The sequence below is a fragment of the Melanerpes formicivorus genome, unplaced genomic scaffold (genome assembly GCF_026170545.1).
Source record: "Melanerpes formicivorus ecotype bairdi unplaced genomic scaffold, bMelFor1.0.p_v2 SCAF_17, whole genome shotgun sequence".
NCBI classification, from domain to species: Eukaryota; Metazoa; Chordata; class Aves; order Piciformes; family Picidae; genus Melanerpes; species Melanerpes formicivorus.
The window spans coordinates 10,747,116-11,035,473 of NW_027142369.1; the positions used below are offsets into that span (position 1 = coordinate 10,747,116).

The 288,358-nt window shown below is 40.9% G+C and overlaps 1 protein-coding gene and 1 long non-coding RNA gene across 3 annotated transcripts; both read left to right on the plus strand.

The window, feature by feature from the left end:
- The first annotated feature begins 16,898 nt into the window (after nt 1-16,898).
- On the plus strand, nt 16,899-25,192 carry LOC137446511 (uncharacterized). The gene is made up of 4 exons (XR_010988664.1): nt 16,899-17,014; nt 19,197-19,440; nt 22,542-22,722; nt 24,754-25,192. It is a non-coding gene; the product is annotated as an uncharacterized lncRNA (long non-coding RNA).
- Nucleotides 25,193-28,023: 2,831 nt separating this feature from the next.
- KCNH5 (potassium voltage-gated channel subfamily H member 5) lies at nt 28,024-185,189 on the plus strand. Of its 2 annotated transcripts, none has more exons than XM_068148930.1 (11): nt 28,024-28,226; nt 43,370-43,493; nt 51,800-51,906; nt 56,173-56,301; nt 72,497-72,612; nt 76,264-76,656; nt 91,773-92,202; nt 132,592-132,791; nt 144,128-144,380; nt 156,630-156,826; nt 180,660-180,805. In XM_068148930.1, the coding sequence occupies exons 1-11, from the start codon at nt 28,154-28,156 to the stop codon at nt 180,750-180,752; spliced, it is 2,115 nt and encodes a 704-aa protein (XP_068005031.1). In that variant the 5' UTR covers nt 28,024-28,153; the 3' UTR covers nt 180,753-180,805. The 2 variants fall into 2 exon arrangements, with proteins under 2 accessions (XP_068005031.1, XP_068005029.1); XM_068148928.1 differs by lacking the exon at nt 180,660-180,805 and adding an exon at nt 182,851-185,189 and having other exon boundaries at nt 28,028-28,226.
- Nucleotides 185,190-288,358: the final 103,169 nt, after the last annotated feature.

The window sequence follows — 288,358 nt, forward strand, 5'->3', positions numbered from 1 at the left end:
CCTCTTTGTCTGTGCCTCCCAGTACTACCCACACCCCACCAGCCCACTTTGAGCTTATAAGCAGACATCAACCTCTCCATGCAGAACTTCTCTCCAGAGAGCTGCCAGCAGGAGCATTTCAGAGCTTGTCAGGCCAGTTCACTTGTGTGCATCATTAGAGGCATTGAACTAATAATAGAGTGTGTAAACCTATGCTGAAGGATGATCAAGTTTGCCAAATCAAAGCTGCCTTTTCATTCTGCCATCATCTTCTTTCCTTCACACCATGAGCTTTAAGTAACTTCTGTTGATAGCAATTGGCTTTTGGTTTTCTTTGCAGTGCTTTTCAATGCTACAGACAAAGTAATTTTAAAGTAATTATTTTTCCTTAATACTGAAACAGCTGCATCGTGTTCCCAAATCAAATGTCCTGATTATTTAAAACAGATCTCTTCTTCATTCCTTCAGTATTTGGTCAACAGGAATTAAGTCAGTAGAAAAAATGTGATGATCACAAAGCCCAGTTGCCAAATATTTCCATTACAAAGAGTTCTCAGTCATGTGTCTGTAGATGTAATGGACAGGAACCACAACCAAGTTCACAGCATATTGGAAACAATATAAGGGAGGCCCCCAGGAGAGACTACAGCTCATTTGTGTAGGTACAACTTTTTGTTTCCCCCCTTAAAAAGAACATAAAAGTTGAAGATTTGACTGTAGTGTCCTTAGAAGTAACGCAGAAGCCGTATAGGTTAGGAATGACTGTGATCATCATAAGATCAATTTCAGCTTTTAAGAAACCATAGCTGTGAAGACATCCTGTTTCCTTCCCTCCCTTCCCTTCCTTCCAACCCCCCTTTCCCTCCCTCCCTTTCTTCCATGAGCCTCCCAGAGAGAACAGAGACTGAGCAAATTATGCTTTATGAAAGAGGGTATTGGGAAAGCTGCAGTATATGTAATCTTCCCTACATGGGAGAGAATCTCTGGTGGGACCCTAAGTCAATAAAAGAATGGGGGGGGAAAGGTATAATTTTTTTTCTCTTGGTTAATTGGCTGTTCTGCACTATCCCATGGAGTTTTTTTGGTAGTGTTCTTTTTTAAATAAAGCCTAGGTAAGGGATGTTGGCAGTTGAGCAGTCAGGCTGGCAAGTTGCTAGCCCTACAAAGCTAGTTCATGAGGGTACATATGGTATACAACTGATAGTCTAATGAGGAAACTGAAGAGACATTTGTCTTTGGCTTTGAGGAGGTATAGAAATTCACAGCCCCATGATAACCTACAAAACGACATGAAAGCTGAAGCCTTCTCCTTTGTCAGGGGGTGGAAATCCATTAGTTAATGTCCTGAAGGCAGGCAGCAAGCTGTTTGCTGGGAGTAAGGCTTTGCTTCATTTTTCCCCTGTTGGAAAGAGTTGGTATCACTTTGAAGAGCAAGAGGAGAGCTGGATAGAAAAAATGTAAAAGGAAATTCTAGGATATAGTCAAACACTAAAGGGTGATGTTTGAGCTAAAATGTGTTTTAAAGGACAAATTGGAAATGTAGCTAAGAAAATAAATGAATATTGAATTATTTAAAGGGGAGATCTAAACTGGCCCAAGGTGTCATTTCACTAGCTTTGCCTGTATTGCTTCTAGGATGGGTTTGGTTTAAATTTTAGAAAATGTCAAAAACAGGTCAAAAACTAGTCACCTGTGTTATTTGTACAGAGTCTTGCTCACAGTTGCTGTTCCCAGTTAAGGCTCCTGAGCGGTTTAGTGATACAGCTAATGAGGACTAATAACGCAGGTAAATTGCTTTGCATCTGATGTAGAGGACTGCTTTTAAAACTGTAATGAGATAACTGGGAAATCCGTGCTCATTTTAAAAGTTCCAGATAGCTTTGGAGTGAAGTCTGATTTTTATTTTATTTTTTTTAATTAAAAGAAAAAAAGAAAAAAGGTGAATGCAGCATCTTGAAAATACCTTTATTTAAATTGTGTCTTGTCACTTATGATGAGCAAGGTATGCAATTTTCTCTGCTCTTCCAGGAGATGTGATATACAGTTTTATATCGTGCACCAGGAACAGCAAAGTGAGAGATGTAATTAAGTCAGGAAGAGGCAAGCTTGGGTGCTGTTGCAGGGACAGGGTCCAGATTTGGTAAATTACACGGAAGGGAACAACCACTTTAGCAGTGAAATCGTTGCCTTGATGTTATTTGGCAAGTCTCCTAACAACCAGTTCATACAAATGAACTGAACTCTTGACACTGCTTGTCCACTGATGATTGTACAGTGGGATATTTCCCTCTCAGTCCATGTTTTCTACATGCACATCATGTTCTTGGCTGGTGCTTGGGGTCTTAGTACGATTCAGGCTGAACTTCCTTTTAGCTTTCTGAGTTTGGACAGATAGTTCCCCTGGGAAGCAGCGAGCAGGCAAGCAGAAAAGATGAGACTGCAGAGCAACACACCCTCATCTTCCTTCTTTTAGGCTTTTTTTCAGGTGGGGGGGATAGGGAGCACTCCCACACTGCCTTTAAAGAAAAGGTTTTGTTCAGCACTTTCCATATACAGATTCCTATAGTTTCCTGTGAAAGTGCACTTAAATGATCTGCTGTTTAGATTGTGCTTGTGGCCTCTTGTGGGATAGAAAAGGAGTTGGGCTTTGTTTAGGTTGAGGTTTTTTGAACATATATATTTGAGATCTTTACATAAAGCTCTTCTTGTGCAGCCAACAGTATGTGTGCACAACACACATCCAGGAAAGGACTTCATGGACCCCAAACACCTCAGTGACTGAAAGAAGAGTTTGGTGGGAACTCTGCTTTGCAAAGTTCCTGGGTGCCTTTTCACCTTCCTGATGTTGGTTTACAGGAAAATTCATTGTGACCCTTTGTAGTATTAGAAGGTTGTGGTGATGAATGTGAGTTACTTATGCATTACTTTTAGTTTAATTTCCATCCTCAGTTGAAGGATGGAATAAATTATTGCCAAGAGATTAGTAAATTCCCATAGTTTAGCAAAACTGCAATCAGCAGGTCACAGAGCTTTTAGAGCCAAAATTGTGATGATCAGAAGGTAAAACCTTGGGTGGGATAACAAGAAAAAACTCTCAATAAAATGTTGCCCCAGGTCATTCAACAATCCACACAAGGAGTGTCAAAAGCCCAGTAAAAAGGGTTATTAATCATGGGTGAGAAGAACCTCAGTAGGCAGGCACCAGGGACCAGCTGGCTGGACAGTGTTCAGCTTGTGTCCCTTTTAGAGCATTTGATTTTGTTCATGAGCAATGACTACTGAACATCTTAATCTTTGCTTAATTCTGGGTATTGTTAAATGATTTCTCCTTGGTTGTTTCTCCAGGGAAATGTGGATTTTTTTTTAAAAGGGGTTTTTGGTTTTTTTTTTTTGCTCATCTGTCTTCTGGTGTTTATCTCTTCCTGGAAGAAATCCAAGTTTAGTAATTAAGGCACTGGGAACAGCAAGAGGTTTGATCAGTAGATAAAAAGTAATTATAGCAGATCTGTGAGTCTCTCTGCAGTAAATATTTTAACACCTTGGGCCAAATCCTCCATTAACATAAACAGAATTATTGGAGACCACGCTGTCTTACACCAACTGGGGATATGTGTAAAACTGCACAGACAGCTCCACTGTGCTTGTGTGGCAAAACTTAAAAATGAATTACTTTTAGGATGATGAAGAGGTGCAATACTCTGTGCCCAACAGGCAGTTTGGATGAAATGTAGAAGTTTTTTCCCCACATCCTGTGACATATTGTCCTGATTTTGGCTGCAATAAAGTTAATTTTCTTCCTAGTAGCTGACACAGTGCTGTGTTCTGGATTTAGTGTGAGAATAATGTTGATAACACATTGATGTTTGTTGCTAAGCACTAAGTCATGGATTTTTCAGCTTCTCATACTGCCCTGACAGCAGAGGAGACAAGAAGCTCGAAGGGGATGTAGCCAGGACAGCTGACCCAGGGCCAAAGGGGTGTTCCATACTATATGATGTTGTGCTCCAAATATAAACTGGGAGGCGGTGGCCAGGAGACACTGGCTCAGGTCATTGCTGGCATTGGTCAGCACGTGGTGAGCAATTGTATTGTGCACCACTTGCAAAGTTCCAGATGTTGTCCTATCAACTCCTCATCCCTGTGGGTTGGATCAAAAGGTAAGAGGAGCATGTGGGAAAGTCATAGAATCATAGAATGGTTTGGGTTGAAAGGGACCTTAAAGATCACCTTGTTCCAACACCCCTGCCATGGGCAGGGATGCCTTCCACTAGGCCAGATTGTTCACAGCCCTGTCCAGCCTGGCCTTGAACACTTCCAGGGAGGAGGCATCCACAACTTCCCTGGGCAACCTATTCCTGTGTCTCATAACCTTTACTGTAAAGATTTTCTTCCTAATCTCCCCTCTTACAGTTTAAAGACATTAGCCCTTGTCCTATCACTGTGAGCCATTGTAAAAAGTCCCTCTAGCCTACCATACAGATGGAAAGAAAAAGGGCTTTGAGTGGAACACCACCCCTCTAAGGGGATTGTGTGGATGAACCATAACAGGTTGAGAAGCTGTCTCTACTCTGGGCTGAGTCCTTTCAACTAGTTAAGATTTACTTCCTGAAGGATATAAAGATTTTGCTACTGAGCAAATAAATGAGGATGACCATACTACTATCCCCACAAATAGAACTTATCCCTCCATAGTATGTGCTATCCACTGCTGCCAAGAAGAGGCTGAAATGTTTCCTCCAGTGAGATCTACACTGATGGAAAGGAGCTGAGCAATCAGCTTTCTGCCTTGTCACAGGTGGTGTTTATGGGAATCAGGATCCTGATAAGAAATAGTGATGGATCTTGTACAAAAACGAGCACTTAACCCATTGAGGAACCTACTTGCTTCAGTTCTGCTTTGAGCAGTCATTTGCAGAAACAGCCTGATGAATATTTCCATCTGACGGCATCTCACTGCAGGGGCTGTTCCTAAACTAAAAGGCATAAAATGTAAGACAGAAGAGAATAAAGATGAAAATAAAAAAGGAATTGAATTCTAAGGCCATGGAAGCCCAGTGTTAATTCCTGCTTGGCACAGGTCCTGGAGGGAGTTGTGCAGCAAAGGCAGTGGCAGTTAGTAGGGAATAGACAACTTACAACATAAGAAAAGAAACTAATCCCTCAATGTGTCTTGCTTCAAAGGCAGAACCAATAACCTAATGTCTTCCAAATAATGACAGCTTGACTAACACAATAGAGAGTTTAATGAAAGCATTGACTAAGAATGCAATGTTGTTAAAATATAGAGAAAAACAGTTGCATTGAAATGTTAGGTACTGGTTTGATCTTTTCAAAAAGCAGAGCTTCCAGGGAGTTGAGGGTAAAAGCTGAGCCTATAAATATTCCTGTATTATTATTTATATGTAATTATATACAATGTATATGTATTATTATATAGTATATTATTAGTATAGTATATATTATTATATAGTAAAATTAATATAATACCACGTAATATGACATAATATGAAAAGACTTACTTCTGTTCTCAAAAACCAGGGCCCAAGCATCACTTGGTCCTCCTGGGTGGCCTCTTTCCTTATGTGGAATTGATGTGAAAACTCTTACCTCAAGTTTATGTCTGCCCTGTGTGTGTGATCAAAGAGTAAACCGCAACGGTCTTTAAAGTCATCAGAAAACCGCATGTCTATAAAAGAAGTATTTCATAATGGTTCAGAGACGCCAAAAGCATCACTTCCCTTCAAGGTTTGCCAATTCATTTGAAATAAGATGTAAAGGATGCATCTGTGCGAGGGCTTGGAGTTGTACAGCTGCAAGAGGGGGAAATTGGTTGTTTACCCCTTCTGAAGTCTTTCATTTGCAAGAGTAAATAATGCACAGATTGGAAAGGATGTATTCCATACCATACAGTGACGCCTGTCTATGTCTAGCTGTGAGTGCTCATACAGGAAAAGCTGTGGCTGGCTCTGACCAAAAGCTTTGGGACGCAATAATGAGAAAAGCTTGTGGCAGCACCAGCACATCTATAAAACGTTGTGATGTTGCTGTAGAAATATGCTACTGTGGTTAAATACAGACCAAGAGTAGATAAACCCCATACAGACTTCTTGATCAGATGGTTTCTGACAGGGGAAAACAATTAGAAGGAGGGTTTTTCAGGCATAAATTAACTTTTCTGGGGGGCTGAGCAACGTTTGTGAGATAAGAAATGTAGACCAAACTGTGTCAGATGCTCAGCTGTCCTTTGGCATTTCATTGCACTTCAGTGGTACAGTGGCTGTCCCAGCAGGAGTAAGCATTGTGTGTTACCTGTTTTTGGCATCCACACAAAATTTGTTCATTTTGGTTTGTCTCACAGTGAAGAAAGATCAAGAAACATAAAGTGTCATTTTATTTGTGATAACTTTCATTTCTGTGGGATATTTTTATCCTCTAAGACAGTAGTGCAGATTGAAATGGGATGACTTTTTACTGTTGTTGCAACTATAAAAAGAATATCTGCAATTAGAATTTTCAACTGGGTTTTTTTGGGGTGTTTGATTCCCCACCTCCCCCGTTAACTTCAAGAACTTTTATTGGAAATTGCCAGTAGGTGCTATAGAAAAGGTTCTTGTTATTTATACCATTAATTATATGTTCAAGAGTTAGCTCTTTGAGAAATGCTTATTGTTTGGCACAGTTCATTTTGGTTTTATTTCTCTAGAAACCAAGTGTATCAATAATGTGACTTACTACATTTGATTATTTTATTCTTAGAATTAGTCTTGATGGCAGCTGCTGCCCTCAGATTAGCTGTAACAAGCAGGTAAAACTTTCGATTCAGATGCTTGGCTCAGTGTTCAAGAGGTGGCTAGGCAAACCCATAGAAGGATAACCTGCATGTAGATATTAAATGCAGAGAAAAACCTCTGCAGTGCAAGTACCTGAACTGCAAAATATACCAACTTTGGAGAGTAACCTGAGCAAACATATGCCTGCTGTGTTCGTGTGTTCCTATCCATATGACTGTTCTTGGTTAGTGTTAGAAACAGGACAGAGAGTCATTCATGTTGAGGTTGTACCTCAGGTTTTTTTTGTCTTCATGTTTTTATTCCTTATCATAAACACACAAAAACTTTGCTGTCTCTAACATGTTTCTCAGCAGCAACCCACCTGATTTTGAGCTACTTTGTCTCCACATCATGACGGAAAACAAAACAGCTTGTTGATACAAAGGCATGAGAAATGTGAAAATAATAGGATGTATTGAAACAGAAAGGTGGTGCGGTTAGGTATGCTCCCCACATAACTATGGAAACTGTCACGTTTTGAAAGTACCTACTTAAAAAGACATGTCATGAAACCTCATGAAAATCTCCTTAAAAGCTTAATATTGGTTCACACACTTCATTAAAGAACAACCAGAACAGTAAACCATTTGTGGTTGGCTCTGGTCACATGAGCTCATTTGTGGCTTGACTTTCTCTTGATGAAATTTCTTGTGAAAGCTGCTCTCCAAAACAGAAAAAATAATGGGTTGGTTTCATAGATATGATTTAACCAGATCACACAAATTATTATTTTCCACTGCTGAAAGGGAGTCAGAGGGAATCTCCTCAGTCTCAGGTGTTGTTCTGGCATGCACAGTGTTTGGGTCAGGTGGGCCTGAGGAAGCACGTAGCTGCAGCAGTCCAGTGGGAAGTTTAAGGATGTCAACAGAACTTATATGGGAACATCTGTTTCTTTAAGTCTTGGAAAACTTCATATTGGAAATACTCAGTTGAACCCCAAAATGTTGTGACCCACAGCTGAGGAGACATGTCAGTGCTTCTCCAGCTCCTTGGTACAGTCACTGTCAGGATAAACATCTGCTCCACTGGTACTTCTTCAATGGGGAGTTGGTTTAGCTTAAGAAGTACCCAGCTGTTTGTTAGAAAAGACCTCTCTGCAGGTGGCTAAATATTTCACAGTATCATAGTATAACTAAGGTTGGAAGAGACCTCGAGGATCATTGAGTCCAACCTATCAACACAGACCCCATGACTAGACCATGGCACCAAGTGCCTCCAGGGACGGTGACTCCACCACCTCCCTGGGCAGCACATTCCAATGACGAACGACTTGCTCGGTGAAGAACTTTCTCCTTACCTCGAGTCTAAACCTCCCCTGGTGCAGCTTGAGACTGTGTCCCCTTGTTCTGGTGCTGGTTGCCTGGGAGAAGAGACCAACCCCTTCCCGGCTACAACCACCTTTCAGGTAGTTGTAGAGGGCAATGAGGTCACCCCTGAGCCTCCTCTTCTCCAGGTTAGTTTCATGTAACTGTATTGGGTCTGGAGCACAAGCCCTATGAGGAGAAGCTGAGGGAGCTGGGGTTGTTTAGCCTAGAGAAGAGGAGGCTCAAGGGAGACCTTATTGCTGTCTACAACTATCTGAAGGGAGGCTGTAGCCAGGTGGGGATTGGTCTCTTCTCCCAGGCAACTGGCACCGGAATAAGGGAACACAGTCTCAAGATGCACCAGGAGAAGTTTAGGCTTGATCTTAGAAAAAAGTTCTTCACAGAAAGGGCGATTGGTCATTGGAATGGGCTGCCTGGGGAGGTGGTGGGGTAAACATCCCTGGAGGTGTTCAAGAAAAGACTGGATGAGGCACTTAGTGCGATGGTTTAGTTGATTAGTTCGGGTTAGGTGATCAGTTGGACTTGATGATCTTGGAGGTCTCTTCCAACCTGGTTGATTCTGTGAATGGCTACCCTTACCTGACGCTGCTTGGATTTCACATGGATAGGACTAGAGTGGTGTATTTGCATGCTGTTGTGTGCTAGTCTGCCTGGAAAGTATCTCAGCTGTCTAAATGAACTTACACACCATTCTGGCACCTTTTTTTTTTTTTTAAATTTTTTTTCTTTTCCTCTCCAAACTCTATAGTCACAGTTTTGAGTTTGGTAAGTGAAAAAACCCCAACATTTAATCAAAGCACCTTTCAAAAAAGGAAACTACAACTTAAAAATGCGTGTTGCCTCAATGAAAGTCTAAAGTTAGTTTGAAGTGGACAGCTGCTCGAGGAGTCCCAGGACATAACATAAGGGCTACCCTTACTTTTTGCCAGCACCCTATAAGAACATTTACCAATTTTTCTATAGTTTATTAAAGTCTTCTGTGTTCTTTTATAGAGATTCACACAGCAGGAAGTACTCTGCCTCTGACAGTCCAGGATGAATCAGATGCCATCTTTGACGCAGTGGTCCCTCTGAGCCTGGGAAAGCAGTAAGAAATAAAAGATATCCTGCAAGAATGTGGAAGACATCATGTGTCCTGGAGCCTGGTGAATTTCTCACTCCAGATTCATATTAATTCCCCAAATCCTGCTATTTGAGATGCTCTGAACTAAGAAAACTGGAGGAAATTGAAAATCAGTGTAGACCAGTGTCACTCTTGCACACAGGGTCTGAATTATTTAGAGCCTCCTAGATGAAGAGAACAATTTTAAATATCCCTGTGAACCTAGTGAAAACATTTCCACAATGGAAAGCAGCTGTGAATTCTAGCAACAGTGAACAGGATGCGTTGGCAAGGGAATAACAACTAATAAAGAAAATCTAGGGTCTTGATAAGTTAATAAAAGCTGGGCAGGAGTTTAAGAAACCTCAAAAGGATATAAACCAGAGCTGCTCATATGATTTCTACAAATAGGTGTGGGCAGATGTAAATACTGGAAGCAGGTGGGTCACTTCACCTCCAAAAGAATGGCAGTTACACATGAATCCTTGGGAGAGGGACTGGATGCTGTGATTTGCAGCACCAAAGGGAAACAAGGGGTGATGTTCTGGTCCTATGTATAAAGTGGAACTCCTGTATGTAGGACAGGGAAAGGATGGGGTCACAGGGTGAGATTCATAGGTTTGAAAGGGGATTTGGGAATATGAAGAGGAGGTGCCTTCATAGAAAGGTGATAAGAGAAACAAGATGAAAATAAGTTTCTGGAGGCATGGAGGTGGGGCAAGCAGAGGAGGATGTGAAGATAGGCTGGTGAAGGAGGTCTACAACTGGATTTGGAAATTGAGAAAGCAGAGAATATATTTTGAAGCCAATTCTTCTTCATCAGCAAATAACATTAGTAGATCTCACTACCATCTTGGCAACTGTGGAAGGAGAATAAGGTGGTATCAGAAACCCCAGCACAGACTGCCAGCCACAGAGGAGCAATTGAAGAGCCATGGGAGGGAAAGAGAGCAGGAATGCAAAGTTAGTGGCAGAGAACCAGGCTGTGAAGCTGCTGTCACAAACTCCTTAAAACTGTGAGACCTCTCAGATATGGGGTGTTGCAATGTGGATACTCATTGTTATTTTCAAGGGGTATTATAAAGAGCCTGGGTCTCTGGGGCTATTGCCATGAACAAGGCTTCAGAAAACAAGCAACTTGGAAGTGGAGTATTTGAGGAATTAATTAGTAGGCAAAGTAAAGAAAAAACTAGAAGAAAATTTGAATAAAAACAATTGGAGATGGTAGTTTGATACACTGAGTCTCTATTCAGACTGCACAGGGTGGAATTAGTAAATGAGTAATTAAAAGCAGAGGTGTGTTATTTGCTTTTCAATTACTAGGTAGAATTTACAGTCTCCTAAGCAAAGCCAATGGAGTAACTGGAGACACACCTGCTCATGATGCATTTAAAGTTGCTCTAGTCTCTTTAAGGGAGTTCCTCAGTGTTGTGGCTCCTTGCTGATCTGCCTAATTACAGCACCTCACTAATCATCACTGTGTATTTACATTTCTAAAGCACATCGTGCTTTGCCTAAAATCTTATAATTGGTGTTGGGTAAAGATCATCTACAGATCCTGATCACTATTACTAATTATGGATAACATGAAAGATGGGAGTGTGTTTGTTCCTTTGGAAAAAAAATCATACCCTTGGGTAAGTTTGGTGGTTCATTCAATTGCACTACTGTTTTCTGAATCTGTTTTTTTTATCCATTATGAATTTGGTCTACCATTGGAAGAGACAGATAGAGGATTTAAGACCAAGAAGAGTTTAGGAGGCAACAGATCAGGAGTTTGGGCCATGAGAAGGGATGAACACAGGAGAGTGTGATGAATACCAGTAAAAAGGGGCATGAGATAGAAAACGTTGCAAAAGGAGGGAAAAGCAAACGTACTCTGTGTGACCTGGGAAACCATGAGAGCTATTGCAGCTTGGCAGAGGGAGCACTCTTCTTGGGGTCAGGACCAAACACTGAAAAACAAGGATTAGGGAAGCATCAGCTCTGGGGCTTGGACATCAGCAAGAATGCAGCTGAAATTATGGAAACGGTTAAGTGTTAGCAAGTGATGTGGACAAAAGAACTGTTTAGAAGAGGCAGATAGTTTTACTTTACAGCACAGATCATTCTGATCATATTATGTTTTCTAGATTTGTTGGCAAAACCCTGTCAGTAGGAGACAACAAATTACTTTTAACTTATTGTTTTCTCTAAGGAAAGTATGATTTTTTAAAGATCTCTCCATTAAATCTGCATATATTTGGTGCCTGAAGAAAACAATCTGACGAGGGGAAAAAGAAATAAAACAGATTAAAATCTATTTGCTAAGTCCTGAAAGAGAGCATATATATATATATATATATATATATATATATATATATATATATATTAATGTGAAACAATGATGACAGGGAAGCTTTAGACAGCTTCAAAGCAAAAGCATCCAAGCAGGGAGTCCTGAAGGACATCAAACCTTGCATTGAGACAAAGCATTTGGTACATCAGAGCTTGAAATTCAAATCAAGCAGAGAATGAGCAGAGCCAATTTTGAATATTCTGCATTTCATCTGTTGTTCTTAAAGGCTGCAAGAGTTTCTTCATCTTTTGCTTGCATCACATGCCATTTACAGTGAAATTTTGTCAGGTGTTTCTTTGCTCTTTATCTTCCAATTTAGTTGAACAGTTACATAGATTTGTAGCATATCACTTTTGAGTTTTTTAAAGCTTTTGATCAATCGATTCTCCTTCCCTCCCTCCAGCCTCAAAGGCAGATTTACAGGAATTGTTTAGAGATACGATACTGCATTTATTATTATTATTACTCTTCTTATCTTCATGGTCTTAGAGGTCGCAAAGGCCTACACATGAGGGTAAAAATCAGGTTCCCTGGTATGGAATAAAGTTATTAGCTTAGATTACATTAGAATTAACGAGATTGGAAATGACCTTTGAGATCATCGAGTCCAGCCTATCATCCAACACTATCTAATCAACTAAACCATGGCACCAAGTGCCTCATCCAATCTCCTCTTAAACACCTTCAGTGATGGTGACTCCACCACCTCCCTGGGCAGCCCATTCCAATGGCCAATTACTCTTTCTATGAAGAACCTCTTCCTAACATCCAGCCTGAACCTCCCCTGGCACAGCCTCAGACTGTGTCCTCTTGTTCCATTGGTGGTTTCCTGGGAGAAGAGACCAACCCCCACCTGGCTACAATCTCCCTTCAGGTAGTTGTAGAGAGCAATAAAGGTCTCCTGAGCCTCCTCCTCTCCAGGCTAAGCAACCCCAGCTCCCTAAGCCTCTCCTCATAGGGCTTGTGCTCCAAACTCCTCACCAGCTTTGTTGCCCTTCTCTGGACACATTCCAGCAAGTCAACATCTTTCCTAAACTGAGGGGCCCAGAACTGGACACAGTACTTAAGGTGTGGCCTAACCAGTGCTGAGTACAGGGGCAGAATGACCTCCCTGCTCAGATAGGATTACACAAAACACTGTAACAGATGACTCCAGGTACTCTTCTCAGGGTCTCCCCTTTTTCCTATCACTAATGAGATTTCTTTGATTTATTAAACAAAAATGACTGGAGTGGGAAGTGTGAAAAAGAGCAAAAGAATCCCTGATTCTCTATCAAAGAATCTGAAATAATTTTTTAGTTCTATCCAAATAGTGCTAGTTTGAGAATGGCTCAGTAGAAGCATTTTTATGTCAAAATCAGCAAAGGAATATTCTTGGCTAATTAATAATAGGATTTACATTTCATTAATGAACATCAAAAAAATCAACTTGTGTAGGATGCTTTCTTATCAAGGGAGAGAGGAAACTGCATTTTGTTGAAGGAACAATGAGATACTGCAAAATTATTTTAATCATGAAACTTCTTTGTATTTGATTCAAAAAGATGCTGAAAGCTTGGTTCTATGCTGTCCATGCTCTATACTGTAATTCCAGTAATGCCATCTTTCTTCATGTGCTGTTGCAATTAAGGAACCTGTATGTTTAATCACCCACAGTTCTAGCACATCTCAACTCTGCTCAACCCAGCAGAGGACTGAGATGACTCAAGGATGGGTGCTTCCAAGACTTTGCTCACTGACATTGGCTCCCAGGGTGCAATATCAAAATCTGCACCAACTGCCCCTCTGATCTAGGTAGGATGAGATCCAGGTGACTGAGCACCAAACCACCCTCCTCCTGGGCCACCTGTGTAAACAATAAAAATTGGAGGGGTAAGGCCAGTTTTGCTGCAGCAAGTCTCACTGGTACTAGAGCCTATGGAGCTAATGAGCAGATTTATACAGAAAGGGTGTCCCTGTGGTGATGGCCGCTGATGACACACAGATGCACAGCTACAGGGACCTTTCACAGTCAGGAAGATTTTTTCAGTGCCTCTGGTCTCAAGTGACACTTGGTACTCTGCAGAGCACCAAGGGGCTGGGTGGCACTTGGTGAGCTGATGGACTTGCACCCTGGCTGCCCAGGGGTCTCAGCACCGCAAGGACCTGCTAGGTATGGGTGCCACTTGTAGCCTGGCAGGAAGTGAACTAGGTGGCTCAATAAAACTATACCCAGCATGGGTGAGGAATAGCTCTGCCATCCAGGTGCAGAAGATTAAGGCAAGCAGCAGGAAATAGTTCTGCTGTCCTTTAAGCAGGACAAGCCAGAGGTACTGGTTTTGGCTGTATGTTATATGGCTGAGGGAGATGAGGCTCAGTTGTGTATGTGACTGCTTTCCATTTTTCTGGAGTGAAGGGGGTGCCACATTCACTCAGTAACAGGCATCTGCTGGACTACCAGCAGTAATAAAGTGCCTCCTGGTGTTCCTCTGCATTTCAATGTTCTGCCGTTTCATGAACAGTTTATTTTTGTCCTTCTTGGTTCTAATCCTGATATCACTGGCTTGCTTTTCAGCTGAACAAAAGGCAGCTGTTCCAGGAGTTATGTTAAGGGAATGAAATGGGATTTAAGCCTCCTGCTCCTGGCTGTGCTGTGGTTTCACAGCATAAGGCTGAAAGTCATTTAGGCTCTGAGCAGTTTAGTCATCTGTATGGCAGAGACCAGATGTGTCTTCATGAGGAGACTGGCAGTTGCTGATACTCATCTTTGGGCTTCCTTCCTGGTGAACCTGGAGTCTGTGTATCAAGGACTCAAATAATAGTGGATGACTGTCAGTCTTCACAAATGTAACTATTTTAATAGCAACATTAGCAGAAAAATGTGAGAGGAGGGTAATCCCTGCTGCGTGTCTCCAATTCTGATGCTGTTTCCAGGTCACGACAAAGGAATAGTGCTTCAGTTTTGCTCAGCTGCAGACCTGAGAAAGTTATTCTTTCCACACTGAGCAGTGTTTTTCTGAGACACAGATGCTCAGCCAGTTATAGAGGATCCATCCAACACTCTCTGGGGATGTGGCTGCCAGCTAGAAGGTACAGGTAAGAAGTACAGCTGTGGGCAACTGGCAGTAACACTTGCTGAAAGACAAAGGTACAGAAATGGGTACAAGCAACCTCTGGTCACTTGTAGAAGTGATACTCTGAAGTTACTGGCTCTCCTACTGCTCCTGAGACCATTAATAACAGGAGTCTCTTAGCATCTTCTGCTGTCCAGAGATGGACAAAGCTCTTCACTTGACCTTAAGTCAACAGAAAAAGTGCTGCTGGCCAAAGAATCTTTTGTGGAAAACCTTAGCTTCATTGTAGGTACTTTTGTTTTCTTGTTTTGGGGCTTCCCCCACCCCCTTCTTTTTCTTTTTTTCTTTCTTTCTTTCTTTCTTTCTTTTTTTTTTTTTTTTCTTTTTTTTTTTTTTTTTCTCCTTCTTCTTCTTCTAAAGGGTTAAATCTGAATTTAGGATAATATCACTACAGAAAATCTGCCCAGCTGATGGTGCTATTAGTTTTCAGTGTGGACATCTCCTCAAAATCTACCAAGATGTGTTATGGAAAAGCTAAAACCAAGTAGTTTTTATTTTAAGCACATGACCCACAATTAGCATTTTGGCTTATTCTAACAGGTGATGCAGAGGCCCTAGGCTATATGTCTGCTATTTTTAGCTTCAAAGCCTCCAGAACAGGTTACTGCAGTGTGCTCCTGTGATCATAGAATCAGAATGGTAGGATTTGGAAGGGACGTCTGAATATCATCAAGTCCAACCTCCCTGCTAAAGCAGGATCACCAAGAGCAAGTCACATAGGAATGCATTCAGATTAGTCTTGAAAGTGTCTAGAGAAGGGGACTTCATGAACCTCCCAAGGCAGCCTGTTGCAGTGCTGTGTCACCCTTTACAGTAAAGTTTTCCCTCATGGTGAGGTGGAACTTTCTGTGTTTCAGTTTTTATCCACTGTCTCTTGCCCTGTCACAGGACACCACTGCAAAGAGGCTAGAACCTTCTTCTTGGCACCCACCCTTCAGATATTTGCTAACATTAATATGATCATCCCTCACTTTTCTCCAGGGCTGGCTTTGTAGGCACAGAAGCTTCACGTGTACAGGCTGGGGCTCCTTGCTTGTAGAGGAGGGGAGAAAGGCATCCAGGTGAATATGTGCCCATGTAAAACCTTAAACGTTCTGTACGTTGTTTTTGTTAGCAGCAGGAGATGCATGAACCCGTGTGCATAGGCTGGGCTTTTAGCTGTGTGTAGCCAACAGGGGGCATTAGATTGATGCTTATTAAATGTGTATTTCTACTGCAAGCAGAGAAAAATCTCAAAGTTGTTTGAATACGGGAGGATGGGAATCCTGCATCCTACTGTCGAAAAGGATTATAATATTTTTAAAATTATAAATTATATGGCAATATTAATAACATTTATTAATATGAAAATTGCCCAACATATCAGAAGGTTCGAACCATGGTTAGATATATTTACAGTGGGAATGTACAGTATTTGGGCAACTCGAACTATTTAAACACTTTTATGCAAACCAGGAGGAACTAACAGAAAGAGAATACCCCAGGAGCGAAATGGCACTTGACCACAGGGCAGGGGGGAGACTCAACAAGAACTGTTATGCCAAAGAGGCAGTTAATTAATCACTCACAGCCGGTTGTACCCAGGTAGGGAGTGCTGATGCTGTGTATTAGAGGCTTTGGGGTGCTCTGCGTGCACCAGGCACGGCTGGTTGCTGGCAGGAATGCCACGTGGTCTTCGATGGCTGGTCTGGCTTCAGCAGACGGCAGGCTGTTAACAACACTGTTGTGATGGGTGCTTGCTTTGTCCTGGGTGAATTGAGGCATGGCAAAATCCTGGTCGCAAGGGGAAGCAGGCTTGGCTCTGATTCCTAAGCTCGTGGCTTCTCTCATAGCTTGCAGTGTGTATGCTTGTGGCTTTATCCCAGGCACTGGACCGGGCAACGCAAGGCTGTGCAACTCGAGGCAGTTTTAAACCAGACAAGGTCCAAGAAGGTTCAAGAATGCAAGGCTTGAGCAAGGAAAAGGCAAGGCAAAAGCAGGGCACAGGCTACTAGAAATCAGCCTGTACATAAATCTTGCCCAAGATTGGCTGGACCAATAGGGCATTAAACCAGCACATAGCTATCCAATGGAAAGGGGTTCTGCCAGGCTGTGGTCAGAACACATGCCCTTACCATAGATACAGGGCTGTTTACCAGACATACATGGTACTGTCCCCTTTGTTCCTTTTCCTGCGTTACCCTTTGCCTTCTGCAGGAAGGAGAGGGGAGAGGGGAACCATGTCTGGACACCTTAGTGTCTGCCTGGATTTGTGCTGGAGCCGTTTGGCCCTAACATGACACCTACAAGAGACGCAGGGCTCTGTTTTCCCAGAAGATTTAGTAACTGTAAGTCTGTTCTCTTTTCTTTAGGTCTAGCTTGTGTTTATTTCAAGATGACGATAAATGAGATTGATGTAATTAAGAACCAGATAGTTTTTGTGCTCAAAAAGCACTTGCAAAATACAAGTGTTTTTGGTGCAAATTAGTTTGTATTGATGATTTCCAGTTTTATAATCAGAAATTAAAGTAAGGCTGTAATTATATCTTTCTGTTGGAAATTAGATTCCGCAGTACACAGTCAGCTGCTGTTCTTCATTATGGAGGAAACCTCGCCCTGAGTTGTTTGAATACTGAATGCAAAGGACTTCAGTGAGGAGCTATAGTGCAAGTACTAATTGTGGTCTTTGAAAAATGGAAGTAATATTTATTGTAGAGATGATTATTATAGCTGGAACTGCTCATGCTCCTATATGTAGGACTACCCATAAACACATTCTGAGGGAAATGTGAGATTTTATAATTTAGAGCACCAAATATACAAGCAAATTTTCCTGTTCAGATATGAAGGTGGAAAACTGTAGCCTGCTCTGTGGTCCTGTCACACCCAAGCAGCTGGGTAATTGTTTTAGGTGAAGTGATTTCTACAACCTGTGGTTAATTTGAGCTGTATTGGGAAATAGTTTAAGGAAGTAGATGTTAAAGTAATTAGGCAATACATCTGAGGAGAACTGCTTCCATAAAGCAATGTCAGAAGAAATTGTTGTCTAAAAGGTACAGACGGTCTAAGTTTCTAGAAGTTGATTTAATTACTTGCCTCATTTTAAAATGTGTTTTACATAACCTAATAACTGCCTCTTTACTCTGGAAGAAATTAAAGTTACTATTTTGAAATAAATACATGAGCAACCTCTAGCAGTTGCAGAGCTTTTGACTGCCAGTGCATCTGGGATGCTGTGAGCAAATTTTGGTCCTTCACAGTCAGAGAAAGAAATACAAATTGGATCAATAGCACAGTGTATGTTATTTTCCCTGAGCCTTCTTCATACCTGTCAAGGCAAAGAGGAGTCTGGGTCATTTTTATCTAGCAAGAATGAAGGTCAAGGGTGTACAACTGCAAACAGCCCATTCTGTAGTGGAGTGCTGCAGTGACAGAGAGCTTATAAAATAAAGCAAGACAAATGGATATAACTTTGCAGACCTGCAGGTGATAAGGGAAGGTATAGTTTTTGTCAGGCCTGTTTAGGTGGTGCCTGAAGCAAGGAGTGTTGGAAACTTCCCAAGTATTTGTTCTAACAGTAAGTACATTCAATCAATGTCTTTCCCAGAGTGCCCAACCCCAAGCTGCTCTGTTGGAAGGGGGAAATGCCTAGTGGTGGCATTTCTTGAATGTCTGTGTTGCTCTGATGTACTGGCCCCACCAATCTTCAGAGCATGGACTGTATCACTCTCCCACCGCTCTCTGCTGTGGCAGGACTTAACTCTTTTTGGGTTCCCTGTGTATGAGAAGGGTCAGACAGAGTTATGGAGTATTTCTGAGCTTCACTGGCTGGAAGCAATCACAAGGATGGTACAAACGCTTGTGTGTCAAATTTGTTACTGCCCGGTGTTTCTGACCACTCCCTGTTGCCCAGTTTGTGTGTTGGAAACTAACAGAAAGCTCTGCATTATTAAACAAATTGTGGGAGACATCCCAGAGCACTGGCTCAGAGGTAGTTCTTTAAGTGCCATATCCACATGAGAAAGAAGGCCAGACTCCTTTCAATGCACTCTAAAAGGCAGCTTAATTTCAATTGCTTCTATTAGATTTTAGGTTTGGCTGCACGAGTAAATGAAACTCTTAAAGATGTCAAACTTTAAGTTAATAAAAGGTAAGTGTTACAATAGCTTCCTCTTGAAATCTTCTCCTATTTCTGTGTATATTTGATTATCTTCTTAATGTTAACAGTGATTTTTTTTTTTCCAACTAAAGTCCAAATGCTCAGACATGAACTCTTCCTATTCAAGTCTTCAACACAGATGCAGCTTGTCGTTTGAAAAAGGAGAGTTGTTAGCCAGGGAGAAGTTTGGATCACATCCATCCTAGAAAGAATGCTCATATATTTATCTCTTTAATCATCTCTCGTCCCCCTCCCTGCTGTTTTTTGTTTGTTTGTTTGTTTTTTGTTTTGTTTTTTTTTTATTTTAGTCTGTGTACCTAACAACTTACAAGCTATGGAATAAGTTTGTATGTTTCCCTTTTCTCTTCCAGGATATCTCTCCTGTAGTTTTCATTGCTCATCTCCGGCAGCCTGGTACTCACACCAGTGAGTGGATGGTGCTAGAGTGCAACTTACCTGTAAAGTTTCAAAGCCTGAAAGCTTACTGGGAGTGTACACTGACTTGAGCCCAGGGGCCAGCTAACAAAATTAAATCCCACTTTGATGTTTCCAGATCTCTTCCAAACATAGCCTTGGATTACTGTGGCCCAAGTTTGGGAGCAGTTCCCTGTGTTTGTAAGTATGCATTGGTCTAGATGTGTCATTTTGAGCCATCCTCAGAAACAGTTGTGATATCTGTAGTGCAGGTCTTTTGTCGCTCTTGTGCACTTTTCTAGAGCAGTAAGAAGGCCTTAATGAATGCTTATAGCATGATTGTACCTGCAGTTGCAGTTTCAGTCCCTGGATGGTGGCAGCTCTGGGCTCCTGAGTTCTGCAATTTGCATCCCAGTCCAGGAGGGAAGTGTATTGAGTTGACTCACGGGAACACCACATGTTAATACCCCTTCCTTAGTCTAAGGGGGCTGCAAGCAGTACAAGATCTGTAGGCTGCAGACTTTCCACCCTCTATAAAAGCAGAAGTGTGTTTTGTCCTATATTGCTTACTTGGCATGTTTGTAGTCTTAAAGGAAACAACCAGATCATCTATGAAGACATTTCTTTTAAAGTTGCTTGGTCATTACCTCTGCACATCCTTCCTTCTCTTAAATCAGAGTTTAGTGTTCTTCAGTATTTAATTCAGCCTGAACTGCATTTTAAACAGCATCTCATCTGTTGGACCTGCTTGTGTTAGTGAAAAGTTATGTTATTCCGTGTAGCCAATAGAGCAGCAAATTTGGGACACCTTTTCCATGCTAATCAATTAGTCCTGTAAGATGTTACCGCTTTCCAAAGAGGTGCTGGAATAGCAGCCATGTTACTTGTTATGAAAGGTTTGTGTGTCAGCAGATTCTGCATCTATGTTATGTTTTCTGCAGAGCCAGCAGCAAATCCTAATAAAACTTAATGCAAGAAAACATTGCCAGTGAGGTGATAAATTGAGATTAGCTGCACTAAAAAGAGGTGATTCCATGCTAAGCTTTTAAACTTCTCTGAAGAGTCACTATTATAAACACACCAATTTAAGGACTTCTTTCTGCTTCTGTGGAAATCAATATGAAAACTTGCACAGAATTAATCTAAAGAAGAAAAAGCAGACAGCCAGCTTTTGCTCATCCTAAGCCCAGGTAGCTAAACTGTGCATAGCACATCTTAGCACTGGACTCTGGGAAACGTCACTGGTGCAAAAATATTTATCTGAATTATATGTTTACTGAGGAATCTATGTTGTCATCCTGCAGAGCTTTTGCCTTAGAATTTAGGAATATTGTAATATATATATATATATATTTAAATTTCACTTAAACATAACTTGAATGACAACATGTATGAAAGGGGCAACGTTGAGCTGCTTTCCAGAATGGCATGAATGTTCAGTTCCTCTATTGTGTGATGCATCCATAGGTAATTGGTTTTGCTGTACCATGCATTGAGGTGAAGATTTCTGTGTCAAATTGATCTCTGGGAAGAGAAAGAATATTTAAATTGGTGCAGACATATTGTCATCCTTCTCTTCATGTGAAAAGGAGTTTGGGACAGGTGCATGAAGCCTCAGGCTGGGAATAAGAGTACCTAAATCTGATCATGAGCTCTACCGGGATTTTTTTTTCCCCCTACCCAAATATTCTGTCTTTGTTTGCTATATCTAGAACAATATTTTTTTTTGCCTGTTTTCAGCTTAAACTGACCCATGCAGGTTCATGCACATTTAGGTACAGTGTTTTATTTGCTGAAACTTTCTAGCTTTCCAGTAATACAAGTTTTAACAAGTATATTTAAACAAGTGTTTTAACAAGTATATTTAAATTCAAATTTTAACCCCTGATGAGTTCTAATGGCAATCTCTAAACAACAACAACAACAAACAGACAGACTGAAGGAGTTTGACAGACTGAAGGAGTTGGGGCTGTACAGTCTGCAGAAGAGAAGGCTCCGAGGAGACCTAATTGTCGCCTTCCAGTATCTGAAGGGGGCCTACAGGAAGGCTGGGGAAGGACTTCTCAGGATATCAGGTAGTGATAGGACTAGGGGGAATGGAATGAAGCTGGAGGTGGGGAGATTCAGGCTGGATGTGAGGAGGAGGTTCTTCACCATGAGAGTGGTGAAACCCTGGAATGGGTTGTCCAGGGAGGTGGTCGAGGCCCCGTCCCTGGGGGTGTTTAAGAGCAAGCTGGATGAGGCTCTGTCCAGCCTGATCTAGTGTGGGGTGTCCCTGCCCATGGCAGGGGGGTTGGAACTAGATGATCCTTGTGGTCCCTTCCAACCCTGAATGAAACTATGAAAATCAGAGCTGAGCTAAGCCCTGGTGTAAGCAATTTGCTTCTCAAAGACATTTTTAATAAACAAGTGTATAAAAATAGGTTTAAATTTGAAAAAAAAAAAAAAAAACCACAACAGGTTTGTTCTTAACTGCATCACTGTCATTATAGCATTTTACCCTAAATATATAAAAGGTTTAACTTAGAGTGTCTACATTAGAAGCAAATGCTGTGTTTAAAGCATTTTTCTGGGTTTTTAAAAATACATAATTTTCAGGACAATTTAATGTGATCTACTTACGTCAGTGCTTCAGCTGCCAAAAAAGTCTTGAGATTTTTCTAGTTGCACAATCCCCAGGCTCTCAGAGGCATTCTTATAGGGCCAAAATGTGGTGAACACTGTGGACTCCTAGTTCTTGAGAATGATTCTCTGTAGCTCCTGGTCATTTCAGAAGAAGCTTCAGAACCTGACATAGTTCTCATGCAGAGAAGGGTCCAGATGAGTTGTCAGACATGAGAACTAACATCCCTGAGAAGGAATATTAAGTGGTATTGAATCTCCACAGCAGATTCAACTTGACCCATGACACCTTATAATGGAATAACATTTCCTCCCCTTATTCCATTTACTCATTTGACCTATCAAGCACCATCAAGCTACACCACTGCCTTTTGTGACTGTGCCTCATCTACCTTTGTCCCAAACCCTGCTTTTTGGTCAGCTATAAGCTACCATCCTGTGGTACTGGTCTTACTGGGATTTTAGGTTAACTCAGGGGACTCTTTCCTTCTCCCCTTTCCAAGTAAGTCTTGAAGTTCTCACCTTCTCTCTTCTGAAAAATCTCAAAGACTGGAAAACTTCCACTTCTTTCACTGTGTTTATCCACCCGTAATTGTACTGCAGTGTCTGTAATGGTTTTCTTACATGGTTAGAAATATGAACTCTGTACCTTTAAAAGAAGGATTTTCCCTTCTTTCCAGGGAGGAGTCTACATGAGTCTTGGTCTGGACCTTGCAGCACCTGCCTGGCACTCTGATAATGGACTTTGAAAGTTTGGATGCTGTTAAATTTGAGGTGTTATTTTAGTTCATTTCAGAAGCTTTAATGGCCCCCTGTGACGGCACAGCTGGACTGATGAGAACTGAATCACAGACTCTGCAGGTGAAGGAATATGAAAAACAGCATTGGTAAAATGATAATATTTTAAAGGCTTTTTCCCCCAACTGTCAGATTCTGGCTTAAGAAAAGCCTGTGCAAAGTTAAGTTAGGGGGTTTAAGCTTGCCAAGATAAGGCAATTCTTACGTATTGGTGGTGTTGCTTCTGCACTTTTTCATTGCAATGCAGTCTTCAGGTACCTTCCCCACAATATTTCATATGCATCTTTCCTTCTCACTTCCTTTCAACTTCTGTGCCATTTTGGCCTGGAATACCTTCAGTGTGCTTGTTAGAGAAAATGAAAGGTATGACACAGTAAAGCAAGGTCTACAAAAAGTCTCATGCTAAAAGTAGACAAGATCTAGAACTGTTAAATCTAGTACAGGACTATTGCACAGATCTGTGCAAGTCACTTGGATCTAGTTTCTTCCAGTGCCCATCTTTACTGTATTTCACTCATGGGAAATGCACAGCTTGTGGTCTGGAGAAATGCTTTGCTCTCACAATTATAATTGAAGTAACTGGAAGCTGATCAAGTAAGTAATCTTCTACTAAAGTGGAACTCCTCTGCTATCAGATCCTGGATTCCTCAAGTTGACACTATGAATTACTAGATCATTTTGACCTTAATCTTACTGTGTTCCAGTTTCCTGTCTGATCCCTGTATGACAAGGTAAAATGCAGGTGATGTTCATTGATGCCTACAAGGCACCAGTAGATTAGTGATGAACACCATAAAGAGATTAATCATGCCACACTTGAGCAGAGGTTGGCTACTGTCCCAGGGATATGGCACAGGGCCATGTTGAGTTAGAAGTATAAATGGGAAAGACTTAGCCAATGTCTGTTCACTGAGCACCATCCTGCGTGCATCCCAGGCACACAAAAGTAGGCAGCCTTAATTCTTTCTAATTCCTATGTTCTCAACTCAGCTACCCGAGCCTTTCTGAATGCTGTTGCCTCCTGTCAGATCTACATTCCTTTGTTGTGGACTACCAAAAGGGCTAGGAGACAGAAGAAGCAAAAGACAAAAATAAGAATGAAACTGCAATTTATTCTCTCTCTCCTCCTATTTTTTTTTCCCCTCCTAAGTATTCTTTCTTGATGTTATCAGTTGTCACTATGAGTGGAGGTATTTACTCCTTTATGAAGGATACTGTCTGAACAAAGTGAAGAAATGCTGTCACATGAATAAGCAGACCTGACGGTATCACATCAGTAACTTTTGAACTCAGCTTTCATCTGCATGGTGAAAGGCACAGCAGACTCATAGATGCTGCTTCCTGAAGATTTCTTGTAAGTCGCTGCACACATCTTAGGTAGAATTTTGGAGCCAGTAAAAGAGAATTGACCTTATGATTCTCTCTCTGGAGGAGAAAACTGTACTATAAGATCACCTGTTGTCCTACTCCAGTTTTGGCAAGAAGTGTACTTTAACCATGGAGAAAGATTTACTAAGAACTTCATGCCTCATACATACCAGAAAGGACTCTTTTGTTACATTCTTTTGCGCACCTTCTCTGGGCTTTAAGAAGCAAACTCTACCTGCTTTTCTGGCAGTTAGCATGCTTCAAACATCTCCCTCCTGCATCTGTTTCCCACTGGAACCCCTGCTTTAGCAATATGCCTGCTAGTCACAAGACACAAACTCATTGGAAATCAAATATTGCTTGTTTTGGCATTCACAGGCCGGTTTGTACAAATTGTTTATAACTGAAGCTTATGGTTCTTCTTGATTACAATTTTTAGAGGGGCAATTCTTTTGTGTGTACCTGGGTTAGAAAACAGCTCTGAGCTTTTCAAAAGGCACCTAGACATTCAGTTTTGTTCACATTTTTAGACCTGTGTGGGTGGGTTTTATTGGGTGTTCAAGGTGTTCCTGGAGTCCCTGACTCACATTATTACGTTCAAACCCTGAAAGCAAAAGCAAGGTTGTGAATCAGTTCAACAGCTTGCATGTTTTAATGACTCAGGCCATTGGGGTGGACTAGTGCGTGATCTGTTTAATGCTGGCCTATGTCTCCCTCTGTTTCTAGGAGCCCCCTGAGTCCCAGGTGACAATTCTTCAATTCATGAATTAACAGAAAACACATTTAAAGCTGTGTAGCGAATAAGAATGACTACTGAAATGTTTAATAGACCCTGAAGTAAAATAATCCTCTCCTGCTGATTTAAATTCCCACGGTCAGCTACAAACAGTGTGTGTTGCCTCCACTTGCTGTGTGACACCATGTTTGCCCCCTGCTCTGTGGATGTGGGGCACTGTGCATTTTTCTTTTTATGAGTAAGAAGGTGAATCACCCTGAGTAAATGTTTCAAATTCCAGAATAAAACAAATGGAGACGCAGGGAGAAGAAGGAGTTGTGATTACTCTTTTGCCCTGGTACAGCATGTGCTCATTCCCTTCTAGCCCTTTGCCTTTTAGGAACAGAAAGCTAGTTTCTTTGCTTAAAGAAATAAACTTTTAAACTAGGAGTCGTCTGATTGAACATCAGGAATGTCATTGCATTTAGCTTGGATTTTTTTATTTTAATGTTCTAACAATTAAGTAGTTTCCTAAAACTGAAAATGTGATGACTTGCCTATTCAGGGATTAAAAAAAAAAAACCAAACACAAAACAAACAAAAAAGAATGTGGATTTTCTGTCACATTTCAGGACAGCTGGTTGAAACTGGTGTATTTTGATTTGGAAAGAAACAGCTGCCTTTTTCCTACTTACACTGACCCCAAATCTTTCTAACAGCTTCTAGCATGGTAGCTTGATGCTGTTTCCAAGCATAATTTGAAGATCACCAAGTCTTTTTGCAGTTCCAGTTTGCTTTCTCTAGCAGACTTTTCTTTTCAAGGTTATCTTTAGACTCATCCAGCATTTCAGGAAAAAAAAAAAAAGGGGGGGGGGGGGGGGGAAAGGGAGGAGAAAAAATATGCAAAGGTGTCCTCTGGAGTTTTTTACTACCTTGATATAGCAACAAACATCCTGCTGCATGTCCTGCCCTTTCCATCCTATCAGATACGTGTGACATTTAAAGATATGTTTTTAGAGCTTGTCCCTATCCATAACCCATTGTTTAATTAGTGCCACTGGAAATACAGTGGCAAAATTTGATACTGGGATCTGAAGTTGTGGAGATAAAGTTGGGAGGATGGAGTGACTCTCAGGAATGACTGACACACCAGAATGAAGAAGTATAGTAGAAAAGGTGAACATGAAAGGGTTTGATGTGCTACTCAAAAGGTGGGGAGGAAAGCAGGTTTCAAAACAAGGATGGGAAATGAGTGGCAGAGTTCAACCCGGGTTCAAACTGGGTGGAAAAGAGGGAACTGGGGAGCACAGGTACTGCCCAGACAGATAAGTCACACAGCCTGTGCCCAGATGTTGTTCTACCGCTAATGCTCACTTGAAAGAAATGAAGGTGTTGCTAACCACCTGCAAATGACGAGAAGCCAAATTCCCTGTGTCTGGGGCAGAGCTCAGCAGGAACTTCCTTTAAACCACTCCACTCTAAGGAAAGCCTTGAAGGAATTCAGAGCTGGGAGGGGGACAGCGCCAGTACGTGTTTGACAAACAGGGTGTCGTTCATCTCTCAAGATAGTTTTACATCGGCAACCACAAGCTGATGGCAATGTAGCTGCTCCCGATTTCCATTTGTTTAACTGAAAGCAGAACCAGACCTTTTCGTTTTGGCAACTGGCTGCAGGTTGCTGGCAGCGAGAGTGATCCCGACACCCTGGCTGAAGGAGCTGCTCCGGCAACGGCTCCTGGTGTCACAGAGATTTTATACATGCACTTAAACTCAACCAGAGGAGTTCAGGTGACCTCAATGTGACTGGCTGGATAAACTCCAAGCACAGGAAGGAGGAGGAAAACAAGCTGGGGGGAGGGGAGGGGGTGGGAGGAAGGGGAGTAAGAGGGGGAATTTAAAAAATTGATTTTTCCACAACAGAACGGTGTCCTCTGGGGGAAGCACTGCTGCTAGTGCCAACTACGACAGCAGTGTGGAGCACACCGGGATGTGGTCCGCAGGACACACTCTGCCTGAGACAGTGATTCTCCATCTCTTGCTTATTTCGAGGCTCCCTGCTAGTCTGTGGCGCAAAATGAGGAGGGGCAGAAGCAATAGGTGGAGAAATTCTTTCCAGGGTTTTACGGTCCACACCTTTAAGAGATTCTGTGCGAATAATGAAAAGGTTGGAGGGAGGGAGGCGGCTGGGTCAAGAGCAGGGAAGAGCTCAGACCAGAAATTGGCGTGTGTTGTCTCAACGCACTGACTCATCTGCTCCTTTGGGGCTTCGGCACAGGAGCAACGCGGTAGAGATGGATCCCTGAATAAAATGTTAGAAAAAAGGGCTCCAGCCCCAAACCTGCCTTCTGTTGCCTCCTCCTCACAGCTGCTCTCACTGGGAGAGGGAAGACTCCTCCGAAGAAATGGTTGATGGCTTCACGGCGGACTGGCATTTTACATGGTGTCTCGCACTTTACAGTGATTTTGTGAGCAAAATGCAGCCACCTTCCCCTATGTCACACAACATTCTGGAGTCCGTTTTTCCCCAAAGCAGGAAAGGCTGAGGGAGCTGACTGTTTAGCCGAGTGAAGAGGACACTGAGGGGGGAGTCACATTAATATTTAAAAGGGTGAGTGTCAGAAGAATGGGGCCAGACTCTTCTTAGTGGTGTTCAGTGCAAGGACAAGGGACACAAACTGGAACGCAGGAGGTTCTACATAAATATAAGGAAAAGATTCTTCAGTTTGAGGGTGGCAGAGCACTGGACCAGGATGCCCTGAGAGGCTGTGCAATCTTCCATCTCTGGAGACATTCAAAGCCCGCCTGGACATGCTCCTGTGTGATTTACACTAGGTGATTCTGATCTAGCGGATGGGTTGACTAGATGATCTTTAGAGGTCCCTTCCAGCCCCTACCCTTCTGTGATTCTGCGATAAACCAGCCTCTGAGAGCATGGGGATGCTGTCTGAACAAGCACTGTGCAGATGAACATGCAGGGGCTTAGAGGTTTTTAGTTTGTTTCACTCAGGGCAAAACTTCGAGGCGGTTTCCCGGAGACCCCGGCTCGGGGCAGCCAGGGGACGATGCTCAGCTGGGCACGGCAATAGCCATGCCACACGGGGCAATCTCCGCGGGGCTCCGCTCCGCCCCCCTACATCTCTCCGGTCCCGGGGCGGCCCGGCTCGGCGGCGGGGCGGGCGCGCAGGCGCAGGGTGGGGGGGCGGTGGCGCTCGGCGGCTCGGTGCGCGGCGCGGCCCCAGTCCGCGCTGCAGCCGCCGCGGGGGCGCCACTACCATGAGCGGCCGCGGCCGCCCCTGCGCGACTCACGGGCACCGGGCGCACCAGCCGCCACCGCCCCCCCCCCCGCCGCCGCCGCCGTCGTCGCTGTCGCCGCTGTCGCGCACCCCCGGCCCCCGAGCCCGGCGCTGCAGGATGCCGGGGGGCAAGAGAGGGCTGGTGGCACCGCAGAATACCTTCCTGGAGAACATTGTCCGGCGCTCCAGCGGTGAGAGATCCCCTCCGTCCATCCATTCCATCCACCCGTCCCGCTCTCCGTCCATCCCTCCCTCCCTCCATCCCCGCGGCGGCTACTCGGGGCGCGGACCCGCCGCACCGGTTTCCACGCTGCTGTGGCTGTGCCAAAGTGGTGCCTTCAAGGAACGAGATCTGCTGTGCCCCACCAGGCTCCGCCGGAGCCGGCGCTCCGCGGTCCTTCTTCTGTCCCCTTTCACTTCTTACACCGTTTGCGGTTTTTTGGATTTGAGTGAGCCACTTCTGAAAATAAGTAGTCATCGTTTACATTTCTAATACTCACTCCACCCGTCCACCCGTCGGGTCATTCTTTCCATTCTTCTTGGTCTTTAGTTCTCTAATAATTAGACTTGCAAACGTTTTCATTCAGGGGCTCAAAGTCTTTGCAATTCTTTGACACTTTGAAGTCTGTGACAAAAGTACCGGCTGAGTGAGTTACTGTGATTTGGATGGTGGTAATCCAGAGGCTGGGCGCATATGCAAAGAACTGTCAGCAGTTGCTCCTTTGGTTAGGTGACTTTTGGACTGGAGTGTTTCAGGACTGCACGGCTGTCAAATTAGTTTTTCCTTCTAGAGTTAATTTCACCCTTCCATCCAGTGCACAGCACTGGTGAAGAGTACAGCTCTCGATCTTCACTGCTCCGTTGAAATTACCATGTTGCAGACCACCATCTCTCTAGGTGTGTCAATGTAGATGCTGCTTTAGGCAAGTCTTGCGCTAGTTACATCCCTTCTTTATGTAGTCTTTGCATTGGAACATAACTACTGAAACATGGGAGGGTTGACATAAATGAAGTAAAGTACGAAACACCGACTTTGTATCTGCTGGAAGGTACCTTCTTGGACAGCTCAAGTTTAGGGTGACCCAGCCATACCAAAGCACTTCTGTACCAGCAGGCATCTGGGGATGTGAATGGTAGTGGTGGGCAAAACAGGGCACTGAGAAAAGCTGCTGCATGTATTACGAGTCAAGACACTGTGAAATGGTGCTAAGAAGTGTTCCCTTCCACCTTTCTACTGAATGATTCTAGATTTACCTCATATTTGTACTAATGTGTTTTAGTGTGCTGCTTTCAAGTTGGTTTTGATGGCAGGTAGTGAATTAGTGGCTCATTGACTGCCACAGTAGCAGGAGGGGAATGAGGACTTGGAATTTGTTTTAAAATGTTGTGTGCTAAAATGCCCGCCTTGTATTAAGCCATCAGCTGTCTTCTGGAGGGCTTCATCCCTCTCATGTTGCCAATGTCAGTTCTGTGGTTGGCAGCTGACTCCCTGTAAAGCTCCATAGTTGCCTGCTCACTATGAGCTAGTTTCCAGCAACAGTCTATTTATTTAACAGAATATTAAATGGAAGCTTAATTAATAGGGATTTATGTAGCGTGTTTCCTCTGACAATTTCAAAGAGATGGGTGAAATTTAATTACACTTCATAACTCCTTGTGGAAGAGAGGACTTGCAGAGGCATTTCCAATGTGTTCTTCCAGTTGTGGTGTAAATTTGGGCTTGGGGCATCCTGGTTGTCTCCCAAGGTCATGTGGCAAGCCAGGGGCAGAGCTGGGAAAATGATTTGGGATCACCATGCTTTTGTATCATGTTCAAATTAAATCAGATGTCCTCCCTCATGAAAGCTTAGGAAGGCTCTGAGATGTCAAAAACTGGAAAAGCTCAGAAGACTTTTGAACATTAGGCTTTAAAAGCACATATCTCCTTCTAGTTTTTAACCCGGTCAAATTTAGGAACATGAATTGTGCTGAAATGGTCATTCATTCTACTTTTTCTCTACCCCTTTGGACACCAAAGTGAAAAGTGGATTGGAAATTTGGTTTTAAGTCACATAAATGGTCAGTATTGAACCCTAAAACATGATACAGGTTTTTTATTGTTTGTTTTGTGGGGGCTTGTTTATTTGTTTGTTTGTTTGGTTTATTTTTGTCATTGAGGATATAGACTTATTTGTTCATTGGGTTCTGCACTGTTTAATCCAAACTTAATGGGGTCCAGGTAAGCAACTCTGGTTTAAGTATCTCTTTCCAGTGCTCAGTAGAAGGCAAGTATTTGGTCTGCTGACAGTGTGCTGGGTCTTGTGGTGGTTTTTGTATTTTTTTTTTCTTTTTTCTTTTCTTTTCTTTTTCTTTCTTTTTTCATGATTTTTCATTGGCAAGTTGAGGAATGAGATGAAGGAAAGACTATTAAAAATACAGACTCAAAAGAAGCCTTCCTATTACCTATCCTGGTTAAAAAACACTCTTCATATTTTGCACACTTAAGCAATTCCATTGCACTTCTTGACTATAAATCTTTTCTTAACAACCAGAAGAGGTTTGTAGGTAACTTTTATTAGGCAACAGGTACAGATGGAAAAATTAGACAGATATTTCTGCAGACAGGCTCTTCAGGTGAAATGGAAGCAATGGTTTTGAAATGAAATGTAGGTAGAGACAAATTGCTCTGAGTTGCCAGAGACAGATCTGAATAACAAAATTTAAAGGCAAAATTGCAGCAATTTTAAAGTGTGGAAAGTCAGAACTGGTGTAGTGGGAACATGGTGCGCAGACTTAGTGTGTTGGCCAGCCTGGTGTTGAAAGCAATTATAGATTTAATTTTCAGCATTGTTTATGCATTTCCTGTTTAGGAAATGTTGTAGACCTTCCCTTTTCACTCCAGCTTTGTGTACAAATCAGGTTATAATTGTGGGAGAAGTGCTCATGGTGAGTAAAACATGATCAGAGCATCTAAAAGCTGAGCAGAAAGGAATGGGGTGGTCATGGGTCTTCTGTCCTCCATGCAGAGGGGGTCGTTTTCCTGGGCTGGCCTGCTGGATATCCCTCTCTCAGCCAATGTGTTCAGGAAGGAGGAAGCAATTCCCAAAGCTATGGGTCCCACAGTGTTTCTTTGTCTGCAGAACTTCTTTTTTGGAGGTCACTTTACACATTGGAGCTTTTGAAGTGTTTAGAGCAGCAACATTCTTTGCTTTTCAGACAGCAGCAGGTTGCAGATGTTTCCCAGGGCTTTTGGTGGTGGATGCTTTGCTGTTTCTTTGCCCACACCACAGCTGAGCTCCTCTCTAGGAGAGACAAAGACTGCAGGGAGAAGTGGTGTCTGATTTTAGACCAAGTGCTGCAGTTGGTGTAAAAAGGAACACACAGATCTATCTTCAGGGTAATATCACTGCACTCTGCCATTTTTAATTCTTTTTTTCTTTCAAAAATAAAGGTCTTATCTGAGGCACACAAAGGCTGATACGATCTTGCTACAGCCTTGTCTGTGCCCTGGATCTTAAGAATACCAGGTGTTCTGCTGAGCTGAAATAAGTGTTTTGTGAGATTACTGGGTTAAATCACATTAAGATGAGTGCCTTTTACTGCCATTAGTATTTTGGACTTTTAATAAGGATCTTCCTTAGGGCAGTGTTCTCTCCTAAGATGTTCTGAGCAGTCTCTGCCTGTTATTACTAATGTTATTGGTTACTTCTTCAGTGCATTCAGAGCTGCTGCTGATACTGACCTCAGCTCAGCACTGCAGAGATGCAGTGGGTGTAGAATTGGTCAGTCTCTAGGGCAGGGCTAGGCTTTATGGACCGGACTCACCTGCAGAGCAACCTGGCGGGTTGAGCCATGAATACAAGGGCAGAGAAACATGTCTGTCTTGCCTATCCACTGTCCATCTTGATCCTTCACATGTTCTAGCAGCAAAAGCTTTAAGCTTGTGTTAATGGTGTAATTTCCTTTATGGTAGAGGATGAGTTTGGGGAAAGGTTTGCTTGGGGACTTTGTGGAAGTATGCAATGAGTGCTAATAGACTAGAAGAATTACTTAATTTAATGAAAGACTATATATAGTCTTATCTATATGATAAGAGTCTTTATTATTGGTTGTTATTTCTAAGAGTTTCTGCAACAGAAGCTTCCTCAGGAAAATGCATCTTTTGGGTCTTTCACAAACGTATTTTGACATTTGGGTTGTAGTCTTGACTGTGAGTGGCTTACGTGGGAATCTTACCATGAGCTTTAACGAAGCTAGCATTTGACTCCTGGCCTTTTCCAGCTTTCCTACAAAACAGCTCCTTTACAGAGTACTTTGCACTCTTCTGGGTCCTGGTGACTTTGATGGAGGAAAGGATCAGCCCCACTTACAGGTGACTGTGTTCTCTATGCAGTTATCCAGGAAGGGGAAGGGAAATGAGTGTCATATCTGTAGTGCTTACACCTTTTCCATGTTTGTGACACTGGTAGTATACATAAAATAAATGTCTGTTGCCTCTCCTGTCCTTACTGGCCCATGTGGAGTACCTAATGTCTTACAGGCAGAGTGACAAAACACTGTTTTTCTCGGGACAAAATACGTGTAGGCTTCTTTCCCCTAAATTAAAACAAGCTACATTTCCATATGATTCAAAGTTACATGTTGCAGAGAGAAAGTTCTTTGAAGCAAGCTGCATCAAGTTTACAGGATGCCTGTCACTGAGAATCCTTCCATATAAATGTGGACCTCAGCAGTTCCCCAAATAAAGACAGTAAACCGTGGGGAGAAACTTTCCATCTTCCAGCTCAGTTTACTGTGGAGAAGTTACTGAAGGGATGACCAAAGAGCTTATGTCATTAGGGCTTTGGCATCTGAAGGCACAGGGTTAATTTTTGCAATTTCTGTGAATGCAGGGGGCCTGCTGATACACAAATCAATGCAAAGTGGATCTTTACACTAAGAAGCATTACTAGGTGACATATGAGGAATTTTCAACTGCAAGCACCACTCTTTCCTTACTTTTCATGTTGGCTTGCTGAATGCAGAACGATTAAGCATATCTGACTGTTGCTGAAATTGGGGCAGTTTTACATGGTCTGTGGTTTTTTTAATACGTGTGTTATTTTTGTTTTTAAACAACCCTGGTTATGGCAGCTCTGTATCATTGTAGTAATTTAGGAACCAAACTAATGTTAGCTAAAGGAATAGCTGGATTTCCTTGAGGTCTGATCAGCTGCTTTGCAAATTGTTTATCTCCTCTTTCTAATACTTCTTGGATTTGGTGGGTGTTGTCGGGGCATGGGATGGGGTGGTAGGAGAGCCCTTGTTCTGTTTGGGGGAGGCTGGAGTGCTGCTGAGCACTTACCACAAGGGGTCACTGCGAGAGCTGTTGGTTCCCAGGTTAATATTGAAATTTGATAAAAATTAAATTATTGATTTTTTTTTCTTTTATTTCTTGGTTTTTTTTTTTTTTATTTTTTTTAATTGCTGTTGGAAGGAGTATACAGCCAAAGAATAATGTCAGGAAGTTGAGTGAGCTGTGGAAATACATTTAATTAACCTGTTTAACAGGCTTCTGTTCAGTGGTTAACCAGAATTTTAAGTTATTCTCCTGAAAAGCATAGGGAATAGGATTTTTCTGGTTTGATAAAATCAAGCAAGAAAAGAAGATTTGGGAGTTAGGGCTCTAATAAACTGCTTTTCCCAAACCTGTTTAATCAGCACACTCAGTGACAGGCTATTTTAAGTGCCAATCCTCAGGTAACCCAGATAGCCAGGGTTCGATCCTGCACCCATACATGCCAGAGGTAGGGAGCCCCATTGCTGGCTTCTGGGATACTCACCTGAAGCAGCGCCTTGATACTGGGCTGTGATCTTTCTTGTTGGTAGCTTTTCTTCAGCCACTTGCACAGAGTGGAACATGAAAGAGGCAGAGGATTCTCTGCCACAGCAGGTTTATTGAGATCCAACCAGGCTCTGTGAAGCTACAGCCAGGACTAGCTTCAGGCTGAGGGTTTGCAGGAGGAGTCCTTGTGTCTCAACAACTGCTGTTACCCCAATTTTCTTGTCTAGTCACAAGAAGCAATCACTCATCTGTATAAAGCTACAAACCTGATTTTTGGTTGCTCCTCATGGGTCTCTGTGTGCCTTGAGTAAGATCTGCAATGTGCTCCAGTTTAAATTCAGTCTTACAACATCTGTGTTGTGTTCTGCATAATTTTAATAGTGAACAGATTCAGTGGTGGCTTTTAGATGGTAAGTGGGATAGGTGAGAATTAGTTTGACTGTAGGATAAATGAAAGTGTGAGGGAGAAACTGTGATCAGAAATGTCATTTTGCAGGCAACTCTCAGGGATACTCCATTGTCCTTATTGGCTCAAAACTCTTCCAGGGGTCAGTGACATTGTGCCACAAGGAAGGCAAGGGACCCAGTTCTTTGTGGTCCTTCACACTGAGAATGATGAAAGTTATTTTTTTGTGTGTTTGTTTTGTTAGAAGGTAAGTTACAGACACTCTAATTTTTCTTCTTGAGCTTGCTTGCAAAATTGCTGCAAGCTGCTAAGTGACTAACACGTGGATGCAATATTTCAGCCAGTGCTGGATTATTTATATTTTGTTTTATTTGAGGAGCAATTATTTGGGGCAGGAAATGGATCATTTAATCCTAGTTGACATGGTGGCATCTTGCTCTGGCTTTTAGTCCTCTTCTCATTTTCATGATATGAGTATTAAGTAAAAACCACACTGGTACAGAAAGGTGACGTAAAGAATTACTCCTTTGAGAGATTTTTTTTTTTTTTTTTTCCAGGCAAGCAACGCTTATTGTGCTGGATAAATTGGATGACACTGATGTTTTGCACGCTTTAAAGATGCCAGGGAAATAATAGCTTTGTTAGAAAACAGCAATGTGTTTTTTTCACCAAGGAGTACAAAGTGCTGGTGGAAGTTGCTGCTTCAAGCACAGCAGTTTGTTGGTAGCTGACCCCAGGGCTGGAGGGATTTTGGTGCCCATTGAGGCTGATTTCAGAGGGCAGTGCCCTCCAAAAGGGATATTCTGTGGGGATGCAGTACGTCTTGATTATGTGATTTCAGTCACGTTAAACACCACCAGTAGAAATATGTGTTGCCAGGGCCAAGAATTGTTCAGGAGAGCTAGAAGAAAATTAAAAAATAAGAATGTTTTTTAGGAATCCCATCCCAACACACTCAGAGAAACCTCATGACTTTTCCAAGATGGTCTAAACAAGACTGCAGCTATATGCTGACTTTGCTTATGTGGAGAGTCAGCTGACAACAGTGTTGTGGAGCTTCTATATGACAACATTAGCAAAAAAGACAAATTCCAGATGTTTCACAGAGCCTGTCAAGTCTGCAGTGGGTGAGTGGTAATGCTGAAGAACAGCTCTGTGTTGCTTGAGTTAGGAATTTGTTCCTGAATGGAAACACTGCTTCTTTTTATTATTATATTAATCATTATTACTTGTGACCTGCTACTGCTTCAGTTTATTCAAAGCATTGTTCCAATTGTGACTCTTTGTTGCCTGTTTTCTTGGGATGAGATGGAATTCTGAAATGGTGATTTAAACAATTTTCATTACAAGCGGTACCCAAGAATTCTTGAGAAAAGATGAATAGAGACAACATTTCTCACTTGGCTAAGCGTATCTGCTGGAATGATTTAGCTGTTCTTGCTCTCTTGTGATTACATAACATAAACTTTACACTGCTTTGGGCATTTCATAGGTTAAAAAAAATTTAATTGCTTTTACACTGTGGTCTTTGCCTTGCTGCCCCCCCTCCGCCCCCTTCCCCTTTTTTGTTTAATTTTTAATTTTAATTTTTTTAAATACAAAACAAGGTATGTGTTGAATATTAGTTACTGCAAGGTAGAGCAAGATTAAAGGCTTGATGCTCTATGGCAAAGGCTGTCTCTATACAAAAGAGCCTTTTTACAAAATAGAAATGCAGCAACAGCAAATACAATGCCTTTAACATAATACAGTGCCCTCAACTGTGTTTTCCAACCTGAAATTTTGCTAACTGCATACCTCTAATATCCTAATTCCTTGCCATCAGTATTAAACTTTCTAAATGGGACAGTTATATCAGCTAATTGAGCTTGTTGACTTCCTACGAGAAATCCAGGAACTCTTGGGACAGGCAAGTCTGCTGGCTGAGCCCTACTTCACCACCCTTACAGATAGTTGAAGAATTTATATGACCTACAGAAGTGTGATTTGGGCTCTCTATGGTATATCGGGAAGAGGGAGGGGTAGAGAAAATGATTTTTGGAGGCAATGGCATTAAGACAAGCTTAGAAATAATAGAAATTGACTTTTATCTCTAAGGAAATAGGAAGTGTTTCAAAAAGCATTTTCAATGCAGCAGAGGAATCCAAGCAAGGAGGAATGCATTACCAGACCGTTCAGGCTAATCATGCAACTTCTGAAGTTAGCTGCATATTGATGTTTTCAGAGTATGAGATATCACCACGTGGTCATCTGGATCATAGTCACCCAGAGCTTTATATGCTGGATCAGACCATTGGTCTGTCTGATTTACTGCCCTGCTTTGAACAATGGCCAACGTCTAACAGACCATGAGACAATTTCCCAGCCTCTGTAGTAAAATACTTGTGAGATTGGTTCCTGCTGCACATGTTGAGAGAAGACTTTCCTTTCAGGGCTGCAGGACAGATATTGCACAGTGTCTTACTGCAGAAAACAAACTATCATGCATTGCCATTAGTAAGTTTGGCTATCCTTGGCAATCCCCTTTGTGACACTGATCTTTCAGTGAAGTTGTGGTATACATAAAATCTGAGTAAATCCAGGTGTTCTGGTGTAGGTGTAGTGGCTGAATTGAGTGTTGCTCAGTTATTAGTAGGAGTAAGAAATACTTATCCTTGAAAATACTTCCAGTATAATGCATTTTGTATTTATATATAAAAATCTTACGCAGCATAGCTCTTTTAGAATAGAATAGAATAGAATAAACCAGGTTGGAAGAGACCTTCAAGATCACCGCGTCCAACCTATCACCCAACACCACCCAATCAACTAACCCATGTAACCAAGCACCCTGTCAAGTCTCCTCCTGAACACCTCCAGTGACGGTGACTCCACCACCTCCCCAGGCAGCCCATTCCAATGGGCAATCACTCTCTCTGTGTAAAACTTCCTCCTGACCTCCAGCCTGAACTTCCCCTGGTGCAGCCTGAGACTGTGTCCTCTTGTTCTGGTGCTGGCTGCCTGGGAGAAGAGACCAACCTCTGCCTGTTTACAACCCCCCTTCAGGTAGCTGTAGAGAGCAATAAGGTCACCCCTGAGTCTCCTCCTCTCCAGGCTAAGCAGCCCCAGCTCCCTCAGTCTCTCCTCATAGGGCTTGTGTTCCAAGCCCCTCACTAACTTCGTTGCCCTTCTCTGGACTCGTTCCAGCAAGTCAACATCCTTCCTAAACTGAGGGGCCCAGAACTGGACACAGTACTCGAGGTGTGGCCTAACCAGTGCAGTGTACAGGGGCAGAATGACCTCCCTGCTCCTGCTGGCCACACTGTTCTTAATGCAGGCCAGGATGCCATTGGCCCTCTTGGCTGCCTGGGCACACTGCAGGCTCATGTTCAGCCTACCATCGACCAGTACCCCCAGGTCCCTCTCTACCTGGCTGCTCTCCAGCCTCTCTGACCCCAGCCTGTAGCACTGCATGGGGTTGTTGTGGCCAATGTGCAGAACCCGGCACTTGGATGCGTTAAATCTCATGCTGTTGGACTCTGCCCATCTGTCCAGCCTGTCGAGGTCTCTCTGCAAAGCCTCTCTACCCTCTAGCAGATCAACTCCTGTCCCCAGCTTTCTATCGAATCCAACAGGAAAACAGAAACTGTGGAGGTCCTAGTGCTGGTGTCCTTGCTATGCTCATCATCCTGCAATTTGCAGACCTTTTGTTGGTTTATTTTCTTTTTCTTCTGAAGAATATGCAAAACACCAGTCTTATTTGTTGAAGAGCAATGCAGCCAAGAAGATCCTGCCTCTTCCATGAAGGGAGTCTGAGCCTGGGTCTGTCTTCCGGAAGACATCTGCCCTGGGAGTGCAGTCCTAGGTGTGTAGCATCTCAGGACTCATGCTTACACTTTAGCAAAGACTAATTGTGTGAAAGTCTTTTGGTATGAAATAACCAGTGTGGAGGGAAGGGAAAGACTATGAGTGAATGTAGGATTTGATGGGACACTTTCCTGGGTTGCTATCAGGTGGATAGCTGTGGTCTGACTGCCTTTCCTCCCTGTTGTGTGCAGTGAGTATGGATGTCTTGCAGGAAGGAGCAAGTCAGTTGGTAGCCTGTAAACAGGTTTGTAGCACACTTCTCTTTTGCTCTATCTGATCTGTTTGAATGAGGACTTGGTTACTTCACGACTTCACCACAGGGTCACAACCACAGGGGGACATCAAGGTGCCCTTGGATAAGGGTCCTTACTTTGGAGCTGCTTGCAAAGGAGGCCAGGAGGAATGTGCATTCAGTTCTCTTGGAAGGGGACAGACTCATCTTTGGTATTAGACTGCCTTATGGCAACTGGAGATGGAAGAGAAATTAAATTTTTCCAACCCCTGTTTCTTAAAGCCAGTTTCAGGCAGCCATCTGGGAACTGAACAGGGTGGAATTTGCTGTAGTCGTACTGATGAAAATCTTAACCTAAGACAGAACCATGACTGACTTTTCTTAGTGAAGAAACCATGAAACTGAGTTGTAGAAATATGACAAGTCAGGGCATGCAGATGAATTTAGTGCAGGACTGGATGTTAGGACATAGCCTCAGGGGAGAGAACTGTAGAAGTGAACTTTTGTGGTTGGTTAGTGGTGATGATGTGATAGACAATGGTCTCTTCTCCAGCTGCACAAAACTTCTACAAACCCTGAGGTTGTGTTCTCTACTAAGGAGTCTCCGATGCTGACCAAGGTTAGATTCCAAAATAGACACATGTTAGAGAATACACAAGGAGTCCCAGCAGATGACTCAAAGCAAAAATCAACTCTGTGTGCCTTTGCACTCTGAAATTTTAAGAAATTATAGCCAATTTTTTTTTTTTTTTCTCAAAAAAAACCCCTGTCATCTGCTATGCAGTTTGGATGATTACAGCTGGATATGAGCTGGCCAGTGTAAAGTTAAATCTGCCTGGAGTTTTGGTGTGCAGAAATTGTGGTAATGGGCAAGAATTAGCAAATGTCTTGGTTGGAGAAAATAACGTGACTCTTGATAAAAGGCAGGCTGGGCATGGAGTTCTATGGATGCAGAGACTTGGGTACACAAGAAAACCCAAGGGTCAGACACTGACCTTAAATTCTACCGAGCTGCTCACTGAGCAGTGGCATTAATGAGACATGGATTTTTATGGCTTTGTACCTCCAGTCAGAGTAATTTGTCTCTAACAAGATGCAAACATTGATTCAAGATTTTTTCTTCAGCTGGAACAAGGCATACACATGCACATTCACATGCTTACTGTGGATGAATAAGCCTTATTTGCTTAAGAGCTAAAAAGAAGTCAATTAAGTAAAGGAAAGTTTATGGGGATAAAAGAAAACATATTCTGTCTGGTCACTTTTGTAGTGCATATAGTATAGATTTGATCTAACCTTACAAATAGTAGTATCTAGCAAGATACTTTTGGTGTCTATTTTTTCTAGTTTTATGGTGGGATTTTTTGTTATGTTTTGTTTTGCTTTTTAAACTATCAGTAGTTTATGTTTTATTTCCTCCCAGGTTTCTGGTGGGTTTGATCAGTTTGGTGAGTGCCATGTCAAATGTTTTGAGGCTCTCCGATGTAAAAAAGTATAAAATCCATAGAAGACAACCATAAAATGCTCTGTCAGCTACTGTCTGCAACACCCATCTTCTGCTGTGTACTCTGTGTCCCGAAAGAGTAATGTGGTGGGAATACACAATCAAGCTTATGGCTGCTGGACAGAGAGTCTTTGAAGCAGGGTTATATGATTTTTGGACTGTGGTTGTCTGGGGAGTATCCAGATGTGCACAGCATCAATAACTGAGTTTGATATTGCTGTTTCTCTCTGCCCAGGTTTGCTCATTGTATCTAGATATGTGAGAAAACTGTAGTGAGAGGTAATCCTATGAAGAAAGCTCTTTCCAACTCTAACCAGAGTACTTGTGATATTGATTGTTTCCATGTGGGATGGGAAGTTAAGAATTGCTTATGCTCCCGTTCTCTCCACCTGCTGGGGTGCATTGGTGGTAGAGTGTCCACTGCGGAGGGATCCCAGCAGGTTTGGGGTGCTGGTGGTGCCCACACTTTTCCAAATTGGAGAAGACACAAGTTCTTGGGAGGCCAGCAATGCAATGGGATGTGCTTCAGTGAACCCTTTGTTTTCCAGGGGGTTAGGATATCCCCTGTGTTAGTATCTGCACTGCCTGAGTCCTTGGGCCAGAAAGGTCAGGGAGATTTTATGTAATGCTCAGGCTTTATTCCATGTCTCCTGTAGCTTGTAGTGAGGACATCTCCTTGTGGATAGGAACAGAAATATTTAAAGTTGGCATTTAGGCTTAACAATATCTGACAGCCTGAAATAAATTCTTCAATCTTTACTGTGTTAGATTTCACAACATCAAAATTTTGGTCACATTGATTGGCTTTTAATTGTTAATTTTATTTTAAAATTAATTTTATTTTCATAGTTTCATAGTTTCATTCAGGGTTGGAAGGGACCACAATGATCATCTAGTTCCAACCCCCCTGCCATGGGCAGGGACACCCTACACTAGATCAGGCTGGCCAGAGCCTCATCCAGCCTGCTCTTAAACACCGTCAGGGACGGGGCCTCGACCACCTCCCTGGACAACCCATTCCAGGGTTTCACCACTCTCATGGTGCTGAACCTCCTCCTCACATCTAGCCTGAATCTCCCCACCTCCAGCTTCATTCCATTTCCCCTAGTCCTATCACTACCTGAGATCCTGAGAAGTCCTTCCCCAGCCTCCCTGTTTATATTTTCCATATAAAATCCAACAATCCCCAGGTTGGTTTGTTGTTGGTTTGTTTTTTTTTTTCACAAATATGTATTTAGAAAAAAAGACCCCAAAAACCAAAACCCTCAAAGAAATACTGTTTTTTTCCAGTACACTTTCCTTGTTCAACAGAATAATGTTTCCATAATGCACAGTCCAATCAGACTTATAAATCGTCTCAGAGCAGCACGTGTAGCTCATACAAACCCAGTGACACTTTTATCTGAAAATGAATGTGTGCATTCTGTGTCTGTAAGTAATTGGCACAACCATTCTTTGCCTATCCTGAGGAGAATTTGTAAAAAATTATTATTCCCCCCCCCTCCAAGATCTGCCAAAAGGAACATTTCCTACAATTCCTATATAGCAGTGATTAATAGTTGTGTTTTAATAGCTTTTTAGTTATTGAATGGAACAAGTTAGTTCCATTGCTGCAGTCAAAATGAAATTGAAAACTAACAGTAAATATTATGAAAACTCCAAAGATCATCACAGATGACAGTTTGAGAAACTCTGCTAAGTGAGAGTGTTCTTTCTGAAACAGAATTAGGAATGTTTGCGGTGCTGATGAACATAAAGTGTGTTCATACAAAATGGGTATTTCCTTCCTTGGAAACACCTTGCTAAAAGCAGGGACAGAAGGATCTTTCTAAACTAGTGAGGAAAACTATTTTAGGACTAACTTGTAATATGTTGGTGGCAGTCCGTGCGTATAAACCGTAAGCACTGACTGAAAGAACAGATGAGCAAAGCAACATTTAAACCTGAGTTCAGCCTCCCAGAAATACTCTCTGCCCATATTTTGTATTTACAGCAATGGATGAATGCTACTATGATGAACTAAACATGGCATTTTGGGACATGTTTTAATGGCCATGGTGGTGTTCGTTCAGTGGTTGGATCTGATGATCTTGGAGGTCTTTTCCAACTGAAACGATTTTAGGAAACCCACAAATTACTTTTTTGATAGGCTGTCACTGAAACTAAATACCTATTCTGTGTTATTTCAATGTGTAAGTACCTTTGGCGCTCATCATTCCTTGACCTTGCTGAATTTCCAGGTGGGTCACCTAATACCTGCCCTCCCAGGCATGATGTGTCTCATTATGTACTATGTGATGTAGTGGGCATGCCTTTCCCTTTCTCAGCAGCTCCTGGCACTTTTGGTCCTTCATCCCTAGTGAGGAACCTAATGAGGTTCAATAAGGATAAGTGTATAGTCCTGTACCTGGGAAGGAATAATAAACTGCAACAGTACAGGCTAGGAGGTGATCTGCTCGAGAGCAGCCCCATGGAGAAGGACCTTGGACAGAAATGTGCCCTTCGTGGCCAAGAAGACCAATGGTATCCTGGGATGCATTAAGAAGTGTCTCCAGCAGATCCCCCTGTACTCTGCCCTGGTGAGGCCACCTAGAATATTACATCCAGTTCTGGGCATCCCAGTTCAGGAGGGACAGGGATCTATTTGAGAGAGTCCAATAAGGATGATCAAGGGGCAGGAGCACGTTGCCTATGAGGAAGGGCTGAGAGACCTGGGGCTTTTTAGTCTGGAGAGGAGAAGACTGAGAGGGGATCTAATAAATGTATATAAATATATGAGGGCTGGGTGCCAAGAAAGAAGGGACAATCACTTCTTACATGTGCCCTATAATAGGCCAAGGGGCAATGCATGTAAACTACATCCCAGGAAGTTCCGCCTCACCTTGAGGAAAAACTTCTTTATTGTAAGGGTCACAGAGCACTGGAACAGGCTCGTCGGAGCGGTTGTGGAGTCTCCTTCTCTGGAGACTGTCAAGATCCATCTGGATGCGTTCCCGTGTGACCTGTGCTGGATTATATGGTCCTGCTCTGGCAGTGGGGGTGGGCTCAAATATCTCCAGAGGTCCTTTTCAACCCCTAACATCCTGTGATCCCAGGGATGCTGGCTGTGTCCTGCACAACAGGCCAGGACCTGCCAGGAGGAAACATTTACTTGTCTTAAGCAAGAGAGTTGTCATCAATGTTGGGCATGCATGCTGTTCAGCATTTAAAACTAAAGTTTGCAAGTTAATTTAAGGCTGACTTCAAGATGCATATAAAATAAAAACCGAACATGATACCTTGCCCAGATGTTGTGAATAAATGAGTGTTTTCTAGATTGTTAAAGCATTGATGCTTTTATCAGTATTTTTGGGGTGCAAGAAGCTAGTTGTGCTGCTATGAGTTAGGGTTTTTTCATCATGATTTCTTTTCTGATGCCCATTTTGCTTTTGGTTCCCTCTGAAACTTCATGCTGGAAGTCTGTGTTGGCTGTGTAACACAGAGGGTTTAAATGTACTTTGCCACTGACAACAGCCCTTTCTCCTCTCCTCTTTTTCTTTACAGAATCCAGTTTTCTGTTGGGAAATGCCCAGATTGTGGACTGGCCTGTAGTTTATAGTAATGACGGGTTTTGTAAACTCTCTGGATACCATCGAGCTGACGTCATGCAGAAGAGTAGCACTTGCAGGTATGCTGATTGTCTATTTGTTGCAATTCCATCTACTTTTAAAATTATACTCTGCTGGGAAGAACATTTGGGCTTTGCTAAAAGAAACTTTGCTTTGCAGAACTGAAATAGGCTTTAAATGAATGAAACCAGTAACTTATGCAGGACATGGTAAAGCACTTAATGATAACTAAATGTTAAGTCCTTTGCTAAATGTGAAGTAGTTTTTTTAGGATCCTGTAAGACTTGATTCTAAATAAGAGAAAGCTAAAGCTTATTGATATTTTTAAAAATGATTTAGAACATCTACAGATTTATTGTATTTCACCAAAATCTGTTCTGAAAGCAATCCAGACCAACCTAGCCTGGAAATTCCTGTTATCATCTGGTAACTGCATAAATGCAGTGGGCATTGCAGGAATAAAAAGTGTTTGCTGGAAATGCTTTAAAAATATTTTGCAGTGAATGAGGGTGAACTACAGGTGCTCCCAAAAGAGGGGGTAAGTAGTATGAGGATTTAGACCTTATTCTTCTCTCATTTGAAATTTATCCTGGCTAATATCAGTACAAACGTGCTCTTGTTAATGACTCAATAAAGGAAGTGGTGTTTTAGATAATATATTTTAAAGGAGTTTTTAACTAGATTTTTGTTAATTCTCCTGTTATCATGCCAGGAGGCAGTGGGCTGTTCTCTAGCCCATGTTGGTCCCTGTTATTACGCACACACACAGAAAGCGCAGCAATGTGCAAACTGCATCCTTACTCCTAAGAGAGTGATTAAGCTGATGTTATATTTACTCTGAGCATTGCAGCTTTATGGCTTTTCCCTTTTGTTGCTACTCTTTCAGGAGTAGGCAGCTATGATTTATGGTTATACATGTATCTGCACTGTCTGCTGCATTCTTTAAAAGGATGTGCTCTGGGTAAAGACTAAATCCCTAATGCATGTGTGTGTGTCTGTGTACGTGAGCAAAGTAAATGAGGCAACAAGGAATGGCTGAGGTATGGGTCTGTGCTTCCTTTTATGTGTTCTTGGAGTGACCAATGCCAAGGCACTGGGTGGGGTGTGCTGCATATCTACTGCAGTAATTTTGGGGAAATGGGTGCTGCCAGACACTGATCACTGACTGATGTTCCCGCTGGCAGAAGCAGGGCAGGCAGTGAGCCTGTCCTCTGATGTCAGTCAGCCCTTACTCCAAAAAGCAGCATGGGCTGAAGTGCGTCTGCTGCTTTCATCTGCTAGGAAAGGGAGAAAGCCCTGGTGGTCCAGGGTTGCTCTGTGCAGGCAGTTGTCCTCTAATGGTCAATGGAGAAGAGATGGGCTCATGCTGCTGATACAAATTTCTTGTTCATGAAGCAGCAAGAGAGTTGATACACTGAGCGAGGCTGAAAGAAGCAGCCTTGTTGCAGCCATCCCAGATACACACAGAGGCTTTCCCCTTTGCTCTGCTGCTCTCTGTATCGAACTGCCTATGTCTGCCGTGAGCCAGCAATTTTCAGTCAGTGTATGTTAAAATAATGAAAACTACAGAATGTGATTGTACAAAAATGTTGGGGGAAGTGAAAGTTTAGCAATCCCTTGCTGATAATTCCCCTGTGCCTCAGATACTGAGAAGACCAAAAGTTTTATTCCATGTGAGTGCTTTTTGTGAATGTGATGGGCTCTAGTTATCATTTGTAAGGATCTCATTTTGACCATGTTCAAGTAGATCATACAAATGAATAAACAGATGCAAATTCAGGGAGGAATTACTGTGGAAAATGGAATTTGTAGCAGACATTTATTTATTTTCTTCTTTTATCATCATTCTATAAAGCCATCTTTTGGAGAGGCCTCTCTGCCCTCAAAGCATGGCTAGTACTTCTTTTGTGTCTGGGTTTTAACCTGTGGAATTATACATATAGCATGATGTTTCCTGCTTCATAGGAGACATCCCAGCCTTTGCAGATTAAAGGAGAGCTGGAGAGGTTTCCAGCATGGTCTGACATGCAGCATGCAGCCTGACAGAGCAATGTCTTTGTTGCTGCTCGCTAATGAAGAGCTGTGAAGTTTTATGGAATGGAAAACCGTCTTGAAGGCAAATGCTTCCTGCTTAGGCTCATTCAGCAGAATGGCACAGGGTCATTAAGGTTGGCAAAGAGTTCTAAAATCAAGTCAAACTGACAGCCCAACACCTCCACTGCCTCTGTACCATGTCACAAATTGCCATGTCTGCATTTGTTTGAACACCTCTGGGGATGGTGGCTCCAACACTGACCTGAGCAGTCTGTTCCAGTGCCTGATTACTCACTGGAGTTTTTTCTGATATCAGGGACTATTATTTATATTATTTTCTGAGTTAGGCTCTTAGTCCAGATTTGCTATTTTATGCCCAGGTTGTGTTACATTATACATCAAAATTGCTTTATATATAATGTTTGCTTTACTGTTCTAAGGCAGGTGCTCTGCAGTACGAGTGCTGTGGTGCCAAAGCTTTATTGCAGGTTGTGGGCCTATTTTTACAGTGTTTTAGTGCCAAATATCCAACCACATTAAAATAGACGTCTTCAGACAAGACAAATCTAGCCCCTGGTTCTAATCAATATTGTTACTGATCCTAAGTGTGATAAAGGACAATATGCCCCTGCTTATAAGATACAGTGCCTTCAAATCAGCTTTCACCCATGCTTTTTTCCTGGGTAGTCCAGTGAGTATTCACTATATCCTCTTTCTGTCTGTCACAACCTTGTATTTTACATTGAGGCATATATCATCTTATATTCAGTCTCAGGTGGTCTTGCCTAATCAGAGGGAGGAGTGAAGGAATTGAAGTCACTTCAGCTCAGGAAATGAGTTAGTCCTGTGACAACCTGGTAATCCCTTTGGTTTTGCATTTCTCTCATCTTTTTACTCAGCAGCAATGTGCTCATTGGCAGAAAATCACACAGAAATACCTCAGGACAAGTGCCAGTCTCCTTAGTTTCAAGGGCAGTCTATAAAAGGCACAGTGTATACAGGGGTCAGACTTCATGTATGTTGCGTGATGGGAATCAATGTGTGTTCTTTCTGAGTGTACATGGATCCCAAAGATTCTTGTGTAGGTGGGGCTGACATATAGAATAGCTGGTATAAATGAGTGATAAAATGCACAGGATTCTTAGGCGGATGAGTTTGTGTGCTGGTGAGTCATTGCTGTGCCAACTGAGAAGGACTGACAGTCCAGGAGGAGCAGGCCATCTGCAGCTGACACCTTTAACCTTCAATTAACAATGTAAAAACCCCTGCCTGGAGGTGTACAGATAGATCAACCAGCATGCAGGAAAAAACACTTGTTTCATGTGCAGTTGCCCACAGACAGGACAATGTATGTTTTCATGAATACGTTGAAAGAATTAACAATTATAAAACATTAAAATCCAGCTTAATGTAGCAAGAAATTCAGCTCTCCTCCATCCTGGTGGGAAGATGCTGCCACCTCACTGCTCCATTAGTCCACCATGTAAAAGAAGTGTCACAGCATGGAAATGTAAAGCTAGGAGTGAGGGAAGAGTGCTGAGGCACAAGACAGTGGTGTAAGGAGTGTGAGGCATGGTTGGATTTGATGATCATGAAGGTCTTTTCCAACCTAAATAATTTTGAGATTCTGTGAAGTGATATTAGTGTTTTCTAATATTGTTGCTTGTCAGCTAAGCTCCATGTTCTCATCAAGCTCTTTGGAAGAGCAGGACCTCGTTCGTAGATGTAATTTGGCATTTTACATCTGGCATTTTGTGGAATCATAGAGTCATAGAACTGTTTCAATTGGAAAAGCCCTCGAACATCATCTAGTTTGACTGTCAACTGAAGTGCTATGTCTACACATTGTTTGGACACCTCCAGGCATAGTGACTCTACCACCTTCCTGGGCAGCCTATTGCAATACCTGACCACACTTTCTGTAAAGCATTTTTTCCTAATAACCAATGTAAACCTCACCTGACACACTTTGAGACCATTTCCTCTTGCCCTATCACTTGATAGTAGGGAAAGGAGACCAACACCTCCCTCATTACAACGTCCTTTCAGGTGAGATCCATAATGTCTCACTTCAGCCTCCTCTTTTCTTTGCCTCTGCTTTACCTTGCTTACTCTTTCTTGCACCTCAAGGCCTCATGCCAGGCTGGAAATAGCTGGTTTCAGGTTCTGCTTAAAAGAGGAAACCTGCTTCTAGGCCCTGTTTGTGTGCTGCCTTCCAGCTATATGGGAGGAAATTTCATCTTGCTAATAAGGGTTTGCACAGGTAACAATTCCACCGAGACACTTCCAGTGCCCCAGTCAGTATCTCTGCTCTCCCTGGTTTTGATCCACTACAAGTGGGGTTAAAAAGGGACTGCTAGTGAAATCCTGGCTCCATTGAAGCTAATGGAAAAATTCCCACAGTATTCAAAGAAATGGGATTTTGCATGGTGGGTACAGTGTGCTGGACTTGAAAAAAAGTTAGATTTGATACTGAGACATCACATTTTGACCTGATTTTTGTGTATGTGAGAAGGCCTCCTTGCACTGACAAAGCTGTGCAAAGAAAAAGAATTCTGAGTGTGGCAGTGGGACCCAGGGAGCTGCACTTTTTCTCTTTAGAAATGGTGCCTGCTCTTTAACTTGCAAAGTTTTGAAGATATTGGTGTATATCTGTATTTGCTGCTCCCCCTGGGTAGATGGAACACCTCCCCTAGGAGGGCTAGAACACCTCTCTCTGAAGAACGGCTGAGGGAACTGGGATTGTTCAGCCTGGAAAAGAGAAGGCTCTGGGGAGACCTTATTGCAGTTTTTTCAGTATTTATAAAGGGCCTATAAGAAAAATGAGGAAAATGTTTTTATCAGGGCCTGTTGTGACAGGACAAGGGGTGACAGTTTAAAACTAAAAGAGAAGAGTTTTAGGCTGGGTATAAGGAAGAAACTTTTTATGATAAGCGTAGTGAAACACTGGTACCAGGTTGCCCAGAGAGGTGGTGGATCCCCCATCCCTCAGAAACATTCAAGGTCAGGTTGCTGGGGCTCTGAGCAACCTGATCTAGTTGAAGATGTCTCTGCTTAGTGCAAGGGGATTGGACTAGATAACCCTAGGAGGTCCCTTCCAACCCAAAATATTCTATGATTCTGTGTTTGACTATTGTAATTAATGCATTTGCATCTTTGGATATGCAGAGCTGTAAATTGTATGTGGGATCACCTGCTTTCTGGGCTTCTGTATTAGGTTAACACAGCCCGCTCTCACAGGTTCCTCTTTCTCCTCACACAGATGGGAGGGAAAGTAACACAAGGAAACTCTGAGCTGAGATAAAGAGAGTTTAATGAGACGATAAGATGCAGAATTACCTTAGCCTGTTTGCAGAAAAGCAAAGGAAAATGCAGAGGAAGCAGCAGAAGCCAGTGACCTCGCCCACCCCTCTACTTGCAGCCCCTGCCAGTAGAAAGATCAACCCCCCAAAAAAATGAAAGCAGCAACCAGAACAGGGAGCTTCTCGTGTTATAGTTTGAACTTCAAGCCAAATGAAAGTTTGCTCCAGGCAGCACTGAGAGCTTCATGGTGTTGAATATCATCAGCAGATTCAAGTCAACCCGTGAAAGCTTCACCTGTCCTCTATCCTGGATAATTCCTCACAAACCACTGTTAAATATAGACCTGGAATGCACTGCAGAGCTGGAGCTGTTCTGATGCTGCTGCTCTGGATGCTGACAAAGTATAGAAAGATGGGGCTTTTCTGTTCCAAGCAATACTTTCAATGGGAGGTAGGAGCCCAGGCATCTTAAATGACAAATGCTCTGGTTTAGTGATGGAAAAATCATCTAAGGTTGTGCCTTTCTCTGAGTATTTCAGTAAGTCTTACTTCTCTTTAATAAGTCTATTTTCTAGGTAGTAAGATTCTCAGTAGCAGGGTGGTTTTGATATTTATGTCTTGTACTGTTTGCACTGAAGGCATCTCGACAAGCACTAAATAACAAAACACATGAGGCAGAAAAAGACAGAGTGATTGACTGGAGAAGTAGGAATTCCTCCATGCGTACAAAATAGGGCAGACTAAATTAAATTAAACCTGTGATAAGCAAAGATCTTACATAACTTTTACAGTGAGTGGCTTTGAGGTTTCTTTGGAGCTGTTAAAAATCGGCTTCAGAAAAATGATTTCATTATTCCACAAGCCTTTAAAATGTCTCTTTATTGTGAAAATAATGTAAGGTTTGAGCCTTACAGGTTTACTGCAATAATAAGCAGCCTTTAATTCAAAACATAAAATAGATTGATTGTATTCAGCAGTGCTAACTGGTACTGTCCACCACTCTGAATGCTGAGTATTATTTGTCATTTTAACACTAATTTATGATGACTATCTGTATTGTATGCCATGTAAAGTTGATCATTCTAACAAATTCTTGTTATTTTTTCCTTCAGGACTCAGAGAAACATTGCCTTAAATCTCAAGAACACAAAAAATAATTCAATTGCACCACAGGCTGTATGAAAAGTATCAGCTCCTATTTTGTCTTGCAGTCAGGAGGGTGATCTACTTTACCTCCTCAGTGCATTAAAAAAGGCATTGAATGAAAATAAAAAAACAACAAAACCCCCCCTCTTTGTTGTCATCTCATGTACAGATGGATAAAAATTATCAGCTGAACTTGGGAAATAAAGGCAGGTCATGTGAAAATGAGCCGTAGGCCGTGTTTTGCATTTCCTAAAGATAGCCATGTATGCTAATGATAAGCAGTACCTTAGTGAAGCTTTGTGCCCTGGTGAAACCATGTTCTAATGTCAGTTGGTGTAGTGGCATCTCCATTACAGTGCTGTTTCAAAGGTAGCAGCTATGACTTGTCATTTTTTGGTGGCTCTTCCGTGTTACCAGTGTGCAAGTGTCTGTAGTGACATACAGATGGTGTACTCACAGATACCCAGATTCTGCCTCCATCACCTGTTCTGGGCAGTGCCTTATTTTGTGAGCAGCCCAATTACCTCCCTTGGTTGGCTGTGTAAAGAAAAGATTCATGGTCTGGCCTTCATTGAGTATTTTAATGCTTGCCGAGTCACTAACCACTATGCTGTTTTATTGTTTCTTACAGAACAGTAGACATAAAATAAATGTTTATTGAACCTTTGGAGGTCTGTTGATCAATAAAAGAGAAGCTGTATTGAAACCACAGAGGCACTGACAGCTTTTTCTTTTTCAGGGTTGTCTGCCATAGGTTTCAGCTGAAGCTCCAACTGTTTGTGAACAAAGAAAATAGAGGGGGAAAAAGGGATCAATTAAAAGTATATTCATTCAAGTGTCTGAAAGCTTTTATCCCATGTTCCATTTTACTTCAGTTCTGTAATTGGGATTTGCACAGAGCAATCTTTGCTTGTTTTTAACACAGAGCAGAATGACACTAGTAGCCTGGCTGTTTCCTTACAAAGGCCTTCAAAAGTAAGGTCAGGGGTCTGGGTTTGCTTGCACCAGCTGAAAATCTGAGCTGGAAAAGAATTCAGAGATGAGATGGTGAAGTAGCAAGGAATAGCAGAGTTAAAATTACATTTTTGTATTCTCAGTCGGGAGAGGGGTGAGCTTCCAAAAGCATTTCAATATTTTCTGTATTTTCACTGAAATAGTAAAGTAATGCAGGATACAGTAAGGAAAATTAGGGTGAATTTGGTTATGTTTGGTAGTAGGTGTAACTACACTGAGACACCTCATACAATTGCTTTCTGTGCTGCATTTCTAGAGAATTACACTCATCACTTCTGATTGCTTAAATCCTCCCTCCTGTTGTAATCAGTATTTAGTAAAAGGATTCCAATTATCTTGTTGTTCCGGAAACATCTTGACAAGATTAGATTTGTAGCTATCAGTTGAGCCAACAGCCTTTACCTGGAGTAGCTTTTATTCCTCCTCCAGAAGCCTTTTCAAGAGGATTGAACAAAATTTGGAAGGCTTTAGGGGTTTTGTTCAGTTATCTCTGTTTTGACAGCAATATTCTCATGACCTGCAGCTGTTGCAATAGTGGCTTTGTAGGCTATCAGCTCTTTTTCCAACCACATATCTTCAAAGATAGGCTCAAAACCACACTTAACAGAACTTTACAGTAGATTAATTTGCTGTAATTAAGTGTAAATGGCAGAATGTTAGGGGTTGGGAGGGACCTCACCTAGTCCAACTCCCATGCCAGAACAGTATCGCCTAGAGTACAGTACACAGGAATGCATCCAGGTGGGTTAAATCATAATTAAACTTTGTAAATGACAATAGTTAACTCCAATGCTTATGTGATTTAAGGTGACTGTAACAAAGTTATTAATTGTGTAGAAAAAAGAGAAACTTTTTTTTTTCTTTTTCAGTTTTATGTATGGTGAACTGACAGACAAGAAGACCATTGAAAAAGTCAGACAAACTTTTGACAACTATGAGTCAAATTGCTTTGAAATTCTCCTCTACAAGAAGAACAGTATGTATATAATTTGTGTGTGGTTTTGGGAGAGATAAACATATTGAGAGTGTATAATAGACTAAACTTTCATTTTCACTTGTGGGTAAATTTGCAGGCAAGGTTTGGAGAAGAAATGGCTATTTTGGTTGCCATAGCTCAAGGAGAGAGCTCTTTTTTTCAGATTGTCAAGAACAGTGGTTGTTCCCTGCTGTCTCTAGTCTGACTCCTTTACAAAATATATTCAGTTTTGAGGGTTGTTTCCCTAAGGGGAAACTGACTGGGTTAAGTGAAAGGAAATCCTGAATGAGGTACCCCCCACATCCCTCAGGGAATACCCCTATGTTTCCACAAGTGAGAACTCAGACCCTAATTGCCAAGAGTGGATTCTCCCAGCAGTGTTGAGATACCTTTGTGGTGTGTAAAGCAACACGTATGAGCTCTGGTGAGAGTAATAAATTTGGCACATAACACAGGGATTAATTAGAAAACCAGGGAATTTTCTAACTTAATGTAGCATTACATTTACAGGAGGTTGCCAGAACGAGAGAAGATTTCTTCATCTTGCCTCAACTCTGAGTCGTGCCAGTGGCATTTTTTTGTCTTGCTATGTATGTGGGTAGTACCACTTCTGCCTTACTAATGAGATAGTGAAGTAGCAAGGAATAGCAGAGTTAAAATTACATTTTTGTATTCTCAGTCTGGAGAAGGAGGAGAATACATACCAAATGAAACCTGTGCTGTTGTGTGGTCTCACACCGGGCTTGTGGAGTGCGGACATCTATCCTTGGCTGGTGGTTGAAATTCCTGCTGCTGTCAGTGGAGATGAGCAGCCTCCTCTGTTGGCACAGGCCATCTTCCCAAGATAGATATCCAGTCATCACCTGTCAGATCAAACGTGCTCCAGAAAAGCTGATTCCTGTACCCGGATTAGAATGCTTCTAGTTGACCGAGTCAGTGGCCACGTCAAGATTGCGAAGATTAATCTTGATGGAGGAGATCTTTTCAGTGTGATTTTCAGTGCACAGTACAGGGTGCAGGTCCTGAGGGACTGTGGAGCTTTCCCCCTGGTTCAGCTCCCTGGAGTGCAGTAGTAGCTAAGGCCATGCTCCCCTATGGCTGAACATTGGTGCTGATATGGAAGACCATGCTGGGCTGAGACTGGAGGTTTCCCTCATATGCTGTGGCAGAGAGATAAGGTAGCAGTTTACCTCAGGGAAGAGCTAATTGTGCCTGATTGCTCTGTTTCACTGCATGCTCACAAAAACCTTTCATGACATTGAAGAGAACATCCTGGATACCTTGTCATCTTGAAACAAAGTCACATGCGTTATGCTTTGCTTCCATTTTCCCTTTTCAGACTAAATCTTCCTATATGTGCAACTTAAACAGTAGGAAATATCTTTACATTTTTCCAGTTCTGCCTGCTCCAAAGCATTTTAGCTAATGCTTTAATTAAAAAGAGAAGCAAAAGCATCTATAAAGTTCAATTGTTTATGCAGGTACCTGAGGAAACCCTCCAAATGACCTCTTTTTGGTTCCTCAGCATATGGATGTGTCTGTTCTCTAGATTTTATGCTTCTCTGCCTGTTTCCTGTGCAGGTCACCTGGACGCTCCCTCACATTGGGAGAATTTCCCAGGACAGTCTCATGTTGGGCATCTTTGGAAGTGGTGGTGCCCAGCGCTGCTGTGTCCCATGTCCATGTGCTTTCCAAAGACCTAGTGCTCTTTCTGAGCTTGACTGCTTTCATTAAATGGTCTGGCAGCTTCTGCTTTAGCATGGGCCTGTCCCAAACTGAAATACTTTCTATTTTATTTAAGCATTAAAAAAAAAAAAAAAAAAGGCAAGCCACCCTTTTGTGACTTCTGTGTAACAAGCCAGTTGGTTTTTTGCTTTGGGTTGTGGATTGTCTGCTGGAGCTTAGTGATGCTTCAAAAATGTATTGAGCTGCGGTTGTCTTAATAAAATCTTCACCTTTGCCCAGATCTCCAAGCTTATGCTCCGTAACTTATACAGGATTACAGAAGGACTTTATGGAAAATTACTCATATTTCTTTTCAGGCTTGAGTCAGTTCCCATCTGTAACATCTGTTGCCAGCTTCCTTCTCTGTCACCCAAAGGCCAGCTTCGAATTCTTGCTTACATTAATAGGCTCACCTTTTGGCTCCAGTTCAGCAGCTGGTTTGTCCAGGCTTTCCTTACATTTGTCATACTCTGAGCCTTACAAAAAAAGGTTCTTCAAGAGACTGCTTGCTTATCCTTCAGGCTGAATATTGGAGCAGATAAAGGAATAATGTAGGCAGTTACTCTGTGGAAGGACATGTGTTTATCACCTGCAAAGACTGCATGAAGCTTGCAATGCTCTCAGACCATCCTCCCATCTACATTTTCAAACTGCAGGTCCAGATGTGCTGTGTATTTTTAATGATGTGGCACAACGTTTTTTCCCCCCTCACCCTCCTTTACTCTTTTGGCAAGGAGAAATTCAGAGATTTTCAGGTTGCTTTCCCATCCTTTCCTTTGTCACAGAGATCATCTTTAAGAGCTGATGTTATCTAGCAGCAGCCATATGACTGCAGGCTTCATATACCTCTGTGGCATTTTAACCCACCTGCAGGTTTCAGGTTCAGACCTGAAAGTTTGCTACAACTTTCTTCTCCTTTACTGCATTCCTTCACACATACTCTCAGCTTTACCCACCTAACTTTACATCAGCCATGTTAGGCATGCACAAATATCTGTCTTTGATTTTTATCAGTGCTGTTACACAGGTTGTTTTCTCTACTTACCTTCAGAACTTTTCAAAGGGTGCTGATGAATTGCCAGGTATAAGTTCAAGTAGAGTATTACTCCAGAGAGCTGCTGCTTTAGAAGTTATGAAGATGTCTTTTATCTTGGGTTAGCAACTGAGAATTGAAATAATCAAATGATCAGCATAGTGGCTTTGGAATTATTGTGAAAAGCAGTCCCCCATCTCTCCCATTTCTCTTGTTTACTGCTAGTCAGTTCCTGGTTTAATCCCAATTCAATAATGATGAATTTTGTTATTAACCCTTGTGGATTTTAATCATCCCCACAGTAGTCCTAGTCCAAATGGGTTTCATTGCCCTCTGGGCATCTATCCCACCGTTCCTGGCACAACTCCCAGATGTGGTGCATTAGAGAAGATTTGAGGGGGCCAGGGTCCCTGCGGGTAACAGTGGGCAAGCGGCTTGTCTCAATGTATCAGGTCTCAGGTTGGCATTCAGGCAGATCAGGAGAAAACCTGTTGTATCAACTGTCTGAAAGCACATCAAATCCCAAAGGTAATTATCTGACTGTGAAGGCTAGTGCACTGTGTGTAGGTGCAAGTTTAGGAGGGAGGGGATGCAACTATGGACATGGGGCTTTGCTGAATGAAAAGCATCCCTGAGATACATGTCTTAGCTGACAAACAGGGTGTTTCTAAGGAAATTGCTTAATGTATTTTAGGAGGTAGGATGTTGCACCTTACAGAGAAGACCTGCATGTACATGGGGACCTGCCATGTGTGTTTCAGCCTAGGAGGAAGAAACACCAGTTTCAGCTCCTGAGCACCTGTGGGAGCCCTAGTGTGACCAGTGAGGATTTACCAAAAGCCATGATAACCACTCTATCACTGTAGGCATTTTTTGACTGTTTGCTTGATAAGTGGTAGGATATGAAAAATATTTTGTATTTATTTCAAAAGCTAAATAGAGATAACTGCACAGGGAGAATGCTCTGCTTGACAGGAAAATGAGGAGGTGGAGGGTATGACCTGAAACACAAAAAGGAGATGAGATCTCCTGATTTGTCCTGATAAGACATGTCTATGTTTGGATTAGCTTAAGTCTACTTGAATAATAGAGTAGCATGAAATTTGGAACATTTCACTGTGTACTCCACTTTTGGACTCAATAGTTTCATGTTACATGCAGCAAAAGTAGCATCCATCCATTTTTTTCTCCTACCTTGATGGCACTAAGTTTGTGAGACATTCTGGGGGAAAAACTGAGCAAGAAGGGAAGAGTAGTATAGTTCATTTCAGAATGGAGATTTATAAAACCTCCTGTCTCCACTAATAATCTAATTACATTAATGAAGCTGTGAAAGCAAAAATATGTTCTTTTCTGTTGAGAAGGTAAAAATGAAAGATCTGGAAGATGTATAAATATTGAGACGTGCTCCTAAACTACATGTGTGTTATTATAACAAGATCTATATGATGAATTATTCTGTGTGCGTGCTATACCACAGTCTAATGTCACATTTTTCTCTGCTTCAGGAACCCCGGTTTGGTTCTACATGCAAATTGCACCTATAAGAAATGAACACGAAAAAGTGGTTTTATTCTTGTGCACTTTTAAGGATATCACTTTATTCAAACAACCAATTGAAGATGATTCAACAAAAGGTAAATATGGAATATGCTATTATTTCTTGTAAATGATGAAGTACATGCTTAAGCTCAGTCCTGTGACAGGGACACATCGTGCCTGTGATCTAGATTTTGAATTCAGGAAATGTTTTGTGACCTGTCAGACTTTCAATGCCAGTCTGCTAAATTGTTGCTTAAAAATAAAAGATAAAAATCATCACAAGTAAGTATTCCTTAACAATGTTTTGTTGGAGTCACAAGCCTTTCTATCTTTTTGTAATTTCGTGTCTTCTTCACTACAACTGGCATTTGCTAATAATTACAGGTTTCAGTCATTTTAATGTTGTGTTGTTTTGGGAGATTTTTCTCCTAGGGGACTTCCAAAAAGAAGGTTTTGGGAAAAAAAAACAACACTTCATCTCCTTTGTGCTGAGATGTTAGCATTTCTTCCATTTCTCACTCTTGGATATGAAATGTGAAAGAGAGAGCCTGTTTGTGCCCTTTATTGCCGGTTGGCTATGATGACTGCATGGCAATGAATGTTATAACTTAACACCTGTATGTGATGGTGCTTGTTGAAATGTATCGTGCCCTTGTCACCTAACAAACCATGGCCAGATCTGTAGCCTTGTGCAAGAGAGAATTGGTGGGGAACTGCGTGGAGGATCTAGCAGTGTCTTGTGGTTTGGTTGTAAGATGTGTTTTGTATCAGGATCATGTTTATTGGACTTAGATAAAGAAGGGCATTTGTGCTGCAGCATCCACATCTCATCTGCCCTTAGAAATTGCCTTTGATGATTAAATCCATGAATATTTTTCTCTTCATGCTTGGAAAAGGCTTGATTTCTCACTGAGAGCCATGTGTGCTCTAAGCTGTCTTAGAATAAACTTGGTGGTGTTTGATTGCAAACAGGATTTAATGTCATTTCTCATGATTTAGATAATACTGTATGTATTTGGGTAACTGAAAAGCAGGTTTATAAAGGCAGGCTTAAAGTAACATGAAGGGCCTCTTTTTGGGCTAACATCAAGTATGACAATTTTTCTGTCTAAAGAATGTAAGCTGTAAAGTCATAAGATCCTGGTTAAGATCCTGGTATCAGAGTACCTTCACAATCATCATAAGCTTTACTAACTCTACAATTTAGTTAGCAAACTGCAGATTTTCCTTTATTTCACTTTCAGCTCCATAACTTTAAATTATTCTGCCTGGAAGTAATCTGAATATTTTAGGATGAATGTCATTTAATTGAAAGGACTTTGACAGGACTCTGAGCAACCTGATCTAGTTGAAGATGTCCCTGCTGACTGCAAGGGTGTTGGACTAGATGACCTTTAAAGGTTTCTTCTGACCCCAAATATTCTATGGCCCTATGAGCCAACAACCAATGTGCCTGTTTCCCTGGCTATGCTCCAGCTTCTGCAGTGATTTGTTGCAGGAGGAGTGAGGTGGTTATGGCAAGACAGAAGATGAATTGAAAGTGTCTCCCAAAAGCAGAAATTATGAACGGTTTTGGTTTCTCTGCCTGGGAGGTTCCTACTTTCCTGCCTTCCCTGGGGAGGCAGGGATGTGCTAGGGTGCTGATCTTTTCCCTTCTCTATCTTGTGACTGAGGAGGAGCAGAATTCACCTGGAATCCATTATAGGAGAAATATATGTTCCTATGGGAAAGAGGAATAGCTGTGAGGTGTGTAACTTGTGTACTGCTGCTCTCCAGTGAAGGGTACCATTAGTTATAATGGCAGGAACTATGAATGCTGCAAAATATTATTGTCAGCAGCCAGACAGGTTTGACTGCATATTTAAAGAGTGCTTGCTTCTGTCAAAGTCACATTTTAAAGCACCCCCACAAAACAAAACATCACAGAAGGCAGCACAGCCACATCTCTTGAGTAACTTTAAGGTGTATAATTGGAGTATTTAAGAATTTGCATGGCCTGCTTTGATTAAGTATTGATTAACATTGATCAGTATGTCCAACAAACTCCATAACTGTAAACCACTGACCCAAATTTTCTTCTGCTTTTGCATAAATTAGAGCTCATCTTTCATATTCTCCATATACATACAAAAAAAATCAAATATTTGCACCATTTTACTACAAGAATGGGAAAACAGCACTGTTGCATTACCCTTAGTGTCTCAGCTGGGTGGATCTGTGGGATCCCTTGGTGCTGGGATCACAGTTGTTTTGTCACTTAGTACTGAGAGAGATGCATAATTCATTGTCCTGGCCGATAACATTACAATGTGCTTAGAAGCTGTCAGGCTGCTTTCTTTTTGAATTATGAGATAGGTAAACATATGCCTTAAAATTTAGTGGAGATTTTTTAAACTTTTGTGGAAAGCATTTGAGTAAAATACTGCTGTTGAGTGCTGGGATTTGTCATTGAAAGGGCTATTTCCCCCCCTTTTTCTTTTTAAAAGAATGATTTTTCTTCAGAAATTCAGCCAGGACCGTGCAATACATAATACATAGGTAACTATGTTGCAGATGAGTTGCTGTATATTACTTATGGAAGCAGTAAATTTGAGATAAAAAATTCAATAGAAATAAAATATTGATGCCATTATGCAATAATCTCTCTATACCAATACATTCTGCACTGTTGGAAGGTATGTTGCTTTGTTGTGAAGCTTCAGTGTATCACACTCCTACGAGGTACAAGGATTTGATATATAAATCATAACATGGGTGTATCTACGCTGCAGGGTGGCTCCTGGAAATAATGGTTGTGTCTGCCAGATCTGCTTGCAGTGCCTGCAATGGAGTTGGCATCTTGTGTAGATCTTGCAAAGGAGCAGCAGTTTTGGGGGACAGGGAGTGGTGCCCCAGTGCTGAGGATGCAGACCTGTTCAGAAACTGTTGAGGAGCTTGTCATATTGTGACAAGAAGACATACAAATAGTAAAAAAAACAAACCAAAACAAAAATCTGTTGTCTTACTACAAAGCACATGGCAAGGGAGATGTGGGATTTTTTTTTTTTTCTCCCAATATGAGCTCAAACCCATGCTTGTTTACAGACTCAGTACAAAAAAAAAAATAGTTGACATCAGTGGGACTAGCCCTGTGTATGCCAAGGGAGTTAGAGAGGTCTGGGGCACTGCGGCAGATGTCTCTGCTCACCTGTGTGCTGACTGTTTGCTGTGTGCTAATGCTGTCAGAAGGGGAAGGAGGAGGAGCAGATTTTATTTGCAGAAGGGAGTGAAAGTAATGAAATTTTTTCCTGGGTCACCCAGGAGACTGTGAATTTGTTGCAGTCCAGAAAGCTGTCAAAACTTACTGGACTAAAACCAAGACTGGAGAAATGTGATATTTAAAAAGCTACCTTGCTCTAATAAAATATGGAGGCAGAGATCAAGCCCCTTATTTTCTGAGAGGATACAGGCAGTCTGACACTAAAGATTTGAGTGACTTGTTTTCCTGTTACCCATGCTGGTATCTATTATTGCAGGGTAATGTGTGGGAGGTCTGTGATGTATAGAAAATATCACCATGACCAAAAAAGTACTGTTGTATCCTTGTAAATGGAAACTTACTTAAAAAGTGTCTAACCATGCAAAAATGTAAAATACACCACCATCTCAAATAGAAGCAGTGGAGATGACGATGGAAGGAAGCGTCAGCCACTTGGTTGATACGTTCATTCCTGTGTGAAGACACCACTAGCAATTGTGCAGGTCTGGAGGGTAAGGAGAAAACTATTTGTCGACTTGATTTATGGTTTGTAGTGCCCTGAGTCAGTGGCTGCTTGAGTTGTTGTGGTTGAAAATGTGGAAGAAGCAGAGTAAGAATTAGTGATGGGGCAGGAGATGTCACAGGAAATTATGGCTGTATTTTGTGGTCAGTGGGCCAATGCTTTATTTTATGGTGAAGAGTTGTACTATCTTTGTCTGGTCTCTCCTTTTTCCTCCTGCTTCTCATTAGCAATAAGAGCATTCTCAGTTCAGTACCAAGCAGTAGGTTGCTACCTGTGGTGCTGGATGGCCAGATCCCAAGGTGTCCTGGCTGAATGCCTTGCACAGCAGAGGTGGAAGACCATTACAAAGATATGAAAGACAGTATTATATATTTTCTTTTACAGAATAAACCCCACAGACTCTTTTTTTATAGAATGTTTGTACCATTGTAGCATCACAGTTGGATGCTTTTATCAACTTGCTGTGCTTTTATTCTGTTGTTACCCAATGACCTTTAAAAAACATCTGAAGACTTGCAGTCCCTCCAAAGACATATAGTGGTAATAATCTTATGTTTATCTGACAGAAAAAAAGGAAGCTGTTTTCCTGGGCCTTACCTATTAGAAGGGCAGATGGGGGCACTTGAATGTTAACACCATTTGAAGCTAAGAGTGCTGTAAATCATACTGAGCTGAAAGTTTAAGGGTAGAAAAAGAGACTTGGCTAATAGCAGTTTCCCTGAGTTATGCAATGGCTTTATTCCCTTTGTTATCATCAGTGACGAAAAAAATGTGGCCTTTAGGTAAACTTGGACTTTTTTTTTGCTTAGGATTCTCACTTTTGAGTGAAATATCAGCCTTGTCACCTGCTGGAATTCATTGGGAAGTTCCTGTGAATATTGATGGGATGCTGAATTAGGATTGCATTAAATGAGGCCCCTACAACTCAGGACCCTGTGCTGTTAACAGATGGGATCAGGAGATGGCACAGCAGTGTTGTGAAGTTGGGATTTTATTTATTTATTTTTTCACTTGATAGACCCAGACTTTGATAATCAAGACTGTCTGGGACAATGCTGTAATGCCTCGAATGATGTAACTCTTTATGGTTATATAACTCTATATAATGATAAAACTCTATCTCAGAGTGTGGCAGGGCTATAAAAAGTGTAGTAGTTGCAGAAATATGCATTTATGCTTGCTAATCCTCACTAAGCCTATAATTCTGATCCTTTTTTATCTTTAATAAGTGCAAGTTATTAAGCATATATAACTAGTTGCACATGGGAACTTTTTTCATTGAGGGAGTATCAATCCTGGTGATAATAGAAGAAGTAGGTGGAGGGATTAGAGCATGAAAATGAGGTTTCTACCTTTAGCTGTGTACCCTGTTGCCTACATCACCTTGACAGTAATCCATAACAGTAATTTAACAGGTCAGAATTTGGGTATCCTTGCCATGTTTTTGTTGCGCCTTTCCATGGCTATAATAACAAGGGTCTTGGTGCTATAGAGACCTACTTGTTCTGGTGCTGTTTTCTACTGCTCTGATCTTCACAGTTTCACTCCCCAGAGCCTTAGGAGACCAAGGAGATACCTGCATCACTCCATTCTCTCCTGGATCAGGAGTGCAGCATGCAGGGACACCTGAGCCTTGAGAAAGGGCTTTGTAGGGGATGACAAGAGAAGTGGTCATTTGCCAGGACACCAGGTGGGCTTTCAGTGTCAAGAATAGACAACAGAGTAATGTTGCTAATATACAGTCTCTTGGTATTTGAAACCTTCCATTTTGGTTTGCCACAGCATGCTGGTAACCAGGAAGACCTTCTGAGGTCTCTCTGCTCCTGTTCCTGCAGGACAAGCATCCCTGTTATTGTCTCTAGTGACTTGCTGATTGCACTTTTAGAAGACTATAAAGGCTGAACAGCTGCTGAGAGGTGATTGTTTTCTCACTCCTAGGGGTGATGCTCTGAAGCCTTATTTCTATCTCCCACTTCCCTTAATTGCTTTTCTGCTGCCAGAGACTGACTATGATAAAGAGAATTTCCTTGTCCAGGGCTGTTCAGTTTCCTTCACAGAAGTCAGGTACTTTTCTGAATCTGATATTGCCTTTTGAGGCCTTAGTATGCTCCATCAGCAGCCCACAATGCATGTCAACTGTTTGTAAATTTCCAGAGGTTCAATGTGCAATGAAAAGGAAATCCTGTTGAAATAAAATCTAACCCTGTGAGAGACTGAATTAAACTAGAAGTTGATCTTTAAGGCAGTAACTGTTTGTAGATGGATAAACTTTTCATGTAGAAAACTGAACACTCATAAGCCATATATATATAACAATAAGCATAAATATGGTAGAGTTGAAAAGTTTAGGAGTCTAATCTGTGTATCACAGGATGTTACATTTCACTAAGTCACTCCTTTGCTAAACCCACAAAGTTGTGTGTAACTAAACTATGCCCTCCAGACAAACACCCTGTGTTGATTTAGAAGTCTGAAGAAACCGAGGATCCACTACACTCCTTCATGTTCTGTTTTTTTACACTTTTTTCATACACTTTTGGCTTTAAATGTGTCATATTTAAATTAACCTGGCTTCATCTTCTTGCAGTGGCATATTCTTGTGCATTTTTTCTGCTATGCTAGAAGTCTCATTAAGACACTCACACATATAATCAAGTCATCACTCCACCTTCTTTTGATAAAGCAAATTAGTTGAGCCTGGATTTGGATGTCTCTGTCTAGCTTGAATTTGGATGCGTGTTGATGGTAGAGACATTTTTAGCTGCACTTTAATCCAGCTCATTGGCTGCAGTAGCGATGAAGACATGGTGGCATAAATTTCAGCCTCCCAGCTTCTCAGCCAGTATTGTAGCCAAGTGGAGTCACAGCGAACTTGTCACTATTGCCCATTACTCAGCTTCTCCAAGCCTGGGTGTGACTGTTGTTTATCCAAGAGTAGGTGTGCGGTGGGTTGAAATTTCCCCCAACATTAAATTTGCCAGACCAGCTCAGTTGGAAGCAAATGAAAGCTGTATTTACAAGCAAAGCTACAATCTACAATGAAATGCAATGAGTATGTGCAAAATATACAGTATTTACAATATTTACAGGCATTTACAACTAATGAACAGTACAAGCTAATAGCTTCTCCCTCCCTGCCCCCTCTTACCCCCCCCGTGCATAAAAGGGACAAGAGACAGAGAAGAGAAGGTAATGCCAATCACCACAAAAGTCAAGGTCAGTAAAGCCAGTTAGTATCTCCCAGAGTGAAGAAGCAAGAAGCCAGCTTAAGTCCCTTATGTCTTCAATGGGATTGTTTAGAACTATCCTTATCTTCCTTTTTACACCGAATAGTGAGTTATTTATCTTTTACTACTTTCTGTTCAAGATCTGTGAAAAATTTTAAAGGCATAGCCTAAAACTACCACAGGTGATTTCCCCCCCCCCCCCCCCCCCCCCCAGCAAACAACAGTGTGAAGTGCTCATCTAGTAAGACCTCTGGATCCTCTTCAGAACTGTCCTTTGTGGGGATGTTTGCCCCTCCTGTGCTGGAGACACAATTTGCATTGCTTTTGCCTAGATATCTGATTCCCATTTAAAACACATATTAATGGGACATGCCCAGTTATCAAGCACATCATCCTGCGTGGCTGCCCTCACTACTGTTTAACAGCCTCTAATCTTCATGTCATCTGAGCATTTTATCAGTCATCTATAATGACTTTCAAACCATAGAGAAAAATCACTGAATAGCAGGGGACCTGTCCACTGGGATATAGAAGGCTATCAGTAGTAATTTTTTTACTACTTTCTACTACTCCTTAATACCTGTGACATAGCAAGTTTTTAATGCATTTAACCTGTAATTTGCTGGACTTTGTAGTCTCAGTATTTTCTCAAGAGTGTCAGATGAGTGAAGATTACCATGCAAATGGACTTGGACAGCCCATGGCCCTTGGGTGATTTCAAATGGAGCAGCAAGATGAGGTGATATTATCTTATTAGCGCTGTGGCTGTGCTGATTTGGCAGGGTTGGGTGCTTGGCTGCAGGTGGGAGCAAACCAGGGGAGGCTGCTGAAGCTGTCATCATGTCAACAGTCCATTTTGCTGTCCAGCCCCAGCAAGAGCAGTGGTACAAGCGGCTGCCCTGGCTTGTGCCTTTCTGGTACATCATACAGCTGCTGCAGCTCTGGCTGGCTGTTGCATTTGGCTTGCAGCTTTTTCTGTCAAGGCATTTGGCTGTCTTCCTGAACCAAATTTATACTCTTATTGAATAATGAAATTAACATTGTGGGGCATTTTACAACATTCTGTATTGACAACCACTCATTACCTTTCTTTCCTTTTTTTATTTTATTTTTTTTTTAATTAAGCCTATTGAAAGTCAGATCATCTTTACTCACATTTTGCGTGGTGCTGAGATCAAGCTGAGCAACGTGTAATTACTTGGGTTAGTCTGTTTGCCCTTTCTGTACTTACAGGTGCATACATTCTTTTGGTTTAAATCTGGGAGTTCTTTAAAAACTTTGTTGTTTCTGTAATAAATATAGACAGAGGGGGATTTCCCCCATATGTCTTTAGTTTTCCATGTCCATTCTTATAAGCCATAATTTCTCATTCACATACTGACTTGTTCATTCTCTCTTCTCATTCTGGTGTGCTTTATCATGTGTTGCTTTTTCATTTCTAGCAGCTGCCTTCATTTAGACTCTGAGCCCTTGGCTGGTGTAGTCCTTTTGTGTTTGAATGGTACCATTTTGCTATCTGACAAGCTCCTGAAAGCCATTTGACTGACATACATTTACTTATTTTTTTTCTCCCTAACATTTCTATATGTTTCAATATATTTATGGGAAACAAGTCTTTGGTGGCCTTATATATGTGTAAAAAAAAATTCAGCTTTTGTTGCAGAAACATGAAATTTAAGAAGTTGTACACTGTAAATTCACAGCTATTTCAGAATTAAATGTAAAAATACATTATGTACCAAATATAGTCTAGTGGTGTATAAATCCTAGCGCTTTTCATTAGTAGGACCCAAAATGGCTTGCAAAGTAGGTCATTATCTTCATTTTAAGGGGATGAAACTGAAGCTGAGAGAGGTAAAGTAATATGCCCAAGATTGCCCAGTGATTCTTCATGTGTTTTGAGTTCCCTAGTATCTGCAGTGGGTGGATGATAAGTAGGAATACAACATTGAGCAAGGACACAGGTCAGACGTAAAAGCTATCCCAAGAGTGCAGTCTATTATGGTGCAGTGTATTATCAGGCAGTGGGAAGCATAGAATTTCAAACTGGGAAATTTATCCTAGCATTCTGAATTACATTGAATGGACTCTTCAGTCTGTAAATAGTTTTAGCACATCATGGGAGTGATTGAGCTTTGCTTGACCATTACGCTGTTTATTCAGTAATGCCTTTTATCCCTTTCTTTCAAAACCCAGGATGATTAAGTTTTTGGAAGAGATAATGAGCTCTTTTAGCCATACTTTACCTGCAATAAAGAGCAAATAGACAGCCATTGCAATGATCTTACTGCCTGAATGTTTAGAAATTGTTAAGATTTCTAGATGCTAACTATTGATGCAAAAGGATGATCCACGGTATCAATTGAATTCCAGACTGCCTATTTCTGAGGGGTGCTACTCTTTGGTTTTGTGGGAAAGTCACAGTGTAAGTATTATTTAAGCATTCTGTATGCTGTTTCATGCTCCACAGTGAGAGAGGGAGAATGATCTACCCACGGTCTGGTGCTGTTAAGAGTCCTTCAAGCAGGAATCAGCACCATCATTGCTCCAATTACCCTTTGTGGTGTGTTTTTTTTTTTTTTTTGTTTATTTGTTTGTTGTTTGATTTTTTTTTTAATTTGGTTGTTTTGTTTGTTTGTTTGTTTTTTAACAGATGATTATTCTTGGAAGCAGAATTGTTTTCACTACAGTCTAAAGTATTGGATAGTTTCCTCAGACCCACTTAAAAACCTTCATCATTTCTGATCCTTTTAAGACCTGGACAAACCTTGACAAAAGGTTAATTGCAACCCAGTAGAGCTACAGTTATGTTTTATTAGGGGGAACTAGTTAGGTGTAGATTTTTCAGAACATTAACATCTTGCCTTGAGATTTTTAAACTCTTCATAAAATCTGATGTGTAAATGTAGCTTTAAAATAGCACAATATAGTTTATGAACTAGAGATTTTAATGACAGTTTTTTATAGTGTGGCTGCTATCTAGCTGGGTGAATCTTTATTTGGACCTGTATGCAAATTCAGTCATATAGATTGTAAATTTTCAACTCCTAATTAAATTATGGGGAGGATTTGAATGGTTTTCTCACTTGCAGATACTTACAATTTAAAACATTGTCTTTGGAAGCAATCGGCTGCTAAAGTTTATATGGGGAAGGGGGCTTAAGCACTAGTGGAGCAAGAGCCAAAGTTTTTTCACTTATTAACCTATGCCTGCACAAGGACTTCTGACAGAGGGAACTGCCCAGGTCTGACTCAGCACCTTCACTGGAGTGTCAGTGTGTAACAGGTGCCAAGGCTTGCTACTTCATAGTGTGAGAGCACCGATTGTTTGTGGAGCCTAACCAATTCCCTGGCTGCTTTGTGACCTCAGGAGAAATTAGAGAGATGTGAAGATTTTGTCTCTAGATAGCCATTAGGAGACAGTGATTCTGACCTGTTGTTTCCAGCATCACTTCTGCTTGGGGAAGCGGATGTTAGAGATGGATGAGTATTTAAGTATGGGATCAAGCTGCAGGGTGTATTTATGGGAAGGAGATTGGTGACCAGAGGGGCAGGGAGCGAGTTCGCTGTGGCAATACAGGAGAGCAGTTTGCAGAAGGTCCCTGAACATAGAGTAAGCAGTGAGCGTAGTAGTGGAGCTGTTAGGAGACAGCCGAAGAGCTGTTCCCATCCCAGATGTCCAGTATAAAACAGAGTGGTTGATTCAGGATCTCAGGAAGAAACGTGTATGTGTGTAATAGTACTATTGTTGGAGGAGTAGCTGATGGAAAAGCACAAGCTATAGTGAATAAAAGGTTTTGAGTAAGATAGCTTGGAATTTCTGATGGTGGAGGGATGATAGCATCAAGTTCTAGTCTGGAAATAATTTTTCTTCCTTAGAAACCAAATACTTTCTTTAGTGGTTTATGAACCTAGGGAGTCTTCAGTGAGTGTCTTAGACCCATCTGGAGAGCTTTTCTGCTTCTGAGGAGGTGTTCAGGCGCTTTGTCTACTGTTTGACTGTTGCTTACCTCCCTTTTGTGTTTCTGCACTCCCTCTGACATCCTCACACAACATTAGCAGCTGCAACTCATCTTTAAGGTTTGAAAGAAATAACAAGTAAATAAATAAAAATTAATTTCTTACTCCTTTTTTGAACTCTTGGCTCAGACCTTTTGTGAAGCATGCCACCTAGTTATTAACAACTCAGTCCGTCCCATATTCAGAGGACTGTCAAATTGGCAGTCCTAGTTAGAACAAGCCACATGGAGAAAATTATGTGGAAGTAAGATAGTGAATTGTGACTATAATGCATGGAGGAGGAAAAATGTTGCATGCTTGGAAAGACAGCATTACAGCTAGGCCAAGGCAAAGACCAATTTAGTTCCTGTCTGTCAGCATGATTGCCTCCTTCAGGTCATATTTTCCTAACTGTATGGTGTTGTTAAACCTGCATCTTCAGCTTACTGAGAATGCAGGAATTTTGAGTAATGGATAGTTTCATAGTTTCATAGTTTCATTCAGGGTTGGAAGGGACCACAAGGATCATCTAGTTCCAACCCCCCTGCCATGGGCAGGGACACCCCACACTAGATCAGGCTGGAACAAGGAAATATTTTGCTAGGCTCCTGTTTAAGAATGGGCCCCTTTTTTTGGTCATTATTGAATGCAAACATCAAGGGTATTTTTTAAAAGCAGGGGTACAAATTCATCTGGTTTTGTCCATGAATCAAAAAGTAATTGGAGAGAGACAGGGAAACAATTGTTATATGTATATGTTACTCCGGAATTTTTTGTGCCATTTAACTTTCCTCTGAGATACCCAGTTTAACTTCTTGTAGGGAGAAGCAGCTGCTGTCCTGGTTTGATGTGTGATCTGATGATGCTACCTTTGTTTCCAAGAACTTGAGTGCAATGGTACAAGTTCAGGGTATTATTTTTCAAATAGTGCTGTGGAAGAGAGACACAATCAAGCTGAGCTGAAGAGACCATGAAAATTGTTGCTTTTTCTCATGAGTAGTTTTTGTTGTTGTTTTTGTTTGTTTGGTTTTTATTTCCCCCTCGCACCTTCTATTTGTGCCACTCCTTTACTCCTTCCAAACTGAAAATATCTGTGAGGACAGGCAGTCACTAATACATGGGATACAATACAATCCTTTTCAAGCCTCTGGCTGTAGAAGAAAAGAAAGGAGAGAATCATTTGAAGAAACATTGACATCAGTAAGCAGCTATGCAAATTTTTCCTGGTTTATTTAAACTTACACATTGGTTTTAAATATAATTCAGAATTTATCTAGTCTACAACAAGGTCAAGAAACAGAGACATGTACCCTGTACAGATTATTTCAGACACAAGGCAGCCTGTATACATTTTCACCTTCCCACTCAGACCCCAGCATCTTGCTGTTGCTGTGTTTTTAATTTGCATGGGTTGTAAATAGCAAACAAAAGAACTTGGTACTTTTTTACACTATTGCAGATGGATAGATTGGAGCAGGCAGAATAATGCTGGACTTTGTGCTGAATTAGAAAGAAATTGTGTTAGTCTGTTCTGTACTTCCAATGTCCAAAAGCATGGGGTTCAGAGGGCAGAAAGAAATGTGAAAATGTGGCCTCTAAATAAGGCTGAAAGGTAGTGGTGGTGGTGGGATTTTGTTTGTTTGGGTTTTTCCCCCCCAAAAAAAAGTTGGCTCTAACACAAAGCAAAGCTTTGGTCATGGTTAAGGAAGGAACACAATGAAATGGTTTACCCTGTGAAAAGAGATCAGACCAGATGAGGAGATTGGTAACCTGGAATGCTGAAATGTGTGACTTCTTTTTTTCACATCACTTTGCTGTGAAAGGTGGAAAGGGAGTATTCAAAAAAGTCATAATTCCTCTTTTAAAATTTTATTCTACAGCAGAAGTATTGCTGCTGTTTGGTATGTGTCTTACTCCTCCACCTCCTGGCGATATTCCTTCCCCAATTTCCCTAGGCCTTCTGTGTTTGTGATTAATGGAGAACAGATGTTTTTCTTACCTAAATGATAACAAGGAGTTTCTTATCAGTTTTGTTTTTATAAAGGGAGAGAGATTTTTTTTAAACCCATGTTTTTGGTGGGGTTGGTTTTGGTGGGGTTATTTTGGGTGGTTGGTTTTTTTTTTGTGGGGGGATCTCTTGGCCTTTGAAGCACTATAGAAAAGGATTTCTAGAAAGTACATGAAGCAGTCTCCTGTGATTGCCAGCTACAGACTGTTCTCCAAATCCTCATCTAATTACTGTACAGATCAATGCCCTAAACCTCAGGGAATAAAATAAACCCTGAATGATTAACCATCAGCCATCAGAAGGGTCACAGAATCACAGAATAGTTGAGGTTGGAAAGGACCTCTGGAGGTCATCTTGTCCAACCACTCTGCTTGATTAGGGCCTGCTACAATTGGTTGCCCAGAACCTTGTCCATATAGCTTTTGAATATTTCCAAGGGTGGAGACTCCACAACATCTCTGGTCTAGTGCTTGGTGCTTGGTCACAATAAAACAGTGTTTCTTGCCGCTGAGACATTCCCTCTTGTGTTTCATTTTGTGCCCATTTCCTCTGGCCCTGTCACGGGGCACCACTGGAAAGAGCTTGACTCTGTCCTCTTTGCACCTTCCCTTCAGGTATTTAAAGACATTAATAAGATCTACTCCCTGCTCTCCAAGTCTTCTCTTCAGCCTGAATGATCTCAGCTCTCTCAGCCTTTCCTCAGAGGAGAGATGCTCCTCCAGTCCTTTAATCATCTTTGTAGCCTTTTGTTGGGTTCTTTTCAGTATGTCCATGTCTCTCATGTACTAGGGAGTCCAGAACTGGACACAGCACTCCAGCTACTAACCTGATCAGTGCTGCTTGCAATACTTTGTCTAATGAAGACAAGAATAACATTCACCTTCTTTGCAGAGCAAGCACATTGCTGGCTCATGTTCATCCTGGTCCAGTAAGACCCCCAGGTTCTTTTCTGCCAAGCCACTTGCCACCTGGGTGGCTCCAGTATATATTGGTGAATGTATTAGGTAGAGGACTGTGTGATTGTTGTTAAACTTCATGAGGTTCCTGTCATAGTTGTCATAGCTGACAAAGCTGGTAAGTGACAAATGAGGGCATTTGGGACTGAATCCAACAGTTTGGCTGTGGCAGTTTTGGCTTTCTTGAGCACTTTTCATCACTCTTGTGTTATCACCTCTGTGGGGCAGAGTGACAAATTAAAGCTTGGAGGCTGGCCTGAATTTGCCCCCATGGACCACTGCATATTGTCTTTCCAGGAGAAGAGGAAACTGAGTGTGTGCCTATGTGTTTAAGTACCTTCCCAGGGTCTGGAGATGTGTAACCACCTTCCCAGAAAAGAGCTACTCTTTTTCCCTAGTACTTGCTGTGTGGTTACAGCATGCCAGAAGCAATCATCTGGATGCACTGTGGCCTCCAGCAATTATGAGAAATGTCGGGGCAGAGCTGTCACGATGCCGTTACCATGCTCACCGGCTCTTTGAAACCACTGGCTAAGAAAGATAAAGAGCAGTTCTGACTTTTGTCTTGAAGCTGTCTGCCACAATTTTGTAGACAATTAGGAAAAGAAAAGCACAAGAATTTTTTTTCTGGAAACTAATAGTTCATACTTGGATCCCTGCAGTCTCTCTTAACCTTGTTTAATTTAGAAAGTTCATGTTCCTAATTGAATATCCTTGTAAGCTTGAGGATCAGGAGACATATCCAAAGTTCACTTGTAAGGTTGATATTTGAAAAGTTAATAAAATAATTTATATGCTATTTTTTACCATTTCTCAGTGCATTTTTTTAATGTGTGTTTTTGAGGTCATGTATAAATAGCAAGACACAATTTCTTTGTGCTGTGCTAGGGATGTATGAAGATACTTGGATCTAATTGCTGAATGACGAGCCGTGGATTTGCATTTGCACGAATGTGATACATACGTGGTAAATTACAAAGCCAAACTGTAAATTATTTTTTTCTTGAGGTGTTATTGTCTGTTCTGTTCTCTGCTTGTCATTTATCTCGCCCAGAGCTTCTCTTAACTTTCCAAGTCCCTGACTCCTATCAGACAACAGGCACTTAAAAATAAACCAAGCTAACATAGAAGAAATGTTGTGTTTCCTTGCTCAGATGTGACATTTCCCCAATTTTCAGCTACTCACCATTCAAATTAAAGTAAACCTTCTCCTGAACCCCTTTCCTGACCGTAATTTGATTGATATTTTGTACACACTCCTGTAGTAAAGTATCAAATTATACCTGGCTGAACTGAATGTTGAGCATCTCCCTCAGAGCTTCTGGAGAGGCATTTTCTTCCTGCAGATACCTGCATTTTCACTTTTCTTGCTTAACAGCAAGACACTACCGCTGCTTAAGCCCCTGGAGTTTTCTTTCCTACCACTGATCTACCCCATCCATCTATGCATCCATGCCAGCTGTCACGATTAGGCATTTTTCCAGCAGGAGTAGCTTGATGACATGTTCCTGGATCTGTGCTGCTGTCAGTAACAGACTCTGATTGCTCCTTTCTGAAGGCTGCAGAAAAAGTCCCCAGGGGTGGCCCAGTGTGTGGGTCTCAAGCTACCACTAAGGCACCTGTTTATCATTATTGTAAAAGCTAAATGTGTTCCTCAATGCCATTTAAAATATAGTGCTTAATCTGTCTTTAAAGTTGTAATGATTTCATTTTCAGTCTGAAGCATTGCTGTTGATGAAGCTCTGAATTTCACTGGGGTTTTTTTTGGTGGGTAGTTTGGTTGGGGTTTTTTATATATATATATATATATTTTTTTTTTTGTTGGGTTTTTTTTTTTTAGAGTTTTCATTTTCTTCCTGAAGTCTAGTTGGGGCAAGAAACAGTAATGACTCAAGGATCAGACTTTTGGGGCTGCTCCAGTGGCCTGCAATCAGCAGGAGTCTTTCTGTAGCTGGGGAAGATTTTCCTTCAGCAGGATTTGCAGACTTAGGAAGCCTTTGCATTAACTTCATTGGCTTAGAATTAAATTTCAGCAGACGAGTAACTCCCCAGGAGGCTGAAAGCTCAATGTGATCCCTCTAACGCAATGTCTCCAAAAGGCAGAAGAAAGAACAAGCCAGAGCATTTTGATTTTTACTAAGATTTACTCGTGGTTGCCTTAAAGCAGTGGTATTTTTCCTCTTTTGCAAGGTCTTTAAGCCTGCAGCTGTTCTGTGCAGGAATTTAGAAAAAAACCTGTTCGAGTCTGAGACTTGGCACCAGTAAACACACAGGAGACTTACTAGCAATGAATAAGGTCTGAGTACTTCTGACACACAGATTTCCTTCTTTCCTGGCAGGTTGGACAAAGTTTGCTCGATTGACACGGGCCCTGACAAACAGCCGGAGTGTCCTGCAGCAGTTGACACCGATGAACAAGGCTGAGGTGGTGCACAAACACTCGCGCTTAGCCGAAGTAAGTGGGACAGGCACCAGCCTGCTTCCTTTTGTACAGCAGAAAGAGATGGGAGGAAATAAAAAGCTTATTCCTGTAAATAAATAATATTTTTAGAGAAAAAATCTTTCCCAGCTTTGTTGTTTTGGTTTTTTTTGTTTGTTTACTTGGTTGGTTTTTTTTTCCAGTCTCTCCTGCCCTTAAGCAGCAGTCTGTGCCAAATCCACATTTCTGCAATAAATTCATGTTCTTTCAGTCATGAAACAGCCGTCACAGGTCACTTTTACTTACATGGTCCTATTTCTGTGGGTGCAGTTCTCAGTTTGTTCATTGTTGCTTAAACTGGGGTCTGTGTGTTCTTCTGTGCACTCTCACAATGACATGGAACCAGACTTGATGTCCTTGAGCTCTGTGGATGGTTGCTCACTCTCCCAGGAAAATGGGACTGTTTGAGAAACTCTTTGGAAGTGTCCCTGTCTGGGTCCCTGGGCACACTGACTACATATATATCTTAATCTTGACTTTTTCCTCAAGTAATTTCTGCAGTATTCTGATCATAATTGTTCTTTCTTCAGAACTGATGAAATGAACTCTTTGCCAAGTTGTAAACATGTCTTTCACAGTGCAGATGGTGCAACAAGTGAGTGCCTTTAGATTAACTGGTGAAATGGAGGTACTGCTTTTGTCTTCATGTCCACTGGGAATGAAAAATATACTGGTCAAAAATATATGGTGAAAATATATGAGCTACTGAAAATAACAGCCCTAGCCGCCTTGTGCCAGAGAACTTGTCTAGGATTTGATGCTAAGAACTAGTAACAGCTTTAAATGTTTGGAGTGGTTTTATTCCCTTTCTGCTTTTAGTGGACTTTGATAATAAAAACTCTACTATAAATCAGAATGAAACCCACAGTTTTCAAGTGTCGGTAGTGTGATGTTTTGCCTTGAATTGTCCCATACCAATAGCTTGGATAACTGCTTAGTTACTCACCTCTTGCTTTTCTAATTAATGTTATTTCAGTGTTCTGTAAATCCAGTTATATCAATTACTGGTTTAGACTAAAGAAAAGAAGACTGGAGAAGGTGTGGTAACAATCTTCAAATAAGTGTAAAGCAGTTGCATAGAATGAGGGAAGAAATTGTTCACCAGGACAGAACAACAGGACAGAAGAGTAATGGCATTAAGTCACAGCAAGGAAGATTTAGATCAGGCAATAGGAGAATGTTGTGCAAGAGAGAAGGTTGTACTCAGGAACAGGTTGTTTGAACAGTGTCTTACAAGTCATTTAGAGCTACTTTCTAGGCAAAATACTGTGAAGAATGCAGGCTTAGTGAAGGTACACCATCACTGTACAGGCCCCATTTTCTGGGCCTCAGGAGGAGCATTATCAGCACAGCTCATTCCTTGCAGAACATACTGTCCATCTATATTAGGCTTAACAGTTATCAGGTATTTTCTGGCATTCTATGATATTGTGGTTTTTTCATTAGTTGTATACAAGAATAATTCAGAAAGTCTGTGATGAATACAGCTGACTAACAAGATATTGTGTATTCTTTAGTGGTTTAAAATTAAAAATTCATGCAGCGTGAAAGAAATAATCACTATAGTTCAGTGGTCTCCACAGCCACTTGCCACCCACTCACCATGTCAAGCTCAGCATGATATTATGTTAAGAATAATAATTATGCTTTTACAGTATCATGAGGTCTCCTAAATACTCCACCACCAGAGGCATAGGGAACTATCAAGCATGTGTTCATTGCATTTGACGTGAGCCCTAAGTATCTTATTATTCCAGCTGCAATGAGGCAGTATCCAGCTCCTGCCCCAGTGAATAAGGCAGGGAACAAATAGGTTTGGAGAAAGCAAGAAAAGAAGTCCCAGTCCTGATTTATCATGACAGTAAAGTGATGACCACAGATGAGTCCAAAGAGATAACTGGAGATAATGACTAGACTATGAGTCAAAGACAAAATGGTGTGTTAAATGCAGGGGACAATTCTGTCATGAAAAGAAGTTTTGTGGGTTTGCACAAACACTGCTGTGAACAAAATGACTGTATCGATCATAGCTTTTTTTCCAGCATAGGATCTGTGGCTCTATCAGCAAGTTCAGTGTGCCAGCTGAACTTTAAGTGGTTATAGGAGTGCTGTTAGTGAGTCTTGTCCTAGTGAAGGGACACCTGGAGGTTGATATTTTCAATGTTCTTACCAGGGGGTTGGCATCTTTGAGGGTCTCTGACAAGTGCCATTGGGACCACACTTCTTGGTGTGCATTGCTGTTCATCTGGAGCTCAATACATGGTCTTGTGTTACGTTGAAGGTGGTGTGATATGAGGCTACTGGCAAAGGGAGAAGCCCAGATTTCCTGGAGGGAACAGGTAGGCAGAAGCATCCTGTCAGTTTACAGCCTGACATTGGGGCAGATTGACATGTTGGGGAGTCATATACTCCAACAGAGTAAGGAGGTTGCTGTTGTCGTCGTTGGTGATTCTGAAGAACAGATTTTTAGTATAGCCGGAATTGTACTGTCTGATCTCAGTAACAACTCTCTCATCTTAAAAAATACTGCAAAGAATTAATGGAGAATCCATATCTATGGTACTTGAATTCATACACTTGGTTGTTGTGCTATTTATTGGGAGCCATTTCCTTCTCTTCATAGGGGAAGCATCCGGCATTCAATCATTTTTGCACACATGGGACTGCTATTTACAAGCCAACTGTCCCTGTGTATATGGTGCATCGCGTCCAGTATGGGACAGATGTAGGGCTGAAATAAGTTTTAAAGTTTCTGGAATGGTTTTTACCCCATACAGACTTGAGATCCCCAAATGTAAAAGGTGCTGTTAGTTCCAAAATATACGTTCATCTGGCAGCTTGGTATATTACCACGTTGTTTATTCCGTTGTGCTTTTGTTTCTAGTGTTGGACTGAGATAAGAGGTAATTAGATTAGCTGGAAGGAATGTCTTAAGTGAAGTTGGCTAGGTTCCTTTGCAGTGTTTCCAGTTCCACATTTTACTGAAGTGCACATGCAGGAGATTATAGTCACATGCTAAAAAGAAAAGAAAATTAATGACGAGAAATAAAAGATAACCTATTAGTGATATTTGTCTTGTAAGGGCAGCAACTTTTGAAGACAGGGAAAAGGAAGTATGATATTTTCAGGGTGTTAGGGCAGAAATCGTGTACACGGTGCTTGATTTTAGAAGGAGATCAGATGGCTAGGCTGAAGTCTCATTTATGTTTGATGGGGTATTGTTCTGTCTCAACAATGGTATAAAAAAGGGGTCAGGAATGGAGGATCACTCTTGGAACACAAATATTAATAGTCACGTTCATAACTGCAGAACATGAACTCCTGTAGGCACAACTTGTTTATGGAGCCCCTCTGCTCTTGTTATTGAGTTGATTTCCTCTCAGTCCATCTTCAAAGACCTCCCTTTTGGCATGAATGTCCTTAGATGCTAGACTGGTCCCATTCAGCAAGTGATACATACCTCCACACATTCTTAATAAATCAGACAATTTAGAACCTGTGGGGTGACTTGCAGTGTCCAGTGAACACAGTTTCATCTTTGTGCTGCTCCTTACAGAAATCCATAAAGACCCCTTAATGGATCACATTAATTGAAAACAGTAACACTTGCTTTTCTGTCTTTTGCAGGTTCTCCAGCTGGGATCTGATATTCTTCCTCAGTACAAGCAAGAAGCTCCAAAAACTCCGCCACACATTATACTACACTATTGTGCTTTTAAGACTACTTGGGACTGGGTCATCTTAATTCTAACCTTCTACACAGCAATTATGGTTCCATATAATGTCTCCTTCAAGACAAAACAGAACAACATTGCCTGGCTTGTGCTGGACAGTGTTGTGGATGTTATTTTTCTGGTTGACATTGTTTTGAACTTTCATACAACCTTTGTTGGCCCAGGTGGAGAAGTTATATCTGATCCCAAACTCATAAGGATGAACTACCTGAAAACATGGTTTGTGATTGATCTTCTGTCCTGTTTACCATATGACATCATCAATGCCTTTGAGAATGTAGATGAGGTAAGTGATTGTTTTAATTAGGAATTGTTTAGGAGCATGCTCCCAGGCATATGGCATTGATAAAGGGCAACTGAAGCACTGTGGATGGCCTTAAACCACTGGGGTTTACCTACATGGCATTCCCATATTGGGAAAGAGAAATCTTAATGATTTGCTAACAACCATGTGTGGATGTGTACCTTAATGGATGTGGGTTTTAGAATCATTTGATTGTCAACTAAAAGTACTGTATCAAAATGGCCTGGACCAGCTGGGATGCCCCCCTGCCACAGCCTCCCTTTTCAGCTCAGTGCTTGCCTGAGCTGAAGTAGTCTTAATCCATTGCAAGGCACAATAATACAGCTTGATGTAAATAAAGCTCTGTATCTGCTGTGGTTGCATTTGGTGGTAAATTTGCCACTGACTTACACAAAAGTAGAGGATGCCTCTGAATGAGTGTTTTTAAAATCCTTCCCGGGGATTACTTTTTGAGTCATGCTGTAGTTTTCAGGATTTTTTGTGTGATGTTTTTAAAAATGTCTGATTTTTGCATATTTTGGGAACAGCTCTTGAGCTACTGCTGTTTGAGGAAGGAAAACATAAATATCTTAAATGGATGATGAATTAAAGCTTTTTAACTGCAAAATGTATTAGCATTAACAAAATTGAGCTTGCAGCTTAAGATAATAGAGAAAACAAGCAGTAACTACAGGAAGTAGTGCACGCACAAGTCACTGTAGAGAAAACTCAGTATTAAAATGCAGCTCTGATAGCATGAGGGCTTGTTTTAACTTTTCTCTAGAGCCTTTTATCTTTAGAGGCATAAGCATATTTTAATTTTTTAACATTTTATCAGTCTTTTCTTAGAGCACCATTGAGTGGTTTTTTTTTGTTGCAGCTTCATTGTTTTTGTTTTTAATTCTGAAATTGTGCGGTTACATCTCCTCACTATATAAAATCTACATTCTTATTTTTTATTGTGGACTTCAGTGCTGCTTTTTGTAGGGCTCCTTTAAGATTCTATCCCTGTCTCTGTGCTGAGTAGCATCTTTTGACATTGTTCCATTTTATTTATAGCAAATATGACAGAAGCGATAATACTTGCAGCTTAAATTCAAGATCATATGAGGGCTGCCCGTCTGGAAGCAGGTTGTACAGTCAGGCTATCTAAGGAGGTGCTATTATCAAGGTTGTAAATATAATACAGCTTTATAAGATAACCAGTTTCAGACTGAGAGGAACCTGGGTTTTTTTTTTATAAAAATGTGGCATTATCTCCAGATTTTCATGCTTTAATATGAAAATAAAGAGAAAACTTCTGTGCCCAAGCAGTACATATTTAAATGATGAGCTTGACCTTTTTCTCTAACAAAAAGATGGGAAATAAATCATCTGCAATTTTTGTGATAGTGAAGAGAATCATTGGCAAAGTGCATTATAAAATGAGTCTCTCTTCTATTGGCAAACTTTAACCAAAATATAATAATAATATTAATAAGGTATCATGATCTCCAGCAATCATAGAACTACTATGATTTACCTTCAAACAAATGAAACATCAAATCCTTTCCATAAGAGAACCAGTAGTAACAGTTCTTTCCCATGAAATGGCATGCTGGCCCTGGAGCCTGCAGCAGACATTGGAGTCTAAGTGCTTGTGTACGTGGTTTCAAACCCCTCCAACTCCAGTTTTCCCTAGTGCCTGAAAAGACATGAAGTGATTTTTGAAGACAGGTATGTAAACAGTCAGTCTTTCCTTGTTGGGTTTATTTTTTTTAGTTTTCTTTCTCTTTCAGGTGAGATTTTTATTATTAAAAAAAAAAAAGAAGGGTCTTCATTTTTGACATTTAAGCCTTTGAGCTGGTTAATGTGCTCTGGGTGCTTGTAGTTTTTAACGTTCCTTATCATCGTTATGCTTTTAACATTTATTTTAATGGGTACTTCTTTTCAGGGATTTAACTTTTTGGCCCACTAGCAGCAGTGTGCTCAAAAACTGCTGATAGGTAAAAAATAAGTAAATCAATACGCTTAATTTGGAAGAAATATTCTTATTGATTAAAAGGAAAGTATTTATCCTTATAAGGTGAGTGTTTCCTCCTTAAGGCAAGTACGAGAGAGTATCTCTTGACTCTGGTAGATTTTAGGTCTTTATCTTGGCTCTGAGTGTTGGAAAAGGGTGTTAGTCTGTAGTGTAAAAGTTGGTGATTGTGGCATTTCAGAGCAAGTTAACAGAAAATCAGAGCTTCAAAGTAAAGACCTTGGGGGCAAGTCCTGATGGTCTTGGAGTTCTTGGGATGGTGATGAAGGATGAACCCAAATCAGAATGAGCAGTTGTAAAGTCAGCTGAGTGAAAGATGACTTCCTTTGTGTGTCTCGCTTCCATCCCTCATTTTCCCATGTAAGGCATCAAACACACTTCTTTTAGTTGTTAAGGGACTTGGTGAGTAGGAGGGCGACACACTCCAGGCAGTTTCTTTTCCTCCTTATGAGCAGGTGTCTCATGCATAAAAAAGGAAATGGCCAAGGAAGGTTAGGTTTGTGTCTCTCCATTGTAGATGCAGACAATTATATGTGATATAGGTGCTTGAGGGTTCTGATGCAGAGGCTGTTGATTCATTGTATAAGATGCCTTATGCATCTGGGTGCTGTTTTATAATGTCAGAGTTAAGAAGGTGAATTGAAAGATTAAAACAAGGAAATGTGAGTTTTCTTTCTGAGAGTTGGAGTTTTTCAAATGCAATTGGTCTTGGCCAAAATAGGAACAGTGTCATTTCCATCATGGACAACATTAGGCCAAGGTTGAAGTGTAGTGAAATTCATACCTGAGACAAACATGATTGCAAATCAAAGTAATTTAGTTGTCGAGTGGATGTAGAGCCTAAGTAGAAGAAGATGATGAAAAGGATTATGACACAAAAATTGAGAACTGGGGGAGATTAAGATGATTTGAGGCAGAATTAGAGGTGTAGGTTTCCATGTCTGGAATTACAGACCTGGGCTGTTACAGTCTGCACCTGGGGATTTGGATGTATGACAAGGAAAGGGGAAAGTACGATAATGAGCGAGAGAGAGAGATACCTTGCCACATCACAGAGTGATCTAAATTGACGTAATGGATGAGAAATTAAGTGGCTAAGTGGTAGTGAAAGGGTAGAAAAACAAGGTAAAATAGGCTGGAGAAAAATGAGCTAAGAGAGAGGAAAGTGGAATCTTAGTGGGATACATGCTTTATTTAAGAAAATTGGTAGGATGATAGTCCTAGAAATCAGAAAAAAATGCATGCTATTTTCTAATTGGGAAACATTACTTGCACCAAAATACATTGTGGCTAAATAAAAGCCATAGAGAAAACCTTTCATATACAGAAGTGTGAGAAGGGTCACTATAAGACATACTGAGGCACCCAGACAATTTTCAAGGTAGGAACAAGGGTGAAGGGTATGTGCTGTGAATCTCTGAAACTACATTGATTTTTACTTTTTTTGTAGTTCAAAAGTTCATGTCTGTGAGTCCATTTCTTATTTTAAATAAAATAAGACAGACAAACAAAACCACAAAGAAAAACATTTGGAGTAATGGAGAATGTCGTGTTTGGATCCAAAGATTTTGCCTACATGAAATTCCTATTGTTACTAGGCTGTGAAGCATGTAGCAACTGAATGTTAGATTTTTGTCTTGGAGTTACATGAAATGATTCTGATTTTCTCCCTGAGTACTTATTTGCATGTAACAACTCATTCCATTGGTGTCTGCACCATTGCTCATGTTTTCAAAATCATGCCTCCCTACTTTTGAAGCTACAGAATTATGTTACCTTGAGGCTTAGCCTTTATATATGTTCTACCTACTAGAGAGATATAAATACCCGATCACTGTCAGTTTGGGCTACCAAAAGGTTTTTTTAAGAATGAGTAACTGTCAATTCCATACAGGGCACAATTGTTCGAGTCACATTATGCTGAAATTGTCAGCAGGTGGGTTTACAGTACTTGTTCAGATGTGGTCAAACCATGCTACAACTCTACGAGGCAAATACATGGATTTATAGTCCAGGGAAACCAGGATGTTGTGCAGATGTTTGGCCCTTGTCCCCAGGGTTGTTGTCAAGAAGGTGCTAATCCTGTGATTGGGCAAGGGACAATGGATACAAATGCAAACACAGGAAGTTCCACCTCATCATGAGGAAAAATTTCTTTACTGCAAGGGTGATGGAGCACTAAAACAGGCTGCCCAGAGAAATTGTGGAGTATACTTAGAGACTTTCAAGACTGATTTGGATGTGTTTCTGTGTGACCTGCCTTAGGTGAGGCTGCTTTGGCAGAGGAGTTGGACTCGGTGATATTCAGAGTTCCCTTCCAACCCCTACCATTCTATGATTCTATGATAGAGTGTTGCTGAGGGCTGCATTTGAGTCTCTGTAAATAAGTATATAGAATAAATATTCCCAGGACTAGGTGGATGAACAAGTTTTTAGACAAATGAAAAATACTACGGGTGTTAAATATGGCTTAAAATAAGCCTTTGCTGTTTGGAAAAATACTGGGTTTGTCTTGTGGGGCTTTTTGTTGTTGTTTGTTTGGGTTTTTTTGTTTATTTGTTTGGCTTTGGGTGTGGTTTTTGGTTTTGGTTGTTTTGCTTGTTTCTTAAGGTTTTTTGTTTTGTTTTGTTCTTTTCTGAGAATGTTCACTGAGATTCATGAATTTCTGAATTTGTAATGAGACAAAACCTAAAAGCTTGATCTCATCTCTGCTAGAAACATGGCCTGTGAGTGACATGGCACACGTTATAAAGAATGGGGCTGGATACCAGCATGGTGGGCAAATAGATGGTTTTCAAATTAGTTATATAGAAGAACATCCTTTCTGGAAAAATTATTATTCATGAGCCAATGGCTGGAAGTGAAAGCAGAGAAATTTTAATGGCCTGAAAATCTGAAGTTCTATGTCTGTTGTTTAATAATGTAAGACTACATAACCCAATGACCTTTAATATTTAGTGATCTGTGCAGGACATACTAAGGGATGGAAACCTTGCAACTGTAATCTTTTAATTACCCTTATCGATCTATTTCAGCAGTGGCAGAAACTTCTTTGCATTGCTGCAATTAGCAGCAACTAAAATAGCAACATCTGTAAATTGAAGGCAAATAAAAACTAATGCAACAATAGTTTAGCCATGTTCATATCTTCAGTGCTTTACTGCAAATGTTCCCTTTAAGGGGATATATAAAGTAGAATTTATGGACCCCAGTCTGAGTGGAATATGCAAGGTGAAGATAAATTGGTATGGTTCAAGAATGTGGCTTTGGCTCTGAAATCAAGTCTATAGCTAGTTACTCTTCTTAAATCTAGGTGGCTGACATAGAAAATATAATTCCCAGAACTAAATCCCTGCTGCAGCCATGTGTTAAACTATGACGAGAATGCCTAGCAACGTAACAACAGATGCAGTAAGCCTGGGACCTGGCATTTCCCCCTTTGTTATGTAGTTGGAAGGCAATTAAATAAGAAGAATGCTGTCATCTTGCTGTAGGTTGCAGAAATCAGCAATATACCAGTACGAAGGCTTGGTTATGATGTCCAAATATAAAGGTATCCGCTTTAGGCATATGTTGTGTAGATGGTCAACGATATTTTCCCTTGTCACTTACTCACCTTTGTCACCCCTAGAGCACTTAGTTCAGGATTGCACCACATCTCTTTAGCTTTTACTCAAGCTAGGGTTTTGTTTGAGTTCTGTCACTGTCCAATTACCAGCTTTTCTAATACTATATGAAGTCTGGGGTATTTCTGGTTATTCCCCTCTGAAGACTCATGAATGTCAATGTGATGTGAAAGAAAGGGCCTGAACTGGATTCGATACTGGGAGTGGTGGGAGGGCATCCCACAAGATTGATGTGAAATGCTAGCCTTGTGCTGCACCACTCTGATGTGGATTATGGCATGCTGAACTGGAAATATGTATCTCAGTGGTCTTTTTCCTTTTTTTTTTTTTAATTTTTATTTTTTATGTGCTGTATATGTTGGGTACAAGCCATTTAAATCAAATCTATAGTCAGATTTGTATTAAGTGATGCAGAGTCCAACTGGAGCAAATTGTGTGTGGAGGAGAATCTTTGAATCCTGTGTGATCCCTTTGCTCTCAGAGGAGAGGAAGGCTTACAAAGCAAATGGGGAAAATGAAATAATCCAGTAAGATACTCTCTGAAATAATTCTGATGGGAGTAGCACAAATCCACATTGCTGAGATTGTTGCATACAGGCATCAATGGGAGGAAAAGAGTCACAGGGTTAAGGATAGGCAGTTGTGCTGCACAAAATAGTGACAAGGTGCAACCCTGGAGTAACTATCTGCATGGCTAGTATCAGAATTTAGCAAAGTTTTACTTCGAGACAGCCTTGCAAGGTGGTTTGAGTATTTTGTTCAAGACTGGGTTGGTATTTTTCTCCGTTAGTGTCAGGAATCTGTGTAGCTCCAGAAGTACTTGCAGAAATATTGCAGATAAGGTTGCTGTCTCCAGATATTTATTCCGATTTTATTCCTGTGTCAGTGTAGGAAATTTGTCATTTGTTGCTAGCATTATGCTATCAACTAAGTTCAACATGCTGCTCAGAAACTGTCCCAAATGATGTGACGCACTTTCCCCTCCCTCCCGTTTCATCCTCCAACTATATCAAATTTTATGGTATCATCCTTTGTTTTTTTAGCCTGTTTGGACACACTGATGCACTAACAAATATATAGTATAAGAGGCCGTATCCCCCTTAACTTTAATCTAGGAGAAATATTTTTAATTCACCCTGCTTTATATAACCTCAGTTATTTACTGTTTGAAATTTACTGCATTGTATAGTTGTGCCATAAACAGTACACTAGAATTTTATTTATAATGCTATAGTCTATTGATATTTGTGTTGGGAGGATGGGGGAAAGAAAGAAAAGCTCCTTCATCCACCTGGAAAAAGAGATAAATCTCAAGCAATAAATTTAGTGGTGCTTTCTTTCATTTTGCTGTAAGGACTCAATTTTGTGCTCACTGCAGTTACTGCTCCCATTGCTACCAGCGGTGCAGGGTCAAGTATTAAGTGGGCACTGCTTCTCTCTGGACCCAGGGTCTCAGCAGTTTGTGTAGAAGCAAAGCCCCTTGCTCCATGTGGATTTACATAATTGAATGTAATTTCTTAAACTGGTTGTGAATCAGAAATATTGCTTTCTTATTGTTCTTATTCCATCATTTTGATTTGTAATGATGCTACTTTGTTACATTAATTGTTTAGCTAAGAAGAGTTTTTGAGATACGTTGGAAGATTTATTTCAACATTAACGACAGCAAAGAAGTGTTAAGGCGCTAACCAGGGATTTTAGAGCTAAGTTCTATTTAAGTAGCTAAGCTCAAAATTTTCTTTTGGGAATGATTTGCTGGTTAAATTTCAAACAGCCTGTAAGTCCTCCTGGATACTCCTGCCCTGCACACAATAGTACCTTCTGGGTATGTGTCTGCAGGCTCACCCACTTGCGCTGGCAAGACTCACCATTTCAGTTGTTTCCAAAACCTGTAGGCGATTTGTTTTCTTTTACATTTTGTTACCATCATGTAACAACTGCTCAGTGAACATTGCCTAAGGTTTATGAAAATGGTGCCTTTTTGACTTCTTCAATACTAAATGTTGAGCTATGCCTTTACAGAATCAGCTAAGTGATTTGAGTGAAATTTCTTTTGTGCAGAATTACTTCTGGTGAGGGAAAGGTAATGAAAGTTTTTCCCATGCTTCATTAAATAACATATTTGGACTGCATATCAAAATGTACTAAGCACGGGATTCTTCTGATGAAACACACAGCCAGGCATAGTCCACAAGGAGATACAGGCACATTCATGGTCTGGTTCTTCATGTTCTAAGATGTGACTCCAAAATAAGTCTGAGGGGTCACACTGCCCTAAAATGCCTATTTTTCACCATTGGGAGTAACAATGTGCTTGTGTGATCAGCTCAGATGCAGACCACTCCATGGAATAGCTTAGACTGAGATGCATCCTCCCCTTGAAATTGTATTTGCCTCACTTCAGCCTTTCAAAGGACAAAAACAAAAGCAGAAAAAAATAACAGAGGTAAAACTTGCAGTGACCTTTTGAGTAACTGAGACATTGTCTTTGGTGGGCAGGTTCACTGTATCATTGTTCCCATAATCTAGTCAAAATCCACCCTACCTCTTGGTGTTTGCAAATCTGTCTTAATTTGCAGTCTGTACATTTGTCCCTGTGCCAACCTCCTTGGTTACGTATTTCTTTTCCTTTCCTTATGTTTATCTCCCTGATGTGCTTAGAAAGAACAGTCATCCCTCTCTCCCCCTGTGTAAACATGTCTTTTTTCCTTAATCTAAGCAAACTGATCTTGTCTAATAACCTCATTTATGAAATATTACCCCCCCCCCCTTTTTTTTTTTTTTTGTTTTTTGTTTTTTGTTTTTTTTTTTTTTTTTGGGCCATTCCAGCTGTCTCTCTGCATAGAGTTAAGTCTGAATACATCTCTTTGGGGCAGATCTGCACATAGTAATCCAGGTAGAGAATTCAACTTTGGGTTTTGGTGTTTCTGTTTGACAGTGGAAACACCCAGATGATCTTTCCTGGAAGTGGATTAACCTCTTCTGTGAGTGCAATCCACTGGTTGCTCTGAGTCACTGTGGGATTAATCCATATACCCAAATATTTCATTTTATCAGTAATCTTTAGATAAAGGTCTTCGTAGTTGTAGATTTTTTTTGGTCATTTTGCCCTGTAATGGATGCTTTGAGATTCTGTATTTTTAAGTTTTATCACCTTTTCCTTTATTCCCACCCAGTTATTTGCACAGAGAGTGTCGTCTGCTGGTGGTGCATCAACATTTTGTCATCCATTTCACAAGTTCCTCAATCAGTTTACAATCCCAGTTATGGTCCCTGTTTTCTCTGTTTCCTAATAATTTCACCCCTTATGTTACTGCAATACTGCATTTCTTTTATTTTGAAAATGGGGGCTGTTATCAGAGGAAACTTTCAGGAAAACTTGGTTAGATCCCAGTCAACCTAAGCTTAGCAAACCTATTGCTGCATTGTTTGCATTTTGATTTATCTCAATGTTTCAAATTACTTTCTCTTGACACTTTTCTGAGGTAATGAATCTTCTTTCCTCTTGATGCACTAGAGTTTCTGGAAAACATCCTCTTTGAAAACTAAAGCTAAAAATTAATTTAATCCAAGCCTGGATTATTTTTACTTCATTGCAGTTTGATCACTTCTGTTGTTCTTTCATTCATTTATGATTGCAAAGAATCTTTGGGTATTTGTTTTAATATTCTTTATAAGGAAAAGTTCAACCTCACATTTGGCAACTCTCCCTTCACCTTTGCCTTCTAAGATGTAGCTTTCTGTTGATCCAATTTTTGTTTCTCATATATTGTCAGTTCTATGCTTCAGTTTTCTTCTTTTTGATGATTATTTGCAAATTTAGAACTTATGACCAGCTTTACAAAATATCCCTTCTTTGAAATACAACCTCTGGATATGTTATGCCTTTTCAGGTAAGGACATTCCACATGTCCTCTGCTGCTATCTCTCACAATCCAAGTTATCTTCACTTATTGTCTATAGTTCAATATACTAGTGTTTATTATTGACTGTATTATTGAAATCAAGAACCCAATTCAGTTTTCTTTTCGGTTGTTCATTTTTTTAATCAACTAATTTAATTCCTTCTTCAAGCCAATAGGGACTTTTGCAGGACCAAATGTAGTTTAGCATCACTTTCTGTAGAATAATTGGCTAGTCAGTAAAGAAATAAGCATGCTATTACATCTGCAGAAAATCTCTGCCTACTGTTATTAATAGCATTTATTCTCCAAGCTCATATTGAGAAAGATAAGTCTCATTGTGAGACTCTCACATTGTCAGGCAGTGCTCTGTGATATCTATCTCTATAATAACATAATACAGGTTTGGATGCTGCCCAGATCTGGGCTTTCCAGATTTCTAAGGATAGGTTTAATTTCTCCTTGAATAAGCTGTGTAAGTGATAGAATTCAGCTTCTTTGTATTCAGTGGGAGAGGAGAAAGACAGCTCCAGGAGGTGATTCATCCTATCCCTGGCTGTCTGAGATGGATTGGGTGAATCACTCTTCTGACATACCTCTCCTCACTCACCAGGGAGGACAGCTGGACGATTCACATAGTCTGGTTGGCTGTAAGGTTGCAGCATTATGTGAGATGAATCCCACCCCAGTCATGGCATGGCTGTGGCTTGAGCAGGCTCAAGATCAGTTTAAATGAAACCATTTTGCCCTTGCACATATGCAGAGCTCAGCCTGGGTGACAAACTCTTCTGAGGATTTGATCACTTTAATGGCTAATTCTACTGAATGCAGGTTGCCATAATTGTTTGCATCTAACAACTATAAGCATATAATTTTAAATCTGGTTTAAGAAGACCTGTGTATACTGCAGTCACATCTTTGACTGCCACGCCAACATGCCCTAGTGATAGGAAGGGTCTCGGCTCTGGTTCTTGGCCATTCCGTGAATTCTTCAATACCACAATGTGCTGAACATCAAAACACAGTGAAAAGCTCTTCTTTTTTTCCCCTCTGACCTTTTATGAGACTGTGTTTTCTGTTAAATGATGCAGTACCAATCCCCATTTTCAGAGCTGGGAAGATTTCAGATTTAGAACACATTTAAAATGCAAGTTTATGGGTGGTTGGTTTCTTTTTTGTTGTTGCTGTTGTGTACGTGCCCACAGCTAACAATGAATAAATAAAAAATCATGGAGTGAAATCTAATTGAAAAAGTGCCTAGAGGTAAAAACACATTGTTCCCTCATAGAAGAAAAAAAAAAATAGAAATTATGGATGAACTTGCCATTTCAGAATACTGGGGTTTAATTTTGAGGTTTAAGCAGATTTTAGTATATTTAGATGGTAGAAACTAATTGCTAGATTTGTTTTTATTTTACTTTGTTAAACATTTATGCAATAATTTCCTACTGCAGAAAAGGATCTATTAGATTAGCAAGTAACCAGCTTGAATCTTTTAAGTCTTCTACAAAAATGCAGCTCTGCTCTTCTGTTTTCCCTTTGGTGCAGAACAGACTCCTCTCTCTCCTGGTTTAGGATGACACCTCTGACACTCATACTAACTTGGATGATTTCCTGTACTTGTTAACCTTCATTTTCCTTTGGTGACAATATTCCCTTTATCTTATTGCGTGTTTAGCTCTTGACCCCTGTATGACATGACTTTGACAACCGCATCCGTCCTATTGCCTGGATTATCAGGGATTCATTATGTGCAAGAGAATTTAGCTCTGTGTTCTAGCTGGGGGTGAAGGGATCTGTTCCCACGCCACATATTGCAATTGTATCACAACTACAGGCAGCATTTTTCTCAGCCTTGTGGTCAGAAGAGTTTAGCCAGATAGAGACACTTGGCTTAGACACTTCTTTCATCCTGTGATACTGAAATTTGACAATGTGGTAACATAGAGGACCTGAAATGGCAAGTTTCAGGTAAGCTTAATAGGAAGGAGTAATCTCTCCGCATTTCATACTGAGTGCTGTCATCGGCTGTGCCTCCACAATCTCACTGAGTTTCCTTTCTTAGTATATTGAGAGAATATGAGAACATAGATTTTGCAAGGCATTTATGTCAATAAACTTCAGCTTTGTTTAATCATGAGTAGTTAATTTAATTCCACAGTTTGAGAAAGTTCCTCAAAAATGTCTTTCTGGATAAATTCGACATTGTCTACATCCTTTGTGGTGGCTTCAGCTGTCTACTCAATACAAATAGTGATACCAAAAAGCTGGTTCATAGCTATTGCTTGTGTCCTCTCCTGATCCAATGGCCTTAGAAATCACAGGGAAAGTCTCCTGTGACTCATATTCTTAACACTTAAGTCAATGATGTGTATCAGATAGGAATTTGCTTCCAAACTTGACTCACAAAATGCATTTCTGGAGTAGGTGGTTTTCCAGTTAATAGATTTCTACAGCTGAAATGACCAAAGATGAACAAGCTGAATGATTAAGACATAATCAGATACATTAGTCAAAACCTCAAGGGACAGAAATAGATGCTTCATAATCTGTTAAGATGTTCCTAGAGAACACAGCAGGTATTACAGTCAGTTGGCCAAATGACTAAATAAGGCAACAGAGTGACAAATGCTCCTCCAAGAAGGTTAGATTTTCAGTATCAGAACTGCATTATTTGCACGATGCTAATGCAAAACAGGATTACATGCTCCGTTCAACATTTCTAATCACTTCTCTGTTTGAATGCTGAGGTTACTCCAGTTAGAACAGGTGTTCATCCTTTTGTAGAAGGGTTTCCAGAATATTCATTGTGGAGCATAAATACAGTTTAAAGAAAAAGAAAATTAAAGACAGCCAGACGTCAGCTGAGTGTATGACACTCAATTTCATAATAGCTCAAACATCATTCAAGGCAGTTAGTCTTTCACATAATTTCCACTAAAGTAATCGCTGCTGAATCTCAGGCAGAGCTTTTAGTGTTAACAATTGTGCATTTTATCACCAGGTGATCTTTTTAAAATATAAAGATACCAGCTTGACCCAATTCCCAGTATTTAAACAGTGTGATGCATCATGCATTTAGTAAGTGCTTATGTGTTCCTTCCAAGGTAGTGTTCAATGTTTAAAGCTTCCAATATTGTCTTCATATTTTGCAAGATTAGACATGAAATGTGAATAGTCAATAAATATCTCTCTGATTTTCTCCCCCTTAAAGTAGTGGTCAGACTGAACTGGCTTTTAAACTTACAGTGAAATGTACTTAAATTAATTCCTCTTTGGAAATAATATGCTTTATCTGTACTTAGGAAAATTTTGCCCAGATTTTGAAATAAATACTGTATTTTTTGTATGGTTGTACAACTGCTAAACTGTCTATGTAACTTAAAGAGAGAAGATATAATATGGCCGGAGGATGGAGATGTAATACAGATGTCAGACACTCCTGATCAGTGGTTGACTCTTGGTTTGCCTTTGTGCAGCAGAAAGTGCAGTGTAAGCCTTACTACTGGGATGAACTTAAACAACTGGGTGCAAAAAGGAGACTCTCCACTTTAGGTTCCAGAACTCTGACACTAACTCAATGTTGGTAATGAGCAATGACTCTTTAAATCAAATGGAAATAATGTGTATCTCACTGGCCATCACAACAGGACCTGATCTGACACTGCTGTTTTCTCCCTCACAGCGAGTTGTAAACTTTGAGAACTGGGGTGAATTCACTGAAACACGCTGTTTACTTTTGTGAAATATGCTATTAAGCTGCTCTGTAGTTTTCTTTTCTAATGTAGGTATTGGTTGTGTGGGGTGTGACTGTCATTCAGTAGTCCATTGGCCCCAATCCATTGTATAATGACCATTGTAAGCGACTTCTCAGGTTATTGGGTGGGTTGGCTGTTCAGTGTGCCTCACAGACATATATCCCAAAGCAAATAAGTAGTTTGGATGGAAAGAAGACCTATAAACTGAATCTGTGTCTTGTGAAAATGCAAAATACAGAAATCAAAATGGGAAAATTCCACTACCCTCCATGGTATTAGTCATCATGAGAGCCTGAATGCAAATACAGAGCTTCAATTTATTATGGATTTGGGGACCTGAAACAAATTCCAACAGGATTTGAAAAGCATACAAGAATGTTGTTAAACAGATTACATCTAGAAATATCAGATATATGTTACCCTTCAAACATTAGTTGTGAAAAGAAACAGAGGTGCAGAAGAGATTAATGTGTTTTTTTAATGGAAAACTCCACAAACTCCAGTATTTTACTGTTTGATAATATAATTAGCCAGTGTTTTGACTAGACTGATTCAATAATGATGCATAGAAAAGGGCAATTTAATCTTGGCACAGTAACTGGGAATGTTTGCCTCATTGCTTTCTATGTCTTAATTTCTACTTTAAATTAAATGTCTTCAGTTTTGGAATGTTTTATATCAGAAACCTTCCTTTACAAACCTTCTATTTTGAGGCACTAATCAATTTAATGCACAAGTTAGGTATATCATGGGATTCCAATAGATCACAAACATTTTTCTTCACCTGCATCTATAAATTCTATTCAAATACATTGCAAACCATTTGTGCATCGAGGAGGACATGCACATCATTTGTTCCCTCTCTGATGTTTCTGTTAAATTTTTGATGGTTCCTGTGCTGCTTTTCTCCAAATATTTGCACTTCCATTTATTTGTACTTCATTTATCTTGTATGAAAAAAAAAACAAACCAACCACAAAACACTGCACAAATACTGGCTTTAGGAAAATATATGCAATATTGATTGGAAAGGAAATTAACCCTATATGCAAAGGCGTGTGGTCTTGCCAGTGCTTTGTGGTCTGTAGTACCCTCAACACAGAAAGGTAGTGTACCCACAGTTGTTAGTTCCACATTCAGGCAGTGAAACTTCTTATAAATAACAATATAACCAGAGTTATATTAGCTCTGGTGCAGGATAATATGGGGTGGAGACTGTAGACTAGAGGAAGTTACCCAGTTACTCTCTGGTGGAAGAGAGGAACAAGAGGCAGATTTCTTTGTGGTTACCCATTAATTACAATTACTTTCTGACATTTCTCTTGAGCATCCCTTAGTGATGAGGGCTGTTGAAGTAGGTGGACCCCTGTTTTGGCCAGAATAGCACTCCTCTGCTTGGATTTAACTGAATATTATTCTCTGAGAAGATGCAAGAGTCTATTTGGATGGTGTACTTCCATTTATGAATGCTCTTCCACCACAGTTGACCTCATTGAGGTCAAAACAGAGTCTCCTGTTTACTTCAAGCTGACAAAGTATCAAATCATTTCTTTTTGTGATAAACATGCCAATTTTCACTTTGAATTCCTCAGAACTCTTCTGTTACTTGGAAGGACTGAGCTTGAATAAAGTAATTTATCCACCTAATGAGTGCCAAACTTGATTGTCTTGGATGAGGACAGAAGTACTTCAGAGGGAGGAGAGTTTGATCCTGTATAAAAAGATTTAAAGCAGACATGGGAATTGCTGTACAGCCTTCTGTGTTAACCAGCAGGATATTTCAGATGAAATAATGATTTTTATTCTTTTCTAGGGGATCAGTAGTCTCTTCAGTTCCTTAAAAGTGGTGCGTCTTCTACGACTTGGTCGCGTTGCCAGGAAGTTGGACCATTATCTGGAATATGGTGCTGCTGTCCTGGTTCTGTTGGTGTGTGTATTTGGACTGGTGGCCCACTGGCTAGCCTGCATATGGTACAGCATCGGGGACTATGAAGTTATAGATGAAATCACTAATACAATCAAAACAGATAGCTGGCTCTACCAGTTGGCACTGAGTATTGGGACACCATATCGTTACAACACCACTGGCTCAGGGCAGTGGGAAGGAGGACCTAGTAAAGACTCCTTGTACATATCCTCTCTCTACTTTACCATGACAAGCCTTACAACAATAGGATTTGGAAACATTGCACCAACCACTGATGGAGAGAAGATTTTTTCAGTGGCCATGATGATGGTTGGCTGTAAGTAGAATTTTATTTTATTCTGTAAGTACGATAGTTGCAAAGCATATTTGTTGTGAGGTTTCTTGACATCCTAAAAAGACTGAAGTACCTTTAAACAGTCATGAAATGAACTTGGAATTATTGAAAGCAGGAACTGAGGTTGTGTAATTGCTGTAGCTTTTAAATTGCTTGAGAGACAGTACATAAGAGTGCCTCGTGGCAGTACTGTATTGAATTCACATACTCTTCGTGATACTTTAGTATTGGATGCTTTATTATTGGATTCAATCACGTTTGAATGGTCTTGGGTGGGATTTGGTCAATAGTTACAATGCATATTCAGATTCAGTTAGTCTGACTGACTTGCACAGTCTTGGAAATGTTTTAATTTGTTTTAGCCAAATCTCAAAACATTTGATTATGCTATAAAGTTATTGTGTACTTTATGGTATGGTTTCACTGGAAAGTCCTGTTTTTCTCTCTGGAATGTGGTGACCTTTGTCCCCAGCAAAGCTAGAAGTGAAGGGAATAATAACACACTATATTGCACCTTTTCTCTGCTTCCTGCTGTTTTGCAGCTCTGCTGAGATAGTCTAAGAACAATAGTGGTAAGGCACACTTCTCATTTCATGTGCTGCCAAGGTTAGATAACCGAGCAGCTCTCCAGGTTAACAGAAATCTTCTAAATGTAATGAGACTGCTGAAAATGTTAATATCATTTTGGAGAATTATTTTGGTGTTAAATAAATAATTCTGGGTATTTCTCTGATGCTTTCTATTCCTGAGCTTTGTACAAGCAGTAAGCAATTAGGCAACAACAGAGCAAACAAAGCCTTTTGAAAATAAGATCTACATAATCTCTCTGTAATTATCTCAGCTAACACTTTAAGATTATCTCAGAGAAATACTGAACTATAAAAAGGAAGTTTTCTTGCTACAGTCTTTATAGATCTGTAGAAGATTAAAGCCATTTGTTTGGAGATTTTTTGAATGCTTTTTAAAGAGAGAGGTTGTGGTTTTTGGACTCTACTTGCAGTGTGGTGCAATGAAATTTCTGCTGAACAGCATCTTTACATGGTGGGTTGACGTGTTTCAAAATATTTCGAAGTCATAAAAAAACAAATCTCCAAGCTAGAGCATTAATGAGCTATTCCAAGTATGCCATAGAAAACCTATAGGTGCTGTTTAGCCATGTGTTGAAACTGCTTTGTGGTATTTACAGAAGACTGGGGATTTGGAGAAGAAAGTGTATATGGAACATTTAAAATATTATAATGTTTACTTCCCTTGTCTTTTCTGGGGAATTGTTGCCCTGATGGAGAGAGTCCCACAGAAGTTAAGCAGCTGTGGTGAAAGAGATAAGAGCCCACAGAACTAAGCAGGGTGGGGTGAGATACACAAAACCATAATGAATAATAGTAATAATAACAAAATACATACACGGTCTCAGTAAGTGAAAAGGAAATGTACTTGCTTAGTATTTGTTCTAGGTGGATTGTACTCTTGCGTTTTAATCTCTGAAACGTACAGAGCAGTGTCAAAGTTGACATTTATGGTAATCTATGCACATGCCACTGGTTTAACAGTTTTCATAAGTGTGACCTAAGGAATTATTAAAGCATTATTAAAGGTACATATTAGTGGTTACTGTAAGCTTAGTGGTTAGAAAACCATAAGTAGGTTTATAGTCTTTTGGGCAAAGCCAAAAGTAGAATCTAAATGTGGAGAAGCATGGCAGAAAGACAGTTAAATTGCTTATTGCATAAAAATAATGCCATCAAAATAAATGTGGCTTCTCTTGTGAGTGGGGTGAAAAGCATTGTGGCATGCAGGAAGGCCACAGACAGAATAAACTTTCCTTTTTAAGTTATTTGTAAATATAAAAATGCTTCAGTTGTGATCCAATAGTTGAATATTTTGCAGACACATCAGTGAAAGTATTAAGACTTTCAACTCATGCACATGAGTATAAGGACTGCTCCTGAAATCTAGATACTGGTCAGAAAATATGTCAGCTTCCAAGAAGATGCTGGTCATGCTTGCGATATTCCTCTAAAGAGATCAGACCTGCAGTATTCTATACATGTGCCTTGCAGTGCCAGCTGCTGAAAACACAACAGTCTGAACACCAAAGTGGGATAGCAAGGCACAAAAAATAGCAGATTAAAAACACAGTATCTCAGGCAAAGTGACCAGTGAGCTTGGGAAAAGGATTTGGCCCCAAGAAAAGGTGTAACTAAGAAGTGAAAATCATTCAAGTTGTTTTTTAAGGATATTTTTAAAATTAATTTTCCTTTTAAGCAGTGTTTTGAGATAAACATTCAGCAAAATTCAATTACAGTTCAATCAGTAAAAAACTCTGATCCCTGAACCGACTCCTGTCATAAACAGAGAGAGACTGTGAAATACCTTTGGTGGATTTCCTGAAGAAGTTTGCTAATACCAATAGTTGATATTGGCAGCTTCTTTTCTAACAAACTGTGCCAAACGAGTGTCTTAGACTTAGCACTGGAATCAGAGATAGTAATTCCATCACAATCGCAGCTGCCTGCTCATGCAAACTGCAGATATGAAAGGAAATCTTCCCTGCTCTGTCAGCTAGTAGCGACTTGTTCTGCAAGCCCAAAGTTTCCTATTCAGGCTGGCAAAGTTATCAGGACCTGGGAGGAGTATTTGGAGAGATTTGCAAATCCTCCTGGTGGGCAGGATTGCAAAATGATGTACTTGTTAAAAATAGCCAAATTAAGATTCTGTAGCTGCTGATAAAGCATTGCTCAGTGTGGGGCAGTGGTGGGGGAAACCCAGATGAATGGGGAAGCTTTTCAGTTTGATTGGCAGTTTGTCACTTGATTGTTCACTGAGGACAGAATTGGGTGGGATCTTTAGACTGAAATAAATCACCTATCTTGTAGGAAAGAGAGCTTTGAATAACTTAACCTCATCTTGTGAAGTTTACTTCCAATTTCTTTTTTGCCTTACTTGCTTTTGCTTGGTGTCCAGTGCTGTTCAGCAATATTTTTTTCTCAACACTTGAAAAGCTAAAAATAGCAAATACAAAGCATCCTGTGACGAGAGAACAAGGTTTTTACACGGGTTTTTGTTTAAATACCTATTCTTCATTTGCTGCCTAGAGTTCCTGAATGTGCATTGAAAATCTGATTTTTATAGCTCCTTTTGTGTTGATACACAGGTCATTTCATCCCTTTTATGCACAGAGCAGAACAAGTAGGTAGATCTGTCATACATATGCTTTGAATGGACCAGGAATCATATTCAGGAAGGACCTTTCTTGTAAATTTCCCATTATCTCAGTCTCTAGCAAGAAGCTCAGCTCTGCTGCTGCATGTTCCTCTAGCTAAGTCCACAAGCAGTTTTTAGGCTTCTACAGGACAGCTGTAGATCTAAATGTAAAACTAACTGGGTTTCTGCCTTTCACAAAAAGGGATGTATTAAGAGAGAAACCAGAAAGACACTTTTTGGTTTTATACTATTACTACCTTGCAACTCAGCACAGCCAGGACTTCAGTGAGCAGAATGTCTGTAAAAGGGAAAAGGCATTTTTGGGAATGTGGCAGCATGGCAGGGTGAAACAGCTTGCAGAATTCAGGAGAAATGAGGTTTTCTGAAGAATCATAGAATCATTTTGTTTGGAAGAGATCTTTAAGATAAAGTCCAACTGTTAAACCAACACTGCTATGTCACCACTAAACCATGACTCTAAGAATCATATCTACATGGTTTTTAAATACCTCTAGGCATGGTGACTCTACCACTTCTTTGCTGGACAACCCTTCTCGTGGGAGGTGTTTGCTGATATCCAATTTAAACCTCCCCTGGTGCAATTTGAGTCTATTTCCTGTTCTATCACTTGTTATTTGAGAGAAGAGACCAACACCCACCTCACTATGACCTTCTTTCAGGTAGTTGTGGAGAATGATAAGGTTTCCTCTGAGCCTCCTTTACTCCAGGCTAAACAACCACAGTTCATTCAGCTGCTCCTCATAAGACTTGCTCTCTAGATCCTTTGCCAGCTTTGTTTTCCTTCTTTGGATAGACTCCAGCACCTTTATGTCCTTCTCACAGTGAGGGGCCCAAAAGTGAACCCAGCATTTGATGTGCAGCCTCACCAGTGCTGAGTGCAAGCGGACAATCACTTCCCTACTCCTGCTGGCCACGCTATTTCTGCTACAAGCCAGGATTCTGCTTGTTCATATTCAGCCAGCTGTCAACCAACACCTCCCAGTCCTTTTCTGCTGGGAAGCTTTCCAGCCACCTAGCCTGAAGCCTGCATGGGGTTGGTGGGATCAAAGTGCAGAACTTGGCATTTGGCCTTGTTGAACCTCATACCACTGGCCTTGGCCCATTGATCCAGACTGTCCAGATCCCCCTGTAAAGCCTCCAAGCAGATCAACACACCCACCTTACTTGGTGTCATTTGCAAATTTACCGAGGATCTACTCAGTGCTTTCATCCAGATCATTGATAAAGATATTAAATAAAACTAACCTCCCTCAGTACTGAGCCCTGGAGAATATCACTTGTGACTGGCTGCCAACTGGCAAATTTAACTCCATTCACCACAAGTAGTTGGGGCCAGCCAGCCACTTTTTTACCAGGCAAAGTATATGCCCTTCCAAGCCACAAGCAGACAGATTCTACTGTGGGAAACAGTGTCAAAAGCTGTCAAAAGAAACAAGGGTGAATGTTTAAATTACAAGAGTCTATGTACTGCCATATGCCTTCTCTCCTGTGCTGGGAGAAAAAAATGGCCAGTTTCCCATCTCGCGGCTCAGAAGGTCTCTGATACACTTCTGCATGCATCTTGTGTAACTGAGAGCAATCAGTTTGCCCCTGTCCATGTGCAACAATGGAACTGATCTGAATGACATAGAGCAGATGGTGGAGTCAATCTAGCCCCACAAATACAGCATTTACATGAGTTTATTTGTTCACCTCAGTGGGCTCAACCCAGTGCATACTTTATCTAAGCAATAACAGAAATCCAATATATTCTACTAGTCACTGAAATGCTCTGATGATCCTTGCTGCTAGGGAAGGTCAGAACAAGATATTGAAGGCAGGAATGTCAATGGATATTGAATACTTCCCCATTTCTCAGAATGTGGAAGTCCCAGAAGAATCTCTCAAGTCTTCTATGAGTCCTGAGAAGACTTCAGAAAGGGTATCTTGTTTTTCTTGCTTTAGGGAGATACTTACATTGCCTATATATAGCTTGCTTTGGCTTCTATTTGCTTCCAGATTTATGGGGAGGTGGGTGTGGAGGAGGTATTATTTTTCAATAGCTGGTTTTAAATTATGGTGCAGACAGGTTTATGAATTTTGTGTATAAGCAGAAGAATTTATTGTGGCAATTGTACAGGATAAATCTGAACAAATTAGTCTGGAAAAACTTGTCATTTCTGCCAGCTATTGGAGCAATTTCTAGAGATCTCTCTCCAAAACTCAAGTTTCTAATTTCATGGCTTCAAATGCTGACTTCTTATATTAATCTTAAAAATACCCAGGATGTTGATCTGCAAATTGGAAAAGGAAACAGATATGATTACTGTCACTTGACCCCAGGTTGTTATTGTTCAGGGATTGATGAAGGGGAGCATATATATATTAATATGCTGCTCACTTTTAATTTTGCTGAGATTGGGTGAGATGCTCTAATCTGAACCACCTCTGGTTCTAAAATCTCCAGTATTGAGCAATGGGCCAATGATGCTGAAAGCTTCTGGTTGCTCATGGCATCCTCCCTTTCTTTTCCTCAGCACTTGTTTTGGAGTTGTGACATGGACTGCCATGGGCTGTCAGTTATCTCTCCACTGATCTGCCAAAACCTAATTAATTATTCAAGTGGGTTATTTAATTGTTCAAGTAATATTAGTCACTTCCCTGCCAATATATGATAGTTAGCCACTTGAGTGCTGTTTGTATGAATCATGGAGGTTTATCTAGTAAATTTGTTAAGCAGTGGCTAAGCCCACGCACTGACACAACAGTGTGTAATTGTAGGAAAGCACTTGTCTGGCAGACTTCCAGACAAGCAATCCCAAGAGTCCATAGGATTTAATTTTTGATTCCAAGGAAAATGTATGTGCAAGATAGCACCTCTTAGCAAAAATCACTACTAGTAATGTAGATTAAATAGTAGTTTTTTACAGCAGTAGCTAGTAATGTGAGAAGGCTTTACATTTCTAGGAATTTATAGGCTTGTGTGTTTAGCTGTGGTTGAAATCCAACTCTGCCCTGAGTCTCTTACAAGAGTCAGTTCTGTGGCATTTTCTTTTCCTGCAGGAATTTGGCATATGGGCAAGGCACAGCTTTGCACTGCCTGTCCAGGAGCTGCAGAAGGTTTTCATAGTTTTCATAGTTTCATAGTTTCATAGTTTCATTCAGGGTTGGAAGGGACCACAAGGATCATCTAGTTCCAACCCCCCTGCCATGGGCAGGGACACCCCACACTAGATCAGGCTGGACAGAGCCTCATCCAGCCTGCTCTTAAACACCCCCAGGGACGGGGCCTCGACCACCTCCCTGGACAACCCATTCCAGGGTTTCACCACTCTCATGGTGAAGAACCTCCTCCTCACATCTAGCCTGAATCTCCCCACCTCCAGCTTCATTCCATTCCCCCTAGTCCTATCACTACCTGATATCCTGAGAAGTCCTTCCCCAGCCTTCCTGTAGGCCCCCTTCAGATACTGGAAGGCGACAATTAGGTCTCCTCGGAGCCTTCTCTTCTGCAGACTGAACAGCCCCAACTCCCTCAGTCTGTCCTCACAGGAGAGGTGCTCCAGCCCTCTGATCATCCTCGTGGCCCTTCTCTGGACACGTTCCAGCACCTCCACATCCCTCTTGTAATAGGGGCTCCAGAACTGGACACAGTACTCCAGGTGGGGTCTCACCAGGGCTGAGTAGAGGGGGAGGATCACCTCCCTCGACCTGCTAGCCACACTTCTCCTGATGCAGCCCAGGATCTGATTGGCTTTGCGGGCTGCAAGTGCACACTGAGAGCTCATGTTGAGCTTTTTGTCCACCAGCACCCCCAAGTCTCTCTCCTCAGGGCTACCCTCCAGCCAGTCCCTGCCCAGCCTGTATTTGTGCCTGGGATTGCCTCGACCCAGATGCAGGACCCTGCACTTGCTCTTATTGAACTTCATGAGGTTGGCCTGTGCCCACCTCTCCAGCCTGTCAAGGTCCCTCTGGATGGCCTCCCTTCCCTCCAGCGTGTCTGCTGCACCACACAGCTTGGTGTCATCAGCAAACTTGCTGAGGGTGCACTCAATGCCACTGTCCATGTCCCCCACAAAGATGTTAAATAAGACAGGTCCCAGGACTGATCCCTGAGGGACTCCACTTGTCACTGGCCTCCACTGGGACATGGAGCCATTGACAGCCACTCTTTGGGTGCGACCATCAAGCCAGTTCCTTATCCATCTAGTGGTCCACCAATCAAACCCATGTGTCACCAGTTTGGAGACCAGGATGTGGTGTGGGACAGTGTCGAAGTGTTTTGACCTCTTCAGCAGAGGACTTGTGCTAATTTTTTATCTACTCCTTATAGTTTCTTAAAATCTGGATTGTGTTCAAATTTCATTGAACAAGAGCAGGCTTTGCTATTGAGTTCCTAATTGCTTCAGTTACATGGAGATGCAACCCTCAAACTCTGTTTGCTGGGTGGGGTGTGAGATATTTCTACAGCAATCAGTGTGAAGTGGCTTGGAGAGTTGGATGACAACCTGCAGCTCCTGAAAGGATCACATGCATGTTATTATCAGGTTGGTTATTGTCAGGGAGAGATGAAGCAACCTCTCACTTCTCCATGGCCTTCTGTGTTGTACTACATGGTTTGACAAAACTGCCATGATCAAGGCTACTGAGAGGAGGGCACGAATATGTTTCCAAATTAGGTCTTTTGTATACAACTGCTTCCCTCCTGCTCATCTGCACAAACACACATCCTGGAAAGGCTGCAAACTCAGCTTGCATTAACAGCTACATCCCAAAGATGAAGCATTTTATTTGGGAGAGGTGGAGATTGTCTGGAGGAAATAATTAGTTTCTAATTGGGCTTTAAGAAACGTAGGACTAATGGAGGAGGAGGTTGTTGATGTGGGGACTGTCTTGTAGTAAAGAACTGCTTGACCCAGAGTGGTTTTAAACACCGAGAGTACCAAATATTTTCCCAGAGTGGCTGACAGGGATGTATTTCTAGCTGTCATGTTCTGGGCATCTTGGTTTCTCATTGTTTCATTTCTGTAGGTCTGAAGTAGTACAATGTCATGAACCTCTCAAAAATATTTAGAGCACTGAGGACTTAGCCTGTACCTCTCTCATCTTCATCTTTTCTGCAGCTTTTTCTGCAAGAGCCTTAATTGAATAAAGAAAAATTTTTCCTTTGGTGGAAGTGTGGGAGTATGACTGCCCTTTCCTCCTTAAAGAGCTTTACCCCTTCTTTACCCCTTTCCCTTCACTCTGCAGGAAGGACAGGATAGCATCCAAAATGACATTTCTCTCCTGGGTACCTGCTGTGCATCCCTGCCAGTTCTGAGTCAAAAAAAAAAAAAAGATCTGATTGTGCTTTAGTAGAAATATTTTGATCATGAATGATTAAAAGTAGTTTTCTTCCACTGGCCAGCAGCCAGCATGGATTTGTCAAGATCGGTTCATGGCGAATTAATCTGATTTCTTTCCTTGACAAGTTAACTGCCTAGTGAATAAGGAAAATTTAGTAGCTATGATATATCTGAACTTTTTAAAAGGCTTCTGACACTTTTCTACGTAGTGGTCTCATAGCAGACAAATGAAAGATGATCTCAACAGTCATAACAAAGTCAGTGATAACTGATTGAAAAATCTCTCTCAAAAAGTAATCAAGGGCTTTGCTGTCAAACCTGGAGTGAATTGCCAGGGAAGTCTTTGCCCTGTGTGTGATTTTATTCAACGCTTTCATTAGCAGAGCTGAATGACAGAACAGAGGGAGTACATTGGGAGAGTTATGAGAAGGGTTGCAAGCAGTTTAGATGACAGCATCAGAATCCATAATGATCCCAATAAATTTGAAAGACAGCCCAAAATCAGCAAGGTGAATGTCAATAAAGGCAAGTGCAATGCACCATGTGTAAGGAGGGCAAATCTAATGCATAAGTGTAGTATAGGGAATAACTGCCTCTGCTGCTTTGAGGCCATAGAGGATCTTGGAGGAAAAGGAAGTGGGAGGGTGATAGACAAATGCAGATTGAATGTAACACAGTAAGGGGCTAAAACCTGTAAATACCACTCTGGAAGCTATCAGGAACATTGCCATAGGCAAGCTGAAGAAGGCATCTATTCTGCTGGGAATATGGCTGGTGAGACATCTCTGTTTTTTTAATACAGGAATTTAAGAAATCTGTAGACCAGCTGGAGAGAGAGGAGATCAATAAAAATCTGTTACAAGACAGGATCTCATGGTAACAGTTAGAGGAATTGACTTTGGTTTAAACTGATGGAAGCTGCAAGGAACATGAAGATTGACTTTTGCCATAGAAAGAGTGTGCTTGAAAGGGGAAAAAAGTGTTGGTCCTCAGTGTTTTCTGAAGGGCAATCAGGTCAGCTGGGAAGGAATGAAGACTAATATTGGAAACAGGGGTTTCCAACCTTAGTCCACTGAAATTTTTAACACCATGGATGAAGCCACTACCAGATTTGGTAGTCCTGACTTCATTAACAAGTAACTGTCAGTCTTGCTCAAGGTGTCTTTGCTTTTGCCTCAGTATGAATATTGGACTAGTCAACCCCTTGAGGTCCATCCCAACTCTACATCTCTGATGTTGCAGGGAGTGTAAGGTACAGCTGAGAATCTCTATTGTGTGTTACACAAGGCAAAGCTAGCAAAGCTTGCTTTCTCTAAGCGGTTGACCATTCATTAACATTTAGTGATGTTTTCTGGTCCATGATGTACTGGCTGCAGGTTTGCACTGCATAGTCTCCCAATCACTTCTCTATGTGAACTGTAAAGTGTGTTTGTGTACACTTATCCTGGAGAAGTTCAGCTCCCTGTGGAAATGCTGTTGTCATCTAAATCGTGCAAGGCATTGAAAGATGAATGAAGGTGTTCAACACTAAAACAACACTTTAGGGTTGGGTTATTTGGTGGTTTTTTTTTTTTTCCCTTTTTTTTTTTCTTTTCTTCTTCTGTACAAGGAGTGAGAGTAGCTCTCACATTTTCTAACATATTTGAAAGGAGCTGGTAAATCATGATTTGATTATTTGTGGAAGAAGAACCTGTTCTCACTGTGGGTTTGAATCAAGTCCATCTGTGGGTAACAGAGGGAAATAGCTTCAGAAGAGGAGTTTTGATGGGGTTTTTGGCTTTAAAAGTTTTTGTTACTGAAATATAGTTCTCAGCTAAATATTTTTGCTCCAGTGTTTTCACCCAGCCTTTTTCTTTAAGAAAACAAAGACTTGAGGAAAGAAAGATAAAGTAATAATTTTATTGTGGAAATTTTCTTTTCCCTTTCTTTTTTTCTCTGTCTTTATTCTTTTAAAGCATATTTACTTCAACATGTCTTGTTACTACCCACTGGATGAATAGTAGAAAGGTAGAAGTAGACTCTTAAAAGTTAGGGCAAGCACAAATACAGGCTCAGCAGAGAATGAATAGAGAATAGTCCTGAGGAGAAGCTCAGGTTGAAGAGAAGCTAAACATTGAGCCAGTAATGTGCAGTTGCAGCCCACAAAGCCAGTCAAATCCTGGACTGCATCAAATGAAGCAGAGAGGTGATTTTCCCCCTCTACTTCACCCTGATGGGATCCCACCTGGAATAATGTCTCCAGTTCTGAAACCCCCAACACAAGAAGGACATGGAACTGTTAGAGCAAGTCCAAAGGAGAGCCATAAAGATGACAGAGGGCTGGAACACCTCTGCTATGGACGTGGTCTGAGAAATTTGGAGTTGTTCAGCCTGGAGAAGAGATGGCTCCAGGGAGACCTTGTAACAGATTTTCAGTATTTGAATGGAGGTTACAGGATAGCTGGACAGTGACATTTTGGAAAGGTAGGTAGTGACAGGATGAGGAATAATAGCTTCAGACTGGAAGAAGCTACAGTTAGGTTAGACATGAGGAAGAAATTCTTCACCAGGGAGGTGATGAGGCACTGTAACAGGTTGCCTAGAGACGTTGTGGAGACTCCAACTCTGGCAATTTTCAAAGCCAGATTGGCTAGGGCCTTGAGCAACCTGGTATAGAAGGGCTTGGAACTAGATGATCTTTATGGTCCCTTCTATGGCAAGCCATTCTATGATTCTATGAACATTATAATTCTTACAGTGTATTGGGAAGGTTGAACAGCCTGAAAGCATCAGTTCAAATACAGGTAAACAGTACTGTTTTTAGATGGTGTGTTGCATCCTTTTAGTTTCATCTCTCACACCTCATGTGTGATTGAGCGACATCAGGTTAAAGGCTAGGAGGCCAGAGTGAGGTCTGGCAAATTCCTACCTATTTTTTCAAGCGTTTAATCAAGCCCTTTGGTCCTTCCTGAACTAGGATCTTAAGCATATGGTGTGTTTTAAGTACTTGAATAGCCCCACTGACCTCATTGTTGCTTAATGTGAGCTTGCCTTTATGGCCACACACCATAGTGAAAGGAACATTTTTGACATTTAAGGTACATGAATGGATCTTCCAAATATAGTCAAGGGGGAATTAGAAAGGTGAGTTCTATTGCAAGGTCGCTAGGACTCATGCCTAAAATTCATGAAGGTATTGTAAAACCACACCATCCATTTCAGTGGGATCCTGTGTATAGAATTTTTTTTTTTTTACATGATATGTTTGAATGATAAAGACATGGGAACAAATAATTATTCCTTTATATGGTGAAAAAAATGGATTTATTTGCCCTTCTTCCTTCCTCACCGGAAATATTTTAAAGCACAGCATTGAATGGATGCTTCCTCTCCATTATTTTTTAATAGGAAATTGAGGAATAAAGATGGTTATTACTGTGCCTTATTAATGCAGACATTTCCTGCTCAAATTGATAGCCCACCTTACCTAAAGGAAATGTAACTTTCTAGTTAATCAAACACAATCTTTCTACCTTAGCACCTGAAAGAGGGGAAAAGAAAGCAAGTCAAAATGGTTAGAAGGAAGTTCTGAAAAAACATACTGGCATCAGTGCTATATTGGAAAATATTGAAAGGGCTGGAGGATGTGAGTCTGAAATAATTAAATGTGGGTGAAAATTGGTCATGGAAGAAGGAGCTTATAATCAAGTATCTTTGCCTGAAGATGAATGAAGTCAATGAGAGAAGGAGAAAGCAAGTCTATGACATACCTCCACAGCCCTTGGCAGTCTTTGGCCAGCCTTCCTTTTCCCCATGCACAAGGTCATTCTAGCATAAAGGTCTGTTTAGTGACATATGAGACTGCATGTGTGTGTTTGTGTGCAAGCTATGATGTATTGAACTCCACCACATAGGTTTCAGTTGCTGCAGGGGCTGAAAATCAGATGGTGTTTTGTGAGACCATGTGGAAGTTTGGTACCACTGAGCACCTTGTCTTCTTTTTACTCCTTGGTTAGGAGCAGGCAGGTGCCCATGGTGGTACTCATATTGAGGTTGCTCTGCAGTCTCTTCTGGGAAATCGAGCATTGACTGTTAAATGTGGTTTTAAATGGCAGAATTAGAGAGATTTATCTCAGACATTAATCTTCATTTCAGAATAATAAATCTTCATTGGCAGAACTTCATTCCTATTTTTCAGGGATCATAACAGATGCATATTATTTGTGTTTGTTGATGGGATTTGGAGAAAGATAAAAATTTTAGGATTTCAGAGATCCTATAGCCTGATTTGGCCAATAAAAAAACCCCAAACAAAACAAATAACTAACTAACTAACTAAAATCTTCACAGTGGGACCCCAGCACTGAAACTGTTTCACATATTCTACCAGCTGCTGAAGGAGCAATGCAAGAGAGCACAAATTTAAATCAAATTAACCAGAAACCCAAACAAACCCAGAATTGTCAGAAAGTATAAATAAATTAAATGCTAAAGTGCTTTTATAAACAGAAGACTTAATGATAAATATTGGGGCATTCCCAAGTAAACTACTATCTAACTATCTTAGGGACAAAATAAGATTTAAACTCCCATTACAGACAAACTCGAAAGAAAATTATTCATATGGTTTACACATGGGTATGTTCTTGTTAAAATGCTTCTCATAAGCAAGAGAAGCCATCAAATGCTTCTAGATGTTTGCTGTCTTGTAAGAAGTGACTAGAGGCTTTGGAAGGAATTTAATGGAAACTGCATCAGTATTGAACACCCACACAGAACACACAGAATAGGAGGCACAGGAAGCCAAGCTGAGCAGATTTGATCTAGTCTAATTAGTAAGGCTGTTGTTGGGTTTTTTTACAGTCTATTATTGATATATAAACATGCTATTGAAGAATTAGTAATCTAAAACATTGCAGTTAATTTGAGTTTTTAGTGGTGCTTTAATAGCCATACTCCATCTGGATGATAATAAGAAATAATGGACCGTAGAGAAGTTATGTATCCTCACCTTATAATCCATTTTCAGCCAGCTGAAAAAGCAACAAAGAGGATGTTTGCTGAAATATATCACTTTGTGATTATAAATTCAAAGGGAACAGTCCCGTGTTGTTTCTCTGTGCCAGATATTTATTCCTTTCTTCCTCTGCATGCTGCACAAATATTTCTAACCAAATTTATACTGTGAGTAAAGACATGTTGTCGTGTCAATATGACACAGACATTGCTGCACTGGCATGACATTTTTAATGGGGTTTATGTTGCTACATTAAGAATGTCAGAATGAATCAAATGCTCTCACAGTTTATTGTCTTTCACATTATAATTTTTGCAACAAATCCTCTTCACGTACAATAGCAACACATGGAGGTTGTTAACTAATGTGTTTCTGTGTGTGCTTAAAAAGGAGTTATCACTTGTGATCTCTTTTAATTGGTAGCATTTAACAGAGGACCAGGAGATTTTGGATAGAGGTGTCTGAAGGTTAAGACTCTAAGAATGTGAAACCTTTGTTTCATTTCCAGAGATAGCACATGGTAGAATTGTGAACTTTGGCATTTGATACATTTTTGTGGTTCTTTTTTCTTCTGCAAACCTGCACCTGATTTATTGGTTTAAATGTTAAATGGATGGGAGCAGGAACTCCACATTTCTTGTACAGTGCCTCCCCAACTGTATTCCAAGGTACAGGGAGCCAACAAACACAAATGGAAATGTTCACAAAAAAAGGAGCCTGACTATACTGAATTAGTCTTCCTTTCTGCAGCTAACTCCATGTAACTGGTTCAGACCCTCAAAGATGCATGAGGCACTTAAGTTTTGCCTATACAGTTTAAAAGTTCAGGTGAAGGCAGAGGTAAATGGGGGATAGTATCCATTGCTCTAGCCAATCTAACAGCCTGTGGTTGGAATATTTCATGATAGCTGAAAGTTCATATGGGTCTGAGCCACAGCATTTGTAGGAAGAAATAAAATAAATCTTGTGGTTCATCCTAACTTAAAAAAAGCAAACACTAAAAAGTTATTTTGCTTCAGGGTATGCAGCCTACCAAACAGTACTGGAAGCAATTCGCTCTACCCAAGCAGTATGCTCAATGATAAATAGTTTCAGGATTAATATAGCTAGGGTACATGGGAACGCTGCAGATTTGTGCTGAAATTAGTCTCTGTCTCTTGCTTCTCAGAAGAACATGAGCATATGTAGACATATAAGAAATGTTCTAATATATCCTGAACTTTGATATCCTGAACACATATGCACAGAATCATGGAATTATTGAGGCTGGAAAAGACCTCTGAGATCATCAAGTCCAGCCTATGACCATTAGCATGTTCAGAAGTAGTAGTATTTGGCAGAATGGTAAGGTATGTAACGACTGACATTACAAAGCTACTAGAGCAGGTATCTGCTCTAGTGTATATTAAAGTCTGGAGAACAAGTCTTTTGAGGAGCAGGTGTGGGAACTGGGGGTGCTTTGCCTGGAGAAAAGGAGGTCCAGGGACTTCGTATCACTATATACAACTACCTGAAAGAAGGTAATAACGAGGTGGGGGTTGATGTCCTAAGCAACAAGTGCTAAGATGAGAGAAAATTAGCTCAAGCTGTGCCAGGGGTGGTTTAAATCAGGTATTGGTGAAAATTTCTTCCCCCAAAGGATTGCAAGCTCTGGAACAGGCTGCCCAGGGAAGTGGTGAACTCACTGCGTCTGGAAGTATTGTAGATGTGGTACACATGGACATGGTTTAGTGGTGGTCTTGGCAGTGTTAGGCTAATAATTAGGATTGATGATCTTAAATGTCTTTTTCAGCCCAAATGATTCTATGATTCTATAAATCTACAAAAGGTTTGGAAGTCACATCATAGACACCAGAAATATGTGTTATTCAGGATATTCTGCAAGATATTCAAAAGAGTGATAGAGCTTTGGGGAGTTTGTCCCATCACTTTCAGAGAGATTTTGGCATTTGCACCATGTTTCCTTTTTTTCTAAAACCCCTTCCCATTGTAGCCAACATAGAACATTTTCAGCTAGTTTAGAATCTGCTCCTTGCTCCCCTTTTGCTCCCTACCCCAATCAACATAGAAATACTAGCTATAAAAAGGAAATGTGAGATAGCAGCTACTAAATAGGCAAGATTATCAATCTCTGACCTTTGAGTATTAGCTGTTGGAGTGCTAAGTCTTTGTAGTAGATTAACATAAGACATATTTTTTCCCCCATAAAGAACAAGAAACCAATTTAAGATGGCACTGGTTTTAGTTTCGAATTATTATTATTTCTCATAGGTGTCTGCATGAGATTTCCTTAGTTTCTTGTTCTTGCAACCTGTTTCTGCCAGAAGAATATTGAAGTAACATTTAAACAAAGGCATAATGAATTCAGTTCTACTGAATGAACAACCTTCTTCATTTACAGTACAACTTTTTGAATGCTTTTAACGTTGGAAGAATATTTTCAGTTTGTATATGTTATCCTGATGTGATCGATGGTTGCATTAAATTTGATATTTCTGCTTATAGCTGTTGTTACACCTACATGTATTTCCCAAAGTGAATGAAAGAGGTGGTATTTTTCATGTAGGGCTACAACATATGAAAACTGGCCAGACTAATGCTCCTTCAGCTTTCCTAAAAACATTCACCTTGGCATTGGAAAATATCAGGCCAAAACAAATTAGTCTGACAAAAGGAAGGAAGTTTAGAGTTGAAAGCAAAACTCTGTCTCAACTGGGGAATGTACTGTTCACTCTGCTTATAACAATTTAACACCCTTTCTCACTCTACATTAATATCTTTATTTTGGTAAAAAACATTAAGTATATATTTGTGAGACATAGTATTACCTTCCTTCCATTTTTTGCACTAAATTAAGTTTGATAGTTAGCTTTATATTGGTAATGTTGTCTTTACTTTATAGTCACTTCACATTTGAACTCAGTAAGGAATGTAGATTTATTGACCAGCACATAGCAGAGGGTGAGGATGGAGAGATGAAAGACTTCTCTCACAGTGCATCAATTTTTAAGCTGAGACTTTAATCCACAACATTTTAGGCCATTTCATGAAGAGATTTGTTTGTTTGTTTTGCCAGTTATGTCAAACCGTTTTGTCAGCAATTACGTCAAATTTTGTCCCATTGTGTGCTCACTCCCTTTATTTGTTGTTGTTGTTTCCTTATGTCTGTCACTCTGTGGAAATAATCATGCTATTTGGAAGGGTCATTTGAAAGTTTATTATTTTCATCTACGGTATACTCTTTTGCTGGCAGCTGTGGAAAAGCATGTAGGTACTGTTATATCCTTGTGTACTTGACATTAAGACTTGACTTACCAAGGGCAGAGTGGAGTGCAGACAGTTGGGAATGGCCCTGGCTCCCGACATCCACATTAGCAACCTTGCAGAGATGTGCTGTTGTGCAGCTGTGGCTCACGGAAGGTTTTCAGGACAGCCTTGAGCTCAAGGCATTTCAGTAACTTGTTTTCTGGGCCCTGTAGCAGTCTGGCTTGTGTTTCACTTTCTTGATAGATGTGGAGGCAAAAGGCTACTCTGAATAAATGTGGGGTGTGGTGCTCAGCCATTGCTGAGCAATTATTTCTACGGGCAGTAGGAAGGCTTTTTAAAAAAACTCTGGGTTATTTTTTACTATCACGTTGCTGAAAAAAAACATAGATAGCTGTTTTACAGTCTTTGTGATTAGTTATCCCAGCTATTGATCAACTATAGAGCTACATGGTAAAAATGATGACAAAATGCTCATTGGGAAAGTGAGGTAAAAAAGGGGAGGAATACACAGTCAAAATTTGAGCACCTTCTCTTTCCCTTCCATCCCAATGACTCAGTTCCCTAGAAACTAACTTGCCTGATCTTGGGTAAAATTCATCAGTGCAAATTATCATTACTGTTATTTAAATAACATTGTTTAATTAAATAAAGTTCCTGTCTGTTATCCCATTGCTTCACATTTTTTCTTGCCTTTGTTAAAAATTAAATGTCAACTCTATGTCCACTCAACAGTCTCAGCAATTGAAATATTAAATTCCTGACAATACGTTGACTTTCAAAGATGATGCATTGGAGTATCTGTAATGCAAAAAACCTTGGAAAAGCTAACCAAACCCAGGGATGTCAGTGCTTCCTACATTTTAGTATCAGTCTTAGTTGTGTTTCATTTGTTAAATGCAAAAGCAGTGGTAATGTCTTAAGTAAGAGAAACCCAGGCCTGATGTCAAAGGCCTCCTCTGTTTATAAAACAGTCCCTGTGTTTCTGATGTTTCTGCAAGTGCCATGAGATACAGAATGAAGACTGATGCTCATCCATACTCAGCTAACGACAATGGCTCAGCTGGATCACAGCCAAGGCTTGGCAAAGTTGCACTGTAGAATTGTTTTGGTTGGAAAAGACCTTTAAGCTCATTAAGTCCAACCATGTGGGTGCTTGATTTGCTTGGCAGTTTTGAAATTGCCAAGCAGTGATGGCTTGAGCAGGAACATCACATTGAGTATGTTGTTATGGAGAAGCAGAGATATGTTGACATGGAGAAGCAGGGAAGAATTTGTGTGTGGCCTGGTTTTGCTTAGACAGAATCACAAATCTTGATGATCTCAAAGTTCTATTCCAACCTGGTTAATTCTGTTCTGTTCTATTCTGTTCAAATCTACCATAATCTGCAGTCCATTAGCTGTGATGAGTTAACCAGAGCAGCTGACTTAGCTGGCTCACAGGTGTTTCACATTATAATGAGCATCAGCTCAATATAAAGGGTGAAGTTCACTGAGGATAGGCAACCTTCCTTTTGGGGGTTTCTGCTTTTCAGGACTGCCTTCTTGTTTGTGACTGCTGTATCTTTGCTGGGGTGACTATAACTTTATGCATTTCATATTGGCATTAGTATTAGCTTCACTGCTTCATTAAAACAATTTTCATTTCAGCCCACAGTACTCCTCTCCTTTTCTCAAGTCCCCTTCTCTGCTGGGGAAGGATCATTGGCTGCTAGAGCATCTGCTTTAATTTAGCCCTGGATAGAGGCTAAATGTAGACAGTATGCAAAAGCTGAAAAAGGGAAAACTGTGTTTCATAAATGGTTGAGGTTCATGGGACTTATGTGCTGTTTGTATGCCCCAGTGCTGAAGCTGTGGCTGTCATGGGTTAAGGTCAGCTATGTGACTCATGAGCTACCTTCTCTAGTGTGAAAGGATAAATACCTGTCTTTCATAAGGCATACAAGATGTGTAAATGTGGAAGTATACATAGTGCATGCATAGACTTTCTTCATGCATGCACAATCAGATTGGCTCTTTACCTGTGTTCCCTCTCCACTGTGAAAAGCTGGGGGGGAGGGCATCTAACCACTTTCCTAAAAGAATGTGATGGAAATTAGAAGGACAATGTCTCTGCAGCATGGGAATATTATAGTGAAAGGAAGAGAGATCTGTGATACAATGACAAAGCCATAAATGCTGAATAGCCTGATGTCAAACTAGCTTAGATAATTTTATTTTTTTTTAATGATGAAGAGGAATTGAAATGGACTGTATTTGTAGTTTAATGGAAGTTGTAGCTTAGGTGTGCTGGATATCTTGCTTTAATTCCAGTTCTCCGGGGTGTTTCTTAGCCCAGAGTTTTCTTGATGCTTTATCTTATGGCAGATGCTTTATAGGCATTTCACTCACTTAAGCTGCTATATTTAATGCATGCATTACTGTTAACACAAAAGGTGTTAATATCCATAATGTTGTTTGCTTTGAAAAAGCCAGCATTTATTTTAGCTCTTTATTTTTAATGTGATTGTCAAGATTTTGCTATGTGTGAGAAAGAAATGATGACATTCAAGCCACCTCTGAGTAGTAATTCCATTAGAGCACTTTCCAATTCCTTAGCTGTGGCCTTGGTTTCCTTAATTAGCACAAAAATTTTAATAGTGATGTATTAGTGAAAGGAAACCAGCTTAAGTATTATCTGAAGACCAAAAATAATACCCACTTCTCTGTTACAAGTCTGAGTAAACATGGACAGCAAGCAGGCTCTACAGGGTCTTGTCCAGGGGTTTGCTTTGAATGGTGAACACCAGAGGTTACAAAAACTCCCCACCACAACAAATCTTCAAAGCAGTGGCTTAAGCTGCAAAGTCCTTATAAAGTCTGGGTGCCTTGAACCTTCTTCCTTGATGTGAGCGTGGGACAGAAACAATCTGGAAATGGCATAATGAGTTGGTCATTGTATAGTGGGTTTCTTGTTTAACAGAGTGGATATTCAAATGTTGGAAATCTCATTAATAGAAGCTAATAAGATAGGGTTGCTGCCAGGATCCTCTGCCCATCTGAAACCCATCGCCACAAAAGCACCTGGGAGTTGTCCAGAGTTATTCTCTGAAGGGAGCCAAAAGGTGTTCACCATGGCAGTGTTGCTGCCCTTACCTGTGTATCTGGAGAGAAGTTGGTCATCAAACTATTTCCAGAGGAACTGGGCAATCTTCCTTGGTCTGAAGGATTTTAATTACTCATCTTTTACCTTCAGGATGTCCCAGGTCACCTTTCTAAATTATCCCTCCCATTGCACCCTGTCCTGGTCTTCTGCCTGTTTAACATATTTTTGTCCCATGACCAGTCCTGGCTATTCTTAACTTTCCTCCTTCTCCTAATTTCAGCAGCATCCATTCTTTGCAGGTACCTCTGCCTGGTCCCTCAATATCCTTCCCAAGTGTTTTGGTCTCTGCAGAAAAACAGCGTTGAAGGTGACTCAGGAATATTTAGATTAAAAATGAAGCAGATGATGATTATGAGTAATTCCAGGGTTAGTGTTCAGTACAACACAATGATGCAGGCTTCTGAGTTAAACTTTGCTTAACCTTTGTTTTCTGCTTGTGCTTGTTCTTTGGATCTATTCCATGATGTCCAAAGACCCTAACAATGATTCAATTTTCACCTTGCAAGGCACTCATCCAAGTGAATTCTTCATGCTGAATGTTTATGCTGAAATACTGTGGTGTTGGGGCAAAGCTGTATGTACAGACCAGTTTTATCTGCAGTATCCTGTCCTGCATTCTTTCCCCCTGCCCCTCAAATTTCAATGATTAAGAGCACTGAATACAATTACATAATCATATTATGAATTTTAAAATGAAGTACTTCTTCCAAAATTGGTATTTTTAAACAGATCTTGCTGCTTAAGAATAGCAAATCATCAAGGTAGCGTGTGTGTGCGCGCGCGTGCAAATGCTTACTACTTTTGAGGGGCTTGTTTGTTTGGGGTTTTTTCAACTTAAAAAGACCTCAAACTATTGGTTACATCAATGTGTAAATGTTAAACACCTGAAAATGCTATAGGTTTTTATACGTCTTGTAAACAAGGGAGGAAAGGATGAAAATGTTTCTTTTGTATTTAGAAAAGGTATACTTTTTGGCACAAGAAACAGATTTTTGTTTCACTGTATGTTTACTTCTATTTGTAGGAAAACCAGCAGCTACAGTATTTTTCCTAAGAAGAGAAGCTGAAAACAGGCAGCTAAAATAACCGCAGTCAGGTGGTTATTTGAGACACGGACAGGCAGAAGAAGATTGTACCACCATTTACCATCGTGGTGCAGCTGACTTCTTAAATTCTTTGATCACCTAATTTTCCATTTTTTTCCCCTCAGCTAAAAATAGTGCTGGGGTAACAAAGCAAAGGAAAGTTTAAATACTTTTGACTTTCCCTGTCATTCCCCCTTTACTTCTGCTGGTGCTAAAATCAATACACATTTCCCAGATATGACTCTGAAGTTGCTTGAGGCAAAGGAATCAGTCTGCAGGTTTACTGACAGAACAGTGTTAATTCAGCACCTCCAATAATGCAGACAATGTGAAACTGGATTTAGACAGATTTTGGTTTCTCAAAATAGTTGGCAGCTCTTCTGTATTGATTTCAAATAGATCATGAAATGTTCATGTAATGGAAGTAAAAGGATTCTAAAATCTTTTTTACCATAAACTGGAAAAAAATATTATGGATTGTAAATGACTCCTTAGTCCTTATTCCTCAGCTCTTGTTCATCTTCCCTTCCCTTCTCTGCCTTTCCTAGCAAGGAACTCTTGAAAAGAAGGTCTGTCAGCTTATAGGGAAGGACTGTGGCGGTCATTGGAGCTTGATTCTTCTGATGCCAGGCTTATGTAACTTGAGACTCTAGAAACTCCATTGTCACTTTCTCTAAATAGAAAAAATGACACCTAATATAGATTCTTTCTGGCTTTTTATCATTTAAATATACTACTCATAAATTTAGAACCTGTTAAAAATTATTTTTAGTTAGGAAAATAAAGTGCTGGGTAATGTTCTTTTTCTCCCCTACTCTTTCTGTCTCTGTGAATATAAAGTTTTCTCAAGTAATTTTTTTTTTTTTTTTGGAAGGCTTTTATGTTGCAAATTAGTAGAAATGTGTGTTATCAGAATAATTAAAATTCTTACAGGACTACCCTTGACGTTACTTAACTTATGGCTATGCCATGGCTTTAAGGGCAAGTTAATCATAAACACCTTCCTGCATTATTGAACAGCGCACAATGCAGTTGGGATATACAAATTTGTACAGCTGTGAACAAATACAGTTGGGATATTTTCTTGGAAAGCATTTTGTATTCTTGCCGAACAGATCCTCATCTCCTAGCCTGCTGAAAGTCCCCACATCCAGAACCTCCCTTCCAACTTCTGACAGCCTGCTCTATGCTAAACCTGACCAACGGCTCGTTAAAGAGACGTGGTGAAACAGCTCAGTAGAGTAGTAAGTCCCAATTTTAGATCCACGCAGAGTACAAAGTCAGTGCATTGCCATGGATGGTGTGCGCTGCCCTTGACGTGATTTTAACAAATAGAAATGGAATCATTTAAGTTCCTATTTGAAATAAAATAGGTGAAACAGAGTGAGAAACAGATTTGCTTCTGAAGGACCTCTGTGGTATGTGGTTTTGGTAGTTGATGCTGAGTAATGCAGAAATCCCTTATTAGCAAGCAAATTGGCAGGTTAATAAAGCTAGTTAATTTTTATGGTTTTTTGAGGAAGAGTATTATTCCATTAGAAGAATGTGATTTGCCAAACAGGAAACACTTAACTGATCTTGCAAAAACATCTTTTAAAAACTTATTAGCACTCTGTGTCCTCTCCCTTCCATTACACCCTGCTATTCAATATGGGACAAATTGATCTATCAATTTTTTCATCAAGCATCTTTTGCACTGTTTTTTGGTGTTTTTTCTTAAAATTCTTTAATATTACCTAGTGGAATATAACATAGTGCAAAAAGATTTTGTTTTAATTCCTGTCACCATAATCCACATCTAGCCACCACTGATGTTTAAATCAACTTTCAAGGATCTTCAAAAAGAGCGGTAGATAGTGAAAACATATTTGTTGGCTCATTTTTCCAGTGAGTATGTGGTGGGCTGACTAATGTGCATATCTTTGACAACTTTCCATCAAGGTGACTTTTGTGGCCATGGTGCAAGGTTTTCTGCAGCTTGTTGTCTTCAATGTGCCTGTGCTTGGTACCTTTTAATTAGAGGGGGCGTAAGTGGGCATTCTCTGCCATGTATGCTGCACACTGTCTCTGCTTCATTTCTTTGGTCTTGTCTAATTATGAAGCAATTCATGTCTGTACAAGGCAGGAGGAGATTCATGGAGTGGTCACAGGATTGCTTAAATTCTCTGTCATTTCTCATCCTCTGCTCAGTCCTTCTCTGTATATGTTCTTTACAGTACTTAGTGTTTGCTGATTGCTTAAAGAGGATGAGTCTGGAAATGAACTGGAGATGGGAGATGTGCATGTTTTTAGTAATTATAATCAGTAAACAGTAGCTTTTCAGAATTTTAATTTGTTGTTATTTTGGTTGGAGCCACTAGGAAACATTTTTCATAAATTACATACATTAGGTAAATAAATCAGTCCTTGTATCTGGAATGAATGTGCCTAAATGAATAATTTTAAAAAACTGAAATTTAGTAATAGCCTTATGCCTCAGAAGTGTAAAATGGAGATAACATCGAGGACTTCAGAAGCAATTTTGTTATTATATTTGACTTGTTAGTTAAGATTTTGTTAGCTTCTCCACAATTTGTATTCAAGCCCTGTGGATGAATCATCAACAAAAGTAAAGTAAAAGTAAAATCTAAAACTGACAATGTTTTCTTGACATGAAAATCTTAGCTATTCCCAATCTGTATCTTTTCTGCAGTATTAAGTACATTGTTGTGAAGGACAGAACCAGAGCTCTAGTGGTGCATGTAAGTAAAAATAATGGATATAGCTAATCTTCTGTTTTGCTAAGAACTTTCACAAGGACAAATACACTATGAGAAGTGTCCACACTGTATGTTTCAGTCTACCTTAGGTATAAACTGTGGTCCTCTAAATTATACTTAATTGTCCAGAGTACTTCTCAGGATCTCAGGTAATGATAGGACTAGGGGGAATGGAATGAAACTGGAAGTGGTGAGATTCAGGCTAGATGTGAGGAGGAGGTTCTTCACCATGAGAGTGGTGTAGCCCTGGAATGGGTTGTCCAGGGAGGTGGTTGAGGCCCTGTCCCTGGAGGTGTTTAAGAGCAGGCTGGATGAGGCTCTGGCCAGCCTGATCTAGTGTGGCGTGTCCCTGCCCATGGCAGGGGTGTTGGAACTAGATGATCCTTGTGGTCCCTTCCAACCCTGAATGATACTATGATACTATAAGCAGCGTGATCACTGGACTCTAGAGATGGAGCTGTTAATGCTGCTGGATGTGTACTTAACATGCTATGGCTTCATTGCATATTTTCAAATGAGTGTCTTGACTGGAAAGGTCTGGGCCATGAAGTAAGAGAGGTTGTGAGAAGATTGAGATGGAAGTTTGGGGTGACTCAGGGACCAGACTGGAGGTGCTGGGATTGCCCAAGTTGAGTGGGGAATTCTAGCAAGACTTCTGTATGGAAACTCATGGAGGAAGAGTGCCTCTGCCTTGTGGTACCTCAATTCCTATGTTCTAGCACAGGTGTAGACATAAAATTGGGCATAAGATGGGGCCAGCCATAGGTGTTGAGCCATGGGATAGCCCATCCTTCTCCACTGGAAATGTGATGGTGGTGGCATATGGAAGGGTGATGACAGATGCAGAAGGCTGTGTTCTCTGCCTTTGGTCTGAATTTGAGAAAAAACATGCAGGTTGGGGGAGTGTGCAAATTATCCATGTCTATGAACAGGCTAATAGCCTTGGAGACTTTGTGGGTGATGCTATGTGTCCTTCACAGAGAGGGTTATTAAACATTGGAATTGTCTGCCCAGGGCAGTCACCAGGTGGTTAACACCAGGAGGTGTTAAAGCTGCATGTGAACCTGGTGCTTGGGAACCTGATTTAGTGTTGACCCTTCAGTTCTGGGTCAAAGGTTGGACTGGATGTTCTTTGAGGTCTATTCCAACCAGATGTTTTCTGTGAGTCTGTGCATCTTAGTCCACAGCTGAGTTGTGGAGCTCCAAGCCAAGGGCAGAATAGAGAAACCAGGCAGAGCTTTGTCCTTTATCAGCTTGGAGTATTTGTTATCCCTAGTAACACTAGTAGGAGCCATATGGCAGAAGCTGTCAAGGCTAGTTATGGTTAATTCAATGAAACAAGTCCCTTTGATGAAAGTTTGCCATTTAGCAGCTAGACTAACAGTGCTTCACGTGATAAAAGTGTGCAGTGCTACAGCAGAGTACTAAAACTGTGGGATTTTGGCCAATATTAGCAGAAGGAGAAAACATCATGAAAAAAAATATTTAGCTCTATTATTATATATAAAAAAACCACCAACCAAAACTACTTGCAATTGTTAGATTGTTGATTATTTTTTTAATGGACGTGTGTGGAGCTGGGGAGTGGGTGAAAGCAAGATGTTATGTATAAATTCTTCATAATGATCCAGGATTTTAGAAGTATGAAGTAATTTCTTACAGTCTCAAGGCAACTAGCTCTACCCAGACGAGCATCTCAGCAATTGGGTTAAATAATTAGGAATAACATTGAGTAAAATTAAATAAAACAGGTGGGAGGCAGCTAAGCTTCTAAGCAAAATAAAAAAAAATGTGGTGTATGACTTCTGGAAGACTTCAGCAGAGACTGAAAGGAGATGTGGAGGAGAGGAAGAAATGAAGGGAGGTAATGAGATTGTGGGGAGAAAATGTGGTAGAAGCTTATTCTGATAATATGGGAAGTATGTAGAAAACCCCTCAGTTCTGTTGAAAATGACTTATTTTGAAGAAAAGAATGAATATACACATTTAAAAAAAAAAAAAAAAAGAAAAAGGAAAAAAAGTTCTACTTCCCAACTAATATACCCTTGTTTTCAAGATAACAGAAAAGGTCTCTCTTTATACACTAGAAAGACACTGGAGAAAAATCCTTCCATTTGTTTTCTGCTGGAAAGGTTTCTTTTATTTAAAGAAAACAAAGAGGTAGAAAAAGTAGAGCATGGTGCAAAAATAAGACATTTGGTTTATACTTTCACTTTACAAGATCTTCTACAACGAGAAATTCAGATTAAAAAAACAAAAACAAACAACCCAGCAAAGTGTTAATTTTTCTCTTTTTTTTTTTTTTTTTTTTTTTCCCTGAAATTTACCCTGCTTCACTAGGGAAAAAAGGCAGCTAAATAATAAAATGGCCAATAGTCATTTGAAAAAAGCCAGAACACGCCTCAATTTTATAAAATTTAATTCTGCATTTTCCACTGAGAAACAGAGCAGGGACAATTGAAGAAAATGGAACGAAATTGAGCAATTTTCTTTGTAAACTGTATGTACAAGTGGCAAATATGGAGTGTCTGTGATATTATTATCATTATTCCTATGACTACTTCTTGCTATGAATAGGTATGAAGAGAATAGTTTTCCAAAGACCTTTTGCCCTACCTTTGGGAAATTTTCCATACAGATTCTCAAAGGAAAAGATAAATACACCTGTTTATTGCTGTCCCTAAAACTCACTAACATCAGTAGCTACTTCCCATTGACCTGAGTGAATTATGGATCATAACCTCTGGGAAAAATTAGTTCAGATTAATATCATTAGGAACCCAAGCAGGTTAGCTTGCAAACTTGGTTCAAAGTATTTTTATTTAGGTTAGGTAAATGTGTTTTAATGTTATGCATACCAATAGGTACTTGCAGAAATAAACAGTCGCATAAAATGAGAAATATGTGATTGTGTCTCCCAAACTATCAGTGGAGGAGATGCAGAGGTTCTGCTCCATAGATAATAAATCTGAATGCCTAAAAAGATTAAAGGAAATATTTGCAATTTGATCAAACAAACTGGGGGGAATAAAATGAATTCCATTGGGATTGGGTTTGCAAAACTGAATAAAAAAAGTAAAGAAATAGCTTTGCAAAGTCAACTACAATTAATAGTTCACTATAAAATTAATATACTATATGGCAGAGGCTTGGGAAGAAGCAAGCTGTAAGGCCTGAAAAGACATGCTAATACATGGGTTGTTGAATTTAATTTTCATTGGGTTTGAAGACTTGCTCCTGCAAGGCTCATTACAATGTCATCTTCACAGAAGCAGTTGATGGTAGGAACAAGCAAATGTGAATGATACCTGCAGGTATTAGTTGTCCTAGCTGGTTTAGATCATTGATGCAGAGGCACCTAAGCCCTGCAAACAGTGACTCCCCATTCCACCCCCAATCCCTATTCTGTGTATAATTTCAGATGCTGTTGCCCCTAATAAAGGGAATTAATGGAGTTCATGCCCAGTTACTAGTGACTCTAACAGACATGAAGAATCTTCAGTGTGCTTCTCAGATTGGCAAAATAAGTGGTAGGAGAGACCCTGCACTAATTCTATCACATGCTATCAGCATACAAACAAAAACATTGAGTACATCAAGGTCACTTAACCTTTTGCATTTGTAGCTGATCTCACTGTTGCTTGCATAAAGACAATAGCTGTGCAGTGTCATGAATGGCACATGCAATGGTGTGACACTGGCACTGCCAAACTGAAGGGTTAAACATATTATACAAATTAATGCTTGCTTTTACTGTTAAAGAGTTAATGCTCAAGAGAGATCCCATAATGAAGTGTTGGGTCACATCTTGATATTTTTATTTTGTCACATCCCTCATTTATTTTCACTGGACTTTTAGGGTTGGTTTAGTCACTCTTGGATAAAATCCAAGAAAGAACAGCTTTGCCTGCATTTGCCCTGCTCTGGGAAACAGCCAATCTTGCTTGTAGTAGAGAGATGATAAAATCTTCCCAATTACTGGGACCTAAGCTGTGATACTAGCATAAAGTGAAAAAAAATGAAGAAACAATTTCATTTTGCCCGGAGATTTATTTTTTTTTAATTCTTTACTCACAGTTGTACCTAAGTACAGATTTTTCTCCCTTGTGCTGCAGGTCTTTTCTTCTGCTTAATCCTGAAATTAGGGTTTCTGCTTGATACATCAATCTTACCGTAGAAGTGACCATGAAAAAGACAGATGAAATTCAGTGTCAGTGCACGCAAATTAATACACATAGGCAAAAAAATAGCTAGTTATGCCTATGCAATAATGGTTACTAAATTAGCAGTTACCACTCAGGAAAGACATCTGACTGTTACTGCAGATAGTTCCAGGAAAATAGTGCAGTACTCAGAACCAGTCAAAAAAAGGCAAACAGGATTTCTAGGCAAGTAATTGAAATGAATGTCATTGCACCACATTGTACTGTACTTTTCTACAAGAAGATTTTGCAAGATTAAAAAAGATGTCTAAAAGGTGACAAGAATGAGGCATGGAATTGCTTTCTCAGGCAAAGACACTTTATGACTGAGAAAACGCAGTGGAGGACAGTTTAGAGACCCCAAGTGGTATGCAGGAGGTGAAGGGGAACAATTACTTTCTCAGAAGGGGAGCTGGGGGTGGCCAATATAAAGACTGGGACAGTCAGAGCTGCAGAACAGTGTGACAAAATACTTTTCTTTATAATGTTTTTATTGAGAAAAAGCAGAAATGGGTTTGCAGGAAAGACTTAGATACTTTTGGTGGAGATGTTAGGCTGGTGGCTAACGCTGTAGTCTGGATATAATGGGCAGTTTAGTTAGGAAGTCACCAGTTTGTAGAAATCTGTAGTGTGGAGATGCCCTGTGCCCCCTCTTTCTTGTACTCTTTTCATGAGTATCTGGAAGGGGCTGCAGAAAGAGATAGGTTTTTGACTTTGATGGGCAATTAGTTTGATACTTCATATCACTTCTGTCACTGTGCACATCTCTGTGGGCTGGGCATCTTCAAGGCTTTGTCTGGAGGTTTACAGCAAGGACACCATCCTCCCAAAGAGAGTAATTCATTGAAGCATCCAAGAACAGAATAAGTGGATTTTAGTGAAAGAGGACATTTAAAATTGCTATAAAACAGCTACAAAAAAAGTCAAAGGGAAGTGATAAAATGCACTCAATTATTCTCCTCGGATACTCTCCAGACGTCAATGCAATTTCATCGACTTCAGTGAAATTAGTGTTAATGTAGGAATGGAAATGCAGCAAATCTAATTCCAGCATCTCCTTCCTGGAATAGTGAGCAAGAAAACAGAGGTAATCAGAGAGAAACAAGTGCTGATCAGAAGTTGTACAGGGAGGAGGAGAGCTCCAGGAGCTGCTGCCAGGAAATAGAGACCTTTTCAGTCTCACATAATCACGAAGAGTTCAGCAATATGTGCACAGTGCACAGAGACTGAAATGAAAAGCCAGATTTTTTTGTTTGTTTGCTTGATTTAGTTTGCCAATGTTTATGATCTTTTGTTTTTCTGTTGAATATTCTCAAACCTCTTCTACCAGGACATTGACAATGGCTTGTCGTATTTCCAGTAATGTTTTTATTTTTGGTATTATGGAGAGCTGTGGGACTGGTGGAAAGAGGTGTGGAGGTAATGGGCTTCATACAGTGTTTAGACAGCTCTTGTTTAATTTGAAAATGGATCACTCTGTAACCTTTGAAGTGCTGATGTCCAGTTCTGTGTACATATTGCTGCCTGGTGTTCTGATCCTCTGATAGGCAATGCAAAAATACATTTAGGTTGTTGCCTTCCATTGCTCTTCAGCAGAGCAATTTATGGCACTTGCAAAGTGTAGAGAGCATCCTGGGACCATAGATGTTCTCTCAAGTGCCATAAGCTCTACCCAAATATACTGGGATTGAAATAAATGCTTTGAAGATGAAACTACTGCTCAGCACATTCACACTAATATCTTTGCACAGACTCCTCTCCACTGGTGAAAAGTGGCTTCATAGCAAAGGTAAGTGACAACAAGATGACAGACTTGTGATTGAAACATAGTACCACCAATGCATCAGGGCTGGGAGGGTAGGTGTACTTTGAATATATGAAGGGTTCAGCAATAATGTTGAATGCTAAATTAAGAGGCCAACTTTTTCCCTCCCCCATCTTACTGGAAGGATACAGTACAGAATACATTTGATTTTACAGAGTATAGGAGTGGGAAACGTGCTTAGTTTTGCAGTTAGGTTTCACTTGGCTATTGACTGTTTTACAAGACAACCACTGAGGAAGCTCTGAAGAAGCTGTCAGGCTCAGTGACAGCTCAGCATCTGCCACAGCTAAATCAATACTGTGATGAAGGACAGGTTCCCAAAGTAGATAATCAAAGCAGAATAAAGTTGATTCACCTTGAAAGCCTGAAAATACTAGTGTGAAATTTTTTGGACAAAACCAGCATTATTTAAGCAAAACATGAGAAGTGCTGAGGTCTGATCCAGAGTAGCAATTTGCCCAAGCATTGCCTTTAGGGTGAGTGGGGATGAAGCTTTGCACAAGATGTGCTCAAAATCCTCTAATAAAATGGAAACCTGGTGCTAATAAATCTGGTGATTTGGTTGGCCCTGGTAGCTTAGCAGTGTGCCTCGGAACTTGTGGTTTGGTTTGTGGAATGTATTTGATTGCAATATAAATGTAGGGGTGTATATGGAAGTAATAAATTTAGATTGGACATCCAGAAAAAATTCTTCACCAAAAGAGATGTCATGCCCTGGAACAAGCTGCCCAGAAAAGTGGTAGAGTCACCATCTCTGGAGGTATTTGTAGATGTGGTGCTGGGGCATATGGTTAAGTGGTGGACTTGGTAGTGTCCAAATACTTCAAGGAAGGTAACTTTCTTTTAAGATAGACTACCAACATCACATGGAAGATTTATGTATGGAAAATTTTCCCTGGCTCTGTCCAAAGATGCTGAGTTTGTAGAACTGAGAATTACATGGAAGGTGCTTCTGTGAATGACTTAGATGAGTTAAAAAAACCATTATAGTATAGTGAAGCCAGTTTTGTGGCCATTTTACAGAGTAGAATTATTCTGAAAATAAGATGCAAACATCATATCCAAATTGGAAGCTTTAAATAATAATTATTAAAGTACTTAATGTTGTTCCTCAAAATATCCTGTAGTTACATACAAAAATCTATCTTTGGAGATCAAGCTGATGAATTAAAATCCAGAAAGAAGGAACTGCTGAATAGGAGTAGCATTCCTTTATCTGCCTTCAATCACACTAATACTTTCAGGCAGGTATTATCTAAGCAGGCAGTGTTATGCTAACAGGTGTCAGCACACTTTTCCTGGTTATTTGTGGCTTGTGCTTTATAGCTGGGATAATTTGTCTGATGGTTGCAAATCCATTCCTGTTAATTGTGCTGAGATAAAATTGAATGATTAATTAAATGAATAAAGAAAGTCAGATTTGAAAGAAGTAGGAAGAATGGGCAAAATAAGAGACTGAAAGGGAAATCAGCATCTCATTCACATTATATGTTCACCTTTACATTTCAATACAGATGTACCTGTGTGTACACAGATATATGTATTTGTGAGTATCTAAACCACACCAACATGTATATTTAGATAGTAAAAGCTTTTATGTTGGCATCTGCAGGAAAAAAAATAATAATGCAGGAGCAGAGAAGTAGGAACACCTTTGAGTACCATCTAGAACTTTGAAGGGGTCTTTAGAAATTGCTATTATATTATATCATAATAAGACAGGGAGTTTAGATGGTGTTCCTCAGTGAGCAAATTATGTTCTGTCATCCTGCCTCCAGCAATATTGCTATCTTGGGTTCATCTTAATGTGACAAGAACTCAGTGTCCCACTAAAATATTCACTTAAAAATATTAAACAAAACCAAACAAACAAGCACACACACCAAAAAACCCCCCAAAAACCTTTGCAGTTCAAATCCAACAGCAGTCAGGTGGTTTCACATGGCAATACTGACAGCTGCCAACTTTGCATGGAGAACTTTTTTCTGGAGATGATCCCTTTAGTTCATGTGCTTTCATTCAACAGTGCTGGAGACCCTTTGTGTCCTGTGCTTGTTACTGGTGACAGTACTGATGTGGTGAGGCACAGTGAGAAAGGTGCATGGGATGGCTTTGATTCTCAAGTGTCAGTGTTGGCAAATAATGACAGCAAAGACAGCACTCTGGGTTTGTTGTTTTTTGGGTTTTTCTGTGTGGTTTTTTTGTTTGTTTATTTCTATTTATTTTCTTTCTTCCTCCCCCCCCCCCCCCCCTTTTTTTTTTTTTTTTTTTTTTCCCCTTTTCCTGGAGAGACCTGCATGGAAATGAGGCAATGTTAAAGATAATATTCAAAAAGGAGAAGAACATAAATATGGGATGGATCAAAGTGCTAGAGGCATGGGGTTGCTGGTATTCATAGTGACCACAATTCATAGGAATTTTGGTCATCCACTTTGCTTTCCTTCTGCACTCACTGCAATTCCTTTAGGAAAGTGATTGTGTTGTAACTGACATTTAACATTGCACAGGACTTTATGCAGGGTTTGTAATACTCATATGTCATTTGGTAATAAGGTGATGGATCTCTGAAGAAACAGGAACAATGAAGCATTAGTATCAGAAATGTTTGAGTTTCTTTCTCTAGATGATTATTCTCTGTCTTTATGTGACCTGTTAAACCCAACTTCCACTGCCTATGAAATATGTAGAAGAAGTCCCAACTCTCAGCCTCTTACTTGCAGAGCTTTTAGAGAAAAGGTTTGCAGAATGAGGGCCACTACAGTACAAGACATGGATTTTTCTTTTTTTTCAAGCAAAGTGAGGGTTGGCACTCAGTTAACACAGGGTCAGGCTATTTGCCCTGCTACTTGTTGTGGTGAAATTGCAGCCATTTTTCAGGCTCTGCCTTCCATATGATGCTTGACACCCTTGGATAATAGGAGGAGGAAGAAGCAGATCCTAGCAGACCCAAGACACTTAAAGCTTTCCATTTGAATGTAAATGCATGACAGTGCATCCAAATGCGATGAGGATACCACTGAACATGTTCAGGGCTGTATTTCTGATGGCTACAAACATTTCTTAGGTCAATGACCAAAGTAATCTATTAACATGGGATGGCTGTAGTAGGAAGTGTCGAGCACAGAATCATAGAATTGTGAGGGTTGGAAGGGTCCCCAGGGATCATCTAGTTCCAACCCCCTGCCATGGGCAGTGGCACCCTCCACTAGATCAGGTTGCCCAGAGCTACATCCAGCCTGCCCTAAAAACATCCAGGGATGGGGCTTCCACCACCTCCCTGGGCAGCCTGTTCCAGTGTCTCACCATCCTTGTGGTGAAAAACTTCTTCCTAAAGTCTGATCTAAATCTCCCCTCCTCTAGTTTGGATCCATTTCCCCAAGTGCTGTCACTACCCAACATCCTAAGAAGTCTTTCACCAGCTTTCTTGTAGGCCCCCTTCAGTTACTGGAAGGTCACAATAAGGTCTGTTGAGAGCTTTCTCTTCTCCAAACTGAACAATCCCAACTCTCTTAGTCTGTCTCCATAGGAGTGGTGCTCCAGCCCCCTGATCATCCTTGTGGCCATTCTCTGGACACATTCCAGTACATCCAGATCCTTCTTGTAATAGGGGTTCCAGAACTGGACACAATACTCCAGGTGGGGTCTCACCAGAGTGGTTTAGAGGGGGAAAATCACCTCTCTCGACCTGCTGGCCACACTTCACTTGATGCAGCCCAGGATATGGTTGGCTTTCTGGGCTGTAAGTGTACACTGGCATCTCATACTGAGCTTCTCATCCACCAGCACCCCAGCAGGGAAGATGTGTGTGAATTCAAGCTCCTTGGCATCTGCATTGTCTTACCCAGGCAGTGCTCAGCTTCTCATCCCCAGAGGGGGCAATGTGTAATTTTGTTCCCTGTGCTGCTGCATAGCCTTAGCCAACTTCAACTCATGCCTATCACTTTCTCAGGGTTAGAAGCCAAACACATTAATATCTATGGACAACAGTAGCCTTAATTTAGGACTGTGTTTTGCAATACCAATTCAGCCAGCCTTGGATTGCAACTGTATGCAAAAATATAGCTGTTCAGCTCGTCACATTTGTATGGTGGAGAGGCATTGGAGCTTTAAAGTAAATATTTTCTGTTAGCTAAGTGCTCTCATGAAAAAAGGCTCCCAGTTTCACCATTTAAAAATTAGCAACTGTAGAAGTGCAGTTGAATGCCCTTATTTTATAAGAATTTATGCATGAATTATGGAAAATGCCCAACTGCATCCAAAGTAGCTGTTCCACTCTGCTGCGCAGTGTACCCTATAAAGGTTAGAGCAGCAAATGTGAGTTCCTACAGTTCACTGCTGATAACCTTAATGACACAATTATTTAGTCATCAAACGAGTATCTCATCAATGTTAACAGGGATGTTACAGACCTGTCTTTATTATCATTAGCCTATTTATTATTCATTGCTATAGAAGAGGAAGGTGTTAAGTCAGGAATGTCAGCTGCACCCATGGAGGAGCCATGCATGGATGGCTACTGCGTTGGCAATATGGTGTAGGAGAAGGGTGGTTTTCGGATAGCTTTGGAACAGCTATGTTTGGACTCTGACTTAGGAAAGATTGTAAACATCTTGTAACTGAGGAGAGAAACTTGGTAGAATTTGGTTGGCTATGCTAGGATATCGTTTTGTTATTTTAACCTATTATATGCTTTAATTACACACACGCCAGTAGAAAATAACCAGTTAAGATGTGACACATGCGCCTTCTGATAGCGTATATAACTTCACTGAGTAGTGTAATAAACGTCTTCTCCTGCTAACATCTTGGCCTGGAAGCTGTGCTCTAGGGTGCTCGAACACCTACACCCATATTACAACAATATGGGACTTAACATGTGGATGCAGGCACTACATAAAGAGCATGTAGGCCATGGTAGCGATGGAATAAGACTGGCCATGGAATGCATTCATTTAAACACAACTGTATCCAGATCCCCCCTGTTTTAAGCTGTCAGATGATTTTGATGAGAAGTTTAGAGGTGAAGTTCACTGACTTTTCCCCATTAGTTTCCATTGCAAAGTGGGTGTAACAATGCATTGATGGGTCTTATAGGAGGATAAGTGTATTGGATTATGTGACATAGGATAGTACAGTGATATGACTGCAGGGGTAATTGGACAAAAGAGGGCTGTGTTTTTGTTGTTGTTTGTTTGTTTGTCCTTTGGATACTTTTGGAAGTGGACACTGCAGTGGCTTTTCCAGATGTCACTCTGAGTAGTGCCTGCAAAAATTCTGCAGCATAATCAAATGTATTAAGGTGAGGTAGAAAGAAATAACAAAAACCTGCTCAGCTTTTAAAATACTATATCAGATATCTGGGCACTGGGCTTATATCTAATTAGCTCTAGCAACTATATATGTTGAAGTTTGTGTTGAGTCTCTCCTGAGTGAGGTAGCTTTAATAATTTTAATCTAGTAATCTTACAAGAATATCTTAATTCCAGAAATTCTGCCAAGGAGTTTCAGCTAGGTTCAGTATGCAAAAATGAATATCAGTATTTTCCCAGGATTGAGACCTCATTTTTCTTCTTTTCAATTACAATTTAGAGGCATAGTGTATATGCTTAGATTAATAATACTCTAAAATAGAGCGGACCATAGGGAAAATTACATCTCTCAGTCAAACCTTCAGTTCTTAAGGACAGATGTTCCTGTCTGGACATGTTTAGCAAACGGTCCAGTCCATGCTTTGGGATAATTTAGGTAACTGTGTCATTTGTTTTTAAACAGACAAGAAGATTTGTGTAACATTATTGCTAAATCATTCAAAAATGTTTTATGTATGTACAAATGTAGTGGCACACATTTTATATACAAAATGTACAGTACTTGGTACCTTGAGTATAATTTTAGGGGCATTTTTCAATGCTAAGGGGTAAAAATAGAAATTAAAATAACAATTGAACCACCTACATCACTTTTAGGACTGAGAAAATGTGTTTCTACATTATATCAAATTGATCTCTATGGAATCTAAAGAAGAGTATTTCAGATTTATACTCATAGGATAACTAAGTAATGAGTGTTGCATGACTGTAGGAGCATAACATGAAGCATCTGAAGAAATACAGTTCATTAAGGAGAAGGTGAATAGATGTAGTTTGAAGTAGCCATTTCAAGAAATGGTGTAATTTTACCTTCAACCTCTATAGCATCATCTCCTATTTCTTGTGAACAGACTAAATTAAAACTAGTGAACTATATGCTCATGAATACCTTTAGAGATTTCTTTAGAGATTGTTTAAATCCTTTTCCTGTCAAGAGAAGATCAGCACCGTATTTCCTTTAGAACCTTTTGCAGATGATCTTTACTACTGCTTCTGCCTGCCAAAAATAATGAAAATACAGCAAAAGTGAAATACCCTCAGTAGGACTCTTCTGGCTTTGTTTATTAAAGATGAGAGGTAAGGTTCACACCTGGCACTTCAACAACTGCTCATTAAATAAGGATCCTCTGAGAAAATTTTGTTTACTAATTACAGGCACTGAGTAATTGATGAAAAGCCTTAAACATTTAAAGGCTGAGAAAGGCAACAGCAGTTCCCCTTCCATCTATGCTGGATGGTCATCAGCATGTCCGCATGTGCATGTGCCTGCACATCTGCATCTGTGTATAGTGGGATCTCCTATGTGCGCCAGAGGCAGTTGGCTTCCTGAGCTGAGACATCTCTTGCCAACTGATTTGCTGATCCAGCTCACCTCTTTGTGCTGTGCCATCTCTGTCATATTTGCAGCTAAAGCAATTACTTCAGCCTAAATTTGGATGGGGAAGGTAACATTTATTTTTTTAAAGCAGGTTAATCTCCTTTCATTAGACCCTCCCATGCAGAGGACCATTTCCCAGGAGAGGAGTGTCACAACAGGTGTAACAATCGCCATGCAAATTTTTATTTAGGTATTTATTGTTTTCTTACTAGCACAAACTTGTTTTGTTGCATTCCAAGACTTGCAAAATAACAAATACTGGCTTTTTAAAAATTGCTCCCTTTTCTAGGTACTGTGTAGAGAACAAAATGGAGGGCTGATATACAGAGAAGTTGATTTTCCATGATAAATTATGAAAAATGTGCTCTCCCAAATAAAACCAGCAAACCCAGTTCCAAAGCTACCAGTGCTGGCATAGGGAAGCACCACAAGTGAAGAAAAGCTTAGGTCTTCATACCTTCAAAGCTAAAGCTGTGCCTCAAAGCAAGTTCCTTTTAAATGCTTTCTAAAGACCTCCCCCTGTGCAGTAACCTGTATGAGACATGGAGTATTTAGATGAATTCAACAATGTGTCTTTACCGTTTTCAACAGGAGGCAAAGAAAGGCTTTAATTTCCTGCAGAGGGATAATATTGATTTTGTCTGTGCAGACTTTATAGCTGCTGAATTCTGATTTAGAAGATTTTGCAGGTTTGATTCAATGACTTATTCTGTCCTTAATTTCTTGTACAGACATACTCTGTTTAAGCACAACTTTTCAGGACCCTGCATTAGAAGACAGAATTTATCTTCTGGCTGTAAATTTTCTGCAAATTGTCTCTACTAAAGAGTTTGTTTATTTGGTTGGGGTTTTTTTTGTGTGGTAGATGCTTCAGAAAAGCTGTTTTCACCATGGCATTCTTAGCTGTTTCTAACCTGGCAGGTGTCAGAGTTGAATTTCCTTTTCCCCAGCTTTACAGGGCACCATGTCATGTTTTCAGCCTGCCTTCTTTGTAGGTTTGTGTGGCCAGCTAGTTTTTGTGTCATAATTGCATATGCAGTCTAGCTGTAGTTACAGGCTTATATAAATTTTATTCGTGCAGAAAAACAGTGTTTGGGGGAGCTTTATGGCTTTTCTTCACATTTGTAGTCACATAATCTACAAGGGCAGCTAACATCAGAAAGCAAGAGATGCTGTTCATTCACCTATGTGATGAACTGATTTCATGATAAATCAGCAGCTGTGCTTCAGAAGGATGAGGGATGTTGCACTTAAGAAGTGACACTCCAAGTTTGTCGTACTACAGAAGACTAAAAGAGCAGAGAAAACTGAAGGAAAGAAGAAAGTCAGGTGACATTCATCTTGGCTTTTTTTTGATAATCTGTATGCTCTCATACTCTGCACTTTGCCTGAGTTTATATATATATATATATATGAATGGATACAGGGGTGCAGAAACTTTCAGTAACTGACAGATACAATACAACAATCAGTAAAGCCAGGAAAAAGCCCTGCCCTTACAAAGAGATTTATTTCTGGACATCAGACAGAGTATTAGTCTGCTGTGTTTTCTAAAATTGAACCCTCATGTTCACCTTTGCTACACATTGTGTGACCTTATTTGATATCACTTCTGTGTTGAGATGAAAATTCCCCAGGACTTTGCGAATACAATGAACAAGAAGATCACCATGGTATTTTTAGGTGGATGTAGTAAAAGGCACTGTGAGGAATAAATTTTTCTGTTAGGTATCAGGAAAGCACCATGTTTCTTTAAAAATAGCACCGCTCACATAGGGGTGATGAGCAATAGTTAATTAGTAATTAAATAAAGAGACTTTTCTGGAATGATTTAGAAATGTGTTGCATGGAGGGAAGACGCTATGCACTGAGAGACAGAAGGCATTTTGTCCTTCCATAGTGGGTTATTTATTGCTGTTTGTAGGCTGCAGATGCTTTTCAAAAAAGCAATATGGAAATGCATAGCTGAATTCTGCTATAAAGAACCTCCGAGCAAAGATTATTAAAAATGACAGGCACATTTCTGAATATTTGATAATGTCAAGAGCAGAAGCAGTGCTGCACATTGGTGTTATGAGATATCAGAACAATTCTATTTTCTGCAAAATCTGTAATGCCTAATGGAACAATGTCATTTTGGGCTTGCTTGCAAGGGTGGTTACATTTGGAATTCAGTGAGGCACCTTAAATTTGTTTGACTTAAATCATCTTTCAATCTGCCATGACTCAAGATAGCACTAGTGAAGATATGCACTTAACGTTTTGCTTAAATGCTTTGCTGAATTTAGGCTTCAGAAATTAACTGTTCTCCAACAATAGGATTTACTGCATTAGATTTGTAACAGTATACTGAGGCTGATGCCATTTCAGTTGAAAAGGCTTACTTAAACCACAATTTTTTTCAAATATGCCATGCCTTTCTTTGGTGTCACACAGCTCAGCTGACTAAGCTGACAGGAACAGTGGCATGTTTGGAAAGGTGAGAATCAAACCAGAAGAGAATGGTTGAGATAGTGCTTCCTACTGTACCATGTCCTCATCCTGCCTTAGTAATGTGTCCTCAGAAATAGGACTTCCTATTGTTTGGTAATCCGATTTTTCTCTCTTTGGAATCATTAGTGACTGGTGTTTAGAGTTGCCATGACGTACCTGAGTTATCTGGTGGGGCTGGCTGTGAAGTTGGGCTGAATCTTTCATGCATGCATCTCGGTCATTGACACAGAATCTTCTTTGTGTAGATATCTCACTGCCAGGCTTCTCAGGTTGCTTTCTTCTTAATTTTTTTTTTTTTTTTAAATTATTTTTTGGGCCTGAGGCTATCCTTTACTTGTAGCACATGCTAGCTGAGCTAATCTTACAAGAGATCCGTGTGATTCTTTGGGTAGTGCCTTTAAGGTTTAGTTTAGATTAGTATGGAGTTAAAATGCACAATTTTAAAATAAATCCATGTGTCAACGTGCACTGAGCTGAATCTGCTGCTGATACTCAATACCATACTGCTGTCCTACCAGTTTCAAAGTGAGAGTGCTGACCAGAGCAAAGTATTATATGGGGCTTGAAGTTCAGATTGTAACATGAGATGCTTCCTGTTCCAATTGCTGGTTTTGGTTTTCAGCTTTGCGATACTGATCTCTTTTCTTTCTTCTTTTTCCATTCCACTGGGCTGGCTGTGGGTCAGTATGGGGAGGGAGGTCAGTTGCTGGTTTCTGCATTTTGCTGTGTATTTTTCTGCAAACAGGTTGAGGTAATTGTGCACAGTATTAACTCCTTTTCCAGTAGAGCTCTTTATCTCAACCCAGAGTTTGGTTTTGGGATTTTTTGTTGTGGTTTTGTTGGGTTTTTTTTTTTGTTTGGTTGTTTTTGGGGGTGTTTTTTGTGTTAGTTTGTTTGTGGGTTTGGGTGTTTTTTTGGTTGGTTTGTTGGTTTTGTGTGTGTGTGTTTGGTTCTTTGGGGGGAGTTATTTGGTTGGGTTTTGGTGGTGGTAGGGTGTTTTTCTGTTTGTTTATTTGTTTTTTGGGTATTATTTTCCCTCACTTCTGTGTTGGGAGAGAGCAGGCTGTGTTAACCCAGCGCAGTCCATATTTGTAAATTAATGCACACCAAGTGACTGTGTGACCTGAATGAGTGAATCCAATAAATAACTCTGTACTTTTATGTGTACATTAAGAGAAGTTTTACACTGATGTATTTGCAGTGATTTGTAACCGTACATAAAATTGTTTGACATTATACTTGAATTATGAGTAGCATTTGTTGGAGTATACATATTTAATTTTAATTATCTTTGTGTTTTTTTCAGCACTTCTTTATGCAACTATTTTTGGGAATGTCACCACCATTTTCCAACAAATGTATGCCAACACCAACCGATACCATGAGATGCTGAACAATGTGAGGGATTTCCTAAAGTTATATCAAGTCCCAAAAGGCCTTAGTGAAAGAGTAATGGATTATATTGTCTCCACGTGGTCCATGTCTAAAGGAATTGACACAGAGAAGGTATGAGTACATGAGGTAACAATCTAGATAGCAAGAATTCATGTCCAATATGTACTTAGAAACATGACTATATAACTCACTAACCAATTCTTAACTGCATGCCGCTCCATTGTTGTTTGTGTGTTGGATCAAAACCTCGATGTTTTAAAGGACTGTTTTGATACTTTGGAAACATGCCTTTATTTTTTCATTATGGTAAATGTTTTCTGTGTCTCCTTTGCCTAAATACTAAATAATTTGAATGTACTTAACTATTGAAATCAATAGAAAATTGGTCTTCATATTAGCCCAAGAACATAATTTAGTGTCTAACCTACATCATTGTTATTCTGAAAACTATTGGCGTCTGTGAGTTGCAATGAAATGAGTTGATTGGCTTGGATCTTCTGCTGTGTCCAGGACATTGACATATCCATCATCATAATTAGTATAGGATTTAATAGCAGTAGAGATTGATCGCCCCGAGCTAAAATCTCTCGGCTAGAACTTCTGGCTTTTGTATCTCCCTGAAGTGATATGCAGAAGGTGTGACATAACTGGCAGCAATGTAGGGTGGAAGTACTACAGGACTTTAGTCCTCTGAAAGGACTGGTCATTTAGGTGTCTTCAAAAGCTGATTTAAGGAGGAGGTCATCTATGGAGAGTGATTCATCTTCCAGGACAGACCAAGTGAATTGTCCTGAGGCCTTGATTTCTCTGTGATATGTGCAGTGAGTGGATATTTTAGAGAACTGAAGTCATATGGGAGGATTTCCACCTGCAATACTTTGAATATAAGCAAGACATAACAGGTCTAGCTTTCTGGTCAGTGGAGACTGGTGATGCTCCTATGGCTTCTGTGGACCTGATATACGTCAACTGAAATTAGGCATTCAGGCTCTATGAAGATTTCCTTTATAAGAAGTTAAAAGCAAATGTCCAATGGAGGGTAAGGAAGCATCATGATAGATTAGTATCTTAAAAGGTCTAATGCTTGCAGAGTTTTGAAGTTGTTGCTTCAGTTGAATTTATTTTGCAATATAGGATGATGATGCAGCTTGTTCAGCTATATCAAGATGAAGTTGTTACACTGATTTAGTCTTACATCATGCAGATGCAATATCAGTTCTTATTACTCATCTGCTGTGAAATTCAGTTTACCATCACAAATACCTCTCTTTTAAGTAACAAGGATTTTGATTTCACTATGCCACATTCTTTAATATGTTGACTTATACACTAATACCCTAACTTCCCAGTGTCGATTCAGTGTTAAAAGTGAGCTTTTGTATTGTAAACTCCTGTAAATGCATTCAGCCCTGTTATGTAAACTCAAAACCACGTTAAGCCAGAATCCTGTATTATTCTACAGTTTAATTAGATTGTAACAATGCTTTGCAATTAATTAGGATAACCTATGCTTTAATTACTGATATTTCCTTCCATAGTTTCTGCATGTGTGGTTTTATAGATAACAAAAAATGCAGTTAGAGCCATAATCTTTGAGTCACAGTAAGCAGTGTTCTCTGGTCTGTACCATAGTAGTGACTGCTTAGTCAGAGAATTAATATGGCTGTAAAATCTTTGACTTAGGTTTTTAACAATTTTTCCCTGGTAAAGTCTTGCCTAAACTTAGGCCTGGATCCAAAGACTATGTAAAACAATGGAAGGATTTCAGGAACTTCTGGATCTGGGCATCAGTAGTTGCATCTAATCAACCTGTTGCAGAAGAACAGAGACAAGATAAATGTAAGAACTTGAGCATGTGTTTGAATGTTTTGGTGTTTTATATCCCTTACAGCCTGCAAGTCTGCAAAAGCAACAGCAGCCTGTAGTGCCCTTACTGGACACCTCTGTGTCTGTATGAGTGTAAAGATCAGGCAATTTGCTTTCACCTGCAGGACCTTGGCCAAAGTCAGGATTTGGTTTAGCAAAAGAATGGAAAGCTGCTTTGTATCCAGGCAGCCTTCCTACCTTTATCTCCACTCAGGAAGGTGTTATGATGTACTTCATGAAAGCAAACAAGAAAACTTAAAACCCAACTGAAAAATGATAGAAACAGTGGTACAGAGACTAGTCATGCAGTGTGCCTCTTTTCTTTTGCATTAGTTCCTTCATTACCCATTCAAGCCCTATCCAGAATAGGTTGCAGTAGAGCTTTACTGCCCCAGGTCTTGAACTGCTCCTCCGAACTGCTTTGTCCAACAGCCTGAATGTGACCTTAGGGGTTTCTTCCAGTCTCCTTTTCAAAGCTTCAGCAATGATTCTAGATATCTTTGCACCACATGATTTCCCATTCTCCTTAAATTTTCAATAAGCTGCTTATCTTGCAAAACACATGTGCTCATGACGTGGTAATTAGTGAAAAATTTACCAACTTTTCAGTTTCCATCATTCAAGGATGTTTTCCAACCTCACATATAGTATTACATCCTAAACTGTTCCAAATATATCTGCATTGTCACCTTGGAATGTTTTTGCAACATTTATCATGCATTTCATTCAGTCGCTCAGCGTGTTGAAATGTCTTTGTTTTGAAATTCAAATTCAGAGAACAAGAAGGTTAATGTACTAGCGAAGAATGAAATTTCTTAGAGTGTTACAGTCGGTTTCTATGGTGATGAACAATCCTAGTAATTTCATGGAGTAAAAATAAACACATGTGCATATGTTTCCATGATAGCTACAGATTTTAAATTAATATGGTTGAAATTAAAATACAACTTAATAACTTTAGTGGAGTTACTCCCACTTAATATGTGTGGACTTACTGTGTCAGATCTCAGATATCTATCCCTGAATGACACATTCAGTATATAGTCCCAAGGAAGATCTTGGCTAAAACTGAACATTTAGTCCTTGTTGCTAATGAGAGCATGCTGTCCCAAACAGAATTTTGCCTTAAAGCCTCAGTCTGTTGTTCTTGTGTCTGTCTTAAGCACATTATTATGACTTCCCTGTACTCTTTGGGAATAGCTCATCTTCAAATCCTGTCTCCAAACCACAGTTGCTTCAGCCTGTCTCTGAGTGTTCACAAATAAGGAATTAACACTGACACTAAAAGCATTAGCATATTTATTATTATTACTTAAGGGGAAGCAAGTGGCCTCTGATCCATAATCTTAAATCACTTAAACATGAAAGCTCTCCTCTGACAGCTGGGATGATATATGTAATACATGCACATGAACTCTTATCTCCTGGTGTAACAACATCTCAAACAGGATGGATTTTTAATTTTTATTTTTTTAAAATTTATTTTATGTTTAATACTACAAGTTTCAGGGTTATTCATTCAGCAATGAGCAGAGCTAAATACACTGCAAAACTACGAAGCCTTTATGTACTAAACCGTGTCTCTCATCCAGTGAAACCTGTTATTTTGAGAGAGGTAAAAAGAGGAACTACATTCTCTGCATATGACCATTTTTAAGCAGCTGAAAAAATAAATAAATCTTTGCATCAGTAATTTGATATCTGAAACACACTGAATTCAAATCTCTTAGTTTTTATTGAAATCTCTAGGCAGCAAATGAAAAATTTATAGATATTAGCTCTTCTATATGAAATAGGTCATTATACATGAAAGCAGAGCAACCATTAACTAACATACAGGATATCTCAAGGTCTCAGCTAATGATAACGTTCTGAAATGTCAGTAAAACCCAAAGATTTTCTCTTCTTGACCCCTATGCTTTCGTATGGCTTAGGATTTGCTCAGAAACCAATTAAATAAATGTCTATCATGTTTTAACAGTCAATTGCTTCAGAAGAGCCAGAAGTTGAAAGAGAAAAAAGGTGTCTAGTCTCAACCTAAGCATCAATGGCAATTTGAAAAATGAGAGCAAATTCCACAGTGCAATGACTGAAACGGAAATCATGGAAAAATGACTCAGTATTAAAACTGTTCATTGCTGGCCTACTAAGCTTTCATGCAGGAGAGATGGATTTATGGTAAATAGACACACGTTGTAGCTTTATTAAACATTAATCTACTGAAGGACAGTGCAGTTTAGTCATGCTTGCTGTTAGTAAGCTCTTAAAGAGCTGTAGCAATAATTAGTGGTACCTTGAGATGAATAGGAGAATCAGACTGCCACTCCTGGTGTCCCATCACACAGAGGTGTCTGTAAGTGCTGGCTGCATTTCCTTGTGGATGACCAGGGTAGAAGACTTCCAAGCTTCATGAGAACTTCTACAAAATTAGGTGTGACAGCTGTACAATTCCATGCTGAAGAGGGAAGGTAAAAATCCTTTGGACAAGTATTTTTGTTTCATTGTAGAAGCGAGGTTGTTGGTCGTTCCTTGCAGATCGGGACGAGGTGAACAAGAAGTCTTCCCTCACCTCACAGAGCTGAGCTAGGACCAGGTACAGTTGCCATCCATGGTTCTTTGGAGAGTGGGATGCAGGAGACATGGTTGGGGTCTCACTATCCTTCACATGGGTCCAAGAGTGTGGTCAGTGCACCAGTGGGGCTTTCTGTTTCACCTTTCTGGATGGTATGGATTATTTACCTCCTGTGTGCACTGTGCAGAGTCATGGTTATCCCTGCTTCTTGAATGTGTTCATTTTGGAATTGGTACAGACTAAACTATGAATTTATCATGCTTGAAGAAGTGTCAGGGCTATGGAGCAGCTCATGAACTTATCTCCTGGGGGACCAAGTACCCAAGTCAGGCATTTTCCTGAGCACTACTATCAAGGGAATGTCAGAGAGGGAGTTCCAGAGAGCACATCTAGTGAAATGTCTTCTCCTAGTGCTTTCTTAATACTCTCACTCTTCAATGTCTTTGCATAACACTGCTTGTTAGAAAGGAGAGCTACCTCCAGAAGAAGCACAAAATAAAGTTGTCCACTGATGAACTTCATTGTTCCAACAGTGACCTTTGTACTGGAGATTGTCACTCAAAAAAAATAGTATGACTATGCCATATTCTTTTTGATGTCTGTGTTTCTTTTCTTTATCTGAAATGTTTGTTTGTTAATAATTGAATTGGCTGTAGTCTGATATTCTTTGCTATGTTAGTAGGTCATGTAATGACTGTGTGTGGGATCGATATTATAGGAAAGCTGAAACAATAAAACCTTTGACTTTACAACCCTTAGGCAATCTGAGATCTGGTACTTTGGGTCGTCAGTGAGTGTTACTAGTGCGTCACACTTTCCGGTGCCTTAGACAAACCAAAAGACCCTGTGCTGGTGAACCACTTGATTCCTTAAAACACATGGTAATGCCTCTCATCGTCCCCTGTTTTTCAGACCCTTGGCCAGATTCTTTCTGTGTTCATAAGACTGAATTTAATGTAGAGCCAGTTTCTAGGGATTTTTTAATGTCTCTGACACTTCTTGTTGAGTTGAAAGCCAGTTAATTTTTTTACTATACCCCTACCATTTTGATTCAGTTCAGTTCAAAAAAACAAGACAAACTCAGCTTGTTAGACCTTATTTTCAGATCTCAATTTCTGAGCATTTAAATACAAGTGAGCTTGGATTTTAATGCAATTAAAGTGATCATGCCATTGCTGCTGAAATTCAATTCTTAGTGCCAAGATAGTCAGTGATGTATTAAAAATTAACATAATGAATACAGGGTTAATAACTGTTCAGTTCCATACATCACTGTTTGAGTTACTTACAAAATTACCTGATTATTACAGGAAACTGCTCTCTGATTTGCCAATGAGCTGTTTTCTTACCTTTGTCTCTTTGGCCTTTTTTCACTGCTGAATGTAATGCTTTTAGCCAGGTCTGCAAAAGAATTCAACACTCAAATGAGCCAAATCCTTCTAAAAATCTGAATAACTTCTTCAGGTGCCTGGAGGGTATTGTGGGTTTTTTGGCAAGAAATTACTTTGATTATGAATGCTGAATACATCTGAGTGTCCCTTCTCCACAAAATATAAAGACATATCTGTGGTCTAGAACTGGCTAGAAGTTGGCAGAACTCATTTATTGCCAAAGCTGACACTTTTTAATATCTCTAATATTTATCACACTTATTAATTTAGGAAATGATAATTTTTATTCCACTGCTGTCTAAGCTCTTTGCTTGCATATCAGTCAACATATCCCCTAGATAAACCCCCCCCAAAAAGTGAGAATCCTATGTGCTTAAAGGGAATTGCACATAGATAATATTTATGATTTGCTGGCTACTACCCTTTTCTGTTAACAAGTCTTAACAGATTCTGTAATATTTGCTAAACCATCCTGTAGTGTTTTCCAACAGGGGAAAGTTGTGGGGTTTTTTTGTTTTGTTTTGGTTTTGGTGTTTTGTTTTGTTTTTAATACTTAAATCCATCCTAAAAGATGCTGTTTGGGCACACTCTTAATCTGTGCAGGTTTTGTTTTGGTTCATTTGCTTTTCTTTGAGTTCTTCGTAATTTCTGTTCCCTGCAGAGTTCTTTGAGCTGTTCAAGGGTTTATCCTAAACTGCCTGAACATACTGAGGAAATGGGTAGGAGAAGTTAAAAATCGGATGGAACCTCCTTGGGAATTTTATTCCCTCCTTACAAGTCTCAAGCTGTAAAGATATTGAGATGTTTTGTGCCAATTCCCTTTGAGTCTTCCAAAACTAGTTACTGCCTTTCCCAGTCACTAGCAGCAACCACAAGCATAATTGACATATGCCATAGGGTGCTCTAGAGATGAGAGTGGTGTTGAATGTCTCTACTGGGTGTCATTGTGTTGGGGTTTGTATCAGCTGGGTGCCAGGTGATGATGGCAGAGCTCAGCAGTTGTCTTATATTGACTTTGACGAGGTTTAATTTTCTGTGCAGAGAACAAAAGTGCTAAATGTTATTTTGTGCTTTATTTTCTCCTCTCTCAGCTTTGTAGTGGTTAAAGTCTTGATGGATACTTGTGTAGTGTTCACATGTGACACAGTGCCTTGCTCCTTTTTTTGGTAGAAACACAGCTTATACAGCCAACAAAGATTTTTCCTTTGGGTAGAATTCTACTTTCTCTTCTGATTTTGCTTTGAAACATAGCAGGTTCTGTTCTTTCATGCTCCTTGGGTGCATATGGGAACGCTGAATGCAAAGTCTGCAGCTACAGATTTATTACAGAACAACTTTTGTAGCAGCACAAGCATCTGGTCCCTGCAGGCTGCCTGCTCCAAATCGTGTGCTCCAAACCCATCAGTTCGTAAAGCATTACAGTCAGCAACCTTAATATCCTGTCTTGCTTATAAAGTACAGGTTTTGCTAAGAAAGGTCTTGAAATCTCTAAGGAAATGGTTGGACTCGATCTTTAAAGTCTTTTGCAGCCGAAATGATTCTGGGACTCTGTGGGTTTTCACAGTATCACCAAGGTTGGAAGAGACCTCAAAGATCATCGAGTCAAATCTGTCACCACCGACCTCATGTCCAATCCCCTCTTGAACAGCTCCAGGGATGGTGACTCCACCACCTTCCCGGGCAGCCCATTCCAATGACCAATCACTCTTTCTGTGAAGAACTTTTTTCTAAGATCAAGCCTAAACTTCCCCTGGTGCAGCATGAGACTGTGTCCTCTTGTTCTGGTGCTGGTTGCTAGAGAGAAGAGACTGACCCCTTCCTGGCTACAACCACCTTTCAGGTAGTTGTAGAGAGCAATTTTGATGTGCTGCTTCTAGAATACACAGGCTAGAATTAATGCCCCAGTAGAACTTTGGGTACTACTGATGGGAAGTGGTGGAATCACTTCCCTAACAGGGAAACAATAGATTGAGCATTACAGGGTATTCTCTTCCTCAAACTGAATTTCTCTCTTACGCTCCTATGTGTGCATTTGTACACCATATGGACTCATGTACAACGATGTTGTTGCTAGTTTGTACTAGTTACTACTTTTAGGTTGCATGCTGCCTTAAAAATGCTGAGAAAGTCAGAGCATTTCACAGTAAGAATGTCAAAGTCTTGTATTATCAATTAGGGATCATTTTCAGAAGATTATTTATCTGAATTTGAAGTGCTTATTTTCTCATTTTCTACTCTTAGGATCTTTAGACTATTTATTATTAGCTTCCAAATGTTTCTGTTTGTGCTTCTATATCACATTATGTGTCATCTGTGGAAGCAGGAAAATTACTACATACTGTTATCTGTCACCAAAAACCCCTTTCTACAGTACAACTAATAGAAAAGCTGGTGGCATCTGTGAGACTCCTGAATTCATGATGTTGGTATTTGTAAACACAAAAGTGCTGCAAAGTAAGGTTGGAGTTCATGAAGTCTTGGAGCATACAGTAAATGTATAGCTGAATATTGAGATTATCTACCTTTGCTCTTCTTTTCCCCTATGTATGTCTACATTTCTCTTTCTCAGTCAAAGCTCCTTTGCCATATCTTTTAATATTGAGTATTCCATCTAGCTGTTATATTTAATTTTCTTTTCTCAGTCCTTGCAGCATAGCAGACGAGAGAACTGAAATAAAGAATAGTGGTTCCTGGCTAACTCTTGGATCATTGCTCATTTACTGCTGTGCTAGATGATATCTCCATATACTTCCATACAGTCATATGTCACTAGGAGAATCACTTTATCATGACATCAGAAAATTCCTGAATTGTGCTTTCTAAGATTGGCTTTTTCTGTGCAATGGAATTTTGTTCTGTTTGTTCATATTACAGTGTGTGATAATAGATGTGTTTGCTGTGTCTATGAATGAATAATGCTTTTAATACTCTGTATTTAACTTTCTAGGGAAACAGTATGCTGCTTTTCATTCAGGTAGCTTTTATTCTTGAACAAAACAGTAAATTTACAGTCCAAAAAAACCAGTGGGCCTGGAACATCTCCAAATCTTACAGTAACAACCTCTGTAATAGTTTAACCGATTTCCCCTGTGGTTTGGAACCTTTAAAGTTAAAATTTGGAAATCGGTCATGTATGAATGTGCACATTTTTCTTGAGAGCAGAGTCAGAGAATTCATGGCTCGTAGCCTTGTTAAGTCAAAAGCACTTACGTTACTTGAAAGTATTAAAAGGGTGTAAAAAACTTCAAGCCATAATTTAGGTCCAAGAGAAGATAAATATATTACAAATCTTCAATCCTGATACAAAAGAAAGCAAATTTTTTCATTAAATTACTATTGAGAAGAAGAAAGATCACATGTTTCTATTTTATTGCAATAAAGATGAGGTTTCTCTTTGATCCAGAAGTAGGGCTGAGGTGAAACAATCACTCTCAAAACTAATTATTGATTCTTACTTGAAAAACTAAGGTGTGCCCATATTTCTAGTGGTAAATAGAATGACTCGGGTATGTATAAGGTTGTAAAATTGACATTTGTCTCTAATGAAATTATGGAAATGTTATACAGGATATGGTCAACAGTGATTCAGACAAGACATTATTACTAATGTAAATGATGTTTTACAGAGGATATGTCTTGTCAAATGTGTTTGTTATTAATTTTTATGATAAAACAGACCTATGCAGAGTATTTTAATATGTTCTGTACATCTTCTGTACATCATTTCATAACAAACACATAGTATTACGCCAAGTTGACTTACTCTGTCTTAAATCAAATAAAAGCTAATTATCTAGCAGGTCTGGGAAGGTGGTTTTAAGTGAGACTACCTCACACTATGGGGACATTTCCAAAGAGATACTGTGCTTCATAGTGTTAGGCAGAGGAATCATCATCCCTCTTGTTTATTCAAGATGAGGTTGAGAGAGGACCTGACGATATCCTATATGCACCTATGTGCGGAAAAGATTTCTGATGATTGTGTGCCTTTTACCTGAGCAACATCATGAGATCCGCTGTCTGTTGGCTGGAAATTAAAACAAAAAATTATTCAGTCAGAAATAACACATTTTAAAAGAGAGAGCAACTGTCCGTTGGAACAACTACACTACATCATTTGAAAGTATGAAATTAAGGCCTTTTAGGTTATAATTTTATTGTGTATTTTGGGATCGAAAAAAATTACAAGCTCATGAGATTAGGGCAGGTAGTTGCAGTAGCCCCTTTTGGCCTCACACTGTCATAGTACAGAGGATAGGAAACTAACTTCTGCTTCACCTTTTTGCATTCATTATATCTTCGACCAGAAAGGAACGTTGATCTCTTGAAATGAGGAAGGGACTGAATGGTATTAGTAAACTAGAAATTGTTTGCTCCTTTTCCCATGCTATGCTTTACGATCATTAGTAATACTTTAATACGTTTTATACTTCTTCTGCATTAAACAGAAATTAAAATCGTGGCTTTACTACAATATTATCATGACTGTTTGTTTCAAAGCTTAGTCAGGGCTACCAGAGTCTCCCTCTGTTTGCTAAAATTAAATGGTAATCAACGCATTGATCCAATGTCCCTGTATCTCTCAATACCTGAAGAGCAAGCTGCCAGGTTAATCAGAAATTAATCAGTACTATTGATCTGCAGTCTTCTTTATATGGAACTTCCAAAGTACTCTCCTTCTCATGCTCTTTTCTATTAATTATCCTAGAAAAACTTTAAAAGGTTTAATATGCTTTTACCATTCTTTTTAGGGTTATTAGAACTTTAGGCTATTCAGGAAGATGTGTAGATATTGAGCAGACAGTTTACAAACCTAATGAGACCCACAGGTTTTTGCTTTCTTCTGGATATTTGTGTTACTATTTCAATATAGAAAGCTATTTAAGGTAAGAAATTAATTAAAGGTCTTATTTAATTGATCTGTTATGAAGACATCTTCATGTTCACAGGACAGCTTTTTACTTATTACTTTGCATTTCATAAGGTTTCTTAACACTTTTTTTGTTCTAGTCTAAGCATCTTTGAATTGTCTAGTCTGTAAGCCCTCTTGGGCACGTTACTTACTGAATCTCTGTTGGACTCAGAAACTAAACCCTAGATGTGTTTGGATACACATTGGTAAGTGGTGATCTACGTCAAGGCTTGAAGATTAGGTTTTCTGGATGCGAGCAAACTATGTTGTTTTCTGTTGTGAATGGTCTGTCCTTGTATGTCTTCCAGCTTCTTCAGCTCTGAGTGTCTATTCTGTGCTCCTGCAGGGGCTGAGTGTATCAGTGAGTGGATAGTCTGGGCACCAAGACTGGAGGGCTATCCACAAACATGACATACTTTTGCTACCTGCAATTCTGGAAGTGTGGAAAGTGTTAGTAATGAGAGCAGTCTAATAGAATAGTCCCTTCTAAACCACTCTTTCAGCTGCAGTGAAAGTAGTAGATGGGTAGAAAAAGAAGATAAAACTTCCACTGTAACCTTTACAAAACAACTGGATGGATGGATGGGTGCATCTTGGTGTCCCCTCAGGCAGATCTTAAGATCCTTCCATTCAGTTATTTCATAAAGCGTACACTGGCCTGCTGTCATATTCCCAGCTGATTATTTTTCATCTTTCTTTTATTCAGGTTCTCTCAATTTGCCCAAAGGACATGAGAGCAGATATTTGTGTGCACCTAAACCGGAAAGTTTTTAATGAGCACCCTGCCTTCCGGCTGGCTAGTGACGGCTGCCTGAGAGCCCTGGCTGTGGAGTTCCAGACGATCCATTGTGCCCCAGGGGACCTCATCTATCATGCTGGGGAAAGCGTTGATGCTCTTTGCTTTGTGGTCTCGGGATCCCTAGAAGTCATTCAGGACGACGAGGTGGTGGCAATTTTAGGTACTGTGATCTCTATTGAAATGCTAGTGATTTGAATGTATTTGCCTTCTGCTTAGTTTTGAATATTAATTAGTCTTGCTTAACATCAGCCGGGACTACAGGATGCTAGTGGTTGTCATAGGATGGAGAAGAGTCTCCAGAGACACTACTCTAAAAGCAAGTCTTTCATCTTTTATGCCATTGGGAATGCTCTTTCTGCTCAGTATTGCTCACTGGTCACAGTAACAGTGTTTCTGAGCAGAAGGGAATGGTGTCTCTGTGCTTAGAAATCTTTTAAATAGCCTGGTAGAAGAAATGTGCATTGTTTTATAGCAGTCTCTCAGGAGGTTTTGCACATTAACCTTCACACCAGGATTTTCCCTTGTCTATATTCTAGCCCAGAATAACACCTGCAAACAGTCTCTACAAGGAAGCAAAATTGTCACTTGTAGTGAACTAGCTCTACTGGAAATATTCTGATCCAACTGTGCAGAGATAGAAATGCACCATCTATCCAGTCACAGCTGTGAGGAGTCTCAGTAATGGGAGAGCTCTAGGTTAATCACCTCACCACTCCACTGTGGTGTCCAGTTTGGCAGTGGTGGGTGGGAAAGAGCCTAATGCAGACTCTCACTAGCTTGTATGAGATTGGAAAAGGTGTAGCAAATGGTGGGACTGAGTGGTCAGCACTAGTGTTGAGGCAGAAATCATCCCCAGTGGCAAAACAGCATAGAGGAAGAACTGGTGGCTTTACAGAAAAACCATTCAGAGTCAGTCTGTTTAAAACAGACCCATGTATTATAGAACTCATCTCCTCTAAAATAGTCACTATCTGCCTTCTTTGAAACTGGAGCTGTGTCTCCCTGAGGGCAAATCTAGCTGGTGACCTCGTCCTAGGGCATCTCTCAGCCTCACTGAAGCTCTGTACTGCTCCATGGTTCCCTCTTGTCTCTCATGGGGATAATTTCTGGGAGATGAGGGTTACATTTAGGACTTGCACTGGCATATAGGAAAAGGGCAGACATGTGAGTCAGTACTGGTTATGAATCAAGGCTTCAGCTCCTTCCCAGCTGGCAGCAAGTGAGAATAGAGGAGAAATGAGATTAGCATGTGGCTGAAGGAGACTCCTGATGTGTCAATGTACAAGCTTGTGTATGTATGTGTGTACTGTACTGAGGTGGGGCTGGGCAGTGTGCAGGTGTGTGGATGCTACTCCATGGGGATGGCTCCCCAAGGGTGTAACCTGGGTCCTCCCAGATGGAGAGTATGAATTCGGGGAAATGAATATCCACACTCCCGTGAAATACCTGCTGCAGCTTTCTGTGCTCTAATATATACTAAGATCTTAATAAAATATGGATTTAATGTAACAATCAATCTGTTCCATATTCAGTTGTAAAGTCATTATGATGAAAACTCCTAAATCTGCAATTTCCATAGTAAAATAGTCCTTGTGTTTCATCTCACTGGACTGTTTCATTTTCATTATTAATCTCATGGGCAATATCTTATATTTCCTTACAGCTATTTAAAAAAAACCCAAAAGCTTTAAGAGTAAGTAGCAGCCTTTAAACAAATAAATATGTTTTTTTTTTTTTAACCCTGGGTAGTAGAATGAAACCAGACAATAAGTATGTAATTTACTGAACTAGAAGCCAGCCCTAAATGGATTACATGCAAACATTTATTGCATTTAGTAATGAGTATTGTACATTTGGAATGACAGTAAGAACTTCTTGTTTCTACATTGTAATATGGTAAATCTACTGTCTAGGTTATTTTCCATTTGGCTGGAGAAACCTTTAGCCATATGTAGTTAAAGTGAATTACTTTTAATTCCCAAGAAGTGCCTTTTGATTGTGCTGTGGCTGCTGATCGGCAATCCCATGACTTGGAGCTACGTTTATCGTGTACTACAGGCATGGGCAGAATGCGTACATGTAGCTTAAAGCAAGATAAACTGCTTCCACTAGTCAAAGAGCACATTGGAGAGGTTTTTCATGAACTTGCAGATTATTTAACAGAATAGTGAACCAAGTAATTATGAGATGTTGTATCCTAAAATTTCACCTGTGGAAGAAAATCTGTCCCATATGTAGTGGCAGCTGTGGCACCTAAAATAGTAACTGCAGATCAGACTGTGAAGAGCGTAATTTTTATTGATCTGTTCAGCCTCAAGAAGTAGAAGCACAAAGAAAGTGAACCTTCTTAAGGGGTAAGCGAGATTTAAAAGCATGAAAACCTCTGAAGCCTACTTTGAATACCCCAAGCATCTGCTTTCACACTGAGTTTCCTAAGGATAGTCAACTTCTGGGGTTGTACTGCCAATCTGTCCACTTTCTCTATTCCCCAGCAGTAACCCATCATGGAAATGTGATAGGTATCCTCTGGAAACTTGTCCTCATTAACTTCCTCTGTGGGAGCAGGAGCATGGCAGGACAATGCTGTATGCCAGCCTCTGCTCCTTGCAGAACCATCCTAAGGTGTTGGTTTGGTTGGTTTGTTTGTTTTAAACTCGTACTTTGCAGTTACTCTTTCAATAGTGCAGGATTATTCAACATGATAGTGTTATTTGCCTTGCTGAAAGTGAGAGAAAGGTGTGTTCCTTTTCCCACCATGATCACTTGCAGATGGAAATTCTGGTGTATCCTTAAAAGAGGAATATCCTAGAAAAGTGAATCAGGTAGGAGCACCAAAATGTAATAATGTAACATGCATCTTCAGTCTCTTACGTTCACACTTCTGTACAAAGTGAAGGGCTTTGTTCTCCCTTGGGTGCCAGCATGAATCTCCCTCTGATGTTTCTGCTTTTCCATCTTCCCTTACCGTGTTCCCTTTCCTGGTATCATGGTGAATTGGTGCATCCAGCTTCCCTACCAAAATAATGTCCTTAGGAGACCAGACATCCTGTCCAGGTGCCTTCTGCAGGCTCCACTGGGGAGACAACCATCCTTTTGTTTAGCAGCAGTTTTCCTGGCTCAACAGCCCCAGCTTTGGCATTTCTTGTGCTCAAAACCAGGTGAAAACCAGTTACTGACAGGACAACTTGCAGCACTATGACATTTTGTTTTTCTCCCTGGTTTGGTTTTGTTCTCATTTGTGCTTCATTAAATGCCCAGCTGCTGGAGTAATCAGTGTTACAGAAATTGGTACAGTAAGGGAATGAACCCAACTGTAGATCTGCAGTTTATAGGACTCATTAATGAAAATACCCAGGTGCCCTGTTATGTTCCCCTCATTAGTTATCTCCATTCCTTGAGGACAGTCTCCTACCTTTTGTGAGCATTGACTGCTGCAGTTATGCAGAGCTGTTGTGATGGGGTGCTGCTTCACTGGAGAAAACAAGACCTAGTCATTTTAACATAACTCATCTGCAGTTGCCAGAATAATGGAGAAGGGCAAACAGTCTTGTCTCTAATTATCAAAACTTTTCTGGCAAGTGAGGTGACCCTGAGAAAGCACATCAGTAATTTTCCATGCTCTCAAGCAGGAGTAAACAATTTAACTGCCACTGCTCTGCATGTGGAGGTGTTATCAGTGGAGAAGTCTCAGGAAGGACCAAGGGTTTGAAGCCCCACAGGCTAATGAAATGAGGCATCTGCTAGCAGAGGACACCTAACAATTCACCCTGCCACAATTAACCTGAATTTGCTACTGTTGAGGAGTTTCACGTAAATGGTGATGCCAACCAAATGTCTCTGGAATCCACTTTCCAGCTCCTACTATTTGCACAGCTGACCCTGTGAGTTGTATAGTAACTTAAACTGTGCAGATTGATTAGCAGGGTATAAAGAAGTAATTTTGCCAGCAGAAAAATAATAACCCAAGACATTCAAATGTTGATTGTAGGAACTGATCAAAAATATTGCTTGAATTGCATAGTGATAAAAATACATTGAGCAGTGAAATCCTAGTGGGGACTGCTGCTGAATACATTCAATTTTGATAGTCAGGCCAAAACAAATATAGATTTAATAGCTGGTGTTTCAGCCACACTTAGAGTCCTGATCCCATATTATTCAAGTTATTTGCCTTTATGTGTTGCATATTAATTCTCAGCATGTTGTGCATATAGTCTCAGATAACCAGTTGTTTATTGGCTTTATTATTTTTAGGCAAGCTAGAGTTTCACTTATTAAAGGTCTGCTTCATTAATTATCTCCAGGTCTAGAAAGGGGATATGACACAGTATCAGAGGAGCTAAGGAAAGCAAGAGTGCGAGTTTGATATGGCAGCTGAAAATAGGGGTGAATCTTCCCCTATTCTTAATCTTACATGTGTTTGGAGATCAAAAGATTAAATATCCCATCATATCACACAGGGGCTGACCAAGTAGCAAATCCCATTTAGGTGAGCAGCAAACCAAGGCACTCCAGAGCTCTTGTCCATGGTCAGTAGTGATTTGGTGTTTGGGATCCAGCAACATGCTGAATTTTCTTGCTGTAATACAGCCAGACATGTGCTCTGAGCAAACAGGACTGTGTGTGATGTACTGTATGACATGTAAAGCAGCCAGTTTAATTCCGTCTCATAGAATTAGTAGCTAATTCTGTGATTTTAATTGGGTTAGTTGCACTGTGAGTTTCTTTTCAAGAGGAGTGAAGGTGGCAGAATTTGCCCCATGTCAGGTCAGTTCTTGATATTTTATATGGAACTTTTTTTGTTGTTGTCATGTGAAGTAAACCAAAGTAGGCTAATTGTGAGAGTTTTTCCAGGTTAGTAACATGTACCTGGTGGCAATTTTCAGAACAGCCTGTGTCCTAATTCATCTATAGGAATTTTTTCCCTTTTGTTCCAACCAGTGAAAGCTCTAAATTAACTAGGAGGAAAATGACTCATAAAGGAAAGGGCTTGGTTTTTTTTCAGCTACTAGGACTGCAATAATTAACGTGATGCAGGTTGGTTAAGTGCTGAATCTCAAAGTATTTTGCAAAATCCCTAGAGGATTACAGACCTGAGAACCAACGTGATGTGCTGCTTTGCACTGTGTAGTTGTTCTTAAGCATGTGCCTTGGTCTAAGTCATTTCTTGCAGGTCTGGATTGGCATACATGGTGCCATGTAGAATTTAGTCCTTCTGATGTGTCTTCAAAAGTGCTATTAGCTCTTGCTGACAGGGTTGAAGGTAGCATTCAGTTTTCCACATTATTTTGTTAAAGTATTTTTGCCTGTATCTGCATTATAGTTAACTACAGCAAGGAGCATCCATCTTAATTTAGTGCCAGCTGGTGTGTTATAAATGTGATCTGCAGCCTCCAATGTCAGAAAGGTTCCTTTCACTGAATTGAAATGGTTTTGAATCAGACCTCCATGCTTCACTGCCAAACCCAGGAACTCAAAAGTCTTGGCAGTACAAGAAAAGGAAAATGATTTTAAAATTGTGTGATCTACTTCTTTTAAATCAGGCTAACAGTTTGATGCAATCTGATTTGCTTTATGAGTTTTGAAGATGGTGGGAATGGGCATGCTTTCAAGTTTATTTCCTCAGGAAGAATAGAATTTATTTCTGTATAAAATCAAAATGGAGATACCTTGTCTTCAGGAGCTTAGATTTCTAGAGAAATATGAAGTATTGAGACACTTGGACTCAAAATGAGACAGATGAGGGGAGAATATCTCTGTAGATCTTGCTGCAGCCTTCAGTGCTGGGAAAAAGGTAAATGTCTTTTGGGTTTTTAGGTGTAGATGGTGAAGGTTGTATCATGTTAAGTACAAGTACTTTTGCCAGCATGGACTTGAGTCCTTGTCTCAGTCTCTTGTTACTGTTTCTTTACTGACTCTCTTGATAATCCTTCAAATGTTAGAAATTATACTTCCTCCCATCATTCTGCCCTTCACTTGTTAGTGTACAGTCCATTAAAGATGGATTTCTCACTAGTCAGTGCTCTGATACAATTTTAAGGGAGTTCTGGCCCTTCTGGATGCCCTAGAAAAAGGCTGAACATTTGGCTAAAATATTCACAGAGGCAAGGAAACCTCTCTCACAGTCTAGTAGTCATCTCTGCATGTCTGAAGTTGTGCTTACTGGAAGCAATGATGTCCCCGATAGCATCAGGCAGCTGATAAATTTGCAACACTATATCACTCCCACCCTCTCCAGATCCCCTCTTCAGACATAAACAACTGTATCAGCTAAGTCCAGAAATCCAGTCAGCCCACCAACCTCTCTCCAAAACTGGCCAGTAGTGGATGTGCAGAAGAAAGTAGGAAGGTGAAGTAAGCAAACAGTGATACTTCTCCAGAATATTTTCCATCACTCCAGCAAATTATATTTCCAGATCTTCCTCATTCAGAGGGAAATATTTTGTGTTTATTAGCCACAGATGGGTTTCATTTCATTAATACATCCAATTGTTTTGGAAAGTTATGCAACTAGCTCAAATGTCCCATGGCAAAGAGTTACAGAGCTTACCTCCTCACTGAACTATCACAGGGCTGTGTGCTGCTCTGGGTAGCAGAAGCTGATTCCCTCCTTGCTGACTGGATTTCTACATCAGTTTGAGATACGTCTGTCCTGCAGCCTTCATATTTGGTTACTAAGCTCTACTTCTGTGCATACTGCCATCACTTCATGGCCATAGCTGAGTAGGTGAATATTTTCTTTACAAAACAGAGTTTTTCTGTTCTCAATGAAATCAGACTTTGCATTTCACAAGCAACAGAAAACTTGAGCATGTAATCATGGAAAGCCTACATTACTTGTCACATCTGGGTTTTGCTAGTGTGACTGATGGACTTCTGAGATATTTAAAAATGGAAGAAAGGTTAGCTGGCCTACTGGCTAAGACTTCACAGCACAGAAAAACACCTTACCACCTTAAGAATGGTCCCTTTTACGTGGTTTTCCTTAGAGCTGTTTCTCAGCAAGGATTTATTCTCTCACTGCCTGCCCAAATTTTCTCCCAAAGGCCCCATCAACTTCTCATGTCTACTAGGATATTTCTTAGCTCAGTTTCAGTCCACTTCTGGAGAAGGATAAATTTTGCCTTATATGGGTTCTGAGATGCTGTTTTGCAAGTGTTTTCCCTCTCTGAATCTAAGGACTTTTTCATATCTTTACCAAGCTCCTGGGGAATTTCATAATTAAGAGTTTCTTCTGCCTGAAAGGTCCAGGCATGAGCTGCTGTCTCACAAACTGACAGGTCAGTCTGTGGTGTAAAGCTGTGGAGGTGCCCCCCTCACTACTATGTGGGAGAGTTATCATGGTATAAAAGGTAAAATAGTGTATAGAAATGTAATTTTCTATTTTGTAGCTACATACCATATGATTGTCTCTCTCTCTCTCTATATATATATATGTATATATATATACATGAACACACATGACTATACACATACGTTTTATATACAGACATATGTATATAATGCACCAGCAAATTTTTATGTTTAGAATGATACCAGTGTAGCTATTTCAGCAAAAGTTATGCCTGTCACCAACACCTGCATGTCTCCTCCTTTTTTCTGTGGTTCTTTGAGTCCCCAAATCCTTACATCCGTAATCCTCCCATCTTTAATCCAGAGCATCCAAATCCTCACTGTTCTTTTTCCTCATACCAAGTTCAGAACATATGCAAGCAGTTCCCACTCTAATATACAGCATTCCTTTTTTCAGTGATGCTTCAGGCACTGTGAGAAAAGAGTCAGGAGGAATTCCCAGAGCTTCACCTCCTTCAGGAGTGATATTAAAACTGCTCAGGGCTCAGGGAAGTGCAGTTTTGGAATGTAACAGCCTCTAGAGAGCAGGCTGCATGAGACCCAAGCACCTCTGTGTTCTCAGCCCAGCCGCAGGCTTTCCCTGGAGATACACATATGTTGTGCAAGCCTACAAGGTATATGTGCCTCTGAGTAGCTGGTGTTTCAGACCTACCAGTTACATTTTCTCTTGCAACTCTGAAAGGCTTTTTTTCATTTAGTTGCACTTTGTCAAATTAAGCTTGAATGAGTAATTACTGCTCTTGGTGAACTGCAGTTAACAGGGATGAGGTATAGTAGGTTAACCTCTCTATGTATGTGACAAGACATGTTTTGGAGAACCTGGTTTTGTTTTCATTCAGTAGCTCCTTAGCACATTTATGACAGGCAAATGAGACTCAAAAGTGTGGGGGTAAAATATCAATTTCAAGTATCTTTAAACACTTACAAGATTTTATACTTTCTGAAAAGAATAAACCATGGTGTAAGAGGAGCTTGCAGCTTCACCATTCAAAACCAGTGACTAATAGCTTAGGGAAGAGTGAATAGGTTCAGTTCATCACGTTCCAGCCTTTCTGAGGGACCCAATGCAGTTTCCTGCCACACTGAACTGAAGACAATGAGTTGTTCTCAAGTTTATGCATGGCAATTTCATTTATCTGTTCTTTGGGTACATATTCTGAAACACACCATCATGGAATTTCAGACTGAGCATTCACTGCTTTCAATCTCTTGGTTGAAAAACTTTGTATTACTATATTAACTGTGTGTTACTATATTAACTATGTATTACCTTGAATTTGGAAAGAAAACAAGGATTTTACTTACATTTCAGCAGGGAAATCTTAATAGGCTCTGTTAATGAATTCTGTCTTTTTTACTGTACTCTGCAGCTCCTGAGAGCAGGACTCAATTCTGTCCTGTGTCCACCTCAGAAAGAAAATCCATTAAGCAATCCTGTGCATTTCAGAAATGGTCTGTTTCTTATAAATTATATAATTGTGCTGAATATGTCTGTGAACACCAGTATATCTGTGACAGAGGAGGCAATGAGAAGAGATGCTATGCTGGACCTTTTTCTCACCATCAGAGAGAGGTTGGTGGAGAAGGTGAAACTCAATGAGAGACTTGGCTGCAGGGACCATGAAATGGTGGAGTTCAACATCCTTAGGGTAGTGAGAAGGGTGCACATCAAGTTCACTATCATGGACTTCAGGAGAACACAGGAAGAAGTTTTTCATTCTGATGGTGGTGAGGCACTGGAGCAGGTTGCTAGAGAAGTTGAGACTACCCTGTCCTTGGAAATGTTCAAGGCCAGGTTGGATGGGACATTGAACAATGTGATCTAGTGGAAAGTGTCCCTGCCCATGGCAGAGGCTTTGGAACTAGATGCTCTTTAAGGTCCATTCCAAACTATTCTATGTAACCAGGTTTTGAAATATGGGTATAGAGAAGGACAATTAACTGAAAACTTTCTGTAATTTCAATTTCAGTTTATTGGCTAAATTATGTGTAACTAGGAAATGCTCTGTGATCCCAGCATTTTAAAGCAACTTATTTTATAAATAATAGCAGCTATATTATGTTTCATAGTTAATTGTAATTACATTGAAAATGTAGCTCAATCAGAATGCAGTTATAATCTTTGTAAGGGATATTTCTGCTAGATAGACTTTTGTTACAATATAGAAGCACAAAAATGAAGGTAAGGACTTGCACATTTTGTTCTACTCTGCATGTGAAATGTTAGATATGCTTTACTGGATGCAATGCCTAAAACAGAAATGAAAATAGAGAAATAGAGCCTCTGACCCCCAAAAGTAATAACAATGGATAAATTACTCCTCTGTTCTGCATTTCCAAAATCAATTTGAGTGAAATGTTACAAATTCTTTAAAATATCAGTGCCAGGCAAGATCATGGAACAGGTCATCCTGGGTGCAATCACACAGCACTCAGAAGATGGCCAAGGGATCAGGCCCAGCCAGCATGGATTTAGGAAGGGCAGGTCCTGCCTGACCAACCTGATCTCCTTCTACGAGCAGGTGACCTGCCTTGTGGATGTGGGGAGGCCTGTGGATGTAGTTTACCTGGACTTCAGCAAGGCCTTTGACACCGTCCCCCATAGCAAACTGCTGGCCAAGCTGTCAGCCCATGGCTTGGACAGCAGCACTCTGAGCTGGGTTAGGAACTGGCTGGATGGCCGAGTCCAGAGAGTGGTGGTGAATGGTGCCACATCCAGCTGGTGGCCAGTCAGTAGTGGAGTCCCTCAGGGATCAGTGCTGGGCCCCATCCTCTTTAACATCTTTATTGATGATCTGTATGAGGGCATTGAGTCGATCATCAGTAAATTTGCTGATGACACCAAGCTGGGGGCAGGAGTTGATCTGCTAGAGGGTAGAGAGGCTTTGCAGAGAGACCTCGACAGGCTGGACAGATGGGCAGAGTCCAACGGCATGAGATTGAACACATCCAAGTGCTGGGTTCTGCACATCGGCCACAACAACCCCATGCAGTGCTACAGGCTGGGGTCAGAGTGGCTGGAGAGCGGCCAGGCAGAGAGGGACCTGGGGGTGCTGGTTGATGGTAGGCTGAACATGAGCCTGCAGTGTGCCCAGGCAGCCAAGAGGGCCAATGGCATCCTGGCCTGCATTAAGAACAGTGTGGCCAGCAGGAGCAGGGAGGTCATTCTGCCCCTGTACACTGCACTGGTTAGGCCACACCTCGAGTACTGTGTCCAGTTCTGGGCCCCTCAGTTTAGGAAGGATGTTGACTTGCTGGAGCGTGTCCAGAGAAGGGCAACAAAGTTGGTGAGGGGCTTGGAACACAAGCCCTGTGAGGAGAGGCTGAGGGAGCTGGGGCTGCTTAGTCTGGAGAAGAGGAGACTCAGGGGTGACCACATTGCTCTCTACAGCTACCTGAAGGGAGGTTGTAGACAGGCAGAGGTTGGTCTCTTCTCCCAGGCAGCCAGCACCAGAACAAGAGGACACATTCTCAGGCTGTGCCGGGGAGGTTCAGACTGGAGGTCAGGAGGAAGTTTTACACAGAGAGAGTGATTGCCCACTGGAATGGGCTGCCCGGGGAGGTGGTGGAGTCGCCATCACTGGAGGTTTCAGGAGGAGACTTGACAGGGTGCTTGGTTGCATGGTTTAGTTGATTAGGTGGTGTTGGATGATAGGTTGGACGCGATGATCTTGAAGGTCTCTTCCAACCTGGTTTATTCTATTCTATTTTATTCTATTAAAATGTATTACCTTTTCTATCTCCAGACTATCAAATTGCTAACCTTCACCAAGGAGATGCTTGAGTTACCTGAAAACAATAGTGATACCACCACTGGCTGACTGTTTTTAGTTTATTTTTAATAACTGCTAAAATAAATATGCTTGGATATCATTGGGGTCTGAAAGAGAAAATGCCATTTGTACCATGGTTTCTGCTTCAGGATTTATGGTTTCAGCCACAAACCACACACCACGGCCCTTGCTCAGCCTGTATTTAGCAAGCAGCTGGGCAGCAAGAGGTAGCTTTTGGATGCTTCAATGGGCTTTTTGGTGCTGCCACTACTGCTTTTCAGAGTCACCACAAAGTCCAGACCTGACAGTGTATCTCCAGTCTACATCCATTGCTGGTGTTATCATTGGGTCAGAAGTGTGATTTGAATCTGATGTCCTAATCCTCCCAACCTGACCTGCTTTGGTATCTAGCAGAGGAAGCTAGAGTATGTCAGAGCACATCACATGCATTTCTGCCCCTTGGAGTTCCTCTCTCTGTAAGACCGGACTACAGGTAGTTGTAAGTCCTCAAAATGTGTAGGACCTCAGCATCAGCTGTTCTGCTACCAATATAGAAGTAGTCTTCAAGTCTCATTTTCAAATCTGGTTGAAATTATTTATACATGCAGGTGTCTAAGGTGTCAAACCCTTTCTTACTCGGCAAACATTTACATACAGACTTAAGTGTAAGCTTGTGGTTAGGTTTAAAACTGGACTTATGGGTATGTTTAACGTTTAGAGCTGTTTATTTAGAGGTTAAAAGTCTCAGGGAGGTTTTTCAGAAGCAATGTTCTCACTCACACCTAATTAAAAGTGTTTAAACATTCTTTACAATGTGGTCCTTGGGCCCAAGAAGCTGGCTTTTGCACTACATTGCAAAGCCATGGTGATGTTAGACTGTAGATGTCATATGTTTTCAGAAAGAGCAGTGCTCCTCAATGCCTTAGAAACAGACCTTCAGAAATATTTAATCATCTGAATATTAGTTAAGTTCTTATATTCAGGAACCTTTGAGAAATGCATTACCAGCATCTTCAGCTACAAGGAGACCTTTACAATCTAGCTTTTATGCTTTGTGACACTTCACAGAGCAATCTATAAATACCTTAAAACCCTGGGTCTGCTGCTAAGGATACTCAAGTATGTCAAATACTTAAAAACTTTTACCCTTATTAGTTTTCACAGTTGGGAGCTTGTGGTAGAAAATTGGAAGTATAAGACCTTTTGAGAAGAAATCATCTATGTGCTGAAGAATGCTCTATAAGCATTACCTTTTTTAACACACCTGTGCCACTGTTTTCCAGGTAAAGGTGATGTGTTTGGTGATATCTTCTGGAAGGAAACCAGTCTGGCCCATGCGTGTGCCAACGTACGGGCTCTGACCTACTGCGATTTACATATTATCAAACGAGAAGCCTTGCTGAAAGTGCTGGACTTTTATACTGCTTTTGCAAACTCGTTCTCCAGGAACCTCACGCTCACCTGCAATTTGAGGAAACGGGTAAGGCAAGACCGTTTCCCCCCCGCCCCTTTCTCTCACCAGAAGATTGCATGCTCTTGCAGACTGTGTGCAGTGTTTAACAACCACCAATTTACTCTCGGTGTTTTCAGGTCATTGCTGATTAACTGGCCTTTCAATAAGTGTTGTCACTGTTTGTTAATGATGGGTCAATAAAAGCTACCCATAGATTTGCAGCTCTGGCAGGGAAATGTATGAATTACATTTCCTTTTTTTCACAGTTGCTGGGGTTTGGCTTCTTTTGCCCATTGCATAATATATAAAGTTATATTTTATAGTCAGCTAAAATCCAGGTTCTGCGTTCCTCAGAGGTGAGGTTTAGACCCTCGACTGCTAAGATGCAGGTCAGGGGACAGTCTAATGGATCTGCATGGCCTAAACCAACCAGGAGAAATGTATTGATACTAAATAAGAAAGATGTACTCAGCAAAAGTATTGTATTAATACCTGCTTCTCTCACTTGCATAGTCCAGTATTTTAACATGGCAAGGTTAATAAAGCTTGGTAGTGATTTTACATTCACAGCTCTACTTCTTAAACCTTCTTGCTCATTTTACAATCAATCAGCAGTGCTCACTATCCAGTAGTCTTTTCAAAGAGCACTCCATCTAAAAATTAATTAGCTATAAGGACATATCTTGAAAACAGGTTAAGGGATTCTTTAATTCACATAGCAGCTGCAAAATTTAATCTTTATAGGTTTTTGAATTTTTTTTTTTTTTAAAGATTGATGAAGGTTGTATAAATTTCATTTGCATAGAGAAATCTCATAACAATGATTTATACATTATTAAGCATTGACCATGATCCTCTAGCTGCTGAAACACATTTTTCTGTTGCTGTACCTTTGGCATCTCACCTGATGACATACCAAGGCTGCATCAGTAGTTCACAAGATAGTTTTGGTCTCTGCAGTAACAGGAGTTAAACCCAACTAGAATTTTACTTTTCTGAGTCTGGTTTTCCTTTAGCCACTAGAACACGCTACAAATGCTTCTTTCAAAGGATGTTTAATTTTTAGTGCCTTCGTTGTGCTCCTTAATACACCAAGTATGGTGTGAATTACCTATGACAAAAAGCAGATGACATCCTCCTCTGCCTGTGCTGGAGCCTGAAAGAGCTGAATTGTAATCAAGTTTGGTTCCAGTTCATGAGTTTACTTCTGACTTGAATGTTGCTAACTCTGCTTCAGACCTGAAGAAGGGCTTTGAGGCTTGCAGGCCTGTTTGTGCTTTCTAGCTTATGCTTCTCTGGTGATAAGGTGTCCCCCAAGCCTTGACTTCAGCATATGCCCCTTGCCATCTCACCTACCTAAGATGTGGCACCAGCTACAGGCACATGATGGCAATTCTGCTCAAGCATTGCTGGCAATGATTTCATGGGACAAGAGAAGGCCACATACATTGTGCCAAAATGTATTATTTCCTTCTTAAAACTGTGAACCTGACACTTCAGTTAGTTTCCTGGGACTCCCCTCCCCCCATTAGTTGTGTACAGCAAAAACACATACATATCTTTTCCTGACATGTAATGTGATGGAGGCCAGCTCTCTAGTGCAGGGATGCATATGGGGAATAGCCTTCTAACTGGGTTTCTTCTCTCCCACACACCTCTTTTAAAAAAAATTGGTTCCTCTGCAGGGCCCTGGCAGAGGGAGCCACCTGGGTGGAAATACTTGTGGGGCTCAAGTCCCCAGTACAGATACCTGCTCTCTAGCTCAGTGTTAGATATATCGGCTTTACCATGGGGACAGTGACTCACAATAAGGACAGCAGTTCTAAAGAGACATTAGATTTTGCAGAAGGAAAGGAAATGTTGGTTAGGGGCACGTGTGAGCATTACATGAGAGCAGATGGAGAGTCAAAGGAAGATTGTGTCAATGTGGTGCATGCAGGGTGGAGTTAATTTCAATAAAGATTGGTAAATGATGTTAAAGCTAGTCACTGGTCACCTTTATAGCCTGTGAGGAATGGCTCCTCCAAAAGGCAATCATCAGAGCACTCTTCAGTGCCCAGTCTGAGGTGATAAAACCATTCCCATTCTGCTGACTTTTGAGACAGTCCATAATCACTGACTTTTAAATACCTAGGGTGCATCAGATTAACTCCATTTATGGTGTCTCCTACAGTTTTTACTAAATAACTGTATTGGGAGGAGTCTTACTTCTAGTATTGCAGTAAGATGTGCTGAGCCAGAGCCTGCTTTGCAGAAATTCTGTTATTGTTCTTAGGTGCAAAATAGATCATGCTATTTTCAACATCAGGGACACAATCTAAGTCCTGTTACATAAGGTTATTCAGGAGATTGTTTCAAACCTTGTATCTGCTGAAAGTATACATGATTCCCTGTTGGGCACAGAAGTGTTTGATCTTGAGTTTCTCTCGTAGGAAAAGCAATGCCACCCAGGAAAATTTCATCAGGTGAACAGAAAGTAGTCATTCAGACGGTGAAACTGGGCTGACAGAGCTGCGCTGTACTGCAGCAGTTTGTGCTGGAGTTATGTAATCTAAATGGAAAGAAAATCATTGTCTCCTTAATTGATTTCAATAGAAATATACTTAGCACTTTTTCTACATAGTCATCACTCACAAGGTTTGACATTTAATTATAATAAAAATACACTCCTTGTGGTTCTGTGCTCAAGCAAATGGCTGTTCTCACTGTCAAAAAATATATAGACAGAGTTGTCTTTTCATCAGGTCTGCTCTTCAAAATACAGAGAGGTGTGTATGGGTGTGCACACACACACACACATTTGTGCTGGACTGTCCCTCAGCCAGCGCTTAGATGTAGTTCATTGACTGCAAAACAATTTAGATATTCAAAAGGCTAATAAATTAATAATAGTACTGAGCGCAAAAGGTTAGTTCCACATGACAGGGAAGAGAAAGTCTCACTGAAGTGGGAAAGTAATGTTTCCTCATTCCCAAATAACATTTAGAGGCCTGGCATGTTGAATGACCTACTTAAGACATCTGCTCAGCATGCTATTATAAACTCTGGATTTTTGTTGTCTTTTCTGTGTTAGGTAGCTCAGCCATCATGCTGCATTTATGAGCCCATAAAGTGAGCATGCCTGGTAGTTTTTCACTCTGCAGTCATTTCTCCTGCCCAGGGTGGTGAGGTGACTTAATCTGTAATTGCAAAGTATTGCAGTGTGTCATATTTTGTGCTCTGAAATCTTTATGGCACATCTAAAGTCAGTAATGCACACTCCAAGGCAGAACCAGGACTTTGAACTTTTTTTTTTCTTTTTTTTTTTCAAACAGGGAAAATAATTAATCTGAAAAGATATCATTTAAAATCACAATGAGATTACATTACTGCCTCTGAGGACTGAGACTTATAAAGCAGTATTTGGGATGAGTCTTCAAAGAGTTAATTACTGCCTTCTGATGTTAGAAGGGAATATTAATAATTTCTAATTCATTCAGTGCCTTTCAAGATTTTACACAGCTGGAGGAGAGCCTCTCTATATGCTGGAGCTTTGGAGCTTGATTTGAGGAGTGGAGCCCAAGACAGATCTCTTGGAGGCTCAAATCTGAATAAATGAATGTACACTTGATTGACAGTCAAGCTTCAGGAAGGAAGGCCTACATCAAGACACTAAATGCGTTCCCACAAAATACAAGTGTTCAGCTGAAATGTTTTTAAAGTTTAGTTTTGTTTTGTTTGTTTGATTGTTTGTTTTTCTTTTCTCATCATTGCTTCTATTTGCACCAGCTAGTGCCCAGCATCCACCTGACTGCTAGACCAACACAATCTGTGCAAGCACAGGGAAAAATGGAACTGAAATTTTAGCCCTCCTGAAATCACAGCTAAAATTCTTCTGTGCTTCAGTAAAGCATAGGGTTTTTTTTCCCCCCAGCTTTTAAGGTACATGGTCACACTCTGCTATTTTCTGCCATGAACAAAATAAGCTGCGTTAAAGGACTGAGTCAGGAGCAGCCAGGGAAGAGGACAATTATCTGTGTAGGACCTCTGGTGCATTTGCTCCTGGAAGGTGTGCTGCAAAATGAGGCAAGGAAATGTGAAGAGAAATGAGTACCTTTGAGGCAGCAAAATAGCATCCGGAGGCTCAGTTGTTTGCTGTGACACTCCTAAAGCCAGGGACAACACTGCAAGTGACTGAACTAATTCCTCCAGCACAGTGTATCTCTGAGGCTTTTTTAGTGAGACTATCTTAACACACATGTCCTGTTTTTCTTTCTATTTCAGATGAGAATAATTTATTTTTAAATTGCCTTTCAGGTTTTGCTTGAGGTTTTATTGAATTGTGTGTCACTTCTTGACCGAATCGCTCGTCATCTCTGTGTTTCAGTTTTTAGAAAAGCTTTGTTTTAATTGGAATTCTGTGTTCATGCTTCCTAAAAGTGAAGATTGTACCAAGGTTCAGTCAAGATTCCCCTTCTTTTTAATTTGTAAGACTCTTCAACTGATGTGATATATTAGCAAGTGTCCTGATGCAGAAGCAGTGTCAGAGACAGAAAGTGTGTTGGCCTTTGCTCCTGAAGGTTGCCTGTTCTGGTGAACCTGAGGACTTTTGCAGGCTTTGAGTTCTGAAATCCATTCACAGTTACAGCAGCTTAATTCAGAACTGTTTGTACTTTGCCAGCTGGTGCTCACACTGAGCCCTGATGAGTTGTGAGGAGTGACTTGCTTACACAGGCATCAGAGCATTGTCCTTGGGTAACTGGCAAACAGAAAGCTATGGGCTAACTGTGGAGCAGGACATGCTGAGTACCTCTTCTGCCCAGTGTTGTATCTGCACTGGCTGGTTTGTCATCAATTTTTAACTTCTTTTTCAGCCTATAAGTGGGAACTTTCTCCATGTGGGACAGTGATGATGGCAAGTTTTCCCATCATTATCGATGAAGAGAAGCAGAGGAGGAAAATGTGGTACTTAGGGAGCTGCTGTGACTAATAATGTAGATCAGCTGTTGGGGGCTTCAGTGAGGTCCTGGACTCCTGGCCTGTGGTAAAGAATGGCCCACCCTCAGGCTGGTACTCAGTCTTCATCCACCCCTCACTCCTTGTACTATTGCATGTGCAGCTTATTCCTCTGCTGGTTTGAGCAGGGTGGCAAGGGTGCCAGGGAGTGCAGGATCAAGCCTCAGGAAGGGCAGATCTAACAGATCAATTTCTATTATAGCTTACATGGCCAGAAGGCTTTTGGCATGACTTAACTCAGAATTTGTTTGTAACTCAGTGGCTTGTTCAAGCCTATTGAGAATTAATTTGATCAGCTTCTTGGTGGGAATGTGTATGGCATGTTTTCTCACCCTGTCTGAATTTTTTTAGGGACTCAAAGCCTCTGCAGGCTAATGCAGCCTACTGCTGCTGACCCTTGCCAAGGCAAAGGAACATAGAAGGGTCCCCCAGCCATGCATGGTGACATCCTTCTTCACTTCTCCAGGACAAAACAGAGTGATGTTAGTCACAGCCCATAGCTATGCTGGACATGATACCGTGATTTTGTGTTTACAGCTCTTGCTTCATTACTGCAGTAACAGGCAACTCTCTTGTTGCAAAAGATGCCCTTCTCACTGTGTAAGCCAAAGCTCTGACCTCTTTTCCTCCCCCCTCTTTCTTCACTTGTAACTCCAACAAAAGTAATGCACCTTATTCCCTCTTTTTTTTTTTTTTTTTTCTTTTTATTTAATTAAGTAATAAAGTCAGTTTGGTTTGATATAAAGGGGGTATTTATACATCTTTCCCTAGAGCTTACAAGCTACCCTTGTCTATAATTTCACCAAACTGCTTTCTCTTTCTCCACGTGGGAAAGGAAAAATTGTTTTACCTTGTCTCAGGATGCTCTTGCCCTTTCCTGTCCCTCTCTGGTGTTTAGCTGCCAGGGGTTTTTATGTTTTTTTTAGGTAGGTTTGTTGTTTGTGGTTTGTTGGTTTTTTTTGTTTGTTTTAATATGAGCATACCCCAAAAAATGAAGTCCTATAGCTATGGTTCAGTTGTAGTGACAGTTTAGGATGATTACAGAGCAAGCAAATTACACCCTCAAAAATCAGTTTGGTTTTATTTTGTTGCAGACTCTGCAACTTCCTTTGTGCTTGTCAAATTTTTGTTGTTTGGCTTCATCGCATTCACAGCTATCTCTAGATATGTTGATGTTTCATTGCAATATTTCCTAGAGGACTGTTTCATTTGGTAACAAGACATGTATATTGAGCTTGCAGAGGACAGAACAGCCCACTTCAAATGCAAGCTCACCCACTTGACAGTAGTCCCCATGCCCGGGAATGTCTTGAGAAACTGTTAATATGTTTGGGCCAAACCCACATGAGGAATTTATCATTACAGATAATGGAGTAATCCCTTGTGCATTCATAACTGTGTGGCTACAGACAGCCAAGCACAGTCCATGCTACACTTCCTGCCATCAAGACACCCATACAATTTCTTGTGAGTGAGGATTACAGATCTGAGGCTAGAGTTTTTTTGCAGTTCTTTTCCTTTCCCTGCTCCACTGAGCAATACTATGTGCCTTTGCTCTTCTTCAGGGACATGGGAATTTGAGTTTAAGGCAATCAAAGCACAAGGAAGTTAGTCCTTGGAGGATTGGGCATGACTGCTAGGTAGAAGAGCAACATAAAAATTTAAGTAGAAAGCTGCAGCAGCATTAACTTCACCCCTCTGTGCCTCTGCCAGACAGCATGGGACAGTTGTCTGAGCAGAGGGATTGCTGTAAAAGCTGTTAGTGGATTTGCTTTCTCACTTATGTTTTTGGTAGCTGTGAGCCTGGCTTTTTTCTCCCTTCCTTCCTTCGCCTTTTTGCCACTTCATCACATCCCTTACAGTGGTCTCTTCTGAACACCCTTTGGGTCATGCTGTAAGAAGTTGTGGGTATGGGAGCAAGTACACCATCCTGCCTTGGCTGTGACTGTGTTCATGGATGGGTGCAGAAGTGGGTGATAAGCCTGAAATCTCTTGAATGTGTCCAGAGTAGGGTAACAAAGCTGGTGAAAGGTGGGAAGAAATGACATATAGGGGGCAGCTAAAGACTTTGGGTTTACCTAGTTTGGAGAAAAGGAGAACCTCTGCATTGGTTTTTACAGCTTCCCAAGGAGGGGAGGTGGAGAGGGAGGTGCTGGTCTCTTCTTCCTGGTGTCCAGTGACCAGACATGTAGGAATCATTCAAAGCTGTGCCAGAGTAGGTTTAGACTGGACATTAGGAAACATTTCTTTACTGAGAGGGTGGTCAAACACTGGAACAGGCTTCCTAGAGTGGTGCTTGATGCCCCAAACCTGTCAATGACTAAGAGGCCTTTGGTCAGCACCCTTAATGGCATGCTGTCACGGTCCGGAGACATTAGATGTCTCGGTCCGGAGACACAGTTCTTTTAAATATTCCCGTGTTGTGAAATTAAGGGCACAAACGAGGCCAAAGTATCAACAGCTAGACTATTTATTAGATAAATAAGAAAGGGAGAGGGAGAAAATAGAGAAAGTGGACGTAAGAAGGGAAGGGGAGAAGAGAGAGAGAGAGAGGGATGAGAGATAGAAGAGGAAAGGAATTATATTACCACACCCCTCATCCCCCCCAGGACAGTTAAAGTCTGTGGAGGAAAGGTGCTGCAGGAGATGTTTGGTTTGTAGAGAAACCGTGGTGAGGCTTTTGCTGGAGAACAGCTGTGGTCCTCTGGGGAGATGTTGGGTTGATACAGGAACAGTGCTGAGGCTCCTCTGGGCAGCCTGGGTCTGTAGAGAAAGGATGCTGAGGCTTGGCTGGAGCTGTGGTCCTCCGGGCAGCTTCTTTTCTCCGGAGCAGCATTGTCCCGGCTTCTCAGCGGCCTGGCCCGTCTCCTGTGTTTTCCTTCATCTCCGTTTTTCTCCCCGTTTTTCTCCTCTGTTTCTCTCCTCTGTTTCTCTCCTCTGTTTCTCTCCTCTGTTTCTCTCTACAAACCAGCAGTTGCTCAAGTCTTTTATACAGTTTTTTAGTCCTTAGGTATGTAGTCAAATATTGTCCCTCAGGAATTCCAGTGGCAGGAAATCTGTGTGTTTGGGCAAGACCCTGGCTGGAGGAGGGGGGAATCTCCGTCTACCCTGTCTCCATCCAGACAAAGCTCAGGAAACAGGTGGTGATTATCTTGCCCTAAAGGTGTGATGGCTGGGTCCTTGGGTCCATTGTTGTAGTCCCGTGTTATCACGATGCAATCACAAGCTGATTTGCATCCAGGATTGGTGGACAGGATTCTTTCCACCTTCTTTCCAGTGGCTCTGCTATCACTTTTATCTTTGTTGACTCACATAGAGAGAGACAAACTTATTAGACTCTCACACATGCTTTAACTTTTGTTCAGTCTTGAATTGGGCAGGCAGTTGGACTAGATGATCACTGAACATTTCCATACAGTGAATGTATGATTGATATTCACATGATAACACCCAACTAACTGAAATATTCTCTCCTTCTCCCTCTCCTCTAGACTAATATGCTTTGCCTTTAGACTGCAGGCAGATGCAGAGATTAGCCAACCCACTATCATCTTTAACAGTATTTCAGAGCCATATTAATCCCACAGAGAACCAGTAGGCCCCTGTTTGCTTTAAATTAAATACCATCTTCAGACATCCTGACCCTGCTTCTGTGGGAGTGAGAGACAAAGCACCACTGACTCTGTTAAAAGTTAATCCTTTGGCATTACAGAGGTAGGTTTATTTTTTCCCGGTTGTGTAGCCTCCCTTGTCATGCTGCTGGGTTTTGCTGAGAAATGCAAGGCAACTTAGCATACTTTTACTTGAAGGATCTTTGAGCAGCATGGTGTGGTTGCAGAAAAAAAAAAAAAAAGTATGTGCTGCTTTCTGTATGCAGGAACTCGGCAGCTGTACAAAATAACTGCTGCTTTACCCCAGTGAAAGGTATGAGCGTCTCCAGGCAGGCAAAGCAAACAGAGTGATGTTTTTTGTTTGTGGAAAGATCAGTACATAGGAAATGTCAGGAATGGGCAGCATCCATTGGAAAACAGAAGTGTAAACTAGCTATGTTAGGTGAATATCCAGAGTGAAGACAATTTCCTTTTGTATTTTTTTGCGAATTAATCCCATTTTCTTGCTTAGAAAGCTGACATAATTAAGAATCTCTCCTTAGTTGGCTCAGAAAGCCTTCTGCAGGCTGTCTGCTAGTATCAGTTTAGGGCAGTCTTGCTTGCACAAGACTTGAATGATGATAAAAAAAAATAAATCAAATGTTTACTATTTTTAATCTTATAGATATTAAAAATTAAACATTTTGCATTCACCTCACTTCATTGATTAAAATTGATGCTTTTAATCTCTTCCAGCTGTTAGGGAAGGGAAGGAGATGTGCCTGGCACAATGGGAAGCAACATTGCCATTTCATTTTTGATTGCCAGTGAAGAGGGTTTTTATCATCAGCCCCCTCTGTGTTTTGATGACTAGGGGCAAAGGCAGCTGAACCAGCAGCAGACCCAAGCAGATCACTGTCCCTGTTGTTATTTTGCCAGGCTTAGCTCTCCATCAGCCTTTGTTTTTTTGGGCAGGTTTCCTGACAAAGTGTCCGCATGACTTCGTGAGACTCTTCTGGTACCAAATAAGTCATGGGAGTGTTAAAAACACATTTGTGTTACCACTAAGAGTAGCCAGTTTATTTTGTGTTGCCCTCAGTGTGACCAGCAGCTGCTGCTGTTGGGGGTGGGGGGGTGTCCCTGCTTGTAGACCATTACATAAAACTGCACCTAATGCTGAGGTAGGTCACCCGTGTCCTAGCATGTAGGATTTGCAGAGGAAGTGGGGAAAGAGGTTTGTTATGTTATCTCACACCCCTCCAAACAATTAGCCTAGATCAGTAGATTATTCTTGGATGGGTGTGGTAGGCTTCTCAGCCTAATTACTCTGTATACTTACAACTTTTCTAGCATGCTAACGCAAAAAATAAATAAATAAGTAAAGGGAGAAATGTTGCAAAACTGAGAAGATTAATTCCTAGCACTCTGGTTGCTTCCATCATTGCTTCCTGGAGCAGGATGCCAGACACTTAAGTAATACAGCACACCATGACCCACAGGTATATAAATGAGTTCCTACTCCGGACTTCTCACTCTCCAAACCTTACTTCTGTAAGAATGGAAATGCCAGTTGCAATGCACACAAAACCATGACTGAGGAAAGAGAATTTCTGGCTGTTCATTGGGATCATATGAATGGATTCCCATAAGCTTCACAAGGAGCAGGCAGTGCTTTAGCATTCACCCAAGAGAGAGTTTTCTGTCCCTGACCTGTTTTGTCCAATTTAGAAATGATGGGTAACAATTTCACAGCTGTTCTGCACTGGGGAGACCCCTGACTTTATTCATGCTTCTCCCAAAAAGGTTTTTACCTTGGCTCGCACAGAAGAGTTCTTCACCAGTTACCTACTATGTGCCTGTTAAAATGCTAAATAACACTTGCTGCATAAAGTGTTTATTTTCTGTGCAACTGTGAACCCATCCATCTATTGTTTGCAGCGCATACTTCACAGATGCAATACCCAATTGTGCTTGCTCAACGTGGTAATCGTTGCAGCCCTGCAAATCCTAGGCTTACCTTACTTTGCTTTTCTTGGGCTGCCTTCTACAACAAAGAAACAGTACATGTAGGGAAGTATTAAATTGAACACAAAGTGCAAGAGAAACTTTGTGGGGACATTTGCATAAATCTCACTGTTTCTAGTTAAAAATAAACCCCAGCCTGCCACTTCCAACTTAATGATGGGTGATTGTCTGTGCCTTCTGATTGCCAGCCAGTTGCTGTGATTAGCAAGCTGCCACAGTTTAGGTCCCATGCAAAGGAAATCTAGAGGAGTAGTTTTGAGAGTAGTTGATTTACGTATAGCCAAAGGTGGGCATAGCTGTCAGGAGGGACAGGCAGATTCTGGGAAGTATCTGAAGTAAACTGAGTCACCTATTATTGTACTTTTGAGCAACATGCTTGAAAGGCAAAAATTCCCTCTGTGTTTAGGGAGGTGTGTATATGTACATTATTAACCTATATTTTTTCCCTTGTATTTTTACTTCTCACTTTCTCTAGCCCTTAGTCTTAACTTGTTTCCTTTCCTAGTAGAGCTTTCAGATGTGAGTTACTGTTAAAAAGGAGCCTAGTATAAGTAGTTGTAAAAGTTTGTGATTTTCTTAACTCTATTAATTAAACTGTCAGTGGTCTTTTGAACCACTTGGGACCTCCCCTCGGACTTTCTGGTGAATTTTAGATTCTTTTATTAATACTCCACTGTCGTAGGGTTGGAAGGGTAAGGCCAAGAAGCCTCCTCCCTCCCCCCTGTAAAGTAAAGGGAAAGAAAATTGAAGGGAAAGGAAAAAAAAAAACCTCACAGCTGAATTAGCAAAGCAGTGGAGCTATATATTTACAAAGCAATGTAGGATATGCAGGGGAATATATACAAATTTACAATATTTACAATATGTACAAAGATATACAATAAAGTAACACAGAAATGAGAGTTCCCCCCTCTGCTGAGGGGGTTCCCCACCTCCGCTCTCCCCTCTCTCCCCCCTTTGCCCAGAGCGGGTTAGAAAGAGAGAGAAAAGAGGAAAAAAAAATTAGAAACAGTTATGTGTTAACTGGAAAGCAGTTAATACAGGCCTTAGTAGCTTATCGGTTTCAAGGCCAAAGCCTTGGCCGAAAGCCCAGGAGCTGCAAGCTGCTGCCCTGCGGAGGAGCAGAAGCAAGACTAAAGATAAAAGTGCCGGAGTGCCCAAGATACCCCCCTGCACTCCCAGTTCAGAAGGTGCTTCCTCCCACTTAACCAATGAAATTAGTTTAGATCGCTCTTTTCGTATACCAACTTCCGTCCACCATATTCCCTTTCTTAAGGGGACAGTGTCAACCGGTCACATCCACAAAACTGTCTCAGCTGGCAAAAAGGTTTTGTATAGTGCTTCCTATCTGAATATTTCCATCAATCGCTGTACCTGCAGAGCAAGGGCAGTTAGCTCTTTGTGCTCTGTGAGTACATATGCCTTTTGGAAACAATCCATGATCCTCTGCTTTTTTATTACAGACAGCACTTCTGTTGACACAGGAACAGCCTTTAGCATATTTTGAGAACCTGAAGCACTTTGCACTCCCTTAAAAATGTGAAAATGGGGACCTAAGCAGTTAACAGATGACAGCAGTGGAGGACAGACATTTCTAAGTGGAGTATTTCTGCTGGCTACTGAAACACATAATTTTTATTAAGCTCAGATTTGCTTTTACTGTTGTCCCCTTTGTTTGTCCCTTAGTGCTCATACAGCTTTCTTTTTCCATGTCCCTAATCTTATCAAGGTATCTCGGCATTTCAGCACTTAATTTCTGTGTCTAGCCTCACTATTTTCACCAATTCTGTCTTCCTCAGCTGCCTGCCATTGTAATGAATTTCTATTTCCATCATGTGTCTAAGGCAAATCCATTTTAAAATGGAACAGTTGTTGGTAGTTCAGAGCAGCTCAATTATGAATGATCCTCATCCTTCTCCCAGGCTTTATTAGCCCTCCTGCCAAAGAGGGCTGCAGTAGAAATGTAAATGGATGAACTGAATCATGCATGTTTTTCATGTGTTATTAATTGTGCCTGTTTCCATTTATTAAAGAACTTAGCTAATAACTTCTACCTGTACAGAAGTACAGGAATAGTAATATACAAGCTCAATGCAGCCATGCATTAGTATGCCAAGCAGATGCTTGACTGATCCACATGAACCATGAGCCATAACTCACGATGCATTTGTCAGAAAGTTTGAATGAAGGCCCCATTTTCTCTGTGGTCCATCAGTAACATGTCCCATGAAGTGCTGCTTCCCAAACCAATTGTGCTCAAATTCAGTCCAACATGTTAGACAGCTGCTAATAGTCTCTGCTGGGACAGAGACTGACCTTGAAAAATCCCCAACATCTTTTTTTTTTTTCAGTCTTGCTAGGCCTTCTTATGGCCAGATGCTCTTGCAACATGGATCAGCCCTGCCCCATGGGTAGAACATTTGGCACATCTGTGCATCTGTAGGTATCCTCTGGCATCTGAGATTGGTGTCAGACCCCACTGAGAAGCAGCAGCTTCCTAGAAGTGCCTAGACAATGCTTTCCTGGGTGAACCTGACACAAGAAATGCCACCTCATGTATAAAGCTTAGGGTTCATTGGAGTTTTCAGACACCAGAAAAAAAAAATCAAACCAGAGGAAAACAGAGAGGATGCTTCAGCCAAGGAGAAACAAACACATCATTTGAGATGAAAAATGCGGGAGGTAGAGATCTGTACTTCTGTCTGGTGTCTCTCTTCATTCTCACAGCAGTGTTTATCCGGTAGCAGCTGGTGTTTTGTTCATTGTGTGTGCATGGGAAGTGGCAGAAGGGTAACTGTATCCATTACAGTGTGTAAACAGGGTCCAGCATAGTCACAAATGGGGAAATACAGAATCATCAATGTTACTGATTGCAAAGACCTGGTATTTGTGCAGGTACAGCACTTTCTTACTAGCCCCAGACAGAAAGAGGGAAGAAATAAACTGGACTGATCACTTTTAAAGCAGGATTTGCCAAAGTATACCATACTGAGGATTACAAACTAATTTATTTGGGTCTGGAGAAATAAGATAAGCTAAGGTTGCAAAACCAGCAGGCTCAGCCCCTAAGGAGCATCCTGTGTCAGTGCCTAAATACATGGATAGGAATATAAATCAGCGCTGATGAGCTTTACAGAGATCCACATCTAAAAAAAGAGGTGATAGCTGTGATATAGGTATTAGGGAAGATCACTAAGAACCACATGAACAGAACTGAAGGACCTTTTCCCTGGGTCTTTTGTTCTCCTCAAGGCTTTACTCCCTACTGAAGCACTGGTCATATTAAATGCAATTACAGCGTGTTTCAATAGCCAGCACTTCTTTCTCACAAACTGTTAACTGAGAGATCTCAACTGGGAAAATTTTAGCTCTTGCTGGGTGAGATGTTTCACATAAAGTATCCCAGGGATACTTGTTAAGGTTATTTCATGGAGCTTTATATAGTTAAATTAAATAGATACTGTAAGTTTAAATAACCTTTCAATCTTTTTTTTTTTCCTGTTAAACTGGGGGTTTCCAATAATTTAACTGAGTTATTTTGCATCTGTTACACAGTAAGCTGTCCCTGTCTTTCAGTTAGTGAATGATCTGCCAGAAGCATTCTTCTTCTTTGAGTCTTCATTTTAAAGGAATTACCAGGTTATACTGCCAGTGAATTTTGCTCTGCCACTGTTGAGCTGTGGCTTCATTTGCAGGGCATCCCATAGGAAAGGTAGGGGCAGGATGCATCCAGCAGTCATTTGAACTTGTGTTTCATCCAAAAGATCTGTATAAAGGGAGCGAGTACTATTAGTATTTCCCTTAATTTCGTCCAGACATGTTCAGTGTTCTTTATATGGCAATAGGGTTTGGGTCTAGAAGGAAAAGAAGTAGCATTGGCATTGTTGGCTGGTTGAAAGTAGAACTATTCTACTTTCAGTATAAGCAGTGTGATCTTTGGACTCAAAAGCAGCAGAGTCGGATTAGAGCATTTAAAAGCTCAGGTCCTTGACTAAGAGAAGCAAATAGGAAACAAGCAAGCAGATGACTGGCCAGCCACCAGCCTAAATCTGCTCCAATCAAGAACACTACAATGCTTTTAAATTAGCTCAAATCTGGAGTCAGTGGCTTTCTTCACCAAACTAGTCTGCACTGCTAGATCTGGTGCAGGTGATGAATGTCTGGCAGTGACAGAGCAGCAGGTTTGACCTCTCCATTTTCCAGTATGGATAGGTTTGATACCTTGAGTCCTCAAGGTACAGAGGCTGCTCGTAGTCCATTTTGCTCTGGGGCTGTTGTTGGTATGTTCTGTCCTTTAAAATTGTTTCTTAATTTCTGACTCATCACTTCCAAACAAAACTGATGGTGTTCTACATAGCATGACACTGGAAATGCATTGTTTTAATTGAAGCTTCTGTTACAAAAACATTCCAATAAATTAACAAAACCTTGAAAACAGAGTAGCTGGTAGAATATTCCATATAAAGCTGAAGTTTATGAAAGCTAGGTAGAATGTCCTCAATGTCAAAAGCAAGGCTGATAGCAAGGGGCATTATCATTTGTTAGACCAGTGGATGTAGCAGGGAAAACATCAACAAGTTTACATCTGAAAAACACTCTTTCAGGTCTAAAGACTTCAGATTAAATTTCAGGCACTTTATAGTCTGGTACAGTAATAGTTAAGGAAAAAAAACCCAACATAATGGTTCCAATTAATTTAAATTTCCACTTAGAGAGGAGAAAATACTTCACTTTGGGAACAATTTGCAACTCTTTTGCTGATGTATTACTTTGGAAATGGAGAGTCTCTCTTAGGCACTTATTGAGAGCATTTGGTTTTCAGGCAGAAACCCAGAAAAGGCAAAGAGGCAAAACCACAGAGGACAAAGCATAAATTCTGCAAATCCCCTGGGCTCTTGTTCTGTATGGCTTTGTGCTATACCTCTGCAGGAATACTAGGTTTGTCACGAGCAGGGCTGGCTAGAAGCCAAAGGTGAAGATTTACACATTTTACATTGGAATAAAAGCAAGATCTTCTGAAATGTTTCACTAAATAGATAGTTTCCCACTTTCCCAGCACAAACCTGAAGAGCAGGTAAGTTGTGTGGTTATATTTGATCCCTTCCAACTATTTCAAATCCAGATCTGTGTTCCCTAGACTGGACAGTAGTGAAAAGAAAGTGCATTATTATATTAATGACTTTTTTTTCCTTGCTTTAATGAATATATGTTTCATCTTTTTTGCAGTATTGCTTTTCCTACTGCAAGGCCTGTGGGCTTGAAACCTTGGTTCTATCCCCTTCACTTGCTGGGTGCCGAATGCCACATTCATTTTTGCAGTAATGGTCCTGGGCAAGTGATAGATAACCTCTCCGTGCCCTGATTTTGCAAAAGAAGCAGTACCATGGATCCTACTTTCTCCAATAGAAGAAGCGTGGTAGATTAGTACTGCACATTCTTGATTGGCTTTCTGTTCCAAGTTAAATCAAGCTGAAGATCAGATCTAATGAGTCTTTTGGCACTTTACACCCTTCCAGACAACACCATTCTTGCAGTCTGCCTCAAACTCAGACCACTTTGCTTTCGTCTGGAGGCTTAGTACTCTTTCCCCCTATTTATGCTCAGAAGTGTATCACTTTTAAGAGATATAACACTGGGCAAAATGAAGACTGCTTTCTTTGAGGGGTTGCTTTTTAAAATCACCTGTAATAAAATGTACAGACTATAACTCATCTGCATCACAGCAAAGCCTGAATCAATTGTCAGTGCTACTATTACCAGTGGCAATAGGAGATATTGATCCCATGGCTGATATAAATTTGCAAGGACCAAGCCTGCCTGATCCAGTTGGAAATTGTCTATTGAAGGGGACCAATCTTGAAGTGAGTACCTCACATTGCAGCTGGGCTTAGAAGGCAAATGGGAAGCTCTCTTCAACTTTTGAGCCATAGTGTCTCTAATGGTGATGTGCTGGCAGGATTGGTCATGGCAACATGGTCTTACTGAACCATGTGGTTGTATGTCTCACCAGCTATTCTGAAAGTCATGGAATGGTTTTGTTGTGATGGGTGGAGGCTGCCTTTGCTGGGGTTCTCTTCCACACACAGTGAAAGGTCTTGGTTTATTGAGCTTGGGTTTTCACCCTTCTGCAGGTCTTCTCTTTCTCAGGGGCTGGAAATCCACCAAGTAACTCAGTTTTCCCTGCTGCCGGAGCTCTATGCTACCCTGAGCAGTGTGGAAGAAAAGAAAGTCTAATCTCTTCTCTGGGCCTTAGTGCCTGGCAATGAAGTAGGAGAAATATTCCTACAGCTCTTTGTTCCCTCTAATAATTGCTTCAGTAAGGAAGAAAAGTAGAAGGGGAAGGGAAAAAAGAATGGGAAGGAAAGATGTGTATGTGATACTCTCCATCAAGATCTGCAAGAAGGAGAGATTGGTAAAAGGAGGCAGAAAGAAGGAGGAACCATGTAGTTTGCTTGTCCACCAAATGACCAACCAGGCTAGACCTGGGAGAACTGTTCTGTAGTAAAGGCAGGCCTTTATCTCGAGGTGGATAGACCTAACCACTGAAAGGGAAGAAAGGTCTGCATGAGATCCTACTTGGTAATAGTTAACACTGCAATAGTTGTTCCCAAATTTCTCTCTGCTCAATTTCCCCCTCCGTGTTGTATAAAGAAAACAAACTAAGCCCTGATTCAACAGTGTATTTCAGTGCCCCAGTACAATTTAGTCTTTGTATTGTGTTTGATTTAGGGTCCTGAAAAGAAATTAAGAGGCTAAAGCTGGGTTTCATTGCCCCTAGTTTTAGTAGAAGGCCCACAGGAGGGATTATGGCTCTTTGGATCGTGGTCACAGTTCAGTCTCATCTGAGGCCACACAGGTCAATATTCCTCTCAGCAATGAACTGACCCTAAACTAGGCCAACCAGCAATGGACTCTGTGGGTCTGTGGAAGGTGTATTTTGCTGCCTGCAACAGCATTGGAGAAATAGGTCTGAATCTGGTTGTTCTGCAATGTAGAGCAGCAAAAGCAGCAGTCACTTTCAATTTCAGAGCCTTGTTTTAAAACTGCAACAAAGTTCCCCACTTCCAAAGGTACACAGTGGCCTTTCCAAGCAGAAACACAGATCTAATACCTAAGTCAGCAGTAGCAGAAAATCTATATGCTGTTTCCCCCAGAGGTACAAAGAGAAGGAGACCTCAGTTAAGTGCTAAATGTATGGGCAGAAAGCACTTGGGTCTGGGTGAGTGGAAGAACAGGGGGGCACCTGATCCAGGAGCCTGAGCTGCTCTCAAAAAATGCTCTTGTGGTGGATGTTAATGTAAGCAATTGTGCAAACGAGTAAGCAGCCTTGGCATTTCTTTTGGAAATCTGATTCCTTAGCTCAGCACATGCTTAGTTAAATGTGTAATCACACAATCTGAAGAATCAATGCCCATCACTCAAGCTGACTGATTTGAATGATCTTTCCTTGCAAAGCAGATGTCAGTGCAGATTTGACTGATTTGCCAGGGATACAGGAAAGGACTTAGCATAGCATTGTACATCCATTGTGCACTGCCATAGATGTACCAGTGCAGCAGTACCTTGAGCTCTTGATCTGGAACTGAAATCCTGAGAACACCTATATGTGTTTTTTTTAATGAGCTGTTTCAGTTTTGGTAACAGACCAAAACAGTGACCTCTCTGATATCAGACATGAATCCTAGTATCTTGGTTGTAAATAGTTAGCAGTGATAGAGGGATTTCCAATTAACTGGAGAAATGAGGGCAATGTTATTATCTTCTCTTAGACTGGGAGAGATGGAGACATGGAGAGACATTATGCTTTGCAGAAGAGCTCCCACTTGGCCAAAGGTCAGGCCAACAGATTAATCTATTCTCCTGAATTTCAGCCTGGACCATGATGTTTTTGGGATGTGACAAATGTGACTTGGATCTCTGCCTGCTTCTCTTCTTCAATCCATACATTCTAAAGTAAAGCAGGATGACTTCAGATCCATACCAAGTATGAAGTAGATGGGGCAAACTCTCAACCATTCTCTTCTTAATATGCATGCTTGTTCTCAAATGCAGATCAGCCTAATTGGCTGCCAGCATGCACAGATGTCTTTCTGCAAGAGTAGTTGGGTGCCATGTGAACTAATTGCAAACACAAAGTGGAACCAGATTAAAATTTGACCTACGGTAGTCAATTTCTAAGACACAGAGCAAGCAGTAACAACATGATGGAAGTTTTGGGGTCCGGGAAGTCAGTTACTGACAGTTGTTGGATCTTTCTGAAGGGTCTTTCTCTCCCTGTGTGCCCTGCTTTTTCTTTAGATGAGCAGCTTGTGGGACAGAGATCTTCCTTAAGTCATGCTGAAAGGATTGGCTCCTTTCTTGCACATTAAATGACATTAACTTTCCCTTAAAAGGGCTTTTTCAGTATCATAGAGATAATTCTTCTTTCCTTGAAGTGATATCACTTTGTTACTTGGGTTGGAAATCTTCACATCTCTTATAAGTGAATTCTATAATTGCTTAGGAGGAAACTACATGAATACAGTTTCTCCACAGCAAAATTAAAATGTGCTTGGTAGCAAGCTTTTCATGCTACCGTGTTTGTAAAGTCAGGATCAACAAAAATTTGCAGAAAGGCTATTATTTACTGTTTCTTCCTAGGAGGCAGCACACTAGCCTACAAAAATCTTCTTTTCCTCTAAAATTCAGCATGAAAAACTGGTTAGTGAAACATTCCTATCCCAGAGATTAACTAATTGCTCAGCAGTCAGTCATTTTCGCTGCACAGTCAAGGACAGCAATTCCTTTCCCACATGCAGATAGAGCAATGGTTTAACACAAAACAGTTCCTGGGACAGAAGGATTAAGGAGAATTTACTGGAGAGCAATTACAACAGTTGTTAGAGCAATTTGTTTTTGAGGCAGAATTTCACATCAAAGTAAAGCTATCTGAGGAGTGTACCAAGCAGAAGAACAATAAAGCCATCATTTCAGGCCATCTATTCTGCACCCTGAGAGTGCAGATTAATAAAGTGAGCAAAAAAGACATGGAGATTTACAGGAGTAAATTAGGTGAAGCAGCTTAAATGCAATTTGCATTTGGAAAGAAGTTGGCTCTCAATTTTTGTGGCTTCAACTCCTTTCCATTTCTGACAGGTTTTTTGTTTCTGCCCTATTCAGCAGAGATTTCTGACTGTACATTTCCGTTGCAGACAGTCCTGCCTGTGCAGGACACTATGGTTGAAGGCTGCTCTCATGCATAAGCTGTACCAAAAAGTTGTTAATGGAAGCTGGGTTAGAGCCACTGCTCTTTGCTGGCCCTTAGCTGGTGTTTGCTGGCTTGGTCTCGCCATCCTAGCTGTCCACCTCTACCTCCTTGCCATGTCCTAACCTGGGAGGAGGCATTATTACAAACTCCCCTTGGGGCTGAAAGTTGAAACTGCTTCTTTTGAGTGATGCTGCCATTGCCCTCTCTGTTTTAGGAGGGCAGTAAGCCTGCAACTAAACAAGTTTTCAAGATAGGGAACCAATAAACATTTAAAGCATTTTAACATGCAAGTATTAATAGCAAATCACACTCTCTGTAACCTGCCTAGGATTAAAGCAACCCTCCGTTTTGGAGCAAGCCTCTTTACCAAATGTTACATGTGAGAAATTGAGCTTGACTGCCCTTGCCATGACAATATAAAATAAGAGGGTCCTAGATAAGCTCGGTTTTGACAACTGAAGGCTCCCAGAGAGGGCTAGGAGTACTGAGGGATGAAGCATCCTGGACTCACCTGAGCACGTCAAGCAATGGCCTGGGAAGGGTTTGCTGGGGATGGCAGCTCACAGTGCCAAAGTGGGAGAGAGCTGAGCAGGATCAGTCTTGCAACATCTGTGAGCGGGATGAAATTTGCAGTGCAAACGACTGGACTGTTTGTAGGGGAGTAGTCACAGCCATCTCAGGTGGGCTCCTTTCCTAGGAGCTGCAGGAAGGGTCAGCTCAGTTCCCCACCAACCATTGGAGGGTTTTCCTGGGGAGCAGGGTAGGAACAGGGGGACATTGCCTTCATCTCATTGCTCCATACAAACAAAAAGTCTGGTTTTTTCCCAGGCTCTCACTTGGGTCTATCAATCTGGCATGGTCTTCTGTGCAGTTGTCGCTCATCCTCCCTCTGCAGTTTCTGAAATAATAGTGTTTATCTGGAAGGACTGGCTAGTCTCTGAGGCTGGGTGGGGAATGAATCCCAGCCAGGAACTGGCTGTAAGCCAGCATGCTGTGGGGAGTAAAAATAGCATCAGATGAAGAGTATGATAGACATGCACAGAGAAGAGCTTTACAGGAGGGCTTTTTAGATGATCTGCACCAAACCCTGACATTTGCACTACTAGAGGCAGGGGTTTGGATACTTCTTGCCCGCCATCATGCAGAAGATGTCTGCATCCAAGTGACATGCAGAAAGCTCCTGGTATAGATACATGAGACAAACAGGCATTTCAGTCAGGGTACAGCTTCTCTGACCTGTTTTAACATCTAGCTGCAGGTGAAATGACTCATACCCTCCTAGTGCCTTTTTCTCTCCCTCCATGGTGCAAGGCTCCTGGAGGATGAGTTCAGATGCAGACACAGGCTTTGTAGGTGAACCCTGTTCTGAGTGTCTGTGTTCTGGGAATTGGGTGTTTTGTGTAGTTTGTTCTTAGAAGCAGGAAAATAGCATGCTCATCTGAGCACCGCATACATTGGGCTATCCAGTGTCACGGTCCTGGATCTGGCACAAATTCACCTCCCTCATTAGCATGAGAAGAATGGCAATTATTTTACTACAGTGCACTCTCAGATGAGACAATCAACAGTAATTTTTGAAAACATCTTTACAAGAGTTTATTTTATGGTGTGCAACCTTGGCATAAATTAAGCATTCCTTATTGCTTTCAGTTCTATTTGTTGTGGTTCTTTACCATTTTTTGCAAAGAAAATGAGGTCTCTGTGATTGCAGTATCTGTCTGATACTGGTTATCTTGTCAAACACTTTAAAATCCATTTCCCAGCTCTAGTTTAAATTTGTGTGGAAGACTCACCTTCAACCATTTCAGACTGAGGAGGCAATGGAAGAAAGCTCGCTCTTCTATTTCTGAAACAGGACCTATATAGAAGGGTGCCAAGACCAAGACATGTTGTGGAGGCTGGCCATCAGTTAACTTCTACTTAACTTTTGCCAGCTCATTAATTAATGTTACCTCCATTCCTTCCCCAAATAAATACATTAAAAGTGAATCCTGTCTCATGAGACTGGATTTGTTTTTCATTGGGTAATCTTTCACAAATCTATCTGTAGAGGAAATTAAGTCCTACACCAAACCTCTTATCACATTGATACACTTTGCACTTGCCATGAGACAGGGGTATGGCTCTTTAGTCCTCAAGACCTGCTATACACAGGTAATTCAGTTTCTTTTGATTAACTCTTTCAGGGCTTGTATCTGTTCCTGGGACATACATTTGGACAGGCCAGTGTGTAGCCTCTCTGAAAAGGATTAGGGGCAACTGAAATAGCTCATCCAATTTAAGGTTTCAAAATAAACCTCTCACAATTTGCTGGAGAATATCAGATAGCATGAGGTGTTTTTCTGTTGTTCTTTATAGAGAAAAATAACAGTTATTAGACATTAATAGAATTAAGTCTTTATGTAAACACATTTAATCCTATCCTGTTTTAGATTAAATGACTGTGGATTTTATCCAACCACACAAAAAGTTCTTAATATGGAAACATTTGGTAGTGAAAAACAACTCTTAACTGCTGGAATTCAGATCTTCCCCCCCCAGTTCCTTGTCTGGATAAGAGGGTCTTTCTTTTCTTTTGCTTGTACATATCTAATGACATCAAGTAGTTGTGACCAAGACTAGATCCCTGCTGTGCTATGTGTAGTGCTCCCCTGGTTGAGAGTGGACATCCCAAAGAGGGAACAGGCTCCATGTGGGTGACACAGGAGTGAAATGGTTTTCTTGCAAGGAAAGAAAAGCTCAATGGGTGAATGAGGACCGAGACTCCCATGTCAAAGTGCCATAGTCTCACAATATGAGCTGGGATATGAGGGTATGCTTGGTTATGCATTTCAGAGTGAAAAAGAAAACAGCAAACATATGAACACATCCAGGTTACATAAGAAAGCCAAGGTGATAACAAGCACAGGGGTGAGAGGTCTGGAGCACAAGCCTTATGAGGAGAGGCTGAGGGAGCTGGGGTTGCTTAGCCTGGAGAAGAGGAGGCTTAGAGGAGACCTTATTGCTGTCTACAGCTACCTGAAGAGAGGTTGTAGACAGCTGGGGGTTGGTCTCTTCTCCTAGGCAACCAGCACCAGAACAAGAGGACACAGTCTCAAGCTGTGCCAGGAGAGGTTTAGGCCAGATGTTAGGAGGAAGTTCTTCACAGAGAGAGTGATTTGGCATTGGAATGGGCTGTCCAGGGAGGTGGTGGAGTCACCATCACTGGAGGTGTTTAAGAGGAGACTGGATGGGGTGCTTGGTTGCATGGTTTAGTTGATTAGATAGTGTTGGGTGATAGGTTGGACTCAATGATCTCGAAGGTCTTTTCCAACCTGCTCTGCTCTGCTCTATTCTATTCTATTCTATTCTATTCTATTCTATTCTATTCTATTCTATTCTATTCTATTCTATTCTATTCTATTCATCAGCTCTCCTTTGCTCCCATGGAAATATATCAAAGTAGATCAGTCCTCAATTCTTGAGTCCCAGCTAACCCCTGAATTTCTGAGTCCCTGAGCATTTTCTGCACTAATTCAGAGTACAGCAAGCTTACTTCTTCAAAGGAGCAATTTCTGTCCCAAGCAGAGAAAGAGGAAAGGATTTATTGAAGAGCACAGCCATGTTCCTGTCTATATCCTACAAGAGACTGAAGAAACGTCTCCTCCTTGGGAGGTAATGGCAGAGCTTTGGGAGTGTGTAAAGTGGGAAGAAGGCCCACAGCTGTGAGTTCTTACTTGGTCCTTGGTCTCACTCAGCTGGAGCATGTTTGCCCTGCAAATCTGATGATGTTGGCTGCCCATCCATGGAGGGGAACCCATTCAGCTTTCCCTGAAGTGTTGGCTCTATGGCAGCAGTTGGTCTCAGGCCTCCCACATGTCACTGAGCTTAGCTCATCAACAGGGCAAGTGGATGTGGGGTAAAAAAAAATTGTGATTTCCTGTAGCTTTCAAGAGGGCCCACTTCGGGAGTTTGAGCTACAGGTGATGTCAAGTTAGTGAAATCTTGCTCTTTTCTTCTGCAGAAGGCAGCAGTCATAGGTAATTATATTCTGTTTGGGGAGATAACCTCTGTCTGGAGAAGTTTTGAACTGAGAGGAGAAAAGGGAAAAATGTAAAAACAGCAGTAGACTGGAGGGACAAAAATGGAGGTGAGGGTAGTTTCCATTGTAATGTGAGTATTTGGAGAGGAACTAGAAATTGTGGCTGTGTTCTGTGTTGTTGCTTTGATCTTTATAAACTGCTGGCAGGATAGAAGTTTTCAAAGTTATTTTCCGCCTCTCCCAACTATGCATTGAGTGGTGCCCCTGCCAGATGGCAGGCAGCTGCCTACCTTGCAGCATCTCAGCCTGCCAGCAACCAGGTACAAACTCATGAGTGGAGAGGAGGATGCTGAAGCTGTGAAACAGAGGCATGGCCAGAGAGCAGGGAAACAGTCAGTAGAAGAAGTTTTCTTCACTGCAGATGTTTTCAGAGACCCAGCCACTCTGGCCTGGCACAGGGCAGAGCTGGACAGGTTGACCAGTGGAGGTATCGGCCATCTTCTCTGAGACGTGACTTAGGGACACATCATTGCCATTGAGTGCTTCCAGTATTGTGTCATTTGCCAGAGATGCCATGTTGCCCTCCAGGAAACAAAAGGTACAAACAAAATAACACAACCCACCTTCCAAATCTTCATTTAGAGAGTGTGGCTTCCATTAAATGCAACTAATTTTGAATCAATGGCAACTTTTCCTGCATTTGCTGTCCCAAATGACTTGTCTGATAGAGAGAGCTGCTCCTTGAAGGCAGGTGCTAATGAAGGGGAGCTTCCAAATGAGTGTATATGTTGCTGCATCTAGGTCAGAGAAGTCAGATGAAAGTATCTATCTGTGTTTTTTTTTTTTTAAACTGGGCTTCTAATAAACATGTTAACTTTCCAAATAATTATAAGCAGCTGCATCTATCAGCAGCACACAAGGATATATTTACTGTGTTTGAAAGCTCTCTAATGAAGCTTTGAAGTCCAGCTCATCACAGATTCATGCAGGGAAGGAGCTGTAGCCATCGTGGCATTCCTCTGATGACTTCTGAAGATGCAAGACTTGAAAGCAACCATTTCTTTGCAAATATGGTCAGGCGTAAGAAGCCTTTTCATAAAAAGTAAATAGATACCAAAATATGGATACTCAAATGGATACTTCAAAACCTACATTTGACTGCCACAGAGTTTTGTTTATGTGTTCCAGGGGCTTTATTTTACTTCTCTTGCCAACACTATCCCTGCACAGTCTATACTTGCACTTAGTCATGTGCTGCTTTTCACTTCAGTATGATTGTCCAGAGAACTGGTTTCCCTGTCTTGCCTCAGTTCCACATTCAAAAGCATCAAATGAACCTAAAGGATTTCATCTGAGTAACATGCATAAAATCAACAAAAAGCTTTTTACTCTTCAGATCCTCCCACAGTTTGAGGCTCAGATTCCTTTTTCTGCAGAGGCCTGAGTGATGCTGCAGGGTGAAATGAGGGTAGCATTAAACGGCATGGTGGACGTTGCTGAGTTTTATAATCACACCCCATATTACAGTGCTTCTCCATGGTGCTTCCAGCATATATTAGGCATGTAAACTCTCCAGAAGGCACTCGTGTTGCTGTGTGAAACCACACAAACGTGGCACATGGGGAACCTAATTGCACCCTCCAGCTACTCCTACAAAACTAGCAGTAAGCAAAGATAAAAGGTTTTGAGCACATTTGGATTTTCCACTCTCTGGAAGGGTAGGTACTTTGAGTTACAGTTGCATGTAAGTCTCCACTGAATTGCTCTTTTCTTTTGATCTGTATGAAAGATATTGATAGAGCAGGTACAAGTGTGAGTAATGGGTAGGTAGATACCACAGTATTTGGGGGTTGCTTGCTTTCTTTCTCTGTATTAAGTTTATTTCCTTCTCTTGGTGTTGGGACATTTTTATTTCCTTAAGGCCCTATCTTCTGCATCAAAAATAAAGGTGCAACCCACTTTTAATCTATAGTTTTAAGAAAGTGTGTGTGTGTGTATATTTGCACACTTCTGCTATGTCTTGGTCAGTTCCATTTGAATTCAGTACAAGGTATTAAGACAGACAAGAGGGAGAAATGGCTGTTCTCTCACTGCTGTTTCACCATCTTCCAGCAATGTTTGCCACATGTGATGTCTTTGGGTACTGATTCTGTTGTGGATTTGTCACCCATAGATCATCTTTCGGAAGATCAGTGATGTCAAAAAGGAAGAAGAGGAGCGCCTGCGCCAGAAGAATGAGGTGACATTGAGCATCCCTGTGGACCACCCTGTACGGAAACTCTTCCAGAAATTCAAACAGCAAAAGGAGATGCGTAATCAAGGGTCAACTCACATTGACCCAGAAAGGAACCAGCTTCAGGTGGAAAGCAGGAGCGTGCAGAATGGGGCCGCCATCACAGGCACCAGTGTGGTCACTGTGTCTCAGATCACCCCCATCCAGACATCCCTGGCTTACATGAAAACCAGTGAGGCTGTGAAGCAGAACAACAGGGATGCGATGGAGCTCAAGCCAAATGGAAATGGAGACCAAAAGTGTCTGAAAGTAAACAGTCCCATGCGGATGAAAAACGGGAATGGGAAGGGGTGGCTTCGACTGAAGAACACGATGGGGACCCATGAGGAGAAGAAAGAGGACTGGAACAATGTCACGAAGGCCGAGTCCATGGGGTTACTGTCCGATGACCCCAAAAGCAATGACTCGGAGAATGGTGTAAATAAAAACCCGCTGCGGAAAACAGACTCTTGTGACAGTGGAATAACGAAAAGTGACCTTCGCTTGGATAAAGCTGGTGAGGCTCGCAGCCCGCTGGAGCACAGCCCCATTCAGGCTGATGCTAGGCATCCTTTCTACCCTATTCCTGAGCAGGCCTTACAAACAACACTGCAGGAAGTGAAGCATGAACTCAAAGAAGATATCCAGCTGCTAAGCAGCCGGATGGCTGCCCTTGAGAAACAGGTGGCAGAAATTTTAAAGATATTATCTGAAAAGAACGTACCCCAGATCTCTTCCCCCACATCTCATTTGTCACCCCAGCGCCCCCACCAGATACCCTGTCAGGATATTTTTAGTGTTTCAAGGCCTGCATCACCCGAATCGGAAAAAGATGAAATCCACTTTTAGCATATACCGATGTGTATATATGTATACAGTATATATGCAGAGGTGTATATATACCTTTATACATATATATATATGTGTGTGTGTGTGTATAGGGTAAATATATATACATATATATTTTCACTTGCATCCAATATGACTTGAACACACCAAGAATTTTGATATGTAAATATTGCATGTCCAGCTGGATTCTGGCCTGCCGAAGAAAACAATTATTGACATAGATATTGCTTGTATAATATGCAGTTGACTGCATGCACACTTTACATTTATAATCTCTATTATGTAATAAAAAAAAAAAAAACTTTTGTTTAACAAAGGCAATGTACTATTTAAAGAATCAGGGTCTAACCTGCCAATATTGCCATGACAGTTTTGATCTCAGGCTGGGTGAATTGAGCTTTTATTTCCTCACTGTCTTTTCTGCCGAGTTAAACAGTAGATTAATATGATGTGGAGGACACGTTCAGACTCCAATTAGTATTGTTTCCTGGTATCATTCTGTTACAATATACTGTGTATTTGCTGGTAAATTCCCTTACTCCTCCTAAAGGGAGGGCTCTGCTCAGTGGCCTGGGAAGGGCACCATGTCTGGTGTTGGGGTGGATTGCTGGGATTTATTTGTGTGGGTATTGTGCATGCACAGTTCAAGTATCCTCCTGCTCTTTTAACATCGTAAGTAAGAAATAACAATGGTGATTTATGTAACAAAATGAAGCTAACAGAAACTTTCTCAGCTGCACTCCCTGAGTGTTTGGGGGTAACTTATTTCTTGAAGGCCTCCTTTTAACGATGACATTTTTACTAATCTGTTAGAGTAACATTATGCAGATTCTATTTGCAGCACTCCGCGATGGTGTCCGGTTCTGTCAGTGTCTTCATTAGGATGTCCTGTTTTTGCAGGGTTTGAGGTTGCTCTGCCTCTATCCCTCCTCACTGCCCCTGGCAGAATGACTTTGCGTGAAGTCTGAGCAAGGGAGAGAGCAATCAGTTCAGCTCCTCGGAAGCCATGTGAGCAGGTTTGAAAGCCCAAATTTAAAAGGCTGCAGTGAATCCCCCTCCATTCTCATTTCTGAGGAGGCTTATCAGTCTGCAACTGCCTTTGAGAAAGAGAGGAAATAGCAGGTCAGGATGAAATTCATTTTAGTCCAAGGCACCTGGATGATAATGTTTGGATGGGAGTGGTGGGTATGCTGGTGAGATGAAGTCCTCCCTAAAGTCCTGCCCTCTGCTTTTGCCGTGGTTTAGGGAAGTTTGCAATGCATGGGATGGGCATGCATCAAGAGTAGACTTGCAGTGCCCAGACAGGCAGCCATCAGCTGTCCTTCAGGTCTGTGGCAGATGTTCTGACCCCTTCTTATCTGGCTGCCATTGGCATCTCCCAGTCTTGAACCATGCTCAGACCCCCATCTCCACCTCCTAGGCTGGAATGTTGCCCTCCATGTGGCACAGCTGGCTTCACAGGGCTGCAGCAGTGCTCTTGTACTGGATCCTGTTTGTTTTCCTGTTTGGAGCTGAGGGTTTGGGCTCTGCCTGGGTCTGAATCTGAGTGTGGTGGGTTTTTTTTTCCTCTCCAGTTGCATTGATTTTGAATCCAAATACTCGTGCAGCAGAAATGGCCATCACTGCTTCAGAGCTGTTAACCAGTACAGCTCAAAGCCAGCCCCAGCAGAGTGCAGTGGCTCCCTCAGAGGAAGATTTGCCCTCCGCACTGAAATGGCCTCTTTCATCAAGATTCCATGTTTTCAGAAGTGCCTGGAGTGAAATATTTTTGTACCACAAAGCATCACTATCAATCAGGTAAATAAAAAATCTTCTTTGTAATTAGTGGGTATCCTTACCAGACACCAATAGCAGATCCATCACTTAATATTAGAAAGCTAAACTAAATTTTTCAGTGAAAGATTATCAGAAACAAACAAAACCAAACCACAAGAAAAAAACTAAATGGACCAACAAAAAAACACCCCCCCACCCCCCCCAAAATATAGAACAATCTTTCAAGATAGGAATCTACATCTTAAGGTGAAGATATCTTCTTGTGTGAAACCCAGACCAATGAACCCCCAGAAGCTCATAAGAAAGCCAAAGTCATTGCTTCTGTTGTATCAATTCATGGAGGCTTTTTGGAGGATGATGGTTTTCTCATTTGCTGTTCCTTTCTGTCCTGTTTCTGTCCCTTCACCATTTCCTTCCTTTAGGAAATTATAGACACAAAATAGGAAGAATAGAAAGCCACCAAATGGGACAGTTATTCCCACAGCCTGATGGTTAGGCTGTTTGCCCATTCCAGTTTTCCACAGCTGCAGGTGCCACTGTCAAAACTTCCAGCTGAATTTTGCAGTGGCTGTTCTGATACAAGTGCAAATCTGTAGCTCCACAACCATGATTTGGCCTGCAAGGACAAACTGTGCTTGCAAAACAGAAACACCTTTAAGGTCCTACTCTAAATCCTGCCCTGGGACAGTGAAAGAATTTGAGGTTTATAGGGTTGGGGGGTTAGAGGCTTGCTGCAGGCTACTGGAATATGTGCAGACCTTGTGGGTGCAATTTAAGTGCCAAGCTTTGAAGATTTGAATGTTCTTGCCTGACTTTGGACTGCTGGTTGAGCCAGACACACAACTGCTCAGAGCTGCCTTGTGAATAGGTGAGTCGTGCAGGCTGTCTTGGGCCCAAATTTTGGTAAAGTTTCTTGAATGCATGAATTTGCCATAATGTGATGATGCAAAAATGCCAGTAGGGTAATCAGGGTGCTTACTCAGAAAGTTTTAGCCTTAATGGCATTCCTCTGCCTTTGTGAAGGACTTCTTTTCTTTCTCTGTAACTGATACTCTAGATAAAACTGCATGGCATGCAAAAGGATCTCTGTTTAGGTTTGTCTTGCAAGCCAGATGTAACTTTGTGCCACTTTGCAATGACAGAACATGTAGTAGAACTGATCTGACCTTGACAATTGTTTAAGTCCAGAATGTCTATTACATGACTGGTTAAAATATATAGAGGCTAAAAGCTATAAATAATGTAAAATACCAAGTTCATGAAACAAATACAGTGTGTCCAGGTCCATTTCAAGTGCTACTTTAGTATTTCAATGTTGTTCACTGCAAGGTCAGTGGAACCAGCTTGTACTGTATGAGGCAGTAGCACAATGGGTGTCGTGCCAGGTAACTGGAGCCTGCCGGTGGGCTGTCCCAGGTCCTGTGTGCTGGGCGTGCAGCTGGACACACCATGTGCAGGATAGATTTTGGTGACTGTTGCTCTGAAAATTTTGTCTTGTACAATTCTGAAGCACTTTGCCTCCAAAATTTCATGGTTGGAGCATTACGCATTGTTTCATGGTGTTGTAGCTGGGGACCGGTTTAGCTTTCCCTTCCCTTTGTGGTTGTGCATGATGCCACCAAGATGCTGCCAGCTGGGGCATTCCTTTTCTGTTAATGAAGCATGAGTCATAGTTTTGTAGTTTGGGCTTGACTGAAAGCAACCACCTGTAGTCATTACATGCAATAAGGACAGAAATGTGTCTGTTACACCTAAGCCAGTGCTCAAGCAGCTACATGCTGTGTGGAGGGAGCTCTCGGCTGCATGCTCTCCTTTCCTTCCAGAGCTGTATACCTGTACAGATGTTCCTGCCACGTGCTGGTAACAGCATTCTTAGCCACGTACCTTGTGCTTTGTCTGTTCAAAGCATTTTACCTGCACACAAGTGGATTTTATCTTTCTGGACTTTGGAAGAGAAATCAAATGTGTACAGAAAAGTAAACACTTTCCAAAGCAAGTGAACTAGAGTACCTTTAAATAGCTTTTTCTTTTTTTTGTGTTAATGTTACATATAAGAGATAGAACAGCACTTCAGGATAATATGTGAAAAAAAAATGTTGTAGTGAAGATGTAGTTCTTCTGAAATTGTATTTGTAAATCCTCTTTTTCCATCTTTCTGTCTTTGCCAGGGGACAGGGGTTAGAGCAGAGCTGACTCTGAAAGTGACAAACAAGCTTTGCCCATTTTTTTTTACCCTGTTCTGCAGAAGTAGCACAACTATAGGGACTCAGTGCTTCCGGCACCGAAGTTTGGGCTCATTGCTAGATGCAAATTCAGTCTTCATTTACCACCATGTGGAAAGCAATTCTGTTAACAGAGATGTGAACTGAAGGTTGAATCTGTTGATCTTACTGGACCTGAGAGTGTATTTTGGATCCCAGGACAATTCTAGAGAACTGGCAGCTGCAGAAATAATGTTGTACTATTTGCAAGCCATGAGCTATCACTCTGGAAGTAACTGAGACTGTTACACAGACGTCATCATTTGATGGGTCAGAGAACAGATACTGTGCTCATGAAATAGCTTGGAGGCTTTGGGGGGAAAAGGACATCCTGAACTGCAAGGGAAAATAAAAAGGCAAAGGTCTAACAGAGAATTTGGAAATGAGGAGGTAGGGGGTTATATTATAATGAATTGACACTTTTAACTTGGACTTTGAGCATTTAAATATCCCGAACCTATATTTTTAGGTATCAGAATTGGACAGATTATTAAAACACTTTTTTGTTTGGTTTTTTTAAGTGAGGTGTCATTGAAGTGATACTTGTTTTTTAAAAGAAGTGTTCAATTACTGTTTTCCTACAGAGGAGGGTTTTAACAGGTTTTGTTACTGTTGCTTTTAATAGGCTGTATCTAAAGGCCTTTTTTGTACCAGAAGCTTCCATGTTAACACGTATCCTCAAGTCTATAGGATCTAAAATGCCTTCTAGTCTTACTACTACCATCTTTGTTAGAGAGGGTTTAAGAACTGGCATTCCTTTGGAGAGAGGCATCTCCCTCATGGCTCTGTGATTCTCCCATCCTGAGCTGCAGTGAGAGCTGGGAGCTCTAAAAAAAAAAAAAAAAAAATCTGACCATTGTTGTTCAGGAAATTTAAGAAACGAAATAGAAAAGTTGACACTTTTCCTTCACACCTGTCTGTGCTGCCAAAGCAGCACTTTCCCATGGAGCCCAAAGACAAAGAGAGGAAAAGCTTTATCCAGCTTGATTTCCTTATCTGAGAATAGTTTGTATAATCTTTCTTTTCTTTTCTCCCTTCTCCCTTCTCCCTTCTCCCTTCTCCCTTCTCCCCTCCTCTCCCCTCCTCTCCTCTCCTCTCCTCTCCTCTCCTCTCCTCTCCTCTCCTCTCCTCTCCTCTCCTCTCCTCTCCTCTCCTCTCCTCTCCTCTCCTCTCCTCTCCTCTCCTCTCCTCTCCTCTCCTCTCCGAACCTCTCCGAACCTCTCCTCTCCTCTCCGAACCTCTCCTCTCCTCTCCGAACCTCTCCTCTCCGAACCTCTCCTCTCCGAACCTCTCCGAACCTCTCCTCTCCGAACCTCTCCTCTCCTCTCCTCTCCGAACCTCTCCTCTCCTCTCCTCTCCTCTCCTCTCCGAACCTCTCCTCTCCGAACCTCTCCTCTCCGAACCTCTCCTCTCCGAACCTCTCCTCTCCTCTCCGAACCTCTCCTCTCCTCTCCTCTCCTCTCCTCTCCTCTCCTCTCCTCTCCTCTCCTCTCCTCTCCTCTCCTCTCCTCTCCTCTCCTCTCCTCTCCTCTCCGAACCTCTCCTCTCCGAACCTCTCCTCTCCGAACCTCTCCTCTCCTCTCCGAACCTCTCCTCTCCTCTCCTCTCCGAACCTCTCCTCTCAGAACCTCTCCTCTCAGAACCTCTCCTCTCCTCTCAGAACCTCTCCTCTCCTCTCCTCTCAGAACCTCTCCTCTCCTCTCCTCTCCTCTCCTCTCCTCTCAGAACCGAACCTCTCCTCTCCGAACCGAACCTCTCCTCTCAGAACCGAACCTCTCCTCTCCTCTCAGAACCTCTCCTCTCAGAACCTCTCCTCTCCTCTCCGAACCTCTCCTCTCCGAACCTCTCCTCTCCTCTCAGAACCTCTCCTCTCAGAACCTCTCCTCTCCTCTCAGAACCTCTCCTCTCCTCTCCTCTCAGAACCTCTTCTCTCCTCTCGTCCTTCTCTCCCCCTCTCCTCTCCCCTTCTCCTCTCCCTTTCTCCCTTCCCTTCCCAGTACAAATAGATAACATGATTGTTATGTGTTTTGTTGGGTTTAATATGTTATACTGCACTTCAAAATTCAGTATGTTCTTCAAGCAAAGTGCTGAGTGGAGCTAAAATAGAGAAGAAATCCACATTATTTCTGGCAGAAATTTTCTTACTGACATAAAGAATATTGTGCAAAGATCGACTTTGTGATATTGGACAAAGGACAAACAAAATCATCTTTGCTGGAAGGATGTGTTTAGTAATACAGAAAATTGACCTTGTCTTACGCTGCAGGACAAGGAGGAGTATATTGATTTTTAATACTCAAATGATAGAACAATTCAGAAAGGGTTTGACCAGGCCATGACAAATTAATTTAATTTATTTATTTATGTTATGCTAATTAGCCTTTTGATGTAAGGAAGAATCTGGGGCAATATTCTCACAAACCTTCTTATCCATTTTCTATAAAGCGGGTAACTGTGTTTCTTCATTACTTTCTGCTTTGAGATATAAGCTTGTTTGGCCCACAGTCTCAGACTGCTGGTGTGCATCAACTCTGTATCTGTCTGTCTGCCACAGATATGTCATTTATCCTTAATTAAAAGCCCTATAAAAAGGATTTTTAATTAGGCTGGGCTCAGCCCCACACCCCTCCAACCCCCAGTGACATGACTGTATGTTATCTGGATCAGAGTGGATTTGGTTCAGACTGAGCAATGGCAGAGAATATTTCTGCTTGTGTCCAAAGGATGCGTAGACACACTATATGTGTATATATCTACTAATTTGGAATGGGAACTTAGATCTAGCCCATTTAATACAAGCATTTTGGACAGGTGGGATAAATTGTGCTCTGGAGGTGCCAGTCTCTCACTAGTTGCTGTAAACTACTAGACAGTGAAGTGAATCCAGTTCCCAAACAGGTGAATCAAGGTCCCAGTCTGATCCTGTCTGTGTAAAAAGGTGCCTCTAAAAGAGACCACTTACTATCTTTCCAGCACAGAAGCACTTTCCTGTAGGTGTGACAAGAAACACTGAAATGTCTCAGCATGCAGCCAGGGACAAAGTATTTGGCTCCTTAACTGCTAATGAAAGCTCTACAAAGACAGTGAGGTGATCAGTTCTTAACCTAGAATGATCAGTGTTTTAACTTTTTACCCCAATGCCATGACAGGATAGTCCAAGAAGCCAAATTTTCACAAGTGTATAATAGTTGACATGCTCCTCATCACATTGCAGAACTCCAAGACACAAAGGGGAATCAAAAATTTGGGGGCAGTGACAGAGTGCCACTTTTTGGAGATCTTTGGCTGCTGTAGGGTGCTGAGAATGTTAGGAGTTTTAGTGCTGAACTGTCTCATGCAGTGGAAAGAGGCCAAAGCTTGGAAATGACGGAAAAAGGGGAAGATTGTAGTGAAGAGTTACCAAGGTAGACACAGTGACCAACTGTCAGGTGGTTGCTGAGGCCACAGCAATTCCCTGGCTTGGTGCTGTAGAATGGCAGTAGGGAGAAGAGAGGAAGAAAATAGGATTTAAAGAAAGTGTCCAAAAATAGCAACAATATTCCACTGAAGTCAACAATTACTAGTGTCTGCATAGCGGCTGTTTGTGCCTTCATAATTTATTTACTTGGAGGTTGGCAGACTACTCTTTCTTTCAGGTGATGTTTAAGCATGAGGCTGGCAGCCCTTTCTGGAATGACAGCTGTGGGAGAGGGAAGGACCATTAGAGAATACTCAAATATAGATGCCCTTAGGGGGAAATGTGGGCTTCAGGAGAGCCAGCTGCACTTCAGCTTGCCAAAGACCTATCAGAAGAGGCATATAGTAACCAGCCTTTGTCATGTCAGTGTATATAGACACTATATATGGCCTTCCTTTGAGCAGGTGGATTGAACCAAACAATTTCCAAAAGGTCCCTCCCAGGCAGTATTGTTTTATCATTTGTTGCTTCTGTGGATTTTAATAGCACAAATAGGAGGTAAAATTTGAAGATTCTTAGTTAAGTTCCATTATTTTCTGGCTTTCAATTTAAATACCTTACTGAGCAATGTGGTGCCAGTTTTCCAAATAACGAGTATTTCTAAGAGCTGATACTCATCAAATGGACACCAGAGAAATTTGATATATTCTAAAACTCTGGCATATAAAAAGATTAAGCCCCTCAATTGGCATCAGCTATTGTCCACAGTTGATGACAAATACTCAGAAAAAATGTCTTGGTGGCCATGCAATTCTTGGAAGCAGTGGGCTAATACAGATGTATAAGCAACATCCATTCACTCTTCCAATCTCTTCCACAGCCCAGTGAAGGGTGGTTATGGTACCTGAAAATGCCATCCAAAAAAATCAATAACTTTTGAGCTGATGTTCATTGTCACACTGGCAGAAATATACAACCAAGGCTATAGGAAAGGTGTGAAGGGCAGTGGTAAGTAGGCTTCCCATAAGCGGATGGCGCTGGAGGTGATTCAGTCTGCTCCTCTCATGGTCAACATGTGGACAACATTGCTGACATGGCCTGGGCTTGTCCGAAAGTTCTGAGTATTGTTCATAGGACCTGTGCACAACCCCAGAGTCTTCCCCAGCCTCATTCCCAGGCTTATTCCCTGTTTTTCTAGGCACAGTCCAAGGTTTATACCTTTTAGATATTACTGAAAAGCTATTTTTTCCAGACTCTGTAGCCTTTTACATCTCCATGCTGTCTCACAGAGTCACTCAAAAAATCCTTTCCGAGTTGTGACTTAGCAGCAAGTCTCCAAATTAATCAGGAATAACAGGGCAAGCCACCTGCCATTCTCACTGCATTATTTTATTAACCAAACCTTCATATTTATTTATTTTTTGCATGGCTCTTTTGTACAATCTTTAACAGTGGTCCCGGACAATTAGTCAGAGGTTACAGTTTGTAAATTGGGTGCCTTACCTGAGCTCTCATCAAAAACGTTGTGTTGTGTTTGTTTTTGTTTTTTCTTTCTTTTTCCTGTTCTGCTTCTAATTAGTCCTCTGTTGTCCCTGCAGGATTAATTACTGCCTTCTTCACTTGTATCATCACATGCTGTTTGGCAACAGCTTTTTTCCTTTTTTTTTTTTCCCTTCTCCCTCCCCCCTCCCCCCCCTTTTTTTTTTTTATTATTTTGGGTATAATTAAGAGTCCTGGCACGACAAACAAGCTTGGTTGCATGGTACTTAAAAATCACAGAGATTAAATGTCACCTAAACTAGTACTTTAGACCTAGTTATTGAATACCAACAACCTCATTGCACTCACTGCATGGTCAGAGCTCATCACTTTGGGGTCATCAGTATACCAGTGTCAATGTCCTTCTGAAATCAGTAACAGAAGAGTTTTTTGTTCTTCAGGAGTCATGGAGCTCTTAGAACAAGACTGGGGTGCAAGAATGTGACAGCACCTCCTAATTCTTCCTACTGCCCATCGATGCTCTGTAGATTCCAGCAACAATTTTTGTTTTCCTTAAAGAAAAGGCTGAGTGCCACCAATTGCATAAGTCCACCAAATGATAAGTTCAATTTATCGAGTGGAAGAGGCAGTAGATAGCAATAAGGTAAGATCTGAGTTTTAAAAATATGCCTGAGAATTGGGCAGGCTACCAGAAAGGCAATAAAGCATTTATCTGGCAATGCATGCCAAAGGAATGCCAAACATGTGAGTGGAGAATTTATTGACACCAGTGAAAAAGCTCATTAACATTAAAGTGCAAAGCAACTCTGTAAATATGCCTTTCAACTGTCCCAGATAAATCCATGTACTCAGGCAAAGGGAACTAAGGCTTCTTTGTATAGAGTGCACAACTAGCTGATCCCCTGAAAGCTTGCATGCAAAACACGTTTACTCAAATGTAAGAGTTAGCACTATTTTACTAGCATGGGCATATTTCTCAAGTAACCTCAATACATTTCCCCTGCCACTATTTTCACAGTGGTTCAAAGAGTCTCCTAAAGCTGCTACTGCAGTTAATTCTCATAGGGCAGGTTTGTTCCCTTCCTTGGTTGTTACTGATTTTCGATTATCTGCCCTTTGAGAGAGCTCTGGCCCTGTGAGGGATGGGGGACACCACAATAAACCCTCATCCTGCAGGGATGCAGAGGATAGAAAGATTCGCAGTACTTTTCCTGAAAGACATCCTAGTAGTAAAAATACACTTGCTGTCTAAAGCTCCAATGCCTTATCAGCACAGATTATGTAACAAAATCCCATTAGTACTGCAAACCATTCTCACATGAATTAGGACACGATATGCTTCATAAACTTTACATACCTATTTACTGTTGTTATGCACAGAGCACTTGGCTCAGGCTTTTACATGCAGGTGTAGTTGTGGATATTGTGGTAATTTCTGTGTTTTGGAAAGCAGTTTCCCTTCCTTGTTTATCTCCTTCCTCTTCCTTTCCTTCCCTTCTCTCTCCCTTCTTCCTTTCCCATTTCACTTTTCCTTCCATGACTCTTTTTTCCTACCTAGATTATTAGGCTAGAAACATGTAGAACTGAGAAGATTGATTAAGTAATGTTGCATCAGCAGATTTAATGAGGTAATGATCTGTTTTGCTATTTGTCTTCAGAAGAAATAATATGCTAATAGGAATTGTAGTTAGGGCTAATTTGTTAATGTCCTGCTTAAATACCAGCCTGTGACTGAGTGGTTCAGTAAAGTGGTCTCAGCAGATCTAAACTGCATTCTTTATTTTGAAGGTAAATAGTTTCAGTCTTTCAGCATCTTGAGTAAATGTTCTTGCTAATGTCAGTGGAAATCATTCCATTAATTTCTCAAATTCTAACCCAGTTCTCTCAGAGGGACCAGGACAGTGAGTTCTAGCGTGGGCTGAGCTTTCTAAAAACTGAGAACTGTGGGTACTAGAATTTTAATTTCAGGTCCTTGTCTAATGCAAATGGGTCCAAGATTTCATGCTCTACAAAATACTGCCTGCCAAATGCAGGCAGCAGTGTAGAGGATGTGTTTGAAGATTGGGACAGCAAGGTGAATTGCCATAAAAAAATCAGGTGAACCGATCAGGGAAAGAGCACTTTTTAATTAATACATATTTGAATCCCAATTACTTATTCACAGTGTGTGAACTGTCAGTCATCTCCATCCAAAGTAACTGCTCAAAATTCATGGCTGTCTAGAAGATCCTTGTACAAGCCAGATATGTGCATAAGCTGTGCAAACTCTCTCAGGGGAGAAGTACAGTTAAAAATAAAGTTAATATTGCTACCACAGACAGTGATGGTGACAGGACAGGAGGTTGTGCACCAGTACTGTGAGACTCTGAATCCTGCCCTGCAGCCCTGTATCCAAGCACTGCTGATTCAGACAGGGGCAGGTGAGCTCAACTTTTCAGTCTTGATTGTACTTCCTCTTATCTGCCCACACCTGAAGTGGAGACCATCACACAGGGAAGGAGCAGATTGCATAGGACTCATGAAGTGTAGCTCCCACCCCAGACCAGGCTTTGAAGGGTGAAGTCCTGTCTCCCTGAGGGACACAAAAGTTTTGATATGGGTTTTAGGTTTCCTGCCCCACCTCCCCCATCCCTTTGATGCTTATGAGTTCCCACTTACAGCTAGTCATTTTAGACTCTTAAATGAAGTAAAATCTAGGGAATATATACTGGAAGGAAAGAGGGATGAGTGGTGAACATGACCTTGCATAGGTCTGTGTGCAGGCCCAGCTCTCCAGTGGTGTCTGCTGGAATGTATAACAACATGCTCACATTATTCTCACAATTAGTGGCAGGGGGAGAGTTTTCAAAAGAAGTTGTCATCACAGAGGACTTCATTACAGTCAAAACACTGCACTTTTTTCAAGCTTTTTTTTTTAGGCTTCCCCCTTCACCCCACATGACAACTGAAAACTAAACTCAGTAGGAGCTGCTAGACAACCCTGCACAGAAGAGGCTGAACCTGAAAAAAAACACCCTAGCCTGCCCTTGTGAGGTACCCACATGGTCTGTGCTGAGCACAGTCATGTGCATAACTTGTCTTCTCTGTCTTTTTCTCTGCTGAAATGCAGTTGCATGGCCAGTATGCTTTCTTTTTTTTCCCCTTTTTTTCTTTTTCTTTCTTTCCTTGGGAGCAGGCAGCCTTGTATTGCCAGCCCAGTGCTTGCTGACTCACACTTGTGCTCTGCACCCCTGAGCACCTAACAGGTAGTGCTAATCCCTGGTCTGTAGGAATTGTTCCGCTAACATTAGGAGAACTTTGTTCCCAAGCAAGGCAAAAAGGCTTTAAAGACCATTATATATTGTTTTCCTTTTCACCCTGAGGTCCTTTGTTTTCATTTAAAATTTCAAGTCGTCCCATTTGCTGCAAGAGCACCAGCTGGTGTTTGTGCAACGCTCATGGAGAAGTTGGGCAAAACAAGAGGTTTTAAAAGCTCATATTGGTTAAACCGATCTACAGAGTAACTGCAGCTTTTGAATGTATGTGATTCACAGACACTGGACTGGGGGGGAGGAAAAAATATTTTGAGAAAACTCTTTTTTGCAAGGGAGAAATGGGGGGAAGGGTTATTGCTCAGATAACGTTTCTTTTGTTACTACTTGCTGCTCTTTGTACACTAGCCAATGCAAATGACATTCATGTTATTGACAACATTTTTGAACAGCCCAGCTATCTTTTTTGCTGTTGTTAATATACTGAGGATTTGGGGGGATTTTAAATGCCTCTGCCTTTCAGGATTATTTCTACAAAAGCAATTGAGAACTGTGTTTTGACAGCAGGAAGCTTATAAAAACCTAGGGAAAAAAATAAATAAGGCATTTGAAACTGAACAGCTACAAAAGGAATGCACCTCTGCTACCATATCCAAAATCAGCAGAGGAATCATGAATTACATCAAAGAAGGACCATCTTTTTACTGAAAAATCACACATCAGCTCATACATCGTGGATGCTCCCTTGACCACACACGTGACAGTCGAGCAGGAACGTGTGGGAAAGCTTGGGTTGAACGTGACTACCTTTCACTTTTGGACATTGCCAGGTGTGGTCAACTGAAATTGGTTAATCTGTAGCAAGCTTCTGGTTGCACTTTTCTGTTTGCTAAAATTCAACAACAAGAAATATGTGGGTCACTTTAAAGCATTGGCAGACAACTGTTTCTAACCCAAAGGATTATGGGTTTTAGCACAATGAACTGTACTTCTTCAGGGAGGATCAACATTGATTTTTTCTTTTTTTTTTTTTTTTTCTTTCCACACATCTTTATTTACATGTGGCTATATTTTCATTGATACGGAATAAAAAGTGCATTTTATTGATCTAGCATGTTTGTGTTGTTACTTCTCTTGAGCTCTGACACCATAAAAGTAATACTTCTTGTTTTCCTGGCCAAAGCAGAACAGAACTTGTTGAGATTAATCAGCAAACTATAATCTTGTTTTTAGGATGGGTGAGACACATACATCTATTGTTAGACTAGAGCTTGTATACAGAACAATAGTAACAATGCTTGGCCTTCCTTCTCACTAGCCTGAAGATAACAGGAAATAAATCAAGCTGAGTTGGGCACAGGTACCTCATCCATAAAACTTCTGTAGCGTCTAATTCCCTCGCCCAAGCAAATCAGGAGGAAGAGGGAAGTGGATAATTAGTGTTTGCTTATAACCTTTTATTAATAAAATGTTCCCTTTTATGTGCTGCAAATTTGCAACTGCTTCAAAAAAATTCCATTCTGTTAATCACATTCCAAATGAAAATTGAAGATTGGGAGGGTGAGATAGAGTTGGAAGTGTTTCACTTGGAAATGTAAATGATTTCTAAGACATTTCCTCCCTTTGCTTCTTTATCTTTGCCATAAATGGTATTCCCCAATGAATCACCTATTCCAAGGTGCCAGTGACCTTTCTCACATAAGTATACACAACATTGCTGACATGCTCCTCAGACCATGGCTGCTCTGACACTCCTTCAGAAAACAAAACACATGGAAATTAATGGAGTTTCTTCTATTCCTTTGCAAGTGGCTTTGATCCAGATCCTACAGGCCAAAGCCAGTGACACTATAGGGATGTGGAAGGGTAATTACAACTGTAACAGACATCAGAACTAGTTCAGTTTGAGGGCATCCAAATCTGTCTGCCCACAGATAAGTGTTGCTCTTTGTAGGGACAGGTTCTCTGGAGAGGAAATATTTGTTATTTATTGTGAAAAAATTCTATTACTGACCTTTTATCTTTTTTTCAAATTGCTGAGCACCGACTCTCAGCATCTTCAGCTGTGATGAGGAAACCCTGGGCTCAGCACAGAAGGAAGGACAACTTAAACCCTTCATGGTAGGCACTGGCAGAACAGGTTGTGATTTCCATCACTGAAAGCCCAGTGGCAGAGACTGATCCTGCTGCTTGTCTTTTGTAACTGGGGTTGGCTTTTACCAGATAGGAAGCTGGCAGCCTCAGCACAGCAGCTTTTCCCAAGTGGGCATTTGGGAACATGTCAAAGCTGTGCATCCCAGCCCTGGGAGCCATGCTTGAAAGGGAGATGCCAGGCATGATGAAGGGAAACTAAAGAATGAAACAAGAGTGGATTTATTTACAGGAGCTAATTTGTTACTGTCTGACAGCAGTGGTTTGTTCTCTAGTGCACCTGTGCCTAAGCAAGCTGACATCTTCTGTCATAATCCATGAGGCTGGTCCTCACCATCATCCCGAATTCCATCCATCTTCCCCAACAGGGTTTGGCTTGTGCCTCTGTAAGAGGCAATGATGGCAGCTAAGATGCAGGATCAGACCCTGATATTGCTGGGGCCCTGGGGCAGTCTTTGCAGATTACTTTACCTGTGCACATTACCTCTGCCTAACCAAGCCCTAAATGACGAGAAAATAAGTTAATAAACATACACATCTCAATTCCTTTACAGATACACCATCCAACAGAATGGGCTGAAGATTTGTTTTGCAAGGCTGATGCTCCCACTGATTTAAGCTCCAGCTATTGACAATGTGTGACAATGCTAAACATGGGCCAGCAGCACAGGTCAGAGACAGAGGCTTTGTTCAGACTCTCTCCTTCCTCGCATCTGTGCACTCTTCATAAACAACTTCTTACAAACATTATCTTCCTAGCTGTCCACAATGAGGCTAAAACAATCATTTTACACCACTGATAAGCAGAAGCAATGAAGACAGAGTGAGAATGGGCCTTAATGTTGGAAATTCTCTAGCGGTTGACTGCTGCATAAAAATATAACAGCTTCTCACTTCAGAGAACAAATGGAGCTAGATGTTGAAAGCTACCTGAACTTTCTTAGTGTACAACTCAGAAAATGGTTAAAGAGCGATATGCTACTTATGTCAACTATTTTTGGGGCCACCTCCCTTTACTGGCCAATGGTTTCCATCTAGCCAGTCCTACCTGAGTGTAGTTTCTGACTCACCTGGTTGTACCTTAGAAAGTTCACAAGTCATCACCTTCAGATCAGAGCAGACCGGTTCTGCAAGCCTGAGGTTGGAGTGTTTAAAGCATTTGGCAACCATGGAGTACTTATTCAAAGAGCAACACACACAGCTCACATACAGCAATATGTCTCTGCATACACCCTTGTGGGAATGCTGCTCAGTGCTTTTGACTGCCGAAACCAGGAGATGCTCAACAATCACTGCCACAGCTTTTTGGAGATGCTCTTCTGGCCCTCAGTTAGACAGGAAATACACACCCAGATTACTTAGCTCAGATGCCTTGCAAGCCATTTTTCAATGACTTCTCCTGGTCATAACCACTTTTCTTTAAAGACACCTGAACAAGTGAATACACATGGATAACATATTTATAGAATTAAATTAAATTGTGCTGTAAAAAGAAATGGTAGAGATATTAGCAAAGCACTCATTTCTCTGCCTTCAAAAAGGGACATGTGAAGCCCCAAAATCTTCTGACGCTCACCAAAAGATAGATATTATCTGGGCTATGTTCATCTCGCACAAAAATTAGGGACTAGCTGATACTGCCAAACTGGAACCTGATTCTGCTAACGATTCCTCATGACAGGCAAAACACAAGACACTTCCAGCCAGTTTACTGAAACTCTTTGGATGGGTTTGTCTGTCTAGGTCAGAACAAAAGTTGGCCACATTAGAGTAGTGCAGTGTTGGCCCACTAACTTTACCAGCTTCTACAAACCATATGAAGGGTTTGTTTCTCATTAGACCAGCACAACTTAAAATGTTGTTTTAAAACAGGCTCTTTCTGAGAGGATTAGAAAGTAGAGAGTATAAAGCAGATTAAATATTGTAGCAAAGGATCTGAATCTGTATATTTGTACCTGTGTCTCGTCCTCTTGGCATGAAGATCACAGCTACATCAGCCAGAAATTATCCACTGAGGCATTGAAGTGACCTTCCTGATAAACAGCAAAGCATGATATCCCAGAAATGCTTTCTGGCTTTGCAAGTGCTGCTGCCAGGATTAGTGCTGCTTAATACCTCCTCTACCAAAGAGAAGGATGGTCTTCTGAGTATGCTTGTACCGCTCACAAATGTGGATAAATGAGGAGTAACCGTGGGGGGTCAGCAGAGCTAAGCACAGGTGCGGCTTGCATGGCCAGCTAAGTGCTCCTGACATGGGATGGTGCTGGCTGGTAAGAACCCTCAAGGGCAGGGGCTGACAGCACATCACGAGGCACTCTAAAATCTTTGCTGGAGCAGAGCTGAGAGTGTGCACTGTTTTGAACTGCCACCGATTGGCAGGAAGGTGGACTAACCAATTTAATAAACCTCTTCCATCCCTCTAGTCTGTAATTCTGTGACATTTTCTCCAGGAAAGTAGCATACTTCCAAATTAATCTGATTGCAGTGAAGCAGACTGTCATCAGGCCCTGAAGAGAGCACAGTGGTGTGAGGGTTCATGTCAGTTGAGAGCAGGAGAAACTGCTGCCTCCATGACATGGGGCAGAGGGTGACCTTCCAACAACTTGTCAAATCTATTTAATAACAATTAGCAGAGGAAACAAGGAGAGGCTGGGTAAGGAGATATAGACAGACTATATGAGAAATAGATGGAGTAACAAGCTTGATAGATTAATCAGTCTTGCCATCTACTTATATGTAGACTTTAAGATGAGTGATACAGACAGTACTCAAAGAATAGCACATTGGTATGTGAGATCTAAGACTGCAGATCAGACACTATTCAGCCTGCAAGAAGAATTTGCATGCATTTAGCTGTTTTTCTTATATACCTATACAGGTGTGTGTTTTGTAACATGCACAGACCCCAAATTCCCTATCCCACAATTTGGCAGTACCCTGCACCAGAGGCAGAAGGTAGCAGTGAGACCAGTGGTAGGGAGCTGGATGGATGAAGCCCCACCACCTGCCCATTTTATATTTATTCCAGCAGAGCCTGGCAAAGACAATCTATTGCAGGCATAGGAAAGCCTATGTCTCATTCAGCATTCATCAAATATATGATCATGAAGCACACTGATGGTCATGAGGCACTGGGACAGGTTACCCAGAGAATTTGTGGGTGCTCCATCCCTGGAATTGTTCAAGGCCAGGTTGGTAGGGGCTTTGAGCTACTTGGTCCAGTGGAAGGTCTAGGAACTAGATGATCTTTAAGGTCCCTTCCAACCCAAACCATTCAATGATTCTATGAACAATCAGAAATAACTTCCAGGTATTATAAAAATGGTGGTAAGATTTCACATTTGTTGAGATGGAAATAAATTAACCAAGAGAATTAGGGAAGCATAATTCAGTCCCTAGTGCTCCCCTTCTTCTCCAGTTTCTTATATTCATCCATTCTGATGCAATAAATTACAGGCTTCTGTTGGGAACATAACAGATACTCATTAGAAATATTTTTCCACTGAAAGAGAACAGTGAAAACTCACTTCCGTTATATCTTGGACAGAGGAAAGCCAAAAGTTCTGTAAACATCTACAGAAGTATCTCTGGCTGTCGCTATTTTCCAAACTTCCTCAGAGAGATTCTGATTCATGCTAAGGATACCAAACTTCCTTCTCCAGCAGCAGTGTTTCCTTAGGAAAAGCCCTCAAACAATGGGCATAAACAGATCATTTGACTCCCATTCGTGGTTCACAATCTGGTAAGACAGACCATATAATTTATCTAAAATATCCTCATCCTCCTTATCTATTATTTGCTTTGTGAAGCAGGTCCACAATATGCAGAGATTTCCTCCAGCCACCAGATCACCTACCCTTTATCTTTCTCCTTCCTTCTAAATATTAAAAAATGCTACATCAGTCTTTTGCAGCATAATTTTGTAACTATCTATGCAATCAAATTTTCTTAGTGAAAAAATAGAAGTGCAGACTTCTGCATGCCTGTGAGAGATGAAATCTGGCCTAACAGATTCATTTGTAATAAACCTGCAGCTTTGAAAGGCTGGGAAACATAATTTTGAAGGCACAGGATGGGGTAACAGCTTCACAAAAAAAATTTGCAGTTTTCTTTTAGCAGAGTGATTTTATCCCCTCCCCTTCCCTTCCGAGGCCAGACAGATCCTCTCTTGCCTCAAGAAAGGGGCTAAAGATGACATTCACACAAATGGATTGCAAAAGCGATGGAAAGCTTAAACGGAAAAGCAATAAGTGTTTTACAGAAGTTACAAAGCATAGTGACAAAGATACCCCAAAGCATACAAAGTCTCTTACAGTGCACCCAAAGGCCTCCCAACACATCCCTTCTCCCTACCTGGGGGTATACCCAAAACACCCAGGGCTCTTTCCTCAGCTGTCCAAGTCTGGGATTGCCCCACCCCCCACCCACTTTCTCCTCCTGGCATTAGGTTTAGCCAGGCCTAAGAGGCCTTGAGATACTCCCCCACCATCACCCAATAGGGAGCATCTCCCATGGGAGCAGAGAGGGAGGAAAAAAAAGGAAGAGAATAACTTTGCAGATGGATTTATAGGGCACAGGATATTATGGGTATGAAATACACTATTTCCTGTGTCCTCCTTACTGGGCTGGACGCTTGGGACACCAGAGGTGTAAGTTATGTGGCAGCAACAGGAGGAGCCCAGCCTAAACTGCCACACCTTCCCTTCCCCTTCCCTTTTCCCATTTTATTCCCATTTCTCCTTTAATTTTTTCCCCTATTTTTCTTTTCATTTTTGTTTTTTTCAACTCCATCACAGCATACAGACTTTTGTTCTGGTCAGTTTGACCTACAGTTTTGGTGTTGGCTTTGTGTTCTGCCCAGATGCCTTTCTAACAGTAACAGGGAAAGAAAAATAGTGGAAGGAATCCAAGACATTAATTGTGACAGCAAATGCACGCTACTAGTCTAGCACACCCTGTGTTTCCAGATAAGCTTGCTTGAAACAAAGACAACTAAAGAAAATAAACAAATAAAAAACCTCTACCTAGAACTTGACAGAACTAACTCCTCACCATATGATATTCGCTAATGAACTGCACACAGTGAAAAATGTGTGAGAATCCTTTCTGTGTCTTTTTGGAGAGGGTGATGAATTATATTCAAATAATGTAATAAGCAAGTCTGAAAATGGGTTGTGGTGGGTGGTTGCTTTTTTTTCCTCTTTTACCCCCTGCTTAATCATGCCATAAATGTTTCCCTCAGCAGACGCAGACGCACATAATTTCTTTCAGGATTTTATATCCATGACAACCAGTTTTAAAGGAGTTTTTTTCAGTTTCCATAGTTTAAATTAGAAGTGCATCCAAAAAGAGGGTTGTAAAATGAGCAGAACCATCTACTATTTCCCCATCTTCCTAAGAACAATCCATGGATTCATTTTTGCCACATGAAATAAAGTTGCGTAGCAATTTCTACATTAAAAATCATTTTAAAAGAAAAGTTTATTCTCTTGCTAAAATGCCTTCATTTTAAAGATAGTGAAATTAATTCTTTCTCATTTTAACCCATGTTAGATTTAATGATGTTGTAATTTATAATGAGTAAAGCATGTTGACATTTAATGCATATGACTCCTTTGAAGTTACTTCCTTTTAGTAGAGATGAATTTTGATGAGTTTTTCCAAAAGGGTTGAAAGAGTTTAGGTAAGCTAAAAATAACTCAGGAGTGAGTTTAATCTGGGTTAGACACTGTTCCTTTTATTTTACATTGAAATCTCATTAGCAGCAAGGTGCAGAGGACCTTTCAGTGCTTTCAAATACTTTAAAAATTGATTCCAAACTCTGAGCTGGTGTCACAAAGAGGGGACAGTACCCAAGCCCACATGCTGTCGGTGCTAGCATCCAGGTGACCTGCTGAGCTGGGGCTTCACCCTACAAGGCTCCTCTGTGATCCTGTTTCTGTTTCAGAATATATCCAGCTCCACCCAGGGCTCCTGAGCCCTGACTAGCACATGTTCACCCAAAGCCCAGTACTGCTCATTAATGCTAGCATTGCCCATTGAACACCAGAAGGGACAAGGTCAATTGGGAAAAGATGTGTGCGTCATCCACTAAAAGAGACAAAAAGATGATCTTGTCCCAGAATTCCCTTTTTCTCTTGTCCCATGAAAGAAACTATAATAACCTTTCCTAGCACCTCTGAATAGAAGTCTATGAGCTTGCTTGGATGCAATCAAAACACTGAGTGGCACCATTCTGGTGGATGGAAAACTGGACTTGATCCAACGTGTGCTCACAGCCCAGAAGGCCAACTGTGTCCTGGGCTGCATCAAAAGCAGCATGGCCAGCAGACTGAAGAAGGGAATTCTACCCCCCTAAGCCTCTCTGGTGAGACCTCATTGGCAGAACTGTGTCCAGCTTTGGAGTCATCATCACGGGAAAGACGTGAGGCAGTTGGAGCAGGTCCAGAGAAGGCACACAGAAATGGTCAGAGGACTGGAACACTTCTATAAAGACAGAGAGAGGGTTGGAGTTATTCAGCCTGAAGAAGAGACGGCTCTAGGGAGACCTTATAGCAGCCTTCCAGTACCTAAAGTGGGCCTACAGAAAAGTTAGAGAAGTTTTTACCAGGGAAACAGGACAAGAGGTGATGATTTTAAGCTAAAAGAGAAGTGATTCAGACTAGGTAGAAGGAAGACATTTTTTACTCTGAGGCTGTGAAATATTGCACAGGTTGCCCAGGAAGGTGGTTGATGCCTCATCCCTGGAAACATTCAAGGTGATATTGAAGAGGCCTTTCAGCAACCTGATCTAGTTAAAGATGTCCCTACTCACTGCAGAGGGTTGGATTATGTGACCCCAAATATTCTATAATTCTATGATTCTATACAAGAAAAGGATGTTGCCTCTCAGGTATGTGCTACTATCACAACTCCATGCAACACAGTGTTCATTTGGGGTTCATCTGTTCAACTTTTGGGGCCTGTCCTGTGGTTGTTTTCATCTCAGCTAATCACTCAGACATTTTGCAGGCAACATAAAAAGACAGTGAGAGTATGCATGTGTCTGTTTTTTTTTCTCAAATTTTCAGCACTGGTCCTTTCTGGATATCTCTTTCCTTTTGCAAGTTTCGCATGATTAGTCCCAGGGCAGTCATTTGTAGCTTGTATTTCTAACCCATAGTGAAGCAGCTTGCATGTCTCTATGGAGCTGCTTTTGTTTGCCATGTTTTCAAAGTACCATTTCAGCCTGGCTGGGTGATGTAGGTCTTCTCTTCAAGTGCAGGGTAAAATCCACCTGCAATGTCCTAGGCAATCACAGGGTTCGTTTACTGTGTGGTACATAGGAAAATGTGCCTTCAAAAGAAGCAGGATGTGACATCCATTTGATCCTTTCTGCACAAAATCAGCCTTACTTTGTAATTTCTAAGATATGTAAGTTGTTCTATGCTCACATGCAATGAACAGCAAATTCTTCACCCTTGTGACTGGGAATCCACCTAAAGAAGAGGAGCTTGTTGAGTTGTTTATTTGAAAACCATTGAGGACTCAAGAGTTGTATAATTTCTCCTTAGGGATGACTAAGGTAACTTCAGTCATTCCTCACCTGCAGTGGAAGTCTTTAACCTGAGAAGGTTAATGCAGTCCACAATGCAGTCTAGATTTCTGATTTGAGGTTCACTACTGACATTGAGTTTCTTCCATATGCAGAGTTCCACAGCATGTCTAACACTACTAAATGATTGTCCTCCCAAGCTGTTTCCCAAGTGAGATGCACTTTTTAGGCAGCACAAAGCTGCTGCTTCTTCTTTAGAAACACTTCAGTGGCCCTTGTGCAGTGCTCCTCTCTGAATATTCAGATTTCTACCTTGCTTTCTCTGGCTTGCAGTTGGATATTCAACTTGCACTCTGGTTTCAAGCCAAACCACACTGCTGGTACAGGGCTACAATAATTAATTCATGTTTCCATTAACTAATCACATCTTTTCAAGCTGAGCAATAAAATCCCAAATAAATGAACAAAATGCTAGTTTAAAACAAGTGTGGCAGACAATTGCAACCAAGAACCTATCATCCAGAGAAGAGCAAACCAGGATAGTGACCTCAAGATCCTTCACAACAAGGTAACTCAGATTGTTACGAAATTACCGGGAAGTTGTCTCCCAAAGCACCTTGAGTTAGTGAGGGTTTTTAGTCTCAAAATACATTTCTCACATCTGATCTCTTCTGGTTGCACAGTTCTGAAAGCAGCAGTGAGTTAATTTCATCTGAAGATCCATTTGAGGGGTTTGCATTAGGGTAAGGTGAAACCCCCCAAGGTGTCTCTCTTGATGAGGAAAGATGATAAATGATTGCTCTCATTTATTCTGATGGTTGAAAGCAGACAAAAAGGGACAGCTTTTGGGGTAACAGCCCTCCCCTTTGGGAATTAATGAAGATGATTGATGTTTTCAAATTTAAATGTTGTGCCTTAGAGCAGGCATGTAACACACAGGTATAGAGACCAGAGACAGGGCTTTATCTAGCACAAAGACCTGCTCAGGCTGAGAGTTACAGAAATGAATTTTGTATTATTATGTAAAATTTCTTGACACCTGGCAGCTGAAAAACATTCAAATCTACAGCCACGTGAACATACAAGAGCAATCACTTGCATGTTTGTAATGTCACTAAATGCCACAAAGGTAAACAGATCCATTTCCCTTCCCTTTTAATAGCAGGTCAGTGATGCAATGTCTCTAATTAGCACTCAGTTGGCCATAGCAGAATTGCTGGGAAATGGTTGCTGGCCTGCAGATATTTTGAGATCTTCCCCTTTTATCACTGGCTACTTTCAATCACAAACACATCTGCTCTTGACTGATGTGACTTGAGCTAAAGAGCCAGCTGTTACAGTCTGGTCCTTGGGCAGGGACCGAGGTTTTTGTTTACCTGGGTGAAGTGCACAGAAAAGTGGTCAGAACACAGAGCAGCTTTCAAAGGCACATCTTTGTGAAATCAGTAAAGACAGAAAGGCTGGCTTAGAGAGCAATTTAAATTCCTTCTCACTGTCACCTAGATCTGATCTAATAAGCGATAAGAAAATGCAAGCAGGAGTGAATGCAGGAGAAATTTATTGTTTAAAAGAGAGCCCTTAGTCTATTAGATGGTAGAATAGAATAGAATAAACCAGGTTGGAAGAGACCTTCAAGATCATGGCAGCCAACCCATCACCCAACACCACCTAATCAACTAAACCATGCAACCAAGAACCCTGTCAAGTCTCCTTCTAAACACCTCCAATGATGGTGACTCTACCACCTCCCTGGACAGCACATTCCAATGGCCAATCACTCTCTCTGTGTAGAATTTCTTCCTAACCTCCAGCCTAAACCTTCTCTGGGGCAGCTTGAGACTGTGTCCTCTTGTTCTGGTACTGGTTGCCTGGGAGAAGAGACCACCCCCCACCTGTCTACAAGCTCCCTTCAGGTAGTTGTAAAGAGCAATAAAGTCTCCCCTGAGCCTCCTCTTCTCCAGGCTAATCAACCCCAGCTCCCTCAGCCTCTCCTCATAGGGCTTGTGTTCCAAACCCCTCACCAACTTTGTTGCCCTTCTCTGGACACGTTCCAGCAAGTCAACATCCTTCCTAAACTGAGGGGCCCCGAACTGGACACAGTACTCGAGGTGTGGCCTAACCAGTGCAGTGCACAGGGGCAGAATGACCTCCCTGCTCCTGCTGGACACACTGTTCCTGATACAGGCCAGGATGCCATTGGCCCTCTTGGCCACCTGGGCACACTGCAGGCTCATTCAGTTCAAATCACAATGTACAGACCCCTCTATATAAAAACTTACATATATACACTTGCACATACACATATGAATGCCCATATTCCCATATGCATGCAAATAAAGTTATTAAAGAGATGAACTGAAGAGACAAGAAAAACAGTATAGAAAGAGGGCCCACAGGAAACCACAAAACCTTCCTTGGAACAACCACCATGGAGACAGTTCTTCAAAGTGGTCATGTTTCCACAACCACTGTTTCTTTCCCACCTGTTCCTTCCTTTTCTGGTCTCTGCAAAGTAAATTAAGCTTAAGGAAATGCTTCACACTAGCAACAGGCAGGTCATGCTCCTGCATTGGTTGTGAGGAAAGGTCTTTTCCACCATGACCAATTCTACACTGTGAAGGGTAAATGTGAAATCTAAGCTGGCAAAGCCTGTTGCAGAGCTGTGATTTGCAGCCCCATGAGACGGAAGGCATGGCTGATCATAGAGCTATGTGCTGGCTGAAGGAAAATGAAAGTGTGGTCTTGTCCCTAGTTACTGACCAGAAGAATACAGACACATTTGCTCAGTAATATTGCACAGCTGAATATCATTTGACTCCACAAATGGCCCTACTCAAAAAGAATCTTAAAAGAATAAAGACAGAAAATTCTTCAGGTTTTCTTTAGAGAGCATTCTGTCAAATCAGCTATAACACACCCAGTAAACATTGCAGGCTTGATAGGGCTGAGTAGTATATCAGCTTCTCTTCACAGCACTCCTATCTTAATTTTATCATAGCTCTCAGGAAATTAAATGTACTCTATATTGTTCCTTCATTTGTGATATACCTGACCTTGGTCTAGATTTAGATTTTTCCAGTTGTATCAAATTGGGCAGTCATAATTCCCCCTTTCTGCTGCTGCTGAATCTGAAATATCAGAATTAATGAGGTCTCTTGTTTCACTATCACATGATCTAAGCTGCCAAAATATTTACTTTCTCCCTGAGTGATGAACAAAAGAATACAAATGTAAATCCTCTCCATATTCCTTCAAACACTCCTTTACATATAAACCACTGACCTGGCTGCCTTTTACTTTCCAAACTGTACACTGCAATATAAAAAGAATGCTCAAATTTTGTCAAATTTGACCACAAGTATGCAGATTATTCCAGACATGATGTGTCTTAGACCCACTTAAACTGAACAAAAATCAGCTTACCCAACTATCTGCTTATACTGTATCTTTAGACTAAGTCCTTCAAATAGATGGCTCCCAGCTCACAGGATAAACCAGAAGATACATTATGAACTCAAATGAAACCATGAAGATTAGGGGTAGCTAAGACTCTAATATCCTTCTAATATTCATTTGAACGTGCACTCTTTCTCTAATGAAAACCTAATTAAAATACCCTGCATCTAACGAACGATCCTGTAACAAATGGCAATATTTAAATAAGGCACAAAACATTAAAGTGCTGTTGCTCTGGCCCTGCTGTCAGTTGGCATAGCTCCACATCTTCAATGCAGCAAAAGCAATTTTAGCAGCTGCAGCAGGTTTGGTCCGTTGTGTTTGAAAAGAAGTGGATGAACCTTGCATCAATATGGTACAAGAGGCTTTCCTTACATTTTCTACATATTTCTAGCATACAGATAGCTGAAGCAACTTTCCACTTTTCAACTTACAACCTGGTGAAAGGATATAAATACTCATTTATTGGCTGTGACAGTCAAGAGGCAGGAAACAAGCAGATCCAAGCAGATGAGGCCCTCCATAGGCAAATAGAAGCAGCTTCCAGGTCACAAGCCCTGGTCCTCATGGGTGATTTCAACCACCCGGATATCTGCTGGAGGGACAACACAGCAAGGCACCAGCAATCCAGGATGTTCCTGGACTGCATAGAAGACAACTTCCTCCTCCAAATGGTGGAGGAACCAACAAGAAATGGTGCTATGCTGGACCTTGTTCTCACCAACAGGGAAGGGCTGGTAAGCAATGTGAGGCTCATAGACGGCCTTGGCTGCAGTGACCATGAAGCAGTTGAATTTAACATCCTCAGGGCAATCAGGAGGAAGTATTCCAAGCTCACGACCCTAGACTTTAGGGGTGCAGATTTTGATCGCTTCAGGGATCTGCTAGCCAAAGTGTCGTGGGACAAAGCCCTGGAGGGAAGAGGGACCCAGGACAGCTGGTCAGTATTCAAGGACCACCTCCTCTGTGTCCAGGAGCTCTGTGTACCAACAAAGAGAAAAGCAGGTAAGAATGCTAGGAGGCCTGCCTGGATGGGCAAGGAGCTACTGGACACACTATTACTTAAAAGGAAACTCTACAGGAAGTGGAGGGAAGGACAGGTAGAACAAGGGGAATATAAGGAAGCTGCCCGAGCAGCAAGAGTCCTGGTTAGGAAAGCCAAAGCAGAGTTTGAGTTGAATCTAGCCAGGGAGATTAAAGGGAACACTAAGAACTTTTACAGGTATATTAATGGGAAGAAGAAGACTAGGGAAGGTGTGGGCCCCCTCAGAAAGGAAAATGGTGACATGGTCACAAGTGATGAGGAAAAGGCTGAGGTACTTAATAACTTCTTTACCTCAGTCTTCACTGCAAGGGCCTCTAGCCACACTCCTGATGTTATGGAAGTCAAAGCCAGGGACGGGGAGGAAGAACTGCCCATTGTAAGTGCAGATCAGGTTCGTGATCATCTGAAGAACCTGAAAGTGTTCAAGTCCATGGGACCTGACGGGTTACACCCACAGGTGCTGAGAGAACTGGCAGATGAGGTTGCTAAACCCCTCTCTATTATATTTCAAAAGTCATGGCAGTCTGGTGAAGTCCCCACAGACTGGAAAAGGGGAAACATTGCCCCCATCTTCAAAAAGGGCAAGAAGGAGGAACCAGGGAACTACAGGCCAGTCAGTCTCACCTCTGTGCCTGGAAAGATCATGGAGCAGATCCTCCTGGAGTCACTACTCGCTCAAAAGAATAGTGAAGAGGTGATTGGGAACAGTCAGCATGGCTTTGCCAAGGGCAAATCCTGCCTGACCAACCTGGTGGCCTTCTATGAGCAGGTGACAAAATTAATAGATGAGGGGCGAGCAACTGATGTCGTTTACCTGGACCTGAGCAAAGCCTTCGACACTGTCCCGCACCACATCCTGGTCTCCAAACTGGTGACACATGGGTTTGATGGGGCGACCACTAGATGGATAAGGAACTGGCTTGATGGCCGCACCCAGAGAGTGGCTGTCAATGGCTCCATGTCCCAGTGGAGGCCAGTGACAAGCGGAGTCCCTCAGGGATCAGTCCTGGGACCTGTCTTATTCAACATCTTTGTGGGGGACATGGACAGTGGCATTGAGTGCACCCTCAGCAAGTTTGCTGATGACACCAAGCTGTGTGGTGCAGCAGACACGCTGGAGGGAAGGGAGGCCATCCAGAGGGACCTTGACAGGCTGGAGAGGTGGGCACAAGCCAGCCTCATGAAGTTCAATAAGAGCAAGTGCAGGGTCCTGCATCTGGGTCGAGACAATCCCAGGCACAAATACAGGCTGGGCAGTGACTGGCTGGAAAGTAGCCCTGAAGAGAGAGACTTGGGGGTGCTGGTGGACAAAAAGCTCAACATGAGCTCTCAGTGTGCACTTGCAGACCGGAAAGCCAATCAGATCCTGGGCTGCATCAGGAGAAGTGTGGCTAGCAGGTCGAGGGAGGTGATCCTCTCCCTCTACTCAGCCCTGGTGAGACCCCACCTGGAGTACTGTGTCCAGTTCTGGAGCCCCTATTACAAGAGGGATGTGGAGGTGCTGGAACGTGTCCAGAGAAGGGCCACGAGGATGATCAGAGGGCTGGAGCACCTCTCCTGTGAGGACAGACTGAAGGAGTTGGGGCTGTTCAGTCTGCAGAAGAGAAGGCTCCGAGGTGACCTAATTGTGGCCTTCCAGTATCTGAAGGGGGCCTACAGGAAGGCTGGGGAAGGACTTCTCAAGATCTCAGGTAGTGATAGGACTAGGGGGAATGGAATGAAGCTGGAGGTGGGGAGATTCAGGCTAGATGTGAGGAGGAGGTTCTTCACCATGAGAGTGGTGAAACCCTGGAATGTGTTGTCCAGGGAGGTGGTCGAGGCCCCGTCCCTAGGGGTGTTTAAGAGCAGGCTGGATGAGGCTCTGTCCAGCCTGATCTAGTGTGGGGTGTCCCTGCCCATGGCAGGGGGGTTGGAACTAGATGGTCCTTGTGGTCCCTTCCAACCCTGAATGAAACTATGAAACTATGAAACAAACATGACAGGTTGTCTGTGTACGTGTATCAAAGTGTTCCTGCAAATTAGCTATGTACCCTGACTTCTGATAAATCTGTATTTAAGAACAGAAATACTGTTGGTTTACTCTTTGTCTGTAGGAAATACTGCCTAGTTTGTCATAGGATAATTAGGTGCAAGTAAAGAATTCACTGGGATAAAACCTAGGATGTGCCTTGTATTTAGCATAAAATACTCATAAAAGGATATGATTCTTATAACTTTCTATGCTTCTCTTTAGGACAGAATGATCTTGAGGAATTAAGTAGGATGACAGAAACCTCAGAGTTCAACAAAGAGATGTGCAAATTTCTGTCCCTGGAATTAGCCTCATCCCTTTGTGCAGGCCGGAACCTGCTGCTGTGAGCAGCAGCCCTGCAGAAAAGAAGGGGACTATGGGAGCATTAGGTTCAATATAAGTGTCACCGGCTGAGGCTGTCCAACCCTACGACAATAAGTTAAGAGTGGACATGACCTACAGTGAGATGATAAGGGAGCTGAGCTTGTGCAGCCCAGCGGAGAAGAGGCTGAGGCATGATCAGGTGGCTTGAAGGGTAGTTCAGCTACTTGAAGGGTAATTACAAAGGTTACAATCCAGTAGTGGCAGACAACATAACAAGGGAAAACACCCCTAAATTTCCTTTGGAGGTTCAGGAGAAAGATTTTCATCTGGACTGTGCTGCAATGCAAGAATGAGATGCACAGGAAGGTGCTATAATGTCCATACTTACAGGCTTTCAAGACGCAGCTAGGCAAAACCATGGCCAACCAGAAAATTGGGCTCAAGAGGTCCTTTCTAACCAACAATGGCATGTCTGTGATTCGTGTACCAGATATCTCAAGTTTACCTGCCTTCCTCTGTTGTTAATACCTACATTCTCACAGATAAATGGAGCTCTTATGGTATATCAGACTTCTGTCAAAGCACAGGGGGAAAATATTGGCCAGAAATTTGATGTCTTTGGGCCAATTTATGTTGTAGCTTTGTTGTTTCATTGTTTTCATTGTTTGTTTTTCTTTTTTTTTTTTTTTTTTTTTCATCATATCCTCAGAGTATTGGAAAGAAGAGAAAGATGCCTAATATCAATGTGATAAGAAAAAATTAAAAATGAACTAATAGTATTTGCTTTCAGCTACAGGAACTTTGTCCCATTTGAAACAGTTTGGGATACAGAGCCAAAAATTATTTACTATAAATAGGGCCAGAAACAGACCTTTGCTTGCAAGAGTCCAAATGGAGGATGGGCTACAGGCTCAGCTGGTGCAAGTTCAGCATGTAACAGTCAGTGCAAATATTGTGATTTACACCAGCTGGGATACAGCTTTCTGCTTCTATTTTAATGTCAGCTGTAGGAATTAATTTCTCCTTACTCACTTGGTATGGTTCTGTTGAGATGTTTAACCACACTAACACAACAACCATGTTTTTAGTGCTAACCAGGAATGAAACCTCCTTTGTGCCACATAAAGCACATCTTCTAGCCCAGATTGATTTTAGAGGGACTAATTAGTTCCTGCAACACTATATAATGTAGAGTAATTCACTTCTAAAATCCATTTAATTTCTTTTTAATTACTCATGTTTACCAATTCCTTTAGATTTGGAAAAATCTAAAAATTGCAGTTAGTAAAGGAAGCTTGAAGAGGAATAATTAAGAACATCTGGCATATGCATAATTATACCAGGCAATTTGTTTTGCCTTTACCATTTCACTATAGCTGTGGTAATGAGGTAGAGCTGGATACTATCACTTTTCTGAATATTTAGAAGGACCTTACTGCACAGAAAATTTCACTGAAATAACTGGCAATAATCAAAGGGCATAACATCAAATCTTGGAAGAAAGGGTGGCAGATTCCTTCCCTATACTAAGTAGAGTTGCCAGCCCCAGATGTGTGGTCACTTTTGCCCATGACTGAATTCAGGCATGTATGAGTTTATCTGAAAGACTATCTGAATGGAACTCATTATAGCAAATACCCTGGGCAGCTTTTTAAAGTCTAACAGAAGTATGTATCAATACTAAAATCATATTGATTCTGTCAATATTTGGAAGAAAAAAGAAGTAAACAAAAAAGCAGACAATGTCACATCATACTATTTCAAGGATTTTGGAAGTTAAGTATTTCATTCTTGCCTTAAAAATGTACACGTTGAATGAACAAAAATGAGACATGAACGAATCTTACTTGCAAAATGCATCCTCCTTAATTTTCTTTTGTGACTAACTTAAAAGATTTAGGTTCCTTGAAATTTGTGCAAGGCCAAATTTTCAAAGCTTACTGAAGGCAGAAGTGCTTCTTAACTGGCACGTGTGGTGACCCCACTAATGACTGGTTTGCTTCTGCTGACCAGCCAGATCCTCAAATGAGTGCAGACAAGCTAAATGAAAGGCCTTTAATAAATGTACATCTATAGCCTATTGCTGTCTCTTCAACCCAAGCATCCCACCACAGCAATACACACAGGGATGAGAACGAGCAGGGCAGCCATGTCTGGTCTCAGCTCCTACATCTGAACAGTCACTGACAATTCTGGTATGCAACCCGTATACTTGCATGATACAAAAATAGTCTGAGAGACTTTTATGCCATCTATCAGTTAAACCAAGAGACCTAATAGTGGTCTTCCAGTACCTGAAGGGGGCCTACAAGAAGGCTGATGAGCAGTGGTTTACAAAGGCCTGGAGTGATAGGATGAGGGGCAATGGTTTGAAATTAGAGAAGAGTAGATTTAGATTGGATGTTAGGAACAAGTTCTTTACCATGAGGGTGGTAGAACACTGCAACAGGTTGACCAGGGCAGTAGTTGAGGCTACATCCCTGGAGAGGAGGAAGTATTACACAGAGAGAGTGATTGCCCACTGGAATGGGCTGCCCGGGGAGGTGGTGGAATCGCCATCACTGGAGGTGTTCAGGAGGAGACTTGACAGGGTGCTTGGTTGCATGGGTTAGTTGATTAGGTGGTGTTGGATGACAGGTTGGATGCGGTGATCTTGAAGGTCTCTTCCAACCTGGTCTGGTCTGGTCTATTCTATTCTATTCTATTCTATTCCCACCACTTGTGGCAGTTACAGTATCTTTCAATTTCCACACATTTCTCAGCTTCTGAAAATCTGAAAATATGAACTCCTCACAAGAAAGTAAATGAAAGTACAGGATACCAGTGGGCTTTTGGTGTAGAGTCCTTAGGGACAGTGGAAAGAAAATGATTGTTCACTTTTCTCGGTCCCTGAGATGAATCTTTTGTGGTGGGAGTAGTCATGAGGTTTTGGGTGACAGGTTGGACTTGATGATCTTTGAGGTCTTTTCCAACCTTATTGATTCTATGATCCTATATTCAAGATCTGGCTTGACAAGGCTCTGAACAACCTGATCTAGTGGAGGATGTTCCTACTCACTGCAAGGGGGTTGGACTAGATGACCATTTGAGATCCCATCCAACCCAAACCATCCTATTATTCTGTTCTATGATCTTTTGGGATCACTTTATGCTTAGGAACCAGGCACAATACAGGGCTGCCACTAACCACTGTGCTACCAACAGCTTCTATTTCCATAGTTCTGTGAAAATCTGGAAGAAATCTCCTACAAGCATTCCAGAGTGACATGATCAATGTCAGGAATAACCATCATAGCCAGATGACTGAAGAAAGCCTGAGTCCTTCTACATGAGTTCTTAAAATAGTAAAATGAGCAAAAAATAAATCAGTGAAATGTGGTCTCCTTTCTACACAACATTGCACAAGAAAAACATTGCAATCACATTAATTTCAAGTCTCAGCAGTACACTTTGAAAACCAATAACACTGCTTCTAAAAACTCTGCTTTATGGATTTCCACAGGATATGTAATGGAAAAATCTAGCCCCACTACACTGTAAGGAGCCAGGGCTGAGATATAAAAGGGATAATAGGAGGTGACAGTTTTTGAGTGCTCAGTTTGTTATGCACCACCACAGTCTAGGGGCCACCACAGCTCACCACTCTGGCCAGCTGATGGAGGGAAAGATCACTCTCTCCATCCAGACTCCTTAGTTAAATGAGCATTTCACGTTTATGCATCAGTTGGGGTTCCAAGGAGGTGGGACAATGTATCCTCACAAACACCAGGAATTCCAGGTCTTCTCACCATGAAGCTAGTTGCAGAAAGATTGATGTGTCAGGCCATCAGCCACTCAAGTTTATTTTTAAGGATGACAGGATACACTACAAATGCTCCCCATGTACTGCAGTGTCCATTTATTTGTGCCATTTCCTCAAGATCTTAACACAGATCTTCTGCTATCTCCTGTACTTATCATACACTTGTTATTGGCTCCCATCTGCCATTTGGAACTGATTTTCCTTTTTCATTCAGGGGAGCAGCCAAGACCACAACAGTGATGACCCTTATTTATATCTTCTTGTGGTTTTGACTGTCTCTTGTTTCATCTTCCTGTTTGTTCTTTTGTGCAGTTTCAAAGTGCCTCACTTCAGTCTGTATTGCTCTTGTGAATATGAATGACAGGTTTATTGAAGATTCAGCTTTTCTTCTGTGTTCACTGTCTGCCAAATATCGAACTAAGTTATTTTGGAGACTACTGTTCAAATCCAGGCACCAAAAATACATATGCTTACTCCTGTTTTAACCAGACAGATTTTATAGGATGCAGTCCAAACTTGACTGGAGTTGGCCCAGCAGCTTCCTTCACAAAATAACATTAGCATTTCTTTGCATAAACTGAGTTTTAGAAAATTCACTGGAGAAAGTCTTATTCCACAGAAAACCCCATACCATTTTTATAGGAGAGGTACATATTCTCACCTTGACATCAGATTTCTTGAAAAGAAATACATTACTTGCCTGGACATACTTTCAAATTTCCACAAAGGAATTTGTTTCATACTCTTTCAAAGAGTGAACTGAAAGATTGTTTTAAATTCTTGTGGTTGTTTTTGTTGTAACTACTTTACTCTCATGTTTGCATATTTCTTGCCATACACGATTTCTGCGTCTATGGTCAGGTCACAATCCCATTCCTCCTTATATAACCAAAGGTACTTTTTGTATTTTTGATATGAAACCTCTGATGTAAGACTGTTTAATTAAGATGAAATGTTTTAAGTCTTGTCATCACACTCTACTGACAAGATTGTGCACTGATGTAAATGCAGCTTAAAACTTACTTTATGGAAAACAGATTTTGGTCACCAGTTCTCAATCCATTCAGACAACCAGAGTAATTTTAGGACATGTCTCATGAAGAAGCTGAAGCACAGAAATCTATTAGTTATTTTTACCTTTTTTAAAAAAAGAAGTATTTACATGGATACATCTGGCTGTGACAAAGACAGATCTCATTAAATCCATCAGATCACACTATTTTTTGAACTAGTGTTGCTGTGAATAGAGCAAGCTGAAGTACAAGATAAAAAAAAAGGTAAGAAGGAAAAATTAGCTGAACTAAATGGCAGGCAAAGAAACTCACATATTAGCCAGTCCAAAGATTTTATTTTTACTAAGTGCTTACTTTCTTAGTCCTCATGTAGCCCATTTCTTAGATTAAGTAAAAATGTGCTGATATGGTTTACTCTAGCCGCACTCCAGACAGAATAAAAACGTTAAACCTCAACAATGGCAATTTCCATCCTTTTGCAAAATTTAAATTTAACCCTTATGATGGTGTAAATCAGTGTTAGCTTGGAATATTATTTAGGATACACATGGCTTTTGTTTTATAAATTAAACTAACAGCATGCATTTATCAACACCAGCTTCTGTTGTTTAATGAAGTGGAACATTGCTTAAGATGGTCTCCGAGCCATTTCAAGGGACATGTGTGCATGCAAGCAGGGTCTGATAAGTACAACACTTCTTTTAAGAGAATTTGTTTTTATTTGCTTATGGCTTTTCCATAGTATCACTAAAATTTTCTACTCTGAGAATTCATATAAGGCAGGGGTTACTTAAACTTTTTGGGTTAGTTTTGGGGTTTGTGGGGCTTGTTTCTCTTCTCCTTTTTGGTGAAAACCAGTTGAGATTTGAAACAGGAATAAAAGACAACAGACAGCTTATTTTCTTTTGCTGTCTTAAAATAATATTGGCAATCCTTTCTGTTTTGTTTTGCTTAGTTTCATTAGAAACCATGAGCTTTGGGGTCACAGCTCTGTCTTTTCCTGCTGCTGCAAAAATCCACGAAAACATGAGGCTCTATTTAGTGGACTTTTCTGACTTTGGCTCTTGATACTTTTGAAGGCGACAGGTTCAGTCTCAGAAGACTGCATATCTCTGAGACGCATAATCCCTCTTACACACAACTGATATGGAGCACAGGCCATGGCCCTGTGGGTCACCCTGTGCTGAGGCACTTTCTTTAGTTATTGTTGAATAACACCATGTAGCATTGAACTGGGTAAACAGAGAAGCTGTATGGAACATCTAAGTGAAGGGGATGAAAACCACTCAAAACATGTAGAGATGAGTTTGGGAGGAGGATACAGCAAAGCAGCAGAATAGAGGAGAAAAACTGAAGAGACAAGACAAGCTCTGAACTTGGTAGAAAGGGACAAAAGAGGATCAAATAGTACAACAGGAAAAAGAGACCAAAAAAAACCCAAACCCATATTTGGAGGGGTAGAGCTGGGAAGTTCAGATATAGAGATGGAAGAGCAGAACAATCTAGTTGGGATTTCCAGGAAAAAACAGTGATGCTTTGGAAACTTCCATTACAACTCTCTGAGCACCTTCGGACACCCCAAATCCTGATCATGTTACTACAGTGATAAAACCAAAATAACGAAGAACAACATAAAGGGTCTCAATAGCAGCAGAAAAACAGGCTTAAAACTTCACTCTAACAGGAAGAAATGAATGGTGTCCACTAAGGTTCTGAAGAAGGAAGAAGGGTCAGATGGTGATGAACTGGCTTGATGGCCGCACCCAAAGAGTGGCTGTCAATGGCTCCATGTCCCAGTGGAGGCCAGTGACAAGTGGAGTCCCTCAGGGATCAGTCCTGGGACCTGTCTTATTCAACATCTTTGTGGGGGACATGGACAGTGACATTGAGTGCACCCTCAGCAAGTTTGCTGATGACACCAAGCTGTGTGGTGCAGCAGACACGCTGGAGGGAAGGGAGGCCATCCAGAGGGACCTTGACAGGCTGGAGAGGTGGGCACAGGCCAACCTCATGAAGTTCAATAAGAGCAAGTGCAGGGTCCTGCATCTGGGTCGAGGCAATCCCAGGCACAAATACAGGCTGGGCAGTGACTGGCTGGAGGATAGCCCTGAGGAGAGAGACTTGGGGGTGCTGGTGGACAAAAAGCTCAACATGAGCTCTCAGTGTGCACTTGCAGCCCGCAAAGCCAATCAGATCCTGGGCTGCATCAGGAGAAGTGTGGCTAGCAGGTCAAGGGAGGTGATCCTCCCCCTCTACTCAGCCCTGGTGAGACCCCACCTGGAGTACTGTGTCCAGTTCTGGAGCCCCTATTACAAGAGGGATGTGGAGGTGCTGGAACGTGTCCAGAGAAGGGCCACGAGGATGATCAGAGGGCTGGAGCACCTCTCCTATGAGGATAGACTGAAGGAGTTGGGGCTGTATAGTCTGCAGAAGAGAAGGCTCCGAGGTGACCTAATTGTCGCCTTCCAGTATCTGAAGGGGGCCTACAGGAAGGCTGGGGAAGGACTTCTCAGGATATCAGGTAGTGATAGGACTAGGGGGAATGGAATGAAGCTGGAGGTGGGGAGATTCAGGCTGGATGTGAGGAGGAGGTTCTTCACCATGAGAGTGGTGAAACCCTGGAATGGGTTGTCCAGGGAGGTGGTCGAGGCCCCATCCCTGGGGGTGTTTAAGAGCAGGCTGGATGAGGCTCTGTCCAGCCTGATCTAGTGTGGGGTGTCCCTGCCCATGGCAGGGGGGTTGGAACTAGATGATCCTTGTGGTCCCTTCCAACCCTGAATGAAACTATGAAACTATGAAACTATGAGTCAGTTAAAGACTGTATCACAAAAACTCTGCAAAAATGGATCTTGCATAAGCTCTTTAGACCTGGCAGTTAACTTGTGAGTGCATAACTCTACACTTGATGTTGTTCCTGGAAAATAGTAGTTTTCTCTGTAACAAGAGGTCTTTTAAGGTAAGAGCTTTGAAGCACACGGTGGTGGCTGCTTTCCATTGACTGTAAGTGAGCTCAATATCAAACTATTCTGAAAGTCTAAATGTAAGAGTTTTCCTAAGGACTTCTTCACATATGGAAAATCAGTTGTTCCAACCAGACCACACTGAGGTAGGTAACAAAACAGAAAAGAAAATAACATCTGCTACATTTTTTTCCCTGAAAAAGGAGCTATTTTGTACCCTCAGAGTGTTTTAAATCCATTTCACACTGCACTAGAACTTATCCCCTTTAAGAAATGGCTGATAATACTGTTTTTTTCTGCCTTTTTCTTCTCAGTTGATTAGTATAGACAAGAAAGTCTTTATCAGTAAATAAAAAAGCAATTATTTTTAATAATTTAACTTTCTCTGTTGAAACAAACAATGAAACAATTATTTTTGCTTAATATCTCTGCAGAAAATCAGCACACACTGTCTATGAAACATGGTACTGTAGAGAAGAGAGGGCTGAGGGGGGATCTTATCAATGCTTATAAATACTTAAAGGGTGGGTGTCAGGAGAATGGGGACAGTCTGTTTGCAGTGGTGCCTAGTGACAGGACAAAATGTAATAGGCACAAACTTGAACATAGGAACTTCCATTTAAACATGAGGAGGAACTTACTTACTTTGAGGTTGTCCGGAGAACGCTGGAACAGGCTGCCCAGAGAGGTGGTGGAATCTCCATCTCTACAGTCATTCAAAACCCACCTGGGCACCATCCTGTGCAACCTGCTCTAGGTGAACCTGTTCTGGCAGGAGGTTTGGACTAGATGATCTCCGGAAGACCTTTCCAACCCCTATAATTTTGTGATTTTCTGCTATTAGAGCACCAAGTTTGGCATTATTTCTTGGTAGTCAGCACTGTGTATGTGATAGCTCATAAGCTGTTACTTCTAGTCATAACAAAAAGGCCCTTGCTTCACTTTCTACTATTGCTGCCATTTTCAGAGATGGGTAACTGATGAGCTCATGTCAGCCTATCAAGTCAGAGGAATTACTTTTTAACCGTACTGTTGGGATGGCACAACCTTTTGTTTAATACTTAAATTATTACTAGAACTAAACCACTTTCTGTATTTTTCACTTGTGCTGGACAGGTACTCTTTGCAAACACCCAAACTGCAAATGGTCAGGCTGATAAAAGAAGAGACCCTGCAATGGACCTGTCCCAGTGGAGCTCATTATGCAGCATGAGACATTTCAAACATACCATCAGTCACATTAAGAGTGCCATTTTTGGTGGGCTGAGATAAATGTAAACATGCTATTAAATTCATCTGGCTTGGTGTTGCTGAATTAAACAATATAACCAAAGAAGCTCTTCCAGCTATTGATTTCTGCCATGCATTGTATGCATTTACGTAAATCTAATTAAAACACAGTGCATAACCCAATTACGAGCCATTCCCTTACAGCAAGTTTTATATTTATCTAAGCCAGGCTGTGCCAGCTGTGAGACGTAACCCTAGGTTTGCAAATAGCTATTGTGTAACAGACAAAGTGGTCAGATAAATGTACTGATTATTTTGTCCTTCTGGCAACTTGTGGATCAGGACCACATTTTGTGGTATCAGTTTACTGAGTTTTATTTCATCAATGTATTTCTTGTCAGGAGACAAGTTGGAGGTACGGTAAGGCAAGTACTTGAGATCTGAGAAGAACCTCACTTGGTATTCTGGTAATATTTACCACCTTGGACTGATCTCTGAGGGGGCAGTAGCTCGCCACTGCAAATATAGAAGACTGTCCTTCGAATGCAAGGGTCTAATGCTAGGTGCTCTGAATAACCTCATTCCATCTTTGAGGTTGAACAGAGCATCAGTATTCAGATTTTGATGGGGATCATATCAATGTTCATCAGAATGCCTCTGACATCCCATAAATGCAGATCTATCTCTCAAGTAATAGAGGCAGAAGATGCAGTAGGGAGTAGCTTTTGCCAATTCCATCTAACAGTGTGCACAAATTATCCCATAACAGATCTGAACCATATTTGTGGCAGTAATAGCCTATGTATCATCTTTTCTAATTTTGAATGAAACACACAATTCAGAAGGTGAAAACAATAGACTCAACTTATACTTCCAGGAGTAGAGTCAGGCCTAAACCTCCCTGCTCCCTCCAGGAGCACTTTGAAGATGCTGAAGCCATCATTCAAGGCTCAGATCTATGCCCTCTACAGTTCATGCCAAAGAGCTGCCACAGATGAACCTTTCCTAAACCTGGGAAAAGGAAGAACCTGAATAAACCTGGGTGAGCTATAGAATCATAGAATGGTTTGGATTGGAAGAGATCTGGGCAGGTCATTTAGTCCAAATGCCCTGCCACAAACAGGGACATATTTAAATGGGTGAGGTTGCTCTAAGACAAGGAATCATGGAGCAGGAAAACCCAGACAGGCATATGCAGAGGCAGAGAAAATAGAATGGAAAGGAGACAATGGAGAGGCAGAGCTCTAGTGAGGGTGGTAGGGAGCCAAAGGGACTGTGAACAGAGCTTGGATGGGATGGTGAAGAGCAACAGTAGAAATAAATGATGCAAGACTTCCTACAGTGAGTCTCGCTGTGTTTCATTTCTTTAAGGCATGAGCCGATGCTGTTGGATAGGTAGCCTAGCCAAGGCCTTATCTATGACTCCCAAAAAATTACTGTTTTTTTTCCGTTCTTTTCTTCCCTTATGTCCAAGGCTCACAGGGCCAGCTTAATTAGCCAGTAGTTTAGTATCTATCCCTGCTCAAGTATCACAGTATATTAGAGGTTGGAAGGGACCTCAAGAGATCATCAGGTCCAACTCCCCTGCCAAAGCAGGATCACTTAGAGTAGTCCACACAGGAATGCATCCAGGTGGGTTTTGAAAGTCTCCAGAGAAGGAGACTCAACAACCTCCCTAGGCAGCCAGATCCAGTGCTCTGTCACCCTCACTGTAAAGAAGTTTCTCCTCATGTTGAGGTGAAATATTCCATGTTCAAGTTTGAACCCATTGTTCCTTGTCTTATTACTGCGCACCACCAAAAAGAGCTTGGCCCCATCCACTTGACACCCACTCCTCAGATGTTTATACAGATTGATGAGGTGCCCTCTCAGTGTTCTCAAGACTAAATAGCCCCAGGGATCTCAGTCTCTCTCCACAGGGGACATGCTCAAGTCCCCTAATCATCCTCCTGGTTCTCTGTTGGATTCTCTCCAGCAGTTCTCTTTCTTGAACTGGGGCTTGGGGAAGTAGCACTTCCCCAAGCAATGCTTAGCTCCCAGCACCGTGCCTGCAGAGGCAAAGCTGCTAGCTGCAGAACATCACGATGAACAGCAATTTCTCCTCATGTGACCTTAAAGCATAGGCTTAGTACAGTGCTACAAGCTATCCCTGGGGCAAGTGAGTTTGATGTGGCACCTGATCACATGTACTACCCAACTCTGGAATTTCAAACTACATGCCACTTCCTTCCAGTTGGAGATAAGTTTATGAGCTTGAGCAGGCAATGAAAGCTCCTCTCCATACTAATGAAATGTCCATGTCCTAATGAATTAGTAGTTTTCATATCAGATTAAATATGTATTTTTGCTGATAAAGGCACAAAAGTCATTCCTAACAGTCTTTCAGATTTTGTTAGCAAAAATCCATCTCAATGGAGTACAGTGCCTATGGGATACAAACAGGATGGAAGAGGCACTAACACATTATGACGGACTACTCAAATCCTCTGCTCTCCTCCAACTGGCCAGAACACTGTCAGGCAATGTGCAGAAGGCTATTGCTGATGTAGAGAAACCCTGTGGGCACTTTCCTAGAAGCCCATGCACGTGTTCTGCAACTGCGGTCAGATATGGGGCTCCAGGAGGCAGGGGAAATTCTCCCATTCATTTCAAAGAGTTCAGGCCCTTTTGATATAAGAAGATAGTCCTCTGTCTCTTGTGAAGCCTCTGAATGAGCAAAGACCCCAAACCCAATGTCTCACCGCTCCAAAGAATTGCAAGCATTATTGTAGGATACATTATCAATCTGGCAAATTCTCAAGAAAGTTGCTTAGGCCATATCTGTGCTGCTAAAGAAAACTGTCTCAGACACCAAGAGCAAGTGGAACCAGTTGGCTCACATCTATGCTCTTTGGAGCTCACACTTTCTGTCAAGAATTTGTCTAGAAATGAGTGGGAAAGGACCACAAAAAAGTTGGAGAATGAGTTATCAGCTAAGCAGTGTGGACCATAAAGATCCACTGATTAAGATGTCTGTTTCATTCAGCAGCAAACATACTCCCTAGAAGCCTGGCAAAGGGTAACTGAAGGTTGTACTATGAAAGCACACAGCAACCCTGTGAGGCAGGAAAGCAAAGTCTGTGTGCATGTAGAGCTACTAGAAGACTTCACTGGCAGATGTGAATTCCTAGCTATGGGTCCTCTGCCTGCAGCACTCTATAGGTTCTCATGCAGTGAATCTCAGAGCCTGGATCCCCCTTCTTGACTGTTTCACCACTCTCGTGTGGCAGTGCATTGCTGTACATCCCGCCATGCTTTGCAGACATGTTAAAGCAATTGTCAACCCTTTTGGTAACTCTTTTGTGAAAGTGGTTTATCACACAGTACAAAAGTGACTCCAAAAAATGGTGCCTTGTAGACATTTTGTACACATGGCTGACATTTCCCCCCTATTCTTTAACTTTTAGTAACTTTTCCATTTGTTATTTTGGACCTTAATAGAGTGATGCTGTTTTCCATTTCAATCAGTGCTCTACCTTGCTCCTCCATTTCTATTTCTGACTACAGTCACTTTTAGAAAGGAAGAAAAAGAGATAGATGAATTATGGCACTTGAAGGCAGTGAAAAAATTCTGAAAGGAAAATGTAATTAAGAAATAAATTGAAAAATGGAAGCACCTGTGATGCAATGAGCAGGAATGATTATTTTAGGGGGAAATCATCACAGACAGCTTAATTCCATTTCATTCTGTTGCTCTTGGGATTGGGACTGTTAGTTCATTTATTTCTAGAAAATATAAACCTCTTCTACTTGTATTGTTAGATGCAATGAGTGTTATTTTGCATTTAATTACAATACTGACACATTCCCACTGATAGAAAAGTTTCCATTGCTACTCAGAGAGCACTAGGTCATTTAATTTATAGGACATAGCTATTAACTGCTCAGAAAATACCTGGAATGGAAATAGTTTTACCTATTGAAAAAGGGACTACTGCTCCTGTAAATATAAGGATTTTAAAGAGGTTGGAATATCTGGAAGAAATTCAAAATGGGAAGAGAAAATATGCAGGAGGATGACTGGGATGACTGTAAAAATTTTGAAGTGATATTTTAGGAGTTTTATCAACAACAGACAGAAATATAATTTTACATGGAAATGTGAATACATCAGGACATGAAGCACTGCTGGACCTTTGTAAAGTTTGAACCCAGTAGGTTGAAGTGGGATTAGCTGCAATGATAGTATTAACATCTGAAAATTGACATTGATGGATTGAACTCAAGTTTCCCACAATCTGAATCTGCATGTTACAAAAAGAGAGTCTTGTCTTAAGCAAGTTTGCTACTTTTCCAGTAGTATTTAAAGTGGCTTCATTGTTATGTGAGAAGCTGAGCAGAGCATTAGACGGTTCAAAATGGATCCAAAGTCCAAAACCACAAGTCATAACAGTTTTTCTCAACAGCAACCCTGTGCTGTCAACCTCTTGTAACTGCTTCCTGACATTTCTTCTTGTGCCCAACACAAAACTACTTTTCCCAATACCAGACATCTCCTTCCTACAAAGTCTGGCTAAATGTCTAGAAATGAGGTGAAACAATGATTCCCTCAGAAAATACCTGCTTTGTTCAGAGATACACCTAACAAATCTGTAGGAGAATACCTTTACAAGATGAGGCCTGTCTTCTCCAGCCATCTTTTTTAATAAATAAAACAATTCTATTTTCTGGATTTCTGGTGGTTGGTTTGTTTGGGTTTTATTTCATTTTGTTGTGGGGTTGGGGTTTTTTGTTTGTTTCAGTTTGTGGTTTGGTTTTTTGTGGGTTTTGTTTGTTTGCTTGTTTGGGTTTTTTCCCCCCCTTTTTTTTTTTCATCTGATACAAGATATGGTACAAGACAGGAACTGGAGAGCTGCCATAGATATCTCTGTCCTACAAAAGAGGAAAATGGTCCCTTCATATCTTAATGGTCTCAAATCATCACTATATGATGGCATCATTCAGAAGGTACCTTGATATGATGGGAACAGACACTATCCTGGAACACTATATGAGCATTAGAGCTTGTCTGAAGCCCTTAACACTTGCAGGTCACTCTCACAGGGCAGAAGAGCTTGTCTATTGACACAGAAATGCATTTCTTGAATGGGTCTGGAGCCATCCCATCACCACAGAGCATTAAATCCTGTCACTACTTTTCCCAAAGTTGTAGGAAACTTCTGTCCTCTTTTCTTTAAAATTATCAGACATGCAGGTAACCATTGGTAAAAATGAACATTATGGTGTAAGAAACACTGCCTGAATGTGTCAATATTCCTACTTCCTAGACAAGCTAGCTCTTATTTTTTTAAACCTCTAAATATAGATGTATGCATTATGTCTAATAACTACACCTCAAATGATTTCAACATGCCTCATCTAAAATGCCGAAGAAAAAGCAAGTCACTTCTGAACAGACCAGGGATACAACAGATGCCATAAGCAATCTCAGTTCACAACTACTTATCAGCACTTTTATCACTCTTCTGACTTCTGTGCTATTGCTTATATTCAACACAATCTTAACAGAAAAAAAGAAAGCAATTGAATCTGCATAATCCCACCAGAGCATCATAAGGGAAACCAGAGAAATGGATGAGGTGACATTAATCTAGTTACTAGGTTTATTAAATCCAAAGCGCTTGCTAAAATTAGAGATGAAAATTTAAATATTGCTACAATTATCATAAGAACTCTGAGACAGCAAAAACCTGTATAGAGACTGAGTTGAATTTCTAGCATTGATGTTGTCTTCAGTCTCCCTGAAAAATGTGCCCAGAATCTAGTTGGCACTGCATCAGACTTGGTAGGAATCCAGAACTAGACAGCATGATTTCGTGTACTGATGTTCCTGCCCCCAAATATGGGCAGGTTTGTAAGTCTTTCACATTGCAACTCTGGGATCTACAGTAGCTGGAAGTTTTGTGAAAGACTCTAAAAAATTACATTCTAGCAGATTGGAACCATATTGTGAGGACTAGGGTGTTCTGAAAAAGCCTTAAACAACAACAAACCAACGCACAAAATTGTTTTCAAAACACATATTTCAATATTGTTGCAACCAAACAGAATCACAGATTCACAAAGTGGATGAGGCTGGAAGGGATCCCTGGAGATTGCTGAATCCTTTGCCCATGCTTAAACGGGATCTCCTACAGCAGGTTGCTCAGGGCTGCTCATCTACCAGACTTGTTGTTTTACCTGTTCTCCTAGAACATGGCCCATCTGCATTTCATAAAAGTTCTCAGACGTGGGGGTAATGACCATTGATGGTCAAGACCACGGATTCCTTAGGGTTAGAATATGATGTTTAATGGAACAGCTCTGTTTTGATATTTTTAGGAAAATATTGACCGATACCAACAGCTACAGCTAGCTCAGGAAGGAGAGAAATCCTGGGTAATTACAAGCATTTGTTTCCTAAATATTTGGCTCAATGAAATCACGGGAAGGGTGTAATCTTTCATGGACTTCATAAACTACTTGCATAGAATGGACACATGTATGAATGTTTCTAATACAGTAGCATGGATAAGTACTGAGTTCTTATTTCAGTTCTGTGCATCTCAGCCTTTGGGGGTCTGCAGACCAGTCCACTTCTCTGAAGAAACAAGTTACTTCTTCAAATAACCACTTGATGTCACTTGACACCATGCTAATAAACTTGATGAAGCCCAATTCTGGGCAATAGAAAAAGGTTCTGAGAATAAGGTGTCTGAGAATGGGAAAGCAAGATGCAAAAGAAGTGCTATAGAAAGATCATGTTTGCATATTACGGGTTTGTCTACTTTTCTTGCAAACCACTGTTGGCAACTGCCAAGTTACGTACAAATATACAATCTCTCTTTTCCAGAGAGATTGCCTTCTCTTCCAGAATGAGACTGGAATTAATTACTAAGACTTACTAAGTTGGGATGTGTTCTTCCATTCTTGGGTGCCCAGTTTTGAAGAGACATCAGAGACATGGGTGTTTCTTGATTAACCTTCCCAAAGTAAGATTTCATTAGCAATCCAGTGTCACTTGTCGCTTTGACATTTTTAGCTAAGCCTCAGGTTTTCTCTCCTATACAGCTTCATTCATTCCTTAGTGACACAGCAAATCTCACATTTCCCATGCATATGAAATACCAGCTCTGAGAGCTAATGCAAGATTCCATATTTCCTAACCTACCCAGTCCAAAGTAAAATGAATCATTGTTCCTCAACAACATTTTTCATACATCAGTATGACCTGAATTCTAACAAATTCACATGATCACAGCCTCAGTCTCCCACTTTCCATTTATATACTGCTGGGATATTGATTTATTTGTGACAGAAACCTTTATGCTGAGACTTGTATATGTTGGTTTTATCCCCTGATATTCACATACCAGGTGGTCTTGAAAGAAAATAGATCTGACTGTCTGTAAAATAAATGTTAATCCAGGATGCTTTCAATCCCAGAGCTGGTTGAAATATTTTAACCAGAAAAGATTTTCCTTGCAGTTTCATTGAAAGTGAAATGCTTCTTTGGCTTTCTTTTTATTTTTTTTTTTTTTCCAAGCTGTGATTAAATGGGGAAAAAAAAAAATAAATGACTTATTGAGGTTGTCTCCTTTTGTTTTGAAAATGTCACAAGAGATTGGTTCCTACTTTAATCAAAGGAAAATTAATGAGGCTTATTGAACTATACTTATAAAATATTTTATATTGGTTTGGGTGTCTTTTTAGCATCTAAGTGGTTCCAAATTTAAATAATTTCAAACCACTGTGACCCAAAATTTGAAAGAATAGAATAGATTCTGCTTCTTGTTTGCTTTTCAGCATAAGCATTTATCACAGAAAGAAAACAGCCAACACAGTGGTATAAATGTTAGACACTTGATCTCGTTTATGTAATGTTTTACTTGGAGACTATACAGTCTCACCCAGGTAACAAGTTTTTCTTGGCAAGGTAGTCTAAATCAATATCAACAGGCCAGTTGCATTCCTCATTCAGAAAAGTCAACTGAAGACTGCAGAAACTCAATACTTATGCTCAAGGACTGTCTAACCCCCCCCTCCAGGTATCTCATTTGTAATTTGTTGTCCTTATCAGCTATCACTCCTCCTGCCCTCACCCTCAATTCTTGGCTGGTGCTGGAAGGAGCCATGGTGGATCCTTCTGAGAGGACTCCTTCAAGAAATGTGGGAGCAACGTGGAACCTTTTCGAAAACCTTTGAGGATGATGAAACAATGCATTTAATCTCAACAACTGTCTGTAAAAAAATTTACCTATCCTCAGTAGCTGAACTCCTGCTTGCTCTATTACATGTCAAGCCAAAAAGTACCCAAAGGCTGGATATGTGTACACACACCATAAAGTTTTCTGTGGAGCTCTTTGGTAACATACTGTATGAAGCCACAACTGGGAGGCAGCATTCACAAATATGTGTGCCTGCAGTACTGAGCACTGCCATGCTTGCATCTGGGACAAAGAAAGGAGGGGCAGGAAGAGGGCCAAGCTTGCAGGTTTCCCCATACCACATCAAGTGATCCAAACTAAATTGGTTATATACTGAATCTGGTTGCAAATTTTGACTAGTTGTAGTTCCTTCAAGAAGCAAGAGAGTGAAACCTCAGGACATTACATAGCAGACAAACACCTGTTGGACAATTTAACCTCTTTTTCTTTCCACTGGAACCAAAATCTGGAATATTTTTATAGATCAAGATCCCAATGTACTGGAGACAAGTAGGGAAAATATTGTCTGTGTTTTTCTCTCTGGAAGCTAATGTCTTGTATAGTGCAGTGTTTACATTTGGGGACATTTCTAGACTTTTCTGTCTATACCACTGCTCAGACCTATTTCCAAAGTTCTAGTCCCCAAAGAAACAAAAGAACAAGACTATTATTGTCATAATTAACTCTTTTCCTTAGTGAGGTAACTTTAGAGACAAGCTACTTCTCAGCACTGTCTTCTCTAGCTGCTAGCACTTGCAGCTCTCAAGTGCTTTAGAATCTTTGCTTCCACAAACACTGAATAGATATTAGTGATTTATTCCTGTAATTACTGAGTTCATGAAGTTGTACCAAATGAAGCATTAGCATTGCAAGTTAAATCCCACTGGTCAGGAAGGAGTAAAAAAAAAAAGTACTGCTGAAATCTACTGGAAGTACATGCCAGCCCTTGCTTGGCTGTCTATCAAACAAGATGGTCTACAAGAGAAAGATGAGAGAAAGCAGCACATGTAAACCATCTTCTGTCAGTGTAGGCAGTGCATACAAGTCATTTACCTAGTATTTTCAATTGTGTCCTTTGGCCAAGTAAGAGCTGGCAAGAATTTCTAAGCACATGAAATTTTGCTGTTTCTTTGCAAACCATAAGTATTTTAAGAAAGTGTGAAAATAATTGGTTGAGCCATTTTCTCTTTGTTGCAGTCACAGAGCTGGGTTCTAATGCACCCAGAGATGTAATAATGCTGAAAACTGACATAAAGCAAAAGCTTAAGAAAAACAACCGAGAGAGACATAGTGCCTGTATCCTACCCAAACCAAACATTCTGCAGACACAGAAATGATGGAACCATCTATTCTCATACAAAAGCATATTTGCAGAATATTTTTTTATATAAGTAGATTTGAAAGTGTATGCATTTGCTCAATTTGAAATGCCTGACCTCATGGTTTTGGTGCCAGCTCACTGCAATCTTAATAAAAAATGAAAAGCAATAATCACCCCCACACTGAATTGGTGGAGCAAATGTCTTCCGAATCAGAGCATGTCAGTGTTCTCTTTTGTCCCATCAGGTTAGCAATCTGAAAGGAAGTGTGTTTGCACCTGCCTGCCAAGTTTTTCATGACCCTACATGAAAATGAGAGCACAAAAGAAGAAACTGATTTCCTGGGTTTCAGCTTAGAAAAGGCATATTTGTATCTGAAGGTGGGTACATTCCTCTGCCTTTTGCTGCACCTGGACATAAATCCAAATGTCACTATTTTAGCACAGTTATGTTGTGTGTCTAACCATCAGTTACCTGTAATTACTACTCCTACTAGCAACTACTGCACTTCATTTTCTTTTCCGTTTTGTTTTCCTCAGCTGCTTCTGCCTGCATTAGTTCAAGAAACTCCTAGGGCTAGAGCTGATCTTGGAGAGTTGTAAATCAGGTAGCATCATAAATCGGATGTCCACACTGGTATAACAGCCACATACATGAGATTGGAAGAGACTTGCAATTTCATTCTATGAAAAAAAAAAAAAAGCTCTTTGCTTTTTCAGCAAGTTAACTTAGCCTTTCTCCTGAGAGCTGACCTCACTTAAGTATGAATCTTGGAGAAAGAGGAATGAGCCAGAGCAGCACACCACAAGCCCTGAATGCAAAACAGCAAGCTAAAAACTGGAGGGGATGAACTAGCAATAGTTAATGTTACATTGAACAGCTTTGAACTGTGATGAAGCCAGCTTCAGAAGATCATTGCTTTGGATAAAATCACAAATTAAAATGAGACATTGTGGTATAGGTTCACAGCTGTGTTCCACATCCATGCTCATTTATAGAAGGCAGACTTGAAGGTGGTTGTGGAAAGTAATTTATTGAGTAGATATACTCTGGCTTTCTACCCAGATATATTAGGAAGGGACACGGGTAGTTCATCAGAGTTCAGAAGATATGGCAGCTCTGCTGCAAACATTTATATTATGACTTCTCATATCAAATTCTTGCCAAAGCTTCATATCAACACATGCAGTCAATTAGTGGAGACAGAGAGCAGGAAACACCATCCAGAGCTCTCCGTGGCATTGATCAAAAGCAACCCAGTGTCGCTCTGTGCAGTTCCCTGTCTCCAAGCAAAACTCCATTAAAATTTCAGAACTGGACATGCCCAAGAGCCACATTAATCATTCTGTGATGCCACAGCACAGAACTCCAGGTTGCTACAAGTTAATGGCTCCCAGCTGTTACACAAGCTTAACCAGGATCTAATCTAAGGGTCTCTTGGCTGTCCCTCCGGTGACAAAGGAAAAGTAAAACAAATAGCTATCTGAAGTGCTTCATCCGTGTTAGGATTCTGAGTATAATGAAACCAGCTTCCCTATTTCTGCCTCCCATCTCTAGATCTCAAGGGGTGACATCATATTGTACTTCATAGGTGTGCAATCAGCATACGAAGAAGCTATATATTACATTTGTGAAAGAATGGATGACAATGCTGTGTTGCTTTGTACAGTTTACAGTGGGGAGGCTGTGATCCTTGACCCTCCCCAAAATGGTCCATGTCTCTCACCATGCTTCTGTGTGCCCCAGTGTCCTTCCATCCTCACTGACACACCACATTGCACAGATGGTAGCAGGCTGGGGTACTACCTTACTAAACTCTCCTTATAATCAAGAATTTGGGACCATAAATCTCTGCACTCTGTGAGAAACAGACACTGCAAGTGATACCCAGAAACCACCCATGAAGGAGGTATCTTTCAGGAGGAGTGCTTCAGAACTGGTGGTTTCCCTTTTCATCAGTCAGAATCAGAATTCTTTGTTGATTATGTGTTTGACACAAAGACAGATTTCTGTAATTAGTATCTTGTGTCAAGCTCATCTTGCCTTGCTGAAAGAAATAATGTGAACATGCCACTGATTCATTTGAACTATTGAACTCTGCATCAGGGCATAAAGTATGGAAAACCACCAATTTATTTTCCTAAGAGCTTTCCTAGGGCACACATCAGCACAGATACAGTTTATAAAGGGGATTTGAATCCTCAGATACCTTTCTAAAGTAAAGCTACTCTCTAAAGTAAAGCTACTAGATCTGCTACTGTTTAGGAGGATGCCTATTCTTCCTGCTCCCTCTGGACAGGACAATTCTCTTTGTACCCACTTTGCTCCTTACCTGTCCCAGTATTCCTACTGAACTCCAAATACTGCTCAGATTTCCTTGACCTTGCCTAATGCACACAGAACTAGATCTGAGCCAAGTATGTCTCATGCTCAGAAGAATATTGTTGCTCCCAGTATTTAGGAGTTCAAGTTGCCTTAAAAGAGGTAAAGTAAATGCAGAACCTTGAAGAGAATCAGAATAGGGAAGAGTGAGGACAGTTGGCACTACAGGCTAAAAATCCAGTCATCATGCCCTTCAAGAGTGAAAGAAAAATGGGAATAAAAGCAATGGGGCAGAAGAGATGCATAATAAACTAAGGAAATCACCGGTTTTCTGCCTACCTTCTCTCTGTTGGTCACTAACACTCAGCAGGATGAGTTCTGTGCACAGGATGCTGACTTTTAGCTAGACACAAAAGGGGTTTTCTTACTTTACCATGACTTTCTAGGAGTGATTTGCTGCAGTTCTCTCTCTTTGGCTGCAGTATATTTTGTTTCTTGGCACTTGGCACATTTATTTCTGCATATTTTATCTATTTGCCACACAATCCACCCACGCCCAAATACTCAGAAGTACAGTGAGACTTCCAAATAGTCTCTTTCCATGACATAACAAGAGGACACTTGCTCCTGAATTGCATATAGATGGATGGGGAGCATACTTATTTTGTCTCCTTGATCAGATCTTCCCTTGACATCCACAACCCCTAAATTCTGCTCAAGTCCCAGTACTGATGCAGCCTATCTGCTCTTTAGCACTGCTTCATCTCTGAAAAGGCCAGAAGGCTCCTTGGGCATCCATAAGAAAAAGTAGTATTTTCATGGTTAAACTATCATTGTTAGGCCTATGAAACCTCATACTCCAATGCTCAGTGTAAGATGTATTCAGCAGGGCATTTGCCTCCTTTCTTACAACAGTAAACCATCTGAGAACTTGATCTGAAATAACCACAGCGGCAAGTCTTTCTTTGGATGGGTTTTAGTCCACCTCAGTTGACTATGTAAGAGCACCAGAGCCACCTGGCTTCTGTGGGAAAGGGTTGCTGGGTGGGTGAGGGTCAGGGGGTATTTGCTGCCTTTCTTGGGAAACTGAGTACCCAGGAGCACAGGAACCACAAAGCAGTGAAAGAGCACCTTAGAAAGAAAGTGACTGTTACTTGACAGTTTGGGCAATCAGATGCCTGTGCACAGTTTGAGGCAAATCAAGTTGGAACTTCTCCTGGCTGCACTTAACCCAGTCCATTAGGGTCTTGTGTTGGGTGCTTGGCCGGTGCAAGGCCAAACTACACCATTGTTCAGGAGAACTGACCCCATTGAACCAGCTGAGGGCAAAATAGCTGTATGAACCTGTTACTTTTTAAAAATGCTTGAATATATGGAATACTTTTCTTCAATTTAGTTCTAATGATTTTCTTCATGCCCATAGAAATGGGACAGAAATCAGACAGGCCAGAAATTAATAGCAAGAAATTGGTTTAAGGTCCCTCATAGCATTGGAATGAAATTTGAAGAGTGCAAAAGGAACTATGGATAGTATCTTCATATCAAAGTGGAAGAAAGAAAACTTTTCATTCATGAGAAGCCTCCTAAAATAAGCACAGCAATATCAAAGACAGGGAGACAGTGATGTAACTCCAAGACTAATACGCAGTGTTCTGTGATGCAATTTATGAACAATTTACCACCACACTTGGCTCCTACAAGGACACAGTCCAATAAGCTACTGGTTTCAACTTACCTTTATATCTTTATATCCAACTCATACTGATAGAGCCAGAACCCAACAGTGGTGCTAAAATGAACTATTTCTAATTATTCAAACTCAGTGAAGGGTTTTCTAACCCATACATTAAATACATCAAGCTGATTTATTTTTCCATTATGGATTTCCAACATTACTAAAGTCAGTGGATTAGTGGGGAGAAAAAAAAAAATAAAAATCTCTGTGATAAGGTAACAGCACAAACAAATAATTCAATACAAGTATCAAGATAATTTATGCTCATTCTGAATCCCACTGGGTTTTCTTTTGGCTCAAGTATTCCTGATGTGCTACAAGATCCATGCAGGTGTAGGGATATTCTGGAAGGCATGCTGAGATGGAGAAGGAAAGGGATTTGTGAGAGCTGAAAACATGCACGGACAGATAGAGTGAGAAGATCTACCCAGCTCAGAGGCTTGATGAGATTGGTGGACAGTAGACACAGTCCAAAGCCGCTCTGAAAAGGAGCTACTCATTGAGGCCTGGAGGGAGAGACAACACTGTGAAGTCTGTCAGCAGCTAAAGTGACACAGAAGATTTGCACTGCTGTAGTCATGGGCACAGGGCTGCACCACACAGAGATGTCAGCTTGGAGCTGCATTGGCACAGCATCATTTCCCAGCACTGTCCTGATATGATTAAGCCATTTCCAACTGCCCTAACATTTAGGGAAGCAGTTTGGTTGCCTGTGATCCCCAGCAACATGGGAAGGGAGTACATTAAGATAAAATACACAGAAATGAAGTTCACTACTTGAGTCGGGAAGGGAACATGGGCAGCATGCATTATTTGTACAGTGCACTAAATTAACACAAATCCCACATTTACTCTAAAAGATCATTGCAGCAGTAGAGGAATTTGAAAAGCCTGTTTCAGGCAAGAGAAGCCTGAGTGTTCAGAGTCACTCAGGAGAAAAAAAAATAGTGGGAAACAGAGGAAGCAGGGTCTTGATGGGCTAGTATCCAGATCATTACAGAATGGCTCAGGACCACCTGCCTGTTGTTTTTTCCACCTATCACAAAGAGTCTGACATCTCAGAACACATTTGCAGTGGGAGAAGGTGATTTGACTGATGCAACCCCATTTCATTGATGATGTTTGTCCTTCTGTAATCCTGGAGAGAGAAACATCTTTTCTGGCTGCAGTGCCCTGCTTTTAAATATTTCCCTGAGAAGCCACATTCCTCAGAGCCAGGAATGTGAGTCTGGAATTAGAAATAAAACAAACCTATAGGCTAGTTTGGACTTCTGACTCACTGGAAAACATGCTCAAGCTTGTCATCTGCGCTGCATATCTTCTTGATTTGTAGAAAGAGAGACCAGGGAAGTCTTAGGTGTGCACTTATCTGTTTATTCCCTGAAAAGCCTTTCTCAATTGTCCATACATTTTCTACTTGATATGTTTGTGCATTTCCAGCACTAATAATATGCTAAGATTACTTTAGAGCCAAGCAATCATGTTAGTGCCACTATGTCTCACTTATCTTGAACTTGTTGGGACACAAGGAAGGGAAATAGGTTCCATGATAGCAAAGCAACCTTTGGCTTCCTAGTTTGAATGACCACATATTTTGGCACAAAGCCCAAACTGACCATCCCTGCTCTGTTGCATGTCACCCATATTCTACAACTTAGCCAGAGACATTCTGCAAACATAACACACAAAACAATTGCTGCTCCAATGACATAAAGAAGAAACAGAGACACTGATTTCCACAGTACAAACTGGAAAGAGGAGCACTGGAGTATATTGATTGAGCTATGTCACACAAAAAGCTGCAGGTACTAACCAGCACAGGAAAAGCTCATAAGTAGTACTATGGCTATGAGGAACACCATGTTTGCTGGTATCTCTGCTGCAGACCACTTCTGTACCTACAGCTGTTATAGCTCCCTTGCTGCTGTGCATGGGTTGGCTCTATGTCACAAGACAAATGAGTTTGAAGCACCAAGCTTCCCTTGTACATAGAGTTTCTCTGGTTTATGCACACTGTGGCCATTTTTCTAGCATTTCCGGAAGACCAAAATACCACAGCTCCTTAATCATTGCCTAACACAGCGTAGTGGCAGAGTCTAGGCTCTAGCAGTGGCTTTAAGAATGGTGGATCTGGCAAGCTGAAATGAGTGGTAAAACTGAAATCTGATGAGTAGCACATATAGGGAATTGGGGACAGGACAGAGACTTTTATTCCTAAACACATTCTCCTGAACACAATTTCCCTGGATTTGAGAAAACAAAAAAAATGCCCCTGCCCCCCTATTTATTTTGGTATAGGGCCAGTGGAAGGTTGTGGGAAGAATGCCTTCTATTGCATAAAGAGCAGCAACATATTACATGATAGACACATGCACTCCATTTTAGTTGGTGTGATAGGAACAAATCCCTTCACAAGTTACCTAATAGGGGCAAATTCCTTACACCATAGAGAATGAAAAAAGGAAACACATTTGTCTAAAACCTCAAACACCTCCCCCCCTTGCTCAGTGGATCCACAACTTCTGTGTTCTATTTCCTGTTGTTAAACTGCTCAACTTCTCCATCCCCTTTTTTTCAGTAAGACCAGTTCCTTTTGTCACATGTACTCCCTGTTATCATTCAAATAATAGTAGCTAAACTTGCTGGCAGAGGGCACATTCATTATTTTGAGTTTCTTAGCCCAGAGCCACTACAAAGATTTTAGTTAGAACAGCAAAGTTAAGAACTGATACATTCCCTTCCAAGAAACACATTAAAATAAGCCTAAAGCAACAAGTGATTTCTGACTCTTCCATGTGTGTTTTTATTTTCATGTCTCTAGTGGCTACCTACAAGGAGTATGGGAAAAGCTTCCTTTAACTCTGAATTTCAATTCTGAATTAAATTACTGATATCAGCACAAGCTCCACCATGCTTATTTAGCTCAATCAGCCTGGATCCTGCCTGCCTGAACTTGAAGAGGAGGGCCTTCCTTGCAAGGAACCTGTGGGAACTAGGGACATCTCGGTCAGCATGTGGGAGTTTAAGCCTCAGCCATGTGAGAGAGTCTGGAAATACAAATCTAGTTGCTGCAGTCCCTTCTGAGAGTATATTACCAGTTCTCTCATCTGTTACTTTATCATTAGGCTATTTCCCATCACAGTCCATGGCATTTCTGAAAGACCACTGCTGCATCAATATTCCCCTAGGCACTCAAGATAAACTAAGGTAAACATTGGCTCAGATGGTCTTCCAGGAATGAAGAATAATCATGAAGGATGACGAGACATACAGATTATGCCATGGCACTCCCCCAACTGCCACAATCCTTGGGTCATTGATGCAGCAGGACATTCAGTCCTATCTTCCCAAACGTGTTTGGCAGCTCACAGGTGTTTGGCCATTACAGCATGAATTTGTTCTTACACCCCCTGCAAGCCTGTGAGTAAATTCTGCCGCTCACTTTGGCGGAGAAACTGCTTGGTCATCAGCCTGCTGCTGTACAGTCAAATCTGAACATCTGTAGTGCTCATAGCAGTAATCAAAACCACACACCATTCTTTGCTACTTCACTCCACCATCACAGCCCCAGCTAGGCTTGTTCTCCACTCCTGTGAGTCAAAAAAGGACAGAGAGCACAAGTTCAGCTTATGTTTCTCACATAAGTTCTGCTTTATGCTTGGTTCCTGCTTGACTTTGTTCACTGCTATCTGAACTACCTGAAAAGAAATCAAATACAGCCTTTCCTAGCAACGGGTATTAGAAGAGGATTGGACTTGCAATACCTGCGGTGCCTAAAAATGGAGTATTGTACTGACAGTCAGTCAGTTAAACCCTAAAGTCCTAAAATTAGAGTCTAGAATCCTAGGCTTTCAAGGGATAATTTTCTACTTTAAGATTTTTGGGCTTCAATATCTAAATTTTTATTTCACTTTGCTGATGGTTAAGCTTGATTTACAAAATTGTGCTGCTCCCCTGTCTCTTATTCTGTGGGTTCCCATTGGATTTATATGATACTTCACCTTGCCTTTCTGTGTGCAGTGAGTCCATTGTGAATGCTACAGAACAAGTAATGAATAGTATATGGTTGTTTTTCTCCAGTAGTAGAAAAAAAATATTTGAGGATGAGAAGTTTTAGATTAGAAATGCTTAAACTGTGGTAAACTTTGGCCCAATTCTCCAAAACCAATGGCACCACATATTTCTGCTGGTTTGGGAAAGACTAACAGCTTTTTATTATTATTATTTTCCTAAACATTTTCTGTGTTCAGCCTTCACCATGAGTGCTGAGGCTACAAATGCTTCTTGGCTTCTGTAGTAATATCCCTCATTCTCTGATGGCAATGTACTTTGCAAGCCTCACATTCACAAATCTTCTAAACGCCCAGGAGATAGCTAAGTACTGCTGTATACTATTATGGTAACCTAGGGCATAAAGAGGTTAAGAAACTTTTCATGCATTACCAGCTGGGTCAGAGCTTCATACTGAATCTCCAAGTCCTGATCCCTCATTTTTTGCAACTACTCACCAGCCATCCCTCTCCCAGTAACCAAGCAGTTTGGTGACTTACAGTAAGTTTAAAAAAAAAAAAAATAGCTGTTGATTCTATTTTGTCCTTCAAGAAAATAACTCATTTTTAAAATTTAGTGGATCACTAATGTAAATAAGAAAGACATTTAAAATTCTTAGCACAGAGGACCTGGATTTTCATTAAGGAAAACTCTACGTCTCAGTGAGAGGGAGATGGGGCCAATTCCTCTACCACTCAGTTGCTGTCTTCCATTCTAAAGATTTGCTTTGCAAGCAAATGCCTGATACAGCAACCACCCCGCTGCCTTGCAGCCACATTTGGATACTCAGCCTAATGCCAGGTGTGCATTATGACACCAGTGAGACAGTGGGAGGAGGTGAGATTTCACAGCAAGATATATGAAGAGAGGGGAAGAAAGACAGTGGAGTAGGAGCACCACTGAAAGGCCATATCGTCTCAGATGAAAGTGGTTTGAAGGTCCCTGATGTGGCATCTTTTTGCATGGCCTTTTAGACCCCTCTTGCACAAGTGAGGAAGGCAAGCATTTTATATTGCTTTGGCTCCATGACTGCATGGGGTATGTGGTCAGGCTGGATACTGATGAATTTGGCCAGAGTCCTCTAAATTGAACTCATGTCTTTTCCAAAGCAATTTTTATAAGTTGACACATCAGGTCTATTTTTCATTTTAAAACAAGGAGGATATTATAGAAGATATTAATCCTGGACTAGAAGAAAATATCATAGAAATAAGTTTTAAATATTAAAAATTTCAGCTTTTAAAATCAAGGTATGTAAAAATCATCATCCACTGCCTCTCCTTGTGCCATACTCAAGTGCTTCTGTCACTCAGTCTTGTTACACCTCAAGCATTGCTCACCCTCCCACACTTATGTCACAGTCCAGTGCTGTAACTAAAACTAAGACACCCGAAGTCTTGGGGCTATCCAACACATGCTCCAAAACCCGGGGTGTACGTGGGCTGTCTCCTCAACAAAAGACTCCTCCAGAATCCATCCTGGCCTGGATGGCTGAAGGCAAGCCTATTTAGCATGGAGCTGCTTTACCTTAAGTACATAACTACACATCCCATACAGTGATGAGGTAGCAAGAAAGAGTCCTGAATTCCTTTGTGCTCTGTTTGAAGACTGTGAGTTCAATAGCTGCTCTGGTAAGTATAGTCCTCAGACTGCCGTCTTCGGATTCTGACATCACAAGAGCTATGGCCACACCAGTGAGATGATCTAGTTGCCCTAACAGCATGCTATCCTTCTATTTTAATTCATTTCTTCCAGGCAAAGCTGGCAGAAGCAAAGGCATTCTTCACAGGTCTCAGCAACAGGATCTACTTCAAGGAAATGAGGAGCTGAGTGTTTAGGAAGCTTCCCTGAGAGAGGGCTATGAGGATCTTAAAAGGCTCAAGTTAGCCAACAAGAATCACAGAAAGATCTCAAGTAATGGAGATATAAGCTCTAAGTTCTTTATCTCTAAAATATGTTCCTTGATCACCTCTTGCCCCATACTGCCCCATAAAAGCCATATTTGAAAGGAACATTAGTGATCACAGACACCCAAAACAAACCAGTTAGCCACAGCTGTTCATCAAGCAGGTCTGTTACAGATGGGAAGACTAGAAGAAAGTTAGGATTATTGGTATCTATCCCTAAATCCAAGGAATAGCTGACAAAATACCTACCAAGCTCTCTGCAAATTTGGAAGCCAAGCAGATACACCTCCTGGCTCTGCTTGAAGCCTTCTGACAGAAGGTGTTAAAGGAGCAGATGCTTTGTACAGCCCTTATTACCGAAGAGGTTAAAAGATGACAGCAGTGAGAAAAATAAGCCCTTCTATGTGGAGTGGTTGCTGAGGGAGTAGGAGAACACACCTTGGAAAGAAGCCATTAGGTTTTTTTGACTCAGGCGTCCCTTGGAAAATTGTATATCCAGGGGACATACACTGCAACATTGTTTCACATTTAACCTTGCTCTTCTCTTTATAAGGGATGAAGAAGTGATTCTTGAGTTGTAGCTAGAGAGACCTTCTCTTCAGTGTGACTAAAGTCTGACTAAACTTTTGCTGTGTTTCCTATCCCAGGCTGTAAATGCAGATTCAAAACCAAATGCTGAGGTAAAAACTCTAAGCAGATACCTGAAGACTCTCACTCAATCTGAGGGCATTTTTGCAGAAGTGGGGGAAAGGTAGAGGGAGGCCAAACTTATGCTCAAAATGCACAGGCATTTCTTACTCCAAACTATGCTACCAATTAATCAAGTTGGAAGAGACCTCAAAGATCATCAAGACCAACCTGTCACCACAGACCTCATGACTAAACCATGGCACCAAGTGTCACGTCCAATCCCCTCTTGAACACCTCCAGGGATGGTGACTCCACCACCTCCCTGGGCAACCCATTCCAATGGCAAATGACTCTCTCAGTGAATTGCCCATAGTACAAAGTGTACTTTAATGCAGGATGTTAACCATACAGTCAAAAAGGGCACTCTTTCCTGAACCATGGTCTTTTATGAGGACTTTATTTCCTACTCATCATGTTTACCACTGCCTGATTTGCAGAGTCTCTAGAGCAATGGCTAATGTACAATACCAGTTTACATAACGTGGTTAACAAACAATTCAGTTTCATCCTCTGAAAGAAACTACTGCATAGAAAAAAAGTCTCACTTGTGGTTTTGTTTGTTTTTGTTTTTGCACTGCACCATCATTAACATGCAGCTGTCCATTTCAGAGTAATACTCTGTATTTCAAATACTTCAGACTCAAAACCAAGAATGCAGCACTACTGGATGGCTCTCAATCTTGATTACAACAGAATAAATTTGAGGCAAAGTCCCTCACACAATTGATCCAGACTAACACTAAACTAAGAGTCCAAGAGACACAGAATGCCTTTACAATGTTAATTTAATTATGATCAGATTTGTTGTCTTAAAATACTCATTGTGCAATACCGTACAATAGCCACATGTAAATGTATTGTGGTTTTATTTCTCAGTGGTTTAATTTATAATCTCTCAAGATACAAGTAGTAAAAGAAAGCAACAGCTCCTCCTGGTTAGAGACACCGATGGAATTCTTGTCTAGTTTCAGGTCTACTGTTGACCTGCTGAATAACACAAGTCATGCTTCTTTTTCTGCACAAAGGTAGTCAACACTCCTCTGTTCACCTCATGAAACCCACATACCTGAATTATTAAGGATAAATAACTTAAATGAAAATAAATTCAACGGAAGATTTGACAAAAGAGATTTAGTACAAAGTAACTTCTCCTGAAGTGTCCTATCATTAGAATCACTACCACGTCTCCACCTAGCTAGCTTCTTCCAAAGTTAATGTCTATGGACAAATAAGTTTTCTTTTCATGTATTTGCCCATTTCCTGAACTGTCTTTTTACTTCAAACTCTTTCTGTTTCTGATCACTGTTTTCAATTCCATCACTGAAGTCATTGAGTCATTTCATTATTCACTTCTTTTAACATTAACATAGATAACACATCCAACCTGCCTGCTAACCCTCCCCAACTTGACATGGCACCTCTCAAAGAGATAAGATGTTCTTACAGAAATCTTGCTTCAGCTTTTTAGTTGTAGCACATTTAGGTGAACTCAGTTACTGGATTGTGTAACAAAAGGAAATAAAATCTCTTGACAAGAGGCAGAGTTAGAGGCCATACAAGCACCAAGCACTTATTTGGCAAGTAGTGTGTATCACATTGTTGGCTATAAAGCTTATGGTATGATATCCATATAGATGAAATGTGGACCTGTGTCACCTGAACAAGTGACTCCCACTGGAGGAGTAAGAGTCTACTTTTGAAACCATTACTTTCTATTTCAGTTTGAGAACAACTTTGCTGGTTTTCATTGTTGCTATAGCTGACTGATCCTATACTCTGGTGATATATTATTCCCCTTTGCCTGCCTTCACCAGTCACTGTACGTCTGTCAAAAGTGTTAGAATCAGTTGGCACAGTCACACCATGAGTGGGAACAAGCGAGGTCTTTTGGAAATCCTATGAATTTTCATAGCATGAACAAGTTAGCTACAGAACCTGGCTGAAATTTTAGTACTCTTCAAGACATTGAAAAAAAAAAAAAAAATCACTTGGCACTTAACAGGTCTGAATTATTGAGGCTGGAAGTAAGAAAACTCATCCAGTAACAGAAAAGCAGTCACTCACAGAAGACAGTTGTGAAATCTGCAAAAGCAATTGGAACATTTAATAGACTTCTTAAAAACCCTGAATCAAGCCACAAAGCCCTCAGACACTGAATTAAAATATCGACAATAGCCTGGTCCAAAATGGAACCTGGGATGTGTTAGAACTTAAATAAATGGCAGACTTCATAAAGCCAAGACTTCAATTCCAACTTTTAGTTGCTTCACTTCAATATTGTCTAAACTTACTTTTTTTTCCCTGTGCACCGAGATTTAGAAATGATATTGCTGTGCTGGCAAGAACAGTTATTAGGTGCTGAAAAATTCAATCATGCAGAAGGGAGTGGGGTGGAGAGAAAGGTATGCCATGTTATTTATTATCTCTCTATAGGAGCCCTGTATTTTCTGAAGGCAGCATCCTAAGAAAAAAATTCATTGTAACCATATAGACAAGATGACAAAAGAAAATCTGGTTAAAACCCTGGCAATTCTGATAATAGCACTATATTCAGTCTAGTTTAATACAGCTACATATCTTCAATGTATGCCAATCTAATTAAGAACCAGTGAATTTTAGAACGGCAATATTAATAGAAATGTAACTTGGATGCTAATAATGTGGGTTTTATGCCCCTGCCTAGCAAAGCTGATACATTAGAAATAATAGGAGTATTAGTGTTAGAGAGCTGCCATACTTGCAAGAGCAGGTGAGTAACTCCATGTGGGTTGGATCTTCCTATACAAGAGCCCCTGTAAGCGTTAACGGTGCCCCTCTGCCTACATGATGCGAAGTATTACCATTTATAGCTCTCAAGTGGTTCAGAAGGCAATTGGTCTTCAAAAAACACAGGTGGGAGGGAGTTTATCCAGAAAGAGAAGCAGTTTGTGGAACAGCATCTAATAGCTATCATTTCCTCCACCCCTACACACAACCCTATCTAGCTGTAATAGCCCTTTGATTCTGAAAGAAACAAAGATGATCACGGTCTCTGTTAGAGAAAGCTGAGGAGAGACCAAGTGCATTGCGGAGCAGGACTGGAGGCACCCTGTGCAGGAGAAGATTCTAAGGCATTGCCAAAAATGTTGAGTGCAGCAGATGTGAATACCAGTACAGTCAGGAAGGAGAGAGAATGTCTTCTCAGGTATGGTACTACAGCCTGGTGCTGCAGAAACTCAGAACCTTGAATGTTAGAAGAAGAAAAGAAGAAAGATGACCATTGCAAAGGAAAGGATTTTCCTTTCATCACTTACTAGACTTACATCTCAAGATACATGAAGTGAGGAAGGGAACTCAGTAATATTAAATTATTAGGTCAACTGAACAGAAAATCAGATACAGCACAGATCAAAACACCTTTCTCTCTGTTGGTTATCTAAATGTAAGATATTCAAATCTTCCTTTCTGTTTTTTATCTTATAGATTTCTGCTGGTTTTACACAAAAGATCACAAATGACAATAGAATACAAACAAGTCCAAAAAGACTGCTCTTTCAAGTTTTATGATGAGTGGGGTTTTTTGCCAAAATCAGGAAATTTTACAGGAACATATCAAACTCCATCAGTGCTTTCACTGGGAATTTACGCTTCATTGTGATATATTCAAATAATTTTGTTTCAATAGAATAATTTTAGCTACTATTATGACAAGCAGAAATAGGAGCAAGATGTTCTAAATCATCATTACGAAGCATTTCAGGAAAGTCATTTCAATGTTTCAAGAACAAAAAAATTCCCAAACTTCAGCTGATATTTAATTTTGTCTTCTTGTGATGGTTTGAAAATACCATTCTAAGTTCCCTGCAGAATGAAAATTCCATTTTCTGACCAACCACTTCAGTAATAGCATTTCAAAGGCAATTTGGAAGAATACAGTGGGTCTGTGTTCAAACACTGTTACGGGGCACTGACACAGTTGTCTCTTGGCCTATAACTTTCTCAGAAACTCCTCATCTTCCCTCACGTCAAGCACCCAGGAATATTTCATGGACTACAGGAACAAGCTGCACATGGTGCATCAGGTGCATTAATATAACCAGGAGAGGTCTTGGTCACAGGGCCAGGTTCAGGCAAATTTAATAAACCAAAGAATAGGAAATCTATTTCAGAGAGCACTAGAAAGGAAGAAAAGCAAAGCAAATAGAGTTAAAGGAAACCTATTTACCCACTGCAGGCTTCAGTGGGTCTCACACAAAATTTGCTGAGACAGAATGGGTCACAAATGTTCTGTCCCTGTGCTTGATAACTTAAATAACATAGCCTCATACCTTCCAATAATATATATATAAATTAAAAGTTACTTGTATTTGAGAAAAAAGGGAAGGGGACACGCTTAGGAATTGTAGTTTGTATGCAGACACTCCCTTTCCCCACCTATTTTGAGTGCATTTCCTTCTACGCAGACCTTGCTTTTCTTGGGGGGTGTGTCTTATGGGAAGGTACTTTGGAAAGGTTTTTTTCTGGAGACCACAGGCCAGACAGGTATTTCTGTGAGCTCTTCTGGCCAGCACAAGATTACTGCCTCTACCTGTGCAGTGGGAGCAATGGAGACGAAGAACCCTGGGGGATTCCCACAAATAGGTTTATTTAAGTGTCGTAGTTTGGGCTGGGTGCTCTCTGCTACAGGAGTGTTTCCTGTGTCCCGAAGTCCAGCCCAGTGGGTGGACACAGGAAATTAGGCCTGGCTAGGCCCAAGGCCACGGGGGGATGGGCAGCCTCAGATCTGGCCAGCTGAGACTAGCCTAGCAGTGGGGAGGGGTGGGGGGTGGAAGAAGGAGCCCTGGGGGTTTTGGGTGCACCCTCAGGTGGGGATGGGATCTTTCTGGGTCTGTTTTGGGGTTTCTATTGTCACTGTGTTTCTAGCTTTCTGCATGCACTCACTGTTTTCTATTTAAACTTTCCATTACCTTTGCAATCTGTCGTTATTTCTGCACATGGTGGGGAGGGGGTTTGCCCCAACCCATTACGCTGAGGAATCTCTTCCCCTCCAACATGCTCAAGGGCACGTCTAAGGGTGTTTAAATGTTCTCTTTTTTCCCCCCTTAACTGATGAATTTTACATACCCAAATAGCTCTTCCTTATCTATGGGGTTACATGGAGAGTTCCAGAGATAAGCATTGCACACAGCAAAAATCTTGAGCAAATTTGCCCAGAAGAAAAGAGAGAAGGCATCATGCACATGCAGAGGTTCAGATGCACAATGCCAAGGCTTATTATTCTACTCCAGACACCAGGCATCACAAGAAAACCAGGTTGGATTCAAATTAGCGGGACTAAAATGTATTTTTTTGGTGCCATGCACAGCCCTTTTCAGAGAGAGTTACAAGGAAGCCTAGGCTGCTCCTGTATGTTCCCTGTTACTTCATGGTATAAAAGTAAAAAAATGCTGTTTCATGGCTTCTGCCACCTCCAGAAAGACCCCAATGTGTTGCTCTTCAAGTGGGCTGCATACTGTGAAGTTTAAATGATACCTGCTGGGGAAGATAAGATTAACAGCCAAGACACTGCTAATGTGACCTTCACCAGCACACATGGTGTCCATCTGTCCCTATCCTGCCTTCTTATAAAATCACCCCTTCCATGCAGCAAGGAGCAATACTCTTCAGCCTGACATTTTGGAGATGCTTGCACTGGCAACAAATTCTACAGATTGCCTAAGTTATCACATTTCCTGTGCTTTCTGTTTCCCCAAGTACATCTGAGTTCAGGATATGAAATGCTGGAGTATGGGATAAATTTAAGGAGTCTGACAGAAGCCACAAGCATGAACCCAGGGATGGTGGAAAAGAACAATCATCCAAAAGATTTTTTTGGACAGACTGCAGAGATGGGTGAACTGCACTGAGTGCTGCTTTCAACAAAGAGACACATTGACAGGATGTGACCAGGACATAAATCTTTCTACAGGCTGTGCAATAGGCATGGATTCCTTCTAATTTTCACAGGCATCTGTCCTGGATATCAGCCAAGATGCAGAGATACAAGCCAACCATAAGCAGGAGTCTATTTTCTAGCCTCTCTTTAATTGCAGTGTTAACTTGTCAAATACCACAATATTGCTTTACTGCGACCTTTGCTGTTAACCAGAGACTTCAAGGAAAGTTGGATTGCTTCTCCTGTTCAGTAGCAGCTGTGGGGAGCAGCACATAGCATTAAGGCAGAGGGACTGACTTGGAACAACTAACTGACCTGCAAAATCTGCCTTCCCCTCTCCTCTTAATCAGCCCTTCACATTTTGAACCCCTGTATCTACTTGGGTGCCACCACGCAGGGGAGGAATAGCTGAGGAAATATGAATTATGGCATCTTCACTAATTATGAATATTCATTAAGCTAGCTAGTGCTAACATACTCATGTTTGGGAAGGTCTCAGCAGCATAACAGAAGGCTCTTTAGGAAGCAATACTATTTTTGAGGAAAAAAGTATATGGGAGAAATGAGCAGTTGTCTGAAAGGCCAGAATGTGTTATACGCACTCAGACCCTGCTGGGAGATTTGCTTCTAGAGGATAAGTGTATTTTCCAAGTCCATTACTTCAAGCTCTGGTCTGTTTCATTCCCTGCTGATGCTTCATGTCTCAAGCACGCAAGTACACAAACTAGTGCTGCTTGAGGCCATGCAACAGTGCTGATTAAAAAGGAAATATCTTCTGTAGCCATATAACAGTTCTGATGGCTTTTGTGTGCATTCCTGTTCTGAGAGGGTGTTCAGTTCTTCAGTTACCCTGAAGAAAAGTTACATTTTGCACCTGAGCCATAGTCAAACATCTGTGTGAAATGATTGGAATTATGTTATGCAACATTATCAATCTGCTCTTTTATCTCATGCTTTATAAGGAAAAAAAAATTCACACATTGGGAATATTAACAATGCCAGACAATATAGGGGGAAAAAGAAGACAGCCCAACAGAGCAATTAATTTCTTCTACCCTTCCAAACAGTTTCAACCCTTCCAAAAACACTTCCTCTTGACAGATGAACATGGCTGCCCTCTTCACACATTCCTCAAGGTGTGGCTGTCAGAGTCAGACATAGCCTGTGTCTGTTACACCACCTCTTGCAATCTCTCTGTGACCTTGAGCTTCAGCTCTACCATGGGAGAAAATAATCACATTTTCCACAATTACAATGAAATACTCTGAGTTCAGAGCACTTCAACAACAAACTGCTAGGTGTTACTTATGTTGCATTAACAGGACAGTACAGAAAGAGAGGCTGAGCTCCAAGGCCAAAGTAATGTGGTAAGCAGATGATGGAACTGAGGAATGAAAGCCAGCCATAACTCTCCAAGCCACCAGTGTTCCAGGACCAGCGTCCCCAAACTGTCCTTGCAGTGGGGCAGGTAAGACTGGGAGCATGGAGAAGTGCTGACTTGGATGCCTGGTCCTGAATTATTTTTCAAGCTCTGGACCAGCGTCCAAAGAAGTCACGCCAAGCCAAGCCAAACTCTCTTGGCAGAAGCACATTGAATATTCTTTTATCAATAACAAGTTGCAACATTTTAAAAATATTTCACTTGGAAGCTTTTCATGTGCTGTGAGCAGTGCTGCCTGTTGGAGATCTGGGGTTGACTTTGGGGCAGGATAGGTTTCTTTTAAAAAAGCAAAAGGCAGGTGAAAACCCACCATAATGGTGGAAACAAGGCCTGTCTTCTAATTACTAGAAAATATACACAGCAAAACACCTGATATCATTACAACACTATCTTTGAAGCTTATCAATATCTTTTAAGCATAAATTTGAACCCTGGCACGGTTCATTCAACATTTCCATATTCCCAAATAAGAAGATGATCAGGGGTCCATGAAGCAAAGCTGAGAGAGTCAGGATTGTTCAATCTGGAGAAGAGAAGGCTCAAGGTGTCCTCAATTTTGCCTTTCAATATTTAAATGGAGCTTAAAAGAAAGGGGATGGACACTTTATCAGGGAGCACAGTGACAGGATGAGGGGTAAGAGTTTTAAACCGAAATATGATAGTTTTAGATTAGATTTTAGGAAGCAATTTGAGGCTTCTGTCTTCATTGCTCTTTGAACCAGCTTGTGCACATTTAGCAAATGCAAGGCAATCTTCAAATATTTCTATCTCAGGGCCACACAAGTTGGATGATTTTGTACAACAAGTAAAATATACCCAACTGGTCTGAAAACTTTAGCTCAATTAGAGGGACATGAACTCTGCTAGTTCATTCTCTGATAAAAAGCATCCTCCTTTGTAACCTTCACAGAGTGTTATGATAATCAACACCACAGCTCTGCTGTTAGTCTGTGAGCAGGAACTGTTTGGGATGGGAACAGCAGAGGATGCTTCATGCCAAAGGATCAACACATCTATCTGGGGCAGTCGCAACACAGCCTACCAGTCCTATGTCTGGCTCATAACCACGCTACTCATCCCTTGTTCTCACAAAAGCTGAAATCCATCTGCAAGCTTAAAAAAGGAAAAAAGCAACAAAGTTTTTTCTCCCTCTGTCAAATTCAGGCTAAGTGGACAGTTTCAACACACTCAGGGTTTTCTGAGCTGCAGGTTCCCTTTATGTTTCTCACAAAGTGATTGCCCACAGTCATCAGATCTGCTTGAAAACCTTTGTCTTCACCACTAGGAAATTAGATGCACAATTTCATTTCCCCAGGGTTTCAAAATAGTCTCCCTGGCTCACAAAACTGAGCATCAGAGGCAGGTTTGTGTAGCTCTCAGTGTCAGAAATTGTTTATTTAGTCAAGATTCAGAATGAAAAGTGAAAACTTGAAAGGAAAGGACAGAAATAATCTTTGTTTTGTCCACTGCATGGAAATCCTTCTTTTAATCCTTCAGCCATTTGAATGTGACTGCTCCTGGAGGTTGCCTTCACATAGCATCAACCCTCTATTTTCGAAGCTTCCTGTACACTTTTTCAAATTATGCCCCTTGAAATATGTTTTTAATGTCTGAAAATGTTTTAATAGAGCAGGCACCTGTCTCACTTGTGTACCATTTGCTCATTACCACCTGATTTCTCTGCAGCTCTCATCTCTCACTTTCAAACCATAATAGGCATGCATCCGAGAGCAGGAAGGGTGGGAAGACAGAGGAGGTGCAGTCTTCTAGCACATGATAGCCTGACCTGTGATAGAACCATGTCCTGAGGTACTTGGCCTAAGTACAACAGTTCTGCTACAGGAGAAGCAGTGAAGTTGGGTGCACATGTATTTGAGGGCTGCATGCTGCAAACCATGGGTTGATCACCATCGGGGTTCTGCTGGCTGCAGACCAAGCTGAAAGCTGCCACTGGGCTTCATGACTCAGGTTCCAGGTGAGATGGCAGAGCTGCAGAAAGAAGGCAGCAAGGGCTACCCAGCCTCTAAGTGACTGTGAATGTGGTTATTGAAGATGGAGCAGTAAATTTCATCTGAAAGGATGAACAGACAGTAACAGACCATGCAAATTGATTGATTGTGGTTTTTTTTTTTCAGAGTGGGAACCTATAAAGCCGGGTTCTTCCTATATAAAATGTGTGGATAGCTGATGCAGGTAAGCCTACCTTCCAAAGCTCTCTGAGGGTGATGATGCCAGGAGAGTCCATGACACCTGTCAAGGAGATCCTGTGCTTAATTTGAGTGATGAATCTCACCCAAGGGGATTCCCAGAGATATGAAGAACTGAGGCAAAGGCTGGATTTCAGCTGCCTCTGTTGCATTTTAATTTCACAAAACCTCAGCTGAAGGTTCATCTAGTCCCATATCCATCCTCCTTGATTTCTGAGGATGAAGCTAATAAGCCAGAACTACCATAACAACCAGGTAACATCTTCTAATGAAGGCTAGATAGCTTGTGAAAGACACAGGGAGGGAGTTTCAGTACCTTGGATTACCCAATATCAGAGCCTGTGTAGAAAACTAGAAGGTAATAAAGATAAACCATTTAAAAATTCATATCTGCATAATGAGTCCTACAACTGTGTTCTTTACCCTGAGTGAGACAGGTCCATAGGTCTGGGGAAAGCATTTAAAGCAATAAGAGGGCACTGATCCCTCCAGGTTGTTCACACAGACATTAGCACTGCGGAGAGAGAGTTTGCAAATCATCACGTCCCGCTGCAGAGCAGCTCACACAGCACAGTGCATTGCAGGAGCTGCCATCTTGTCAACCTTATTAAAAAATAAATCATGTACAGAAAGGAAGGAGCAGCTTTGTGCTGCTCTGTAAGGGCTCCTGATTAACCACACTGCTGCTTATAATGACCCTCAATCTGGTATTTAATGTCTGGCAAGGGTGCAATGCTTTGATTTCACAGTATCAAGGGCACATGAAAAACAGATTCAAATTATTAGGCTTATCGATACAACCTTTTGTTTCTTGGAAGAAAACTGCAGGGTTTAAGATACAGAGAAAAGATAAACCTGTCCTGGTATGTCCTCATTACTTCTAGCCTCATCATAGATCTTATACTTGTGGCTTAGTCACAACCAAATGCCCATCTATACCTGTGGATAAAGCCTGGGAAGGACTAACAAGAACATTTGGAAGTGGGAAGGAGGAAGTCAAGTGTCTTTATCATTCCTTTGCCCTTTGTTTCTCCATTGCTGTCTGGGCATACTTGTACTGGTCCATCCTGTCCTACTACCTGATAGCAACCTCAAAACAGTAAAAATCCTTACTGGTTTCAGTGTTCAACATTCTGCCACCTGGACAAGATACTTACCTGGACATGAGACAAGGGAAGGATGTAGTTGGTCTAGTGTCTCTCATTCACCTACAAAATCACTCAGCTAAGCCTTCAGGAAGTGCAGCCACAGGATGCCCTAGAGGAATTTTTTACTCATTGGAGCCCCTCAAAGCACATAGGAGAAGAAGAAGAAATGTGTAAGGCATTTCTTTTAGCAGAACAGCAGCAATAAATCTAGAGAGAATGCTTGCTGAATGCACATTTCTATCAGTGAAAAATGTCTTAATTCCCACTGCTCCGCAGCCTTCCGGTACAGCCTTACCATGTGGTATAGAATGCATCCTCAGACTACGAGGTCAGAAGGAAATATTGCTATTACTTAGTGCAACTTTCTGTGTAATGCAGAACTGAGAACTTCCTGGGGTGTCTCCCTGTTTTAAATACAGGTTCTTTTTGAGTAACATCAAACCACATTTTGAAGATGCCAGCAACAGAGAGCTGACAAAAGTGCTTCATATTTACTCCACTGACTGCTTGCCATCGCCATGAAAAACACAGTCTGTTTCGTGTCTGGTTTTGGCTTGGCTTGAATTCCCAGTGCTAGCATACAAGAAGGAAGTGAAAGTTTAGCAAAGATGAACATGTCACGGTTGCCTTTATGAACATTTACAGCATGAGGAAAAGCTCTTTCACTGGGCTTGTAACCCATTTTTCCCAAAGACCACAAGTCCTAACCTTTCATAATGAATTCAGCAAGCAGCTGCACCCAGGTGGCATTTTCTACTCTCTATTTAGGTATGCCACTGTAGTAAAGATTCCCTTTAAAGACCTGGTTCACAGAGGTTATTGCAGATTTACAGACTTCAAATACCTTGACCTACCTATTAAAATGATAACTTCAGTGTATGCTCAATAAGGCCTAAGAGTGCTTTGATTTCAATAAGTCCCTGAGTTTTATTGCACTTTTCAAAAGCTAATTCTAGGCATTTTGTTAATGCTTATATATTTTTTACTTTTTATATTAAACCAACTTTTTTTAGATATGAATATTAAATACATAGTTTCCTGATACTTTCCTCTCACCTTCCAACCAGTGTTAGCAACACAAGCTGCAGTGAACCCAAAGTGTCAGTTTTGGACTGTCTCAGAAGATGGAGCAGATGCAATTATTTGCATTCTTTAAAACATGATAGATCAAATGCTGTCATAGGAGAACTCATGCTGGATTCTGATGGCACAGACTCTGCTGAAGTGAACCTAAAATGTCACTCTGTGACTAAGACACATAACAAAAGGCAAAATAATTTTTTTGAGCTTAGGTCAAAGATCCCTGATGCCTCATGGAGAATTCTGAAACATGCCTGAAGATGGTTTTGCTGACATATATTTTTCTGTATTTTTCTGTCTATTTTAAGCACAATTCTGTGCACTCTTTGCCATTGATAGCCTACATATTTATGCAGTGTCTCAGGTTATGCATCCTGACACATGGATTAGATACTTTGTATGATTCAGACCTCATCTGCTACCACTAAGTATGTTAACAAATTTGTGATCTTTTTACTAGATATCTGGGAATTTTGGGGAGGGAAGCAAAATTACTTTTATTGCTCTTCAGAAACTGACTGAAACCAAACTCTTTCAGATAAACACACTGATTGTGATGACAACCTTAGTAAGTCAAGGTATATTATTATCAGGCAAGGTTTGTTAACATCAGATTAAAGTGGGGCACAAAGTTCCACACACAACCAGAATGAGGGGCTGTAACCAAGATTATTCTTTCTCAATATGAGTGTGCCAGTAATAGGTATGTAGGGGATGAATAAAGATTGTGAATACAAACCTCCTGTAATCTAGGCAGATACCCTTACAACCAAGCATTTGGCTATTGTGACAGTCTGTCTGTTCTCTGCATTTATCCTGTTGAAGTTGTTCTCTTCTGTATTGTAAATAAAAAATTGTGTGGAAAACAACCATTCTGCAGACTCAGGTTGGGATATTCAATCCCCAAGAATAGTAAAAGGTTTCTATGTCAAGTTTATATGTGAGCAAAAGAGAAGACTTGTAAAAGAAACCAACAACCATTCTCAAGTTGCCATTTGTCACTTAGAAGCTGAATAAATTAATCTGAGAAATAAAACCAGAGGGAGAAATGCATTCTGAAAATGGAAGACCACTTGGGCAGAAGTTCTCATGAACATGGCTGTATCCTGTGATACTGATGTCATGGCTTGAATTGAATATGCAGATGATATTGAATACCACGCTACCATCATGTCAGCTCCATAGATGAGGTTTTGAGCAGCTGAGTCTAGCTAAGAGGTGTCCCTGACTATGGAGCAGATACTGCAGAATTTCTCATACAATCTCAGATACCAATCTTATCCCCAGAAGCTTTTACCTGTGATAATGTTAGCAGTCTTGAGGGGCACATCTTAATTTGGCATGAACAATTCCCAGAAGTGAGGTCAGAAGTTAATAAAGATAACTCAAGCAGAGAAATACTTGCAGATGCTGATATCATATTCCCTGGAGCCTGTGCTGCAGCCAGTCCTCTGCTGCCAGGGGGAGACAGCTCTGCTCTCACTCAAAGCACAGTTTTGAATCACCACTATCAGTTTATGATGAAGCTCCAGCGACAGGAATGAAATACAGCAATGTCTCCAGCACAGATGACTTAATCTCTCCAAAAGAACAATCACCTTGGTTTAGGATCATAGAATCACAGAATCAATAATGTTGGAAAAGACCGGATATCATCAGGTCCAACCTGTCACCCAAAACCTCATGACTAACTAAGCCATGGCTTCAAGTGCCACATCCAATCCCATCTGAACACTCTGTCTCTGAGTGGCACATCTGTGCAGAAATTTCCTTCTACCCCTTCTCTTCCGTTTGCTTACATAGTTCAAGCACTACCGATATTTTGCATCTGCTTTGCAATACAGTCTCAGGGAGCTCAGCTATCAGGCAGATGGCTGGATACCCTGAAGAATATAGGACATCCCTATTATCTGTATCAAGAGTGTATTTTGAGAAAAGCACCTAGGGAGCAGGTTTTCCTAAATTTTGAGACAACAACAATTTGCTGGACACCTGGCCCCAAATGGCTGCTTTGAATGCACACATATCTCTCAGGAGGCCTATCACTCGAGCCCTCATGCACCACATGGTTGAACTGCACACAAAAATCACCATCACATGTGCTGTGAATGGGTCTGGGTTTCCAAAACAGTGCTGAGCTGCACAGGGATCAAAAAGTGGTTCTAACAAGAACCCTCTGCTCATCAACTTGTCAGGGAACTCCTTCATCCAGCTATTTCTTCTTGCAGCATCTTGGGACACTGATGAATTACTACCTTCTCAACACCATACTTGAAGGTACGGGGAGTTTCACCCATCACATTATCCCCAAGGTTCAGAGTTTACTAAGGTTGTTTTAAAATGAAAGGCAGTTGCTAACAACAGTTACTTATTTGGGCATTACAGAAGATGTCCAGACCTTTCTCTCTGGGAAGCGGAGAGGTGACATTATTAAATCTGAAAAGGAAGCTGGTCATCATGGCCTGGGCTGAGGACCTTCACACACAGTATCACAGTATCACAGTATCGCTAAGGTTGGAAGAGACCTCAAGGATCATCGAGTCCAACCTATCAACACAGACCTCATGACTAGACCATGGCACCAAGTGCCACGTCCAACCTCCTCTTGAACACCTCCAGGGATGGTGACTCCACCACCTCCCTGGGCAGCCCATTCCAATGACGAACAACTCGCTTGGTGGAGAAATTCCTCCTCACCTCGAGTCTAAACTTCCCCTGACACAGCTTGAGACTGTGTCCCCTTGTTCTGGTGCTGGTTGCCTGGGAGAAGAGACCAACCCCTTCCTGGCTACAACCACCTTTCAGGTAGTTGTAGAGGGCAATGAGGTCACCCCTGAGCCTTCTCTTCTCCAGCATTGCCTTGAGGCATAGTCCATGGCTGGGTAGAGAGGCCTGAGAAGACAGCATTAACATTTAAACTCACTTCTGTTAACTATCCCCAAATTTCAGGCGATCAACATATTTTCCTGCAAAACCAAAGCAACACATAGATCTCAGGCTGCATTTAGGGAGAAAGGAATGTCAAAATGGCATTTTACAACTACTGACAAAAAAAGAGTCTCATGCTGCTGGTCAATGATGCAGAAAAAACATTGGATTTATCAACAAATGCACAGGCAATGAGTGCTTCAGACAGAGCCATCCATCACAATTTTGTATTTGGGGTTGAAGGGGTTTATTGCCTGACTGGCATCTGCATAAGCAGTAGGGCTGTGTGTTACTAAAGGAGATTAAAATAATAAATATGATTCATTAACAGCATCAGCACCAGTCACATATTTGCATTACTGGAAATGCTAATGGTTATAAGAACAACCTTAAGATATTGGAGCAATAAGTTATAGCATTTCTGAGCTATGCAGAGTAAAATGTGTAAAGAAATGGACTTACAGTGCCTGCCAGGTCTGCTTCTGATGTCAAGTCAGCTTTTTCCAGATGAAAAATTGCAAAATTAAGCTCCTAATAGTTAGCAAATCTATTTTTAAAAATACTTCATAAAAGAGTTTAAATTCCTAGTTATTCAGGAGTAGTCTGAGGCCTATTCTTCCACTCGAGATAAATTCTGCATGTCATAGTGTTGTTAAAATTCCTGTTTCTGAGAGATCTGTTCTAGCTCAACCAGAGGCTGGGATGTGAGGAGCAAGGCAGGAATTATTGGGAAGAATTCTCTGGCCCATCTTAGGCAGGATCTGAGAATGGAGTATTATAAACAGCCTCTTCTGGATTTAAAATCATGGCTTTCTGGTCAGCTACCATCTAGTATAGGGAGGTATAAACCTCATCTCCCTGAGAATATGAGGATTCCAAAGTGGTACAGCCCCTAAGAAGGACACACAGGATTTGACCTTTTATCCTGTTCTCTGGTATTTTGCTGGATCCACAGCAACAGCCCACAGCCAGGGAAACATTAAATAAACTTCCTAAACAGTGCTGCTTTCACATGCCATCCTGCTTATCATTCTCATTTGTGGCTCTGTGTAACAGTAAAAGCACTGAAGAAGAAAGAATGGTGGTGTTTCTTTCCATTGTGATTTTCCTCGAAGGCATCTGCTACAAACCCTAATGTCTCCGAAGACAATGAGATACAGACAGTGGGCACTGAACTCCAGGACTAAAACAAAGGGCTGATATAGACAGACCTTGTGCTGGATGAGATGCTGAACTGCAGCTACAGGTGAAAACAATTAGTTACGGGGCGGGGGGGTGGTGGGGGGAGGTGGTGGGTGGAAGGGGAACTTGCATCACACACCTATGACACAAATATAAGTGGGGAAGTTGACACCCCAGAAGGGAGAGCTACCCTCCCAGAAGATCTTGATAAGCTGGTTAAGTGGGCAAGAGGGAACTGTATGAAGCTTAATGAGGCCAAGTGTAAGGTCTTGCACCTGGGAACACAACCCAGGAATGCAGCTCAAGTTGAGAGCCACCTGGCTTGAAAGCAGCACTATGGAGAGGGACCCGGGGGTCTTGGTGGACAAAAGGATCAACATGAGTGAACAGTGTGCTGTGGTGCCAAAGAAAGCCAACAGGATGCTGAATTTTATTAATAAGGGTATCACAAACAAGGATAAAGATGACATTATCCCACTCTACTCAGCACTGGTCAGGCTGCACCTTGAGTACTGTGTACAGTTTTGGCCCCTCCACTATACAAGAAGGACATGGACAGGCTGGAAAGGGTCCAGAGAAGGGCCATGAGGATGATCAGAAGACTGGAAGATGTGTCATATGAAGGAAGGTCGAGAGAATGGGGCTTGTTCAGCCTTGAGAAGAGAAGCCTTAGGGGAGCCCTCATAACCATGTACAAGAACATAAAAGGCAGCTATCATGAGGAGGGAGGCTCCCTTTTTACACAGAGTCATACAGCAAAGACAAAGGGTAATGGGTATCAGTTGCTACTGGGGAGGTTCAAACTGGATGCCAGACAAAAAAAAAAAAAAGATATTCACCATCTGAACTATTAAACACAAGAATAAACTCCCAAGGGAGATGATGAGTTCCCCTACATTAGACAGTTTATAGGCTCAGCTTGACAGAGTGCTGGGCCATACCATTTGAACTATACTCTTACCCTTCCAACCTGGTATGAATCTATGAACCAAGAAAAGGGAGAAGGGAGATATGTTTGATATTAGGACAAACTAACTCCTGGGAAGAACTCTTGTGCTGTGCAACAGGTTAACTGTCTGGTATATCATCAGCACAGGAGTACATCCTTTGGGGCAGGCTGGATCTCACCAGTGCTCACCACTCTCACCTGTGCCTCTAACATCTGCTTTGCAGCTTGTCTGCAACCCGGAGAATCCCCTAAATTCTGCCTATGAGGATGCAGCTCCCTCTCTGGAGACCACAGGATACACAGATGCTCATATGGACACGGGCAGTGGGGGTGTGAGCAATAAGCATACTCACTTGTCAGTTCTTTACCACTTGTATCAGTGTGCCTTACCCTTCTGGGCCATTTGTAAACCTCTTACCACATTTGTCTATAGTTTATTAGCACTGTGTCCTTGCAACAAAATAGACCAACCCAGTATAGGCAATAAGTTACGGGAAGTAATCCTTCTTGTCTGTGCAGTGCCTGTGAGACATGCATCTGGAGTGCTGTGCTTTTTTGGGGGGCTAGAAGACCTCCAGATGTCCCTTCCAACCCAAGTCATTCAATGATTATAAAGGTATTGCTATACCTAACCCCACATATTGCCTGTTCTGTCACACAAAAGTTACAGTTTTCTCCCCCGGAGCTTCACTACATACTATGGAAGGGAATACCAGGCAGAAGAGAGTGGAACATGTCCTAGAAATTATATTAGGGTCATGCATAGCCACTAGTTACAAAAATAAAAGCACAAGAAGAGGGAAAAGAGCAATTCAGGCTAATGCTGACTGATTTGGAGAGGGAAAATACTGGTTACTGGGAAAAGTTGCAATGGCTTCTGACATAGGGCTTATATAGAAAAGAGTATATTACAGAAATTCCATTTACTGGGAGCTGCAAAATCACAACCAAGCTATTTGCAAACACTTTTTAATGTTCCCTTAGGGCAAAATATACTGCCATATGACATTCTGATTTTAGAGATAGGGGAGTAAAAGGAACAATTAATAAGGAGAACCACAAAAAGGTGGAGAAGTAAAGAGGTCTGATGTTTTTTGCAAGTCCAGAAAGCATGCTAAGCTGAAAGTTTACAGCAATGGGTACAAAAACTGCAGAAATTCTTCCATTCCTGGATCAAATTCACTCCTCCTCAGAAACAAGCAGGGGTACTGAGTGTATAGTTACAGTTCAGTTTAGGTGTTGCCTGGAACAGATGATATTGCATGAAGCTTGACTTTTTCTAGGATATTTTTAAATTAGAAGCTAGACAGAATTGCTTAAGAGTAGCCACTAAGAAATGTCCACAAGATCTGATTCAAGATGGAAAATAATACAATGAGGTTCTCTCTTCTTGGCCTGTGGTCTTGGTCTGTGCTGGAGAAAGAGTGGTAAAACCTGGATATCAAATGAAATAAAAAATATCAGGAACCACACTCTATGCAGATGCTGAGTACATAGCTGACTTGGATAATTTAAGTGGATTTGACATAAAGCAGACATTTCTGAAGATACTAGCTAGGGACAGAGCTGTCAAGTACTTGAGTTGACTTCTTGGACCGTGTTTGATCTCCCCACACAGTATGAGGGAGTTGAGTGCACAGTGAGGCTTTTCCTTCAGCTAAATCTAACAGTGACTGACAGATGCCTACAAGGGGGTTCTGAGCCACCAGCTCAGTGCCAGAAAAAGGCCTGGACCTGTATTTGTCAGCATGGACACAGTCTGTTCAGTGGCATTCATTGCTCAACATACTTATAGGAACAAGACAAGGCCTGGAAACCTGACTGGGATGAGGAGTCAAGTGAAAATGTGGGAAATAATATAGCTTGTACAAGACCCTTCCCTCACCCAAGCCAATTTTATATAGCTAACAGAACTGTGCCTTAGCATTAAATGCCTGGTGTTTGTACACTGGCTGGGAAAAGGCATCTTTTCCAATCCACTCAAAAACCACATCACAGTTCAGTCTGCATTTTCATTTACTTAACCCTGTTCACTATTCCTAGCTGCTTTTTTGTCCGTCTGAATAGGAATACTTTTAAAAAGTAGACATGACAATTCCAGACAGAATCTTTCTTTCTAAATACTGGTGGTCCTTCTTCAACAATGGCTCAGCTAAAAGTTTCTTACTTCAGGCAGTCTAGGCAAAAATATAGAGGCAAGACCTCAGAGGAAATTCAAGTTATAAAAAGGAAATCACACATCAGGAAAATCAATTTCAAGAAGCCTTTCATGGGCAAAGTTTCTTATGCAGGAAGCTGCTAGCAAAATTACTTGGGTTTATTAATCCCAAGTGTAGGTTTCTCTCGTGGGGAGTTTGAACCAGGCAGAAGGTGGCTTCATGGAAAGGTAGAACTGGGAATTCCTGATTCCTCTAAAGCACAAACACTAATAAAAGGCCATACCAAGTACTGAGCAGGGAATAAGTAAATTATTTATTCTGATCCATGGAAATTTTGGGAACTCCCAAGTATTCCCATAATACTTTAGGAGAAAATTAGCGTTCAGTGCCTTTTTTTTTTTTTTTTTAATTGTGCATGAAGGATGCTCCGCTGGACTCCAGCAAGCTGAGGGACGTGTACTGCTCTGCCAGCTCATGCTGAAGAGTTAATCTTGGCTCTTATCTCATCTCTAATTGATTAGAAGATTGAGGTGCCAAATTCTTCCCATCTTAGAGGAAATGTTGTGCTATTTAATCAAACTTTGTGGAAAAGAGACAGTCAGGCAGATCCTGAGGACTAGCCAGAGCATCCACATGCAAAGCAGTACATATGAACTCCAATGTCTGCTAAGTATTTCACAGCCAGTTAGCAAAGAGCTGTAGAATCATAGAATCAACAAGGTTGGAAAAGACCTCAAAGATCATCAAGTCCAGCCTGTCACCCAAGACCTCATGCCTACTAGACCATGGCACCTAGTGCTTAGGTTGGAAAGGTCCTTAGAGATCATCTATTCCAACCTCCCTGCCATGAGCAGAGACATCTCTCAACTAGTCTTGGCTGCTCATCCAGCCTGGCCTTGAGCACCCCCAGGGAAGAGACAGTTTTATGTTGAAATTGAAGAAATGCATTATGCCATAAATTCAACCACTGTCATGATTTTACTGGGGAAAAAAAAAAAAAAAAGTCCTAAAGAATTGTTGTATGCATAGAAAAAACATTCTAAGGCCTAGCTTGTATTCAGTTAGAATAGAATAGAATAAAACAGGTTGCATTGTAACTACAGAAGCCAGATCTGGACTATGGGGAAAGCTAGAAAACCCAGGAAACTTCTGGACTGCATTGTGCAGGTTTCTCTGGAAGTCAGTTTATGATTCCTTATTTCTGTCCATTATGGATGAGATGCATAGAGCATAGGTACACAGGACTTTAATAGGACTTTTCACAACCGTGTCCAGCAATAGGACAAGGGAGAATGGTTTGAAGCTGAGTTTGTAGTTTGCCACTTTCTGCAAGGTGAGCTAACACAGATGATCACAGTGCTGTGTCTTGGTGAGGATGCTGAGCCAAAGTTACTAATTCTGGTTTCTTTTGTGTGGGGATAATCTGGGCAGCCATAGCAAGACCTACTGCTTGTGTAGGGAGACTATGTTACTTGAAAGGATCATGTCTGGGTAGTCCCTAAATACAGGGCAAGCTATGTTATTCACATTGCATCTTCTGACAAAAACTGTGCTACACACTGGGGACAATACAGCTGCTGCTTCTCGTTCTCAGTGCAACTAAGAGCACTCTAAAAATAGAAACTAGTCAAAAAACCAAAACTCAACAGCAGCCTGCGTCACTGCTGTATATCTTCAAACCATAGAAATATGAGATGATAAAATAAAAAAAATAAAAAAAAGGAAAGAGAGAAAAACCTCCAGGCCATATAAACAAAGACAATAAATAAGTTTCTAAGGGGAAAAAAATTCCTCTCAAAGATTGCAGTTTTAAATGAGAAACAAAATAACTAAGATTAACATTTTATTCATTCTAAGATGCAGAGAAATACCCAGGAAAGGAAAAAATATTGTGGCCAACAAAGTCTTCCATCTAAAGAGATACACAGAATTGTTTAGAGCCTTTACTGTCTTACAGCTTGTGGACCAAAGATGTCTCACCCCGAAAAGCAACATCAAACCCACAGCTTCTTTGAAACTCTTGTCATGTTTTAGAAGGCTGCTCAGTCAAGCTGCAGGCAGTGATGACGCCACATATCTTCTCATAAGCAGTTTCAGTAAGGAATTATCCTTATTGCAAAAAATCACACACTGTTTTGAGCACAACTTTGTCTGAATTTCCTGTTCCACCTTAATTTCATTCAGACTGCTAATTTTACGACCATTCTTCCAGTCTCACAGACAATCTGTCTACATGTGACATTGATCACAGGTCCCAATTTATAATGCTTCATTTTCTTCCGCATTTTACATCTACATTAAAAATGTGACATCTTTTGTATTAAAGCTCAGGAGGGCGGGTTTGTGTCCCTTCAGGCAATTTAAATACAAGCTACTATCCGTTATGTCTGGTAAGGTCTATTGAGTCCTGTACATTAACATTTCTTCTCATTTCCTGCTGCTGTTACTGGGCTGCTACATAAGAACACAAAATCTTTTGTGGCCAGAACCAGATCAATGACATTTCTATTGTCCAGGCTGAAACAAATTTAAAAACAGAATTAGTGGTTAAAATCTCTGCAAGTAGGTAATGTATTAAAAAGCCTTCCTGGGTGAATTAGACAAAAGCAAAAAAATCCAGACCTTTCACAGCTATCACCTTGAGAGCTTTATCAGGTTCTAGGGAAAGTGGGCACCCACCCTGATCAATCACTGCTTCAGCTTTGTGGAAATAACATTACTGTCTCCCTGACTCACCTCTCACTTTCATGATTTTGCCTGTCTCAAGTTTAACATCAAACAAAATACAGGAGGGATTTTTTTTTACCTAAATTGCTTCGTAGTAGAAGTTTCAGTCTTCAGTGTATCAACTGTACCCAAGACACCAAGCCAGTTTTGAAAGTAATGGAGTGCACGCCTATGATTTTTTTCAGCCCTATAGAGCCTTTGATAACAGCTCAATGTCTCAGAAGAAAGCAGCTTGCACAGTTTGCAAGTGACTACTTCTAAGGCCTCCATAGGCTTATAAATGGAATTAATGAAGTTTTCAAATGCTAGCAGAGATTCTCCACCAAACGTTAAGCTAGCGTTTCTCACTAATAACTTTTATCTCATAACACATAGAATTAGGCAGAACTGGAACTCAGAGATCCCTGCAGATGACACAACACTGAGGAATGCAGCATGAATGTACCTCTCTACATCCATTGCCATGCTTTCAAGGTACACCTGAATCGATGTCATATTGATGTCATAACATGTATATGACACACTGAGTATTTCATGCTGCTTTACCTGGGGTTGCTTCTTCCTAGAGTTACAACACCAAACACAGAGAAACCACAAAGAGTTTCTAAAAGTACTTCTTTAACAACCCTATACAATAATAGCACTATCCTTTGGTCAGAGCTTCTACATCAAGATATTGAAAAGGTAAGAAAAATCTGAATTTTTTTTAAACATGCTATCTCCAGTATCAGTAAGCCAAATACAGCTGAGAAAGTACATCACTGCAGGACTGAGAATATATTGAAAATATATTGAACAAACAAAGGATCAATGGAGAGAAAGGACAAAGTGCTGCCTGACAGATGACTGAAAGCCCAGTGTGCCAGTGGGAGACACTGGATTAAGTACTGTATATAAGCATTAGTTTAAGGACAAAGGCAGCTCCATTTTGTTCCCTAAACTAGAAAGTTGTGAGAGTAACTTCAAATTTGAAAACTTGCATGAAGATGCTTATTAAAGATATATTATGATCCTGATTATAATTTCCCCAGGCTCTCCTGAGGCCAGTTTATGTGCAAGCCTAATGCTAGGAGATGAGAACACAATGTTCTTTAATACACAAAGAAAACTTGACCAGAATACCATGATCAGATAACTTCAGAAGCACCAAAGACAAAAAGCCTATCAAGCTTGGACCCAGCAGATCCTAAAGACATGTCTCAAGAAAAGTAACATTTTATGGCTACCTTGCACACTTAGTGAAGTTGATCAAAATATTTTCAATAGAAGAGAATGTAGATTTCTTGGTGGGTTTGGTTATTTTATTTTTCCTTAAAAAGAGGGGTGGTTCTTTTATTGGAAGATTTCAACTTGTTAGAGAAAATGGAAAACCAGACCACTTAGTTTCTGAAAAGTTCTGATCTCAGCCAGAAAAATGACAGAAGAAAAGTGACTGGCATGATGTTGAAATACCATGTGATTTCTCTATCTCTCTGGGCTGAGTTTACTGTGGCAAGAACAAAGACAACATTCAGAAGGCCCAGCAAGGTGCTTTAGGAGTGGAAGAGGGGGTCAGCAAACCTCTGGAAAGAGTGGATGTGCAAGATGTTGAACTAGAGTCCCATGTTGTGCTTCTGCAGTGTTTCTAACCAGACCAGGAGGAGGAAGCGAGGGTGTCTTTGCTTTCTTTGGACAGGAGAAATAAATAGACTGAAAATTGACAGTTTCTGCTTTTGTTGGCTGAAAAGTCCAAAACCTTTAATACAGAAGCCTCTGATCTCCAACCACATTAGTTTGACCAGTTTTTCTGGGTACTGGCACACTGGTGCAATGTTCCTTTTTAGGGAAAAAGAGGAGACTGTAGTCTGTCATATCTGAGGGAACTGGGTTAGAGACGAGACAGATGACAAGGGTGGTTGGGCATGGTGTTGGCAGGGTGTCAAGGGGAGCTAAGAGGGGGTGGTAACCATCTGCCTGAAGAAGGAGGTTGCTGAGACAGAGGTAAAAGGGGGTGGCAGAAGGAGAACAAGTTTGCACTGTGTTTCAGAAATACTTTTGGTTTAAGTTTGAGAGTAGGGTAAGCATGGACTCATTTGTAATCCACACATTGGGAGGTTATTAGTCATGTTCAGTATGAGCTTATTTTCATTGAGCAAAAGGTGGGTGAACTCACACTTGGGAAGCTAACATTTGACTTGTCTCATAAGGCTATGGCAATATTGAATCAACCTGCAGGGAAGTGAATTTCAGCTACAAAAACTAAAACAATAAATCTTAACATGAAGGATTCATGCTCATTCTCAATATACATTCCAGAGGGTCCAATAATGGGAATTTGAACGGCAATCAAAGATTTCTTCCTGAGTTATTCTTTCTCTGTGGGAGAGCAGAAAGTATCTATGGAAGGTTTCAGGACAAGAACGAACAACAGGCTGCTGATAATGGAAAAATGGCCTAATGATAAGAAGAGCTGACTGCAGTAAACAACCTGAAGTATGAGACAGAAGGAGCTTGCCTAACATGCAAGACTAGCTCAACCTGATATGGGATGAAGATAAAAATGGACAGCTGCATATCAAAGTAGAAGGTACAGTGGTACAAAAATGTCAGGGAATTGCTTAGCCTGATTGACTTTTTCCTATATAAACTGCTTGTTCTGTACCAATAAACAATTCCTGCTTCACCTTCATAAGAGTCCGTACATGCATTCCTATATTTCCCCACACGCATCACTCACCCCAGTACAAGCAGCTTCAGAGATAATAGCCGCAGTTGTGCCTGTGTCTATAACCCTCAATGAGAGGACTAGTGAAAACTAGAACCGTACAGAGTAGTAGGTATGCTCATCAGAAAGAGACTTACATTCCTAGCTCATCTCAGCCTAGGTAAAAGTAAAGCAAGGATGTCCAGTCAGGCAGCACTCAGAGAATACCAGATGTAACATTAGCTTGAGGTAAGCAGAGCTTTAGACCATGTGGCAACAAGAGAAGGGTGAGAAGGAAACCAAATTCACACTACTGATAAGGAAAGTGGCATTTTTCTATTAGTATTCAAAATATTACACTAGTGTTCTCACATGAAATTGAAAACATAATGCAAACCAATACAACTATGTTGTTGCAGGAAACTCAGCACTATCAAAAATGACAATTCTTGGTCAGAAACTTAATAGTATTCCAAGATGAACTCAGATAAACCAGAACTCTCAAGTGGGTTTGTGAAACTCTTCCGTACCTGGTGAAAAGGGGGAGGGAGGAGGGAATAAAAAATATCTAGTTTAATAAGAACTTGAAGTAAAATACTTTCGGGATTCCTGTATTTCTATATCCAAACACCTAGGCAGAAATATGTGTTCATGAGCCATGAAATACATCTGCAATCCAGGCACTTCACAAGGTGTCTATGATTCAGCCTATTCTGGAATTTATGTCATTCATCTATATGGATAAAAACCACTAATAAAGACAGGCCTTTGGGGAAATCTTATAGATGGAAATGTAACCAGGAAAATGGATAAGTAAACTAGGGAAGTTTGAGGTTCAGCACTGAGTCTGTCTGGTTCACAGCCAAGTTCCTCACAGAGAAGTCTCTGACACAGGCAGAACCTGGAGAGCTAGTTCTTGCAAGCTTGGACAGAGTCCCAACTACTGGTAGTGAAGTCTCAAGTCCTTCCCTTTTTGCCTCTCTAAAGAAAATGCTGTTATAAACAGCCCACCTCCGTGGTAAATGATATCTCTATGTGTGTTGTTTCATCAAGGTGTTCAGAACTAGCAGTATTTGTGAACTCAAACCCACCATAACATTCAAGAATATGTTGAAATTCTGCTGAGGTCAAACTACTTGGTACAGCCTACTCTGTTGCATTATCCTAAGTGTATGTATTAATTACAGTTAGAATAAGGGTGACAAGCCTGCCTATTTAGGCATGGGCAGCTCATTTCTCCTATTTCTGAAGGCCGTAACTCTCCTCCACATTCAGAAGTCTTTCTTCTTAACATATCTGACTACCAGATATAACCAATAACGCTCAAATAAATGTAAGATAAAATCCATGGAAAATTACTTTTGCTTATCAGGTGATTCCAGGACATCTGCTGGATAAGCCTGTCTTGGAGGGGAGGTCTGTAAGGAAAAGAGAAGCTAATTGCTGTTATGAGGGCAAATGCAAAATTTCATGATGGGGTTGAATCCAAGCACCCAATATGTAATCAACCCTCCTACATTTAGGCTGAGTGGAAAATGAGGGTATTCAGGTCTGATACCCTGACCATATTTTGTCATTGTCCATTTCAACCACCTCCAGAAAAGTGACTGAAGAGCAAGTCCCTGCCTGTGGCTCCTGCTTTCCCACAGGGCCACCTTATCTCCTGTTTTGGGATGATAATTTTTCTATACAGAAAGCTTCCACATAAGTCCCAGGAGACATGAGGGCACATCTGTGAGTGACATGAGTGCTCCAAAAATGGAAACGTGTTCAGGTAAATCATTTGATCAACACTTGCAGAAATGAACACTTCCTCTTGCATAAAGGAAACCAATTAAAAAGCAAAAGATGACATTTGTCAGGCAATTTGTTCTCGATGATTAATTCAACTAACTCAAAATAATTCCATTATTTAGGCTTCCTGTGTCCTACTAATCTGAAACTCTTCCCCCACCTCTCAGCAAAACTTGTGCAAAAAAGTAGAGGAATGATTAATTTTTTAGCATGAAACTCCCTGACCTTGTACTCCACTAAGCAGAGTGTTTCCATAGTTTCCATGTCATGGATGATTTCACTTATGTACCAAACAAACTCTTTGTATTATTAGACTTGCATGGAAAATAAAAATTGCTGTTTAAAGAAAATACAAAACCCAAAGGAAAACTTTTAAACCCAAACATTCACACTATCTGCAGAAAGCCAAAACCCACTGTATTTTTAGGACTCTCTCTTTGTGAACACACAGGGCTTTTCATCAAATGAACAGACACTGCAGCATCCCTAGCATTTTTGAATGTAACAGAAACACCTGAGGACAAAGCCCAGATCCATTGCAATCAACAGGATTTGGGCCATTGATTTCAAAGGATAATAAAGCTTCATAGTAACTTGTTGGAATTCCATTTTAGACCTTTAATTAAAGGCTTACCACTAGAGGTTCCATTGCCCAGGGCATACATTAAAGGTTGTCACTCGCCTGAGGATTTACAATCTTGTTTGCAGTTCCCCTTTCTGCTGCAGCAAAGGCAAAAGCTCTCCTGATAATGCCGGGGGAAAGCACACAGATAGCTCTGCAATGTCCAGCCTCCCATCCCACTGAGACCCATCAAGCAGCTGGGACAAACAAGTGGAGGAACAGAGCAAAAGAAAGGGTAGTGGCAATGTGGGTTTTCTCAGGTGAGGCAATGCGTGCAGTCAGAGGGCTTGTTGTGGTTGGGTTTGCTTTGATGAGAGGGAAGCCTGACCTGCTAAACTCTGGTACGCTGCATTTGCCAGCATGAGCTGGCAGGGACCCAGAGGTGTGGCAGGGGGATTACAGAGTAGCTTTGGGATGAGAGGTTTTCCCCTTTAGCTAAGCATAAATGAGAGAAGCTGGAAAAAGGGGTAAAACTTTTCACTCTTAAAAACTTTTCACTGTCTTGGTTTCTAGAAATCATCAATACAAGTTCCTGAAAAGTTGTCTGGTGGTTTGTTGTTTTTGTTTGATTTTGGTTTTTTTTTAAATTTTGTTTGTGTGTTTTGGTGGGTTTGGTTTTGTTTTTCTAAGTCAGACAAAGGATTTGGCTGTGAAAAAATACAATCATAGAATGCATTGGGTTGGAAGGGAACTTTAAAGGTCATCTCATTCAACCCCTCTGTGGTAAGCAGGGGAGAAAAGAAACACAACAACTAGATTAGGTTACTCACAGCCCCATCAAACCTGAATTAACATCTTGATTTAAAAGAGCTCCTTCTGAATGCCACAGTCCACACTTAAAGAGTTAGACTTTTCTCTCCTAAATTTGCTAAAGGAGACTAACTCATGAAGTATAGCTAAACACTATCACAGGAAGGAAAAACTTTCTCTATGATCAATTTCACATATCCAGACACATTCTTCCCACATCTCTATGTGTAAAATACACGAGTGATCCTGCTTAAGCTACCTCTCAAACAGTACCTAGGAGCACTGAGCACATACAGACTTCCAAATTTGGGAGTTTCAGAGAAAAGAGTGGATCCTCTTATTAAAGATAACAGGAGAACAGATTGTGCCACTTTTACTTAGTATACTGGTAGCTTATATAAAAGAAAAACATTTTGCAATCTTTAAACTCACCTCCAGCCTAGATGAAAATGCCACTGAAACTAGCAGAGCTGATAAAAAAGGAAGAATTTCTGCATTAGGACAGTTCCTCAGGCAATGTAAAACATCTTCATTCCATTGATTTCAAAAGGGCAACATCAGTTTAATCAGACAAGACTTGGTGCAGGGAATAACACTATAGGACCCAGGTAGATTCTTAGTTGGAAGGACTCAAGATCGTTTGCAAAAGCAGCAAACAAGAACTTGGTATTGCTATGACTGGGAAAGAAAAAAGTGTGGATGATTTCTTTTTCCAAACCTGCTCATCTGTAGGGACAAGTAGTAGTTAAATTTCTGCCCTCCTTGAGAAATCAGTACTTTCTGTACTAATTCATAGGCAAAAGCCACTGCAACATTGATGTTATTTGTATTTTTGAAAGAAAAAAAAATCCCACACAAAATTATGTAAAGAGCTATATGTACAAAATTTTATTCATGTGAAGAAAATTTCCCCACTTGCAAATTGTAAAACTTTGTCACCAGTTTTCACCAATGTAACATTATCACATCAAAACAAAACTTCAGCATGAGTGTGTGTGTTCCTCTCTAACTTTGTTGAGGTTTTAGATGCTGCATACCATGGTGGGGAAATGATTCATATCAGTGATGGTAACTCAATTCTGTATCAGTATAGAGTCGTCAATCTTCTGGCACTCTTAAAAAAAAAAAGCCTGAATAATGTTCTATTGATGTTCTTTAGAGCTTCTCCTTTCTGATGTTATGTATTATTGCTTCAGCTTCTTCCAAAATTGTAAAGATTTTTATTGTTTACAAAGTGAATTATGCTTTCATATCTTTTGCCTTACTGTTTCCCCAATTGCTTAGCAACAAATCTCCACACAGAAAAAATCCAGAGCACTCTTTCTTTCATGTCATACATCACCAGCATCTCTGATATAACAGGGACCTCAGACAGCTTAAACACCCAGGATGTATTTTGTCCATTATGTTAATCCTGAAGTTCTGTAAAGAGTCTACATTTGTTAATATCTAAATACTGTCTTTCTGGATCTGTAACTGTTCTGGTCCTAGGGCTACAGCTTTATAAACACTATCTCCCATATTCAACATTTTAAAAACCATTACTCATTTCCAGGTCTTCCTTTAAAAGATAAATGAGCCCAGTCCCAGAACCTGAAGTAGGTTAGACTTATGCTAAGTTAAAAAACCTGTAGTTACTGATCCAAGAAGTCGAGCAGCACAACATTGGAAACAAACTTCTGTGGCTGTAACCAATACATAATATCATGAAATTAGCATTACTGCTGTTATTTTAGACTCAAATTGCCACAGTGATGCCCACCATGCAAAAAAAACATTAATTTGTAGCTTGTCAGCTGTCTCCTTTCTTTGTATTAGAGTGAGTGCAATATCCTAAACTGACTATAGTAGTGTGCTCAATGGAAGACCAAGAGATATAAAACACTTCTGTGTAGGTATTCCATGCTCCCAAAAGTATCTGAATGGGAAACAACAGGCTGGGTGATGATGATGTACGATAAGTATGGGGAACAGAGAAAATATATCAATAATGTGAAAATAAGTTATTACATCTTCTCTAAACAGCACAAAGAGTCAAACTGGAACATCAAGGAAGTGCCAGCTTGACACTGCCAAGGGAAAAACACTGCATTACCTAATACTGTAGTCTATCTTTCATTTTAATGAACATTAAACTACTATACTCAATGAAAGGCATTCCCAAATGGGAAAGTTAAATAGGTTTACAGACTTCTATTGGTTTTAGAGTGCACTGAGTCAGATGACTTCCAACAGAAGCTAGTGCAGCTCAATCTTTAGTATATATACACACTGCAAATACATACCATGCACACACAGGCCTGAACGTTTTCATGCTGAAACCCCCTGCTCCTACTGCCCTGAGTCCTTGGTGTCTATGTACAACATTTCTTTGGTACATCCTCATGCAATAGGTAAAATCCTAAGTGGAATTCCCCTGTTGTGGAGAAATGAAGACATAAAAAACCCCAAACTTATAACCATGTCCAAAGCAGAAGTCCTGAAATGTTGTACATGTTACTGAGGAACTCACATTTGCAGTTTATGAACCCCTTTGATTTAGGATTTGAGCAGCAGCCATCCCATCCCTGATAAATTAGCAGGTGCCTTTCCAACCTCTGATAGGCTCCCTTTGAATGGCTTTTTGGAGTGAGTGCATTTTCTAGATGAGGTGTTTCTGTCTCCCTTTGACCATTTCTACAGCACACATTTTACACTTCTAGGTGCATTTAATTTGTTCATACAAAGCAAAACTTGGCAAGAAAATATAAAAAAAGGAATGCCCAAGTATGCTAGTGTAGTTGGGCATCCTTAAAGGGAGATCTGAATAGGATATGTGCAATATGGATACTGAGGACCTGGAAGTATAGAATTCTTTAACCAAGAATTTCCAGACCTCTTGGGGCCTGTTCTAAACATCAGAACCCGTATTTTTTACAGCCTGAAATGTGAGCCATCTTCTCTGCACTCAATGTGCTTAGTGCTTTCAGAGCACAATACCTGCATTATACCACAGTATGAAAGATAGGTAAGCAATAGTTCTAAAGGTGTTCTGGTAAAGAAAAAAGGTACAAGCAAGACTCCACGATATAACTAATTGCCAATAATCAGCCTTGCTAGCATTGCTTCAGTGCAGAGAGGGAGAATTTCCTCTCCTGACTTTATGATGAGTGTTATTAGTCATATTCACATGCTTCAGCTTCGCTAAGTGAAACATCTATCAAGAGGTAACCGTGCTATTCTATACAGGTCATCTCCAGAACATTTCTTAAAAGGCTGGGCAGAGGAGTAGCTTTGCAACATCCTGTGATTTGGTCACAAGCCCTGCATAAGAAAGACCTTCAGGTTCCACCCCTTCAGAAATGGAGCAGAAAACACATTGTTTCTGGGAGTCTTCACCTGACTCCAAGTTTTCCCCTTGTTCACAAAGAGAGCATCACTTATTGCCACACTAAGAAAGCATCCAAGATTCCACCTGTCTCTGCTCATCTGTTTAAAAAGAAAAAAAAAATAAAGGGGGGAGGGGGGGGGGGGGGGGGAAGACAAGCAGAGAACAGAGATAGAATCTGTGCTCCATTCTACTAGAGCCAAAGACCATGCAAACCTGGAAATAGATATGAAGTCCAGGAGATGAGTCTTGAGCATGGTAGCTCTGCTCTCTGCAGTAGAAAAGGCTCCTAACAAGAATTGTGAGACACTTTCATTTGTGTCAAGAGAACCAGACAACTGCTGAAGACTCTAGTTAAAAATCACAGCTGTGTGGCCTGCACAGCCTCACATAAATTATCTGCATTTGACAGGATCTCAGCTTCCCTGACTGTACATAAATGTAATCACTTCTCCTCCTTGCAGAACTTAGCAAGGCTGAAGTCTAGTGAGAACTACAAGGTGCTACCAGGCAAACAGGAGCCACAGAAACCTCTAGACAGATGTTAGTAAGTTTGACAGCCAGCAAAATGGCTTATGAGTACAATCGGTGCAGCTCACTTCTGTTCATTCTTCAAGTTTTTTGTGTTTGGAGAGGTGTCTATGTACTTATGGAAAGGTACATGTCTCTCAAGGATACTTTGCACAAGCACATGGGAGCAATTCTGGATGAAAAATACTTTTGCCCAATACCAAAAGCATCTCTAGACTAAACCAGACATCCCTGAACACCTTATTCAAAGGAAAGGAGCATCCTGTGCAAACATTTCATATTCTCTAACCTTTTTCTACATTTGCTAGTGCAGGTAAAGGCCAGAAGGACTTATTCCGATTGCTTGTTTCAGTGCTGTAAGAGTCTTTCAGACCAAAAGCTGAAAGAAACCACCCCCTGGCATCAGCTACACAGCAACATTTAAGCAGCAATGTGAAAGTCAATACCCTTATTTGCAAAGCAATCACAGCTAAGGGAAGTATACCTGAAGGATATGGGCAAGGCAATATGGGAAGACAAATTATTCCCCAAGGCAAGGCTGTGTTCCAGGCCTATTACCTTTACACAGAGTTGATTACTTTCAGTATCGTGCAAGGAGGCTGGCAAATAGTACTTCAATGGCTGTTATTAGTGCTGATTTACAAGAAATCTAAAGTAATTCTTAAAGTATTGCAGGTTGAAAGAAGACATTAAAGTGCAGCAATCTGTGCACAAAGATACACTTAAAAAAGACCCCACGTGTTAAGTTTCTTGCTGCAGCTCCCCCTTAAATTGATTCACTTGATAAATGACTTGGGTTTTGGTGCCTCCAATAATTCTGCCTACTTTTGCTCACTTCTTTATGTAAGTGCAATGAGTCTGTATTGATTCCTTACAGACAAACTGATCAGCCATTGCATTGCTACTAGGTTAGGGTCATGCCCAGTCCTTTCTTCTCCAGCCTAAGTGGTCTTTACCTTCTTTAATGATTCTTTAGCACAATAAACAAACCTTGACTTATTACAGGGTAAGGCTTTTTAAACTGAAAGATTAAAATACAAGCAGAACGACAAGAAGCACAGAAATTATTCTATACCCAACAAATATTTCAAGGACCAAGGATCACTCTCATGTTGAAATGCAGAGTCCTTCAGGACATGCCAAGCTCAGCACACACAACACCCCTAAACAAAAAGAGGGAGGGCTTGCATCACACAAAATGCTCTTCAGGAACATACCGAGACAACTCTGAAGGCATATTGAGACAGCATAATGCAGTGTGTCATTGGCAAGATGTCCTAACCTTTTGAGGCACTGGGCCACATGGCAGCTCTGTCTACAAACAGCACAAAGACCGTAGCAAAATACCACAATGGCACTAACATGTCATGTGTCTCAACTGGACTTCCTAATTCAGACAGTACTTAACTCAGATACACAGTCACCAAGCAGAGAATAAGGTCCTACCAGTTGGTGAAAGTGAGGTGTGATTTGGTTGCATCTCAATGTGTCTACAGGCTCTTGATTAGCCAGAGTGAGTCATCTAAAGTCTATTTGAAACAGTATCTGAAGTTTTGCAGGAGGATTTTTACGGTCATGGTTTTACCACCTCCATTTACCAACTGTACATAACATCTTTGGGAGTATGCTGACCAGTGGGATGTGATACCTTAGAGCACTAACTCAGTGATGAGATGAATTGCCTATTTCAATAAAGCTTTGCAGGATAACTACAATTTTTTTCATGAAAGGCTTACACCACTGCAGGGATCAAGCATGACTCTGCTTGGGGAAGGAAAACCAAGAATGTGAAGCAATGGAAGAGCTACTGCCAACCTGAAGAGCTACCGTTAGATTTTGGGTGACTAGAAAGAGGATACATAAACCTAGGAAAGATATTAAGAAATATCCTGTCCTAGCTATACTGAGGAGAGTTTGTATTTTATCTCAACTTCAAGCAAGGAGGAAGGAAATCCATAGTTATTGTCCTGATTTCTTGTTGCTGACTCTACACCACTATAAGTACTACAGCTGAGTGAGTCAGGAAAAAACCCCAGTAATTTGACATTGATGACCCATTTCCATTTAAAAAATCACTTCCACTTTTTTTTTTTTTTTAATTTTTTTTTGCATTTACACTTCTACAACAGTCATTCTCAACTTCTGTTAGGGTGAATGCTGCTCATGAATTATTTATTGTTCAGTACATACAGTGTACTGATTTGTCACCAGATCTAGGAGGTGATATGGAGGTCATCTACAAAATGGAAAGTAAGTCAAATGTCTTTCACTAACTTTTAACTAAATCATTCACATGAGACTCCCCAATACTTTACTGCTTTCATCAAAACTATTTTTAGCCAAAAGGTGTAACTTAACAGCAAGTGCAGATAATTAATTTGAAAGATTGTAGAAACTACAAGAACAGTCTTTGAGACTTGCCAAAATATGCCTTTGTGTGGATTTCAGTTCTACATGTGATTGGTGGTCCTCCTATATCAATATTTTTATTTTGCCACATTTTGGAATGTAAAATGCATGTCAAAATTTCTGCATTTGATTTTGGAGTGTTTGTATTCAAAACATCTGAGTAACTTGCCCACAACACTGAAAAAATATATAAACCTCACAAGACTCTATGCATTATAACCTATAAAGGGTACAGCCATCAATTTCAGCACTTATTTGGTACATTACTTCTTTGCCATGCTGCTATCATAATCATAAAATGTGATTGATGTATGTACCTTCAGCCACTTTTTTTTTTAGACAGGTTTATTGGCTCAACTACAAATGCTCGAATTCAAAGACTGTGTTCTGTTTACAGAGGAATATTTTACCAGCACATATTGCAGTTCCGTTTCTAATCTGAATAGGGCTTTAGAAATAGCCTTCAGACAAAACTTCTACAGCAGTGTATATGCTAAGTGCTGCATCTCAAACTTGTTTCATACTAAGTGCTTCTAAGAATCTATCATTTAAGCATTGTTTTTCATTATTTATTACAGCTCTACCAAAAAGTCAGGAATAATATTTCACAAACTATGTTGTTTATTTTACTGTTGGCAAGACAATAGATCACGCACCCAGTTTTTATTACATATGTAAATATAACTGTGTAAGATAATGTGCAGATTTAAAGCAGAACAACAAATAATGATGATGATGATAAAAGAATGTTGAGAAAAGAATTTATCAATCCCAGTTTCTTGCTCAAATCATCCATAGGCAATTTGAATTTGGACTAAAGAAATAGGGATCTAACTCTTTATGCTAGTTGTTATGCCCTGATTTTATTGCCTTTCATTTAAAAGGCAAAGCTTCCACAGAGAACTAAATTTGACCTGAGGATCTAAAAACATGGCACTCACCTTGTACTGAAAATTACTAACTCAAAACTGAAAAAAATTAAATAATTATGAGAGTTGATTTTGAGCCTTTTTTTCCTGAGATGATCAGGAGTTGCTGATCAGAAAACAGGCTGAAAGAATTGGGCTGACAGGCTGAAAGAACTGGGGCTGACCAGCCTGAAGAACAGAAGGCTCTAGGGAGACCTTATATCTAGATTTCTATATTTGAAGAGGACCTACAGGAAGGCTGTGGAGGGACTGTTTAGAAGGGCTTGTAGTGATAGGATAAGGGGCAATGGTTTGAAAACTAGACTTAGGTTGGACATAAGGAGCAAGTTCTTTACAGTGAGAGTGGCAAAATACTGGAAGAGGTTGCCCAGGGATGTGGTTGAGGCCCTGCCCCTGGAGACATTCAAGATCAGACCAGACAGGACAGGTTGAAAAAGACCTTAAAGAGCATCAAGTCCAAACTATCACCCAACGCTATCTAATGATGTGACCCTGGGCAGCCTGATCTAGTGTCCCTGCTCACTGAAGGGTGGGTGGACAAGACGATCATTGAGGGTCCCTCCAACCTGATGTAACCTGTGATTTTTAATTAACCAGATGAAAATCTGAAATTACCCATCCCCTTGTTGCAGAGGTAAAAATGAACCCCGGTGATTTTGAGTTGCATGTTGATAAGGTCAAGGCTAACATGTAGCAAATCAACACTGTACACGTTATAAATTGTCTTATTTTTCACATTCAGAAAAGACAATATGAAGTTAAGCATGAGATTAGCTCATGAAAACAAATTTTCAGTTTAGAGCAATCACCTGTGTCAGTCTGCAGACTGAGAAAGTCAAATGCATTTGATCCAGTTCAGCTGGGAGAAGAGGATGCCATAATGTGATGAATGCATGAGAATTTCAGAAGTCTCATGTGGAGGTTGAAAATAGGAATTTTCCATGGAACAGGAGCTGGGAGAAGAAGATAAGAAATGGCACTTCTGGAATGCCAGGGGGATTGGAGAAGAGTAGCGCTTCAACCTTTTTAAAGTGAGTCTAGGAGCAAAGAGGCACAGTCCCCACTTCTCTATTTTAAACCACTGGCAAAATACCCAGAAAGCATGAGACGATCTAGGTGTTAAAACTTTGGTGTTACTGAGTCAGCTCTATTTCTAAAGAAGGATCTGCTGTGCCATCACAAAAAGCCAGTGTTGCTGCAAAGATTGCACAATAACATTCCTGATTTGCTCTAGCTGGGAATCCAAGCACCAACAGCTATTATTTTATGTGAAAGAAAACCAACCTAGTTTTCTGATCAAAATTTTAGAGAATTGAGCTCAATTTACATCTCTTCATATTTTCAGTGGGCAGTGAGTGCTACCAAAAGGATCAGAAGAGGTCAGAGGGGAGTTAACCACTGATTATTAAATTACAGGGAATGTTGAGTGCATTCCAGTGTCTCAAGTTAAAGCTGAGCAGAAGCATGTGGAAAAAAAAAGCATATCTTTCATTAAAAACACTGCACCAAAGTGAAGCTTGATCTATTATTCAATCAATGCTCTTTTGAAGCAAGCGGTCATTTTACATCAGACTCTTTTATATTACTTTCCCCCCTCCCCCCTTTCTTCTTTTTAATCCCTGGACAGCATTAGTTCAGCTGCAGTGAGAAAGAAGGGAAAGGAAAGGAACAATCTATTTACAAAGCTATGGAAGAACAGCAGCAGAGCCTTTTGCACTTTCTGTGGCTGCAGACATATAATAGGGCTTTGTTGACATTTATTTTTTGGATGACACCACAAGGAAGTTATTTATGCTTCTGGCCACATTGGAATGCCATTTTTTGCTGACAATAAGAGGCCTCACAGGTCTGTCTACCTGCACCTTTATGCAAGAAGAAGAGAAAAGCTGCAGGAAGTAAACAGACCCAGAGAATCTTGCAGAGCAGAGCCTGAGCAGGGAGAGCTGAGAAGACAAATCAATACAGAGTTTGCAGGTGCCTGTAAGACAAAGGATGCTGCAAAATAAATCTCTGTTGGAAAGAAAAGACATGGCACAAAGTTATATACTAAAAGAAATGGTATGCCAATAGTGTACGCTGAAAGTCTGTCCTTTGAAATTAAATGGGAAAGAGCTCTCAGGGCACTGTCCATGATGGTGAGGATGGTGGAGTGGGATGAAAGTAAAGCACTTTTAAGCAGGAGAAGAGCTCCCTATCTATGATGGCATCAGAGAGAGAAATGCGTATGAGCAAAGGCATGAAAGCAGAAGAAAAGACAGAAGATTTCAAAACCAGCTGCCAGTCAGAGATGATGCACTGGCGGGTAAGAGAGTGTGTGTGTGCGCATGTGTGGTGGAGGGCTGCACAGACTTAAAATGTGTCAGGAGTTTCTGCAGATAAATCATTTTGGAGGGTGATTAATTTGTGTATATCAAGCAGTACCACCATCTGTATCAAAACTGAGGAGTTTCAGGTTCTTCCTTTAGACAGACCAACAACAGCATTTTATATCAGGCCCTGTCTTAGAATAGCCCAGGCAGCAGTATGAGACTCACAGTCATTAATCAGGAAAATGGCCCCTCTTTACAGTCCAGAGTTGCCACCAGCAGAGAACAAAGCTGGACTGGGAACTGAAGCCCCATCTGCCAAAATCAGTGGGGAACAACACAGGGACTTCACCTGGCTTTGGATCAGACATTTATAAAGAACAGAGCAGAGTGGGATACTGGGAAGTGGGACAAAAGACTCAACTGTGCTAGATAAAGGACAAGCATAGAAGTACCTGGCAGGAAAGAAATGCTTAATGGATATAATTTTGCAGGTTATCTGTGCATGTAGAATTTGGCTCACTCCACCTTTCCTCACCCACAGAACATCAAACTGATAACACACAGATCAGACTGGTCATGCTCCATCTGAGAAAGTTTACGATGGATGAAATGGAAAGGGACTTCTGGAGATGATCTAGTTGAAGCCCTCCTGCTCAAAGCATGGCCAGGGAGACCCAGGTTGCTCAGGTCTTTGTTGAGGTAGGTTTTGTATAGCTCCAAGAATGGAGACTTCACAATCTCTGTGGGCAACCTGTTTTACTCTTTGACCACATTCACAGTAAAAATATCCTTTCACATACTTAAGCAGTTTCCTACCCATTTGTGCCCATAATGCAATGTCTAAAAAAAGATTAATATAAGGATGGCCCACCTTGGCCCATGTTACATTGACCCTTTTCTCTTCCCCAGGATTGCAGAATGAACAATTACAAAAAACCAAACCAAACCCAAACCAAAACAAAACAATGTAAATCCATGTGTTTCCTTTAGGAAAGGCTTGATACTCAGCTAAGAGTACAGAACAGCCACCTTATGGCCAAACCACACGGTTCATTTTGCAAAAAACATGAGACCATCTCTCTGGAGGGAGGATCAACTGTCCAGAGCCAGCCCTGAACAGCTGTCCTTCATCATCACTCATGAGGTGGTAACAATTGTTCTTTATAAAAATGGCATCCCATCCCAGGGCCTAGCTCATGAGGGATGCCAGGGAGATAAAGCCTTTGCATTACATACCAGCATTTTTACATAATTTTGATTGCCTGGATTTCCAGAGGAAAGGGGAAGAGGATGGGGGTGGGGAGTGGGATAGGGAACAGCCAGTCTTCTTGGGAACTTACTGTACCACATTGATCAGATTTTGCTCTACACTGTACCTATGATGTGTTCAAAACCAGCAATGAGGCCTCCGAGTTTGGCCATACTATATTTGACTTTGTGCAAGAAGACTGTTTCTTCAGAGAAACTGCAAATACAACACAAAAAAGCAAGCTGCAGGAAGCACTATTTCAAGAGGAACTGTACTCTAAGTGGAGTTATCTGTCATATGCTGTGAAGGAGGAGCATCTGCAATGTAACTCCTGCAGTGAAGCTAACTGTATGACCTTTTATGTCTCCTATTAAGCACTCTGTGTCACAGGCTGTACATGTATTGTGCTGTAATTGGCAGGACATTACTAACTGAAGTGCGTATGTGAGCTGAAAGGTGTAATTTCTGTCACTCAAAGGATTATTTAGCACAAATTATTTGGGTAAAATGCGAACAAAATATTGGAAGACCTACTGAAGTACATAATTTTTACCTGTCCTGGTTTGAGTTAGAACAGAACTAATTCTGTTCCTTTTATTTTTCAGCTCAGTCTCTTCTAAGTGACAGTGGTTTCTGGAGTTAAAAGTGTGTTTTTGCAGACAGTGTCTGGATGTTTATTAGTTACTACCAAGGGGGCCCATGGGGGCCTCTGTCCAGTCTGCCTTTGGCCTCAAACTGTCTGCCACTGAGTCCAGTCTGGGATTTCCCCAGTGCCTGCCCATACGATCAGTGGTGATAATCACCATCAGAGGGACTGGTTTTGATATTGGCTTTTTATATATTTGTTTTAATTTAATTACTACTGTTTTCATTAAACTTAGTTTAGTTTTCAAACCCGTAAGTCCCTTTCCCTTTCTCTTCCCTTCTGGGAAGGGAGAGGAGTTAATAGAGAGCATCTGTCACTCATTTAGTGGCCTGGCCAGCCCTAATCCTTGACACTACCACTCAAAAGTGGTTCTGACTCCTATATTTCATCTTTGGATTGATTACTTTACCTGTTCAATTATATTAAACATGCTCTTAATTTCTAAACCTAAATAAGTATTCTTGTCTTCATAGGATAGGAAATGCTTCAAAACAACACAGAGGCTTTCCCCTGATACCCAGGGGAGTTTGTCTGTTTCCACATCCATTTTTGTCTAGATTTCTGCAGTCAAAGAACTAGCCAAATATGTTCATTTTTTATTTATTTGTTTGTTTTGGAGAGCAGCAACATTTGCAAAAAGCCAGCATTTTAAAGCTTTTGGAATCAGGTCCCACCAGAAAGCAAGTTTTACTCGTTTGTTTTCAAGCCTGCCTCATTCTGCTTGTGTATGTGAGACAAGGACACATAGAGAAGAAGGAAAAGGTTTGCAAAACTGAAGTAATAATACAAAGGGAAATCTGCCCAAAGAAAGAACTGTAGCATTTTCTCATGTTCTGTGAAAACCTGTTGCCAGTCTGCTCCAGCTTGATCTAGATACATAAGCAAGTTGATAAACAGGCCTTGCCGATTTTATTCCCCTAACTTTAATAATGTTTTAGTACAGCAATGACAAGCCAGTGCCTAGTAATTATTTAGAAGCTGCCTCATGGTCATGTTTTGTAGATTACTGTTGTTCAGTTGAAAAAGGGCTAATATTAAAACACCTCATCTAAAGTCTCTTTTCTTATTATGTAGTGTGATATAAAAAGAACTGGGAAAATATTTCATTGCATATTTATGCCTTTCAAGTTCTCAGATTACTGAAGAACAGGTATGGAGGAAGGAAATGGCATCCTCATTGTGCTGGTTTCTTTTATCATTTGGATGTTCAAATCAGACAGTGAGATGCATACATACCTCTCTCTCTAATAAATGGTTGCTCATTCTGTTTTACCACATTACGTAGTGTCTGCTTTAGAAGACTGGCACTTTATACCTATCATAACTGGGGGCAAGACTTCAGATACAGTTTAGTGCATGGCAAGAACAAAGAAGCACAACAAAATTCAAGGACTGGAAGCTGAATCTAGAATACATTAGGCAGTGAGAAAGGAGAAAGATTTGAGGTGTGGTTAACCACAGACCAAGGTAAAGTATGCCAGGTGTTACCCTCTTTCATTTGAAGTCTTTCAAACAAGATTGGCCACCTTTTACAAAACATTTTTTTCTTGAGATCTCCAGCAGAAAAAAAAATGAAGAAAATTATTTCATAGAGAACCCAAGTCACATTTTGAAAAGCCTCAGAAGTATCCTAGCTGAACTCAGGCATTCCAACAGCCAGAGCGCTAGCATTTTGAGGCCAGAATCCAAAAGGACACAGGTGTGATGTTAGGATCTGCAGTATGAAAAAAAGGAAGGAAGAAAAAAAATAAAAAGCAGCTGTTCACAAACTAAAATTCAGACTGCTTGGTTACACATTACACAAGGATTCACACTTCAGTATGCTGAAGAAGTGATACTTAAAAGTGAACCACTGCTGAATTCCAAAGGATATGTAGCAAAACGCCACATGCTTGGACATAGGTCTCTATCTTGGGATTGCAGGAAAAGACACTAGGGGAATCAAAATTCAGGTTCTGCACTTAACAGCCAATATGCCTGTACTGATTTCTGCCTTCTGTACAATGTTAGACAAATTAAAAACCCAAAGTCCATCTGCAGCCAAGAACCTAAGAGTTGTAAGGACAGAAGAAGAGCAAAGAGGACAGCCTCAGTTATCAGTGTCGGGGAGTCAACAGAAAACAGGCAGATCCTAGTTCTGTCTCCTTGAGGGAGCATTGCTTCAGAGATATGCCAGACTGAATCATAACAGACATAATTCAATGTTTTTCTCTGGGTTTTCTCAAACAGATTTCACAAAGAATGTTCTTTTGTATTCAGTGCTACCCTGAATGTTCTGCCTTAGGGATGAAAAGCTGGTGAATGCTTGACATCTTGAGCTGAAGTCCAGCCTCTTTATTGGTTACTTCTCTTTCGTAATTTGACCAATATGCCATTTTTGTCCTGTTGAAATATCTTCTCACTGGCAAAACACCAAGAGCAAGAAAGCTCACTAACACTATCCATATGTCCTTACTGGTTCTGTGCAAAATTTGTTATCCTATGATTTTCCCATCTCAGAACTGCTTTGATGTTTCTCCTACTTTTTAGGGTTTCTCCCCAGAGCTCATTGCCTGCCAGCTGGAGCATGTTTCCTCTTACTGCTTTTTATCCTCATTTGTGGTGCTTTCTGGCACTGTATAAAGTAACCTGACCAACTCTGTCAATAGTTTATTCTGACCTCTTCCTCCCAGGAATGATGTAGGATTCAAGGAATGTATTATTTTAAATAATCAACAACATCCTTGTTCTTACAATAGAAGGAACATTGAAGACGAAAACAGATTTGGTAACATTCTGGTTGACAGTAACCTACCTGTTCCTGCTCTTTGGTCTCCAACCACAGCAGTGATGGTGGTCACCTCCTACATCTATTCCTCAGACTGTTCCCACAACATGAAGAGCAGTTTTACATTCTGTGTCATTTCAGGAAATGCACAATTCTGTTTTACAGATCCTTTTCCACTGGAAATGTCCCAACCATTACAAGAACTGAAACCAAGCACTGGACTAGACTATCATCCTGATTTTGAAAGCCAAATTATCCTCCTCACTTTCAATTCTGACTCCTGTTACAAACCTTAAAGTTAACATTAAATTCCCCCATTGCAAAGCAGAATGCAGAAAGACTCTCTCACTCTGAAATACATAGGTAAAACCACTGCATGCCCAACATTTTTATATTTCAATCTCCCTTTAAAACACTTTTTTTTGAGTAATAAGCCATTACCATTCATTTCTCCAAGGAGTTCAAGCTTATAATCAGCATATTTAGCACCTGCACAGCTTTTGTTGCTGCAGCAACCCCTCTTCTCTCACTCCTTATCCCATACTTACTTTAATCACAAGTTTTACTAATTAGTACAGGCTTCTCTCACAGTTGGATATCAAAGTCTTTTTACCATAACTCAAAACTTCAATTCATTACAGACTCTACCAGCCTAGTAGGGTACAGGTCCAAGAAATATTTGAGGCATTGATCGAGATTTAAATCTGGAAAGCCAAATGACTACAGCATATGGAAGAAAGAAAGGAAGAAAGGTGTTCCTTTGCTTGTGTTTGAAGTTTCCATGAAGATTCATAGATGTTTTATTAGCAATGCATGTGAAGTAGAATGGAAAAATGTTAATTTAAACACAAAAATGTAAAGAATTTATCTTTGCAATCAAGAAACAAAAATATTATTTCTTATTTTCACCTCCAGTTAATCTGATTGGCTTCCATGTATTTTTCCCACTGGGCCAGAAGTAAAAGGTGGTGAAGGAAGAGTCCTGTTTACTCATTGGATGCAGTCTGTGAACAGCATATTACCTGTCAAAACCACAACTTTCATGAGGATCCAGAGGTAAGGTCTGACTTAAAAAAACCTTAATGAAATAATATCTGCACACTTGAGAGATTGCTTCATTGCCCAAGCACAGCAGAGCTGGCTGGATTGGCCCTCTGAAAATCAGTATATTGCTGGAAAGAACTTCCAAAGACCCTCCTACACTGTGAACCTTCTGTCCATGGTGTCAGAAATGAGTCCTGTACCAAGTCTAAGTGCCTGCAGCAATCAAAGCCAACCCTTTCAAGCAGATATTCATTCCAAGCTGACTGCTGATGTTTCTCTGGAGAAACAAAGATCTGAGAAGTTTTTTGCAGTAACACAAATATGTCAAACAGCTCCCTAACACAGGAAAGCAGATGCTGCTATTTCTGTTTTATAACCTTAGACAGTAGTCAGGATTTTTGCAAGGCTGTGTATGGGTTTGGAATGCCTTTCTTTTGGAAGACCTCGGCAAGAAATGCAATCTCAAGTAAAAAAGTGGTAAGGACTCCTTCACAAGAAGGCAACAGCATTCATCTCAATGATCTGGGAAGGGTCGTTTTAAAAGGTTAGCTTTCAAGGAAGAGTACCAATTTATCTGATAGAAAACCACAGTTACTTCACAATAATTTACGTGTGTTTTAATGGAAATATCTTCAATTAGCTTAACTGCTCCAGATATAAGCATAAATGCAAGAAAGTTTTACTCAAACACTGAGTAGTTCATATAATACGTTACCATGTTAAACGCTCCTTGTGTTTTTTTAAGCATCTTTTCAGAGATGCATAGTCTAAAAGAGCACAATTACACTAATGGACCTCATCAGGAGAAAAAGGTTATAAAGCCTTTAGCAGCTATTCAAAGGCTTATGGTAACACAAGGAGACAAGGCCCCAAAGCTTCCTCCATAGTCAGTGAAGAAAAATAGGTTCCTGTAGAGAGTCAGTCCAGGAACTTAATGTACATGTTCTGATTCAGGTATAGAGGATCATGTCTCTCACTATCATCTCTGAATGAAGCCTAAAGAGGCCCTCTTCCCAGAAAGAGAATAGCTTTTGTGATTTTTCACAACCTTCCATAGTTATGTATTTTAGGGTCCACTATTATTTCAAAACTTGGTACAGAAAGAGGCATTGTGATGAACTGGATGAAACCCATCAATATACTCATATTCCATACAACTGCAGTGAACAAATAAATTGTAAATGTCATTTCCCATATTTCATAAGTAGGCCATAAGCCTCATGAGATCCAGTAATGGAGCTCCTAGCAAAACAAGACAGTCTTGAGCCAGATTATTTCTTGAAACTATTTAGATAAAGCAGCATAAAGTAAGCCCATTATACGCAGTCACTAACAGAATTAGTAAAGGTAAGGCAGGAAAAAGAAACCACAATATCAAACTCAAAACCTCCTCCTAGATTCTGAGTTATTTTAAGATGATAAAGGGTTTTTTTTGTTATTACTTCCTCTTCTTTATAGCCATTAGAGACATTTCAGAGGTAGGGAATTATTTTAATTCTTGAAATGTTTGATAAGCTGTTCTATAATGAGAAATTTACTGCTACACAGAGAAAAAATTATGGCAAATATTGTAAAGGGGTGCAGTTTTGTATGTATAATCATATGATGTTAGACCTTTACATCTATCAGAACTTGAAGTCTCCTGAATTCACACAGAATATAGTTTCTTATGTCCATGAATTGCAGCTATGAAGGATTAAAAATACCCATGTCTCTTTCTCAATGGCAGCCTTTTACTCCACTCTGAGTCTCATCTAACAACCAAGAGCACTCTGTGGGATGGGAGCCACTGTTTTATCCTCCTCTTTGGCTTGCTTTTCATTGTTTTGTTTTGCTCTAACTTGCAGTCTGTTGTCTACTAAGGAAAAAAAAAAACAGCGCAAAACCAAACCAAATCCACAACCCTCAGTACCATTCAGCAGACATTGGAAAGCACTCATTGCTGCATTGATGATTGTTTCTTCTGCACAGCCCTTCTTCCAACTATCAGGTCGCTATCAAGGACTTCCAAATAACTGTCCTCTCCATGTAGCAGTATGAAAACTGGTATCACTTCTTTAGCACTACGTAGATCTTTCCAACCCAGTTTGTACCCAACTCTCATTGCACCAACAGTGCCCAGGAACCTTCCTGTCCTCTCCTCCACTTTCTTATGGCACCCTCACAGCTGATGTCCTCTTCCAAACTTGGCATTCATAAATCCAGTACGATCCAGTCTTTCTCCTGCTATTCTAATACTTGATCAACCACTCCATAGTTTCTTCCTTGCCTTCCAATGCCAGACCTAGTTCCTAAAAATTATGAGCTTAAACAGCTTAACTTTTGAAGGGAGTGGTCATGATCCTGAAATCTTTCATTTGGCTCTGGTTTAAGATGTTTTTGGTTTTATCTCTTTGTTTAAGGTTTGTTTTTTGTTTGTTTCTTTTGTTTGTTTGGGGTTTATTTGGTGGGTTTTTTTAGTTAACAACACAGCAGCATTCTGTTTGATTTGCTCTTTAGGATCCCACTGATAGCTTTAACAGGCTTTATGCAATGGCAAAAACATTGCTGCAGCAAGGTTTGCCTCTAGATAAGAAAAAGCAAAACTTGTACTGCTTTTCATTTGGTTTGATTTTTTTTGTTGCTCTTTGTGGGTTTGTTGTAATTTACTGTATTTTTCTTTTTAAAAATTGTTATTAGGTGAAACAATCCAATTGGAAAAATAGACAAGATCTTCATCGTTTCGGGTATCAAACGACATGACCTTGCCAACTGCCTGCTTAGTAAGATCTAACTATTTCTTCAGCGCATTAGGTTTCTCAAAGTGATAGCCCCTTGACTGTTAAGAAAGGCCAAAGTTGTTATAAGGAACTATGTTCACATAAACTACACTGAGTTTGTCATCATCACAAGAACTTGTCTAGTCTAACACAAGCCTAAAACTCAGTGTGACACACAAAAATTTTAATAGGAGATGAGATGCCACAGCATCTTTAGAAATGGCTCCAAATTCTCTTTTCATCTTCACATACACTTGTTATATATGTGTTGTGCAATCTGACAAATATGGAGTAGGTCATTGATCAAGATTTAAGTCCATAAGATTGTGTCATAGAAGTATTAAATAATGTTTAATTGTAGCAACGTTCTATAATCTAAAAATACTGTGCAATATCTTGCATATTATCAAGAAGACCCCAGTTTAAACAAGATGGTCCTTTGGAAAAGTTATCTGCATTTCATACCTGTCACTTTGAAGTCTGTCTTATTCTATTGTCTAATTAATAAATCAGACATTAATTATTTAATCAGACATTAGCTGATGAGGTCTGTGGTGACAGGTTGGACTTGATGATCTTTGAGGTCTCTTCCAGCCTTGGTGATTCTGTGATTAGCCATGTCAGGGGCAACTTACTCTTGCCATGTATTCTATGCCATAGCAATATTGAGCCCCTGCTTCTCTTCAGCTTGTAAAGATTTTTGGCTAAAATCATTAGCTATGAATAACTTCTTGTTACTCCCATGTAAATTCACCTGTATCCTGAGAGAAACAGTTATAATTTGTTCAAATATTTTGCCAGTTTTCAATTACATATCCCAACCTCCAGTGAGTAAGATTAACATCATGAAATTTTAAGAAACAATCCTTTCTTCAAGTCGTTCCCCACATCGACCTGATGCTGGAACTATAAGATCAGCCTTTGAGTTGTTCTTGATAAGAAGAAAAGCTACGCTGCTCCCAAATTGCAATACTATGCTGGTTAAAATAATGCTGTATTATTTTCTC

What these genes read in the sequence shown, in the direction of transcription:
- KCNH5 (XM_068148928.1), top strand. Translation starts at nt 28,154, where the DNA reads ATGCCGGGGGGCAAGAGAGGGCTGGTGGCACCGCAGAATACCTTCCTG. An exon ending in CATTGTCCGGCGCTCCAGCG is followed by an intron (nt 28,227 to 43,369) that starts GTGAGAGATCCC and finishes TTTTCTTTACAG; the next exon opens with AATCCAGTTTTCTGTTGGGA. An exon ending in CCTGCAATTTGAGGAAACGG is followed by an intron (nt 156,827 to 182,850) that starts GTAAGGCAAGAC and finishes TGTCACCCATAG; the next exon opens with ATCATCTTTCGGAAGATCAG.